At 50.2% G+C, this 260,579-nt stretch overlaps 17 protein-coding genes and 3 long non-coding RNA genes across 21 annotated transcripts; 6 read left to right on the top strand and 14 right to left on the bottom strand.

The window, feature by feature from the left end:
• Window positions 1-2,358: 2,358 nt before the first annotated feature.
• Window positions 2,359-5,564, bottom strand: AQP5 (aquaporin 5). Its single transcript, XM_075134006.1, has 4 exons — window positions 5,022-5,564; window positions 3,441-3,605; window positions 3,091-3,174; window positions 2,359-2,544 (listed from the first exon to the last, which is right to left on the bottom strand). The coding sequence occupies exons 1-4, from the start codon at window positions 5,382-5,384 to the stop codon at window positions 2,359-2,361; spliced, it is 798 nt and encodes a 265-aa protein (XP_074990107.1). The 5' UTR covers window positions 5,385-5,564.
• Window positions 5,565-14,683: 9,119 nt separating this feature from the next.
• AQP2 (aquaporin 2) lies at window positions 14,684-19,239 on the bottom strand. The gene is made up of 4 exons (XM_075134007.1): window positions 18,874-19,239; window positions 16,648-16,812; window positions 15,686-15,766; window positions 14,684-14,899 (listed from the first exon to the last, which is right to left on the bottom strand). The coding sequence occupies exons 1-4, from the start codon at window positions 19,237-19,239 to the stop codon at window positions 14,684-14,686; spliced, it is 828 nt and encodes a 275-aa protein (XP_074990108.1).
• Window positions 19,240-32,438: 13,199 nt separating this feature from the next.
• FAIM2 (Fas apoptotic inhibitory molecule 2) lies at window positions 32,439-50,735 on the top strand. 2 transcript variants are annotated; one of them, XR_012670427.1, is made up of 13 exons: window positions 32,491-32,687; window positions 34,269-34,449; window positions 37,483-37,586; window positions 37,738-37,802; window positions 38,544-38,597; window positions 40,949-40,999; window positions 41,554-41,593; window positions 42,138-42,175; window positions 43,364-43,451; window positions 44,003-44,098; window positions 45,946-45,999; window positions 47,882-48,992; window positions 49,035-50,735. XR_012670427.1 is itself a non-coding variant. In XM_075133538.1 (12 exons), the coding sequence occupies exons 1-12, from the start codon at window positions 32,673-32,675 to the stop codon at window positions 48,029-48,031; spliced, it is 936 nt and encodes a 311-aa protein (XP_074989639.1). In that variant the 5' UTR covers window positions 32,439-32,672; the 3' UTR covers window positions 48,032-50,735. The 2 variants fall into 2 exon arrangements, 1 of the variants encoding a protein (XP_074989639.1); XM_075133538.1 differs by having other exon boundaries at window positions 32,439-32,687; window positions 47,882-50,735.
• Window positions 50,736-52,974: 2,239 nt separating this feature from the next.
• Window positions 52,975-56,933, top strand: BCDIN3D (BCDIN3 domain containing RNA methyltransferase). The gene is made up of 2 exons (XM_075133894.1): window positions 52,975-53,189; window positions 55,391-56,933. The coding sequence occupies exons 1-2, from the start codon at window positions 52,998-53,000 to the stop codon at window positions 55,991-55,993; spliced, it is 795 nt and encodes a 264-aa protein (XP_074989995.1). The 5' UTR covers window positions 52,975-52,997; the 3' UTR covers window positions 55,994-56,933.
• Window positions 56,934-58,577: 1,644 nt separating this feature from the next.
• LOC142073752 (uncharacterized) lies at window positions 58,578-106,399 on the top strand. Its single transcript, XR_012670459.1, has 4 exons — window positions 58,578-58,958; window positions 69,495-69,578; window positions 84,156-84,335; window positions 105,411-106,399. It is a non-coding gene; the product is annotated as an uncharacterized LOC142073752 (long non-coding RNA).
• On the bottom strand, window positions 76,862-92,976 carry KRT80 (keratin 80). Its single transcript, XM_075133893.1, has 9 exons — window positions 92,650-92,976; window positions 88,901-89,115; window positions 83,645-83,705; window positions 82,220-82,315; window positions 79,531-79,695; window positions 78,901-79,026; window positions 78,585-78,805; window positions 78,157-78,212; window positions 76,862-78,066 (listed from the first exon to the last, which is right to left on the bottom strand). Exons 1-9 carry the CDS (start codon window positions 92,974-92,976, stop codon window positions 77,864-77,866), a joined length of 1,470 nt encoding a protein of 489 aa, XP_074989994.1. The 3' UTR covers window positions 76,862-77,863.
• Window positions 106,400-106,725: 326 nt separating the features above from the next.
• LOC142073729 (keratin, type II cytoskeletal cochleal) lies at window positions 106,726-116,830 on the top strand. Its single transcript, XM_075133869.1, has 9 exons — window positions 106,726-107,286; window positions 108,067-108,275; window positions 110,833-110,893; window positions 111,406-111,501; window positions 112,284-112,448; window positions 112,590-112,715; window positions 113,966-114,186; window positions 114,715-114,749; window positions 115,547-116,830. Exons 1-9 carry the CDS (start codon window positions 106,876-106,878, stop codon window positions 115,732-115,734), a joined length of 1,512 nt encoding a protein of 503 aa, XP_074989970.1. The 5' UTR covers window positions 106,726-106,875; the 3' UTR covers window positions 115,735-116,830.
• A 5,300-nt stretch (window positions 116,831-122,130) lies between these two features.
• LOC142073608 (keratin, type II cytoskeletal cochleal-like) lies at window positions 122,131-126,177 on the bottom strand. The gene is made up of 9 exons (XM_075133600.1): window positions 125,725-126,177; window positions 125,009-125,217; window positions 124,458-124,518; window positions 124,094-124,189; window positions 123,676-123,840; window positions 123,397-123,522; window positions 122,777-122,997; window positions 122,443-122,477; window positions 122,131-122,342 (listed from the first exon to the last, which is right to left on the bottom strand). Exons 1-9 carry the CDS (start codon window positions 126,175-126,177, stop codon window positions 122,131-122,133), a joined length of 1,578 nt encoding a protein of 525 aa, XP_074989701.1.
• A 2,642-nt stretch (window positions 126,178-128,819) lies between these two features.
• Window positions 128,820-134,974, bottom strand: LOC142073607 (keratin, type II cytoskeletal cochleal-like). The gene is given in 9 exon segments (XM_075133599.1): window positions 128,820-129,035; window positions 129,851-130,047; window positions 130,447-130,572; window positions 130,910-131,074; window positions 131,453-131,548; window positions 131,963-132,023; window positions 132,259-132,472; window positions 133,102-133,596; window positions 134,923-134,974. Coding segments are annotated over 9 exon segments (1,605 nt in total). The 3' UTR covers window positions 128,820-128,836.
• On the bottom strand, window positions 134,019-143,688 carry LOC142073744 (keratin, type II cytoskeletal 75-like). The gene is made up of 9 exons (XM_075133889.1): window positions 143,172-143,688; window positions 142,562-142,770; window positions 139,848-139,908; window positions 139,089-139,184; window positions 138,733-138,897; window positions 138,233-138,358; window positions 137,878-138,098; window positions 137,569-137,603; window positions 134,019-137,160 (listed from the first exon to the last, which is right to left on the bottom strand). Exons 1-9 carry the CDS (start codon window positions 143,556-143,558, stop codon window positions 136,955-136,957), a joined length of 1,506 nt encoding a protein of 501 aa, XP_074989990.1. The 5' UTR covers window positions 143,559-143,688; the 3' UTR covers window positions 134,019-136,954.
• Window positions 138,830-152,340, top strand: LOC142073755 (uncharacterized). The gene is made up of 3 exons (XR_012670462.1): window positions 138,830-138,899; window positions 143,454-143,660; window positions 152,259-152,340. It is a non-coding gene; the product is annotated as an uncharacterized LOC142073755 (long non-coding RNA).
• LOC142073745 (keratin, type II cytoskeletal 5-like) lies at window positions 145,590-149,371 on the bottom strand. The gene is made up of 9 exons (XM_075133890.1): window positions 148,877-149,371; window positions 148,243-148,457; window positions 147,855-147,915; window positions 147,643-147,738; window positions 147,202-147,366; window positions 146,820-146,945; window positions 146,214-146,434; window positions 145,909-145,943; window positions 145,590-145,801 (listed from the first exon to the last, which is right to left on the bottom strand). The coding sequence occupies exons 1-9, from the start codon at window positions 149,369-149,371 to the stop codon at window positions 145,590-145,592; spliced, it is 1,626 nt and encodes a 541-aa protein (XP_074989991.1).
• A 995-nt stretch (window positions 152,341-153,335) lies between the features above and the next one.
• On the bottom strand, window positions 153,336-157,785 carry LOC142073746 (keratin, type II cytoskeletal 6A-like). The gene is made up of 9 exons (XM_075133891.1): window positions 157,282-157,785; window positions 156,050-156,264; window positions 155,442-155,502; window positions 155,166-155,261; window positions 154,753-154,917; window positions 154,409-154,534; window positions 153,953-154,173; window positions 153,638-153,669; window positions 153,336-153,532 (listed from the first exon to the last, which is right to left on the bottom strand). Exons 1-9 carry the CDS (start codon window positions 157,783-157,785, stop codon window positions 153,336-153,338), a joined length of 1,617 nt encoding a protein of 538 aa, XP_074989992.1.
• LOC142073754 (uncharacterized) lies at window positions 155,015-160,194 on the top strand. Its single transcript, XR_012670461.1, has 3 exons — window positions 155,015-155,055; window positions 155,623-156,019; window positions 160,152-160,194. It is a non-coding gene; the product is annotated as an uncharacterized LOC142073754 (long non-coding RNA).
• Window positions 160,195-165,965: 5,771 nt separating this feature from the next.
• Window positions 165,966-172,777, bottom strand: LOC142073738 (keratin, type II cytoskeletal cochleal-like). Its single transcript, XM_075133881.1, has 9 exons — window positions 171,819-172,777; window positions 171,012-171,226; window positions 169,216-169,276; window positions 168,655-168,750; window positions 168,192-168,356; window positions 167,528-167,653; window positions 166,818-167,038; window positions 166,402-166,436; window positions 165,966-166,279 (listed from the first exon to the last, which is right to left on the bottom strand). Exons 1-9 carry the CDS (start codon window positions 172,398-172,400, stop codon window positions 165,966-165,968), a joined length of 1,815 nt encoding a protein of 604 aa, XP_074989982.1. The 5' UTR covers window positions 172,401-172,777.
• Window positions 172,778-177,333: 4,556 nt separating this feature from the next.
• On the bottom strand, window positions 177,334-182,766 carry LOC142073735 (keratin, type II cytoskeletal 75-like). The gene is made up of 11 exons (XM_075133878.1): window positions 182,346-182,766; window positions 182,098-182,270; window positions 181,054-181,274; window positions 180,178-180,238; window positions 179,579-179,674; window positions 179,292-179,456; window positions 179,036-179,161; window positions 178,483-178,703; window positions 178,348-178,382; window positions 177,795-178,109; window positions 177,334-177,743 (listed from the first exon to the last, which is right to left on the bottom strand). Exons 1-11 carry the CDS (start codon window positions 182,764-182,766, stop codon window positions 177,661-177,663), a joined length of 1,917 nt encoding a protein of 638 aa, XP_074989979.1. The 3' UTR covers window positions 177,334-177,660.
• Window positions 182,767-187,239: 4,473 nt separating this feature from the next.
• Window positions 187,240-194,088, bottom strand: LOC142073736 (keratin, type II cytoskeletal 6B-like). The gene is made up of 9 exons (XM_075133879.1): window positions 193,537-194,088; window positions 192,118-192,332; window positions 190,915-190,975; window positions 190,506-190,601; window positions 189,522-189,686; window positions 188,955-189,080; window positions 188,283-188,503; window positions 187,762-187,790; window positions 187,240-187,634 (listed from the first exon to the last, which is right to left on the bottom strand). The coding sequence occupies exons 1-9, from the start codon at window positions 194,086-194,088 to the stop codon at window positions 187,240-187,242; spliced, it is 1,860 nt and encodes a 619-aa protein (XP_074989980.1).
• Window positions 194,089-207,659: 13,571 nt separating this feature from the next.
• LOC142073737 (keratin, type II cytoskeletal 4-like) lies at window positions 207,660-213,849 on the bottom strand. The gene is made up of 9 exons (XM_075133880.1): window positions 213,391-213,849; window positions 212,322-212,536; window positions 211,933-211,993; window positions 211,181-211,276; window positions 210,413-210,577; window positions 210,201-210,326; window positions 209,701-209,921; window positions 209,359-209,387; window positions 207,660-208,842 (listed from the first exon to the last, which is right to left on the bottom strand). Exons 1-9 carry the CDS (start codon window positions 213,847-213,849, stop codon window positions 208,364-208,366), a joined length of 1,851 nt encoding a protein of 616 aa, XP_074989981.1. The 3' UTR covers window positions 207,660-208,363.
• A 5,242-nt stretch (window positions 213,850-219,091) lies between these two features.
• LOC142073606 (keratin, type II cytoskeletal cochleal-like) lies at window positions 219,092-225,174 on the bottom strand. Its single transcript, XM_075133598.1, is given in 13 exon segments — window positions 219,092-219,111; window positions 219,831-219,986; window positions 220,110-220,138; window positions 220,269-220,489; window positions 221,191-221,316; window positions 221,708-221,872; window positions 222,175-222,270; window positions 222,822-222,882; window positions 223,085-223,296; window positions 223,955-224,135; window positions 224,172-224,464; window positions 224,466-224,509; window positions 225,072-225,174. Coding segments are annotated over 13 exon segments (1,707 nt in total).
• Window positions 225,175-240,105: 14,931 nt separating this feature from the next.
• Window positions 240,106-245,234, bottom strand: LOC142073743 (keratin, type II cytoskeletal 8-like). The gene is given in 7 exon segments (XM_075133888.1): window positions 240,106-240,330; window positions 240,638-240,763; window positions 240,849-241,013; window positions 241,361-241,456; window positions 242,074-242,134; window positions 242,813-243,030; window positions 244,494-245,234. Coding segments are annotated over 7 exon segments (1,632 nt in total).
• Window positions 245,235-260,579: the final 15,345 nt, after the last annotated feature.

The following is a 260,579-nucleotide window of genomic DNA, read 5'->3' as shown; positions in this document are numbered from 1 at the left end:
TGGGGCTGCTGCTGGCTTCACCGGCTCCAGCCTGCATTCACCCCACGGTTTAGGGTCTGCCCCTTGCCTGTGCGTTGGGGAAGGGGGGGAACTGCTTGTGGCCCCCTCCCCCCCGCGCGGGACCTGTGTTTTTGAGCCGGGCCCTGGATGCTTTTTGTGCTGACGCAGAGCTGCTGCCGCAGGATCCTCTGATTCATCCCCGCGGAGGGCTCACACCCAGGCTGGGTTTCTTCTCCCGGTTGTTGATCGCGCTGGCGGTGCTGGTGTGGGCTGGGCCCCCCCACGGGGTGCTGCGGTGGCCCCCGATTCCCACTATGGGGTGGGTGCGGGGTATGCCAGGACTCCTGGAACCCTTCTCCGGTGCTGGGGTGGATGGGGCTTAGAGCAGCAAAGCGAGGGGGATGCCCAGGATTCCCTGCTCTGGGGGGGGGACATCTGAATGCACCCTTTGGGTGCATCTTCAGGGTCTAGGGGTGCAGTGGAAGGAGACTGTGGGGTGCAGCTTTTGGGAATGCTGACCCGCCCCAGCCCCATGCTTCGCTGTGGGTTGCTCCGAGAGGGATCTTTAGGTGCTTTAATGTTTTCCTAGGGCTGGTGTTTGTAGAGCATCTCCCATGCCACATGGAACCATGCTCCTCTTTCCCAATGAGAAAGGGGCTTAATATTCTTCCCCCTTACAAAAGGGGAAACTGAGGCACGGAAGGGTCATAGGTCTCAGCCCATCCCTGAGGAGGGGTGAGGCGGGAGGGTAAAGACAGGGTGCGGGGTTGCATTTTTAGCTTCCTAGCTCTGCTGCTGACCTGTGTGACCCAAACTAAGGGCTTTTCCATCTCCTTTTCTCCTCCCGCTTGTCACCAACCTCTTCTGTTGAGAACTGGGGGGGAGTGGGGGGCAAAGGAAAATGAGGGACGAGGGTCTGCTGCTACCCAGGCTCATGCAGTGCCACAGCCTGGATTGCAAATCTGCTTAGGCGTGCCGAAATATAGGTGATGCTAAAACATACGTGACGGTGCCTCTCCTCCCTGGCCCTGCTGTGCGAAGGCAGCGTAACCCTGATTGGGATTGAGCTGCATCTGGGATCAGGCAAGCACCTCCCACCCCCCGGGGGGTCCGCGCTCCGGGAACCTCATCTTGGCAGCGAGAAGAGGGGCTGTGACGGTGGAGCTTGGGGGGATGGCTGGGACGGTGCCAGCACCCAGCGTCCCCGTGCCCAGGTTCGGAGCGGGATGCTTCGGCAGAGGGTAGCGGCAGAACTGGAAGAGCAGGGCTACGGCAGAAAGTCGGGGCGCAGGTGTGGGTTTGGCACCCAGTGAGGGGGCTGGGGAGTGTTGTGGGTCAGTTTTTGAGGGCACTCGTGGAGCCGTCTGGGAGAACTGGTACGGCAGAAAGCTGTGCCTGAGTCAAAGCGGCAAAGTGCGCGAAGGATCGCTGCCGGCTCCTCCCGGCGCCTCGGAGATGGGCTTCGGACCGCCCCGGACCTGGCACCCTGTCGAGAGGCACCTCCGGCTCTCGCCCCACGCCGACACCAGTGCCCTCCTTCTCGGGATTGATGACTATCACCTCCCAAACCAGCTGCTTGTAGTACCAGCTGTCAAGGGATTTGGGGGCCAAGCACTTGCGCCGACGTGCTCCTCTTTGGGATGGCTTTACCTCCAGCTTAACCCATTTTTTGCTCCTAAAATGGAATACCTGAGCAGATTTGCGCCCACGCCTTTTTTTAAAATTTCCTTTATTCATAATAAATAATATACTATATTACAAAGATCTCAACACAAAATCCAAAAATCACGTTCTTTCTGCAGCCATGAATAAATAGGACTCACCAGCACCAGCTAATGCATGAAAGAGCATCTAAGAGCCGCATGGGCTCTGCGGCGGGGAGAAAGCGGGGGATTCTGCTGCACCCACCTGCCCAAAGCAGTCGTTCTTCTTTGCTGGTATCTACACGGTGTTTCCATCCCCTGGGCCATCAGACGCAGGGGTGAAATCCTGTGTGTGCCAGAACGTGCGGCCTCAGGCCTCTGAAAATCGTGCAAAGCTCACACTCGGAGGGCAGGGATGCAGCCGGGGGGGTGTAAAACCAGTGCTGAGAGGCTGCCCTGGGCTGAGACTCCTTTGCTGGGCTTAGCTGGCTGCGGTTAAGCTAGGAGAGGTTCTAGCGCTCGCGCTCACGTAGAGGGATTATATACACAGACACTGCAATGCTCCTTTCTTAGTCACAGGTGGTCTTTGCGTTATAAGACTTTTGCTTAAGAGTCTATTGTCGCTGGGTGTGTTCGTTGCCTGGCTTTGGTGCACACATGAGCCCGTGTGCGGGGCTTCCTCCCCTCCTTTTGCTTGTTTTTTTTCCAACTCTTCCTACGGTGGGGTCAACTCCATGGACTTCTTCCTCTCCTCTCTCTGCTCTTCCCACTCTTCCTCTGACTCGTAGGTGCCCTTGACGATGGCAACCCTATCGGACATGTTCATGCAGTAGGGGACGAGGATGTAGAAGTAGAGCAGAGCGGCTAAGCAAGCCCCGAGGATGGGTCCAACCCAGAACACCTGGAAAACAACAAGTGAGAGGGTGAGAGCAGGTCCTGGAGGCTGGTGCACCAGGTCCAGCCATCACACCAGCATCCCTCGCTGCTCCACATCTCCTAGCCCGTGGAGAGATGTAAACACCCCTTCCAGTAAACTTCTTGGGGTGAAATCCCCTCAACCTTTGCTTCCTGAAGACATAAAGCTCTTTACGAGCGCAGAGACATGGTGTGCTGGAAAGGAGGCACCAAGGCTGGATCTGAGCTTGCAGGCAGCGCTGGGCGGGTGGAAAGCCTAAGCTGGGCTTCTCCGTGGGCTTTATTGACCTTAGACGATGCCCCAGCTCAGCGTGCGCCATTGCTTGGGGGGGTTTATGCTTGTCCCCTTGCTGTGCCATGGGGATAACCTGTTCCCCATGCACCAAGGGGGACGACCTCCCTCGTTCTCCAGCCCCCTTTTATTCTTTCAGGCCTGGGATGGGCTCTGAAACACCCGGCCCTGTACTCCCTGCAGCAGCCGCTGCCCTCTCCCCTCGTTGCCTGCCCGTCCTGGCACGCTGCGGATGCTCACCCAATGTGCCGGGCTGAACCTCCTCACGATGACCGCGGGCCCAAAGGACCGGGCTGGATTCATGGAGCAGCCGGTGAAGTAGATCTGTCAGTGCAGAAAGGAGACCAGGTTAAGATGCATCGTGTTGCTTAGCAGATACGACCAACTTTTCAGGAGCAGGGACTGAAACAGCCCCCAGGTTTCTCTTGCAGAGAGGTGGGGACGCCCCTGTCACCGTAGAGAAGAAGCCCCCACATGTCCCACGTTGGCTCTCCCAGTGCAGCTCCGTCTGGGACCAACCGCACAAGAGTATTTTGGGGAGCCCCATCCTAGCGGGACCCTCTGCCCTGTCCTCCTGCCTGGACACTCACCCCCACCAAGTGGCCTACGGCGACGGAGAGGCCAATGGACAGTGCTGGGGAGCCCACGTTGCCGTTCCTCCGGTTGTCCGTGGACGCAAAGATGCACGCGGCCAGCTGGAAGGTGAGGATGATCTCCACCACGAGGGCCTGGCCCGGGGTCGTGTTGTTGTTGAGCTGCAAACCATCGAGAGCGACAATAATTAGCCATCCCTGGGGCTCGGCATCACCGGGAGGGCTCTTGGGTGCTTTGCTGGTGGATTTGGGTTGGCAAAGCCATGCATGAGAATCCCCCCCCTGCCCAGCCCGGGGCACAAGGTGCTGTGCTGGCCACCGCTCGGGCTCACTGCTCCTGTCCCTGAAAGGGAAGAAATTATCTTTTTCTCTGTTTAATGCTCCAAAATCTGTCTCTCCCCCGAGCCCCTCCCTTCCCGGGGCTCTCCAGATCTCTCTCCGCTTGCTCGTCTCCATAACGCGCAGCGCTTTCCCACCAAATCCCACACCTATTTGTCCCTTTCCTCCTGCATTTCTTTCCCCCTCGATCCTCGCAAAGTCTTCTCCCCTCCGCTTTGTGGAGCACCTCCCCAAGAGGCCGGGGAGCCGCTGGCAGCCGCCGCGGCGGGGCAGGGGATGAAGGGTGAGGGTTGGGATGAAGGCTGGGGTGCAGTCATGGGGGTAAGATGGGCTGTTGCTGTCCCAGTGCCTCTGCGCTAACCCCTGGGGACTGTCAGAGGGACTCGGCCCCGTCGGGCATGGGAAGGGCGACGTGACCCAAGCCATCGCGGCTTGTTTTTTAGCTAAAGCTGACTGGTTTGGGACGCGGAGTATGTGGGAATCAGATGCATTGCAGCACCTCATCCTGGTGATCGAACCCTCTGCGCCGTGTCCGTGCTGCTCCGAGGGGTCCAGACCTGGCCATGGTTGGAGGGGCAGCTCCACCGCTCCCATTTCAGGTGGTTTCCCAGCACTGCCCCAGGGGTTTGAGACGTGCTCCTCGTCCCCGCTTATCTCAGAGGGTCCCACCATCTCCCCTCCTCCTCCAAGAGCAGCCCCTGCCCCTCGCAGCCTCTCTGCGCCCTCCCACTCATTGCTCCTTCTTCAGCTCTTCTCCACCACCTCTCTCCATCCACCTCCCTTTCCTAGCTCCCCCAGCACGCCGGTTGCAGTGGGCTTCTGCTCCCCCTGCCCGTACTGGTTTGACTGGGCTCTGCTCCCTGCCCTCCCCGTCTCCGTCCTGGCACATGGCTCCTATCCCGGCACTAATCTCCAGGTGGAGAGGCTGCAGTCAAGAACATCTCAATGGTGCGGGTGACTCACTTGGGCCCTTAGGATAAAGGAAGCACTTATTAAAGGAGGAAAAAAACATGCCATTCATTACCCCACACAATAAAGCTGTCATGTCAATACTCTGCTGGCTACGCCGGTGTTTGCTCCTATCCCGTTCCTGTCCCTCTGTGCATGCGGGACGATGTGCCGAGATCAACCATCCTTACGGATTTGGCTCTCCGGGTTGGCGCCAGTACCAGCTCCTCTCTCACAAGGAAAGGAAAGCCCGCACGGCAAGGTGAACCATCTCCAGGTAGGGAGACTTACCGCGTTGATGGCCAGGTTGCCACGGGTGTTGACCGGCGTCACGCCATAGAGGATGCCAGCCCCGGCGATGGCCCCGACCAGCTGGGCGATCACGTAGAAGAGCGTCCGGAGGAAGGAGATCTGGTTCCCGACAAAGAAGGCGATGGTCACCGCCGGGTTGATGTGGGCGCCGCTGATGTGGCCAAACGCCTGCACCAGTGTGCCGATGGCCAGGCCGAACGCCAGCGAAATCTGAAGGATGCTGGGGAGGGCGGACGGCCACTTCAGGGCTGAGCCGAGGCCGATGAAGACGAAGATGAGCGTGCAGATAAACTCAACAAAGACAGATCGAGCGAAGGCCAGGGTTAATATTTCCTTCTTCATGGTGGGAGCGGGTGGAGGGCAGTTAGAAGGAAGAAAGTTTAGGTTTCCTCTGTCTCCAGGCTCTTCTGTCTGCACCCAGTGGTAGGGCCATACCTATCTATATATGCAAGAGCAGCAGGGAGCTGTGTTACAAGGCGGTGGGTGGAGCCAGGGAATTAGCCAGTCCTCTCAAATTATCATGTGAAACTGGAAAAGTTTCCATCTGAAAATAACTTCGGAGCCTCTTGGTGAACCAGTGACTCAGATATTGGTGGCATTTCTTTCTCCTTGCCTCTGCAAACAAAGAGCCCCTATAGGATGTCTCTGTGGTCGTTAGATAACGCGGTTGCATAACGATGCTGTGCTCCCTCCTCTTTTACTTCTTACTCCCCCCGCTCTTCCCTTTTACTACCTCTCGCCAGGTTCTGGGTGTTTCGTTAGCAGAGGTGTCGTTAATATCCCCTTCCTCCGTGTGCTTGGAGAGGACTGGGCTTTTGTTCGAAAAGCCTTGCTGCCGGCGTCGGGCTGGAGGAGCTCTGCTGGGGCAGGGCTCCCGGTGCCTTCAGTTCACACGGGATGTTGAAAGCTAAAGCAAAGTTTAAGCACCTGGAGCTGCTCCCAGGCTGTCAAGGCAGCTCAACTCCAGGAAGCAAGTGGCTTGCAACTGTCCCGGGAGCAGGGCAGGGTTTGGGGGATGCTCTGCCTAGCTGGGGAGCCGTAGACAAGCCGGGGCTTCCTCCGAGTGCCTGGATGGAGGCTGAGTGGGATGGCGTAGCTCGGATGAAGAGGGCTGATCGCTGCAGAGCCTGACTGCGGACCTCTTTGCTGGCTTTCGGCTTTGCTGCTCCTTACAGAGCATCGGGCGTGGGTTTCGCCAGCGTGTGGGTTGGCAGTCGGGGGGTGCTCGCTGCCTGTAGCCAGGAAGGGTGTATCCTACCCCTGTCATCTCGGGCCCTTTTCTTTTCTTTTCTTTTCGCCTTTCAAGCTGTTGCTCAACGAGGCCAATGATTTTGTTCTTGGGAATGCCAGCATAAAGCCACAAGCTTTGCATGGACACAGGCCATGTTTACATGTCTCCTTTCATGTCCCTGTGGCGTTGCCCTCCGTCCTAAATCTGTCCAGCTGCAAATCCTTGGCTGGCAGGGAGCGGAGGGGGGAGGCTCTCAGCGCTGTGCAACACGAAGCTGTTGGGGACCGAGGTTTTGGGGCGGAAAAAGGCTCCAGTGACACTTAACAATGAATGCTTGGTTCCCTCATAGTCCTTGCAGCCTTGTGCCAGCATTATTTTTTTTTTTTAAAGGGGTTTGGGTGCCAGATCTGCTCTCCTTGCTTGGTTGATTGCATCTTGCCTTTCTCAAGCGATGCCATCTCTCCATGCCTAACGCAGCGAGCCCGGGCTGGGGTTATCCATGGCTGCCGCGCGCCTCTGCAGAAGCGGTCACACTCCAGCATGCGGTGAGCAAAGCTCTGCATGCAGGAGATGGGTAAAATCATTTAAATCCCTCTTTAAATGTAGAAAGTGCTAAAAAGTTGCATTCACTGCTGCCTTCTGCTGGGTGCAGTCAGACCTGCACACGTCCTGTGGGGGCAAAAGCTAGGAGGGATTCCTCTTCAGAGCAAGAAGAGGGGACTTATTCCTCCAGAGCTGAAAAAAAATGAGCCTTTCTCCTCCGGACGTACCCGAAGTCCTGAGCTCAGCAAACAGACCCAGAGAGTCTCGAGGGACCGAGGATCCGTTACAGCGTTAATTCCCGATAATGGTTTTCTCCTGGTTCTGCTGATCCTGGGGAAGATTGCGGAGTTAAAGACCAGATATGTTATCCTAGAAACACCTGGTCCGTTGGCGTGATTTGGTGAAAGTTTTGCAAGCTGGTATTTCAAGACATCCTGGCCAGATTCCAGCTGGAGTAATTGCTTGCCTCTTGCCTTCAGCCCTGCCTGTGGCTCCAGCTGGATGAAATGTGCCTTGTTCCCATCCTCCAAACCCTTTCGTAACAAGCTCTCCCTTGGAGCTGGCTGCGTTTTGCTGGCAGCTCCTCCGCCACACACCTCGCTTTAGCTAAAAAGCAGCGTTGAGCCGAAAGACGCTTCTCCCAGGTCCCCAACTGCGGATAACAACCTCCCAGCAAAATCCTCCGGCTGACTGGGAGATATAATCAAATAAGGCTGGAAATGATGGGGAAAACTTCCGGACAGAAACAAGATGTTTCTCTAACAACACGCCATGCAAAACCTATTTTCCCGAGGCTGTTTGTTAGACTTTCCTCGCTGGGACATTCCTGGTTGGCTTCTCTGATGTCTGACCATGCTGGGCAGGCGCTGGGAAGGCTCCTCTTCCTCTCCCCGGCCGTATGCCCTCCAAGGAGCTTGTACGAACCGACGGTGCCTTTGATGTGTCAAATTTAATTGAATTGGGCAAGATGTTGAGAAGGCGTTACGCAGGTCCCTGCTGACAGACAGACACCTACGTGGTGGGGTCACGCACGCCTTGTTTCACCCCTAGGCTTTTGGAGGAAAGAAGACGAGGAGGCTTTTTGCAAGGAGGACAGGTTTAGCCGTCTTCCTCCTCCTCCTCCTCCTCCTCGTCGCTGGCGTCGGCAGACAAAGAGCACAACCAAAAATGGCCCATAGCTACCACTCCATCGTGGGGCCACACGGCTTGGGGACGATGTGCGGGAGGGGGATAGGGACCTGAGCCCACCACTGGTTGGGGTGCAGGGTGCCTGGGTGTGAGGAAGGCTGCTGGTGCCTCATCCTCAGCCGGGGCCCTCCCGAGGCTCCGCCTCACCCACGGAGGCGTGTGTGTTATTAACTGAATACGTGTGTCGGTCCCTGTCGTCCCCAGTTGGCCAATTTCATTTTCTGAGCTGCTCTTCATTTGTCGTTTCCGCGGCAGCCCAGATTTCTGATGAGTTCAACTCCGTCTTGGACCTCAAAGCCTGGCAGATGGTATTGCAGGCGCCAAATTCAGATTATAAACGCTGCTGAGACCCAGACCAGCCTGGTTTTTGTTTTTTTCCCCTCACCTGGCTCTGTATCTTGACCAAGGACCTTAAAACTGGCATAATAATACAAGCAGGAATAATAATAGTGACGGGAGACAACTCCTCCTGCTGGAATCTGTGATTAGTTGGAATTAGATGGCCAGAGGAGAAAGTTCGGTTTAGTTTGTTTTTAAGAGAAAGGGTGTTTCTTGCTGGCTCAGCTTTGGGAGTTTGCAGCAAGGCATTGATGGGGAAAAAAATAATATGCACTGGGAATTAAAAGTAGAGCAAGAAGCAGCAAACCTTCCTCTCCTCATGCTCATTGCCTGGGGCTGCTTCTTGCCGTGGTAGCAGGGAAAGTGGTGGGATTAGCGCAAAGCCTCACCGCTTTCTGGTGTGACGCGATGTCTCTGTACAGGTGTTTCAGATGGGGCTTTCAAGGATGTCTTTTATCTAACCCACCATCTGCTTGCACTCTCTTTAAAGGCGAGGGATTACTCTGCTGCCCTGAGGCCGATGGTGTTTCCACCTTCTCCTGCCCTGGAGCAACGAGGCTTTTGCTTCCCGTAGTAACCTGATCCAGCTTTGGAGCAAAACCCCGGGTGAGACGGAGCTTGGCGTTGGGGATGTCTCCATGTCCCACCGCTTTGGCTTGAGAAGCCGGTCCTGAAGCTGTCCTCCAGCCCTTGGTGGCTGCTGTGCTGAGCCGGGTGGTCACAGTGACCTTGCAACCTGTGAGCCTGTAAACAGGGATGATGCTATTTAAATGCTGAATAGTGTGAACGCTTAATAACAGCATTGCTCTGCTCTTCGCTTAGAAGTTATTTGACGGTCTCTAAAGCGTACAAGTGGATGGAAATGCTTTGGGGCTGGTCTGCGATGGAAATGCCAGCATCCTTAATAATTAATTTGCATTGAAATCATCTTTAAATCGTCATACGGGGATAATAATGTGTATCAGGGAAAGGAAAGGACCGGTTAGAAAAAAGACCTGTACGAGATCACACAGTGAGAAAGCTGGGTTTGAAACCCTGGCGTCCTGATTTTCAGGTCTAGCCCTTTCCAGCAAAGCCACCTGCATCAGCGACATTAAGATGCTGCGTTTCTGCTCACCTAGATAAATACTTTGAATTCTTACGGGCCAGCAGCCGTTTATCGGTGTCCTCGGGATTCAGACAGAGCTGTCTTTGGGGTAGGGGTGTTTTTCCTCTTGAAATGTGTTTGCCGTGGATATGTCGTCTTCACCCGTGCAGTCTCCTTTCAAGATTGCAAGGAGCACGCTTGGGAATAAATGCTGAAATGATGTGGGGAGAGAGCTGCCGCTAGGAAAGCGACCTCCCCTCTTTGCCTTGGCAATGCCACCCTGCTTCTGGGACGGGAAGGCACGGAGCCGGCTGGAGAGGAGGGGCCAGCTCTGGGGTGGCGGAGGATGAGTTGCATCAAGGCAGAGGGGAACTGAAAGCACGACCAGGCTCCAAAGCACCTGTAAATGCCATAAATAATATAACAAAGAGGAATCTGGGTACTCCTAAAAGCTGAAATTCTCCCATAGTCACCTGGCTCCAAGAGCCCAAGACTTTGCAAAGCAAAATATTGGTGACAATACGTGGACAGCTGGTTACCTTGGTGAACTGGAAAATCAGTTTTTCACCCCATTCTGCCTCTGAGACCCAGAGCAAATGCATCAAGAAATTTCTCAACTTAAAAATGTAGATAGTATATAACGATCAGGATTTAAAGAGACTCGTAGTGGTAGCGTCCCTTGTGGCATCAGATCTGGAGCTGAAGATTCTTGCACTGAGTAGTCTCTGGAGAAATGTGTGATTTTTCTTTAGGTTGTTTGCATTCCTAGAAAATCAGGCTGAAAATCGAAGCGGAGCCTCTGGTCTCGCAACCGGACCCTTTGGCAGAGCCTGGTGGAATGGGACTCGCTGCAAGCCTTGAAGATACAGGAACTAGCTGGGGGTTTGGCTTCCCCCATGGAGCACCAGCCACCTTCTGAGAAGGTCTGTGGTCCTTTCCCAGACTAAACCTGGCCCTACCTCCTCCTCTTGCTCTCCTGGATGGATTTACCCTCCCAGCCCCTCCTCAAGGAAAACATGCTTGGGAAATATTTCTACGTGTATAAATAGGTCCATAAAGATAATGATGTGCCTGCATCCTAGGTAGGTCATGCCATTGCAAGGCTGGTGCCAGGTGGGAGCTGAATGCTCACGTGGCCTTGAAGATCCAGATCTGGAGGATTTGCACAAGGTCAGGCCAAGAAATTCAGAGCAGAAAACTCAGCTCTGATCTCCGAGGTTTGAAGCTGGGCTGTGCTCTTTTCCTCTCTGTCCTAAAAGTCTGAGTCTTTCTCTACAGGAGTGAAGCAGTTTGCCCTGCACCAGGTTTTCCAAGATACGGGTGGGTTTGGTGTTATCCAAGCGAGGTTGATTTTCTCTCCATTTTCTCCTAGGTAAGGCTCTGCACTTTCCCCATTCGCAGCCACGTGACGGAGAAGCAGTTCGGGTGCTGGGTTTGAGGTCTGCGCTCTCGGGACACACTGCCCCAGCTTTCTTTGGAGCAGCGATTTGGATGCTTTCAGATGGCTTTCACCCACCTCTACACAAGGTAAAAAGTCAGTAGGTAAGTGTTGCAACCCTCCTTCATGGAGTTTAAATGCTGAAACGAGGGAATGTCTTGCCCCTAACTACAAGACGCCTATAAAAGGCATCAGTGTGCATTTCATGAGGTCAGTGGCGAACGGCTGATGTCGAAGGCACAGGAGCGTGCAGAAAGGGAGATTTCCTTCGCTTGAAAATACAATACCTTTCAAAATAACATTTTGCACATCTCTATCCCTTTTTGCATCTGTCCCTCCTACCCCGGGATGGGAAACATCGTGGTGCCTTGGTTTGCCGCCATGCTACGGAACACTCCCAGGATGCTGGTCCCAGCAGCCTCTCCGGATCTCCAGGTCTTGAGACATCGCCAGTGTTTGGGTTGTGTAGTTTTGGACCCCTGGAGACCCAGTGGGATGAAGATGTCACCAGAGCTGGCTGGAGGAATCATCTTAGGGAACTGTGTGACCGTGCCCTGGGTGACAATGCAGTGGTTCAAAAGGTATTTCTGTGAAATCACAGATTTCTGCTGAAGACATACAGTATTTTGGCATTTCGTTGGCATCTTAAAGCAACAGGATGGGCTGAATATGGCAGCCAAGCGGCAAAGTCAAGGAAAGAGGTTTGGGCATGTCTTGAATTTTCACAGCACCCCAAGGAATCCATAGTGCTTTGCAGAACGACCACCCCAAACCTGGTCATGCCGAGGACCTCCAGAACTCAGAGGTGGGACAACGGGAGGCGAAGGAAAGCCTCGTGTGACGGCAGGACATAAGCAATGTGATTTCAGACACATCGTACAGTGATTTTCTTTTTGATTTCATGGTCGTACTATTTATCGCAGGTCTATAATGAAGCTAATAAAGGTTAACGTATGGTGCAAAATATACCGCAGATCTTTATTGTGGAGTCATGAGCTCATGGATAGGCACGCTGGGTGGTTTCAAATCCTGGCTCAAGGCATTCCTGTTGAGGTCTAATATACCAAGTGTTATCAATTTAGCGAGATTTTAGGTCGGTCTGTGGCAGCTCTGATCTCTGCGTTGCTGATCCTGCCCTCTAATTCGAGTTGCCCTGGTGTAAATCTGGAATGACTGGCTTGGTTTCTTGACGGTGCAAGTTTTGGAAGTGTCATTGAAGTCAATGACGCAGCTCTGCAGAGAAAGGAAATTCGCGTTCCTGATTGACTCGAGAGGACTTAGGCTGCTTTAGCCATCTGAAAACCTGGTTTGGTGAGATTGCTTCATGTTACCGCTGGCATGCTGAGACCAGGATCCGGCCAGGTCAGAAATCGGAGCACCCGAGGGCTGCTGGAGCGGGGATGGTCTTTATTTTGTGCGTCCCTATTTTGGAGATGGGGGGTTGTTCTTTTAACGTCACTTTTGCACGCCAGCAGTTGTTGGCACGAGGTAGCTGCGCTCGAAGCCGGGCTGGGCGACGCTGCGCTGGTGGCTCTGGGATTTAGGGTCTGGGAGGTTACTTCGTATGACTGTATATGTATTATATGGCCATAAGTGTGTCATTATTTGATTCACATCTACTAATTCAGTGGATAGAAGTGAATTGAAAGCACTTTATTTGAGAGAGTACAGTAATTATTAGACATTAAAACTCATTTTTGGGCCCTGTGCAGTTTATGTGGGTCTTAAACATTGTCAGGGTAAATAACAAATTAAATGCTTAGATCTGAAGGGGAAGAGGCATGTAATTAACTTGAACACTGCCAAAACAACAAAAAAAAAGCATCAGCTGTATGGTATTTTATACAGCAGATCATTGACAGGGTAACCTCTGGGTAAGTTTCCTTGGGTTTTCCTGACGTGCGTGGATTTGTTTTCCCTTGAAAAGTAACAAAAATACAAACTACTTTTAAAATTGAGTATTTGGTGATCTAAATACAATCCTACACTCTGATTGGTTTTAAACTTGATCTTAGTTCTCACTGCTGAGAACAGACGGATTTTTTGACAAGCCTTTTCTGAAATAATATTCAAATGCTCCTCTGCCATTGAAGGAATAAAGCGGAGGACCAGAATCAATATTTTTGCTGTGGCAGAGAATGGGTTAAACCAGTGCTAAAACTGCTGCACTTGGATAGCAGCCTTCTGGGGATATTTGCATTAATTGCCTGGTAGAGTAAAATGGATCCTTGGCTACAACAAACAAACCTTGGTGTCTGTGATAGCATTTCTCCCCTTGCCTCACAGCGTGGCGTCAGGGACAGCCAGAGGAGGTGATGCAGGAGCTCCCACGCTCTCAGCCTCACTCGGTGTGGTGAAATGAAGACCACGATAACACCTGGTCTGGATTAGATCAAAGCTTTGTTTACTCCTTTTCTCTCCAGCAAGAGCCATTAGCACATGTTTGAGGAAGAGCACAGCGAGGAAATTATGAGTTCAAAAGGAGGAGGAGACTGGTACAAGTAGAGCCCGGTGGATGAAGAGGAAGAGAAGAGCATCATTTGGTGGTGGTTCATGTCAAAACAGTCAGAGGAAGGAAAATGATCAGTGATGTTCCTTATGATTTGGAATTGGGTCCAACCTCATTGAATATTTCCATTAACGGCCTTAGCAGAAAAAGCCTGAATGTGGTGATGACGTTTTGTGACGGTGCAACGCTGGGGAGACATCACCAACAGAACGAAGCATTAGGATGTCATGCTGGAAATGTATGAATTTTAGGCTAAGTAATAGAAAGGGGATTAAATTAATGGTTGAAAGAGCAAAGTTGCATCCCAAAGACTAACCCGAATTCTTTGACTATGCTGGTGACCATAACCAGGTCCTGACATAGCAGAAGAAAGGGGTGGGATGGCTATGAGTCTTTGGTGTGATGCAGCCATGAAAAATGTCTGGGCTGCAGCAAGCAAGTGATGGAGAAGATCACACCTTAAAGGCTTTGTGTTACTCATGTGAGAATCAGAGCGGAACAGGAACAGAGGAAAGAAAGCAAAAACCAGGAAGAGAGATGAAGCATCGAAGCTAAAGGACAACACTGGTCCAAGAACAAAGGAGCCGTGGATGAATTTGGGCTGAAAATCAGGAGGTTTCTCATTGTCACAGGAGAGAGCAGTTGCACGAGCTCCCCAATGGGGTCAGCAGGGACTCAAGGACATGCTTCCAGTCCCATCTTCTCAGGAAAGCCTCCATGTAAGCGAAGGACGTCTGCATCCCAAGGGTGGTTGTAAATGGCAGCAGCAAAACTTCCAGCTTGTGAGAGACTTGCGGCACGGCGTGAGCGCTGCTCTGCGTGTGCGCAAACAGCCAGGCAGTGAGAAGAAATGGGAGACAGGTGAGCGGGGTTCAACAGCAATGAGGCATCGGGTGGCAACCTCCACACCCAGCAAACGGCTGTAATAACAACTCTCCGCAGCGCCTCAGAGCTCTTCGTGAAGGGCATCAAACTCCACCAAGCGGTAACTTCTGCAAGGGGGACGTGGAAGGAGCCGGCCCAGGGTAGGATCCCAGTGTCCTCGTTCCTGTTGGTATACTGGTGGTTTGGATTTAATGGTGTTTTCCCCCAGCATCAGAAAACCATCGGCCACGGGGAGAGCTGGGTGACAGAAAATGGGTTGGGCCACCACAGTGCATCTCCCAGGAGATGAGTCAACTTTAGTCCCCCAGCAAAAATGAAGGGAGAGAGGGGAGAGGTGAAACTCTCATCTGAACAAGCACCGTCTCTAAAACGGATGCCAGAGTTTTCCCCAGCTCCTCTCTCGGCCCGGGAGGAGGTTTGGCTACACCTTCTCGGACATCCCCCTCGGCAGGGTCTGTGGGGAGTGAAGCTCCACCGACTGCCGCCGCCGGACCTCGCGCTCTGCCCAGTCCTCCTCCGGCTCGAAGCCTTTGAAGACGGCGAGTCTCTCCGAGAAGGTTTTGGCTTGCGGGAAGAGGATGTAATTGTAGATGATGGAGGCTGCTGCTGCCCCAACCAGGGGGCCCACCCAGAAGACCTGGGGGAAACAGAAAGACAAGAATCGGGTGAGCAAAAACCAGCCTGAGTTTGGAGGATGGAGAGGAACCAGGGTCTCCGAAGAGCATTGCAGGGGGCTTATGTTCCTTCCTACCCTGTGTGCATTGGGAGCAAAATGCAGAAGCCAGCTCTGCTTTGGCCATCACTGTTGACCTGAACTCCCATCCATTGCTGTTGTGCCTGAATGTACCTAACCATCCTCTTCTGTCTTTCCTCCTCTCTTGAGAGCTGCGTCATCTTCATTAATGATAGGCCCATCATGAGCATGCTCAATGACTTGGGTTCCTCTGGAGAAGTGTCTTCCTACCCATTTACACATTGCTTTAGAGAGGAGGAGGCTACCAGCTTGTGCTGGACACCTCTGAGCACATCAACCTGAACCACCACAGCTCTGGGTCCAAACGTACTCTTTGCAGATGGAAATGCCTGTGAGCGTTCCCAAAGGAGCTGGTGGAAAACGTGTGCCTGGAACCAGGAAAGGTCCCCAGGACTGGCAAGAAGAGCTCCCCTCTCCATTGGTTTTGCTTCTTTTGCTAAGTCACGGTCAACAAACCACACACCCTCTTGCTGTTGCAATGCACCCTGCTTAGATAAGCCAATTAAGCACCCAGAAGCCCCACCTCTTTTTGCTAATCTCTACATCTCTCCTCCTGCTGGGAGCTGGCATGGAAATGCCAGGAACCTGGCTGGCTCTGTGGGTTTCTAGGAATACTGGTAATTTGGGGGGCTCATCCCACCAACCCAACACATAGATCTGATTTCTTACCCAGTGGTCACTGAAGTCTCCGACTATCACAGCAGGGGCGAAAGACCTGGCTGGATTCATGGAGCAGCCGGTGTAACGGATCTGCCGAGAAACACCACACATTGTTAGAATTAAGCCCTTTTAGCACATTTTAAAAAGTCCTGGTGTGTTATTAGCGCGATTCATTCACCGAGCTGACGTTTCACCCTCCAGCACGCCTGTACCAGGAAAGGAGGTGTTAGCAGCTTCCAGCACCTGAGTCAACACGGGTGAGTTGTCTGTATTTGCACATCTTCTACGCGAGCACACGTGTCCTGTGCATGGTGCAACTCAGCTGCAGGCTGGGTGACGTGCCCTGCAGTGTGACCAGGACTGCGGGGACAAGCTCCTGCTCTGCCTATTCCTGGAGCAAATTGCTACTCCTTGCCACCGAGGATAGGAGAAGAATAGTCCCACAGACACATGGGCTTGCAGATCATCGAGGATGGAAACATCCCTGTTTTAATGCATGCACTGAGAAGCTGGGAGTGTTGGGGGCTGCTTTGGTCTGTCCTGCAGGAGAGATTTCCCGGGGTGTCCATCCCAAATGCTCCCCAGTCTTATCATGGTCTTGAGTGGCTCAGTTGCTGACACATTCACTCCAGGACAGAAGACCTCACTGATCCCTGGGAGCTCCCTACGGGACTCGAGGAGCAGCAGAGCCCAGCAGGATACGTTTTTTCATGCCCAGTAAAAAAAAACCATGGCTCTGTTATGGCTCTGGTGGGATTTTTCTCTTCTACCCACAGGAAAGCCATGGAACCACATGAGTTACAAATCCCCTGTCCATGGGTGTCTCTACAGCAGACACCCCTGCCTGTATCCGTCTGAAGAGGAGTGGTGAGCCACGGAGAAAAGAGAGGGGATAGTGAACCCGGAGCCAAGCAGGCTTTGGGCACAAAGGCAAAGACAACCTAAAACGCGCTTTAGCCCATTTTACCCACCCCAAGGAGATGCCCCACGGCAACAGAGAGGCCGATGGAGAGGGCAGGAGAACCCAGGTTGTCCTCCCGGCGTTCGTCGGTAGAAGCGAAGATGCACAGGACCAGCTGGAAGGTGAGGAAGAGCTCTACGGTCACCGCCTGCCCCGTCGTCGTCCCATTGTGCAGCTGGAAGGGGAACAAAAACGTGTCTCAGGGATGGGGAAGTTTGGGGACTGGGTTGGAAATGTGGAGGGGGAAACCCGAATCCAGGAGAACCAAAAAGGAGATAGGAAAGAGGTGAGATTTCTGGCACCAAAATGAAGAGGAGGAAAAATTTCCCAGCTAAAAGGAAAAGTGGGTCAATGGGTAATATTTGATTGACATGGCAGGAAATGTTTTATTTGCATTTCTTTGGGTATTTTTTTCCACGCTTCTTTCCCCCCCTAGGGATTTTTTTTTTCTTTTCCTCATACTTAAAACGCAAAATGCCTTTTGGAAAAGTGCGCAAATTGCATTTTGAAAATGTCAAAAAGAAATATTTTGGCATTAAAAAAAAATTCCCTTCCCCCTTCCCACACTTTTTTGACTGGAAGAATGTGTCAGATTTGATCTGGGGCTGTGCCTGGTTGCACCCCCTCTCCTCCAGCTCTGCTTTCTGACACTTTATTACTTCTTGGTGGTTTTTCACCCAGTTCTGGGTGGATCTGGCAGCGCTGCCAGTCGGATCTGCAGCTGGCAGTCCCGCTTGCCTGCGGTCGCCCATCGCTGTTGCTTCCCTCAGCCCGTCCTGGCACATCTCTGCCCTTTCTTTCCCCGGGTCAATCCTTCTTTGGACACCGTGCACCCTCCCAAATGCTGATCCCAAGATCTCTTCGCTCGGTGACACCACGAAGGCAGCAACTGCCCTCCTGACCGAGATCCAGAGTCGGATCTTGCTCGCTCTCCTCTCTCCGATATTCCCCCTTTTTTTTTAAGGGTAATCTGTGCAGGCAGCTACACGATGAACAGCCCACGGGGAAAAAAAATTCAAAATCCCTATTCCCTCTTTTAGGTGGTTTAAGCTATAAAACAACAGAGCTGAGAGTTTTGAAAGTCTCTCTTAAAACTCCTACTTGCTTTGTTAGGTTTATTAAACCTCAGCTATTATCAGTCTAAACAGTCTTTTTGAGATTAATCCGCAATCCCTTTTTCAACCCTCTTAATCTCTTTGGCAGCAAAGCTGGGTCCTGGCAATGCCTCCCTGCTGCAAGAAAGGGGATTTCCGTGTGCCGCTTCCCAAAACACGCCTCCTCCCTCCTCGGCTCGGCTTTGGGTGCTGCCGGTGCCGGCACGGGCGTCCCTGCAGGAGACAGAGCTGCCTGCATCCGTCTGAAGAGGAGCGTGGGGCATGGAGAAAAGAGAGGGGATAGCGAACCCGTGACTTTTCAATGTTTTTCCCTTCTTTTTATTACGTGCACAGGTGGGGAAGGGGATGTTGGAGGTTGGGGTACCACTGGGGAGTCCCCTCTCAGCTTCCTAAGGTTCCCCAGTTTTTTCCCTGCGTGTCTGAAGCCAGACTGGGATCTTTGCGATGCTTCTGGCACTGCCCGGTGGCACTGCCCGGGCACCCGTCTGTGTCGGGCTGTGGGATGAACCAGCTGGATCTGGTGTGGTCGTCCCTTCACAATGGGAAGCAACTTAACGAGCAGTGCTACCTAATGAAAAGCTGGGATTTACACCCAAACCCCACACCTCCCCCCCGGCGCAACGTCCCATTGCTGGGAATCTGGCACAGCAGCCTCTAAATAGTGGCACGAGGGGAGAAAAGGCCGCCCATACCCACACCCGGACTGGAAAGTGGGACAAGTCTGGGGCAAGAGGAATGGAGAGGTGATGCTTTTGGTCGTGTCCTTCCCTGGACACCCGGGTCTCCTCCGAATCCAGCTCCTCCACAATACAGCCCTAAAACTGAGATGATGGTGGCTTTGTCTGCTAAGGGAGGTGCTTCTGTGGCCAGCTGGATCATAGGGCTGGTTTTAGTCCTAAAAAGCAGAGGAGGCAGCCTGGACTCCCACCTCCATCCCTGCTCCTGGAAGGACCCTTGGAGCAGCAAGCTCGTGGTGCTGGGCTGCAGCTGACAGTGGCTTCCTAAATAAAGGGGGGTCCTTTCTGGCCACAAAACCCTTCTTCACATCCCTCAGCCTTCCCAAAAGCCCTGCCCAATCCTTTCCACTCCCTTCCAAGCCCATCCATGGGCTGAAGTCTTACCTTGTTGATGGCCAAGCCTTCCCGGGAGTCTGCAGGTGTGATCTCGTGTAAGATGGCAGCCCCCACGACACCCCCCAGGAGCTGGGCCACCACGTAGAAGACCGCGCGGAGGAAGGAGACTTGGGAGCCGATGAGGCAAGCCACCGTCACTGCCGGGTTGATGTGGGCTCCACTGATGTGCCCCAGGGCTTGGACCAGCGTGCCGATGGCCAAGCCAAAAGCCAGCGCGATTTGAAGGATGCTCGGGGAGGAAGCTGAGGGCCAGTTCAGAGCAGAGCCCAGGCCAAAAAGGATGAAGACCAAAGTCGCCAGAAATTCTGCAAAGACAGCCCGGGTGAAGGCTACGGATCGCAGTTCCCACATCATGGAGTGGCGGCGGCTGGAGGCTGCAAGGACTGACCCTGCCCCTGGTGTCTTCAGGCAATTGCTACCGCGGCTGCTGTGTCCATAGAGGATGTCAGGGGGACAGCTTATATATATATGGATGTGGGGGGGCCAAAGGATCACCCGCTGAAGGAGGTGGGATTGTGGTCCTAGGAAACCTGATGCTTTTTTTCATTTGTGTTCCAGCTGAGGGAACATCAGACCCTGCCCCCTCTGTTAAAGCTGGGGAATGCAGCGTTTGCCACCCTTGGGAGGTCATAAATCAGCCTCGAGCAGTACCAGGGAACACTGTTCCCTTTCGTACTAGGGGCCCTATCCCCAGAGGTGCTCGTTGCTCCGCTCTTCTCCAAGCTCTACCACCTGCAGCATGGAGAGGAGAGCAAGCAAGGGAGGTTCTGTAGAGCTAGAGACGGAGCTGAGGTGGGGCTGTGTTGAAAAACGGGATGTGATTAAATAACCAGGCAAAACTGGATGCAAAAGAGTCTCTCAGAGGCACAAAACTCCAAGCGACTTACTACAACTCCATTCCTCAGAGTACCAGAATTTTACAGCCTGGGCACAGATTTCCTACCCAGAAAAATGGGAACCAGCCCCAAGAAATGACTGTCAAGACAGAAATTCTAGTGTGAAAAAATGACACGCACAGCTGGAGTACTGGCTGTGCTCTAATTACGGGGATTTTGGCCAACTCAGCTCTTCAGAAATGTCTTTTTACTTCTTGGTGTTAATCCCTAAAAGAGGAATAATATTTTCTTCTCTAGAGCATGGTTCTTCACATCAAACCATTCACTAATTGCCCAACAAGTCCATTTTCCTTTTTCTTCCATTGCTTAGGGCACATTTGCGCATTCCTGGCCGATATCTGTAAAGACTTTTGCTCCCTATGTCATTGGGGTTGGTGGGTTTGCTGGAAAGGTAGCATTCGTTTCTTTTTTTCCCCTTGTTAGCAGACTCTGTAGCTATCCTAAAGCACAGTGAGCTGTGAGGAACGCTCCCCCGGGGCAGAGCTGGAGCTGAAAGGACCATTTGATTTCAGACGGACGCAGAGCACCAGAACTGAGAGTCTGTTTTTTGGCTCTGACAAAGGCTGCTGCTGTGTGATAAACCAAATATTTTTCCCTTCCAGAGGAACTGTGCAAGTGCCACCGAACTGATGTGAAAGGTTGATGCAAAGTATTCCATATTGCTCAAATTACGTCATAGAATCATAGAATATCTCAAATTGGAAGGGACCCACAAGGGCATGTGAAGGCCTGTTCTTTCCTCCACAAAAGGTGGGTAACAATCCTTGTCAGTTGGACTAGAGGACCATTGTGGGTCCCTTCCAACTGATCTATTCTGCTTCTGTTCTGTCCTATTCTATTCTTGTCCTCTTTTTAAAAAAAGACGCTTAGGAGGTCATTGCTCTTAACAAGGGAGAGATTGTGGGGCGAACAAGTCCAGTCCGTGGGTGAGTGTGGAGCCTGGAAGACTTCTATTCAACTTTTGCCTTTGAAAATCCTTCTCTTGGACTTCCTCGGGGACTTTGGCCCATCACGGCATTGCTCTAGCCGCCGGTTTTCCAGCAATGAAGCCGATCTCACAAAACAGGTTGTGAGGCTAAATATATTTGGGTGCTGATGAGCCACGAAACATGGTCACATCCCGCCTGTAGGCTCCTGCTCCTGCCCACCTGGTACAGATTTGTGAGCTTATCATTACACAAGAATGAGTTATGTCAGGGACTGGTGACGAATGCAGGCTGTGATTAGCACAAGGAACGACAGAACAAATATGGGCAATTAACTGGAACTGATACCCTATGTGATTAATCGTTATTCATGGCGAGCAAGTTGTGATGTATCAGTGCTTAATGAAGGCTAATTAAAAGGAAAGAGAAGTAAGCAGGATTAGCTCTGAGCAACTTTAAAATCTAACACAGCCTCATGGTCCTCACTTCTACCCGGCAATGCTCAAGTTCATTGGAACTCTTGTTTATGCCGCGTTTTGAGATTTTTGTGCTGTGGAGGGTGGGTTTCTGCTAGATACCGTGATGAAAGGATTGGTGTTGCATCGTGAGCCGTCCTGCTGAAAGGGGAGTTCTGCTGCTCTGGTCTTTGCTGCGAGGCTGAGCAAACTCGCTGTGAGATTCTGCTTTCCCGCAAGAATAATAACACATCCCGGCATTCACCCAGCGACCTCGAGCGCTGCGGTGACTGTAATCCTTCTGGTTTTACAGAGAGCGGGTCCACGGCTCGAAGCCGGACGCTGCCGTTGCTAATGCCAGGCAGCGGGTCAGTGGCAGAGCCAAGATTTCCTGCCTTGCCACGGCCACGCGTCCTGCCATCTGCCTGGGAAACGGAGAAACGGGAGACCAAGCAAGCTGAAGAGCTTGGTACTGGGTTGCTGAAGCTCTGCTTGTGCCTAGGAGGGGTTCCTGGAGCCTCTGGTGTTGACGGTAACGTGGCTTTACACCTTACACCAAATGTGCTGCAGCTTTGGGAGCAGCAAAGAGCATTGCAGCCCTGTAGCAAAGCCATCCGAGATGGGAAAGGGCATTATTTTACCTTTTAATCCGCAGCCCTTGGAGCGTAACGGCATTATCAGCCCTCAAATCAAACGCAAATGCTCATTAAGAGCTTGTTGGCGTCTGCAGAGGGTTGATACACCGTGCTTCCTCCCGATGGCAGAAAATGGCCTGGTAATGCGTTTTTGAAGAACATTTTGCAAGCAAGGGAACCGTGCTTGCACAACAACGTGCTTCTTGAGTGACTTAGATGGCTCAGATATCTTTGCCTCCCTGGCTTTCAGGAAAGTATAAACATCTTTAAGGTATCTCCATTCCATCTAGAATACCTCCCAGCCACAGAGAATAAAAGATTTATTGCATAAACAACAGTGAGTTTTCCTGCTTGGATCCGATCGGTCGCAGGAGGTGTGTGTGCTGCCCAGACCTTGCTGGAAGCTCCGTTTTTTTGCTCTTTTCGGTGAATAGAAAGCGCCTGCAGACAACTGCCCCTCCTCTCCGACAGCCGAATGGACAACCCGCACCCTGGCTTCACATGGCAGCAAATGCCCTTTTTACTGGACACCGGGGAATCCACAGGAGGACTAAGCTTTGGGAGAAAGCTTTATGCAAACCCAGCTGTTACTGGTTCTGCTGTTTGTTGAAACAGATGTTTTCTTTCCAAGAAAGGAGGTGTAAAACTGAAGATGCTACCTCTAAGAGTTCTCTAGGGGAAGCCTTTAAAAGAAGCCAGAGGATAAGAAGGAAAAAACCTTAATTCTAGTATTGTGACTAATCTTCCTCTCAGTTGTGGTTTTCGGCTTGCTGCCTGGATAAACGGATGTGCCGGTGCATTCGGCCCCATCCATGGCCCCCAGCGGAGCGCAGGGAATGGCAGCCGTGGGCTGCCAGGACACTTGGGGAAGCAGAGGAGATGGGGATGAGGGTAGGGACATGTTTGCGTTGGGATCAGCCGGGGCACAAACACCTCCGCTAGCTTTTCACCTGGGAATCGAGCACCTGCAGCATTAGTTTGGCTCCAGGGACCTTTCCACCCTGAATGTCCTGACCCTCGTGGGCATCACCCAGACAGGCGGGTCTGTGGGTGTGGGTCCTGCTGGCAGGGAAAGGACCAAACGCAGGTCCCTTACCTTCCTCTAGGCTGAGTTTGTTAACCATTAGGCTCGTGCTGCCCATTGCAGGATGGGGCGTACAGAGACGCCTGCTCACAGCGAGCTGCAAAGCATCGAGGAGTGGATTAAGAGCCCTTTTAGCTGTTTCGTGATGGGACGCAGCAGCACAGCTCTTGCTGCAATGCAAACCAAGGCATGTTTTTAATTGCATTTCAAAAATGTGCTAGGAAAGTCTTACCTCTCTCCCACCCCTGGTTGGAGAACAGACAGAGCAGAAGATAACGTCTCTATTCCCCAAAATGAGGTGACCATCAGGAAAAATTATATTCTCCCTTTGCCATATTACATCAAAAGGACATTCACCCAGACGAGCAAAATGGAAAAAAATCAACACCTTTTCCAGCATTTCAGGCCAAATCCTAAATCCCTATTCATGCAAAACTTCTGCTGGATCTTGCAGTGTTTATTGTTCTTGTTTTAATTGAAGCAGAAGGATTAATGCAGCCCTGATTTCCTTCACTGACTTCAGTGAATTGAGCTTGAGTGCGGGCCAGGAACTGGTCCTGGTGTTAGGAGAAGGCTTCATTTTATTTTTTTAACCCATCTCAAGGACTTGCAAGTTCAGTCCTGACTGTTTGCCTAGGGTCTTAGTCAAGGTAGACAGTGAGACTCTGGCGTTGGCGGAGCTGGGCTATGGCTCACGTCAGAATCGGTGCATATTTCTCGTGGCCGTATAAAACCTTAACATCCGTGAAGACCAGGAAGCCTTCCACCCCAGCATGATCTGGTCTCTGTACAGCACCTAGGCAGGGATTTAATTCTTTCCTCCTGTGACTTGCAGGAAAATACAATTTTTCCTTTGCTAACAAGATGTTAATGAGACCCAGAACGTCCAGAATCAGGGAGAGGGAGAAATCGTGGTTTCTGCCTCTGCAGAGAGACTTAATAGACAAGATATGGCCAATCCCAACACACTACAAGGTCAGAGACAGGGCTGAGTTAGGTGATGACCTCGCTTTAATGATGCCTTAAGGGGTGAAGAAAGGAGAGCGTTATTCCCTTCTTTGAGTGCTGACGTTCAAGGCCATGCACGTTTTGCATATTTATAGGAAAATAATCAATGCTTTTTCCCTTGAATCCACGACACAAAGCCAGCCAGCAGGATACCCATATAGCCGGCAGATTTTGAAGTGAGATAGACCCTGTGGCCTTACCAGGTCTTGTAAGTTCTTTGCTACTTACCCAGGCACGAATATTACATCCGTTAAAATCGATCAGATTGCAACACCATCCTCAGGTGACGGAGCTGAGCGGGAAACCTCAGCTTCGCCCTTTGCCGGATACCCAGTGTTATGTTTGCAAAACAAATCACATCTAATGAGCCAAACTCCCAGCGGGTGTAAACTGGGGATGTGGCTTTTACATCAGTGCAGTGACATTGACCGAGAGCATCCAGCGTCTGGCCTTTTCACTATTTTCCTCATTTTTACGTAAATCAGAAGTAATCAAGCTGAAGTCCATGAAGGGGAAGTGAATGAGCTTAATTCAGATGTCTTTCTCTAGGTAATTCTGGATTTAAAAAAAACCAAACAACTGGGTTAGATACTGCCAGGCATCGGTCCCGCCGGTGGCTCTAGAAGCGATGTCCCCTGTTGCCTCCTGTCCTGTCTTCTCTGGATCTGAGATGCTCAGCGCCCAAAGGGGTTGCAGAGCTGGGGCTGTTGCAGCACGTGTGTCATTTCACCACCAACGCTGTGGGTACCAGTTTGTGTATTGACCGCTCACCTGGGCTGCGGGGCTTTTTTGGCTGCTATCTCTTGATCTTTGCTGGGAGGGAATCGGGAGCGCGTCCGGCAACTTCACCTTCCAGAAGAGGCTGTTATCTCAGCACCTTTCCTGGGGAGCTGGTGCGCGTGGTGAGGAGGTGCGTGAGTGGGAACGGTGCGTGGATGGAAGTGGGGTATCGTGACAATCCCTCTAACAACCAGCTGGGATTGACGGAGAAAGAAAAAGGTGCTTGGCTTCTGAAAACAGCATTTTTCATCTGCGACCAAGGTCAGTGCCGTGGTCCTCGTTGTACGGCCAGATAAGGGGAGTAGTGCAAGAAACTTTGTGGTCCATAGGGGGAAGGAAGGATCACTTTCAGGCTCCAGTGGCAGCAATCAGAGAGAAAGCCAGACGAGATGTCAGATTACATTAAATCCCTCCCAGCCATTAAACCCAACAGTCATTTTAAAATCGACTGTTGAGTATGAAGCTGCTTCTGCCTCGGCTTTGGTGGAGCACAGAGCTGAGGTCTGGGTGTGGAGCCAGGCTCTGGCAGCCCCGGGAAGCTGGTGGCTGCAACTGCTCGGAGGTGTCTTCAACTCAGAGCCTCAGCACGACCCTAAAAACGTGAAGCTCGGCATGTGCAATTTCACCGGAGCCATCGTGTGGTCATGAAGTGGTGCCGCCTGTCCTGTAACCCTCAGAGATACTGAACACTCCCAGCCGCGGCGGGCTCGTCCTCCACCCTGGGATTTCCAGTGCTTGGTGCCCAAGGGCCTGTGGGGTTTGCGCAGAACCAGTTGAACAATTAACAAAAAGTTGGGTTCCCACCCGAGATGGGCTCCAGGGAAAAGTAGCACAGCAGGTGAACAGGATGGTTGGCCCAGAGCCGTGAGGGCAAGAACGGTTTTCCGGGAGAATGACTTTGTCCAGGGGCCACGGGCATCCACCAGCTTCCCTCTGCCTGAAGTTATCCTTACAGGGGCTCGGACACCAGCTTGGAAACCATTACTCTGTTCTGGGACAGCATCAGGAACAAGGGTAGGACCTTGGTGTGGGTTCCCAGAAGGTCCTCTCCACCGAGCTGCTAGCTGAGAGCTGCTTTGGTGATGGTCATTTTCATATCAAATTTTATGCTTTTTATGTTTTCCACATTGCTTCAGGAAGTTCCTCCCACCCCAGATGGAGATTTATGTTGAATCTGGAAAGGTGGGAAAAGCAGGGAAAGGAGCAGAACAATTCGATAGATTGGATACCACCCATGAAAAGACCTCAACAGCCTTCCCAGTTGGCCGTTGCCCCTTTCCACCACCCTGGATTCTGCAGAGGTCTCCTTTGTTCTGTGTGATCAGCATACACTGGGGAAGGGCTAGTACAGACTCCAAAACTGCTCCTAAAACGTATATTTTTACAAAAGGCATGTAGACAGGTGAAGATGCAACCTATTTCTTTAAAATTTTAAAGGGTTTCTTCCCTCCTTCTACCCTTTTTTATCTCTGTCTGTCACCTTTCGTCCTCTTTTCCCCTATGTGCCTCTTTCTCTCTCTGTTTTATGGCGCTACCCAGACACCAACTTCCATGCCAAGGCTGCAACAGTAAGAGAACCACAAAGTTGGCTTCATAAAGCCTCTGGCTCTTTTCCACTTCTGAGAATAAAGGTTCAGCGTGGGATATTTTCATTTGTGGTTAGTTACTTGATTTCTGTGTGGGTTTTTGGGCACGGCACAGGCATTGGGTTGTCAGCAGCATGAATTGCCATCCTTCTTTGGTAGAAAGACTTTTTGAGGACTTTTTTTTTTTTTAAATCTGGGCTATTGCACTGATTTCCTTCTGCATTTATGCGTGTGTTGATGGGATCTGGCCCTGGAGTGTCAGTGCAATTTGCTTCGCTTCCTTGAATTGTATAAAGTGGAGAGGAGCATTGGCAGCTCCTCCGAGACCTTGCCAGCGAAGTCCAGCATGTGGAAAGCATTGCTCTCTCCTGGGTGGGGACGGAGCTTCCCGGGGAGCTCTGCGTTTCTTTTTGCTGGTCCGATGGAGATCGTAAATCTGCGGCAGCGTGAATCCAAGAGGGGCCCGGTCTTGCTAGGGTGGGGGCATTGTCATACGCCAGAAACTGCGAAAATCCCACTCAAAGAGCGCACACCAAGACTGCAAATCTTCTACCTTAGGTTACCGTGGAGCGTAGGAGCCCTGATCTCGGACGAGGACAGCCTGGTGCGAGACTGTACAGACCCAGATAGTGCATATCAGGTCACTCGTGGTGTAACGGTGAGAGAGAAATCCGCAGACAAATAGGTGAGTGTGAGGAAATTAAGTTACCTTCAGCAAGGCAGGCATCAATCTCCCAACCTAGCAAAGTCACACGTGCAGGGATGTTGTGGGAAAGATGTTTTAAGGAGGAAAGACAGGAAGGCAGTGGCTCGCTGGGAGCTCTGGAGCTACGCGAAGGAGGAAACGCAAAGGTCTTTGCTCGCTCGGGGACATAGGCAAGGAAGGCAGATGTCCTGGGCTTGGAGGACACGTTACAAGCTCTTCCTGGGACGTCATCAGGCCAGACGGAAACCCCCTCACTTCTAACTTTGAGCTTCCAGGGCAAAGACAGAGGCTCATTCCAGGATAGCACCAACAAACCTGGATTTTAGGCCAGTTTCAGTGCTGGAAATTTGGGCTTTGAAATGCAGCAAAGCTCTTTCCTCCATCTCTGCTCCCTGCTGATTGCCTGGGTCCTGCGCTGCTGCGTCACCACAAGGCCAGGGCTGACTCGTATGGGCTCATAAGAATTTTAAAAATTCCCGTGCACATGCCTGGGCTGTATTATATAAAGTTCCTTCATAATAGTTTAAAGAAGAAACTGCACAGTGGCATGAAGGTGTCACTCCAAGTGTCACCCAAACCTGTTCTGTTCCCCCCACCCCCAGCAAGGCAAGTTTGCATACTTGTGTAATTCCTTTCGTTTAACAGCATCGAATGCACATGATGGTGGTAAGAACATGTTCTTCTGGCAGCGATGAGTGAAATGAACTCCTGAGCAGCTGAACAATTTAATCCTGGGGAGTGCCTCATCTTTATATTTATCTATTTGTTTGGTTGGTGTATGCGCGTGTGTTATTGTTACTCTCTGACGTGGTTTGTGGGTATCACGGATTTTGCTTCCGTTTATTTTTTAACCTCACCACTGGGACCTGTTCCCTGCAATTCACCGAAATCACAGGCTGCAGCTCTGGAGGCATTTTAAAAAAATAGGGCAGAGTTTCTCAAAGCACCCAAATCCTGGCACTGTCCTAGCCCCACATGCATGGGCAAACAACTGCAAGCAACCAAGAGGCTTACTCAGATAATGGTCCCCAGCCGACTTGTAGCTGCTGCCCACCACTGGCCTTTGAGCCCTCTCTAATTAAAATGCCCTTCTGAGGGCTTAAATTAATTTTACGCAGTTGGGGTGCCTGTGATCAGGTGTGACCGCTCAGCTGGGAACAGTTTGCAGGATTTTCTTCCAGGCATTGGGAAACTTAGAGTATAAAGGGGGTGATGGAGGGTTGGGTTTCTTTTTTTTAGCTCACACACCAGTGTTGGCTATCAAGAGACCGATGCTTACTGCAGAAGCCAGTGAGGAGGACACCCCACCCCAAATAGTTTGGCTTGTTGAGCTCCTTATATTGCATTTTAAGGGGAAGCTACCTCTGCTCTTCAAGAAGAGCTTGGGAAGGAAGGAGGGCTAATTCAGCTGAAGGACTCTGCACAAGAGCAAGAAGGTACCAGCTGGCCAGGAAGGGAGATGATGGCCCTTGGGAGCAGGTTTCCACCTCTCATGGAGGTGAGGCTCTGGCTCACCTGGGGCTGATGGGCACTGGGGAGCTCCCTGCCTACCCTGTGCCTGGGTTGCTGGCAGGATGGGAGACAAGGGTAGGGCTTTGCCCCTCAAGAATAAGGTCATTTTTATTTCTTTTATCCTTCCAAACCCCTCTTCATGGATGTTCACAGCTTGCCTGTTAATCTCCCATCTAGGAAGCAAGCCTGGTGGCAGGATTTAGCATTAATAATCCATGGATAATTCAGCAGCCTGAAAGCCTAAGGTAAATTGCTGGGGTTTTAATGGGTTTTTTTGAAGTCCATGGCAGAGCATTCACTGCCAGTGAGGGCTTTTCCCTCTTGGGGATGGGGGAAAGCATATTTACAGAGGGCTCCTGGGTGTGCCATCATGTACGTTGATGCTAGCAGATCTCTTAATTATCCCATCAGTTTTTCTTCACCTTGTTTTTGATACGATTGAGTGCTCAGCAAAGTTGCGTTAATCCCCGCGAATCCCTTGTGGATTTGGCAGGGTGTGGCCCTGACAGAGATTTTTCTTTTTTCCTGAGTATTAAAGGTACGTGCAGGCCAACGGCTGCCTCACATGGCCTGATGCTGAGCCGGACCAGGAGTTGGTCCGGGTGCTGGAGGAGGGAGGTTGAACGGTTGCTGTAACGTGTGTGGGAGCACCACAATCTGGAATCTTGCGTGTGCTTACCCTCCTAATGCATCTGTGAGACTGGGAAAAGAGAAGATCTAGAGAAAATTACCTTCTTGGTAGGACTGCGGCACATTTAAGAGCTTCCAGCTCAAACACGAAAGCAAGGAACCAGGTTTACAGCAGCTTTTTTGTTGGAGAAGGATGGTCCCTGCAAGGGCTGAAGGCTCTGCTTTTCATTGCTATCAGCTGGGCAGAGTTGTCCTTGTCTTCTCCATGACAGAGATGAGACTCATTTCAAGCCTTGCAGCCCATGGGCTCTCCCAGCTCATTTTCCTGGCTGGGCAAAGTCATGACGGTTTCCCAGAACCCCAGGAAAACATTCCCTGTTGGTTTGGATTTGTTTTGGGGCTGGGCAGCGAGGGAAGACCGAGATACCCTCTGGGAGCTCAGGGGGTGGGAACGGCCTTCTAGACAACAGAGTGGTGGACGGGTTTGGTTTCCCTTCCTGCTGCTTTTTATTTAGAGGGAGGCTGTTGTGCTAGGCAATGCCATCTGTTTTTCTTTGAGGGTTTTTCCCTCTTCCAGACCCAGTATCTTAGCTCTTTGAAGCATCTTCAGCCTGGGATAAAGCACGTGGGGTCCTGCATTATCCCACCAAGGAATCTGGCTTGGCCAGGGACTGCAGCTGGGATGAGTCCCTCTGGGGTTCGTTAAGAAAATGGGTGTCTCCTTTCTCACCACAATGCCATGCATCACCTGGAGTTTCTGTTCCCAAGCCCTTGACCCCTTGGCTGGTCCCATGCTTGAAGGGGATCAACAAGCCGAGCATGGTTTCCTTGTGCTTGGTTGGAGCAGTGAGAACCCCACCTGCTGGGTTGAGTTTCTCTCCCTCACTTGGGACCTGCCCAGTTTTATGCCTCTGCTCAACCTCGAGGAGAATGAAAGCCCTTGAGGAGCTTGTGGTTAACAGGCACTTAATTGATTCTGAATAATCCTGACAAGTTTTTGCAGTCCTTGTGGTAATTGCCTCTCTTTCCAATTGAATAGCTCGGGCTAGGTCTGTATGGATGCCAGCTGTACATTGCTTGGCTGCATTCTTTCACTTCCAGCTCATGCCTTCCTTTTAACCCTTCCATTGCCTGCTTCTCTGCAGAAGCTGTGAATGGGGATGGGTTTTGCAACCTCTCTTCCTTGCGGACAGCCTGTTCTTCACCTTCTCTAGGTCTGTGTTTAGGGAGCCTAGAATGTGGCAGGGTCTTGCTTTTCATGGCAGAGTAAACAGATAAGCTAATTTATTTTTTTGTACCTGTATTATAGACTTGGCAAACTAATTTGAGGTGTGATGATGCATGCTTATGGCATGACAAGGAGTACGTGACTTGAAGGGGCTGGGGCAAGACCAGAGGGAGGATGTGGGGAGCTGGGATATAGGGGCACAGCTCCGAGCTCGAGTGTGGTCCCAGAACTGCCCAACATCAATATCTTCATCAATGACACAGACAGTGGGATCGAGTGCACCCTCAGCACGTTTGCAGGTGACACCAAGCTGAGTGGTGCGGTCGACACGCCTGGGGGACGGGATGCCATCCAGAGGGACCTGGACAAGCTGGAGAAGTGGGCGCGTGTGAACCTCATGAGGTTCAACCAGGCCAAGTGCAGGGTCCTGCACCTGGGTCGGGGCAGCCCCCGGTATCAGCACAGGCTGGGGGATGGAGGGGTGGAGAGCAGCCCTGCCGAGAAGGACTGGGGGCACTGGTGGAGGAAAAGCTGGACGCGAGCCGGCAACGTGCGCTCGCAGCCCAGAGGCCAACCCCATCCCGGGCTGCATCACCAGCAGCGTGGCCAGGGGGTCGAGGGAGGGGATCCTGCCCCTCTGCTCTGCTCCGGTGAGACCCCCCTGCAGGGCTGCGTCCAGCTCGGGGGTCCCCAGCACAGGACAGACAGGGACCTGTGGGAGCGGGGCCAGAGGCCACAAAAACGATCAGGGGGATGGAACAGCTCTGCTGTGAGGAAAGGCTGAGAGCTGGGGTTGTTCAGCCTGGAGAAGAGAAGGCTCCGGGGAGACCTGATTGCGGCCTTTCAGTGCTTAAAGGGGGCTCATAAGAAAGGTGGGGAGAGACTTTTTAGCAGGGCTTGCAGCGACAGGACAAGGGGGAATGGTTTTAAACTAAAACAGGGGAGATTTAGACTAGATCTAAGGAAGAAACGTTTTACCCTGAGGGTGGTGAGAGCCTGGCACAGGTCGCCCAGAGAGGTGGTGGATGCCCCATCCCTGGAAACATCCAAGGTCAGGTTGGACGGGGCTGTGAGCACCCTGCTCTGGTTGGGGATGTCCCTGCCCGTGACAGGGGTTGGGCTGGATGAGCTTTAAAGGTCCCTTCCCACCCAAACTATTCTATGATTCTATCAAAATTGTGCTTTCATTTTGTGGGAACACAGTGCAGGACTGCTCTGCTGACATCTCTCATTCATCACAAGCCTGTGTCTCCACCCGTTTAGGTGCAGGGTGTGCTGTGTTTGTACTCTCTGTCTCTTCCTCTCTCCTGGACAAATTTTCTGCCCATGTGAAGCACTTCGCTATGTAAAGGGACAAATTTTTTCTCTCCTGCTGTGGCTGGTAGGAGGAGATGTCTCCATCTCACTATGCTCTCCAGACCATAATTCCCCCAGGTCCTGTCATGGGGGGCAAAACCTCATTTACCTTGTGCCCCTTCCCTTGGACGTGCTCTGGGCTGGCAGCTGGATTCCCCATTCAGCCCTGTCCTTCATGGGGCTGAATTAATTATATTGCGTCGGTGATGGGGGCTGCGTGGTGCTCGTGGTCTGCCGGCTGCCCTGGGACACCTCCAAACCCTCCTTGTGCCCCCCAGATGGGGCTGCATCGGTCCAGAGAGGACAACGCATGTGGGGCAGACGAGCCTTATCCTCTCCATCCCGCTCCATGCGAAGCTTGGAAAGGGTCAGGAAGGAGCCAGGGCCGTGTGCGATTCCTTCCTCCTGCTCTCACGTACAGAGCTCGGCCCAGGCCTTCCCCTCTGCCCCTGGGGACCCTCCAGCCCCCCGCCACAGCCCTTGCTGCTCTGCCCGGCTGCAGCAGGGCCTGTGGAAGCCGCTCCGCAGCCCGCGGCCGGCTCCGACATGCAGCGGCAGAGAGATGCTGCAGCAAAGCATCCTTCGCGTCTCCCTCCCCTTTGCGATCCCGTCCCCGAGCTCAGCATCTCCGGGGTGGCTGCTTCCCACCCCGTGGTGTGGGACCCTGCCGCCGCCTCCCCGTTGCTGTCTCCGTGCATCCTCCCCATCGCTGCCGGTGGCCGCTCGCCTCCGTTTTAGCTGTTTCTTTCCCGGCTTCCCCCTGTGCTGCAGGCTGGGAATGGTACGGTCCTCCCTCGGCGCCCGCTGCTCCGTGGATGTTGCTAGAAGGTGAAGGCATCAGCGCAGGCTGCAGCGGTTGCAGCCAGCCCCGAAACACCCCGGGAGAGGGGTTGGAAGGGACCCGGCGAGGAGGCTCGTGCTCAGCTACGACCTCCTCCCTCCTGCTGCTGCTCGCAGGGTCTGGCAGCATCGTTAGCGAGGAGCCATGACCCAGGGGAAGGTAGGTGGGAGGCCAGCGCTTGGAGGATGAGTCGTCCTGCTTGCATAATTGTTGCGTGTTTGCGGGGGGGAAATGGGTTGACGGGAGGGGATTTAAGGAATAAAACAATTGCTGTGGAGGGGGGAGCTGGGTACCCCGTGCGTTGGCCCCTGCGATGGGGGTGCTTTCGGCAGAGGAAGGGGGTGGAGGGCTGTGTCATTATGGGGTTGGGGGCTGCTTTTCCTGGGGCTGGATGTGGAGCTCAACCCTGCTGTTAGACCTGTGGCTGTTTCCTCCACCCGTCCTGGATGTCGGGGAGCTCAGCCGGGTGCTTCCCCATCCGTGCCCCCGGCAGTCGGCACTTGGCACCTGCCCTGAGCACCTCCTTTCTGGTCCAGGGACCCCCGGATTTTTGGGGTTCTCCAACGCTCAGAGACCAGGGAGGGGGGGGTTATGCATCCTCTGCCAGCACAGTGCACCATCGCCATGACAACGATGCTGGAGGCTGCCTGGATGCAGGCAGCACCATCCCTCTTGTATCTCCTTGGGTATCTCTGGGGGTCTTGCGTGATATTGGCCACCCTATACCCAAGGGCTATGTAATGGAGGACAGGGTGAGGACAGTCCCCATGAGGTGGCAGGGGAGGTGGCACAGTTATCCTGATGCAGCTGGGTCTGCTCGTGGTGTATGTCTCAGCCTGGTACCCTGGCTTGATTTTCAAGAGCCTGTTACACCTCTAATTTAAGACCTTCTTACAGGACTGTGCTGGTTAGTCGATCTGCTTCACTCGGGACTTTCTGTGGTTCCAGCCCTGCATCCCTATGACCCATGGGGACGCTGAGCTGGCACCTCCTTTGGCAGCAAGGGCAGGATACCAGGCTCATAACTTATCCTGGGATGACAAAGATCCAGAAGGTTAAATGGATAACGTTTCCAAGGAGAAGCAAGTTCTCAAGTGGCCTGAGGCTGGCTCTTTGCTGGGATTTCATAGTCTGAAGACACGGGATCCCAAGTCCCTTACTGCATCTTCAAATTACGGAAAGCAGCAAGGCTGAGCCTCTGGATGGGCAGAGAGGAACGAGCTAAAAGAAGACGTTGGAGGGCCAAACCAGAGCACGTCCTGGGGGCTAGGAGAAACTCCCCAAATTGTGGGTGTAAGTGGGAATGAGTTGCTGGTCAGGGTTTCCTGCCCAGCAACTGAAAGCTCTTCTTTAAGAGGAAATTTAGAAAGAAGTAGGCTGAAGAGCAGAGAATTATTTGGGTGCTTTCCAGTGTTACATACGAGCTTGAGGCACCACAGAGGACCCTGGGCAAGGCTGTGTCTCCCCTCAGACCTGGTTGCCTGTAATTTTTCATCCCCTTTAACACGTCAGGTGTTTTCCCATCTCTTCCCTGAATCACATCAGAGGATGCTCCTTCCTGGGGGTGCAGGGATGGGTCCATTGCCAGCTCACAGGCGTTACTGGGTGTCCTTCCAGTTCCTGGGATCCAACAGACGGACCTCCAGACCTCTGTCCCATGCCCTGTCGGGTTCCCGTTGCAGGGCAGTTTTTGTGCTGTTTTTACAGTCTAATTTCTCTATCCCCCCTCCTTATCTGCAGCTTTCTGTGAACAACAAACCCCCCAACTCCGAGGGGCAAGGGGAGAAGAAGGACAATGCCACAGCTCCACCAGCTCCTCCGACCTATGAGGAGGCGACAGCGGGAGAAGGGATGAAGTCTGGTGCTTACCCTCCTCCCCCATCGGTCCCGCTCCACCCCAGCTGGGCTTACGTTGACCCCAGTAAGTCCTTCTGTGGCTGTACCAGGGTGAGCCCCTTGCAGAGGGGGGAGAGGGGTGCAGAGATTCCCCCTACAGGCTTGTAGAGGAGAGGGGAACCAGGGGTGTGGTGCCCAGCTTGGTCCATGGTAGAGCTCACCCTAGGGCTGTAGCTATAAGCCATATAAGTCTATATCTATATATAAAACCCATTTCACCCAACCACTAGACCACGCTGCCTTCCAGAGGTGGGACTAAACTCCAGTGCTTTGTCCCTGCTCTCCTTCCCAGTACTGGGATGGGAAAAATCCCCTCTCCCAGCTTGCTGCACTGGGCAACACCACCTCCCAGGGCTGGGGAGAGTCCTGGTGCAATGCTCCCGGCTCTGCAGGCAGCAGCCTCCCCTCTAGCTCCTGCTCAACCCCGGCTTTCAAAGAAGCTGCTGAACTGGCAAAATCAGTGTCGCGGCATCAGTGATGCCTGGCTGCCATGAGCCGGTGTTCGGAGCCAGTGGAGGCTAAAACACGGCTGGACTGAAGGCTGAATTGTTCCAGCACCGGTCTGTGTGGCCGACTTCTCGGCAAACAAACAGCTTTTCTTCCCTGGGTGCTGCCTGCAGCTTCTGCTCGCTCGTGACAAGCGGGACAAAGGCTCGACTGTGCCCAAGGCAGGGGAACGGCTGTGTGGCGGCAAGCTGAGATGGATGCAGGACGCAGTGGCCGGCAAGTGTTTCTGCTGGGGTGGCCAACTGCTCGGACAGCACAGCTTGAACTGGAGAGAGCGCTGGAGGGACTGGATTTAATGACTCCTGAGTCCTCTCTCTTCTCAATCCTCCCCCTCTGCTGTGCTTCGCTGGCCGCCTGTTCCATCCAGCGGGGATGGTCGCAGCTGCGGGGATGGAGATGTTTAGGGAAGGGGAAAGAGCAAGCTAAACCCCTCTGAGACGTGTGTGCCTGCACACTCCGATGGTTTCACAGATTTCTCCCATTCTTGTTTGCCTTCAGGCGTCAGAAGCAGCGGGGATAAATAACCTCCCAGCCTGCTATAAGAACCATCTGGGTCTTTCTACTGTCATGATGAATTAGGATGGGTGAAGCCCAAATGGGTTCGGATGCTGGTATTTCGGGTATCCTAGAGGACTTGTTTAGGTGACGTGTCATCTCGTGTCCCCTCCCTGACAAGCCTGGCAGGATTTCCTCTCTGCAGCCGTGTCCTGATCCCTGCTGGTGCTTTCCTCTGATTTCACGTCCTTCTCCCCTTTCCTTGCCCTCAGCCTCGCTGCAAGCTGTGGCTCCTGTACCAGGGTCGGGGGTCCACGCCATGGGGCTGCGTCTGACAGCTTACGTGAGACTGGAAGTAGCCGGAGAGAAGTGGCATGTGTTTGAGTTGCTTTCTTTAATAACGAGCTTGGGACACGCTGTCTTGCTACCTCAGATGTGGCCATAGGTGGGAGGTGACGTGCTGGGGACACTAGCCAGGGAGGAGGAAACCCCCTCCATTCCTCCGAGGCATTTAGGTGCCTAATTTGGTGTTTAGATGCCTTGATTGCTTTGATGCAGGAGGCACTGACGTGTCCCGGGGATATGGGCCTCGGGTGCTCTCGGCCCTGTGTGGGTGATGACAGATCTTGCAGAAATGCAGGGAGGACGCACTGCAGGAGTTTCATCTCCACTGGGGCGTAGAAGAAGGCACAAGAGATTTATTAGGCACGAGGGATTTATTTCCTGCCAGGGGCATCTTTAGGATGAGGCTTCTGCGATAAGAGCAAGCAGCCTTTGACCGGTAAAACAGAAGAAATCCATGACCGGGGCTTCGAGTTTGGCTCTCCTGGTGTCTGCAGCCCCTCCTCTGAGTTTAAGAGGGTCTTTCCTCCATCTGCCTGCAGGATCTGAGTATCACTGAGCTAAAAAGCTTTGAGAAGGAGGGGAGGCATCTGTCAAACAGGCAGGGACATGAATGTATAGCCGGTGTAATCGCATAAGCCTTCATTCTATAGGAAACCCAGGTGGGGAGACTGTTAGTAACACGGAAGGGGATGTTTGCAAGAGAAGTGAATAGCACAGGGGAATGACAGCTAAGACAACTGAGGTTTCAGTATTTGTTTTATTTTTTTCTTGAGCATGCGGTTCAGGAGATAGAGAAGGCCGATTCTTACATCTAATTTGTGCAGCTGATGTTAGCAGGGAGAAACTGCTGCTTTGGGTTTCTCCTCGCAGCCCCCCGCTCTCCAATATCCCCGCTGCTACCTTCATCCCTGGCTGCTGGCACAGTCGCCTCTCCGGCAGGCAGAGGTTTTTCCCTCCATCTCCCTTCAGGCTGCAGAGCAAACGGATGCTTCATGGTGCACCCTTCCTCCTCGCCCATCTGCAGGGAAACTCCAGCAACGAGAGCTTGTATTACAGAGCCCTCGGCAAAGCAGGGCTGGGTCGTGTGGTGGGATGATTTTTGGGGAAGCTACTCTCAGCAGAAGCATCGGAATTGTTTCCCCCCTTTTTCAGGCTTGCTGCTAAACGGTTCTCTGACTACCTGCAAGGAAATCAGATTCAGGGACAGACCTTATGGAAAAGCTGGCTGTAATGAGGTTCTCTCAGAGGAGAGGGCACACCGTTGACATAAGACATGATGCAGACACAATCTAAGCTCGGGTAATTACAGAGCAGCGAGGGAATCCTCCTGCACCAGAGCTCCAGATGGGGATGAATGAGGTGCTGAGTCACAGCTCCTCTGGGGGATGCTTTAATATTCAGTGAAAGGTGAGCAAGGATACGATACGAGCCCTCTAATTGCCATTAAAAATACAGTGTTACCGTAGACAGGAATTAACCCTGGTGTCCTTGTCGTGCTGGAGCTTGCAGAAGTGGTCCCCTGCCTCTGTTCTTGGAGACGGTCCTAATAAGAGTGGGAAGGGAGCAGAGTGCATCCCAGCAAGCCTCTGTTTTGCAGTGCAACAAGAAAACCTTGAAATTTGGGCCTCCTGAGCTGTAGTCAATCACTGGGGTCAGATTATTACAGCCGGGGAGGGAACTGGGTGACGGAGCTGATCTGCTTCTGCTTCAGGCACGAGCCCGAGCTATGGCAGTGGCGGGTACCCAGGGGACACAGAGATGCTCACGACCTTCAGCTGGGATGACAGGAACGTGCGCAGAGTGTTCATCAGGAAGGTAAGGGGCAAGTCTCCCCAGGCTCAGCCTGCCCCTGTGAAGGCAGGAGACCAGCTCTGAGCCCGTGGAGGGACCTGGCTGCAATGGCTTTGCCGGCTTCCCTGGGCTGGGTGGGAAGCAGTCGCCCATGGGCTGCTGCCTCTCGTTGCAGGTTTATGCCATCCTGATGGTCCAGCTCTTGGTCACTGTCGTTATTGTGGCTTTCTTCACCTTCTGGTAGGTCTCTTGTGTAGCAGTAACGCTTGCTTTGTCCTGTGTGTGAGCTGCTCCTGAATCACCCGTTACTTGGGGGTGTTGTCTGTTTGTGTAGATACCTGGCTTTTTTTTTTCCTATGTGCTCCAATAGAAAAACAAAACTGAGGGAACCCTGAGAGGTCCTTCAGTATTTCTGCTACCTTTCCTGCATGTCCTCTGGATGGTGCGTCGTCCCTTCTGGTGCTATCCCCAGTGAAGAGGTCTGGGCTGCTTGCCCTTGAGTATTAACTGCTGTATTTTTCCTTTGAGAGTCATCAAGGCCAACAGATCCCAGCCTACCTCAGCTTTAGGGACTGGGTTACCTCTCCTTGCAGAAGCAGATACCCCACACTTGAGCAGCGGCTGTCTCTCGCTCAGATGACTGAGCATTTTGGGCATGTGCAGTTGCCTCCAGAATAAATAATGAATCACTGTCAGCCTGAGAATTTCAGCTCTTTAATCACTTCTCAGGGAAGGCAGTGGTCATTCCCCGAGCAAGCCTGACTGTAATTGATAACAGCAGGGCCGTCCTTCCGACTCGACAGGTTGAATTTCTTTCCAGTTGGTCAGTCTGCCAGGTAGATTCAGCCGTGGTATTTTTTTTTCACGTACACTGTGCTGCATCACCCCGTGCGTGTTCCCAGGTTTAATTTAGCAGCAACCTGTGAAGTGATTTGTATTTTTTATGCTTTCTGCTCAGCATCCCTTTTCTCTATCTTGCAGTGAGCCGGTCAAGGGGTACATTCAGACGCACGCTGCCTGGTATTGGGCTTCCTAGTGAGTATGTCTGTCTTCTCCTATGCTCCAAACAGCTCTGGATGTGGCTGTGGTGATGTGGAGACACTTTCCAAACACTTTTGTATCTTGCGTGTGAAGAATTGCACTAATATATGTGCAGGGGGAACTGGGGAAATTCATGGATAACTCTGAGGTGAGAAGATAGAAAATCTCACCTAAATGAGTCTGAGACATGAGATATGCTAGATATCTACAAATACTTTCAAAAAGAGGGCTTGTTGCTCTACAAACCAGGGTCAAAGTATGAGTACATGAGTATTGCTTGCAGAGCAAACCAGGTAAAACTGGGGAGCTTCCAGGAAAACAGTGCAGAAACCCAGATGCGAGACCTGAAAGGTGTCCAGGGTACCTTAGGTTTTGGGTTTGTCCCACTGAAAGCAAGGAGATTGCCTGAGTATACATCGCATGCCTTGATATGCAACAGATGAAGGGTGCAGGCAATGTTAAGAGCAGGGGATGCATTGGGGAGATTAAGATGTTTGTGGGGCTGTCATGCCTGGGTCTTCATCACGGAGCCGCTCTCGGTGCCCAGAATTTGGGATGTGCCATTCGTTAGTCAAGCCTGGTCCGAAAGGTCAGCTCGGAGGTAGCGTAGGCTGTGCTTCCATGCGATAGTATATTTGCAGTTGTGCTGGTTTCCTGGATGCCGCTTGTGTTAGTGCTGCTAATTAAGCAGGCAGAGTGTGCAATGCAATTGTCTGAAAACAAGGCTCTGTGAACTTGGCTTCAATTAGTTCACACCCAAATCATGAAATGTGTCCAGGCCTGGAGATGAGACACCAGCTTATATAACTTAGAAAAAAAAAAGACCCAAAATAGCAGTAATAGAAGGGAACTGGCATCAGCATGCCTCTTGACCTTAAAGGAAAATAATGTGCTCCTTTTTGGTTGATTGGAGAAGCCAATTGGTTGATTGGAGAAGCAGCGTTGCCTTACAGGGAGACCAAGACCAAGCTCTTCTCAGGTCTATGCTTTGACCTTTGGGTTCTTCTTCTGTAGCTTACTGGCATTTATATCTTTCAGTAGGAGCAAACCCGTCTTGGGCCAGCTGGGCACAGGCTCTGTACTTGAGGGACTTAAATTTTGTCTGTCCCTTCACCGCCCGGCGAGCCAACCCTTCCCTCCACCCCAGTGTCTCCAATTGCTTGTCCTGATCTGGGTCTGGATCTCTGTTACACACAGAGACCCCAACTCTCTCTCTATCTCTGTAAAATAGAAGTGGGTGCCCTGGGTGTTTTCCCACTGCTGGGGTGATGGCTCAGAGGGAATAAAGCAAGAGCAGATGTGCAACAAGGGATGCAAAGGAGGTGGACAACTGCAATGGCTCTCTTTGCTCCCTACATGCTTTCTTTCCACCTATTCAGCTGTGTCCACTCCAGCTTTCCTGGTTTCCCCGTGGGAGAGCAACGCTCAGGTTTATCTCTGGTGCGTTTATCATGGCCCGTGGGTTTTGCCATCATGTTCATTTATTAGACCTAAGGTGACTGGCTATCGTGCAGCCATCGGCATGCTTGGAAGCTGCTTTCCCCCCCAGGCGCTGGGTGAAAGCAGGTAAGCAGGTTCCCACTGTGCCATAATCCATCAGCACTGTGGAAAAACACCCGGGCTGCGTGACGTCCAGAGCAGAGGGAGACCATCCCTCTGCGTTGGATTTTTTTGCTTTGCTGAAGGGTCAAGTCATGTGAGATAAATAACTCTCCTGGGGATGGCTTGTGCAACAGCATATTAGGCTTGGGTCTGCCAGCTTCACTGACCTTGGAGGATCCTTCTGCTGTTGAACTCTTCTTCAAGCGCTGGTGCAGTAACATGGGACCAGTTCCCTTCTCCGACACAGACCTGCCCTCGGGCCTTAGGCAAGTCACTTTTACCAGCCCTGTGAATCTTGGTTTAAGTGCTGCTGAAATCCCAGCAGGATGCCTTGATCCCACCAAGCCAGGAAGTGCCTGGAAATGAGGGGCAAAGTCTGGCCACCTCCGTATGAGCAATTCATGCACTGACGAGGTGTCAACAGCAAACACATTTGGGTGCTCCATCTATCCTGGACCTGAATGCTACCCTTGCTCTGCTCTAAAACCATCCTTCAGGTTTTTCAGGGAGGGTTGTGCTGTCCCACCTTGCACTGGCATAAGCAAAGTAGGCAGTTGTGGGCAGAAAGCTGCTTCAGCGAAAGGTAGCTACTGCCTTGCTTCCTACCCAGCCTCAACTTCTGGCACGGCGCTTGCATTTTAAACAGCACAGCAGAGCACTGAAATTTGTCAGAATTCTCTCCTGCATCAACACAAAATGCTTGGGTTTTCCTCCCTAAACTGCTCTTTTTCTTTTCTTTGCAGTGCTGTTTTCTTTGTGACCTACTTGATTCTTGCTTGCTGCTCCGGACCCAGGTAAAATGTTTTCTTCTTGGATTTGAAACAGCCCTGTGAAGTGAAGAATGAATGTTTTTCCTCTTGTTTCAAGCATGACCAACAATGTCGCAGAGATGGGATGGGGTCATGCTGACACAGTGACGTAGGGACTGAGGTGGCAGCTGTATTTTCAGGCCTGATGCAGTTGTGGGTTGCTGCAACACAGCATTGAAAGCTGAAATCAAATTGCAACTGGAAAGGTAGCTATGTTGCAGCAAAAATTGCATTGCTGTGTAGCTCCAAACTCTTATTATTAAATACTGCAGAGGATGGTTTTCTTTGCTCTCAGTGGAGCAGGGCACTGCTGACTGCTTTGCTGGAATATCATGGGCACATTTGCCCTCTTGGTCTAGGAGCACCCCAAATGCTCTCTCATTCCCAGCAGGATGACTGTCCCCTTGCACCACCTCTGCCATTTGCTGCACAGGCCATTAATTACATGGCACATCTTATGCAACCTGTTGTGCAGTGCTGCTAACTACCTCTGTCCTCCGCATCGCAGGGCTGACCAGCCCCTCTTTCTTCACTTGCAGGAGGTATTTCCCATGGAATCTGATCCTGCTGAGCATCTTTGTAAGTAGCACATCTGGACAGCGTCGGTCCTGGCCCTGCAACCAGCATGGGTTTCATAATGGCTCCAAGCAGGAGAGCCGTCTGGTCTGGATTCCTGCAGAAAGCAGGAATTTCATCCTCTAATTGCCCTGCACTTGAGCTCAGGAGCTGTAATTGAACTAGAATGTGATAAGCAGGAAAGAAGGGAGCCTCTGTTTTAAAAAACAAAACGAGCAAAACCAACCAAAAACCAAACCCAAATGCCTGCAGAGGCTGATCAGCGGCGGGAGCTGGGGTAGGGTGCTGGAGTCCTGTGCAAGAGGAGTGGAGGGATGGAGAAGGTGGGACTGCTCCCAGGGTGGTGGCCTGCCCTCACTTTAACCTGCCCTGTGGATATTAATCACTGGAGGATTAGAAACTATGTAAAAATTGCTCCTCTTGAGCATCTGTTTTTAAGAGGCTTCACTGCCCTTGTCATCATCACTGTAATTGAAATGTTTTATCTGTGGTGTGTCTCTCCCTGGGACATGAATGCCGGAGTAATGTGGGTCTCTTTCCCTCCCAGACACTCTCCATGGCTTATCTCACTGGGATGCTCTCCAGGTAGGTTGAGCATCTGGTCTCTGGAAGTTTTGTGGTCCTATGTCCTGTCTCTTCCTACCAAAAAACCTCCCTACCTCCGAAACATCCAGGCCTCCTGATCTCTTTGGAGCTGCTCCAGTAGCCACACAAAGCCTGACCTTCCCTTCTGAAAACACTTTTTAAAGAAGCTCTCCAAGAGCTATGGTGGCATCCCCTTCTCTGTCACAGCTGGGGCAGCACAGGGTATTCCTAGCTATGCTAAATCCTATAGGAGAGCACTAGAGGGCCAGGGACAAGGCAGTGCCTGCATGATGGGCTATAAGGGACTGCCACACACTGTGATCTCACCTTCACACTAAACAGCACTCTAGCAGATGGGGCTGGAGCGAGACAAGGAGTTTTTTCCAGCAGTTTCATGTTTTTTGTAGTCTCCAGCTTGCTCCCTTTTGCTTGTGTTTTCACTGTTACAATCTGCTCACAAGACCAGCCCTGGTTCACGTGGGTCCCTGGTGATGAGGCAGATGAGCCAGTGGGTGTTGATGGATGTGTGCTGGGGACAAAGAAAATTGTGGTTTCAGCAACTCGGGGAAAATACCAGTGATATCGCTCTCAAATCAAACCGAAGGGGAGAGTGGGGACTGGCTTTTCTTAGGGCTGAGCCTGGTGCTGTAACCAAAATCAGTAGCCAGACATACAAAACAATTACAACCCAAGCCTGCACTCTCTCTATCTGTTCAAATCCCTCCCTCCCTCCAGTTTTCAGACCCAAACCCCTATTACGAGCACATCAGTAGTGTAACAGTGGCTGCAGCTTTCTGATTTCTCATTGCGCCGCAATGATATTTGTCATTCTACTTTTATTACCTCCCAGTTTGAATCCTCCCCCTTCTCCATCTGTCCATGGATAGATTTTTATAGTAAGTCCTCATCTTAGCTGCTCATGAGTTCCCAGAAGGCATAGGCATGCCCTCCTGCCTACCCTCTTCTATTTAAAGCAGGAGGAAAACCCATCTAGTCTTTTTTTTGTGTGTGTGTTTTCTATCCTTCCCTTTTTACATCAAGGGGGGACATCGATCATTTCCGTGCTGTTTGTGCCTAGGATTCATGCTTTCCCTGCACACCTCTGCTAAGCTTCTGTCTGTCTTAATCCCTCCTTCCACCTGTCCTTGTGGGAAACACTGAAAAGTGGTTTTGCTGTTAATTTTGCAGTTACTACAATACCAAGTCGGTCCTTCTGTGTCTGGGGATCACAGCCCTGGTGTGTCTGTCTGTCACGATCTTCAGCTTCCAGACCAAGGTGAGTTTGTGCTGATCAGTCCCTCTGGGAGAGGCTTCTCCTAGGGGTAGGACCACAGGGTCAGGCAGTGCTGGGGGTGAGGTGTAGGTCTGCAGGGCTCTGAATAGAGGAGCAACCTGAGGGATGCTAGGATGTAAAGTGAAGGTTACAGGAAGATAAGGACAGATGCTGGAATGAGGGATGTGTCGGGGATATAGATGGAGCTGGAAGATGCTAATGTATGGGGGTAAGATGGTTTTTTGGGAGGATTAGGCTGTGGCATACAGAAGGGCACTGGCACAAACGTGGCTTTTGGATTTCAGGTAATGTGATGGGTACCGAGTTCTTGCCCATGCAAGAAAGGGGATATGGTAAGCGTTTGGCTCTGTGTGCCGTACAGATGGGTGTTGGGCTATAGGACCTGAGATGCAGATGAAGCCATTGCCATGTGAGAGCAAGATGGGTGTGCTGCTGGAAAGACCCTCCCTGTGGACACGGGGAGGTTTGGGTCCCCTCGCTGCCTCCTGTTTCAGCACTCTGCACTTGTAACGTGATGTTCCTTACCTCCGCAGTTCGACTTCACCTCCTACCAAGGCGTCCTCTTTGTGATGCTCATGGTACTCTTCTTTGGTGGCATCATCCTGGCTGTGATACTGCCCTACCAATACGTGAGTAATGACCTGCGCCCCTCCTTTCGTGCCCAGTGCCACCAGTCCTGGTGCAAGGCTGGGAGCTGATCAGCCTAAAGCAGGCAAGCTCCCGGGCTTGGCTTGAGAGGGGTGTCCCAGTTTGCTCTCCGAAAATGTGCAGAAACACCAACAGAAACAGAAGGCGAGACCAGGTGGCTGTGGCCTTGTTGTACAATCAGATATCGGGTTGTAGGACAGCACTGGCCTGGGGCTTGAGGAAGTTTGCTTCTGTTCCTGGAGCTGTGTAGTGACCCCCCGGCAAGTCACATCACCTGCTTGTGCCTCAGTTTCCGCTCCAGTAAAACCAGAGCGGTGAGCACATTAAAGCACTGGCCTGCCCGATACAAAACAGGGCTCTTGCCCCAAGTTCAGGGCAGGACTTGGACTCTGGACGAGTGCAGTGGGATGCCTGTCTGGCCCTGGCTGTATCCACACTAACATCAGGCACCATCCTGCAGTGTTTAAATCTTGAGGCTCAAATTTCTCAGAAATAAGCCCCTCCGGAGAGGGGCCCAGGAACAAGTCCTGACCATGACCTTTTCACTCCTCCAACTGCTGCCAGTCCCTCTTGCATGGGTCCAGCCCCTTTCTTCAGCCTCCCTGCTTTTGGCTCAGACCCAGTCACAGCTGGCATTGGCTGTGCCCAGCTGAAATCTTGGAGCAGCTTGTGACCACACCTGATAAGAGGGTTTGGCGTGGCAGCGGAGTGTCTGCTCTCCATCCAAGAGTGTCTCATTAGGTGAGTCATCATTCAGGCAGGAGCCTGACAGACCCTGGAAGATGCTGATGAAAGAGGGAAGGTGGTGGGGCTGTGCAGCCACCATAAATCACCTTGAATGCCTGCTTGTGCTGGAGACCAAGGCGCCTGGCTTTGATCACGGCAGCCTTTAAGTGACGTCCAAACCCTTCACATCTTACCTGCCTTCTCTGGGGACCTGAGTCATACTTTAAGGGCCAGACCTGCAGGAGACACTCCCACTGGTACTAGCCCTGGAGTTGGTCTGATAATGGACAAATACACAGGCTGGTGTTTCCAAAACCAGGAGCTTGGATTTTGGTTGTCTTGGCTTGAGATCCACCTCTCCCCTGTGCAAACGTGAGGGTAAGCCGGCTCGCAGTGCCAAGCCACTGCCATTAAACTGTTGAGACAACTACTCTTTATCTTGCAGCTTGTCAAGATAAGCATAGCTTGAGGCAGCCATGTAATGAGCTTGTTTATCTGGGGAGGCAGGCTGCCATCTCTGGGTTGAATCAGCCATCCATGTGGGCACCTTCTGGAATACAGGCAACTTCTCCATTAGCGTGTGTGCCACTGTGCCACAGCAAGCAGGAGCTGAGGTTTGGTCTTAATTCCGGAGAACTTCCTGCTGTGACTCCAGCAGATGAACACATTTAAGTTATGCTTGTTAATTAAAGCTGGGTCTGGCTCTTGGAAGCATTTGGTGTTTCTTCCAGTGGCATCAGCCTTGTCTGGGTAAACAAACACCTAGGGCTGCTGTAAAATATGTTTCCATCAGGATAGCACTAAGATATTCCCACAGAGATGGCAGCTGTGTTGAAGCAGGCTATTTGGAAACACAAGTACCTGATCTAGAAGCTTATGAGCCAAGTAGACACAATGGTCACAGTGAGAGGGGAAACTGAGGCAGTGACCTGTTTTTTGCCATGAAAAGGTCAACAACAGAAACTGTGTTGGAGCTGAAAGTGGTGCAAGTCCATCCTGGGCCATCAGAGCACTTTCCCCAACACGTATCCTCCACATGACAGCTAAGCCCTAATTAGCCAGTTTTCTCCCTGGCACTGACTGATGGATTTGTTTCCTTTAGGTCCCCTGGCTCCATGCAATCTACGCTCTGCTTGGTGCCATTATCTTTACTATGGTAAGTGGTGCTGGTCATGGGGCCTGGGAATGTGCTGGCAGGAAAAAATAAGCAAGGAGTGAATGCTTTTAGCCCTGAAGGGTGCTTGGGGAAGGGAGAAGAGCGAGTCGGAGGATTGCAGAGACCTCCAGGTCCTCAAATGGCTCATGAATAGCAATTATGGCAGTGACCTCAGCCTTGTCCCAAGGTGTTGGTATACGTGACGGTGCTGGTGCAGAGCGCGGTGTGATTGGCAAACCCCTGCTGTATGTGCAATACTAGGCGTGAACAGCAGAAAGCATTGTAGGGACAGGGCAAAAAGGCATCTCTGGAGTGGGAAAAGAAGAGATTAAGCTTTCGCACAGCAGCGGGAGCTGGACTGCAGGGCGCAAAAGGGAGCCTGGGGATGAAATGAGGCTGCAGAAGTGAGCAAAGTCAAGTCGGGGCGGGTTGAGTGGGAGCGGGCCAAGGATTGGGTATGAGTTTGACTAACAGAAACAGAGGTACAGAAAGAGAGTGAGAGGCCATGGTTTGGGATTAAGGGGCATTAGGAAGCTTCACTGCAGGCAGGAAAAGCCCTGAAGCTGGGCAGCTCCTCCAAGGACAGTTGAAAAGCCTTGATTCATTCCTTCGACTGCTCCCCAGCGGTCCCTCCTGCGAGCCTCTTCCCAGAGCAAGTCCTGGCAGTGCCCTGCTTGCCACTCAGGTGTGGGAGTTGTCTGGGAAGATGCTTGGCGTTACCTCGAGGTGGGGGTCAGGAGGAGGGTGCCTTGGGGTTCAAGGCGGTGCCCGTTGAGCATGTTGTGAATAAGAACAGTTGAGCAATTTCATTTATTAGCTATAATAAAGTCATTTCAAGTGAGCTCAGATATTTCTTCTGTGATTCATGATTAAAGACTGCTCTGTAAAATACAACGAGGCTAAACATCTTATAATTACCCCATAAACTTCAGTCAGAAACTCAGCTGGTGGAGTGTATTGTGCCAGGCTTGTCAGCTCAGCCTGACACTGTCTGGGGACACCGGTTGTTATTTATGACTGGGGAGGGCAGAGGTGCCAGCTGACCCCAGGCGATGGCAAAGATGCCCTGCCAACCCTGAAGAGCTCCATGCCAAGGTGTCTGTCACAGGCGAGGTTAACACAGGGAGTAAAGGTGAGATGGGAGAAGATATTGAGCTTGAAGTCATGCAACAAGGTGCAGGTTTTCTTGCAGCTGGGTCACCAGCCTGCCTTCTACCCCCTGTTTGTTCCTGTGAGTGCTGTGTCCCTGCAGGCAGGCTGGGCAGTGGATTCCCACTGTGATGGCTTCACTGGTAAAATCTGCCCTGCACTCAGTCGCGTTTGTACCGCAGAAAGGTGTCAGCTCCCCTCTGGGTCTGGCTGCCTCTGCTGGCAGCTCTGCAGACCTCGGTGCTGCCCAGGATCTGGGGTTTCTTGCTCTTTATTGCTCTGGTGCTGCTGGTGCTGCAATGTCATGTTGGGTCCAGGTCACCTTGTTACCTGGCAGGTGTTTCTGAACTGGGGGAAGTCTGGGAACAACAAGTCGCAGGGACCGGCTGAGGAGGAACAGGGAGAACTGCTCCAGAGCTGATCCTGGGACACGTTGGGGATGGATGAAGCAAAGGGGAACCTTGGGAAAAAGCATGAAGGAAGCAGGCCTGGAGTAATAGTTAGGCTCAGGATTTGGCTGGCAAGAGTGAAATGAAGGAAGGGGAAAGTTGCAGCTTGCTCAGTGCATTGTTCTGAGCTTTGAAATTGCAGTTACAGCCCATAAGAAGGGGCTGCATTTTTGTTCTGGGTACACTGAAGCATTTGGGAGAACTCCTGTCACTACAGCACTTCTTGCCTCCATGTGCAAAATCTTCATGTGACTGTTACTGGGTTTCCTCCTCTTTCCTCACAGTTCCTGGCATTTGATACCCAGATGCTGATGGGGAATCGTCGGTACTCGCTGAGCCCAGAGGAATACATCTTTGGAGCCCTCAATATCTACCTGGACATCATCTACATCTTCTCCTTCTTCCTCCAGTTCTTTGGCTCCAGCCAGGAGTGAGTGCAGCAAGGCAGTATCTTCTCTTTACTGGCAAGATGCAAGTGTTTAGAAAAATATTAAAAGAAGAGGAAAAGAGGGTTAAAAAAAAAAAACAAACCACCAAACAAAAACAAACCCACCCTTTCTGGCCTACTAGCAGGCTCCATTCAATCAGCTGAGTAAAGCCCCTGGGTTCCTTATGCAGCTTGTATATATGCTGTTAGGCCTCTGTGACCCAGAAAGCAAAGTAGGGCTTAAGTGTTCTGTCTCTTCTGCTCCCTCCGCTCCTGCTGAGATCAAACCAGACCAGAGACTGGGAGGCATGAGACCAAGGTCTTCTTTTCCCCAGAGGCTGTCAGAGTTGCCTGTCTGAGTGTTGCACATCATGGGATGTTGAAGTGCTGAGAACAGCTCTGCAAAGGGAAAATAACATTACGGGGAGGAGAGTAGGGAATTTTGCTAGGATCCTGGCAGGAAAAACAGCTAGTGAAATCCTTGCGTCCCCCTGTTTCTCTCCTGTGTTCATCTGGAGCCTTGTGGCCTCTGCAGAGATATATTCCTGATAGTGCTTGCTTTTAGAAGTGCAGAGCACAGGATCACATAGTCTGGATGTCCCAGCAATCAGTCCTCCAGGCACAAGGGAACCTGTTGCTCAGGACGTGCAGCCTCTTTCAGGACATCCCTAATGCCCCGGGAGGAAGAATTCTTCTGTATCCTTTGCATCTGGCTGTGGGGCTGAGTTTGTACTTTCTTTCCTTCCCAGAGTGGGGTAGCAGGACCACTGGCTGTGGGCTCACTTCCCCGCTCAAGGGGGACACATATGTCAGTTCTCTCTGAAATGCGGCTCTTCACCTGGGCGGGTTGTGATCCCGTGTAAGGATTATTGGCAGAGAATGGCAGAGAAGAGACGAAAGAGGCTGGGTTTCAGAGCCCATGCAAAGCCAGGCACCTCCTGATGTGGCACATGAGTGGCTGAGATCCTGTGACCCATTGTAAGGATCTGATGCCTACATGGGTGGCTGAGATCCTGTGACCCATCGTAAGGACCTGATGCCTTCACAAAATTGTCTTGAGATTAATGGTCCTAAGTGGTTACTACCCAGAGACTGAGGCCAGGGTGAACGCTCGTTGCTCAAAACGGACACTGCTTTGTAGCAAACACCAATGTTGCCTCTTCCTCTTGTTCTGGCCATTTTCCAGCTTTGCCCCCCCCCCCGAACAGGGATGTCAGTGCGAGCACTGGATGCCTCTGAGTGCTCAGGTAACTTTCCATCTTCCCCTTGCTCACATTCCCCTGTTTGGGGATTAGCTGGCTAATTTCTAACTGTAAAGCCCCAGGTGGAGATAAGAGGGCTTTTGCTCTTATTTAAAAAGTGATCCTTCCTGCTGATAGAAACCCGTATCTTCAATCTCTCTGGGAATGCCAGGGCAAGTGCGTCACTGAGCTGCCTCTAGCAATCCCCGTGTGTTAGAGAGAGGCTATGCCAAAATGCTCCGTACCGCACATTCCTCCTCTGCTGCTGCCCTGGCTTTTACCCTTCACATGTTGTATCCTCCCGCCACACGTGTTCAATGCCCCGCGCGGGGCAGAGGAAAGTTACTGTGCAGAGAGCAAAAATGGTTCAGCCCCTCTGTGGCTGCGCTGACCTTGTCCATGATCACGCAGGAGTACAACCTTACCTTCCCTCCCCCAAAACCCCAAAACTGACACCCCCCCCCTCTTTTTCAGGAATAAAGGAGACTATTAGGTGATGATACCATTAAGGTCATGACCCACTGATTTCTGCGGTACATGCCAGAGAAGAAACAAGGGTCTTGAATTGCCAAGCAGGCAGAATTGGGAGAGGGGACAGCATGGGAGGCACCCTAAAAGTTTACGAAATAGGATTTTAAAGAGGGAATTTTCTGGTTCCGACCCATGCAGGCACTTCTGAAATATCTTAGCAGACTGGCTGTGCGGCCTTTTTTTGCTCACAGCAAAAGGCCTGTAGGTATTTTTGCTTTTCAGCTTTTGAGGGAGTATGGAGTTACGTGATGAGTTCTGACTCTGAAATAGTCCTAAAACTCCTCCTTTGGAGGACAAACTAGACCAGAGCTCTGCAGGCCTCCTGTCTGTTCCGGGACTCCTCCAACTGGCCCGGGGAGCTGGGGAGGAGAACACGGATCTGCAGCCCACTCTGGATCTCTTGCTCTTTTTCCTTCTGGTGTGGAGTAACTTTGCTGCTGCCTGAGCTGCCGCTACCTCCTGGCTTTCTGCTCCCGCATGGGAGAAGTGTGCATGGCACCTGCTTGTCTCCGGGCCACCTGAGTGGGGATGGCTCGCTGCCCTCCCATGCCCCTTCTTGCATGTGTCCTGGTCCCTCTTCAGTGCCAACCCCAGGGCTTGCAGTCCACCCAAGCCAGACCCGGTGAAAGCACTTGGACTGAAGCAGTGAGTAATACGGACATGCTCAGAGAGGTGGAGGTCCCCATGAGGCTGAGTAACACGGGATTAGGTGTGGGATATAGCTATAGGCATGTTCCTCCTGGGTTCCCTGACCACCTGCGCAGGGGAGGTGCAGGGCTGCTTCTCTTCTGTGTGGATGTCCTTTACCTGAGGTCTGCATCTCCTGGACACTGCCTCTGTATCCCCCTGCTCCTTTTGTCCAGCCATTCTTATGATTTCACTGTAAATAGGATTTTGTATTTTCTCTGAACATTGCTAATAAATTGTTGCAAAACTGTTGTTGCTCTTGTTGAGGTCTCCTTGCTGAAGGAAGGTCTGCTTGCACAGCTGGTGCTTCATCCCCTTAAAAAAAAAACATAAACAAGGCTATGGCATGATGTGGCATGGCCTAAAGTTTTAATGGAGACCAGGCTGCCCCTTCTCTGGTTATGACTACGGAACAGAGTAATAAAATGCACATGGCTCCAGCATAGGCATCGTGCATGAGAAGTATTTGAGAGCTGAGGGCCAAAGGGCTCCTTGGGTGAGGCTCCTGCTCTCTTTTAGACTTGGTTTAAGTGGCCACAGGATTAGAAAACAAGTAAGTGGGGGTGAGCGAGTTGTAAGCAAGGCACCTGCTCAGAGGGCATCTTCTGTAGCTCTGGAGAGCAACCTGACGTACTAAGCTTTCTCTAGAGTCAATGGGAAACAGAAATGCCTCCAGAGAGCCATTCACCTGACCTAAATTAATCCCTTCACTGGGAGGTGAAGACTCCTCCTTCTCCCTATCCGCTCTGAAGGGCTGATTAGTCCAGGCTGCCAGAGCTTTTGGGGGAGAGGAATCCCAACTGCAGCACCTTGTTGCACCAGATCTCTGCCCCTCGGAAGGAGCTGTGCCCAAAAGGCCGGCGTGAGGTTTGTTTCCTAAGAAGCGTGGCTAACGTGCGGCACAGCCAGCATGGTCTTTCTCGCCCACAGTTGCATTCTCTGCGGCAAGAAAATATTTTGCCCTGTGTTGTGCTGGGTAACGCTCTGCTGTGGGACAGCATTTGTGGAAAAATAACTGAAGTGGAGCATTTCCATGCAAACAACGAGGTTGCCATGAGCATTTATATGAGGCATCATTGGCTGTTCCTGTAATTACCACAAATGGGATAAAAGGCTGATGATTCAGTCAAATTTCAACACTTGGCTCTTGAGGAACAGGGCAAAAATTCATTTGGCTGGGACCACTCAGAGGTAGGATGCAGGGATGTGGGAGAAGGGAGGAGGCGGGGAGATCCGTCAGGGCGTGAAGGATGTCGGAAAGAGGAAGGGACCACGCTGTTTCTCATGCCTGTAGCAAACAGGACAGGGATTTGGGGGCCCTAAATACGGCCAGAGAGAGTCAGAGGAGACCTCAAAAAACCTGAATTCCACTCCACTGCCTGGAAAAAGGGGAAATTTTAATTTATTTTTCCACTTCTTTCTGCCTGCCTTCCCTTCCGTGCTTGAGGTATTTCGAGGAAGGATGGAGTCTTGACGCCGACTCTGCACAGGCCTCGCCACGGTGCGGGGGATCCCTGCCGATCCCTGCTTGCTTCTCCCATGGCAAGAACAAAATGCAAGAAGGGCCCCAATTCCGGCAGGCGTCGTTCACCTGCATTTCTGAGCTCCTGGCGCCCTCTGCACGTCACGCCGTGATAAAAAAATCAGCATAAAATGAAATCCAGGTTCCCCGCGTCAGCCTGACCCTAAAACCTTCCCCGCGCCAACTCTTTAATCACGGGCTTTCATTTTCTTCTGCTGTAAAACCTCCTGCTAGCTGCCTGCCTATGGGGGCCTGGGCAATCCCAGGGCAATCGCATGTTTAAATGCGATTTCAATAACATTCATATGTTATTTTTTTATATATATGTGTGTGTGTGTGTGTGTTTAACATTTTTATAAAAGTTTATAAAAGCTTTTATAAACGGGGAAAGCGCTGGCCAAGGTTGGGTTGCCCAGATTCAGGTGGGTTTTGACACCGGCGCTGAGTGAAAGCCGAGATAGAATTTCTGGCTTTATTTGACACAGCCTCTGGACGTGGGTTGTTTCTCGGCGGAGGTGGCTCCGCCAGGGCCCTGCTGCTGAGGCGCCCCGGGCGGGGGGGACCCCAAGATCCCCCCCAAGGCCTGCACCCCCACGCTAGGCCACAGCGTCGCCATGGCAACGCTGGGCCAAAGGGCAAAGGTGGCAGGGCCAAAGGTGACACGTGGGCGGTTGAAGCCGTCCCTCTTCAGCCTGCCCTGGTGTGAGGGGGCCCAGACAGGGTGTTTTTACACAAAACCTCCAAGAATTCTTCTTTTCACTCAAATGGACCCGAAAACGCTGGGGGAAGGGGATGGGGCTGTGTTGGCCTGTTGGCAGCGGGAGGGTGGCGTTGTCGCTTGCCCCCATCCCTGACCAAGGCCGCAGGCCCCCCCCGCCTCAATACAGGTAGGCGCATGCGCGAAAGCCCCCCCGCCGCCCGGAACCTTTGTTCCCCGGAACGCTACTGCTCCCGCCCGGTCCCCGCCCGGCGCGCGCGGGGCAGAGGGGAAAATGGCGGCGTCCGTGAGTGAGGAGTCTCCCGCCTTGGAGCCTGGCGCTGCTCCCTACGGCAACTTCCCCAATTATTCCCGCTTCCACCCGCCCGAGGGACGAGTTAGCCTCCTGCCTGGCGGGCTCTTGCGGAGCCTGTTCCCCGCGGCGGCCCGCCCGCTGCTGGGGCTCGATGTGGGGTGCAACTCGGGGGTAAGAGGGCGCCTCGGGGGGCAGCGGGAGGGGTAGGCCGCGGGGCAGCAGGCTTGGGGGTTCCTGGGGCGAGGGGAAACGCTGGGATGGTGGTCTGGGCTGTGGAGAGACTGGAAAGACTTGGGGGGAGGCACTGGTCTGGAGTGTTGGAGGGCTGTGAAAAAGATTGAGGGGAGGTACTGGTTTGGGGTTTTGGGAGGCTGTGACAAAGACTGGGGGGCGGCACCAGTCTGCGGTACTGGGGAGCAGTGGGTCAAACTGGGACGCACCGGTTTGGGGTATTGGGGGACAGTCGAGCATACAGAAAAGACTGGGGATGAGGCACTGGTCTAGGGTGGTGGGGCAGACTGAGAAGACTGGGGGGGGCGAGGGCTTGGGAGGGGGGCAGTGGGGAAAACTGGGAACACTGAGAAAGGCAGTGACCCGAGATAGTGAGGCAAATGGAGGAGGCTGGGGGAGGCAGGAGCTTGGGGTGTTGGGAGGCAGATTGGAAAGGTGGGGAGGCACTGGGGCAGAGTGGGGAGGCTGGGGCAGCAACCTGGGGTGTTGGAGGAAAGACTGGGAAGATTGGGGGAGGCTCTCCCATGGGAGGCTGGGGAAGAATGGGGCAGACTGAGAAGGCTGGGTGGGGGCAGTGGCCTGGAGTCTTGGGGAGCAGTGGGGAAGGCTGGGGGGAGCACTGACCTGGGGGCCTGGGGAGGAATGAAACAGCCTGGAACGGCTGGGGCGGGGGTAGCAGCCTGGGACAGGGATGAGCCTGTGTAAAAGGCACGGTGGGTGCAGCATGAGACTTGTGGGGGTCAGGAGATCATTGGTGTGTGGGAGGGCCTCTCCGCAGGTCTCCTGGGAGAGGAGGGTGAAGGTTGGGGTGAAGGCAGGAGTGGGGCAGAACTGGTTGTGTTGCGGGGAGCTGGTTTAGGAGGCTGTGTTGGTGGGTCTGTCCTCTTTCCCACAGAGGCCTAAGCCTGCAGTGCCCTGGGTTGCTGCGTGTCCCGAGCACCCCAGAGCTGCTCTAGGACTGCCCTAAGAGCAGGGGAACTGGACAAGCCTGAAGCTAGAAACGTCAGTAGTATTGTGTAGTGTGACATCATTTACCCATGAGACAGAACTTGAAACTAAAATCCTGGTCAAGTGCTCTTGAAGATCTTGTGACAGAACTGGCAAATCTTGTAGAATTTCCCATTTTGAAAGTTCTTTTCTCTTTAGTTCTGCATTTTTCTCATGGCTTTTCCTTAGTGTGCAGCTTTGCTGTGTTGTAATTCAGAAGTATCTGTGCATCTCTGATCTGTACTGGTGCAATGTTTAATTTAACCGTGTTTAAAGATATTTTTTTCAGATGGAAACTTTATCAACGTATTAACTTAAAAATAATTATTCATTCAGAATGAAATTGCATTCTGGCTGGGGACAAGAGTACTGCTGTTTCCATGGCTTCTCTTCTCCCAGCCCCCTGCCAGAAGGTTTGAAAGGCTGCCTAAGGCATTATCTAAAGGACAATTCTAGATCCTATTTCAGGTGAACTTGTAAAACAGGTCAGGTAAAAATGTTCTCAGTCCCGTTCTTTTGAGATGCAGAGACTTTCACCACTAGAGGACACTACCTGCCCGTTGTGTGGGCTATGCGCTCATAGCTGATGTCATTCAGGAACTTCATCGGATTTCTGATGAAAGATTAATACGCTTTCCACTTAGTGGCGCACTCTGTGAAAGGAAATCGGAAGGAAAGCTTTCATGTTAACTACCTTATGCTACAATCTAATGGTCAGGGAATGTCTTTTACTTTAGCAGAAGAAGAAGAAATGTATTACTCTAAATTAGGCATTATAAATAGCTCTAAGTGTCACTAGGGAACTCTGGGGCTCACCTAGGGAAGCCAGTGAAACCTTCACCCCCACGTTGGATGGGGATATCCAGCAAGATTCCTGCTACTAAAACTCATCTTTCCCATAGCAAAACCCCAAGTGTGGAGTGATACAGGTTTAGTTCCAATCTCTGGTTGACTTTCCAGTAGTCAGGGCTACCGGGATGCTTTTTGCAACAGAAAGGAAGATTGTTGGTGAGCTTATTGTTCTGAAATTCATCGAGAGAAAGCTCTGAGTTGGCGCTTGTACCTTGCTGCTGAGAGTGGGATCCTATGAGCTTGGTGATGTGTTAACGAAGCAGCGCAGGCCCTGTGAACCCCTGTTGTTTTCCTTTCTGCAGGAGCTAAGTGTGGCTCTGTACAGGCATCTCCTTGGCCTTCAGGAGAGCGAAGGCAGCCTGGACCGGCCTGCAGCTGGAAAGGATCTGAACCTCCTGTGCTGTGACATTGATCCTGCGTTGATTGAGAGGGCTCAGCAGTGCAGCCCCTTTCCTGCCTCCATATCCTTTGCCAACCTGGACATCATGGACTCCAGTGCCAGGGAGCCATTGCTGAGGTCCTACCTGGGCCGTTTTGGCCGCTCCATCTTTGACATCGGTTTTTGCATGTCTGTGACCATGTGGATCCACCTGAATCACGGGGATAGTGGCCTGATGGAGTTCCTGTCCTTCCTCTCCTCTCTGTGCAAGTACCTGCTGATTGAACCTCAGCCGTGGAAGTGCTACAGGGCAGCTGCACGCCGCCTGCGGAAGCTGGGCAGAAATGACTTTGATCACTTCCGATCTCTGGCTATCAATGGGGATATGGCGGAGAGGATAACCCAGATCTTGACGCAGGACTGTGCCATGGAGCTGGTGTGTTGCTTTGGGAGCACCAGCTGGGACAGAAATCTCTTGCTGTTTAAATCAAATGGCTCAAATCACGAGAACAGGAGCAGTGACTGACAGATGGCCTCTCGCATTCATGAATTCGTAGGCAAGGAGGTGCTTGCTGTTTACAGAGTCAGATCTAGGAATTCCTAAATCCCTATTGGGACCAGACCTTGACCTCCCTAGGGAGTTTGAGGCAAGATTACTGTGTGATGTCAATGTGATTTTTTTTCATTTCTTTCCATCTGCAAAACGCAGTGGCAGTTTTAACCTACCTTGTGGGTTCTGAGATTGCTGTTCCTAGAAAGTGCTCTTGAAATCAAAGTTGCTACATATGTGCTTTCTATGTGTACCAAGAGTATTCCCTGGAAGAAGAGAGAACGTGCCTTTTTTGTCCCTGGAGCTTTTCAAGGAAAGGGGACACTTCTGTGGACCTGTGCGATGCGCTGTTTGTTCTGCTTCTTGTCGTGTTTTCCGTATAAAATGCTCTTGGAAGACATATAACCTGGTTTACCAGCTATGAACAAGTGAGTGGATCATTGCAGAGGGTGTCTGGTCGACAGGTTGCCCAGAGAGGTGGTGGATGCCCCATCCCTGGAAACGTCCAAGGTCAGGTTGGACGGGGCTCTGAGCACCCTGCTCTGGTTGAAGATGTCCCTGCCCACGGCAGGGGGGTTGGACTGGATGAGCTTTAAAGGTCCCTTCCCACCCAAAGTATTGTACGATTCTGTGATTTTGGTCAGGCTGTGATCAATGCACCTTTGCCTGGAGTGTGCTTTGGAGGTTGACAGTGGTGTGATCTTTCTGTGGAGTGAGGGATTTCTGTGGTAGGGCGTGTATTCATTTAAGCGTGTAACAGAGTGAGTGCTTGTTGTAATAATATCCTTGAAATAAAAATAACTTAATTTTATCGTAAATACTTGTTGGGTTTTTTAGTCTTTCTTTTTGTTCCTGTTGTTTTCAACACCTGAGCAGTCCCAGGTAACCGAGTTTATAATTTCGTTGTATTTACAGGCTCAAGTGAGATTTGGTAAGCTTGAAGCTATGTTTGACTAAGGTTAAGGTATTACAACTTTCACTGTTTCGTTTTTTTTTTCAGTAAAATCTAGGAAGAAAGAAAACTTGAGCAAAATGATTTATTTTAACTTCATTTTTCTTGTTTTAATATCCTTACTAGCTTTAGTTCATACATAGTGGTTTTGTTAGCTGTGACAGTAAGTAGGAGCCACGCTTCTACAGTGTTGTCTAAACAGATTAAAAACCTCACTTGAGTAGACTATGACACACAGAAATAGATAGCTGATGACTCTTGCGAATTTCTAGGTTCCGCCGCTTCCTTACTGCGAAGTGAGAGGGAAGCCCAGGTATGTGCGGTAAGCGTTGTGTTGTGAGAGCTCGGTGCTAGAGAAGGAGGGGAGAGGAGGAGGTCTCCTGCAGGAGGTGCTCTTGTCTCGCAGGTGCCCAGGTGAGCCTGTGTGCAGGGGCAGAGAGAAACTTTGACTGCATTTTACTTTATGTCCTTACTGGGACTTCCTTATTATTTACTCATGCAGCGATAGTGGAAGGGGGGGAAGAAAAAGAAAGCTTTGATTTCCTCTGCAATGAGCTCAGATGAAAGCGTGAAGTGTGTAAGTGTTCTGGCTGGCTGGCCGCAGCCTTCTGGATGAAAAGCTGCTGGGATACATGGATAACTTGTGAAAAAAGTGTGTGTGTACGTACATGTGTTTAAAGGGACTGAGTAAGGTCACAGAAGGGCTTCGAGGCTCTTCACAGCAACTTCCACAGTGTTGTGCTATGTAGAAAATATTTAGGACTCCCACCAGGAGTCCTGAGAGCTCCTCTGTCTTCTCAGCTGCAAACAAATGAGCCTTCCCTGGTGGTGGTGGTTGTTAATTTTCTTAAAGACGACTTTTAAGTCTGGGCTGATTTTACTATCCCTGTGGGAGTGAAGGGAGAACCAATTTGTCATGTATTTTCCTGAGGGTTCACCCAAGTGCCTGATCTCTCTTGCAGCTTATTAATATATAACATTTATCACTTTGGTAATTAAGCACCTCATCTGACATTCATTGTAATCTATGGGTAAGCTCCACTCGAGGGGTGTTGGCTCTCCCAACGCTACCAGGCAGCTCAGCCTCCCCTTTTGTTCTGCCTAGTTGCTGTTTCCTATGTTGCGCGACTGGTGGCACTGGAGTATCGTGCAACCTACGGCCTTGCCCCTTGGGATGTTTCTGTTGGGTTGTGTCAATATTAGTTGCTGTTTTCTTTGAACTTTGAAATATTTATAAAATAGACCTGGACTTTTCTGTTCAGTGCTCAAGTTTAAAGGGGTGAACAGGGTTTCTTGCCTTTCATTTTCCTCTGGGGATTTACACACTTGCCTGTGAAAAATTTTATGAAGAGTTGCTAGGGAGGTAGACAACCCAAAGAGCTACACTCAGGAGATATCCCCTGCACCCATCTAGAATGACCTTCCTGTTCAAAGAGATCCCGTTTTATGTTCCTTATGCACCGAGTGGTAGATCAGTATCTGCCTGGGGGATCTTTTTGAGCTGCTGCTTGTTGAAAAATTGTGGGTTGTTTGTTTTTTCTTCTTTTTTCCAGCCTTTATATGCTGGCCGTGTACAGACCTGAAAACCAGCCCAGTGTGTATGTAACAGTATGATAACTTCTTATCTGTTTCTCAAGTCTGTACTATTAAATTGCTAATATCAATATGTCCCACTGTCCCAGAAATGGCTGAGCTCCAAAACTAGCTCTGTTTGGCTTTGGCACAGTTTCTCGTCCTTTGGATACTGCCACAAATACAGCTCAAAATAACTGCAATGCAAATCTCTCTGCAGTTTTGGGGATACTAAGGAGCTCAAAATGGAGTCAATCCTTTAGCAGACAGGAGGGAAAAAAAAAAAATCTCTTTTCTTTTCTTTTCAGCTTGCTGCTTTTGCTCTCCAGGAAGCTGTCGGGAGATGAGACAGGTGGGAACCCAGCTCCGTGACACTGCGATAGAAGAGAGCCTATGGATCTCAACTGCAGTGCTTATGTAAGGCTCTGGAGAATTTTTTTTTTTATACTCTCTCTGCATTTTGCAATGTGGCTAAAATGTGTTCCCAGGTCTCCTGAAGACAGGACAGAAGGAAAGTAAAGATGAGGGTTAAAACCAACACTTCCGCTCCCTATTGCTGAGAGCAATTTGGTAATTGTTGGTAATTGTTCGTCGTACAGCTGGTGAAATGGAGATGCCCCTTGCTTGTGTGAGTCCTGGGGGTGGTTGCCCTTGTAGAGCTCAGGGTACCTGGGTTAAGGGAAGGCACAGAGGCCTCTGTGCTGAAAGTACTGCTTGCTCACCTCCTCCATGATCCAAGGATGGGGCCAACCTGGTGGTGGTTGCTGCTGCGAACACGAGGGAGATGCAAATTCCCTGTGTATGTAGAGGGAGGGCTGTGCTCCCACTACTCAGCTGGGAGCATATGGCATCAAGCTGTGCTGATGCGTAGGTCCCGTAGCTGTCCTGGCTCGCTCGTTATGTGCCACGTTATTTGTGTTTGTGTGCGCCTGTGCCTTGGAGGGCTAGTTAAGAGATCCTGCTTGCTCTTCCGTACCCTAAAAGCTCCAACCCTATGGTTGCTTACAGGAACCTGCTAAATTCAACACCTGCACAGAGCACGTATAGCTGGGCATTTCCAAACAGACCCAAAATATTGCAGGGCACTGTGATGGGACTGTCAAACTGCTGCCCTGTTCCATCCGGGCAGCAAGTGAGGAGTTCCCATGCTCTGTGGTTTGTGATTGTTGCTGGGCTCCATCAGACCTTGCCTCAGTTCTTCCATCTACGAAATGAGCTTGATAACCACCCACCACTGTGGAGATTTCTGATGTGGAATACTGGATGTATGTTTGCACAGCACTTCTGAGAATGAAAAATACTGATGAGCTGAACTGTATCATCAGCTGTGAGCTATGCCATTGTTCATAATAATCACTGCAGCCACTTCAGATATTAATTAGGTACCATACCTTCAAAGTGTTCTGACTAATTAAGTCTCACGCCACTGCTGTGTAGCAAGTCACAGCTAATTATCCCCCTTCCTTGGATGGAAAAATCTAGGCAGAAGAGGTGAAGCATCTAGTTGTGCATAAACTAGCATCAAAGTTGGGGCTGGGAACTTGGAAGTTCCAGTTTCCGGATGGTTCTGCAGTTGCTTCTAGCCTTTGTAGGAAGTAAGATTTAGGTGGAGTCAATGAGAGGTCCTTTTTTATTATTTTTCATTTTTCTTAACTTTAACTCTTGCTTATGCTAAGAGACAGTTTGCTGTTTCCTAGATTCTTGTGCTGGATGAGTACAAGGGATGCGCTCAGTGGGGAAAAGTTTAGTGCCTAAATATGGTGCAACAGCAGCAATTTTATCAGTTTAACGTTGACAGCTGCCAGAGCAAATGACTGTTGTCAGCTGTACAGCAGACTGTATCTCCCTGCTGTCTGCTTCCCTTGTTATACATATATGTATTGACAGCCTTACAGACGCTGTTCATCAGCATTTCTAAATGGTGACATGGTTTAAAAAGTTCAACTTTCCCCAGAATGTGTGACCAGCCCAAGAGTGGAGGAATCAAGTTTAGGAACTGAGAGTTGGCAGCAACATGTCTGCTCCCATAAGCAGCTTCCTCTAGCTGGAAACCCAGCAGCTTGTCACCACAAGCTTGTACGGCAGAAGCTGCAGATTTTCGGATTTCCTTTGCTCAGCTGAGGGCAAGTTCATTCTTGTTCTTCCTGGCACTTTGCTGCCCGTGAATTAAAGGAGAAAAGTGAGAGGTGTCAACCCGTGGAAATATGGGCATCTGTTTCTGACAGTGTGAGAAAAGAACAGCCACAAACCAAACACATGATGTCTTTTCTCTACCAGGTGTGAGCCAGTTCTCTTGCAAAGTTTTGATTTGTTAGGTGAGCTGGTGGTGTGAGGAAACAGATCCCTTTTGGCAGAGTTGGGGCAGGGGCTTGGTGGGAAAAGCAACCACAAATCCAAGGCGCGAGCCTGAGGTTCGCTCTGGACATGTGCTGAAGGCTGGTCCTGTTTGGCCTTGTTGCGAATGAGGAGCGCTTGGTAGGTCAGGGGAGGTCAGAGGGGATCACAAAGATCAGCTGTTCGCTTCCTTGTGCCCTGTTGGTTATGGAAACGGATGCGGCTTAGCCATGTGCACTTAAGTTTGATGCCTAGGTGAGAATGGTCTCTTCGAGTCTCCCAGGCTTAGGTGCAGTCTTGCTGGACCTAGTGCAGAAGCTGATAAGGGGTGCGTGGGAAGTTTGTCCTGCCATTGGGCTCCTTCTTTAGTCTTCAGGGTTTTCGTTGCAGGCACCTCAGTTTTCTCATTAGGTTCACTTGTGTTAACATGGGCAGGAGGTTTGGCTTCCCACAGACCTTTGCACAAAAATCCCTTGGAGCATTATGGGCAGAAGCCTTGCCACCAATTCTCTTATCAGCTCAAGCTTGAGTTTCTTGGATTTAATTATATAGGAGTGTCCTTGTTACCTTAGAGCTGGGTCACCCACTAGGTTTGGACTCTGAAGGGGTCTTCAGTTTGAAGAAGAAAGCTTGGGGTCATGATCTGGGGTCGGGATATGCTTATAATGTTCTGACAAGAACTGAAGGTGCTCAAGTCTAAAAGACCTTTGTTCTGGGTTGGGAAGTATGGGTTCCTTTGTTCTGACAAGAACTGAAGGTGCTCAAGTCCAAAAGACCTTTGTTCTAGGTTGGGAAGTATGGGTTCCTTTCTTAGGCTTGTCACCAGCTGGCTGCAGAACTTGGGCGAGCTGCTCCTTTCCTTGGACCTGGGATCTTGCACTCCTTATTTCACTGGGAAGCATAACCTGACATCTGGTGCGATAAGCTCTTGAGTGAATACGAAATGCTATGCAGACCTGATCTGTTATGAGCAGACAATCCGAGTTCAATCAGCAGTAGATCAGGCTTATGAAATGCTTATTATCAGCTGCCTGGACTTTTATCCTGACTTGCAACAAAAACCGCTCCATTCTTGGATCCTTCACAGAGTGGCTTGACTCTGAGCAGAAGGTTTTATTTTGAGTGAATAATGTTTTCAGAGTAGTAGGGCTTTCCAAACTCTGTCACTCTAGTGTGGGGACCTTGCTGTGAAGCAGGGAAGGTAAGGAGGGATCTTACTCATGTTTCCATAGGAGAATGCACTTTAGATAAGTGCCTTTGTAATTGATTAAAACCCGCTTCATCTAAGTCATATATGGTGGGCCAAAGATTAGACATGGCACTGCAGATCATCTGCTCTGTTTCCTGGTGTGGAGTGCTTCGTGATTCCATAATAATTAATTCTGTTTTATTGCTGCACTAGCAATTTATATGTCTTCCATGTCAGTGACAAGGATTTAGTGAGAGCTGAGTCTGAGGGTGGTGTCCCTCCTTGGCCTTCTCGGTTCCCCTCCACCCCTGGGGTCAACCCAGAGACTCTGAAGTGCATAGAAGCTGCTGAAGTGCAGCTTTGTTACCCCAGCAGCTGAAATCCAGGAGCAGTCATGCTGTAACAGGCCTGCCCTCCTGCGAGAGAACAAGCTGCAGGGTGACACATCAAAAGAGAAGGGCAGCTCCGTGGTGTTCTCTATGGAGATCAAAAGGAAGTACGCAGGGCGGCTCCTCTCCTGGCTGGCCCTTGAGACTGCTCATCTCTTTCTCCGTGTCCCTTTAATCTCAGTTACCTCCTAGAAGATCACTGTTTCAAGCATGTGAGATGGTGGTGGGAAAAGCTCGTCTGTGAAGTGGGTAGCGTGAGGGAAGAGGTCCTTGGCTGCATGTTGGGGAAGAATTCCCTTGCCCTTCGTGAAGAAAGCATACAGGAGAGTGAAAGTTTTAACATACCCTTCTAATACAGCCGGCATCCTCATGTCCCCTCAGAGCAGGTGACACAGCATGAGCATAAAAGGGCGCAGGGGAGCTGGATGCGAGCTGCCTTCTGTGGGGTCTGGTGTCATTCTCTACCTAGAGAACATCAATCCCCTTCTGCAAGGGGCCTTGACGGTACCAGGGCAGGAGGTCCCCTCTGTAGGGCTGCTGTTGCATTACGTCAGGGATTAGACCTCGTTGCTGCCAGTGCGTGGAGGCAAGTGAATTAGCAGGGCAGTATTTGAAAGTTGTGAGGGCTTTTCAGGAATGTATGTGGTGGCTATTACCCAGGGCTCGTGGATCGCCCGGGACTGATTTGCTGGAGTAACCGCTGCATTCTCTGTCTGGACATTCCCAGCCTGACCAGCGCTGACTCCTGTTGTTCGGGGTGGCTAAGTAGGGCAGATGCTGAATTACTTATTGTCCTCCAGCCCCTAGAGCAGGACCTGCAGTGCATTCCTTACCGATTCAGGTTGAGTTTTAACTCCGCATCTTAACCATTACTTAAACAGGTGTTGCTTAGTCTTTTCCTCAAAATACCCACAGTTGTTACTCAGGATGAATGCCTGAGAAGAGAACTGCTTTTGGTTTGCCTTGGATCATTTCTGAGCCCACTGCAGATCACCTCTGTGGACAACCTTGTCCTTGGATCAGGGCAGCCACGGTGACCTGTGAAAGCACCTTTTCTACCTTGCCTCAACCAATCCGTGGGACTCTCCAAAATGGTGTGGCTTCTTCCGTGATATCTTATGCAGCGCTCGGGGCAAGCATTGCCTTCATGGAAGAGCCATAAGAGAAGAGCAGAGGTGTTGACTCTGAGAGCATGGGAATGTGTAATGAAGTATTCAGCCTTGAGTGGAAAAGGTACTGTCTGAAAGGCTATGGCTCAGTGAAAGGGAACAAGGGACCTCACAGGAGTGGTGAGCCTTGTAGCTGCTTTGGAGAGGAGGAAGAAAAGGAGAGTAAATGTGGATGAGACTTGGGAATCAAATTAGATATTCCTGGGGTACCTCCTGGCCTTTGTATTTATGAGCTCTTTTCTCCTGAGGATTATACTGTTGATGCTGAAAGTAGGAATCTCATCTGACCTTGATTAAAATCAGTGCAAAACTGATTTGGGGGGGCTTCCCAAGGCCAAAGGATGCATTTACCTGAGCTGTAGGTTGAAGAAGAGAGTAATGCAAAGGAAAAAACAGGCCTGTGCTAGGCCTTTCTCTCCCCCAGTGCTAGTTTCCCAGGTGACTAGTTAGTGTCCCAAACACTGATCTTTGCCTTCGGGGGGAGGTGGAGAGTGGAGAGCTGCTCTGCTTCTCCGTGTTCTCTCTTGATCTGCGTTTCTAGCTGGTGCTGTCACCAGCAAATTCGCTCTGCTCTTTGCCAAGGCTGCAGGTCCTGGCTGGTAGCTGTTCCCTGCTCTGTATGTATGTGTCTGCATTTTTTCTGAAGACCAGCTTCAGCTGGTTTGTGTGAAGTGCTGACTTCAGGCATTGTGCAGAGCATGACTCAGAAGGGTAGAGGTTTAGGGGAGAGGGAGGAAAGTCTTTTTAAGGAGTTGTAAGCTATAAACTACAGCAAAGAGTATTGGTAGAGGTGGCCTGGTTCTCTTCCAGGTTCAAAAGGAAGAGTATTAAGGATTTACAAAGACCTGGCACAACTGCAAGGCAAAAGAATGCTTTATTGAGTGTGTAAACGCTCGTAAAGCCACTAGTAAACCTGATAATGTTGTGTATGTGCAGGTGTGTATGTAGGGACAGGGAGGAGAGGAGGCACGTACCAAGAATGTACCGGAGGTTTCTAGAGGGCCTGGTGTTCCCTGTAGAAGTACACCATTGTTGTCATCAGTGGAGCAACTGGTTGATGCAGGACCTGGTTCCTTCCAGCTCCCTGCTCGGAGTTCAGGGTCCAGGGCAGCTGGGCCCACTGAGTCCATCAGTTGCTATTGCAGCACCTTGTGTGATATCGTCCAAGAGTAGTCGTAAAGACTTTGACTCTTTAAGAGCAGGGAAGCACAAAGGGGCCATCGGACCTCTTAGAGGGAGGTCACGGAGAGCGGCTCGCCCTGTTCCTCTCTCTGTGATATGTCTATGGATATCATGTAACAGAAATACAAATTTGGCTGTGTGATAAGGCGGGAGAACGGCTCATTTTCCCCCCGTCACAGGAACTGCTTTGCATGTGCACCTGCTGTGGGGCAGAGGCGCCTGCACTGTGCTTGCACGGTGGCAGAACAGGAACTGGGGGGCAGTGAAGGTGGCAAAGAGCAGGTTGGTCTGGGCCTGAGGGGCTGGCGGAAAGGGAAGGGGCGGCAGATGAGCTGAATATAATGCATGAGTTGAGCACCTCCACGTATGAGAGAACACCCCCCCACACTTCCCTTATATTGGCATTTCTTTGACAAGACGTCAGGGAAGGCACTTGTCAGACAATTTGCTGATGTGGAAGCTTTGAAGCCTGCAAGACTCGCCTTCTGCGCAAAACCCGGCGAAAGTAGGTTGGAGCCGTCTGCCCTGGTTGCAAGCAGTTCCCTCCCCAGGGCAATGGACGCCGTAAGATCAGAGCTCAGCAAATGCACAAAGGGAAGCGCCAGGCGGGGCCGGCAGCCTGCTCCCTGCTGCAAACAATGCTGACAAAGCCCTCTGGGGCTGGGCAGCCTAGCCTCTGAATTCTCCTTTCCCAGCGAGGTGGAAAAAAGAAGCCTGAGCTGGCTGCGTCTCCTGAGGTTCCCCAGCCCAAGGGCCGTCTGCCTGCCCCGATCACTCTCCTAACTTCAGAGCAGTATTTGCATGGACCGGGGGACACAAATGTGTGTGCCGGGAGGCTACTTCTACCCCAGCATACCTAGCTAAATCAGTTGTTGCCCTTTTAGGAGTACGAAAGTCACTCCTGGCCTTTCTGTCCTTCCCTGGCATGGTTCATGGAGTGTAATTGGGTGCTGTTACTAACTCTAATACATTCCTGTGAATTCAGGAAAGCTCTCGCCAGTGTCTGAGAAGTGAAGGGAGCTGCTTTGTGGGGCTGCTTCAGACATCTTCACCAGGGGTTGTATCAATGCAAGGTTCATGGCTCAACAGGTGAGCTCCGGATCTGAAGACCCACCGAATTTTTCAGGTTTTGGGATTCAGGTGGAAAGGCTGGGATAGTGCGTTAGAGGAATAAAGGCCAGTTGTGAAATGCAGATTCACATCTGAAACTGGATTTGGATCTCACTGAGACTAAACAAATGTGATTCTGCAAGGCTTCTTAGATGATAAACACTGAGAACAGGGGCAGTCATGTACATATGCATTAGACGTGTCTGTTCTGCTTTGCAAGAAGCAGCTGTTTGTTGTGAAAATGTAGAAAGAATTTTAATTTTTTCTGATGGGGTAGGATTTAACTGAAGAATAAGGGAATGTTGTCAGCCTTTGTTCCAACCTTACCTGCAGCAAATGTGAAGCAAAGAAAATAAGGGAGATAATGTGAATTGGAGCTGAGCTACCACACTAAGATGAGGATCTCCTTTAGTAAAGTTAGTGATGTACGTAGGATTAGCTTAACCCACGGGGAATCTAATGCTAAATACATCTGGTTAGGCAGCACATATTCTGTGTCTGTTAGGGTTTTTTTTTGGTATGGGGGAGTGTTTTTGTGCCTTCTGCTTAGCAGCTGGAGGTGCAAAGGGTATTTGATGCTGCCGAAGGAAATTCACTCCAGGCTAATTAGGGGCCTTTCTGCCCCTCCTTCATCTCCAACCAACAGCAGGACCTGCCCCAAGCGTTCCCCTTTTCTTGCTGCCAGGCCGTCTCTCTTCACATTTCCAGTTAAGTGGTGGCATTGCGTAGAGTTGAGCTTCACAGCCCATGCGGACAAGCGGTGGGATTCAGAGATGCTTCCACACACATCTGCACGCGTAGGTGTGTTTGTGCACACACGAACAGATGCAGGTGCACACACGAACGGGTGCTGCATTCACGTGCACAGATTGTGCCCGGGCCTGATAGCTGTGCATATTCACTCTGGTCTGTGCAGTGTTTGCTCCCTGCAGTCTGTTTTCTCTTAAATTACGCTATCTGAATTCCTCTCTGCTTGATGTTACTCAGAAACAAGAGCACATAGAGAGCATTAAAAGGTGAGCATGGAGGGAGCTGGGTGGGATCTGTAAGTGATCCAAGACTCCATGTCAAAACATCCCCACCCCATTCCTTGCATGGCTGGGATGGTTTGCAAAAAGCTCAGACTTCTCAGTAAATTGCAGAAAAATTGGCACAAAAGTAAGTCTCAAAGGGGCCCAGTCCAGTTCCCATAAAATCCACAGGGAGTTTAGTCCCACTACACTGCTGTAGCCAATGCTCACTGAAATTTTGCTTATTCCACTTGGGTTTAAGCTGGCAGAGAAGGGGCAGATGCCAATGCTTGTTATTAGCAGCATAAATCAGGAGCAAGGTGATGGCATGGCGCTGAGAACAGTCCGGCTGAAGTTAGTCTTAATTTACCAGCTCTGCTGCTTGTGGACAGCGGCATCCTCAATACAGTTGCAAGCTGGTCCCAACAGCTCTGTCCTCTTAGCGCTGACAAGTACCAGGTACAAACCTGGGGTTAATCTCAGAATCGGAGCTATGATGATAGCAGGGTTTTAGGAGTCTCGGGAGCAACAGAAGTCTTTCTATGCTGACGCTGCCTCTTCCTTGTGCAGCTGGAGGACCTGGATGGACAAGCACAGCCAGGCTGCTACGGGTTGTTTTCCTTGCTTGAGTGAAGAATTGGGGGTCTTTCCTTTTCGGGCGGCAATAGGATTGGAACGGATCAGCCTGCTTTAGGAAGGAGAGAGTGAAATGCTGACCCTTCCCAAAACCAAGTGGTGAATAGGAGGTGCAGCCAAGAGGCAATTTCCAGTGGTGAGCCAGGTTTTTAACCAGTGCAGAGGGCTGGCATGTTGCTGCAGTCAAGGGTTGATTTATAAATTCAAAGATGTGACCCTGAGTTCCTTCTTACTCTACTTAAGGTCTCATCAAGGACTAAGAAGCTTTCAGCAAGGTAGAAGTTCATGTTTCTGGGTTACAGTCAGGCATTTTGTATTGAAATTCAATCTTGCCAACCACTGAATCCTCTACCTTGGTCCAACTGGGATCCCCCAGGACCTTGCAAAGCCAGGGGCTTTTCTCTGGATCCACTTGTCGTTGTTGCCCTAGATAACGTGTGTTGTGTAATCTGCAGAGCACACTCCAGATATGTACGTGGGCGAATCCTCCAGGGAGGACTGAATTCAGTGCTCAGGTCAGAACATGTCCCGTAGGTGTTTGTTGCCGTGAGCATGAGCTGCCTGTCTGGGAAGCTGCCAGCGGAGCACGTATGGATGGAGTCCTTCTGTTTCATCCAGAGACTCCACACCACCTTGGTGCACTCAAAACTAGGTTGGAGAAGGCACTGACACAGAGGCTGAACAGCAGTCCGTTTGTGGGAGCAAAGGGCTTGTCTGATGCTAGCTCGGGTCTGGCTCTTAAGAAGGGTAAACGTGTTGCATGCTGCTAAGTTTCAGGATTCCCCCTGGGCAAATCCAAGGCTAAACGAACTTCAAGATGATTTTAGTGCCTTGTGGTCCACTGCTTTAAAAGAAAAAGACATTTGGAGTTGTTCCCCCTTGTCTAGTTTGTAAGTCTTCTGGGGTCCCAGTTTCTGAGTGTTTTCTGTTGTTGATAGGCTACAGCTTTGGTTTGATCTAGGAGAGCAACTGTTCTTCCATGTTGCCCTGACTTCAGGAACTGGGACTTAAAGCAGTGTCACCCACTGGGAGAGCTGGCACTGGGGGGATAAACTGGTGCAGCATCACTGATTTCAGTGAAGTTACACAGGCTTCTATCCAGTGAAGTGCTAAGGGAATGCTGGATTTACACCTTGTTGAGGTCAGTGGGTGTAAATCCAGAGTGGATCTGCAGCTATGGATCTGAATTGGTGTTATCTTACTCCTTGTCTCGTATTTCTAACCCCTGCAAACTATACAAAAGGCCCCAAATCAGCGTTCTTATGTTGGTAACGGTATCTTTCAGCCCTACTGCACTTATCCTGACAGATCCCTTTGGCTACACGATAAGGCTCTGGAAGAGTTGGAAACCAAGCCCCCGATGTTTTATATTCCCTTTTTTAAGTGTGAACTTTTTTCCTCTGTGTGTGTTGGTGGGGCAGCTCAAAGGGGCCAACGTTTGTTGGGTGGCAGGGGTTGCTGGCCAGGGAAGGTCTTGGTGTTGCCCTGGGATATCACCAGCCTGAGAAATGTTGGAGGCAAAGGAGATTTTGGGACTCTTGGAGTTAATCTCAGTGCCATAGAGGCAGGTAAGGCTGGGCACATGGGCATTGTGGAGCTGGAAAACGTGCATGCCAGGTTTGCCAAGGCTAAAAAATAGCCAGGTCCATTTCCATGAGCAGAAGTTGGGCCCTGATGGCACCAGCCCCGCTTTGCTCGAGGAGGCTGGATGCCGGGTGAGTCTAGCGGAGTCCTTTGCGCAGAGGGGGCTGCCTTGCCCTGCGGGATCCCCTTCAGGGCTACAGCCAGCCTGCCCTGACCCTCTCCCCAGCGTTCCCAGCCCTGTTTGCTTCCTGCGTCAGAGCCCCCGCCGCCCGCCCCGCGGTGAGTCACAGCTGGGATTCCTCAGCTCTGAAGTGGTTCCTTCTCTTTTTCTTTCTCCCCCTCCTCCCCAGGTGCTGAGCTTTTTTTCCAAAGCCTTGGATTGAAGGGTGTGCCTACGAAATCTCGCAAACACACGCAGGCCCCAGCAGGAATGGGTGAGCACCGTTCCCATTATGTTATGAACACCTGGCTGATGGCCATGGGGATCCTGCCAGACTGAGCAGCCAATCTCGAGCACCTAGACCTGCTGAGCTCTGGGGTTTTGCTCCTCTTGCTAAGTCATTGCTTTGCAGAGATGGACAATTTTAATCTCCTCGCAGCAACAGCCATGTTTTTGTACTCGCTTGGCCTGCTGCGATATCCCAGTTCCCACGGTTAGCAGCTTCCCAGGGTGCTATGCCGGTAGGGGTGGAGAGTTGAGCAGGCAGCGCCGGCAGCCGGACTGCCCATCCTCGTGTGTGACTCATCTCCTCCAACCTGCAATCTCAAATATTTTCTGTTGCCCTGCCCTACGCACTGGGCACTGCCCCAGCTCACCCAGGCCCCTCCATGGATCTCGACTCGATGTGCTGCATCAGGTTTGGAGGCTGCCTGGTGTATTTGTGCATTGGAGAGATCTGTCGGGCTGGGAGGGAGCATAGCTGGGTGGTCTGGGCCCAAACCATCTCCATTTCCCGAGGGTGGACATGTGCCATGTGTTGGGCTTCTTCCACCTCCTCAAATGCACCAGGAGTGCTTGGTTGTTCCTGGTGAGGATGTTGAGGGATATGAGTTGTCTAAGTAGCCATGCTTAAAGCTAGCAGAGAGGATGCAGTAGGTGAGACTCCAGCATGCCTTCTCAAGTAGACAACAAACTGAACCCAGTTACAAGCTCTGGTTGCTAATGTCAACAAAGGCCTAAGGGAGCAGGTCTTCTGTGCTAGCAGTGCCTGCTAGCAAGGTTAAGCCACCAGTCAAGGTCTGCAGTCCATGCCATGACGCGCTGTCAGGCTCCACAGTTGAAAGCTGTCTCAGACTCAGCTGGCACCTGTGCAGAGCGAAGATGATGGGTGTGAGGTGGCAAATGGTCTCTGGACCATACTGAGCCTGGAGCGTGTGAAACCTGGTACAGACAGACCCTGATCTGAGCTGCGAAGTCTCAGTCCTGATCACTAGCAGTAATTTGACCTGGCCTTTCTGTTCTCCTTTGTTTGCTCAGCAAAATGGACACCAGTTCACGCACATTTATTCTTGGCCTCATGAGTGCGCTCTGGACAGGCTGGCCTTTCCAAGCCCCCCTGAACTTTCCACGCTGGAAAGAGAAACATCCCCGTCTCTGCTGAGACCTGATGGAGGTTAGCATGGGCCACGGTCCACACGCCCCTGCTGCCGGGCCAAGCTCTTGTGTCCCCATCTGTGGGCAGAGCTGCTGCTTCTCCCAGTGCCCCTTTGCTTCTTGCCCTGGATTCCCGGAGATTTACTGAGTGATGTTGCTCTGTAGCATAAATGGTGTGTTCGTAGAGGGGAGAGCAGGTCAGGAGGTGCTGGGAAATACTGTTTTGACTCATGCCTTCCAGGGAACGAAACGTTGCCCTCCCACACACGCTGGTCCCCACCCTTTTTGCCCCCGCGCCGGGGCTCTGTCCTCCTGGAGGGCTCTGCAGGATTAAATATGGGCATACATCAAAATGGCCAACATTATTGCCATTTTGTTTCAGGTGAGGCTTCCTCCAGGCCTGTGACGGCCTTGTGGATATGCAGGAATTTGGGCTGGGTGGGGAGTGTGTTGAAGCAGCAGCTGCCGCTGCCTCGCTGCGTATGCGAGTCCCTGGCATGCCTGGAGGCGGAGGTGTGGGACCTGTTGGCACTCCCACCCGTAAGCCCCGGGGCAGGCGGCTGACACAACTCTCCTGGAATCTGTCCCGCTCTAACCAGGATTGTTGGCAGGTGGGTACCGAATCTTGGCAACACAACAAGGGAACGCTGGTTTCTCTGAAATTCTTGGGCTCGTTTGGTCAGGGCGCTGGCATGCGGAGACATGGCAGAGTTGGCATGCGCATCGCTGCGGCAGAGGTGGGCGGTGGGGCCTGGAGACAGGGCTGCGGGGCTGGGGGCTGGCTGGGCTGGCAGCTCAGGGTCTCTCCCCTGTTCCTCCTGGCTGGTAGCAGCTTGAGTCTATTATTTTTTCCCTAATCTGCGTGCACCAAGTGATGGGCCAACCTTGTCCTTCATTCCTCCTCTCACCTTGGGCTGAGGCAGTGAGATGTGGTACCAGGACAGGGAGCCACTGGGCTAGAAGGCTGCCAGCCCTGTCCCACGCTGGTTTTGGTACTGCTGGGAGTCCCAGCCGTGGCAGGGCGATGCATGGGGTCCCCCCATGATCCAGTTCCCCCGAACCGAAGCCAGGCTGAGGACATCTCAAAGGTGAAGCTCCCTTAGCAGGTCTGTGCAGGCTCCTGTCTCCCAGGCACTGTCTGGGAGGTAGAGACCCCAGGGCTGCCCTGAGCCAGCCAGGCGCAGGTGGAGATGGAAACTAAGCAACAGAGATGGCTGCAGGACAGAAGAAGAGGTGCTTCACATGTCTGGGATGGTGAATAACTGGAAATAGTTGAAAGAAAGGGGCAACCCAGCCTTGCAGCAGACGACCTGAGCTCAGCTCGGCCGCCCTGGGGAGTCTGAAGGGCTGCAGGAGAGGAAAGCCCCGACTGCGCCGCTGTCCCCAGTGATGAATTCATGCCGGGCAGAATTTCCCCCCTGTTTTGTGCCAGGTGTGGAGTGGGCTGTGCGGAGGTGGCCTCCCCTCCCCTGCTGCAGGTAGAGCTCTGCACACCTGGCCGAGGAGGCAGGGTGTGGGCAGGGGAGGATGGGCCCTGGCAAACCAGGCAAGGCTCAGGTGTTCACATTCCTCCCCGGATTGGCCACGGAGAGAAAAACCTGGCCTTATATGGTCAAAAGAGCTAGTGCTGGCTGCTCCTCCTCCTCCCTGCGAAGGGATGTGTGGAGAGGTGTGGATGGGCTGATGGGGTCGGGCATGTTTTCCTCCACCCTTCCCTGCTCTCCCCTCCCTTCTCCAGGTACCTGGAGACAATTACGGCGCTGCGTGGCTGATTTCTGGGGCTTGCAAAGAGGCTGGTCCCCCCCCAGCGAGTCTGGCTGGTTTTGTGTCCCCCAAGAGCCAGGGAGGTGGTGGGTGGGCAGCCAAGGGTGCCCCTTGGTGGGGCTGGAGATCCCTTCAAGCTCAGGTAGACAGCAGGGACAGTACAAATCACTGCCTGCCTAATGGTTAAGCCTCTTCCTGCTTGCTAAACGCCTTACTCTCCGTCCTGGGCTGGAGCATTTGGTTAGGAAACCTAAATTATATTCCCCTTAACTTGATCCTATCTTAGGCTGCAGGCAAAAACAAATAGGGGAAACTGAGGCACAGTTTTGTCCAAGATCATGCAGGGAAAGGAAATTAAACTCTTGTCTTTGCTCAAGACTTTTCCCAATAGCTGATTTCTTGGGGTGAGCTGCTTCGATCTCTGGAAATGGCTGTGCCAGGCATCAGGCCTGGGAGATGAGCCTGGGAGATCCCCTTTCTCCTCCTGTCTTGTGCCCCGTCTCTTGGAGTTGCTCCAGACATGAGCTGGAACCAGGAGGAGCAGCTGTGGGTGAAGTGGGACTTGGCAGATTAAACTGGATTGGAAATTGGAGTGGGCTTGGGGGTATTTTTGGAAGAGCGCAATTGCACTCAGTGGGACTAGGTGTAGTGGAAAGTCTCTAGAGCTCTAGGCCATCCTTTCTCCACCCCAGGAACACATTTCCATCTCGCTTCCTACACATTTAACAACATGGAACATGTGGAGGGATTTTTTCCCCCCCTCCGGTACAGAGCATGAACTCAGCTTGCGCCAGATTTCCCCAGCCTAAATTTACTTGTCTCTGTGAGCCCGGCTGCTCAGTGCCCTGGGGAGGACTAGAAGATAGGCTGTCTGTACCAGGTCCGTGATCTTTTTTAATGGGAGCCTGGTGGGCTTTCTTTGCTTCTGCCCAAAGGAGCATCCCGACATCTGGAGGGAAAGGAGAGGTGGGAGAAGAACCAGAAATGCTCCCACGTGCAGCTGGATAGCTGTTTCATGGGGGAGCAGATGGGCTGAAAGCTGAGTTTCCAAAGGAAAACGTGGTTTGTCTTTTTATAAAGTTATTTTTAGTATTTTCTTGCAGGATTTAGCCCTAAAAGGACAAAAAAGTGGTGTGTCTCTGCAGGTTAGAAAGGGTCCGTGGCCTTTTTCAGCGTGGGGCTGGCAGCACAGCCCCCAGCCATAGCTTTCAGTGTTACTCACCAAGGGCAGACACCGAGGAGGGGAAGGCGGCAGGTTCATTCCCCGGACTGGTGGGATCTGACTGAGGGAGGTGTTTCTCACTCTTGGTAGCTCTGCTGGGAACTGATTTGCCTTCCCCAAGCAGATCCCCAGACTGATTCGAAAGTGTGTGTGGGCTACGAAGGAATGAGATCTCAGTCTATGGGCAGTGAAACAAATCTGGGCCAGTAAGGCCGGGTTACAGGCATGATTTCCACCAGGACACGAGTTCTTGGTGGGTGAGGAACACGCTTCAGGATCGGGCAAACCTCTGTGTCTCAGTCTACTTTCGTAGCCACTGTTCTACCCTCTTGAAGCATCCAAGGGAAGACCTTGACCATGCTTTGGTGTCTTCTTTCTCAGTGCCTGGGAGCTGTTTTCCCATTCTCCTGGGAGGCTGGGCTTGCTGGAAGGAAGGAGGGGGTTGTTTGGGATGTGGCAGCTTATGGGATCCAGGGCTTGTGGAGGCCTCTGAGCCGTGGAGGCGTTTGCAATGGTGTCTCCTGCCCAGGAGAGGGAGCCTGGAGCTCACACTTGGGTGCTCCCCACCCCGGGAGGCAGCGGCCCAGGTATGTGGTGCCCTTAGATGTGGTCTGGGGCTCAGACTCTCCCTGCTTGGAAGACAGCAGAGAAGCCCTGCCGCTTCCCTCTGTCTGCTCCGGCTTGTCGTCTGGACTCCAGCCCAGTTGCTGTTGTGCAGACGAGAATATTTCCCTGGTGATCTTCCCTGCCCCACCAAAATCAGCTCTGCCCCCTGCTTTCAGCACATGGATTTATCTGTCCCTGGGTTTTGCCCCTGGGCTTTGTCTCGCAACTGGGCCATGTCCTGGCCATCTGATGTCTCTTTTCCCCACGCTTGGGCAGGTGCTCCAATCTTTGGCTCCAGACAGGGTTTGAGATCATCTTTGGGAAGCCTCTTGCAGTTGAAACTGATACGGTTTTACCTGGAGATGGCTGTGCTTTGGATTGCACAGATGTAGCTCGCCAGATAACGTGGATGAGCTTGCCTTTATTCCACCGATCCCCTTAGCAGCAGCTAAATCTGTTGGCCACTGTGTTGATTACTGGGCTGGCTCAGCATCTTTGCCCTTGTAGGACTGTCCCCAAAGGGGATTCTGAGATCCTGAGTTGATGGTACTGCCTGGTATTTCTCAAGGGGGCAAGGGGTGTGATGCCCTTCACTGGACAAAGAAAAAAGATACAGGACTTCCCCAGTGAATTTAGCAGCTGGCTTTAGGGCTGGCTGTGTCTGTGGTGTAAGAAGAGCTACAGAAATTAGCCCTGAGGAAGGGGCTGGTCCTTCAGATGAAGTCGGTGCTTAAGGGGTGGTATGGTGGAAGGGGAAGGATGGGTGCACGGGCAGATACAGGTGTCCCAAAGCAAAGTCACTATCTCAGGCATAGCTCAGCTCCCATCAATAGAGTGCAGGGATTATTCTGCTGCGTAAATCATTGCCCTGGTATGATGTGGCTTGAGATACACTTTCCAATTGTCAGTGGGGAAGCTGAGGCACAGAGCAGTGAAGTGACTGAGACGGTGAAATAGTGAGTTGGGTCCTTCTCTCCTGAGTCCTAGAACAGTGAACTGAACCCAGGAGTCCATCTTCCTAGTCCCCTGCTCTGGCCTCAGGGCTCTCTCCTAGTCTCCTGGGTGGTGAAGGCTCAGAAGCAGCAAAAAAAACCCCCAAAAAACATATGGCATGGAGGGAAAACAGCTAGAAGCTCTCTTCTTGCAGGACTGGGCTGCTGTTGAGCCCTTGCCCTTTCCAGCCTGGCTGCAAGCACACGCCTCTGACCACCCTCTCCTCCGGTTCCCCCAGGTTGAATGTTCAGGGCTCCCAAACCCTCCCTTTCCGTTCAGGTTTCATTCTGGGCAACACTAGCTCTGTGTTTCTCCTTGCCCCCCTTGCTCGCAGAGCCTCGCCCCACCCTGCCTTAGGAGGACGCCAGGCTGTTCAGAGCAGTCATTCATCTTCTGGGCCTCACGCACCTTCGGTGTCGGGCAGCCTTGCACAAACCCAGCATTGTTCCTCCAGCTGGAAGGGCTTTCGTCGCAGGGCTCTGCTGGGTGCTGCCTCCAGGGGAAGCCCTGCACTAAAGTGCCGTGTTCTTCTGAGCTGGGAATGGCCTGTACGACTGGGAGCTCACTCGTAGCTCCCCCCTTTCCCATCCCTGCCAGTTTGAGAAACCAGATTTAACAGGTGGGGACTCTTTCTGCTGGCCTGGACTGTCCTCGCCTCCTCTGCCCATGTACCCTTTGAGCTGACCCTGAAAAGTGCGGTTGGGTGGCAAACGGCAGAGCAGAGATGCTCCCCATCCCAGGTCTTCTAGCACCTCTGGAGGCCTTGTCTGTTTTGGATCTCCCAGGTATGTCCCTTACAGGAGAGTGTTTTTGAGCGAGGAGCACCAAGAAAACCCCTGTGCTCTGGAAGGGCACCTCTGGAATGAGGGGCTGCATGGACGTGTGGTTCCCCAGGACGGATTTGGGTCTCAGGTGCACAGAAGTTCCCCTTTGCAGAGGTGCAAGGGGAGTTTAGCAAGGGGAAGCTTTGTGTAGGTGAGTACGGTGGTGAGTGTGGTGGCCTGTGCCATAACCCTTCATCTCCTGAAACATGCTTGAGCTGCTCTGTGATTCAAAGCCACGTGGGAGCCTGGTGGCAGAGCAGCGGTGAGCTCCCCAAAGCCTTGGCTGCTGGCTCCGCGTCTGCCCCTCCAGCCCTGCGTGCTTCTCCCCGGGGATGTGGACCAAACAAATTACCTGGGAAGCAATTTCATTTGGCTGCCAGAGTTTAGCCAGAGCCCTCAGCTGAGACTGCTGGCAACTGGGGAAGGAATTGCTGTTTCAGGAGGGCTGTGCTAAGAAATTCAGCGAAAAGCAACAATACAATGCATTGTGTGACACTTAATACTTTATTATAACAGCCATAACCCCGGAGAGCCGGTGTTCTGGTTACATAGACGCTATGGTAGTTGTCTATCCTACAGAAATGTGGAAATACTGCGATGCACTCAATGGAAATATGCCAGGAGACTATTAACAACTCCTCCCGTGAACTCAAAATCTGGGAACTCAAGTGGGGCTGTGTGGCAGTGGCTGAGGCCAGAGCCTGGTCTCGTAAAGGAAAATACTGCAGGGCACTGTCTATGTTAGTTTGTGCAAGAGGGCCGCAGAGATCTCTGTGTGGAGGCCAGGACATCCCCCCCACCTTGTTCGCAGGAGGACACGCATCTCCAGAGTTGGCTCTAGTAGCTTTGGTGCGACGTGACTGGTGTGCATTGGCTGGTGTCAGCCAGGTAAGGTAAAAGCTGCTATCTAAGTTCAATAAATACAAAGACAAGTCCTGCTTGTTGTAGTTAAATGGGAACCAATATTCCATTTCTAGGACCTAGCACCACTGTGTGTGGAATCTGGAGTACCTTTAGGTGAGACAGGAGGAGATGCTCTCTGTTAGAGAGAGATGGCTTACGAAAATAACAGTTTTGAGGAGTTTTAGCTTTGGTGGCATGGGAAGGGATGAGGGGCCACCCAAAAGGCAGTAAAATCAGTTAAATACTCTGAAGCGGCCAAGGATCCCCCAGTACAACCAGCACGTTTGTCACCAGATATGCAAATCCACCTGGCTCAGGTTGTTTACCTGCATCTCCCCACCAGCTCGGTTTGGACAGCTTGATGCGGCTTTCAGAGGAAGGCGGCATCAGCGAACACCTCTCACAGACACACACAGAGCAGAGAGAATGGTTTTGTAATACTGGTAAAATGGCTGGGCTGATGGCTTCTGGCTGCTGTGTTAAAAGCTTGTGTAATAATACTTTCCCCTCCTGCCAAGTTCCCTGTAAGTAGAGCTCAAAGGTTGTGAGTGGAAATCCTCTGGGAAAACAGACTTAGAGAGGAAGATGTTGGTGTCTGACTGGGAGAGTCTCTAAAATCCTGGGTTGGTTTCTGCTTGTAACTGGTAACAGAGATGTTAACTGGGATGTTGTAAAGATAAAAGAGACAGCCTGGAGTGGATTCTCATCCTTTGTCCCTCGGACGTTGGCTTGAGTTCAGGAGAAAGTGCTTTGGCCTCATTTGGCTACAGATGCCAACGGGTCTTGTGTTTATGCTCTGGGGCTCCGTTTCTCCTAGGAGCATTCTTCGGTGGGCAGGGAACTGAGCTTTGGCCGGGCACCGCTGATGAAGGCATCTGCTTCAGGTGTCGCCGAGTTGTCACTGTGGCTTCTAGAGAGCAGTATCTTTGTGCTGCCTCCATTTGGCTTCATCTCACCGTTGGTGCTGCCTGTTCCTCTTGCAAACAGCTTGGAGTTTCTCAAAGTGCTGGCAGAAACTGCCGGGGTGGGGGGGAATGAGAGGGGGGAGGTTAGAAAGGTTTCATTCGCACTCTGCTTTACCAAGTTGTAGGAGTAAAACCACTTACGGTGCTTTGGTCTGGAGTGGACGGTGCTGATGACTGTGGGTATTGGTTGCTCCATGCTGTGAGGGCAAGAAGAGAGCGTGAGGACACCTATTAACCTCTGCAGTGCCAGAGGGATATAGAGGACTGGAGTTTGGCCCGTGTGAGCTGGGCTACACGGGTAAAGCCAAGTGCATGGTTGGATCATGAAGGTTAACTCAACAGCATCTGGGCAAAGCATCATCTAGAGAAGTGCTGGAACCCTCCAATCTGGGGAGTCTAAGGAAAACTTCAGAGGAAGAAACAGGGCTGAACTGTATGGGGACTGCTGGGATTTGTTCTTTCTTTGATCAAACCTCCAATACCGGACTCAAAGCTTGGGACGTCTGCTTTCTCCCTAGGTGTTTGGGTGCATCCCTTCCCCTCTTCAGGCACAAGGAAGCCCGGCTTACCTGCTCTCCTCCCCTTCCATCAGCTTCCTGTAAGTGAGGATCTCCACATCTAGTGCAAGCTTGATGTTCATCAGCTCCTGATACTCTTTCACCAGATGAGCCATATCCTCCTTGCTCTTCTGTAGGGCTTCTTCTAGCTTGACCAGTTTGGCTTTGGCGTCCTTGAGGGCCATCTCACCATGCTCTCCTGCTTCTTTGATATGCTCCTCTAAGTACAGGCACTGGTGTTGCAAAGGGAAAAGGGTGGTGGAGGCGTTAGGTGTGTTGTAGTTTCAGACCTGTACATCAGAGTTTTGTCACCCACCCCAGGACACACCTGGCTCTTTTGGGACACGATGCAGGACCTCAGCTTCTGGATCTGTATGTTCAGGTCTGCGATCTCCCGTCGGCTGTCAAGGAGGTGACCCCCATAGGTGCCTGACTGGGTGCTTCCTTCGTTCAGCTGCAGGGGAGATGGAAGAGTGGGTTATCTGCATGCCTCCTCTGCTGTAGCAAAGGAATCTGCGAGGATTCCCACTGCCCTTGAGGAGAAACACCTAACTGGAGAAAAATAGCGGGTGTGTGGAAGGATTTAGGGCTCATTCTCATATCTGGCTGTAGCTGTGCCAGATACAGAGCACACTGTCTCTTGGGGTTAATCACGTTCTTGCTCTGTTTGGAGGATGCACAAGTGGAAGGTCATTTGCATCTTAGGTGGGACAAGCTGCCACTGGGAGATATCCTTGCCTTTCTCCACTGACAGTATGGAGAGCCTAGAGCAATGAAACTACTAATTTACACACCTGAGTTAGGAGGAGTTGATCTGGGTTAGCACCCTGTCCCTCCCTCCGTTCCCAGGTGAGTCTGTCCCTCCACATCTTGCTGATTCCTGTAGTTTCTAGGCTGATGTCTCTCCCTCTTCTTTCCCTGCCTCTCCCCAGTATCAATCAGATAAGGAGACAAATACCTTTCTCCTGGTAAGTGCTTCAGCCTCCTCCCAGCTCCGAAGAGCCAGGGCTTCATACTGGGCCCTCACTTCTTCCACAATTCTGCTCATATCAAGTTTGCATGCATTGTCAATTCCCAGTACAACAGAAATGTCCTTAATTTCTGTCAGCAGCTCCTCGAGTTCCTGAATAGCAAAGAGAGAATAGGACTGAGATACCAAGTAGTCAACAAAGCTACAAGCCGGGAGAGAGCTGAACCCTGGCAGATCTGCTTAGCTAGGCAAAGCATCTTCCATATGCAGTGTGGAGACGGTGAGATTTCCTAGGTTTTCAGTCTCTGAAGTTTGGAAGCTGGTATTATTTTCTCCATAAAATCCAGACTCGGGCTAGGATGTTGTTGGTTTGGGACCTTTGGATACAATCTGTTAAGAGTCTGACAAAACAGCTGCATCAAGAGCAGGTTGGTGGAACTAATGATCCTGCTTCAGTATCTATCAATATTCAGATGGTGGGCATATGTGTCTTGGGCAAGGAGTAGGGCAGCATGAATCGTTCTGCAGGCTGGTGGTGCTATAAAGATGCCTTTGCCGAGCTCTGCTTCAGTGTCTAGAGAGGCTGTGGCTGCCACTTGTGTTGTTATAGTCTGCTTTGTGTCTAGTTAGAGAAGGGACAAACAGAGAACAGTTCTCTGAACACATCCATCGCTAGCAGACCTATTCTGCTCCCCGGAGCTGCTCTCGTATCCTGGGGAAACTCAAGCCAGCATGGGGAAGCAGGAACGTGCACACACAAGCTGCAGTATCACTGACTGGGATATTTGCTCTTGATAGCTGACTCAGTCACGGCTTTAGGAAAAGGAGCCAAACAATGATGAATGCAGACTCCCCTCGGTGAACCTAAAAAGGACCCTTAATCCATGCCTGTAAACTGCGCTCCTGGGTGGTTTGTATCCAGGCAAGACATGACTTGATGTTGAGCAGATGGTGTACGTATTCGCTTGGCAGCTCCCCTCCAGCCTCAGACTGTTCCTGCAGGGTTGTCACTCTTATCAGTATCTCTGCAGTTGCTTCTAATTTACACCAGCGTTAAAAAAGAGAGCAGCATACATCTGTCCCCATCTCTTACCTTTAATCTTGATGTTTTTGTTCTTCCCTTTTGTGCTGAGGGCTCTAATCTCTTTAGAGAAGCATTTGTATACCTTGTTTGCCTTCCCTGCCCCTGACTGGGGAAACAAAGGGCACCCTGACATGGTGATTCATGAGTAACAGAAAAATACCCCACCACTCTTCCAAAGAGCAGGATTATCAGAGTATTTTTTCCCATTGGTGTTTAATCCTTGAGCCTCTTTGTTAATCTTTGAGCAGGTTAATAGCTGTATGAGAAAATGCATGTTTATTGCAAATACTTGAGCATCCTCTGCTGGGGGGAAGGGGGGAGGGAAAGAAGAACCTGGTGGTTTATTAATGAGGACTGAGGCTGGGATTTTCTTCTGGTTCATACCAACATGCTGTGAGCAAAGCTGTCAAGCAAAGTTTTCCTCGTTTGCCCTTCCACTGGGTATGTGTGCCTATACATTGATGTCAGTCGAATCAACAGGTACAGGTGAGAAAATGACTAACCTGAAAACAAGCTACGGAGAGGAGAGGGCAGAGAAAGAGAGAGGTGGAGGGTAATTTCTTTGCATGAAGCATGGGTAAAAAAAAATGCAGCCTTCTGCCAGGACAGCAGTGGGAACCTGGAGGAAATTAGCTCAAGGAAAAGATCCTCACAGCAGGATCTGATTTCCAGCTAGCCCTGCAGATTGCCTTGCATCAGGAATAATCCTACAATTTTAGAGAAAGTAAGGCTTCATGGTTAGTTGCAGGCAGGGCATGTGTTCTAATGCACTTCTGATATTATGCAGGTCCTTCTGCCTCTCTGTGCCTCAGTTTCCCCACAAGGAATGTTAACATTCCTCTGTCAAGCATTTTAATTGTTTGTATTGGTGGAATTTAGACAAATCGTTAATATTCCCAAAACACTGCCGAGCCTGCTTGGTAACATTTTACAGGCTCTGAGTAAGTGGCTGTAATTGCTTCACCCTGTTTGAGTAGATGCAGGCATGCTGCAGCCTTCGGGTTTGTCTGAAGGGCTTCAGACTCTGTATCTTTGCCCCCCCTGGTGAAATCATACCTGACTGCGCACTTCTCGTTTAAGTGGAAATGGAGTATGTTGGATTGTGTTAAAGAGCATCCAGCACCTCACCCAGGTTCACCACGGCTTGTCCTGTTTTGTGGTGAGCCCTTCCTCTGAGTCTGAATAGAACAGTACTCAGTTCGCTCACGACCTGGGGCGTTTGGTCTCAAGGCAAATGCTATCAGTGGGATTTAGGAGCTGAGCCCAAAACCAGCGAGCTTGGGAGCTAGATGGGGGTTCCTGCCTGTTAGAGGGGAGACCTGCTGGAGCAGCCTCCCCGCAGTAGCTGTGGGGCAGAAGGAATATCCTGATCAAATTTAAAGTGGAGCTAGTTTAGTTAAAGAAAGGGGATTAAGTCATGAGACCTTGCCTTAAGCCATCAAATAGTTGTCTGCAGCTCCCCTGGACAAGCTCTCATTTTGGTGTAAATGCGGAACAATGCCTTCTCTGTAGTGGAACTGTCCACAAAAATGCCATTTTTTTGCATAGTAGCTTGTGTATGTGCCAGGGCCACTCTCCCAATTGCATTTTTACCTGCTCGTAGATGGTTTTCTTCAAATTCATCAGCTCTTGGAGCCCATTGAGTTTTACCTCCAGCTCAGTTCTGTGCAAGGAGCTCACATCTAAATCCTGCAGGAGATGGAAAGCGTATTAATGAGTAGTTTGTCTCTGAGTTTGTAGCAAGAAGTCTTTCCCACTGCCACCTCTCCCCCAGCAAGTGTCCTGCTTGCTATTTATTGGCAGGTACTTAATCACAGAATCACAGAATACTTTGGGTGGGAAGGGACCTTTAAAGCTCATCCAGTCCAACCCCCTGCCATGGGCAGGGACATCCCCAACCAGAGCAGGGTGCTCAGAGCCCCGTCCAACCTGACCTTGGATGTTCCCAGGGATGGGGCATCCACCACCTCTCTGGGCAACCTGTGCCAGGGTCTCACCACCCTCATCGTAAAACGTTTCTTCCTTAGATCTGGTCTAAATCTCCCCTGTTTTAGTTTAAAACCATTCCCCCTTGTCCTGTCACAACAGGCCCTGCTAAAAAGTTTGTCCCCACTTGTGAAACTGCTCTCCCGCTCTACAGGTAGGGAGACTCCTTTGTGGACCTTTTTCCTCTGCAAGTTTTTTTTTTTTTTTAGTGAGAGCTTTGGTGGAAGCCTCAAATGAGGTAGGGTGGAGAAGGAAACAGGCAGGGCTGGTCCATACCCACTCATCTTTTGTTCACCACAAAAAGCACGGGTTATTGAAAACTCTGATGCCATCCACAAAAGTCGCCAGAACTGCCCTTACTGCCTGATGAGTGTGTCAGGGAAAACATGCAATTAGCCATAATGATAATTTGCGGAGAACATTTCCTCTGTCTAATAATACCCTGCATTCCTGCACCTTGGATTTTTTTTTTTTAATGTAAAGGCTGTGCACAAAGCCTCCCATTTCAGCTGGTATTCAAATGCAGCTACTTCTGGGGCGGGATGTTTGAACAGGGTGTGGCCATGCGACAGGAAACAAAAGCAAACACATTTATCAATTTCCAGCCTTTCCCAACCTCTGATGTCATTCTGAGAGAAAACCTGCCAGGGAGGAGAGGTTTTGCCTCGGAGGGTCCCGGCGTGCAGAACCCTCCAGGCCAGGTCTGGCCAGTGCAATTGCAGTGTGGTTGGGTGCAAGTGCATGGTCTGACCCCCGGGTGCTTCTGCCAGGAGCCGTGGGGCTTTTCTGTAACCACAAGTGGCCCAGACTCACTTGTACTTTTCCTATTGAAATGGTGACTGTGTTCACCACTCTGCTGTCCTCCTCAAGACCTTATTACCCCACAAAACATCTGTGGTACGAGGGCTAGCCAAGAGCTAGCTCTGGACTGTCTTAGCTGAGCCTGGACCATCTTGCCTCTCCAGGCTCTTCTGTGACTACACAGAGATGGTGTAGAGCCCATCCAGATGAGAAGCCTCTCTTGCCACTGACCTTTTTGAGCTCCGTGAAGGTGTATTCCATGCCACTACAGAGGCGAATTTCATCCTCGTATCTAAGGAGAGTGAAAAAAGCAGTAAGAAATTGCACATGGTGAAAGCCTCTGGGATGCTTAAGGTTGTCTTGCTGGCCCCAAAAAGCACTGGTGTCAAAGCTTTCTGCTTTTACTGTGATGTCCCACCTCCCTGAAATACGCTGTACAGCAAGGAGAGATATCTCTTAGGTGTGGGCATCTTGGACAAGAGAGAGAATAAAAAGCTGCCAGCGGCTCTGTAGTAACACCATGAGCGCTTTAAGTCTGAAGAGCCCCAGAGTAGAGAGGAGGTAGCTTTAATTCTAATTTAATTTGAGGGCTAAGTAACCTCAGGTTACCTCACATTTGCCACAGAAAGAGAGAGTAGACATGGAGAAGTGGGGTGTGGTGAGTTATTCTCTGTGAAACCCAGTCGCATGCCCAAAGACTCCTAAATTTTCACCCTAAGCCTTCCTCTTCTGTTTCTTTCAGGTATCCTCAGCATTTAATTTCCAGAGTCTGAGAGTCCTCTCAAGGGAGAAAACTTTGGCTTGTGAAAATTCTGAGAATACTGGACTGGTATCGTAACTTATCCTAACTGTAGCGCAATTTGTGAAGTAACGCAGGACCTGGCAAAGCAATTCATGGAAAATAGTGCCCACAGAGCAGAAGGTAACAAAAACCGGACGGGATAGGGTGGAGTCCTAATGGCTAAATATCCAGCGGAGGAACCAACCCCGCAGGTCTTTAAAAACAGGTTTGATAAGGCAGGACCAGGATAGCAAAGACTTAGTCCAGGGGCAAATGCATTTCTTGATGGCCAGCAGCAGACACAAGAGGGTAGCTTAGGGAATACACCAACCCTTGTTGGCTCTTGGGACAAGCGTGTGGCTAGCCCTGATATTGCTAAAAGCAGGTATCCGACCAGGAAGCCACAGAGTCTCTTTTGGGCCTGGCGTGTGACCAGCAGCGGTTGGTTCGTTTGCCGTGCAGGAGCATTATGCAATGGGTGTTTGTATCTCCCACTGCGCTGCTGGACACGCTGTGGGAGCGTTGGCTCTTCTGCTGAGACCAGAGCAGGTTGTGCGTTCAGGGAGGTCGGGGCTTCCCTGCCCTTCCATACCTCAGGCTCCTCTTAGCCTAACGTGCTTATAGCGTTTCCAGGCTGTGAATTAAACCTTTCGGTGCTACTTATAAATGTCATCAAATGGTATGGAGAAGGCTGAGATCTTTGGGAATGAGGTAAAATGGCATCTCCTAACAGGGTGATGATGATAGAAACAGGAATGACAGCCATATCCTCTTGTTCGGTGGTCTGGTGCATCATCGCTCCAGTTACACTGGAGAGCCTTTCCTGCTGTTGTACAAACCTTTAGCAGAAAGAGGAGCTGTGCCTAGGAGCAGAAGGAGGAGAAGGCATTGGGAATGCAGCACGGGGGATCGCACTCATGGTCAGGAGCTGACCTGAAATATCAAAAGCAGCTCCCTGGAGCTGTTGCTCCCTCCACGGAGGGGATAGTGGGGGACACAGAGGGGATCTGACTGGCACAGGCTTTACAGTTAGGTGCTTCTAAGGTTCCTCTTGGGTACCCCCACGGTGTTAAACTCACCCTCTCCTTGCCTGCTTTTATAAGGCCAGGTAGCGTGGCTAACGAGATTTACCTGTCTGGTTTCTCTGCTCTTTAGTTGGAATGTTAGCCATGCTGGCAGGAACTATGTACTGAGCTTAATTACAGCCTGCCACTCTTCCTTCATCCTCATTGCATCTCAGCCCAATCCCAGTCTGTCCCAGCCTGCCGAAGCAGCTTCACGCATTGCCGGGCGCTGACATAATCTTGCATATTGAACAAACAACACTCCTGACTGAAAGAGAGCAGGCCCAGCCAGCCAAACATGCTCACCGCATGGCTCCGGAGGGACCTGGCAGCCGGGAGATGACTCACATGGGGATGGAGCATTCCACAAACACATTACAGCATTTATCTCCTTAGAGATAATTCTCAAGCAGTCATGCATTAAGGCGTAAATCCATCCCATCTCAATTCGTGCACTTAAGACACACTTGAGACAGGCGTCTGGTCGCCTTGGGCTCCTTCCATAGGCAGTGAAGCAAAATCAGAGGTGAACTAAATCTCAGGCAGGCTATGATCCTCTCTGGATGTGCCTTCAAGACTACTTTAGGGTGAAGCTATAGCGGTGGGATGGATCTGAGCCTGGTGGCATGAAATTACGTCAGTCTTCCTCTTGTGGATCAAGGAAATGGGGCAGGAAGCAGCTGAAAACCAACTGCAGAAGTTGAAGGTAGAGGGCTGTTGACTGTCTAGTCTTCAGGTGGCAAGACTTGGCTAACATAATCCCTGGATCTCAGAAACGGATCCTCTAAGGGCTGTATGCCCCATATTTTCCTGCAGTATCTCCCCAGTGCCGTGCCACAGTAGGTCAGCACAGGCAAAAATTCTCTGCCTTCTCATTCAAACGGGTCTTTGCATGTGCAAATCACATGTGTGGGGAGCTGAAGCAAAACTTGTGCAGATGTGCACCTCTGGGCAGTCATCCCTATTCGAGTATGTTTTGGTATTTGATTTTTTGGCCTGATTTCCTAAAGAAGCAGGGCTTGAGATCCTGTGCCAGCCTTCAGCCACTTCCCTGTCCCCTCTCCATCCTTCTCTGTGTTTGGAATTGCTAGTCAATGGCAACCTAATTTGAGAAAGAGGTGCAGGTGTCCTAGCTAGTTAAATCTCCTGTATGATTTTTGGAAAGCAGTCCCTGGATAGAGAAGACAGACCTTACAGGGCCTTACAGAGGGGCACACATTAAGTGATCTGTTGGGCAGCAGCCTGCTTGGGTGGTCACTGTGTGCATGACGTGTTACGTCTGGCGTGTGGCAGCAAGGATGAGAGCATAACCAGTTAAATTTGCCAGTGAAGTTATTAGCTTTTCCTCCCCCCAAAAATTTCCTTTGGGAAAGGAAGCCTCCAAAATTTGCATGATTTAGGCAGACCATTTGCTCCAGAAAAACAACTGGGCTGAGGCAGCCTTCTCGAAGGCGGCATGCAGAGCCAGTGTGGGTTAGGACGGGGTTGGATCGCTGCCTGGAGAAGGCTCAGCAGAAGCAGCAGTTCTCTCCCCGTGAATCACCAACCGCTGGGAGCAGCACGGTGAATTCTCACTGTCGCAGAAATCCGCCTGCTTGGGGTGTTACAGCACCCAATGACAGGGTGGGTTTTGCCTGTTTGCTGCTTAGGTCACCCCTGGCAGGGCTTGTGCCTTGCAGCTCACGAATGGGAGAAAGCGGAAGGAGAAGGCTCCGCAAATGAAGGAAAAGTGCTTTGAGGAGCAGTGTCATTTCTGAACACTGTTTTCCTGTGGCTGTGTAGTCCCACAAAGCGGGAGCTCTTCTCAAGACCGATAGCTGGGCTAGTCATAAGCTGGGGCCCATTGTGGATTCTCTGCTGTCTAATACTGTGCGTGTGCACGTACTGCATCCTTATCCTCTGTGTGTTGGGTGGAGGGTGGGTCCTGTTCCTCTAGTCAGTCTCTTTTTTTAATTTTGAGGGATGTAGCATCCCTACGATGTCTATCCTGTTGTCTAACTAGGTAGTAACTGTCCAAGAAAACCAAAAGGTATGGGAAAACACGCAGACAGCCTGTTTGTGTAAGCACCTTTATCCTTAAGAAATCAGGCTGAAAAAAAAATTAAGTGCCAGGCATAGGCAATTAATGAGGCAATTACTGAGTACAAATATGAGTACAAACTGTGAGAGCAGATATGGGTGACTGATCAGCCCAACCATTTTCCTCTCTGGGTTTTCCTGACTGTTGGGGAATAAGCCAAGAAGTATCTTTCATAACTGCAGGGCCACAGAGCAGATATTTCCTCAGGGAAGTGCAAGGAAGACCAAGTGCTCCAGAGAGGGATGACAGGTCTTAATCTTTTTAGGGCAGGGAGTAAATGGCACAATCCATTTTGTGGCTTTGATCCAAGCTCAGGGTTGCTACCTGTCAGCAAAGCAAGCATCAGGGCGCCCAAGTCTTGTAGTGAAACCAACATCCAAATAAAGAGCAGACAGACACCCACCACAAGGAATTTAGGGATTTCTAGGCACCTGGGTATCAGTGCGTCACTTTTTGAAGGATGCTGAGCATAATGATTTCAGCATAAGGTCAAGAACCAAACTCCTAGTTCCTATTCGTGCTCCACTCACAGCTTGAGTAAGACATTTAACTGCTGTGTCTCCGTTAACGTGTCTGGAAAGTGGAGGTATCGGTCCTTTCCCTAATTTGCAGGTGCGTTGAGTAGCTGGTTTAGGCAAAGTCTGCAAAAAGCTTTAAGATCCTTGGGCTAAACTCTCTGGAGAGGGCACTGTTATTATTTACGCATCACTTCATACATCAGGAACAGGTTTGGGCTATGACTACAGCGACGTCTGTCAATGCCAGCGGAGGGGTGGTCCCTTAGCATCGCTGTTCTGTTTTGACAGTGCCCATACATGGCTCTTTGCTACAAATCAGCATGGAAGACTCCGGAGATCTTGTGTAGGCAGATGGGTGTAACTGTAAGGGAAAGTATCTAATTGTGGATTCATCTGTGGTATGCAAATGACACCGATAATAAGAAAAGCATTGTCTTCTTGAATGAGCCATGGCACATCTCAAGTGCTCTTATCTGAAGATCTCAAAGCTCTTGGCAAAAGCAGCGATAAGCACGTGGCGGCTGGTCCTCCCTTAAACTTTCAGCTGCCTCAATTTTTTCTGTCAAGAGGTTTTCTGGGTAAAAGTCTGACTTTTTGGTCACAGCGGAATTTTGCATTAAATATTGTGGGGTGAGGGGGGAAAGGAAGGGGTGTGTGTTAATACTAAGCAGCCTAGATCCATAAAACGGTTTGGGGAGAAAGTTCTGGCTTGTGATAATAGTGTGGAGATCAAATATTTCTCTGTTTTAGTGGCTGTCATTCCTGATAATAGTGTTTTCCAGAGCTGTTCTCTGGCCTGAGGCGTTTCTCAGATGCCCTGCACCCGCTTTTTATGGGTTTCCTTTCATCTCTAGTTAATCAGGAAGCGGGTAGGATGTTAACTTCTCAAATACATAGTTCTGTGCACACCAAACTAGGAATTTGTTCCTGGGAATACCAGGCTGTCTGTGTTAAATCAATCCCACGCTACTCTGTGCACACAGCTGAACCGGTACCTTGCAAACACATTCCCCCTTGTAATATCCACCTAGGCTAGACACCTACTTGCTTCGAAAATTATCCATGGTGCTCAGGACCTTTGCCAGCTCCGACTCGAGATTTTCCTGCTCGTAGTTGAGTGCCTTCATCTCTTGATTCATTTTGCTCATGTACTGATCGTAGATGGCCTTGATGTCCGACTCGGAGTGGGAATTGTCTTGATCCTTCAGGAAGTTCCACCTTGTCGTCAGGATCTTGTTCTGTTGCTCCAAGCACTGGACCTGCAGAAGAGGTTTCAGAGACATTAGTAACACCAACAGCCAAAAGCAAAGCTGGCTGCTCCTGGCAAGGCAGGAGACGTTGACCTGGAGACCTTCAGAGCAGTGAGAAGCTGCTGGAATCAGCAGAGATTTCCAGGTAAGAACGAGAAATCCCTTGAAAATTAGGCCTGAGGAAGGAGGGTTATAGGGACTTTCAGAAGTTTTACACATTGCATACTCATTAATTTCTTGATAGAACATGTTCACATCAAAATGAAGGAGCATCTTTTATTAAGTCACTGAAAAATAAGAACTGTTCAATGCTAGTCCCCTTTGCCCTTGAACATATTGAAGCAAAGGCTGAAAATCCACCACAGGTCATGCACAGGAGTCCAGGGTGAATGAACGTCGGATTTACTACCTCGGAGTGGCACAAAGAAAGATAACTCCTCTCAGATCTGTAGGATTACACCATGGTGAAGTTTGAGTAATGAATCAGAGTCCTGGTTTGTATTGCAAAGTAACATAGACAAGGCCTATGGGAACTCTAGAGAACAAGCAAAATAATTACAGACTCCACGTGAGGTCTATGTGTGCGTGTGCCTGTCTGCTTGAGAGAGGATATGCTGCGTTTTCATCCACCCACCGTTTGATGAATCTGGCACACTTCTTTCCTAATATTCACAATCTTAACAGTTAATGCTCCGTGTTTAACAGTTTTCATCTTCAAAGCTCTTGGCTAACTTCAATTAATTATCCAATTGCAGCCGCTCTCTCTTACTGCTCTGTGAACAAAACCGAACTCCTTCAGTGAAGTTTTGGCTGGTGATTTGTGACTTGCTTCAAACAGCGTCCTCCACTCTATCACGGGGATGGTTCAGTGCTGATACTATGCCCCGTGCGGTGTGAGCAGTGGGGCGCAGATGCTCTCAGGCCTTGGCCTTCAGCTTTGACTTTAACCTTCTGTGGCCCGAAGCAGCATCAGTGCATTGAAGAGGCAGAGTTCCCAGCTGCTGACCACTGCGCGGACGCACATGCTGAGAGACAGCACCTTTCCGAAAATGCTTCTTGTCTGAACAGAGAGAGAGGAGCAGGAGCAGAGAGCAGCCAAGCAAAGCAAAAGCACTCCGATGCTCACAGTTTTCAGCAGAAGGGATGTGAGTGTTGGCATCTTCCAGGTCTCGCTGTTAGAGACCTAAGCCTGTCTTCCTGATACCTTACCACGTGGCCGTAGACGTCCCATCAGTAGTCCAGTCTGCTGACTGGCTGCTTTGTCCTGGCAGAAGACCAGAGCGGCACGCTGTGCGTGTGTGCACGCGTGAGGCTGAGAACCAGAGGATGGTGCTGCGGCGGAGCCAGAAAGGGACATTCCAAGTGGCACAAATAAGCGGCCTCCGGGGCTACCAGGAGCCAATTGGGCCATTTGTTCTCTCCATCTGAGGCATCTCGGGGATTGTGATAGAGCATCCCTCCACGGGGCTTGGGTCAACCTGTGGGGTTGGCTGTAGGGAACAGCCTCTCATTTTAAGGCAGCTTCCCTGTTTGCTGCTGGGACGGTAAATGATTGAATGTGTTGGCTGTTGTTCTAAGTCCATCTTTCACCCTCAAATCAAGTCTCAGTTCCTGAACTTGCTCCTAATCCTTAGCTGCTCTTTTTCTTCTTCTCTTCTTCCCCCAAACCATACCCATCCACTGGGCTGAACTGCCTACACCTTGGCTTCTTACACAGCATCCTTCTTAGCAGAAATTCTTCTTGCAAAATCTTCTAACATGAGCTTTGCAGCAGGAGAATCGCCCAAATCTGGCCTCATTTCCTGGAAAATCATGCCTGAACACAGGAGAAGTGACCAAAGCTTGGTCCTCGGAGGCTTCTACCTCTGTGCTGCTCAGGCTAAAGGCAGGGCTTCAAACAGGGGCTGCCTGACTTGGCTTTTCCCTGCCTTCCACCTGGACATATCTGGGTGGAAAATAAATACTAGCAAATCTGGAACAGCCTGCTGGAAAACCATCAGCAGCAAACTCCCAAAGTTAGTGTGGTCAATTATCTGAGGAATTAGCCGCTCAGGCTTGAGACCATCTGAATTCCTGATTAAAAAGGCAAGTTCTCTTTGTCAAGGAAGTGTCATTACTTTCCTCTGGAATGAGGGCCTGAGGCAGATGGCTGAAGTTTGCCACTTGATGTACCACTTGAAGCTACAGCCTTCAAAGCTAAATGCAGGAGCTGCTAGCGCTAAAGTCAAAGCCACCCAGCTAAAGTGGGGTGTTTGTATCTTCTGTCCATCAGGCCCTGTAATGCACACGTATCAGCAGGCTACCAGATTGGGTTTATCAGGAAACCTAGAGGCTCTCTCTCTTCTTCCATCCCTGTTTGCATGGAACAGGCTAGCGCGTGTGGTCTGTCTCGCGTACATATTGTCACTGCGTGGTCTTGTCCCACCTCCCCTACCCCCATCCTTTCTGCTGAGGTCTGGTTTCTGAGCAGGGCTAGCATCCACACAAACCCCGACCTCTCGGGGATAGTCAAAGGACCAGTCCTGCAGCACATGCAACGCAACCCACCTGCGTGATTTCCAAACCAGGGGTTCTCCAAATTCACATTGCCGAGATCTGTGCTTGGAAAAGCCCAGACATGGTGCCCCTCCATTCAGGGTCAGCCCCCTGGTACCGCCGCACGCCTGTTTGCACATGTAGGTGTGGTTGGTTCACAACCATTCAGTTTAGATAGATGCTATGGGAGATGGTTCCCCCGCCCTTCTCCTTCCCACTGTGAAGTCAGGTCCTCTTAGAAGTAGAGTTAAAAAAAAAAAATCCCAAGCCATAGTAGCTTGGCATTGAGTGCCTGTATTGTAGACTGCAGTGAAGCAATCCTCCTAGGAGATTACCATCTGTTTACAGAGCACCAGGGCTTTGCAGAAACCTGCCTCGGCTAGATGAGTTGTTTTCCTTTGAGAAAACCTTCTGCCTTCTCATGGATCTTAAGAGATGAAAGGGACACTTTCTTGGCTAAGCATGCAACCCCTCGCAAAAAAAACCACAGAGGAGGGAGGTGGGTGGGGGGTCTCCCTTGCCCACCACATTGCTATGGAGGTGGATTTCCAGCTGTCTTTAGCAGTTGGAGAAGAATTTGAGCTGCCGCCTTAATCAGCGTCACTGCCCATGGCTGTTTGTCCACTCCGGGAGCCAAGGCCTGCTCTGTCCGGCACCGTGCCTCCATGGCCCTGCCTTTGCTGCTCGGGCAGGGCAGGGTCCCCGCGGGCAGAGCTGCCTGTCCTCCCCAGGGACCCGCGGGGTGACAGGCGCAGCGAAGGAGATGCACGGGCTGCCTGATGCCGCTGACCACGGATGTGGCCCGGCTTCACCTAGAGATGATGCCAACACTTGTTAAAACAGATAGCACTGAAGGAATAGCTAATTGGGTAATTAGCCTAATATTCAGAGCCTGGCAATGGTTAGCTGAAGGCCTTCATAAGTCTCCTGAAAGACTGGTTAGCGTCTGCTTCCCCACCACCATCTTCATCCCCATGCTGCACTGTGGTCCTCAGTAGCTCACCTTACCTTCTCAATTAGGGTCACGAACTGGTTGTTGAGCAACTTGATGTCCTCTTTCTCCTGCTGCCGCATGGCTTGGAAGTCAGGGTCGATATCGAGGTGCACGGGGGCCAGAAGTGTCCCGTCGAAGGAGAAGGAGGGGTAAGAGGAGCATCGGTATCCGCCATCTCCGTGGAGGCTGAGCGCGCCATAGCCGTTGCTGGCCACCCCGTTGGGACTGCAGCGGCCCAGGTGATCCGGGGACGTGCTGGCTGCTTTTCCTCTGCTCATCTTCCCTGACACCTCCCAGGAGGAGAGGGAGCCACTGGTGAAGGCTCTGCAGGGGTTAGTCATGCTCGGCTTGTGGCTCTGCAGCTCGAAGGGAGGGAGAGGGGGAGGAAAGAAGGAGGTGAAGTTTTCTTGCTGCTGCTGCCTCAAAGGGAAGGAGAGTAGTGGCACGCTGAGGAGTTTGGTAGGCTTAATTCCTGTCTCCTCAGCTCGTGGGTTGGCTAATGAATTACAAGCACCTGTTCTCCTATGTTCATTAAACGGAGGAGGGTGTAACCGTTGATGTAATCCAGATCAACCTGTTGGCTTTTTTTTTTTCCCTCCTCTCTCTGTACCCTCCTTTCTTCAGGAGCTTGTTTGTGTGGTGAGGGCATAGGCACTCACAGCAAAAACAAATCACTCACAGGTAATTCGCTGGGCCCCAAGCGGCTGCTTTCCTCATCCTTAAATGGTGAAGAAAGCAATCAAAGGTGCTGGGCTGCAGCAGGCGCAGGGAGGACGGCTCTCAGCACGGCTGCTGCGCTAGTGCTTGGCGCATGGAGCCTGGGTTCAGCCCCTGGCTGGTTTCCAGCCAAAATCTGCAGGAAGGAATTGTGATTTTTTTTTTTTTTTTTTTTTTTTTTTTTGGTGGGGGAGTGTTTAAAATCATAAAGAAAGAGTCTGAATTGGCTAAGGGTAGGAGTTTGGAAACGCATCTCAAGCTCATCGTGATTAGAGGTGCTCGTGGTCTTCCTTTGACCAGACAGGCACATCACAGAAGCTTCTGGTGCTCTGGATGTTTTAGGGATGATATGTCTTGAGACCCCTGGGTCTTTTGAGACCCTCTGGGACCAAGAGTCCTGAGGTTATTCAGTCATCTGGGCTGGCAACAATGGAGACCTTCAAAACCCCTAGACACCAAGTTGGATCTCAAAAGTGCCCAAGTCCGTATTTGACAGCTGCACTCCCGCTCCTTGAAAGCCCTTTAAAAGCTGGCACTGGAGACACCAAAAACCACTGTCTTTTAATGAATTCTAGGCTGCAAAGGTGGCACGCCCTTAAATACCTGTTTGGACCTAGGTATAAATCAATGTTGGACATGGCTTTCTTGAAAGCATTTTCCTGCTTTAACTCAGTTTCTCATGTGAAAAATCAGGACAGTTTCTACCTCTTTTTGTCTGTTGCATTGCAGTGTTCTCAGGAAAGGGGATAGTCTGGCCAAAATTGAGAATTTCCATTTTGTGGGAAAGCTGCTGTTTTACAGTCTGGTTCTGCCCCATGTTGGAAGAAAAGCTGGGAATTTCCCTGCCAAGTGAAGGGAAAGAAAGCTTGGATCTGTCACAGACCTGCTTCAACAAGAAACATATCTGATGATGTAGTAGTTTCTGTCTTAAGAAGGACTTCAGAAAGAAGATGACCCATTCCAGTAGGATTAACCTTTTCTTCAAGCATAGTTTCAATGTTTTGCCAAGGACTGTGTGCTTTTACATGGCATGCCCATCTCACCAAAACACCCTTTCCAGGGAAAATGTTTCCCCGATGATCCATTTGAATACCAAGTCCATCACTCAACGGATCCTTGTCAGGACGTTTCAGCTTAATCCTGATGGTTTATTTTAAGGATTAAAACAAAATTTATGGCTGGGAGATGACAAAGCTCATGGCTCCTGCAAGGTGAGGTGAGATTATCTATCTCATCGTGGGCTGCTCGTTTGTGGCTTTGTGGCTGCAGGCACATCAGTGTTCCTGATTAGCATCAGGTCATGGGGTCACCTGGCAGGTTTTTTGCTTCATCTGGTGTGGAGGGCAGTTGTGATGGCTCCCTAGGAATGATCCCTCTGAGGGAAGGAGATAGAGGTGAAATTAGGCTAGTTCAATTTAACAGCAGCTGGGAGCAGTGTTCTGCACTGAGCTAGGTGGGATATTGCACGATTATGTTTTGCAAGATCCCAGGGAGCACTGCTGCAGAGAAAGCACTGCTGGTCACCGCACCGGCAACCACATCTGCCTGAGCATCAATCCCTACTCCTTTCTCCTCTAAGTATCAATTCTTTCTCTCCCCATTTTTTTTTTTTCCTTGAAATAAAATTTCTAACACTGGATCCAGCCTGTGAGGATATCCAGTTTGGCTGAAATGGCATCTCCCGGTGCAGAATGGCACAAAAAACTGTCCTGGTGATCAGATCTAATTGTAACGCGTTGCTTGGTGCCTTTTGGGACCCAGTTCCTATCTAGCGTTGTGTACTGTATCCCACATCCTCTCTGTTAGGTGCTGGAGGTGGGGGGGCGAATCGTTCTGCCACAGAAAGATGCAGAGGATGATGGCTTAGGATTAAAGCTGCCTTTAATGCTTGGGAAAAGCAGGGTGGAAAGCCGTTTTCTAATGGGAGCATTGGGGCCACTCTTGTCTGAGATGAGCAAGGCTTTTCCAAGTCCTGCCTCCTTCCAGAAGGATGGGTATAATTTGCAATAACCCTCTAAGGAAAGTGTTTGCAAGTGGTCATCTCTGCTGGCAGGTGATGCGAGGATGTGTGGGAAGAGCTTGCAGAGAGACGATTAACCTGCTTTCTAACCTCTCCTTTCTGGGTGCCAAGGCTGAAGCTTCTGTTGTCCCACCTGCAAGGCAGGGGGGTGAGGTGGGGATCCGAGCCTGCCCCGTTAAGGGGAGACCCTGCTGGTCATGGTGCTGGGTCCGAGGGGGACCCTAATTTCAGTCAACAGCCTGATGCTGAGATGATATTGCTCTTTGGTGTTGTAGGTGCACTTAGCGGTGCAGAAACCTGTCGCCCCATGCTCTTTTCGATGATGGAGAAGGGAGGCTGCTTTACACAATGGCAGCCAAAGCCTTGCTGCGTGTTTCTCTCCCTTGCTGTCTTCCCTGCCCCGTGGGAGAGGCAGTGCTGAGTCAGGGTGTTTCTTCCCTTCCTGCCGATGTTCTCGATGCTCCTCCTTGGCCAGGTATTTGGTTCAATTTGGAATGGGCTGGTCTCCAAAATGAGGCTTTGAGATTTGGACAAGCCTTCTTGGCTACACAGCAAAACAAGCTAAAAAAGGATGGGGACAAGAGGAAGGTGGTAACAAGGTGGAGAAGGCTCTGGAGGATGTGATGAAAGGTCCAGTCGCCTCCAGCTAAACTGCTGTGTCCTCCTACTCCCACAGTGTTGTTGCCTGTGTCCTTGCAGCCTGGTCTAGCTTGGCTCCCGATCCATTTGGATGGAGTTGTCACCATCCACAGATGTTGAGTGGTCCCAGGATCTCCCGTTCTGGATATGTATGGAGCAAGGCAATGTGTTGCCTGAGTTTGCAGTGTGGTTGTTTGGTAGGTTGAGGTTTGCGGATGGGCACGGGGTGGCTTAAAGCATCACAGGGTGGCTTGGGGATGCTTAAACCTTTGCAGACAAACCTAGAGAGTCTTGTCACCCTTCCCTTGATTCTTGGAGATTTATCCCAGCCATCTGGAAAATCACCTTGTAGGGTTATTGGCTCCATATGTATACGCATAGTAGAATAATTTATTTATCAAGGTTCCATAAATAATTGCTGTTTATTAAGTATGGGTAATGTATGAAGCATAAACAACGAATCAGCATTTGCCCCAAGGAATCTGAATGATTAAGGTTAAGCAAGACAGAAACAGGGCTGAGGGATGCAGAGAGCCGCGGAGGTAATGAGTGGGTCAGCAGGGCTTATTTAAGCCTCATCAGGCACGCGAGGAGCGTCTGGAGTGGGAACCGTGCGTGTTAAGCCAAATGACGCATGGCAGGGGAACGGCTGATACTGCGGCCACAGGTAGGACAAGGCAGAGCAGCTGCAGTTCCTGGTTCCAGAGAGCCAGGTTCAGTCCACCGAGTTCACTTCAGGTTTAAAAAAACATAAGAAGAGGGCCTATTTCTATTTTGTTAAACGTTTGGTTTGCTTCTGTTAAATTTGGCTGCTGGCCCTCATCCTGCGACAGGAGAGGCATTTACCGGCTCTGTGGCGTAGACTGGAGATAGGTTGATTATAGAGGGTGACAGGCCAGCAACGCTGCCCAGAGCTGGGTTTGTGGTGAGGGGCTTTGGTTGCAGAGACGCCTTAGTTCAGCTCTGTTTCTCAGCCCATCTCTGCAGTGCCCGCTGGAAAAGGGAAGGTGCTGGGCTGGGCTGGAGGCATGCCCAGACCAGTGCTGTGGTAGGACAGCCAGGGACACGCCAGTGACCACAGGGCTGCATGCTAATTCGGGCACGCATGTGGTTTGCCATTGCTCTCCTCGTCTGACCCTTCCCAACCCTGGGGGGCGGTGGGTGGGCACCGAGGGAAGCACCGTAGCCACCCTGCCCACGCTGGGATTGGGGCTTGGTGGCTGGGGACAGGAGAATTTCACCCCGGACTGTGGGTCTTCGTGGACCCTGGTTTGGGGGATGGTTGGGGATAGCTCTGCAGCTTTCCATCGCTCCACTCCATCCCTGCTCTTTCCTTCTCTCTCGCTTATTCCTTCTTTCCGTGCTCACCCACCCTTCTAGTGTCACATTTCCATTCTCACCTCCTCCTTTCATTCCTTTACGTGCCTGCCCAGAGCCATCCACATCCCTCCTGCCAGCCCCCTTCCCTCCTTCCTGCTTTGGGATTCCTGCGTGAAACAGCGAGTAGCTAAAACGCTGCCGTCTAAATCGCTTCCCCCAAAATAGACGTCACTTGCAAAGAATTTATAGAAGGGTTTGGAAGGCAGGACGGGACGTGCCCACATCTGCTTCACACTCAGGAAGGTTTCCAACCCATCTGCTGCGCTTTTGCTCACGTAGTTTCCAGGAAATTTCAGGTATTGAAAAAAACTAAGTAGGACTAATTAAGTGGTGGTGACATCACTTGTTTCTGCCGGGTGCTGCAGGCTCTTCCCTTCCCTCTGTACAGAGAGGCTGGGTGATACCAGCCGTGCCTAGGGCTGGGGAAGCAGCCGCTGGGCGCTGGATCTCCCCCAGGCAGCCGCATCGTATCATCTCCCAAATCAAGGGACTCTGCTTCATCTTAGAAACCGCTGCTTTATTTTCTCAGGTGAAGGCTGTCCCAAAGCCTATGAATCTCCGTGTGTTCTCGACTGTCCGTCATCCCCACTTGTCCTTGGGTCAACCACTCTTTGAGCCCACTCTTTTGAGCTATGCTGGGAGCCTGAAGGTTCCCAGTTCCCTTTCAAATAACCTGTCCTGTTACTTCGGCAAATGGCTTCTCCTTCCTCAGTGTCCCTGCTTAATAAAAGAGCATAAATGAGACACACAATGTGAGGATTTACTGCTTAGTGTTTCTCAATCCACACTTGAGCAAATGACTTCATTCCTTTTAGACAGCACCCAGTATCCACCACTTTGATTACAATCTGGCTCTGTGCTCTTGTGTCACTTTTAATTAGGCATTTTGTTTCTGCATTGTGTGTCATTCTCACATGGTTTGCAGCATAAATAACGATGTATTGTGTTTCAGTGGGTACTGCGAACCTTTAGCTCTTAATGAGGTTGCATGGATATTTATGAGGCCATCTACCTGTTTTGCAACATGCAGGTTCTGAGGCTAAAATACACTGGGATCTTTTTTTGGGGGAAAAAAGACCTAAGACATCAAAGTGATAGTTAGAAGGTGGACGTTTGCATTGGGAATTGCAGAAACAGATCATTTTGCCCCAAGGTGGGGATTGGTGGTGGATCAGAGCAATCCTAGCCTGCAGCAGCTTCTCTCCTAAAATTAGTGTAGCGGGAGTGAGCCCAGAAATTTAAGGGATGGCACATGAGGTGAGATGTCTTTGGGTGTATTTTTTTCTCCGTGAGGACAGGGATTTGGGCTCCCGCTGCGTTTGTCATCAGGTGGGAGCCACGAGCTGGGAGCAGGGGCATGGTGACGGTGACAATGGGAGAAGGGGATGGTGTTGATGCAGCAGCTGTGTTAGGACAAACTGAGGGACAATTTGCTGTGGCGTCCCACAAAGATCAGGGTGGGAGCTCCTTGTGCTGGAGAACCAGTGCCTTTATGCCCCCTCACTTGCAGCTGCCTTGTGCCTGCGCTTTTCAGAGGCCACGTGCCCAAATCATCAAGCAAGAGGTCTGAGTTTATTTTTTTTCCCGGCTGCTTATGTGAATTGGGTCTCAGTCTCCCACTTTTCCTCTTGTGCCACCAACACCCTTCTGGAATAAATGCAAAGCGGGCATTCGGCCATGCCTACGCCTCACCACAGCTTTCCTGGGGCGGTTTGTCGTGCTGCATATTTCCCAAATGATGCAACCCAGCCCCTCCGCAGCACGGGCAGAGAGGTGCCGGGCACGGCCCGCTCTGCTCCTGGTCAGTGCTTGAATTACTGCAAAGGGGCAGTTGCTCTGTGGTGGTTTTGGTGCTGGGTTACCCCCCGGGGCCGGTTAACTCTTGGAGCCTCCTCTTAGCAGCGCAGCGTGTTGGTTGGGAGCTCCTTGCCGTCCCGACATGTCTGCAAGGGAAACTTTGGCACCAAATGGTGTGCCCTGTAGCGTAGCCCCACAGGTTCGTGGCGCGCACGCAGCGCAGGCGTGGGCCCACGTCAGCACCTTGAGGCGGAGGGAGGAATCGCCCGCTTGCTTCGCTCCGTCTCGGCTTTGCGAGGACAGTTATGATGTGGCACGGCGGGGCTGCGTGTGCCCGTGCGACGGCCCCGCGCAAGCCCACGTGTCTGCGTGTGTCAGGGCCACGCCGGCACTAAGCCCAGAAGCGAGTCTGTAATCCCTCTTAAATCTGGTACCGGATCTGATTCATCCCGATTTTTAACTCCTGGGGTCAAATTCTGCGCAACTGATTCATACCTGCTGCACGCCTGCTGAACGCGGTAAACTGGAAGCTGAGTCCTGCCTTGGAGGGCCCTTGCTCCCTTTTTCATACGGGGTGAGGTTCTTCCCCTGCACCGAGGGCCGTGCAGCCCACGGGACGCGGGGAGGAAGCATCCTCCGCATCATGGAGAGCTGTTCTCACTCTTGGCACTATTTTGCCTCTTCTCCTTTTCCTGCCAAGCCTCTCTCCTCCCACACTGTCCTCGTGTAACGTGGAAACCTGCCGCAAGTGGAGCTGATGGCTGGAGGCGGTTCTGGGGTGCCGGTGGGTGTAGGGAGGAGGCTGTCGGGCGCTGGGGTGGAGGAGGTTTCTCTGAGCAGCAGGCATGGCCGTGGGTAGCCCCAGCTCCATGCAATGCTGGACCTGACCTTGCCTCCCCTCCCACAGACCTGGAAAGAGTCATTCATGTCATAGGCAATGTGGGCAGGTGCAGGATAATTGTAATTATAATTATAATTATTATTGTCATTGTTGAATGTATTGATTATGATGGTGCCTGACGCAGACCTACCACACCCTGCGCTGCCATCAGCACCCAGGGCTGGGCTCCCCATCAGGTCCAAGGCTGCAATCTTGCCCTTTGCTCGTACTGTAAAACCTGATACCGAGTCCCAAGCTGGGAGAAGACCAGAGGAAAGGAGGGGTTGCGCCTTCCTTTTTGCTTTCATTTGGAAGCTTCCAGCTCTGTCACATTGGGGTTAAAAGCTGGGTGCTGCAGCGGTGTGTCTTGCTGGCTGAGATATCAATGCTCAGATAAAACACCTGGCTGGTGCAACAGCGGGCAGGTGGGAGGTACTGAAGCCCAGATCTTGGGAGCGCGATTCTTCTCGTTTCTGTTGGCAATTGTAGGAAAAACCCCTTGTCTCCCTGGGAGTTGAATTGGCCCCGCCGTAAGCAGAGATAACCATCTCAGCTTGGTGATTATAGCTGTAATAAAATACTTGTAACAAATTAATCATTTGAATTTTTTTTGTCCTTTTCTTCTGACAGTGACTCATCTGGGAGGAGGCCCTACACCTCTTTGGTTTAGCCCCTCTGCCTTTGCTTTTGGGCTTCTCTGTTTTTCACAAAATTGTTTGTGTGTTCACAGGTTGAGCTGTTTTGGGTAGATCCTGCGAGTTCCCATTTTTACATGTTGAATGCGTTAAATTCCTGCAGTTCCGCAGGGAAAACATCCCCGGCGTTTGTCGAGGAGAAACCATCTCTGGAAACCCTGGCTGGTACAAACCACCCTCTGTGGTAGGAGGGCAGTTTACGCTGAATCTGATAGAATTTTTGCAATCCAGTGGCCTGAAGATTCAAATGAATATTTACAGCCACATGTCTGGTAACGTGTCACGCAGTGCGTAGGGAGTGGAGCGAGGTGATACGGGCTTTACTCCTGCCTCTCCCACGTACTTCCTGCCTGCAGGACAGTTTGTCTAAAACACCACATACAGTTCTGTGTTTTTCTTTGTTGTTTTTCTTCCTTAGGAGCATTTATTGGCCAACAGATCTGTTTGGACAGCTTTGATTTTGCAAAAGATCTTGGAATTCGTAATTGGGGCCAGAGGTTGCGGAGCAGCTTTGTTCCCGTGTAGTCACCAGGGTGAAGATGGTTATTTGTGTTGTGGTAGCTATTAAGAAACCCAGTCATTGTCCACAATTACGCTGCGCCAAGGGCTGTACAAACGCGGGTGAATTAGGATGGCTGCCATGTTGGATGCTTAGTGTTCTGGGGGAAGTAAGACCTTAATCCTTGCTGGACTTGGAGCTGGAGTTGGTGTAAAGTGGCATCGTGCCATTGACTCTGCCCAAGCTGTGTCAGATGAGACAAAATTTTGATAAGAGCATTCCTCGTTGATGACTGCGCTAGATCATTTCTCTCCTTCCTTGCTCCATTCACTTTGCGGCATTTTCCTTTAACCTAGGCATGAGTCAGGCCCACAACTCCTGTAATAATGCACTGTTGCACCAGTTTTATTTCAGCTCCTATAAACCGGTGGCGTTCCCTTGACTGCAGTGAAATGACCTCACAGTTTCCATCTGCTCTGAATGGGGCACATTAGTTTGCAATTGAGTTAATTAAAACAGGAACACAAGAAGATCTTCTCATTGCATGCCATGTGCAATCTCATCGCTGCAGGCTGTAGCGAGCAGGGATGAGTTCAACCAAGGAGCGGGCCGATAATGGGGAGAGAGGACCATCAGCAGCGGTTAAACGTGCCGGTCAAGATGCAGCCTCCAGCTTGGGAAGGGTTAAACAGCTGATGGCTGGAGGCTGAAGAAGTATGGCCGGAGGAAGGATCGCTTTATAATTGCCCTGTATTTTGGGGCTGGCCAGCGTGTATTGCTGGCTCAAGATAGGTGGACTCTGACCTGACCTGGCTTGCCTGTTCTCTACCGTGCGCGTATCCGCAGAGGTTAGATCGGATCCGCTGTTAGGGACTGGAACGGATCAACAGATTCAACAGGCTGGGCTCAAAAGTCGCGTGTGATTGTTGTGAGGACAGAACATGTATTTTCCATTTTCTTCCGAGACTTGCCGTTTCCAGAAAAACTGAGCCTGGCGTTACCAGGGCTGGCAATTTCACCTCAGCTCTGAGAATTATAGTGTTTTAATTTGTTTGTTTGTTTGTTTTTCCTTAAGGCTTTAGCTGTGGGAGTGACTCTCAACTTTCATGTAAAAATTATCCGTGTAATTATGATTATACATAATTATAACTATATTTATAGTTATTCCTTCATGATTTCTTGTAATCATAAGATCTTGTAATTTGGGGGAGAGGGGAAAGAAAACAGCTTTAAGTGCATGTAAAATAGGCTGCAGGGGGGGAAAATTCATAGCTTGAATGCCTCCACCATGCGTCAGGCACAGAGAGCTTTTCTGATGAGCTGGTGCCCCGCCACGCGCTGTGTCCCCGGGAAGGATCCCTGCAGCCCATCAGCGCGGGCTGGGTTTGCTTGTTTGTCCAGGAGCTCATGGCAACGTGCAGAGGTTCCCGTTGCTGCAGCCGCAGCGTGGGGTGTAAACGCTCCTTCTGCAAACAGGACAGGAGCCACGCAGGTCTCAATCCATGGGCAGGGGAGCTACCTCGCTGTGCCAAGCAGCTGGAAAATGTTGGAGCGGGGGAGACTCCGGTGGCAGCAACTCCTTTGGGGTCCAAGTTGTTCCTGGAGGTGCTGGCGGGTGGTTTTGTGCTGTTATCTAAACACCTCTGGTTTTAGACCGATACTCTTTGGGTTTCAACTAACAGGAGAAGCACGGCCAATTCTGAGCTCAAAGAGGTGTTTTTCAGCGCTGGATTACACGGGCAGCAGCAGGCAGCTTCCCAGGAGTAGCCAGGCAGCAAGGAGCTGAGCCGAGAGCTTCCTGGCCTCAGCGGAGCGGGAGGAGGAGAGGTGAGATGCAGCTCCTGGAGAGACAGGAGCTTGCTGGAAGCCTTGTTAACAGGGCGCTGGCTCTGGTCTACAGCAGCTGGCTCTGTCCCCCCGGGCAAGCTGCCTCCAGCTATTCCTGCTGGTCCCCCTCTTAATACTAAGGCTGTTCGGCTTCACTGCAAAAAGGAGAGGTGTAGCTGGAGGATGCAGTGTAGTTTAGGTGAGACCCATCGTACCAGCCTCTAGCGCCGATTGAGACCTGAGGCCGTTACAGCTGCAGGCTGTGAGAATGGCGCGCGAAACATGGGTTTCCATGTGTAAAACTGCATGAAGTTGCAGTGCGAACGGTACTGTTGCATGTGCCGAGGGCGCTGGAGCACAGAGAGGTCACAGGAGTGATTCGGGGTCCCCAGAAAAGCCACTTGTTTATGAAAGATGTGAGGATTTCAGCCCATTCAGTTTATCCAACATAAGCCTAAGAGAGTGGTGACTTAACGTTAATAGGGGGATCGTACCAGGTTCAAGAGAGCCGTCTAAGTGCTTCCGAAGCGGGCAGTGGCAGAAAACTAAAGACATCAATTAAACAACTTCAAATTAGACGTAAGGCCCCGAGTTATAGCAGTAGGCAATGTGCCAAGGTCTTGTCATTGAGATACTAGGCTGAAGATCTGCGTCCTTATATTGAGCTTTATAGCCTGAGTGACATGGGAAGTAGAACTAATAAAACTTCGTGATAGATAGCCACCTCATGCTAGCATGGCTCATTTCTGCATCAGATTGTTGACATACGGTGCCTGCATTTGGGACAGTAAGAGAACAAGTTCCCTCTGGAGCAATCCCTCTATATTCCCAGGAATTGTTGATGAGCTGGAAATTTTTATTAATGAGGCTACTTAGGTCCTGAAAGGGGGGGCTGTGATCGCAGCATGGGGGAAATCTTCAGCACGGCAGTTTTATGGCTGCAGGCGTTGGTGTGAACGCCGCTGTGTTGGCATTGCTTTTGGATGTTGTTAGCAAGAATAACAGCTTGACAGTGTTGTTCTGACAGCCCCATGAGTGCCCCATCATGCTCTTGCAATACCCCAATCATGAGACCACCAAAACACTGCCTGTCGTTAGGACACTAATTAATTTATGACTCACTGCCGAAGCACTTTGGAGCAGTAATCACAAACTAGGACTGCACTGTGCAAGCACAAAACCTAAGGGCACCCCGCAAAACCTAAGGGCACACCCTGTTCCAGAAAGCTTTAAATCCAAACGCTGCAATCTAAACACACAGCAAGAGATAGCCACGGGATATCGACAGAAGATGTGGAAACAACAGGCTGACATTGGTCAGCAAAATAACGTATTCCTAACACACAATTTTGCTTGCCTGCAAAGATTTATTCCTCTTCCATTAGGATGTAACCATATTTGATTTTTTTTTTTTTTTTTGGCACTTTCTGGGCTGGAATTGAGAGCCTGCTACATTTACCGAAGGGTTTATAGAGGGATTTATCACTTGTGACGCTTCCGCCAGCTTTGTGAGTGTCAGTGCACAGCGGCGGGCTGTTCCCGTGTGTGCAGGGACTGGGCTGGCGTGGTGACACCCAGCACAGCAGTCGCGGTGTCAAAGCATTCACTCCCCCAGGAGGGTGTTTAACCAGTCGATACAGCCTCTTCTGTGTTACCAAACCTGAATCCCTGGGGGTCATTCACATGGGCTTGGAAGTATTTACCAGTCCCTGCGGCTGTGAAAGTATGCAGCGTTACCATGGCGTCCCAACAACACAAGCAAACTCTGCTCGCGACATCTCTGGACTTACTTGAAACCCGATTTAAATGGGGAACATTCACTTGCAGGATGGGTTGTAATAAGTGCAGGGGATCTAAACGGGCTAGCTGCAGCACTGGGAGCTGGGGAGCGTATAGCAGTAAGGTAAATGAGGCTTTCCCGAGTCTCTCCTCCACTGGCTGGGTTGCTAATGGTACAGAAAAGAAAGCTTGTACTTTGAATGGAAGACAGACTCATCCTTACCTAAAATCAGTGGTGCTGCATGGCGGTAATTAAGATCAGAAAATGGCTTTTGATTGATCTAGCCCGTGATAAAGCAAAGCAGGGTGAAGTTCAGTTCTCTTGCTGCCGAGGCTGCTGAGAACAGCTTTGCCTTTGTGAGCGTTAACCTGACAGCAGGCTGGATGGCTTTCCGGTTTGCGTGTCGCGTGGTGCAAAAAATCCCTGTCTGCTGATGTAAAGGAGTTGAGGCTGGAACGCAACTTGAAAAATCCAGCAGCCAGGGCTTACTTTGGTGGGAGTTACTCTTGCCTGACCGTAGGACTCTCAATCACACTTCCAGATTCAATCCCTGTCTTCTCAGGACAGCCCAGAGGAGTTGCAAGAGAGCGGCCTGTCTCTGGGAGCTCAGAAGGACCTGGAGCTATGTAAAGCCGCTGGAGACTTCTGCCTTGTTGCTAGCTGTGTACGGATGAAATGAACCCTAGCCTGCCTGCATCAGCCGTCAGGTCAAGTATAGCTGGGTGTGCGGAACACACAAGTTTACTTTACACTCAATGGGTTGTTTTTTGTTTGCTGGTGGAAGCTGAGCCAGCTTGCAGGGCAGGGAAGAATTTTGCCTTATATGTCTCTGTCTGGCTCAATCTCCCCCTTTCCCTTCTTCAAAAAGAGAATTTCCTTTTAGTAGCTGGGATCTCCAGGCAACTTGTATTCTTCCCGCAGAGAAGGAAGTACATATTTTTAATAGGCTGTGGCCAGAATACGTAGCCAGCGCTATCTTGCTGTCCTGATGAGGGGAAGAGCTGGAGGCTGACACATTCAGGCCAGACTTCGAAATCTCATGGAGGATTTACGACCTGATAGTAAAGAGAGCTTCAAGGCCATTTGAAAATGCAGAAAGCCCATAAAACTAATTTTTGTCTCTGCCTTTTCTGCACAGGAGCCCAGAAATTTAAGCAGAAACCTGTCCTGTCTCCTTTTGAGTGTGGACTGGCACGTGGGTATTTCCACGTGCAGGGTGCAGCCCACCTAAACCACCTTTATTTTAGCGCTAACGGGAGAGAGAAGGCAAAACCATGGTGTCCGGGAATAGCTGCGGCATCTCCCGGCTGCTGCCCTCCTTCCCCTGCGTGGCGCAGACTCGCTGGGTGCTGCTGGCAGAGTGCAGCGTGTGTGCCCAAGGCTGCAGCTGGCTTTGGTTTGTGTTAAACGAGGCTGGACCTGGCGCTGAGCTGAGGCCCCTTATCTCCTTTCTGCTGTTGCACAGGGGAGCTACCTGCTCTGCAAGAGTTAAAAATCAGTGCATGTTCCCTCTCTTCTCATTTCAACATCCATTTAGGCAAGCGGAGGGGAATGGAGAAGCCTGGAGGAAATGGGAATCGGACCTGTCCTGTTATGACTCTCTGCCAAGAGAGCCCAGAAGAGCCCGTGCTTCACGTCCCTCGGCTGCACATGTGGCAGAGGCAAAGGGAGGTGCAGAACAAAGCCCGGTCTGAGCGCGGGGAGGTGCAGAACAAAGCCAGGTCTGAGCGCGGGACACGGCACCAGGTGCGTCCTGTCCCTTCCCTGGCCCTTCCCTCCTCGCCTGCTCGAATTCAGCAGGTTGACGGAGGGTGGGAAGGCAGCCAGGCACACCCAGCTCTCCGAGGCAGTAAAACGATCTCTCTTTTGCCCTTGGGCCAAGCCCAGCTTTTCTAACGGATAAAAGGAGAAGCAGTCAGGAGAACTCACTCACTTTCCTGGTCTCCAGCACAGCTTCCCTGAGCTTTTGAAGGGTGGGGGATTCTGAAAACACCCTCAGAGCAGCCATGTCCCGGTCTGTGAGTTTCAGCTCTCGCTCTGCAGCCGTCCCGGGGATCAGCCAAGTGCGGGTCAGCACCGTCTCCTCGACCCGTGGACTAGGAGGGGGTGCCGGCTTAGGCAGGGCAGGTAGCTTTGGCAGCTCCAGCCTCTACAACCTCGGCTCCTCCAACAAGCGGATCTCCCTTGGAGGTGGCAGCTCCTACAGCGTTCGCTCTGGAGGATATGGAGGATACGGCTATGGAGGCATGGGACTCGGTGGGGCGCTCAGCCCTGGGAGCATCCAGGAGGTCACCATCAACCAGAGCCTCCTGACGCCCCTGAATCTGGAGATTGACCCCAATATCCAGCAGGTGCGCAAGGAGGAGAAGGAGCAAATCAAGACTCTCAACAACAGATTCGCCTCCTTCATTGACAAGGTGAGGTGTTGGAAAGACTGGTAGCTCTGTGTACACTGCTTAAAAGCAGGTCTGACCCAAAGCTCGCTTAACCCAGAGGGGGATTCATAAATGGGCTCAGGATCAGGTCCTCAAGAGCATGGTGTGATTTGCCTACTGCAATCCAATAACTCTTATTAAAGCCCTGCTTGCATTGCCATCAGAAAAGGGTTTTGCCCTGCTTAGGCCAGCTTTATAGCCCCTTTATTTAGCTGGTATTGCCCACAATGTGGATGCAAGCTTTAAAGATGAAATCTGCACCCAAGCACACCACCACCACATTCAGGGAGATGGGGGCCTCTTGGAGAGGAATCATCCCAGTGGAACAGATCTTGACGTAAGTCAGAGCTTGCTGTGTTTGTTTGCACTGCCCTGTACCACTGTTGCTTTACTGTCTTGCAGTAATTGATCCTATGTCCTATGTAAACTTCAGCTCTGGTATCCTCAAAATGCAAGGAATCCAGACCTGGAGTTTGAGTAATTGGCTGTCTTTGAAGTCTGTGGATGGCTTCTGTCAAGGGTCAGGCAAGCAGGATCTGCTTATCTTTAATTCATACAAAGCCTTAAAGTCATAAGCCAAGCCCGAGAGTAGCAGTGCTCCCTCATGGTCTTTATCACCCTCCAGAGTTTAGGTCCTTCCTATGAGCAATCTAAATTCTTCAGATACCGTCTGCAGCCTGTCCTTCCCCCAGGATCCAAACTCTGTAGTGTCAGCTCCCCCTTCCTCCCGCTTTCACAAATGACCCCTTGGTTGCTTTCCAGGTCCGGTTCCTGGAGCAGCAAAACAAAATGCTGGAGACCAAATGGAGCCTCCTCCAGGACCAGAAGACCGCCCGGAGTAACATTGCTCCCATGTTTGAGACATACATCAACAACCTGCGACGGCAGCTGGATGGGCTGTTGAATGACAAAGGGCGTTTGGAGGGCGAACTGAAGAACATGCAGGATCTTGTTGAGGATTTCAGGACCAAGTAACGTATAATCTTCCCATCTAACGGTGTGGTTGAGCTGGCAGGTTGGTCGGTAGCTTGGCAGAGATGTCCCCAGCTTTTCTGCTTGGGAGGGATATTTTTTCCCAGCCATGAATTAGGTGTCCAGTCCAGGGAAGCTGCCTGGATTCCTCTTGCCTGGATCGCTCGTGGCACCTTGTTTCCACATGGTCTTGAGTGGCTCCAGCCTCTTGGCTTTGCTTTGGGGCCTCCTCAGGGATGGCTTCGTACTTTGGGTTGGACGTGCCAGTTCGGGTCCGTAGGAGTCCCATGGGAGCTCAGCAGGTTGGCAGGCGGTGGGTGAACTGATGCTTGTTTTGTGGGTAGGTAATGCAGCAGGTGACCTGCAATTTTTAAGCGATTTTTCAGTTCAAATTGTGTCACTTGGGAGGAGTCCCATGAAGGAAGTAGCCTTTGTCCCAGGCTGTGCCCAACCCAGCTGTACAGGGGAATGCCTTTAATAAAAAAGAAAGAAAAGAGGGAGCTGGCAAACTGGATCAAGCAGGAACTGAAAACAAACAGATCTGATAATCTCCAGGGTGTGTTTAGGGAAAGTCAATAGCCAGTGATTCCCTAGGAGGTGCATGGGAATGATGTTTCCCCCAACCCTGCTTGGTTATTTCCACTCTTGCTCATCCGCAGTTGTGCTTTGCATCTCTGCAAGGCAGCAGCAAGGAGATGGTTTGCACCCAGAGGAATTATAGCCCTAATTTTAATTGCATGTCACCTGAATGCAAGGTGCACAGGTGCATATTTATTCCTTCAGCTTACACATCCATGTAAAACCAAACCCTATATGTGCTAAGAGAAGGGAAGCAGGAATTAGGAGCCTAAGATGCTGGTGCAGCAGGGGGAGTGAGGATGTGGTAACTGGAGTTCAGAACCTGCTTTTCCCCATTTATATGCAGAAAATCTCATCTTCTAAGTAGAATACCTAAAACGCGACTAGCTCTTTATGTGTCTGTTGCCTCTTTTTCATACGTCCAATTTACACAGTAATTCTCAGTTTACATCTGGGGTAGGGGAGGAGATTTATATGCACGAGGCTCCAGGGGATGAGATTCGGTCCCTTATTCAGTAACTGCATTGACTAAGGGTGTGGTTCAAAGTAAGCAAGGGTAGGAGCAGGCTGTGTTTGCGCTGTCCACGTGGCGGGGTGCAGGGTGTGCCAAGGTGTCATAGTGCACCGGGCTTCCCGAGGCGCCTGGGGAGTTAATGGAGAATATTGCGTGATTTGTCAATTCGTTGACCAGCTTGGTGGAGCTTCCCCCAGGAAATGAGGAATTCGACAAGCCGTTCTAGAATAATTCAGTCTTTTTACCTTCTGTGATTATCCGTTCTGCGCTGCAGGCTGCGCGTAGGCAGCACGATCACGTAATTTGCAGGTCATATATTACTCTGCAGTAGCAACGGATGCAGTTCCCTGACCTCGAAAGGGACAACGTCCATTTATGCCAGTGTGGATGGGCAAGCTTCCAGTGCGGAGCAGAAGGGGAGGTACATGAAGGCTGTTGAAAGTGAAGTAGCTCACGCTTTGGAAGGCAAATTACCGCGCTAGCCATGCAGGGACTGTGTAAATAAACAGAGCAGTGTTCTGACTTTGGCAACAGCAATTCTGAAACAGCCAGAGTGGTTCCTGCTCTGTTCCTTGGATGACTTTCAGGATTCGTAGAGCAGATTCTTGCCATTTGTTTCAGCAGGTTGGCTTACGTAGAATGGTGTAAGGCAGGCTCTGAGACCCAGGCTTGCAAAGTGGTACAAATCAGTGAACTCCCATAAAGTCAATGGAGCATGATTTTTATCTGCTGAGGATCTAGCTCATTACATCTAAAGGTGGACAGCTAAGGAAGGGATATTTATATCCAATATAGCCAATATTAGAAGTTTGTGTGACTTCGAAGCATAGCCACTTTGTGCAGAATGGGAATAATTGTACTCTGCTCTTACCAGGACAGTGGCATGTGATTGACACCTGCAAAATATTCTCAAATGTCTGTAATAAGGAAGTGCACGGTGAAAGTAGCATTAACAGGTGCTTTGATCAGCATAGAGGGATTTGTTGAATCTGCCTGCATCTCTTCTGCATTTGTATTTGCTCTCTCAAGGGGCAAGTGAAAAAGCTGAGAGCCTCAGGACGTAGGCTGCCATCCTGCAGCTGTCCATGGCTGAGGATAAGGAGCGGGAATTTTCTTAAGTGCAGTGAATTTTGATGAATGTGGGAAAGCATGCATGAGAAATGCTTTCCAGGTTAGTGGTCATGGCGGTGTGGACCAGAACAGCTTTCAGGCATCAGCTCATCCAAACAGTACCCTGGAACTGTGGCATACAGCTGGTACCCCTTGTGCAAATAATACACGTGCTGCAGTGGTACAGCAAACCTCTGCCTGTGGCTGGCTTGAGGAAGTCATAGGCTTTGCTGAGGTGGTTCCCAAAGAGAGAAATGGAGGGAGAGAGAAGGGAATCGGGGTGACTCTTCATTGTGACATTTTTTCCTTTTACCCAGGCTCTAACTTCACACCAATCCCTTTTTTTCTGGCAGATACGAAGACGAAATCAACAAGCGCACGACAGCAGAGAACGAGTTTGTGGTGCTCAAGAAGGTGCGTGCCATGGATGTTAGCTGGGACTGATCATGTATGTTTGCAGCCCTTCTCCCCCTTTTGCCCCTACGCTCTCTTTGCTACAGCTGTGCCTAGAGACCTGCAGGTGAAGAATCGCAGCTCTCACTTCTGGCTGAAGGCTGCCTCAGTGTAGGCGCTGAAGTCTCTACAGGAAGCTGGGAAGGAGTGCCAGATCCCATGGATATCATAGATCATGGCTGTATCTTTCTTTGGGACATTTCCAAAGGCCTCCCCTGACTGTCCAAACTGACAGTGGACTTGCAAACACAGGTCCAGGGGACCCTACAGAACATATGGGATCCTGCACACCGGCAATATTTAGTACACTGGTAGATAATTTTTAGGACATGGTGGGTCATTGGGCAGAGGGACATGGAGAGCAGACAGGTTGGGGAACTTGATGGGCTCATGGCTGCTTTTGAAGCCATCAAAGGCTGGGTGGACTTAGTCATCAAAGCTATGGCAATCTCAATGGATTATCACTTTTTTAGGATGTGGATGCCGCCTACATGAACAAAGTGGAGCTGGAGGCCAAGGTGGATGCGCTGACGGATGAGATTAACTTCCTGAGGTCTCTCTATGAAGCGGTAAGGTCCTTTCTTCTTCTTGTGGCTGCTGCAGTGTAGCACCACCAGTGGGTGAAGAACAGCGAATGGTGACTGAGAAAATTAATCTGCTGTTTCCAGAGACAAGAAAGGTGATGGAGACACGCAGCCTTCCCTTGCATAAGCAGAAATAAGCCTGCGAGTAAAGCGCACATCCTCTGAATTGTCACAGTGATTTCTCCCTATCTGGGATGTGAGATGGATTTATTGCAAACGTAGCCAGGACATGCATTATTTTTTGGATGCTGTTAGTGCGAAAACAAGGAAAACCAGTGTATTAGAGCCAGTGCTGTAGTGCTGGTGTGTGCTTGTGTGCTGTGTGAGAGAGAGAAAGGAAAGCTCCTTGTCCCAGACGCCTTTATCTTACCCCTTATTTGCAAAATAAGAGTTTGATTGAACTGGACTTGTTGCATCCTTAGGTGAGGTGGTGGAATTTGGCCCTCGCTTTGTTGTGAAGCTGATGCTGAAGCTTCTTGGACTAGCATTTCATGCTGGGTTCTTATCTTAGGAGTGGGGTAAACTAACCTTGCTGTCAGAATGTGAGTGATAAGAGGTAGCTCCATTTCTGCTGTTGTTTGATACTTTGTGCTTTGCAAGGTTGATGTGATTCAGTTGGTTTCTTTCTAATTAATGAATGTTTTGATTGAATTCTTCTTATCTGCCTCCCTTTGCCTTTTCTTCTCAGATTCTCTCTTTAATTGGCTTCCAAAAGAGAGGCCCTTAAAAGTCAGTGATTAATGGTATTGTTTTTATGCAACTGGCAGGAACTTCATGAGCTGCAGGCCCAGATCTCTGACACCTCTGTGGTGCTGTCTATGGACAACAATCGAAACCTGGACCTGGACAGCATCATCGCAGAGGTCAAAGCGCAGTACGAGGAGATTGCCAACCGGAGCCGGGCGGAGGCCGAGTCCTGGTACCAAAGCAAGGTGAGTTATGGGAGAGGTAAAGGCAGTTGCAGCGTCTGTTAGTACCTGTATCCTCTGTGTCATGAGTGGGAGAGACTTTAGCTGGCTAATTGACTGCCAGGCTGACTCCATCCTTTTCTCTTATTCTGTTTTATGCCACAGTACGAGGCACTGCAAGTCACTGCTGGGAAACACGGAGATGACCTGCGCAACACGAAGAATGAGATCTCGGAGATAAACCGCATGATCCAGAGGCTGCAGGGTGAAATTGAAAATGTGAAGGCCCAGGTGAGGAGCAGCCCTTCTTCTCCTGCTGCAGAGCAGTGGATTTAGCAGCCGCAAGCGTGCCAGGGATCCAGGTGTAACACAACGTCTGTAGAAGCAGTTTGGGGGTGGCTGCAGTGCTCACCTCAAAAGATGTCAGTTCTGATGGAGGGGGAAACTGTGTTGTGAGGAACCTTATGCTGAGAGGCAGCTGAGCTAGAGGTGAGAACAAGTCCGCCAGCGACCTGGGAGCGCAGAAGGGGAGTGATGCAGAGCCGTTTCCAAAGGGCAAGGCTGCGTGTGGCCTCCCTCTGAGCCACACACATTCCTTGTACCCTCTTGCTTCTGGGATCTTTGTCCACTCCCTTTCTGCAGAAGGGAACACCGTGTTTGGGCACATAAAAGAATTTTTCAGCTGTATGGGAGTTCTGTTTGCTTTCTCCAGGGGCTGTTATCGCTTTATCAAACGGCTGGTGAAAGCCAGACCAGTGAGTGGTTCAGACCATGTTCGGGGCTGAAAACTGGTTGTGAATAACCAGAGTGCACAGAGCTGGAGATAAGCCATTGTGATTCATCCACTCGTGTTTATTTGGTTTCAGGGCAGGGAGGCTTCAACACACACTTACAAGCAAAGAGCTAACCCAGTGCAGCTCCCTTGAATAATGAATGAGTATAAAGCACATGTGTTCATTGTGAGCCCTTCCTGCCAAACACGGGGCTTTTTTGGAAGTACAGGGGGCACAGTTGAGGGTGCGTTAGACTGCCAGCTCGATGTGGCCCCACAGGGATGCTTTTGGGGTAGGTCTGCATTGTTTGTTAACTGCAGGTCTGCTCGAGTCCACGCTTGCCTCACATCAAAGCTTGCTGGAGACCAACTGGCTCTGAACAAGCTCTGGGGCATAATAGGAGAGGAAACCTGAGCTTGCATTAACCCTAAGTGTTGCGCTGTTGTATGCGGTGTGGGTGGTCTGAGAAGTTGAGGATCACCTGAAGAAAGTCTTCCAAAAATGTAGCCAGTGGAGAGAAATAGGGTCTGCCTTTCAGAAGAACGTATCTTGGGATGAGACGAGCTTCCTTTGCAGGCTGATCTCCATCCAGTGCCCAAAAAAAACGTGTAGGCATGAACTTCTAGGGATCTAAGCTGAGCAGATGGCTCCAGCGCTCTGCAGATACACAGAGAGAGTCTGGCCAGTAGATGTCAGAAGTACATGGGCAGTAGTGTCCTCCACCAAGGAGGTGAATGCCCACCAACGTACCCTGCTCTGTCCCTGCAGCGTGCCAAGCTGGAAGCAGCCATTGCTGAAGCCGAGGAACGTGGTGAGTTGGCTGTCAAAGATGCCAAGGCAAAGCTAGAGGAGCTGGAGGCAGCCCTGCAGAAGGCGAAGCAGGACATGGCCCGGCAGCTCCGCGAGTACCAGGAGCTGATGAACGTCAAGCTGGCCCTGGACATCGAGATCGCGACCTACAGGAAGCTGCTGGAGGGCGAGGAGAGCAGGTGGGTGCAACCTGTGGGTTTTACGTGAGGAAGGGCCCAGCTCTTTGTTCCCTTTGCTTGGCGACATTGTGAGGGCCCAATTCCTATTTCTGCAAGGAAATACAGAAGAGAAAACCTTGCATTTTAAACTGACTTTTTGTCCTAAAAATGCTTTGGCGGAAGAGCCAAACTGGCAAGTTCTGGGGAAGATTTGATACTTTTGGTGAAAATACACAAAGAAGAAAAAAGTTTTCCATCATATGTTCGATGCTGTGGCAGAAAATTTCCAAGTGGCTCAAATCCCCATGGAATTAGGACAGAGCTTCTGTGCTCTTTCAGCCCCCCCCAGGTGATAACAGAGCTTGTAAATGTAGGGCCAGAACAAAGCGCTGGATGGCACACTTATCTTGTCTGAATAATTTACAACAGCAGTAATAACTCACTGCCATTGTCTTCATCCTCAGCGCTGAGGCCCTGGGGGAACATTGAGTAATGCAGAATCTAACCCGTCCTCTTCCTTTTTGCCTTTGTGTTTTTCTTCTCCAATAGGTTGGCTGGTGATGGAGTTGGCAACGTCAACATCTGTGAGTTGATTTTATAATTTATAATAGTTACACATAGCCATATGCCTATAGAAAATGCAGGTGGGGACCAGCTGGGTCTGCGTGCAGGAGCCTCATAGCGCCCTGCCGTAGCTTCTGCAAACCAGTTAGCCCCCTTCCTAAATGGGAGCGCCCCGAGACAGAAGTTGATAGTGCTGTTGGCTCCGTGGCAGACCAGCTCTAACTCATCTGTATGAAATTTAACTTGGGGGAATATTGATCCTTCTTTCCTCCCCTTGTTGTATGGAGAAAAATGTACTAATGACAAAAAGCGTTGCCTGGATTGGAAGCTAGTGGAAAGGCGACGTTAGAGGGTGTCTTTCCAGCTTGGGAAGCATTGCTTGTCTGGGCATTGGACAGATGCTGGTGTCTCGGAGACGCCGTCTACAGCTCTAAACTAGTGGCTCTGCTTTTCATCCACTTAATTGCCGCTGGTAGCTGGTGAACCACATGCCCGCAGCCTCTTTGGTGCACCAAGAGATGAGCTGAATGTGTTTATGATACGGGCTTCTCCATGCTGCAGGGGGTCCTGAGCCAGACTGAGTGATGGAGGAGGGGATGGGCTGCTCAACCCTCGTGCATCTGGCTTAGCACAGAGAATAAATGCTCTGGCCGAGATGTAACAAGAGATCAGTATCCTGGGCCCTGTGTTTTGCAGGAGATCGTAGAGAGTTTTCATCTGGTTGCTGCAATTTAAAAATGCCCTTTCTGTGAGGGTTCCAAGCTGGGTTCGAAGTTCCCTGGCACTCACGTTTGGTTTGCTTCTCTCTGTGCCACAGCCGTGGTCAGCTCCAGCGGTGGTGGTGGCTATACCAGTTCCAGTGGATTTCTGGGAGGAGGAATCGGAGGAGGCCTTAGCCTGGGAGGAGGCATGGGCAGCGGGGCGCTCGGCTTCTCCTCTGGGGGCGGCTCCAAATCCTACACCGTCACCACAACCTCGTCCAGCAGGAGAAGCTTCAGGAAGTAACTACAGGAACGGAGATCAGCGGTACCCATTACATGTCAGGAGGGAAACCATAGAAAGAAAAGTTTTGTTGCCTTTCATAGGACAAATTGGCTGCAAAATTTCTACAGTGATGAATGAATTGGAGTAAGACATACCAGAGTACCTGACCCTGCCACATCATGCCTAAGGCTTGCTCCTGCACTGTTGAACTCGGTGGGAACCATTCCACTGAGAGCAGGTCCAAGCCTGTAGGGTGAAATTTATCCAGTGAAGCAGGCAGGATAACGCTTTTGTTACTTGTGTGCTTGGTACCCCCTGCTCAGGGCTGGATTTCACCCTTTGAAAGGCAAAGCAATCATTTGAGTGGCAAGCTATTCCACCTTTCTGCTGTGGTTTTGCAAAAGAGACCAGAAGATTATCTCCCTCTTAATATGATTTGGAAGACTTTATTCCCTTAGGCTCCTCAGAAAATGCCAACCCTTGTTAAGATTTCAGCCTGGGTTTGTTTTCTTAAAGTATACCAAGAAGAAAACAGTGAAACTGTTTTGGGTTTCTCTTTATTTTCTTTGGAAATGGGCTCAGAAATGGAATTCAACAATTCTCCTCTGAATGAAGCTGATTTCTTACTGAAGGCAATGCAGACAGATTTACTTTCAGGTTCTTTATAGCAAAGTAACTCATAAATAAGCTCCCCCACCCATTCCCTCTCCTTAAAAGAAGCTTAAGGGATATGAAGTTGTTTAAAATTGTAAGTAGCACACTAAAATGGGAGATAACATCCTTGGGTGTCTCTGTTTACCACCCTTTATTTCAAAGCATATTTAGTGATATCTGGTGTCTTTACTACAGCTAGGGGAAAAGCATGTTTTGTTGATGCATCATTACAATAACTACTTGTTCCTGCCAAAATGTGTCTTCAACTTAAACATGCCAGGGAAAATAGTTAGGTCATTACTGCAGTAGGAAGAATTGTTAGATAATAACTCAAAAGAACTGCACAGAATTGTATTGCATGCTCAGCCATGTCCTAGCAGTGTATCTTTGGTTGACATTTTATGCCTTTGTGGTCTGAGACCTTGTCATGAGGCCATTAATAAAGTTTCCCTATTGCGTGCTTCTTCAGTCCCAGCTGAGTTCCTTGTCTGTGCTGCCCTGGATGCTCAGGAGCTCTGTTATCACCTTCCTCCTGTCTCCAGAGCCTGCTCCTGGCTGTGTCCCCTGGAGCAGTGCCACACTGTGGTCAGGATCAGGATTTAGAGTTTGCTGCCTTCACGGTCTTTCATTCCCGCGTGAATTTTACTCGCCTGCTTTGCTCCAAGTCTGGGCAGTGGGATGATGGGACTGGTTTTGTTCAACACTTGGCTTCAGCCAAGCCCCCGATCAAGGCTGAATCTGACTGAGACCAATCCCCCTCCGAGCACCATCTTCCTCCGCTGAGCCGAGAAGAGCTAAACATTGGAGGAGACGCCTCTCTTGCAGATGGCCAGAGCTTGGAGAGGTGAATCTGTGCGTGAGGACAACTCATTCCTGCTCCTTTTGGGGCAGCTCCTTTGGGGCTCACCCCAGGGTGATTTGTGCTTGCTCCCACCCCTCTCGTAGGGCCATGGTGCAGACGCGTGGCGCGCCCTTGCTGGAGCTGCTGTTGCAGAAGGCATCGCCCCCGTGGGGATGGGGCCAGGCAGAGGTTTTGTAGTCACGGAGAAAAGCTGTTTCCTCCCGGATGAGGATGGTGAGGAGGCTGCCAGGGCCTTGCAGGATGCTTTACCCACTGCGCACTACCCGGACCCCGTCGCTCCAGTGCCCAACACGGGCCAGCCCCCTGTGACTGAGCAAGCGCAGCGCTGAGCCTGCGTGGGGTTTTACTACATGCGCAGCACTAATAGCAGGGAGGGGAGGAATCCCGGGTGCCCAGGAGAGCCGTGTTATCAGCGGCCAGGCACACCCAGCTCACGGCTTTTATGTCATAGCCAAAAAATCAAAATGAAAAAAATCCCCTGAACTTAATTGAAATGAAGAGCTCAAAGAAAGACGTTGCCCAGATGTTTTTGGCGGGGGGTGCCACTGTTTGCTGTCATTTGCAAGGCTTTGTGATACTTAGTGAGGAATTGTGGGTCTCTCTTAGCATTACAAGAGATTAGCAGGGCTCCTTGCTGCTCCTTGAATTTTTGGGTATCGGGCGTGCAGTACTGACCTGGGAAGGGGCACGTGCAGTCTGTGCGGCTGCAGCTTTTCCACAACAACATACGCTGCGTAATGGTGCTGGGGAAAAGGGGACCCGCACACTTCGGGAAACACCGTGAAGTATCTTCGTGAGTCCGTGGAGACGGATACACTTTGTGCTTTGTGCTCGTTCTTTGGATCCGGTCTTGGCTCAGTCTGGGGTCGTAAGTGGAGCTGGTTGAAACTTAATCCCTCTGCTTCAGAGGGGATGCTGATATGAATATAAAGCTCCCTGAGTTAGTGTAAAAGCAGGGGTATTCACAGTGTCTTGCTGACTGCAATTTCTGCAAGTTGGATTCTGGAGAAATAGTTCAGCTTCAGAAGCAGCTTTGCCATGGGGGAGATTTTTGCACTTCTAGAGAAGGGAGACAGACGAGACCCAGAGAAGCCCAGCACCCACCCGCCGCAGAGCCCTCCACCGTGGAGCTGCCAGACTGAGCAGCGTGTGAGCTGCCTTCAGCGCTGATGCTCGCTCTCCGGCAGGCAGAGCCCTCGCCCAGCTCTCGCCTCTTGGGCTGAGTCTCCTGGGTGCCAGACGTTGCCTCCCACTGCTTGTCTGAACGGCAGCTGAGCTTCCCGTGCTGGTGGGCAGGATGTCACTGCCGGGGAGAATAGTGGCAAAAAAGGAGGATGATGATGGGAGCTAGCTGGTCTCAGAGGTATTAAAAGGTAGAAAAAGCCGTCAAATGATCCACAAAGCAGTATTTTTTGGCCTCCCTATTTTGCAGCAGTGACTAAGAAGAATAACAAGCATCTGAAATGTGGATAAAATCATACACAGAGAAAGGATGTTCATATTGGTGTGGGGCCAGGAATGTGCCTGGTCTGGATGTTGGGGTGACCCGGCAAGCTGCTGTGGTTCATGGAGGAGCCGTGAATTTGAGCTCAAAGAATTTCGGGAAAGCTGGAAGCTGTTTAGCTTTGCAAATGTGAGTTGAGAGAAAGACGGAGCCCAGTAGAGGGCAAAGACAATTGCAGAGGGCAATTCCTCCTGGAATGGGCGAGTCCTTTGACCCATCTGGTGCCATCTCAGGGACACTATTCTGTTCATGCTTTGGGGCAGGGTATGGCCGAGACATCCCTCCCAGCCCTGTTTTCCCTCCTGTTATGACTTAGGCAGGTAATACTGCACAGTCAGGAGCACATCCATCTTTCTATACTCGGCTGTGTATTTTCAGCCTTCCACAGTACAACTCCTAACTGTAAGTGTTGCCTTCACCACTGAAACATCTCAAAGCCCTTAGTTGTTATCATGTCAGTTAAACATTTTAATAGCTCTGCCCTGGCGTGAGCACGTTAATGGCTGGGGAGGTCGCTCCATGCATGCGCTTTACTCACAGGCATTAAAGATGCCCAGCTGATTTCATCTAGCCGATCAGTAGTATTTCCTTTTTCCAAGCCAACTGTACAAGGAAATCTTGCTGCTTCCTCAGTTCACAAAAGCAGTGAAATTCCTTTTTTTCCTTCTTACAGTGTTGCCAGTTTCCGTGCAGGTGTAAAGCCCAGCTATCCCTGCCAAGGCCAGAGTGCTTCAGCTTCTGCCTCTTGCTGTCTGCAGGGTAAAATGCACAATAATTAAGTGTGCATTATAATACTTATCTAAGTATACTTTATAATATTTTTTTTAATCTAATACTTTAAGCAAATAATTCTTTGAGTGTTTGTTCTACCTCTGCTTGCTCTTGGCCTCTGTCTTTCTCCCCTCCTAGTGAGCTGTCCTGATTTTCTCTCTCCAGTTAAGTGCCTCAGCTGAATGCTGTGTTCCTGCTGGACCATCCCCGCTGTTTCCTTCTGGGCTGCGTTGCAGGATGCGGTCGCTTTGCTCTGGCCACCTACCCCTGTGGCACTGCCACACCACCAGCTGTAAACCCTGGGATGCGAGCTTGGCCATGGGTTATTGTAATAACAGGACTGAGGTCATTGGCAACGCGGTTCTGTCCACAGATGTCAGAGTGTTTTACGAAGGAGGTAAGTTCTGTTCTCCTCTGTAGGGAAACTGAGGCAGAGGAAGGGTGAGGACGTGGATGCAACCCAGCCTGAGAAGGCGGTTGCAGGTGGTGGGGAGCTTTCTTCAGTTCCCTGGTGTTTAAGCTGCATTTGCTTCAGTTTCCATCAGTTTTTCAGTAACTACCAAGGCCAAAACCCTGCTCTGAGGTTGATTGAGATTTTCATCTTGTGTTTAAAAGGAATTAAATGGCACGAAACCAGTATGGGCTGGGCCGAGTCCCCAGCTCCCCCTGGGCAGGGAGGAGCAAGGTGGGGGGGAGACAACTCCTATCCTGGGAAGGCTTCCACCTGGGAAGCCTCATTAGCTTGATGGGAAGCGTAATTGGCTTGATGAGGTTATAAAGGGCAACACCCCCTACAGTAGAGATGAAAAGAGGTCCTCCAGCCTCTTGCTGGAGATGGTGGCACTTTGTGCCCCTGCACTGGAGCAGCCACAGCCTGGGAAGAGGTACGTAGCATGGGCTGGGAGTTGGGTCTGGCTTGCCCAGGGGGTTGCTGCAATGAAGCTGTGCCCTGTTGGAGAGCTGGGCAGGACCTGGCCTGGTGCCGGAATGAGAGGAAGGACAAGGAGAGGTAAAACCGTCCAGCAGCTCCTGGTGTATGGCTTTGAGGAGTTCCCAGGCAACTTGAGGCAATCACTGATGGTTTTAAGGGGGTTTAGCAATCGATGATAATAATAAAAAGTTTCAGTTAGCTCTATGCAAATTGCTAGAGCATCTTTGCTTAGTCAGTGCCCTCTAAATGTTTTTGTTTGTTTGTTTTTCCTGGGGGAGAAATCGTTTGGGGCTCCACCCTGTCCTAATGAAGACATCTAACCTGGGAAGCACCTGTTTCTCGTGCCTTGCCGGCAGCCGGCTGCGTCATAAACGCTCAGCATTGGGTGGAATGGATCCTGCTCCGTGTGTGCAGGTGTGAGGAAGAAGAGAGCTGTACTTCCAACTCAGCGTGGTACTTCCAACTGGAGAGAGGTTATGACTCCTCTCCTTGCATAGCTGCTCACGTGCATGGAGAATAGACGCGTTGGGGGTTATGGGAGACCACTGAGGTGGGGTGTCTGGGTCAGGAAGGAAGAGCTCCCAGCGGATGGAGGGCTTGGCCTGTGCCTGTTTTAGACCCCTGTAAGCTTTGGCATTGAGATCCTGGAGCAGAGACAAGAATTAACCCTCCTTTCCCCAAATGAAGGTGTCGAATGAAGGTAACTGAGTTGCTATGTCAATTTATTGGAGATGCAGGACTAAAACTAGGATGAAAGCTGCTGACAAAATACAAGGTCTTTAGGAATAAATCCCTGCTTCCTCTTTTTCTTCCCAAATAGGGTTAATGTACTTACGCTAGCAGTTCAGTGTGCTAGGTACTGGACAACTGGGAAGACAATTGATGCTGGTCCCATGCGTTTAAGGTTGGGTTTGGATCCCTTGAACAAGATCACAGAGGAGCTTTGTGTCCTAGGGCCAGATACATCGATGGATCAGTCCCTTTCATACCTGACAGTGGACTCTGGCCCCCAGACTCTTCAGTTATGATGGCATTTATGGCCACAGATGAGCCAGACCATTAAAAACCCAGAAGGAAAAGGAAAGTTGAGGATCAGTTTCGAAACAGGTAATGCAAGTAGATAAGCAAACTGCCTCCAAACAGCAATATCCCTTGAAATCTATCCTTTGGGGCAAATAATCAATGAAATCGATGCAACATGTGGGGAAGCTGCAAGGCTAGGCAATTTTGGGTGAGTTCTGCTCATGCCGGGGTGTATGTGTAATCTAAAAGGCTGGCTGATAAAACTAGGTTGATCCAAGGTGGGAGCTGCTAAGACAACTGGGCTGGATAAAGCTCTAATGAAAATACTTTTAGGTAGAAGGTGCCCTCTCTCGCACTTCATTTGAATTCTTGAATCTGTAGGAGTGGGAAGACCAGGGAACTACACCAAAGGCATCTTGTTTTAACTGCATAATGGGAGCGATGAGGGGGATTTTAGCCCTTCTTGCTCCTAGATTCCCTAGAAGAAATAGCAAAACTCTTGACCATAGAAAAGCCCTCTTTGCTTTTTGTATCCCCCGTGCATGGAAAATGGGTGTGCAGCCTGGGGGAGCTGGGTGCACACGATCGGGCTCTGGCCTGGCTGTTGCTGTGTGTCGGCAGAAAGGGGTGCGTGTCGCTTTGTTTCCAGCCTTGCCATTTATCTACAGCTCTTTACATGTTGCTCCGGGCTGACTTGGTCATGGACACCACCTTCATATGGGAGCTCCTCGTGCTCCTGCTGCTAACACCATCGCTGCAGCCCACCGCTGTGCTGCAGACCCCCACGCTGCTGGTACAACATGCGCTTCTGTTGGCTGACGCATGGGCACTTGCAAAGCCAGGCTCTGGGCCATGGGTGAGGCCTCCCTGTGAATGGCAGACAGCTGCAAAAGGCAGAGCAAAGCTGAGTTTCAGCTTAGGGAATTCCCTGGAGAAAAGGCAGAAGATGCCCAAGTTTGGTAGAAGGTGAATACTCCAACTTACGGATGTTGACAGGGAAGCTGTGTTCTGCACAGAGCCTGTAGAGAATGAGAAAAGGTTGCACGTTATCTATCTTGAAATGCAAAGCCCTTTTCCCTCAAATGTGATCCTGACCCTCTCTAGACTGTCTCTCGCTGCTCAGAGGCAGTAGGACTGGCTCTCTGGGTGGGTTTGCACTGGTGGAGACCTATTAGGACTGATGGGAAGAACTGATCTGCATCAGGACCACGTAGATGACTTGCAGCACGGCAGCTCCAAACAGCACTGCCCAGTTGTTTTTCCTTCCACACATGCATCTAAAGTAGCTTGTGCAGCCCTGCTAGGGTCTGTCACTCACCTGCTCTCCTCTCCTTCCAGCAGCTTCTTATAGGTGACGATCTCGATGTCCAGGGCCACCTTGATGTTCATGAGCTCCTGGTACTTGTGGAGCTGCTGGGCGAGATCTGCCTTGGTCTGCTGCAGGGCTGTCTCCAGCTTGGAGAGTTTGTGCTTCGCATCCTTGACGGCCGTTTCGCCACACTGCTCAGCGTTGGCCACGGCGGCTTCCAGCTTGCAGCGCTGCAAGGAGCGAGACACGGTCCGTCTTAGCTGTCTCTTGCTATCTTCAAATGCAATGCCTTATCAAGAGATGGGTTTAAAGTCTGCTTGTGCATTCAGCCCAGCAGTAAGGTGGACACGCAGTCCCCCAATCCCCTCTGGTAGGGGTTTGAGGGAGCTGGACGTGCAGTTTCACTACTCCCTTGTGTTGCTCGCAGGGGATGGGATGCTGTAACCGCATCTGCCTTCAGATACTGTATGAGTTGGGCTTTAATGCAGCCCTGGTTGGAGCAGCAGAGTCCCAGCTCACGAACACCCTTTGCAAGGTGCTACAGCACCATTTAATTTAGTTGTGGGAGCTCGCAGGAACAGCAATTCACTCTCTGCCCTGCTGAAATAACCAGACCTGGCAGTGTTCACCTGGCCCTTGGCGCTCCTGACTTCTCCGTTCAGTCTCTGGACCATCCGTGTCAGCTCAGCTATCTTGTTTTTTGTCTCTCGCAGGCTGTCAGCGTTTCTGCCTGCAGTGACTCGCAGCTCCTCAAACTAAAAAAGCCCCAAAGACATCATTGCATATCCCAAAAACACGTTTTGAGTTAAATCAGAGCAAATCAGAACAGTAGGGGTGTTTCTCTGGGTCTGAAGTTGGTCTGAAGAGAGGAACTGCACCCAAACCCTCCCTCTGCCAGGTTTTCTCACCTTGCTTTCATACCAGGCCTGCGCTTCTGCCCGGCTCCTGCGGGCGATGTCCTCGTATTGGGCCTTGACGTCCGCAATGATGCCGTCCAAGTTGAGATCTCGGCTATTGTCCATCTGCACGACCACCGAAGTATCTGAGATCTGGGCCCGCAGCTGGTGGATTTCCTGGTGGCAACGTGGGGTTGAGCTGGTCAGAGAGTGTTCCAAGTCCAGCCCCGAGCTGGTGTGCCACCCACATTGTGCAACTGTCCCCCTTTGCAGTGGCCAAGCAGAGATGAATTGCCGAGTCTCGCCATTCGCTGCAAGCGATGACCGCTGCCCTGTGTTACCCCCTTTTCCCCTGTCCTTTGGGATAAGCAAGTTCAAAATCCAGCTGGGAAATGCAAATGATGGCTGGAGCAGTAGGGAGGCTTCTTACCTCTTCGTAGAGCATTCTCAGGAATTCAACCTCTTCTTTCAGGCTTTCCACCTTGGCCTCCAGCTCTGCTTTGTTTAAGAAAAACCAGTCCGCGTCCTGGAGACGCGTTGGGGATAGAAGAAGGAAGTTTGTTAGCGAGAGCAGACTCAGGGCTACCCTTGGGGTGAGGGACTTCCAGTGCTGGTACCGTGACCGTGTGCCAGCTCCCAATTACACAGTTGCTGCTGATTTGAGTTCAAGAAAACCCAGGCACCAGCTCCTGCTTGTACTTGTTTTGTGTGCTGCTGCTTTTGGGAAATAAATCACCGCGTGCACCCCAAAGACCTGAACCCGGAGAGGAGAGTTCAAACAGCCCCTTGCTCACCTTCTTCAGGGCAATAAACTCACTCTTGGTGCACGTCCGCTGGCTGCATTCGTCCTTGTACCTGCGTGGGAAAGTGGGAGATTTTGTTTGAGTTCAGCGCAATTACATCTTTGTTTGGGTTTCTGCGGGCCTTCTTTCAAGAAGTGAAACTCCTGATTTTCTTCCTTCTCCCCAAACAATGTTTTGGGATGCTTTGGTCTTGTTTCGTAGCCCATGGGAAAGGAAACGTGTTTTCAGAGAGGTTTCTGCGTCTTTACAAATTTGCAGCAGAACTGTTTTCATTTGACCTCTCCAACAGCAAATAGCTGCTGAGCATTTCTAAATGTTAATTCCTTGAATTAGGAAGGAGAGAAGGAGAAGCTGGAAGAGGGACATCCTCTGTTTCCTCCATCTCTCTGAGAATTGGGACCTTATTTTATATACTGAGATCCTGGTAGATCTCTCCATCTACCTACATGTTACTACCATGAAAAGTTCACGGCCTCTGCCTGTTGACAAATCTCGAACAACATTTTGAGCCCTGCACTCGCATCTCTCTCTTTTTTACTTACATTTTCTTGTTGGTTTCCAAAACCTGCTGTGCTGCTTTCAGGTCTGTTTGTAACTGGGCTCTGTTGCACCCCAGTGCTTCCAGCTGCTTCTTCAAGTTACCAACATAAGCCTCTAACATGGGCATGATGGTATTCTTGCAGTGTTTTTGACCCTGCAGAAAGCTCCACTTGGTCTCCAGCACCTTGTTCTGCTGTTCCAGGAATCGAACCTGAATCCCGGAAAGCAAAATAGGAAAGAAGATGAGGATTAAGGGCTTGTGAGAGCCAGGGTCCGTGCAACGGCAGTGAAAAGCGCGTTCCTCCTCTTGGTACCTGTGAATGCAGAGTTTCCTAATGCAGTGTGCTTTTGCGCATAGGCTGTTTCTGGGCCACCCATGTGGAAATGCACAAAAATCTAAGCACTTCTAGAAAGGAGAGATTTGCAACAAATTGGGGATGTGCAGAGAGGAACGGGAAGGAACTGGAAGGCTGATGAAACTGGTTTCAGCTTGTTCCCTCCCTGCAGTCAGGCCTAGAGATCAGATCAACAGTGCCTGTACACTGAAGCTTCCCCAGTGGCTCATAAACACCTTGGTGCTCAACTGGCACCTTATGCAAGTTGCCCTCAATGTCTAAAATGAGTTGTCCTACAAGGATTTCATGCCCTTTCCATGCTAGACATCTCACTTGGACTCTAGTGCCTGCAAATTGGAGCTGAGGAGGGGTTCCCAGCTCACCTTGTCAATGAAAGAAGCAAATTTGTTGTTGAGGGTCTTGATCTGCTCCTTCTCTTGGTACTTCACTGTTTGCATGTTGGGATCAAGTTCCAGTCTGAGCGGTTGGAGCAGTTGCTTGTTGATGGTGATGGGTGGGATGGTGCATGGCCTGGAGACTCCACAAACCCTGTAGCCAAAGCCAGCACCTCTGTAGCCGAACCCTGTGCCAGCTGCACCAAAGCCACATCCACGTCTCGGAGGAGGACATCTTCCAACAGCTATTCTGGGCCTGGGGAATGCCACACCACCGAGACTTCTGCTGCTGAAGTAACCCAAGCCACAGCAGCCCATGCCACCACCCCAGTGACACAAGGCAATGCTGAAACTACATCGATTCCTGGGAAGAGCTGCAGAGGAAGAGCTGAAATTCCTGATGGCACGTCCAGAGCTGGTGCTGTAGGAGCAGCAGGACATGGTTGCTGGTGGGAGAGAGACTGGTGCAGGCGATGTGCTGGGAGAAGATTCCAGGGTGCAGTTCCCTCTGACCACAGTGGAGCACCTTCTTCCTTTTATTTGCGTGGAAAATGGGGCGAGGCTGAATGAAACTTCCACAAAATGTTTATGATGCAAAGAATGTGAACTACTTAGCATATGTTGTGCTTAGCCGCAGAGAAAGCAGCAGCATATTTGCCCCATAAAGATTTGAAGAATGCTGTTAAGTCAGAGGAGTCGTATTTAGATCTTGTCTAATAGCAGCAAAAATTAAGGGAGTTGTGCTGGGTGAGTTGTTTTCAGGAGACATGGAAAAAATTGCACGTTCCCCTTTTTATAGGTTGGTTGCAGTGGAACTGAGCCTTTGAAAATGTAAAATGCTTTTCTGTCAGAGGAGATCTTCATGTTTTGCTGGTACCTCACTTTGCAAGGAGGAGCTTTGGAGGAGAATGTGATTCAACCTGCTGTTTAATAAAACCTATCAATAATAAATGTGAATTTACTGAGGATTAATGAACGAAGTCTTGCAGGCAGGTGAGTGGTAAATGACCATGTTTTGCTGGTTCTGCCTATAAAAAGGCAATGTGTTTTAATGCCAGGGAAACATCTGTGGGGCCAAATCTATTTCTCAAGGTGATTTTTCTGCAGGTTGCTGATATGAGTGTTTTTCCAACATGGTAATTTATTTGGGGGGAATTGCTGATCAGTTGAAGTTGAAACCAACGCTTGGAACATGGTAGCTTTTGCCGACATTCTTATTAGCCAAATCCTCAGAAAAGTGGCGTCTCCTCCTCCCCTCATCCCTCAGCTTGAAGGTTGGGTTCCTACCTGGTTTGGGGCAGGGCCAGGCTTGGTCCTTCGCCTCCTACGTTGGGCAAGTGCCCTCATTGCGGCGTCAGGGCTCGGACTCTTCCTTGCTTTGCTGTTCACACGCGTGTGTGTCCAGGTCCTTGGAAGGACAGGGATAGCGTCGGTGCCTGCGTCGCTGTGTGGGAGGGCGGCGTGTTTTGTAGGGGCAGGGTGGAAGTTTCAAACTAATGATTTTGTTTTGTTTACTGCCTTTCTTTCCCCATCCCTATTCAGTGGTTGGTTTCAATTGCAAGCCAAAATTACCAGCTTTGCTATAGGGATCTGGGAGCTCTTGGACGCTTCGGCTCCAGGGCTCACGGACATTCTTAGCGTGAGATCTAGAGTTAATCTTGTGATTGTCCTCAATCCTCGTGTGTCAGACCGTGTTGCTCCGGACTCTAGTTGTATTTTACGGCTCTGTGGCTGCATCTCTTCTCTCCACGTTGTCATCCTAGGAAACGCTTTCTGCTTTTGATGGGACAACTGACACGAAATGCAACTGTACGGCGCTTTTGGACAGAAATCCGAGGACAGGGGTTGCAGGAGGCTGGGCTCGCAGGGCGCCTGACCCGAAAGGAGAGAGGGACACTGGATAAAGCTGCAGGTTCTCCAATGCAACAGGGAAGGGCAGCTGAATATGTTGTTGAACTGACTCCAAAAAACCCCAAAATGTTTTGAGCTAGCTCAATTAAGCCAAATAGTTCAAATCGGGTTGAGCGTGTTGGGAGTGAGACATTATGGGGCTACATTTTTTTTTAATGGAAAAATTTCAGTTTAATAAAAGAAAAAAAAAAGTTTTGTTTCAGAAGAACTTTTTGGTGGGAGAATTTCTCCTCTTCCAGCCTACCACAGGCTTCAGAGCAGGAAAATATCCCCTGGATTTGTTCCTGTTCTCGTGATCTCTCACATCCCAGCTGCATTCGCACAGTCTGGCTGTAGCCGCTTTTGCAGGTCTGTGATACCGCAGTGATATTCAGCCCCCAGGGAGTTTCCCCCCCTCTTTCATCCTGGTTTTAGGGGATTAGGTCCATGATGTTCACCGAGCGATGGACACAGGAGGAGCGTGGTGGGTGAGCAGTGCTGTGACGTGATCTCCTCACCCCTCTCCCTCTTCCCGCGGACCAGCTCTGCACCCCACGTTTTCCAAAGCAGCGGCTCTCTTGGGGACTGTAGCGAGAGATGGCCTCGGCCTTGATTTGAGTTTGCGTTTGGTTTTTTTTCAATTGTCTCGTTAATGCGTGTTTTGTAACTCTGAAAAGAGGAGCTGTATCTTGTGATCTCAGATTCGCTGTGTCAGTTTATTGGGGAGAAACAGCGAAAAAACAAGATAAAGGCAAACAACAAGCGTCACAGAGGAATCGGATGTTCTGGGTAAGACTCCTCTGCTCCCTTTGAGTTTTAACTTTTCTTTGCAATCATGTCCATACGCTGGAGGAGCAGACACTTGTATCACTTGGTGTTTTTAACCCAGGTAAGTGGTTCCTTAACGCGTACACTGTGCTAACTGTGCGCTGCCTAGTCAAACTAGCATTGCTGCGCAGGCTTTGCTAGAGCTACGCAACCCAGGAGGAACAGGCAAACGTTGGGAAGAGGCTATTTGTAAAACTACAGCATAAAATAATGAAAAGAGCAAGTTTCATAACAGTGGTGAACGTCGCAGGGAATAAGCAACGTGGGCTGGACTGAAAGCTTTCAAATCCCCCGCGTGTTTTCTGTGTGTGCTGCTGGCAGGCTGCTGCTGGTATGAACTGGTGGAGTGAGGACCCGCCTTTCAATGCTTGTTGGGTTTTTTTTAGTATTTTGACCTGTAGGAGGTTGTAGAGGACACGTGTTTGACATCGGAGCTCTTCCCGCTCACAACACTGTATCCTCCCGTGGTGGTACAAGGAGCACAGAAGTCTCCAGAGCCGGTGATGATGCTTTTGCCGCAGACACCTCCTCCGGTCACTAGACCTCTGCTTCTGAAGAGGGATCTGCTGCTGGAGGAGAAGCTGCCGTGAAAGTATGGGTCAGTATTGCATGTGATTCTTCCTGGGGATCAGCACATAACTGCAAAGAAAACATTTCAGCTCAGGATTTCCAGAGCCGATCCTGCGGGACTAGTAGGAATAGGGATTTTCCTGGCACTTAAAAATATTCACAGGGCAGCCACCATCTATGCACAACCTTAAGGGGATGGGAGAAATGGAGATGTGTAAAAACCAAGGTCTGTATTTAATGTGTGTCCCTATAACTGGCCAATAATTGGGAGGTTTGGGGATGTGGGAAGCTGCCAGCAGGCCAGGCAGGTCCTTTGGACCTACCGTGACTCGACTGCTCAGCTCATGCCTGTGAGGAAGTTTTCCTGAGTCCGGTGTCATGCCAAGCAGGGAAAGGGTTTCGCTTTGGCTCTGTGTGTGTAAGTGTGAGCAAGTCCTGGCCAAGTGCTTTCCCTCTGTCCCCTCAATTAGCCCACGTGTGAATAGGTACCCGCTCATTTCGGCTGGGGTGGCAAAGGTGGCCACGCACGACTGTGACTGAGCCTTTGGCTTTATAAGACCTGGGGCTACACAAGACATCATCTTTATTCATGCAAGGTCTTCCATTTTGGGGGGAAAACCTAAGCGTCTGAGTGGATTAGGGGCTTTTGACTTTGGGTCCATAAATGCTGGAAAGTGCTTTGGAAGGTGTCACCCCCTAGGACTTTGGGTCTCAGTGGGATTTGCTGCAATTAGAGAGGCGATGACTCATCAGACAGCCTGTGGAAGGTGGTTGTGGGGTTAGGTGTGTTACCATTTCTTCCTTGCAGGGTTGTACAAGCTCCCACCTGCTTTCCTCTCCCTCCAGCAGCTTCCTGTAGGTTGCGATCTCGATGTCCAGGGCCAGCTTGACGTTCATCAGCTCCTGGTACTCACAAGCCATCTGCTTTGTCTTACCCAGCTCGGAGAGTTTGCACTTTGCTTCTTTGATAACCACTTCCCTGTGCTCCTCGGCTTCAGCAATGGCTCCTTCTGGTTTGCATCTCTGCAGGTAGGAGATTTTCATTACTGCCACTTACTTGTGTGTGCTTTGAAGAGGTCGGGGTTGTTGAATCTGCCTGTCTGTGTATTCGTGCACCTGCACTTCGTTACGTTTTCAGGCTCTGTAGATAAACCTTTAAATCTCGGATGATCCCCTCTGCCTAGCTGAGACTTCTGTGTGTGTGTTGCCTTCTCACTGCAGGTCTCTGCTGATGGTAGTTCAGTTATTAGTTGTAATAGACCATTTTACTCTGTACTCTGGATTACCAGCAAGTCTTAGAGTTGAGCAGCTGACATTTCACCAAAACTGGCTTTATTGCTCCCTTGCTTTAGCGGAGGAGTTTTGGAAAGCCACAACCTGGGAATGGCGATTGACACATTATTGCCCCTGAGTCACCCTTACCTGGGCTTTGGTGTTTTCACGTTCTCCGGTTAGTCTCTGAATCACCCGATTCAGCGCCACAATTTCATTCTTTGTATTACGCAAGCTGTCATCGTGTTTGCCAGTGGTTTCTCTCAGTTCCTCATACTGAGGAGAGAGAAAATGCGATTAAAATAAATACCAGAGTGAGGAGATGAGTCAGTAATTAAACCTACTGTGTGATTCTGGGTCCGCAGACCCGGATCTTGAGCTTTAAGGCAAAAACCTTTGTCACTGGGAGCCACAAATGACTCATTTACACAGTAGCAGCTCTGTGTGTGAAGGCATTAACAGAGGATGTATCGCACATCGGGAAAACACAGCAGGCAGCTGAGAAAACAGACCTTTAAAAAGCCTGTTCAACCCAAATTAGGAAATCTGAAGAAGCGGGGCCCTTAGCAGAAAGTGGGGCATAAATACTTTTGTGAGTGTTGTCATGACTCACCTTGCTGTAGTACCATTTTTCTGCATCAGCCCAGCTTTTTTTGGCAATGTCGTCATACTGAGCTTTGACATCAGTGATGATGTCATCCATGTCCCGGCCTCAGCTGTTGTCTATTTGCAGAATAACAGAGCTGCCCGAAATGGGTGCTTGGAGCTGAGTGATTTCCTAGGGGCGACAGCAAGATTATCAGTCGTCTGCACCAGAGGTGCTTTCCCTGCAGCTCTCCGTGGCGTGGAGACAAGGAGATGCAGTGTGCTCCACGTACCGCGACCTCAGGCTCACGGCAGAAAACCCAAAGAAGGATTTTCTGGTTTAATCTCTCTGGATCCCACCTTCACCCTCGAGTTGAAACAGATTCCTTAGGATCTCGCCCATGTAGTGCAAGAGCAACACCTTTGAAATCCAGAGCAATCAACTGATGTACACATGAAACACCAAAAGTCTCCATGAACTTAAGCGATGGATTGTGGGAGCCTAACTCCACAGGCCCCCTAAAGAGGCATGGGGTGGAGGAAAAGGGAGCAGAAGAGGAAGAGCCGTTACCACTTCATACAGGCTCCTCAGGCAGTTGATCTCTTGGATGAGGGACCCCACCTTGGCTTCCAGCTCAGCTTTGTTCACGTAGGCGCAATTTGCGTCCTGAAGCGCATCAAGGGTTTATGAAATGGAAGAGCAAACTGCTTAATGCTAGTAAGTGATGAGATTACAAACTCTTAGGGCTGCTCTTCTCAAGGACGTAAATTTTACCATGCTATTAAATTGTTTCGCTCTCTTATTCTCCTAGGCAGAAGAAAAAAAAATCTCTAGACACAGAGAAGAGAAGGAAAGGTTTTGACCAGTTGGGGTATACAAACATCCCAAATGAACAAGCTCAGCTAAAACGGACTCGCTTAAGGTGGGATTCAACTCTTTTAATGAAATCTTCCCAAAAGCTGGCCTTTAGGTCCCTCTGGAGATTGAGAGGCAGTCTCACCCTCTCTTTCCAGCAATATTGGCTGCTGTTCATACTAAAAGCCCAGAATAAGTGTTTGAGTTGGTTTGAAAAGCTCTTACCTTTTTGAGCATAACAAACTCATTCTCTGCGCACGTTTGCCAGTGAGTTTCCTCTCCATACCTGCAAGAAGAAAAAAGATGACTTTGCTCCTCATTATTCAGCTCAAGCAAGAATATGAATCTAATCTTCCTCTACCACCTCCAAATGCTCAACCTCAGCATGGAAACCAACTGCTGATGCAAGCCGTACACATGCACACCTGGAAGAGATCTTGCATCTTGTGCAGCCTTTGCCATCCAAAAATTAGATGAGATCAGTTCTGGCCCTAGTTTTGGAGCTTCTATCTTTTTAAAACTTCCTTTTCTTGTAATCTTCCATGGTACCCTGCACGGTGCTCAGTTCTGTTTCCAGCTTGGCTCTGTTGCTTCCCAGAACGTGCAGCTGCCTCTTCAAGTTGCCCGTATAAGTTTCAAACATTGGCTCGATATTGCTCCTGTAACACTTTTGTTCCTGTAGAAATACCCATGTGGTCTCCAGCACCTTGTTCTCTTGCTCCAGGAACTGGACTTGAAACCCAGAAGTAAAGCATTCAAAGTATAGTGATTTGTTACACTGGTGACGCAGAAGTGAATAATTACAGTCCCAGAATTGGCAAATTGAGAGAGAAAACCTGTGAGTTATTCAGGATAGTACCAGGTGAATGGAGAAGGCAAGCATTTAAAATCTGTCAAACAGCATCTTCTCAGAAGAAGGTTCTTCAGAAAAATTTCTTGGTTGTTATTATGCAAAAAGCACCAAGTTAGACTCAGCACCACAGTAGAGTGGGGTAAGTCAGAGGTAATTCTACTGAAATTAGGGTTCAAGTGGTATAAAAATGGGGCATTAGAGAATCAGCTTCTCTGCATGTAACAGCAAAGCTTGATTGTCATTTGCAATAAGACTGCTTTACGCCACTCTTGGAGCATGAAAATACCTTCTTGCCCCCACTGAAGTCCCCTTTTTACTCTAAGGTGGTGCAAAATGTCCTCCTCATAAAACCCAAACAGGTCCTTACTGCAAAGTCAGGCGGCGAGTTTTGGCTGCTGTTGCTGGTAAGCAGTTCGGCAAATGCATTCCTTGTCTCAGCTGTGGCGTACGGCAGCTTGTTACAGCCCTGCAGCTCCGGTGCCCGTTGAGCCGGGCATCTCTTCTCTTGCCTTGTCAATGAAAAATGCAAATTTGTTATTGAGGGTCTTGATCTGCTCCTTTTCCTGGTGCTTCACAAACTGAAGGTTTGAGTCCATCTCCAGCTTGAGCGGCCGGAGCAGACGCTCATTGACTGTGACCTTGACAAGGGGTGTGCAGACCCCCAGGGCTCTGCCGATCCTGCAGCCAAAGCCAGCACCTCCATAGCCCAACCCCATGCTGGAGGGGCTGTAGCCATCTCGCAGCAGGTGACAGCCACTGGCTGCTCGTTTGGGCTTGCAGCCTGCATTGCCTCCGAGGCTTCTGCTGCCGAAGCATCCCAGCCTGGGGTACCCCACACCACCACCTCCCCGGCACGAGGTGGTGCTGACGGTAGATCTCTTCACACTTCTCGGGATCACAGCAGAGCAAGAGCTGAAACTCCTCATGCCCCCAGCTCTGGAGCAGACATGTAGGATTGGCAAGATGTTGAGACCAGCTCGAAGGGGAATGAAGGCAGAAGGAGAATCTGAACGCAGGAGCAGGAGCCAATGCGCGCAAGTTGACCCAGCCAGAAACCCTCTGCAATGAGAAGCAGAGCTTTCACCTTCTTATGTCCCAGGAAAACAGGCTTTGGCTGCATGACCAGCCCCAAAAGACCATTTTTAAAGATGTTTATGAGCTTAGGTTGTTTGGTAATATCCCACTCATCTCTTTTGCTGAATAGTGACCTGAGCCGCTTTTAAGCGCACACCGATCATTCAGCTGTGTTTCTCATTTGAATTGGGGGGAATCCCTGGTCCCATAAAAACTGCATTTGCAAACCTTCCTTTTTTTATAGTAAGCATGAAAGAGAGAAGCAGAACCAATCTTTTGATGTTTGCAGGGAGCGAGGGAGGGAGCATTGCTTTGTTTTACATGTGGGAAAAGAAGAATCTGAGTTAAACTCTCGGGAATATTCCAGGGATCCAAACGCTGGGGTTGATTTGGTTTGGTATTACATTAGCTTTTAGCCAGAGTTGCTCCTTTTGTAAACCTAATTCGATATTTTACTCCTTTCTTTCTTTTCTTTGACCTCTGTAATTTTGTTAACCTCAAGAGAACAATCTTTTAATTCTCTCGGGACAGGAGATGGACCCGTGCAAACGTCTTTCTCAGTGCTAGGGCTCTGCTGGTCTGGGACTCCAAGCAGAAAACGGGTGCAGCAAAGCGGGGTGAGAGCAGGAGGAAGCAGTGAAAAATTTTCCAGCTCAGACCTTTGCCCTAGCTGGGGAAATCCAAAGCCAAAGGTTGAATAGATCGAGGTGATGGTGGAGTGAGTGCACTGCAAAGAGAAAGTCAGCCTGATCTGCTGCTCTGTCTCTCAAGCTACCCGTGTGCTTCTCTCCTCCACTGAATGCCCTGAGGGGGAGGCTGTTGTTTTCCCTAGTTTTGGGGGGAATGTGACTGATACCGGTCAGGTAGATTGACACCTCTCACCTTACTGCTTGCAGAAGTGTCCTCTATAGGGAATAGCTTACAGGAGAACTGGGCTTGGTCGTTCCTTTCTGGCGAAATTGTTTGGCAAACCCCTGTGTATGTAAGTTTGGACTATATATATATATACTTATTTTTCAGCAAAGGAGGTGGGTTCAGAGTGACGAAGATGCAGGAAAGGCAGATAAGTCTTTCCTACAGAATGAAATAGGTGATTTTCAGTCCCGTCTTTGCTGAAATACCTAAACGGCTGTGTGCCATGGGTGGGAACCCTCTTCATTCTTTTGCCTGCAGTGGGATAACACTGAGGGCTTAGCCCTGAAAATCTCAGCCTTTTCTAAAGGTGCATTTGCTTTTATGTGATTTTCTTGGCATTCACCATGGCCTGAGAACATGTTCTCCTCCATGAAGAGGATCAGAGAGAAGTTCATGCATGCAAGCCTGAAAGCTGGCCTGCCTCATTTAGCCATGCAACATTTTAGGGTAAAGCTGTGTGGGAGTTGTGTGTGCTAAGTACTTCTTGGGACTCAGCCTAAAAGGAGTTCAGAGAGCTCAGCATCTTTCATGATTGGGCCCTGGATGCTGGAGAACAGCTGCTACATGTGATAGTTGGCATCTTCTGTGAAATGGAAGAAGTCATGTTGGCTTCTTTTCTCGCTTTCTCTCTCTTGGGTTTTTAATTACAGACCTGAGCAGAGCTCAGTACCGCCAGCTTGTCTGAGCCAGCCCGGCTTCGATCTGCTGATTCAACAGAAACCTCAGCTCGGGAGCATCACACTGCCCAGGGACCGCATCCTTGCTTAGCACTTGGCCTGACTTTGTTGGCTGCTCCAGAGGGGGGATGGAGATAAATCCCTCCTGTTTTCCCTGCACAAGCTGCAGGTCTGGAACCAGCCTTTCCAGAAGTTCAGCTGTGATGCGTGGGATCCATCTTTCCTGACTTTAAAACACCTTTTGGAGCGCTCCTGCAATGCAGACGGCTTCAGCCGACTGCCTAGAGCACTTCTGGTCCCATGGAGGGAGAGAGGTGTTACTGGGGAACGAATTGTTTGACCCAAAAGTGTCTGTTTCTGTTCTTTGACTGGCTCGGATGTGGGTGTTTATGGCCTTCTGGTCTTGCTCTGCTGGCTGTGCCACTTGGAAAACCTCCCAAAGTGCTTGGGTATTGCTGCTCTGTGACCCCTGTCTCCAATACACTTAATGTTCCCCCATCCTCTCCGGGACTGAGACGCGGAGGAGGAGGAGGATGTGGGAAGGCTCTGAGTGACAGCAAGTGCCTATGGCAAATCTTCTAAACCTTATTTGAAAATTACACTTTTAGGTGAATTTTGTAATGGCGCAGAAAACCCATGTTGCTCATGATAAGTTTGATTGCAGTTTATTGAAGAAATTCCATAAAACTCATACAGTTCGACAAGAGCAGAAGATGGGAGGAAACGAGCTCATTAATTTTGGCACATAATTCTCCAACCCTCCTCTTTGCCTTCCTCCCCCTTCCATAAAAAGAGAACGAAAAAAAACCAAAACAAACCCAAGCTAAGAACAAAGGCACTAAAACAGAGATGTTTTTCCAGGTTACGTAAAATCTATGTTACCAAAGCCTGCTGTTCCTCATTTTTGTCTTTCCTGTATTTTTAACCCCTGTCTCTACTTTCAGCTCACTCTGGCTGGTGGAAAGGAGAATGGTTTGCTGCTGAGACAAGGTCTAGCAACCTGTAGGATATGTGATCTTTTGGCTTAAATTATACGTACTGGGTGGAGGAATTAGACATTATAGAGAGCCAACCCCTTTCACCTATGGAAAATGAAGGCTGCATTTTTGGCTGTAAGTAGAGCTAGAGAGCCCTGGGGTGAAACGACAGCAATGCAAGACGAATTGGGAAACAGAGCAACTGCCTCTATATTGAAAGACACTTCGTTTTCAATTCTTCAAGCCTTTGGGGAGAGCAAGTCCAGCAGTGGGGAGCAGGGTTGGTTAGGAGGGAGCACAAGAGACTGTGGTCTCAACGCACCTCCTGCTTTCTGCCATAAGTGGGTGAAGGGACACGGTCTCCTTTCACGTACGCTGGTATGAATCCAAGTCCTGCATCTCCTCTGGATTTGCACCAGGGCACTGGAGCAAAAGGGAGCCCTGGGAAGCTGCGAGCTGAGCTCTAACGCTACACCCGTTAATGGGAAGGCTGATTACTCATTGACAAGCAGTGCTGGGCTTCTGGTCAGCTGGGTGAGGCTTTATGCAGAGGAATTAATTGGACTTGGAGAGGCATCTCTCCCAAGCCAATAAGTAGCGCTGGGAATATGTTTTCCCCTAATGGGAAAGTGATAAGTGTGGCTGTTAATAGGCGTTGTGCTGGCAGCAGGAGGTGGTGCTCAACCTGTTCTGCTCCAGATGAGCTGGGTGCCTCCACGACTTAGCTCCGATAGCTCTTCTTGGTGGTGCTTTTCGATACAAACCTCATGCTTGAGCTGCTTCCCACGCCGGAGCTGAATCCGCCGGCCAGGCAGCTCCCACTGCCGGAGCTGGCACCGCTTCCCCCCATGCTGAGCCTGTTGCTGAAGCCTGACCCCAGCCCCAGCGTGTTCCCACCTCCGTAGCTGCTCCCAGATGAGACCACGGCTGTGATGGGAAACCATGGGCAGAGGGTTAGTTTGTTTGGAATAGTACTGAGGAATTTCAACCTTGAGTTTCACGCATTTGTGGTTTTTCTTGGACAGTCTACCACTGCCTGTATTCCACAGGTTCTCTGGCTTTTCTTCCTATCCTGTAGCAGAGCTGGCCTTGGACATCTGAGTCTCCTAGGGACAGTCTCAATGTACAAAACGTTCCAAGTTCAGAGCTGGTCAGAGAAAAGATCTATCAGCCTCCCCAGTCCCACAGAACGCTGCAAAACCCTCCGTATACTCCAGCTGGTAACTACTAGCTGCATAGCTCATTTTCATTGTCTTATCCTCAGTTTAAGGATGAGACATTTAAGGAATAACTGAATGAATACTCAATCTATTGCTTAAGAGCCAGATTACTTACAAATATTCACTGCACCAACGCCTTCTCCAGCCAGCCTGGAAGAAAGAGAGGAGAGAGAAGGAAGGGCTTGTTATTTAGGACAATTTCAAGCGACAGTTTGGCACCAGGGACATTGGTTAACAGAACGGTCTGGGGTGTTAAGGTCTGATGATGAGTGTCTCTCAGGAATTGAAATAACACCTGTAACTGCGTAGGACAGGGGGTTGTTTTCTCTGAAAGTTTTTGTGGCCCTTCCCTCTCTTGTTGCAAGGCAAATGTGAAAACATCTATGGGTTTGGACATTATTTGGTTTGCAGGGGAGCCACTCACCTGCTCTCCTCGCCCTCCAGCAGCTTCCTGTAGGTCGCGATCTCGATGTCCAAGGCCAGCTTGACGTTCATCAGCTCCTGGTACTCGCGGACCTGCCGGGCAAGGTCTGCCTTGGCTTTCTGCAGAGCATCTTCCAGGCCAGCCAGTTTTGCCCTGGCGTCCTTGATGGCCATCTCCCCGCGCTGCTCAGCATCTGCGATGGCCGTCTGCAAACTGGAGCACTGGAGGAAGTGGAAATAGGTCTGGTGACTGCTCAGTGGGTTTGGACCCCGATTTCCAGGCATCCTTGCAAGGGTACAGCAAGGTGGTGGAGATGGAGGTGCCCCCATGTTTGGAGGGGTCCTGTGCGCCATACCTGTTTCTTTACACTATCAATTTCCGAGTGGAGCCGCTGGATCATGCGGTTCGTCTCCGAGATCTCTATCTTGGTGTTGTGGAGGTCATCCCCGTGCCGGCCAGCCGTGAGCCGCAGCTCCTCATACTGAGATGGGCAGGGAGATGAGACACCAGGGCACAGTCAGATCTGGGCAGGAGCTTGAACTCATTGGTAGAGATTGACCCTGCTCTGATCCTCTCTTGACCGGTCCCCTGTCTCTTTCCGTACTCAATCCAAGCTCCTCCTCATGAGCTTTAGCATATCTTCTCCTCCCTCTATCTCCTTATGCTCTTCTGTCTCTCGTTGTCAAAATGCATTTTCACATGTCCAAGAAACTAAATGAATTCCTATCCAAATCGACTTGATTTTACACCCTACTGCCCTGTCCCCTCTTCTTGCACTCTCCAGTATAAAATATCCTTTGGGAAATGCTAAACAAAAATTTTTCTAGCTCGCCTGGTTAATTTTCACATCCTCACCTTGCTCTGGTACCAGGACTCAGCCTCTGCCCGGCTCCGGTTGGCGATGTCCTCGTACTGCGCTTTGACCTCTGCAATGATGCTGTTCAGGTCCAGGTTTCGGTTGTTGTCCATGGACAGGACCACGGAGGTGTCGGAGATCTGTGACTGCATCTGAGACAGCTCCTGTAAGTCAAACAAATTCATTCTCAGTCCCACGTGTTTCACTGCTGTGCTTGTCCCAGAGACGATGTGTGGTCGAGGGGTGGGAATGGGGAGGAACTGCAGCTCCGAACAGCTCTCTCGGGCTGGTTCGATCCTGTTGCTACCAGGAAAAGGGGGAAATAGCAGAACTGGGAAATTTGGGAGATTCTTACTGCTTCGTAGAGGGCTCGCAGGAAGTTAATCTCATCTGTCAGTGCATCCACCTTGGTCCCCAGGTCCACCTTGTTCACATAGGCGGCATCCGCATCCTGGAACCGCGACAACAGAGGTAGTGAACCGAACCTTGCCTATCTGTGTCCTTGTACAAAGATCAGTTTAATACGAACCTTTGGAGACAAAGCAGAACTGAAGACTTTCTTGACCTCTGTGCCTTTAAACAGAGCCAAGAGGGAACTAGTTTCTTCCCTCCACCTTGTTTTTGGGGGAGGGAGGAATGACGTCCACAGCTCAAAGCAATTTTTGACATGTCAGAAGCCACCAAATTTCCCTTTTTTTGCCAGTGCAGAGGGGACAGATATTTTGGACGATGCTTGAGATAGTGGAAGTTTCTTATTGTGTCTCCTGCAGGTCGGACCGGGGGGGCTGTGGAGGGTGGGATTGGATATAGAAAGGCTGCAGAAGTGGCAGAGCATCTAGGGGAGTGACTGCGAGGTACGGATGACCCAGACCTGATCTGGTACCTGGGGGACCGGGACTCACCTGAATTTTGGATGAGGGGCCTGAAACAAGAACGAGCTATTGCCAAGGACTGACACACTGGCACAACTGGGTGTTTCTGCTTCAAGGAGGGATGACTACACGTTTGCTAAGTGCTTTGCCCAGCTTGGCACTGCCGGATAAAAAGGGTTATTTGCATTCAAATGCGTTTTGCCTTTAAAAAGTGTGTTCCTTTTTTGTTGTTGGCGCCTCACCTTCTTGAGCAAAACAAAGTCATTCTCTGCAGTCATGCGCTTGTTGATCTCCTCTTCGTACCTGTTGGGAAGGGAAGGTGAGCATCCCTTTACAGCTTCCATACTGCAACCCACCCCGTCCACCACGGGCGCATGGAAATCCCTCCTCCGCAGATTCATTGCGGGGTGCTTGCGGAGACACTAAAGAGTCTGTTCCCAGGGGCATTTACCACCGATGCCTAGATCTTTGGGAGAAACAACAAAACCAACTACCTAACGATGCTATGTCCTTGCGATGTCAGTGCATATACTACACGTAGCATTATTAGATATGTGTATCTCACCAATTATGATAGAAAGACAGCACCCTTGGGCTAGGTGGTGGGAGGAGGCCATCTAGAAAAGCTGCAGGCCTTCATTAAAGGCACGTTTTATCCTCCCAGAAGTTTTCGCTGTGAATGGGAGCCTTGTACTCTCTCAATTTTCTCAGGCCGGGAGGGCTGGGTGGAGCCGTGGCTGAGCTCATCGCCGCCACACCTGGGTTAGTCAGAAGAGCCGGGATCTCTGACGCCAGCTCCCGCGGTGGCTTCGGGAGGGCTGGGGGTGGCCGGGGAGGAGGGAGGATGATGGCCTGGGCCAGGAAACCAGGGTCTGGATCAGCAGCAGCACGCAGTCCCGCTCTTGGGAAAGGATAAAAACCAGCAACATGGGCTGATGCCCAGCTCAAATGAGATGATTAAATGGGGGAGATGAAAGTTCAAAGGAAGGAGTCCATGCAGCTAATAAAACGTTAGCCTTTCATGACCCTTTCATGGGGGAAGGTTTCTTCACATCAGGAGTATCCAACCCTTAAAATAATTTCCATTAAGCAAAGTCCTAGGCTGTATATAGATTTGTGGGTCTCTAAGCTCTTAGCCACGTAGAAGAGGAAAACTAATTTGGCATATGTCTAATTTCTAATTGCTGTATGGATTAGCATTTGACTCAGAAGAGCAAAGCATTAGGAAGAATACTTTGGGATCCACGAAGTTTAAAATAAATAAAGGTAAGAAGAACAAACTCCTAGGAAATGGGGACAGAAGCGGTGACGTCCTTTTGGTAGGTGTAGGCGTTGTTGCCACGATGCAAGAGGATGGTCCCTGCCCAGCAATGCGTATGATGTAATTGAGCTTTTGCCCGAAGATTCCCTGATCTGGAGCCAGAAGGAATATTTGCCACTTTATGTCAGATGCAGGCAGAGTATTAAAGTCTGAACCTCTTCTATGAGATGACCTTTGGTTGTCAAAGGGTTTCTTGTCTGAAGTCGCACCAAGGGTCCTTTCTCGGCTGAGCCATCTCTGTTGCTGCTTTGCTGCTCCAGATTGTGCTAATGTTAGACATTGCTTTTCAAAATTTAAAATTGCTTTCACCGTGGACCTGTGATGAGAACAGAAGGAGGACACTCTCTGACCCAGTTAATCAATAGCAGTATTAGAGCTGGGATTCATCTCACGTCAGCTACCTGGAACTTGGCTATTTTGGCTAAGCTCTGTCCTTCGGGGTTTCTTCTGTAGGTGATGGAGAAAGATGTTTTATCTCCGGAATGTCATCTGTCCCATCCTAAAATGAATTAAGGAAATCTGGATGGCTGATTTGTAGCAGACTCTGAGGTCTTATATGGCCAAACTGACACAGGACAGACTTTTTTCTCTGTTAGTTTCTTTTCTGAAGGCACAGAGAACCATAAAAAAGAAGTCTCAAGTAGACCGTGGATGGTGATTTCTCTTCCCCAAGGCAGTTGTTTCTGTTCTGATGCTACTTCTGGGCTAGAGGCACTGTTGGTGAAGGTGGCAGAAAGTGTCAGACACATGATCTCCCACGAAAGGGAGAGCAGAGGGGTTTTGGCAGAATGCGCGTGTCCTTGTTTTGAATTGCACCCTGCACTTAGCTCTCTTCTCTCGTTTTTCTGGTTCCAGATTGACAATTTAAGCTCCTTACTTATTCACACCCATTAAGCAGTGTATCCCTTGTGGGCATGGTAGCAGACACTAACGCTCGATAGATGTTTTTGCAAGATGCAGAGTGGATGAGGGAGGGAACACCTCCTCCTGACAGCCTAAAGAGTTAATGAGCTGAGCCGAAACCCAAGATTTCAGTGACTTTCCATGGGTGGAAGCTAACTCCTGACTTTCAGAAGTGCTAAAACTATCCAATACATTGATATTAAGGGACATTATAATAATTTAAAAAAAAAAAAAAAAAAAAAAGAAAACCAAAAGCACTTAAGCACACACTTAAAATTAATCTTTTGTTTTAGACAATTTTTCTCTCCTGGAAAGGAACCCACATCAGTAAGAAATGTGAGTGTTCAGAGTACTCAATAGTCTTGTTGAGATTCAGGTTTCGTCCTGGTCTGTATTGAAATGACTACATGGGAGCTGAAACCATTTGGAAAGCCGAAGCTCTGGACAGACTAAGCTTTTGAGAAGCTGCTCCCCAACTCCTGTGGATGTCTGATGAGCCTTTTACAACATTTAAAAAGTTCACCTGTCCCTGCAAAAAAATTGCATATGTCTTGCAACGGGTAGAGCACTGCTGCTGACATTTATACAGCAGCTAAAGTGGGGGGAACCAGGTCACTTTAGTCCTTTCTGAGGTCTCACAGTTTTGGGGTTGCCTTGCGTCTTAACTCATCCAGGAAGAAGATAGAGTGAGGAAAAACTGGACAGGTTTCCTTCTGCGTGTGTGTTGCTTACCTGGTCTTGAAGTCTTCAACAGCATCCTGTATAGTCTTCAGCTCTGAGCTGAGCCGCAGCCTATCCCCTCCTAGAGCCTCGAGCTGTCTCCTCATGTTGCTGATGTACGCGTCAAACATAGGTTCAAGGTTATTTTTCACAATTTTTTGGTCTTTCAAGAGGCTCCATTTGGTCTCCAGTACTTTATTTTGTTGCTCCAGGAACCGCACCTGAAACCCATCAGAACAATTTAAATCATTTGGGATCATCAACACAGAATATGCCTCACTTTTCATGAGATGGGGGCTTTAATGTGAGGGGGGTTTTGTTTTACATAGCTTAAAGTGGGCTTTAGATGGGCATGCCATCAAAAGATCATTGGTAAGAAGATTTGGAAACCAGGAGCTGCAAAGGAACCTGGAAAAATAATTTGCACCATATCCAGACTGTCTATAGAGCTCTGACAAAATGAGCTGTATAGACAGTCTGGATACGGAGGTAACAAGCTGAACAAAATCCTTAACTCTGTGCATTAAGGATTTAGAAGTAAATAGATGATGTTGAGAGCAATCCTGATCCTACTCTACAGTAGGCAAACATGGCAGGCTGGATGAAGTGGAACATGTCTTACCTTGTCGATGAAGGAGGCAAATTTGTTGTTGAGGGATTTGATCTGGTCCTTCTCCTCCTGCCGCACTCTCTGCATGTTGGGGTCAATCTCCAAGTTAAGAGGTACCAAGAGGTGTTGGTTGACCGTGACCTCTTGAATACCTCCAGGGCCACATCCTCCTCCGAACCCAAACCCAGCTCCACCAACTCTATATGCCAACCCACCATGACCTGATCCATAACTGTATCCTGGTCTAGCAGAACAATACCCTCCGCTCATGGAAATCCTCTTGCTTGCCCCTAGATTGTGAAGGCTCCTGCTGCCAAAATCACTGCTGATCCGTCCCACGCCTCCACCACTGCTGCGGGACATGGACATGGAGCTGAAGCTGCTTCGGTTAACGGGCATAGTGGCAGAAGCAGTACTGAAACTCTTAGTGAGTCCTCCTGACCTAATACCGACTGACTTCTGTGCAATCGTTCGCCGGTGGCGAGAGCAGAGGACAATGAGGTGAGATGGCAGATAAGTAGAAATCTTTGGGAGTTTGGATCAGGAGTCCCCTCTGCCTTTTATCCTCTTGGAGAGCTGGGCTTGTCCACAGAAGACCGCAGCTCAGTTGGCTGAGCTCATCGGTTTGGTATGCTGGCACGTGGCCACCTTTCCCAACCCGTTAATCACCAGGCTCACTAATGCGATGGGCTGGCAACCTTCAGGCTCATAAAACTAACCAAATTTTCTAACCTGTATTTTTCAGAGCAGGGATTACTGGTGGGGAAAAAAAAGTATTTGTGTCCGGAAGTTCCCTTTGGGCTTGCTTTTAACTTGGTTAATGGTGTCAGCACCCGTTTAGTTTAAAGCTGATGGGACTGAAGTTGCTACAAGAGGGAATCTAGAGGTGTTGAAAATGCCAATTTGACGTGCTTTGCTAAAGAAAAACTGATTTTGCTCCCCGATTGCTAGCGGTCTTGGGGTAGGAGCAACCCGTCCTGATCTAGGCAAGGAGTTAGATGTATTGGTCTGCACTCCTCATCTTTGCAGGCAACACTTCATTTGCACAGAGGTACTTCTGGTAAAGATGATAATTTGGGAGGCACCTGTGCCTTTCTGTTGGCTACAAAGGGAGCCTGGATGTTTTGCTTAGCCGAAATGCTGAATGATGAGACAGCTAAAAGTACGTGGTCCCCCAGAGAGAAAACAGCCCGACTTGTAAAAGTCCAGGTCATCAGATGGCTCTTTGATGCTGGACAGTGTTTAAATAACAAACCAAATACCAGTTCTGCTGGTGTCAGTGGAAATATGGTCCATCCAGAGATGCCAGAGAAGGGTGGGCAGGTGTTGAAGAGGACGAGCCATTTCCTTTCCCGTAGTGTGTTATTGTGCTTAGATCTAGAGGGTTAATGAACCGCTGGGCTTTATTATATCGCCTTCTCTTTAGGCTGGGTGTCAGCATGCACTTAATGTGCGTCACGTTTACCTCTAGTGCTTTAGTCACTGGCAGGGTTGTGTCAGAGACTGAACCAGCACAATCTGCTGTGGTAATCTCAGCACATTTTTTTTTCCTTAATATGGGCTTTGATGCTTTTGTAGTTTGTCTCTCGTTACTGCTGTTCAGGAGATCAGAGAGAGAGAACTAAACCTTCCTTACCCTCAGGGTCTTTAACTATCTCACAGCCTATGTCTGGGGACATCATCTTCCCAAAGAGGGTGAGTTTGGGGGTTTAATGAGTCTTTTCCATTTCTAATTATGGTAATGGCAGTGACAGCATTTTATTAGCCCCTGCAGCTAGTACATGTACAGAACAGCGTGAGCTGAAGTACTTGCTTTCTTGGGAAAAACTAGATTTATATCCCTACATGACTCATCACATAAAACCTTGAAAGATTACAGGGGTTTGGGCGTGATTAAGGTGGCATGAAAATGCTGGGATACCGTAATGTAGAAATTAAGATAGAAGGACGTTTTCTCTAGTGCCTGCTAGGAAGAGTAGATATTTTCCCATCCTGTGGAAGATACAGATGCTAAAAAACTTTGCTCACACAACTGGGAATGGAACATCCAACTGCTCTTTTCCTGTTGGATATAAGAGGTGTCCATGGAGTTGCAGTGAGTGCAGAGGAAGGAAAGATCTCAACTCTTGTGTGTATGACTTTTGTTTGCCTTCAGCTCTACTCTGCTATGTCAACCACTCTTTTCCCCAAGGCCCTATAAAGTAATTGGAATTAAAAGGAGGACGTGACAGAATTAATTCCATGTGCCTTTTATTAAACAAACACTGGGAAATGAGGATTTCAGAGAGTCGAAGAACAAACAGGAGCACGGCGTGTTTTATATAAATAAGGACAGACAGCTTCCAAATCTTTTGCAAGTAACAGGGTAAGGATTGCACGCGATACGAGAGGAAACTTGGCACAACTAGCTAACAGTGCTGATGTCTGACTTTAGTAGCATCTCTTGGCTGAAGAGGTGGTGGAGACGTACTTCATGCTGGAACTGCTTCCGCCGACCACGCATGACCCGTCTGTGCCTTGTTCGCTTCCAGAGCTGAAGCCCATTCCTCCAGCACAGACCCCACCTCCAACACCACTGCTGCCTCCGAAGCTGAGACAGTTTCCACTTCCATACCCCGTTCCTACAGCGGTTCTGGTCACAGCTGCAAGAGGAAAACACTCTTCAGAGTCATCCGCAAACAGCGGGCTCGGAGTGGCAGGGGGACAAACCTAAGTAAAAGTTGCCAAACTATCTTTAAAAGTTACTTACAGATATTGACTGCACCGGCACCTTCTCCAGAGAGCCTGTTAGGGAGCAAAATGAGCCAGTAAGAATTCAAGGGGAACCCGTGAACAGGAGCTGGTTGAAAAGGCAGGAGAATTTCCTTGGAATATTTTTGGCGGAAGTTGGAAAGTTTGCGCAAAAGGCTACCATCTTCCCAAATAGCTCATCTTCACGGGCCACTGCTTGCCTTTAAATAGGTTTCAGGTCTTCTGAACGTGGGAAGTCTAAACCTGACAAGGGTCTGCGACTCCATTGCCCCTCTGGAAACCGGGATATAAAATTGCACCCACCTGCACTCCTCTCCTTCCAGCAGCTTCCTGTAGGTCGCGATCTCGATGTCCAGGGCCAGCTTGACGTTCATCAGCTCCTGGTACTCACGGAGCTGCCGGGCCAGGTCTGTCTTGGCCTTCTGCAGGGCGGCCTCCAGCTCGGCCAGTTTTGCCCTGGCATCCTTGACAGCCATCTCCCCGCGCTGCTCGGCATCCACGATGGCCGTCTGCAAACTGGCGCACTGTGGAGGAAAAATAGTGGTTGCATTCCTTATCCAGAGCATAGACCAGTTCTTTATACCCTGAGGTCATGATGCCTGGTCTAGATGCAGAAGTCTTTGGGTTCACATCTATAGGTGTGATCTTAACGATCATTGAACTGATCCATGTTCTGAGCCAGGTCAGAACCTGGATTTAATCTAACTCCACGCCTCTTAACGTCTCCTTAGGTTTGATAATATTGCATTAGGTTACTCTTAGTGCACCACGGTAAATGCTGTCGTATTCATTCCTGATCCAGCAGAACTCGCCGAGATGCATTTATTTTTATACCCTGGAGTTGGCTGGACAAGCAAGAGGTTAGACCACAGCAGGAGTTAAGCCTTATGCGGCTACGCTGCCCTTTACCTGTTTCTTCACGCTGTCGATTTCAGACCGCAGCCGCTGGACGTGGCGGTTGAGCTCGGAGATCTCCTGCTTGGTGTTGCGGAGGTCGTCCCCGTGCCGGCCAGCCGTAGCCTGCAGCTCTTCGTACTGTCACGGAGAGAGGAACAACCAGTCAAAGTAAAATATATTGGTTTTAGAGCCAAGCAGAATGTGGGGGTGTGGGTGTTTGCACTCAGAAGTATACGTGTGTTCTCAATCCCAAATCAGCACTTCCAAAATTTACAGGATTATTAAATCTGAAGACATCCTGTGTTGTAAAAATCACAGTGGGACCCACCTCCCCGTGGGGATTTGGGGGAGGGAGCGTGGTTTTCCCATTGCAGAAGCCTTCCTGGGCACTCACCCTGGACTGGTACCAGGACTCGGCCTCCGCCCGGCTCCGGTTGGCGATGTCCTCGTACTGCGCTTTGACCTCTGCGATGATGCTGTCCATGTCCAGGCTGCGGTTGTTGTCCATGGTCAGGATGACAGAGGTGTCGGAGATCTGGGCCTGCATCTGAGACAGCTCCTGCAAAAGCAGCGGGCGTTTTCCTGAGTTGCAGGCGTGAGACACGAACGTTGCTCAGAGGGAGGAAACCCCCCAAGTTAGAGGGTGTAGACCTGGGTGGGCAAAGTGATTTTTCCAAGACGGTTTCAGGCAGGGTTAAGACAGCAGGTGAAATGGAAAAAGCATTGAATTATTTAGTGCAACGGAATGGAAGACAATCAGTCCTGAGCCTCTGAAGTGGGAGAGGAAGGCGAGGACATTGGAAAATGGGAGAAGGATGTAAATGCTGGTGCTTACAGCTTCATACAGGGCTCTGAGGAAATCTATCTCCTCCACAAGGGAGTCCAGCCTGGCTTGCAGCTCCGTCTTGTTTATATAGGCAGCATCCACCTCCTAGAAGAGGAAACACATCACAAAAAAGAAGCGGTTTTCGGAGAAGCAGAGGAAAAGCTGGATGTGTTTCTTGCTATGCTCGTGCGGGCTGGGAGGCACAGCGTGCGTGCACCCACCTTCTTCAGGATCACAAATTCGTTCTCGACAGCTGTGTGCTTGTTGATCTCCTCCTCGTATCTGCGGGATGGAAGTGGAGGGTTGGTCTAGGGTTGTACAAAAGTTATTTCATATTTTCAGGACCAGCCTCTTATTTTTTTTGCATGTACAGTTTTGTACCTTGGTCTCTTAGCCCTAAAATTTTCTGCCTGTGACTTTCAGCCGTAGGGAAGTGAGGCTGAATATGTCTCATACTAAACTTAACCTGGGCCTCCTCGGAAGATTATATGAGCAAAAAAGCCTTCTTTCCTTGTTTCATTGCACAGATGCAACGTTTGATTGCAAGAGAGCTGGCATCTATCGCAGCCCACCCTGCTCTCCAGGCAGACCACAGATGGATGGACTTACTTGTTCTTGAATTCCTCAGCAAGGCTTTGCACCTTGTTCAGCTCCCCTCCCAAGTTCTCCCTGTCTGTCAGCAAGCTGTTCAGCTGTCTCCTGAGGTTGTTGATGTAGGTCTCAAAGAGGGGCTCGATGTTGTTTCTGACTGTTTTGTTCCCCTGTTCTTGCAGAAGGGCCCACTTGGTCTCCAGGACCTTGTTTTGTTGTTCAAGGAATCGGACCTGGATAGAGAAAGGAGATGTTTCAGAAACAGAGATTTTAGGATGGTTTTCCTTAGAGGGGCAAGGTACAATCCTGCAAGGATTCACTTGCTGAAAGGTGGGAGCTCTCAGCCCGTGGGGAACAGCTGACAATTTACACAAGCCAGCAAGCATTGCACATCTGACGTTAACATCCCTGCTCTCTTTGCAAACTCTGCTTCCTTACATCCTATATCACCATTTTCCCCCTGTTGGCTGGTCTTATCTCAGCGTTAACGCGAGGGATGAATGGTCTCAAAGCAGGTTTTGTTCCCAGGCTGCTGATGTTAGAAGTGGCAGTACAAGAGCAGCAAAATTGCTGATAAAGCTAAAACTTGCCCTTGTTTGTGCTTCGCCACTGAGGAATCAACACAGCATAACCAAGAAATCTTCTGTCTCACCTTGTCAATGAAGGAGGCAAATTTGTTGTTGAGGGTTTGAATCTGATCTTTCTCATTCTTACGGATACTCTGGATGCTGGGGTCAATCTCCAGGTTGAGAGGTTTCAGAAGGCTCTGGTTGACTGAGACTTCATGGATGCCTCCAGCTGGGACAGCAGGGAGTCCAGGGCCACCCATGCCACCACCAAACCCAAAGGCACCACCAACTGCACCACCAAAACCACAGGATATCCCAGTGCCAGCACCAAAACCTGCAGGTCCATAGAAGCCACCACCTCTTCCAGCTACGGAGATCCTCTGGCATCCACCAAGACTGTAGAGGCTCCTGCTTCCAAAACCTCCAGCAAATCTTCCATACCCAGCGGTGGTACTGCAGCTTCCACCTTGGGATGCAGAACGTAAGCAGAAGCTGGTGCTGCTGGCATTTGGGATGAAGGCAGAAGCAGCACTGAAGCCAGTTTTGCTCTGGTTCCTTGCAGCGCACTGGCGAGACATGGCAGCTGATGTGAGCAGGGTGAGAGCGGTAGAAAGAATAAAGCAGCAAGGAAGTGGATGAAGGCAGAAGGTGAAGTTGTGCTCCCCCAGGCTGGGACTGGCCCTTTTATATCCTTACTGGCTGGGGATGGGTCTGGCGTGGTGCTCATCCTACTGATTAACTGGGCTCGGCACACCCAGCAGCAAAGCGGACGCTGAGTTCACCATGAGCACGAGCGCCTGTGGAGCACAAGCACCTATGAAGCACTCACGAAGTGCAGGAGTTGCATTTTTTTGTCATGGTCATGATCTGGCTGTCGAAATATCTGAGAAAACACTAAATACTGCCTGCTCAACTCTTGTTCACAGCCATCCCTCTCCCACTCCCTCCTTTCACCTCTGCAGTAGATGGTTCCCCATGTTGGGCAAGCGCTCGCTCATCTCTATTTCATGGATGAATCAATCTCTCTGTTGCGTAAAGACGCATTATTTCACGGTGCAGTGGTCCAAGGTCTGAGAAATCTGTTATTGCGGGTCTGTTTTTTCCTGCTGCCGTGGTTTTGATTAAACCCCAGCGGGGCATCAGCACCTCAGGCCCCGACATGTCGGAAATTCTGGACTCTTGTTCTCATGCCCAAGCAAGAGTCATTTAAACCAGAACTGATTTGGACACGATGATCTTAGAGGTCTTTTCCAACCTGTATGATTCTATGATTCTATGATACAGGAGGGAGAAAGAGGTGATAGAGGGAAGCCAGGATGGTGTTGGGGCATCAGAGGAAGTCTTGGACGTCAGCTATCACAAACGAGCTGGGGAGAGGGAAGGACATGTGAGGTCGTTTTATGAATGGTAGTTTTATGAATTCAGACCTTTTCTTTCTGCGAAAAATGTCTACGTTTCATCCTGATTCAGACTGACAACAAATGATGAAATACCAGAATATGACCTGGGAGGGAGTTACCGTTGGCTGTGACGACACAAACCCTGAGTTGGCGATTTCTCAGGGCTTCACCTTCGCAGGTGTTTGGGCTGTTTCCTGACTCATGGGGTGACCTTGTCTCTACACGGTCTGAAGCCGGTTCCCAGGCTGCCCTCCCCACGTCTGTTGCCTTCCCCCTCTGATATCTCTTACTCACAAGGAAATTCAGTGCTTGGGATCCGGGTTTACGACACTGTTCACAGACAACTCCCTTTACTCTTATTCCGCATCGCACCCAGGAAAAGTCAAATAGTGCATTTCTCTGGTGAAAGACGTACGGTGTCTTGACTCGCCCGGAGCGTGCTGTGTGCTAGCCCTGTACCCTAGAGCAGGCAAGGTGCTCGAAAGTCACTCCCAGTGTCTCGTCTGGATGCCCAGGGACGGACGTGCTTCTCTTGGACCCTGCAGCCCTTTGGGTTTGCCCAGGTCTCTCTTGTGGATGCCCATGCCCAAGCTGAACATCACCAGAGGAGGTAGCAGCCCACCTGCAGAGCGTTGCTGGGAAGTCGTAGCTTTCCTCAGCTGTTAAAAAGACACCGGGGTATGGAGCAGATGTTTGCAGAGGCATCTTTCAAGTGTGCTTGCCATTTCACACATGGAGGCCGGGCAGTCAAGTGAGTTTGACCAGAAGGTCCCAAGAGGGTCATTTGCCCATCATCTCTTTTTGCCTTCATGCTTCCCCCTCTCTATTCTTCTAATGTTTCCATTACACACCCTGGAACAAAGCTAAAATAACTGTTCTGGGAGTGTTTCAGCTACTGTGTGTTACAACAAGCGGCAGTTTTTAAGAGAGAGGAGCTTCTGTGACTAAGCTACCGACTGTCTGTCCTAAAGAACTCTGTAAAAATGTTATGGGTAGCAATTAGCAATCAGTTCCCTTCACACATTGCAAATTCAAGCCCCTGAGTGCAAGCACCATTCATTTCATTATGACTAAGGTTTTAATCTGGGCTGTGCTAGAATTAACGAGGGCTGTCCTCTCCCACTGAAATACAAGCCCCAGGTCATAGCTACATCTGTTTAACTTGTCCAGCAGGACTGGATGCAGGAGGTTACGAACGTGGTGACCAAAGCCCTGCTCTGGAGCAAGGACAACTGTACATTGGCCATGTAACCAGAGATGCAAACTTTTCCCAGGGTGTGTTTTTGTATCTTGCTTGAAAAGGGGTGCCCTGGGAGAACAAATATTCTGGCCGCAGCCTTTCTCATGCTAGATGAAGGGCTTCGTAATCTCTGCGTTATGACCCAGGTGTTGATGCGGGCATCCGTCTGACGTGCCTGTTGGCTATATACCTTATATCCCCTTCGGTTAGAGAGTGTGTTTGGGCAGCAATGAGGAAGACCATCACTTAACCTTGCCCAGGCTGCTGTTCAGAGTGAGGATATTGCTCCTTCCCGGGAAGCAGCTGTGAGTGTTCGGCAGGGAGAGGTGGTGGAGCAGGAGTGGAGAGCCGCAGCAGACCCGTAACCACGCCTGGAAGGTTTTGGGGAGGAGATTTCCTGAGGGATACAGAGAGGAACATGCAGAGTTCAGAGCATCCTAGAAAATTATGGGAAAACTCTGGTCTCGAAGGAAAACCCGAACACAGTCCATCATTCAGGCACTGCCAATTCCCCTCTGTTTGCCCATCTCTTCGAGTATTTTCCTAAAAGTGCTTCTCTACCCATTACTTGAATTTATTGAAATACGTGGGCCGAGGTTGGGACTTTTTTCCTAATCACATCTATTTCTTCAACTGATCTTCCAGCAATGAGATCTGTCAGTCCGTGGCTTTCAGCCAGATGATGCTGTGCTTTTACTTCTCAATTAATTTCTCTCAATTAGTCAGAGAATCTAAATTGCTACATCTCCTATTCTAAAATTGCTACACCTCCTCTGTTTTTTCTCCACCGTCTCAAAACAAGATCTTGTCTCCAATGTATTCTAGGAATGTGAAGAAATATTGGATCTTGAAGACTTTCACTCTCCAAGAGGTATCCAATTCTTGGATATTTTTTATAGCTATTAGATGAGCGACATCTAATTCAACGTAGCACGTGGACCAGACCCTCCACCTGCTTATAGTCAAAGGAGAGGGAACACCAGCATCAAGACCCAAGAGAAACACCTAAAACAGTGTGGCCGGAAAGGGAGCACTTTCAACCCGCTCAGGCAGATGTTCGCACTGCTGGCACCTGCGCTTAAGTGAGACGGCTCACAGTAAAAGGGGTTTTGAGATGGACTGATACACTTGAACAAGTCGGGTGGTTGCTCTGACTCCCCTAGTAATTAGTTCCCTATTGTTAGAAGTTTATGCAGGTACATCACACACTTGGCACTGCCCTTTGTGCCCCCTGGGAGCCAGGCTGCTGGATGTTGTATTGGCTGGAAGCTGCGTAGTAAATGAATCTTAGACCTTTTCCCCTGTGCCCGGCTCTTGCCTTGGCATGCCCTGTGTTTAGCTTCCAGGTGTTTTACCTGCACGGTGGGGAGAACGTTGAAATCAATGGCAAACCGCCCTTCGGTGCTCTGCTGTGCCTGTGTGTTTTGGCTGCTAATGGAGAGATTCAGGAAATGGGAATGAGGAGCAAAAATCTGCGCCTTTAACTGGGCAGGGCCCTAGGAAAAGTGCTTGTTATCTGCATTTGCATTTGCTGTTCCATGTCTTTAATTAAAAGGTCCACAAAATAGAATAAATCACATATGCATTTTTATTAGACAAACACCAGAAAGTGAAGAGAGACAAACAGTCATGGGACATATTTTATATACAAAATCCGGCCAAAAAATGCTGAGCTGTAACAAGCAAGTTGCAAATTTAAAACAGTTGGACTCATGCTCAATAGCAGAGCCCTACACGATGCGTGCTAGACAACACAGCTGAGAGAGAGTTCCTAAAGTGAGGCTCCTGTGCGACAAGACATAGGGTTTAGGTGGCCCTCATTCTGTTGACCCCAACTATGCTTTAGTAAAGGACCAGCGTTAAGGTGTTTTCTGGCGAGTGAAGGCATCTGAAAGGGAACTTTTAGCTTCTGTAGCTTCTTCTGGTGGAGGAGGTTGAGACGAACTTCACGCTGGAGCTGCTGCCGCCTCCGAGGGTGGTGCTGCTAACCCCGGGACCGCTTCCGCAGCTGAAGCTGTTCCCCATATTGCAGATTCCCCCTCCCATGCTGAGGTTGCTCCCTCCTCCGTATCCCGTTCCCACAGTTGTTCTGGTCACGGCTGCAAGGAGAAGGAAAAGCTTTCCATTTCTCTGGGCATTGGCTTCTTGGTGCAGAGACACACCAGTGCTTAAATAAGGTAATTGCATATATTTTAGATACTCACAGATATTCACTGGGACGCCATCTCCAGCCAGCCTGTTAGGGGACGGAACACAACAAGGTAAGAAGATAAGAAGTCTGTTGATAGTCGGGGAAAAAAATAGGGTACATTTCCTAGAGACCTTTGGGGTAGAAAATAAAAACTTGGCATAATTCGGGGATGCTTCCCGCAATGTTATTTCCATTAGCTAGGACAATCTTCCCCCCTCCCCGCCCCCTAATGCCCTGATTAGCATTTCAGAAGTGCTGAGCATCGCCAGTGCTCGCAGTGCTTTGCCTCTCCAACATCAGGACTAGAAGGGTTGTGTTTCCCACCCACCTGCACTCCTCGCCCTCCAGCAGCTTCCTGTAGGTCGCGATCTCGATGTCCAAGGCCAGCTTGACGTTCATCAGCTCCTGGTACTCGCGGAGCTGCCGGGCCAGGTCTGCCTTGGCCTGTTGCAGAGCATCCTCCAGCTCGGCCAGTTTGGCTTTGGCATCTTTGAGGGCCAGCTCCCCACGTTCCTCAGCGTCCGTGATGGCCGCTTTCAGATTTGCGCACTACAGAAAAGAAACCCCAGTCAAATTCCCCATACAAGACCTGGACTTGTTCTTTACCTACCGTGAAATCACAAGGTCTTATTCCAGCACCATCAGCTTAACCATTTTTAGTGACGCTTCTCTTTTTGATAAAAAAGGATCAAACTGAGCAGAACTTGCCCCTGACGTTTTCCTTCCTCTCCCTTGCAAGTGAGGGTGTAAATTGGTTAAAAGCGGGGGGTTTGCTGCTTCTTACCTGTTTCTTCACGCTGTCGATTTCAGACCGCAGCCGCTGGACATGGCGGTTGAGCTCGGAGATCTCCTGCTTGGTGTTGCGGAGGTCGTCCCCGTGCCGGCCAGCCGTAGCCTGCAGCTCTTCGTACTGTCACGGAGAGAGGAATAATCACCCAAGGTAAAATCCATCGTTTTTGGAGTAACCCAGGTGCCTGAAAGCATGGGTCCCTCCTCGAGCCCAGACTAGCAGCTGGAGTGCTGCTGTGCAAGGTGCAGTATTTGAGAAGGTTTTCTTGGAAGAGTCAGTCTTTATCTGTTCAAGACAAGACATGAAGATAACAGCACGGAAACCCCCAGTTTCTTCACCTTGGTTTGGTACCAGGACTCTGCTTCAGCCCGGCTTCTGTTGGCGATGTCCTCGTACTGCGCTTTGACCTCCGAGATGATGCTGTCCAGGTCCAGGTTTCGGTTGTTGTCCATGGTGAGAACGACAGAGGTGTCGGAGATCTGTGTCTGCATCTGAGACAGCTCCTGCAAAGTGCACAGGGGCTTAGGTGAGCTAATTCACTTGAGAGATGCCTTTTCATCCTTTCAGATGAGCGTGCAGACCTGGGAGAGGCTACAGATTGTTATCTAAACAGCTAAGACGGTTGGTGTAACTCTAAAGAGGTAAAGGATTTAGCATCTCCTGGGGGAAGAAATTACAGGCTTTCAGAGGGAAAGAGGGAGGGAAGCTCTTAACGGAGGGCTGAAATGTCTTGGGAGGTGGTTGTACTCACTGCTTCGTAGAGGGCTCTCAGGAAATTAATTTCTTCAGTCAGCGCATCTACCTTGGCTTGTAGTTCCACCTTGTTCATGTAGGCAGCATCTACATCCTGGAGGAGGAGAGGTTTAGGTAATGTGTTTTAAACGCTTATTAGCAAGTCAGGAGCACGCATATCTCTGCAATAACAGTCCAGGGAAGAAACCATTAAAAAAGCTGTTGGAATATGAATGAATAGGTGATTAGAGCTCTACAAATAGTCATCAGATGGTATTCTGTAATTTCCTCTCACCTTCTTGAGTGTCACGAATTCATTCTCTGCAACTGTACGCCTGTTGATTTCATCTTCATACCTAATGGAGGGAGGCAGAAGGAGCATTTGTTTAGGCAAGTAACAGACGGAGGTGATTTTAGTTTGCTGGAATGAACTTCCTTTAAGAGCATTTTGCATACGATGTTCTTTTCTCCTACAGAGCATCTGAATAAGAGACCATGAGCATGTTCCTAGGCTAAACTAGTTAAAACAAGTACATCAAAAAAATTTTGAAGAATCTATTCTTTTTTTCCTCTTTCTGGCCATCAGTCATACTCCTTCTGCCTGTCTTAAGCAAATTAAGCGTGCTGTCCTGAAACTCTCAGACCTACTGTGTAATTTTTTTTTTTTTCTCAGTAGGTAATTTAGTTAATAAGTCTTTGATCATATTCTAAATTACTCCCTAAATGTTTGTGCACTTGGATCTGTTACTCCGTTACCATTTATCCTGAGAAAATGTCACAAGCTTCACTGTCAGGAATTCCCGTGTCCCGGACTCTCCTGGATCCCCCAGTTGGCTTAAGGACGTTGAATGGAGAAAGGCTGCACCTACCTAGGTGAGTAGACCACTAGCTCAATAGACTTACTTCTTCTTGAAATCCTCAACCAGGTACTGTGTGTTGACGAGCTCTCCCTCCAGCCTTCCCTTGTCGCTCAGCAAACTGTTCAGCTGCATCCTGAGGTTGTTGATGTAAGTCTCAAAAAGCGGCTCCAAGTTGTTCCTAACTGTTTTCATCCCCTGCTCCTGAAGCAGGCTCCACTTGGTTTCCAGCACTTTATTTTGTTGCTCAAGGAATCGGACCTGCAAGCAGAAATATCCTGAAGATGTTTTGAAAGAGCAGAAATTACGGAGAGCTTTCTTTGCAAATGTGGGATCTCACTACTAGCTGAGGTGGTGAAGTACTCTTTCCAGCTGGTTTTCATAGCCAAATTCTCATCTGGTAGAATAAGGAATTTGCTGTTTGACTGCAGGGACCCTGCTCAGTATTGCAAACAAACCCTGGAATGACTACTGATTTTCTTGCACCATGCTTCCCCTTCATTGCTTTGCTAAATCAAGACAAAGTGCATGCATTTTGTGTGAAAAGTGCATGCAAAATCAAATGAGGAGCAGAGCAGGGTTTGCACTCTTATTAAGAAAACAATAGTAAAGTGCCATTTCTTCAGTATAGCTCCCCAGCCCCACAAAAGATCCAAAATACTGTAGCATTTTGCTTGAAACCAAAGAGGAGCTGCTCAGCCAGAGCAGAAATCGAGCAGATGCTCTTGTGCATCTAATACAGTTAACAAGGAAATGAAGTGGACAGGCAGCGTCAGGTCAGATTTTGCTATTTTGAACTAACAGTCCAAACATGCTGGTGCTGTTGCAGTGATCGCTTTAAGTGCCTTTGAGGAAATTCAAGCAATGAGAATCTTACTTCTCCCTAGTGCCAATTCATGTGATTCCTTTCGTGGTCATTTTAGATGGGTTGCTTGCATCTCACTTTAACCATCTAAAAAACTGTTATCAAGACTCCTATAATGCTCAATGGAGAGAGCCCAACATCTCCAGAAGGATGGGATTGTCTTCCAGAGCTTTCTTTGTCCACTGCCTATGAGATGTCTAGCAGCAAATGAGGAGGACCTTGAATACTGGATGATTAATTCATAGCAACCACTATGTAGCAGGTACCGTTCCCTGGAGTTTCCGGGGACTGGGCATCTTCCAGTCTCATTCCTCACTTCTATTCCTTCTTGATCAGCTTATGTGCTCAGAAAGCAGCTAAGAAAAGAGTCCCCATCAAAAAAATCAAGATATTTAGGGAAGCTCATGTCTCACCTTGTCAATGAAGGAGGCAAATTTGTTGTTGAGGGTTTTGATTTGTTCCTTCTCCTCCTTTCGGATCCTTTGGATGCTGGGGTCAATCTCCAAGTTGAGAGGTTTCAGAAGGCTCTGGTTGACGGAGACTTCGTGGATGCCCCCAGCTGGGAATCCAGGGCCACCCATGCCACCACCAAATGCACCATATCCATAGCCAAGGTTAGCTGGCATGCCAAAGCCACCACCGTACACGCTACCAGCGCCACCACCAAAACCTGCAGATCCATAGAAGCTACCACCCCTTCCAGCCACAGAGATCCTCTTGCATCCACCAACATTGTAGAGACTTTTGCTTCCAAAGCCACCACCAACCCTAGCAAACCCGCTGCCGGCGTTGCAGTTTCCGACCCGGGTGACAGAGCGTGAACTGAAGCTGGTGCGGCAGGTGTTTGGGACGATGGCCGAAGCAGCGCTGAAGCCACTTCTTCCCCTCTGAATCCTCACGGTGGACTGGCGAGACATTTCTGGCTTTTGGATTGGGATGGATGCTACAGCAAGAATAAAGGCGCAAAGGTGCTGGCCTGGAGCAAGGAGTAGGAGGGAAAGGAGAAAGATGAACCTGTGCTCTCCACGGGCTCGGGAGAGCCCTTTTATGCATGTATGAGACTGGGATGGGTTTGATGAGGTGGATCATCTTTCTGATTAATTAGGCTTGGCATGTCCAACAGCATTCTGGAGAGTGAACTCACTCCGCACACACGCCCTTCTGAAATAATATAGCCAGGTTCTGAGCAACAGTGGTATTGTTTGGGAATAACTGTCGCCTTCTGCCGTCTTTGTAGACAGCCAGACTCTTTGCCATATCAAAGCGTTTGAAAGTTGCAGTGAGTCACGCTGGGCACAGGGAGGAAAACACCGTTCAAAACGCCTGTCACTCAACACCTCTCTCATTTGAAAACTTCATCCCTCGGGATTGCTTTTGCCCCTTTTCTCTTCACAAGTAGGGCTTTGAAAAGTTACGGTCCCGTGTGTTTTGGGAGAGGGATCTGTGTCGGGCAGAGTAGTGTTCACTGCAAGCCCTGCAGTAAATTGTTCTGTCCTGGGTTTTTGTGATGTGTACTGCAGTTCCCTCTATGCCACCGCAATATATCTGCAGAAATAGTTTTGCTTCCATCCCTATAAAGGCTCAGCTCCCCGAGCTGATCCCTTCTGAAAATCCTGCTTCTGCAGACCTATTCTTCTGTCACTAAAAAAACCACACGAATGAAAATGAAATGTTTTGACACGGTCTTTTGTTCATGTGTGGATTTTGACAGCTGCCCTTGAGCTCTATCACAAATAGTTGTGCTAGTACCTCGGCTTCGAAGAGTTGGACTTTGGTATTTTAGCAGGATGGAAACAAACAAACAAACCGAAAAAAAAAAAAAGGAGGAAAGATTGTGGGAATGGGAACTGCTTTGAATCCACTGGCTCTATGGAAATGGAGTGCTCGGGGGCTGTTCCCTACTCACAGTTTATAAACACGACGTAGTTTCCCAAAGATTTAATCATCTCTTTCAGCACTGCACATCTGGAAGTGTGATCCTGCTTGAATCCACTAGGAAAGTGCTCTGCAGGATTCCCTCTGCCCAGATCCACAGCAGGCTGGACACAGTAAGACATCCTGGATCTTCCCTTTCGCAGCTGCAGGTACCAACGCAGCCCTTTGCGTTTAGCATGGCAGGCAGTTTGAGTAGCAAGTCAAATAGAAAAAGGTGAAAAATAATTCATTTTGAGGGACAGCAAGTGTTTCTGGCCTTCGTTGTGTTTCGGGTTGTTCAGGAAAAGATGATTCATACATAATTTATTTATACAAGAGAGTGAACTTGCAAACGCATCCCCCCCGAACAGCTTCCTCCCGTGTTGTCTGCGAGTCTGAGCAGCTGCTGGCTGCGGTACAGGAATAACGTAACGTTGAGGAATCACCACGGTGGAGGGGTGTTGTGCTTCGATCTGCCCCTGTCTCGCAAGGGTAAAGGAAACTCCTAGAAATACCCTGGGTCCCCGTTGTTTCCCCAGCTGCTTTCTTTCAGATGGATCGCGTTTGCAATTGAGTTTTTAAAAGAAGGGGGGAATAAATAGCAATTGTTAGTTTGGTTTGGTGTCTATTACAAGACTGAGCTTTTTTTTGTAAGGAAGGGGTAATCCTGCAATTTTTGGTCTCATTGGGTCTGACTGTCCGCACGTTTGCACCCGTGGGAACTGGAAGTAAATGGATTGAACCAACAGGTCTGCATCCGAAAGGCAGTGGATTATTGATCAGCCTTAGGGTTTTGCCCACCAATTGACAGATGTCATGACTTGAATGCATGAGACTGATTTCCCCCCCACGTAGCGTGTTCGATTCATATAGATGCAAGTCCCAGGTCGCAAGACATTCAAAGGCAGGTGCAAGCTGCCAGCCTTCTTAAATGCCTATGGCTTCTTTGGGAACTGCTCTCTCGGGTACTATCGATCTCGCGTAACTTTGACTATCCGAAAGCTTTTCTGGATTCTTGTGTAGTCAGTGGAGATCGCCCCCGAATAGCAGATTCTCCGATCCTAAGGTAGGTGGATGGAGAGGCCCCTGAAGATGGCTTTCCACCTTCACCACCACTATGTGGGTAGACCAGGTGGCTGACTCAGAGTGTGCGGAGTTAGCCAGGCTGAAACCCACCCTCGGTTACTAACAGCGTGATGCGTCAGTACTTTCCTTTTTCCCCTCAGGCTCCTTTTACATATGAAACTTGTCTTTTTTGGCTAAAGAATACGCCAACTGCGTTGGAGTCCATTGTTAATAATAGTAATAATACAGCTCCTCCAACCAAGTAAAAAGAAATTAATTTCTTTCCATTTCACATTTGCACTAGGGTGGAGGTGATGCGGTTGCCACTCATCTGGAAGGAATTTGAGAGGTAATTACAAAAGGCAGAACTGTGAGCACAAGGAGCTGTAGCTACAGGTTTGGGGTATGGGGTGATGGCAAGGGGGGCCCCCACCCTGCTCTGTTGGTGAAACACAGGGTTTCCAGGTAGCTCCTGGGGGAGTGTCTCCTGGGCGCCCTGCAGCTCCAGGCACGTAGTGAATTTGTGCTCTGATGCAGATAGCTTGCTCTGATATGGACTTTTTCTCCTCCACCAGAGGATAATGGTTGTGCTCACTCAAGCTGCTCCCCAGTTTCTCCTCCTAATCAAACAAAGGGAGCTGCGTTTGAGCAGGTCCCGCCGGGTGAGAGACTCCCTGACGTGGCAGAGGCCGTCTGCGAGGTTGAGCAGGCTCCGAAGCCTTTTTCTTCCTTTCCCCTCCTCATTTCGTCCTATCGGGCTGAGCAGAGGGGGCAGGCAGCGGCGGGTGCAAGTCCCAGACCAAGAGGCAGGAGATCCCTTTACACCATGCTGTAAACCTGGGACTAAAGTCTTGGCTGAGTTTGGTTCTGGCATCATGCTGATATCAAGGTAATAACTCTCCTTTGAGATTAGGAAAGTGAGTTCTGACTCTATCAGGGCCATAAAGGCAACTCCAACCCCTTCAGTGAGAAATTTGAACCATTTTCTGTGTACCCAGCCGGTGAACAGGGGATACCTCCAACAGCTTTTCATCACCTCCTCTCCATCTCTCTGCACCGCTGCTCCTCTCCAGCATCCGCCTCGGAAGCCTTCGTCTGATGATGGATGCTCTTTCTCAGACAAAGCTGAAATTTTTAGAAGTGCCTCTGTGTGTTTTGTTTGCAAAATTACATGTATTTGTAAAATAAGAGCATGTCTTACTAACTTGGGTTGATTCACCTGTGCTACCTAATCTCAGTTTAATTATCAGTAAAGTCAAGGCTGTAATTTAGGTTAATTGCTTAAATTAAAGCCTTTGGGTTAAACTTGGGCTGCTAACCTAAATTCAAACCCTACTCATTTTGACCGTAATTTACTATTTCATCCCAAGTTAATGAAGTCCTGCTGGTCACCCTTGAGCTTTTTCCACAGGGGACCACGCAACTCGCAGCATCCCTGTGCTGCGGGGACGGGGACCCCTGAGAGACCTCCTGAGCAGGAGGCGAGGGTCCGTGAATCTCATTTCCCGAAGGGATGAATTAGGATGAACTCCTCAGAAGCTTTCCCATAGGTGTTGCCCCGTGATGGGTGTTGCAGTCCTTTGAGCCTGTTCCCAGCGGTATCTGGAGGCCAGTCAGCTATAACTACTAGATGACTTTGAAGTGTAGGTGTGACCTGCTTTCTCCAGATAATTGTTTTCTGTGCTAGCGCAGAGACACCGATACAGCCCAGGGTTTTGGAATAACTTTGCCTTCATTATTGCTGTTGTTGCCAGATGCTTTATACGGAGTGGGGAGGTCTCATTTCCCCCGATGGCTTGTTGCATCTTGAAAGAGCCGCTGACCTTAGGTGGGTATGAGCTGATACCTCCTTTATCCTATTCTGCCTGCAACACTGGTGCTTAGCTGGTGGTACCCGAAGAAACCTAAATATCCCAAATTGTGTTGTAACGCTTTCTGAGCCTGTCTTCAAGCCCTGAGTAGGGCTGCTGGGGCTGTGATGTCTACCGAGCTCCACGTGGAAAGCAAGATCTTTCAACACTGAAGGTTATCACAGCAGTATTGTAGCATCTCGTCCTTTCTCATGGCCCCAGGGTACGTCTTCTCTCCCGATAAAGAAAACCGAGCCCTGGAAGTGGTGTTGCTGGAAAGTCCCATTATTTCGGATCAGCTCTGCCTGCACGTGGCATGTCCCTCAGCTCCATCCTGCACCGAGCGCTGCTCCTGGTTCGAGTTTCCTTGCAAAGAGCCGTAGCACTTGTGTGAAGTTTAATTTCTCCCTATTAAAAGAAATTGGATCCGCACAACGCTATTCTCGGAGTCGGTAAGATAAAAAAGGATTATTCATGTGTCCCGGCCAGCGTATCCAGTCACGGTGCACCAATTTTATGGGGCCTCATGTTTATTTACCATGCAGTGGATATTGCACTGCACGTGAGCCCAGAGGTCCCCGCTGCTGTCCCGCGGCGCTTGGCATTGCGTGCAGCCGGACTCCGATCCCCAACCGCTCTGGGCAGCGGGATGTTGCTGCCCTGTTTAAATAGCAACACTCCGGCTGAACGTGCCTCACAGATGGCAGCTGGGAATATTGTTCCACTGCTGGTTTTGCTGCGCCCTGTGTTACCTTCCCTGCAGCCATTTCGTCTCTTATTTCGTTTGCAGGCTGTGTAAACCATTTGCAAATTAAAACAAAATAATTTTCTTTGATGAAAATTCTGCTTTTGAGTCAAAAAGCTGCAAAGTCTCGATTGGGAAATGTGAGGGAGCGACGTTTCAGCATTCCAGAGACAGGAACATTCCCCTAGGAAACGTTGAAATTAGATGTTGGTTTTAAAAATATATTTCACCTAATGTTTAAGTTGCAGCTAAAATTACTTGTCAAGTTTGACTTGAATACGTGAGTTTTCCAGGTCTCTGCAGATCAGAAGAAGGTAACTAGAAGATTACTTTTTGCACCTCCTGTCTGCTTTCTCAGAGAAGAGGTGCCAGGGTGGGCTCTTAAAACACTTCCCGTGGAAACAGAACAGAGACCGATAGCTGCTCAGTGCTTTTTTACCTGGGCACCATCCTCACCCTCAGACCGCAGGAGAAGGACCCGACAGCGGCACCAGACCGCCGGAGCCTGCAGGGATGCCCGGGTACGGCGGGGGTGGGTAGGGGCTTGGCAGCACAGACAAGTTTCATGGAGGGCTCAGTGCTGGTGGTGGCCCAGTGCGGCTGGCGGCACAGCAACACGTGCACACTTTGTTAAAAAAAAAACCAAACCGAAACAAACTTATATTTGACATTTTCAATAATTTAAAAAAAAAAAAAACAACAAAATACAGTTTAGCAACAATAGCCCACTGGGACACCCTGCCTGTTACAAATGCCTCTGCTTTGCAAGCTTCACTCATTTCCTTAAAACAGTCTAAGAAACGTGGTCGGATGCTTGAAAACTGATGCAAACTGTTAAATGAATGAAGCCCAACCCATTCACCCCTCACAAAACCTCCTCTGGTGCAAAGGGGCTGCCCCGACTTCCCCAAGCCATCATTTCCTTGCTCCTTCCCATGCGCCGGAGGGGAGACCCGTGGGCGTGAGCCCCACCCTGGCCCCCCCGTGGGACCCGCAGGGCTTCGAGCCCCGGCAGGGCGGCACCATGCCTTTCTCTTGCTCTGGGCCCCCACCTGCTGGAGACGCCATGGGGATCGTCCGGTGCTCGCACACCTCCGCGCAGCGTGAGGGGTGTGCGGGGTCCCGTTGACTCGGGAGCTCGCAGGCATTTCCCTGCGGCGAGCGCTCCGGCACGCCGTGCATGAGGTGCTTTTGCCTTGCGGACATGGCTGATGCCCCCCGTCTTCTCTCCCTCCCTGGGGTGCAACCCCCAGTTGCAGGGGATGAGGGGCGGACACCAACCAGTCTCCTTTTGGGACGGCATCCCTAATGGGCTGCGGGTCCTTCCTCATCTGCTCCCCGCCTGCCGTGGCCCCTTTCCTCGCCCTTGGTTCGTGCTCCAGGTCCTGCCTTTGGGGTTGGGTTCCCACCCGGCTGGGTGCTTCCCAGCCGCTGCTGCCAGGAGTCGTGCCTGGCCCTACAGCCTGGCAGGGAGCAAGAGCCAGGGGATGCCCACGGAGCCGCAGGAGGGAGCCCGGGAACAGCGCGGGAGCCTGGCTGAAACCCTCCGTCCAGGCGGGTCCTTGAAACCTCCCCGGGGGGCTGGATGGGAATTGGGGGGCTGGGTGCTGCGGGCACCTTGGAAGACCTCAGGTTCATTCAAAATGAAGCTGAGGCCCCGAAACAGCCCTTCCAGCGGAGCAGCCAGGGTATTTAGTGAGGTATTTGCGTGTGCTAGGGAAACCTCGATGTGCAAAGACTGCACGTGCAGATACTGGGCGCTTCGCCCTGTGTCCACCCCTCTTTGCTGCTGCTGCCCTCCCTCCCGCGGCTCTGTCTGGTTAGGGCCATGTTTGGCTGCTCCGTTCCCCTCCTCGTCTGCTGCCATTCTCGCTGTGTCCGTGCCGTGGTGCCGATGCCAGAGCTGGGCTTCTCTGCACCTCGAATCCTGGGTTCGGTTCTGGGCCCCTCACCACAAGAAGGACATGGAGGGGCTGGAGCGTGTCCAGAGGAGGGCAACGGAGCTGGGGAAGGGCCTGGAGCACAAGTCTGATGGGGAGCGGCTGAGGGAACTGGGGGTGTTCAGCCTGGAGAAGAGGAGGAGAGGGGAGACCTCATCGCTCTACAGCTCCCTGAAGGGAGGTTGGGGCGAGGGGGGGTCGGTCTCTTCTCCCAAGTGACAGCGATGGGACGAGAGGAAATGGCCTCAAGTTGCGCCAGGGGAGGTTTAGATGGGACATGAGGAGAAATTTCTTTACGGAAAGAGTGGTCAGGCCTTGGACCAGGCTGCCCAGGGAGGTGGTGGGGTCCCCATCCCTGGGGGGATTTAAAAGCCGTGTGGGTGAGGCGCTTGGGGACGTGGTGTGGTGGGCGTGGGGGGGTTGGGTTGGCGGTTGGACTCGATGATCCTAGAGGTCTTTTCCAACCCTAATGATCCTGTGATTCTAAGGTTTCCTCCTGTTTGCATTAACTAACAGCCGGCTGAGCCATGCCCCGCATGTGCCAACTCCTGAATCCCAACTAAACCTTTGGGAATCACCTTCCGTTTCCCGCCCCCCTGCCCTTTCTCACTCCCGCAGTGACGGGCAGAAAGGGCAGCTTCGCCGTTAACCACCGCGGTGGGATTCATCCAGCTTTTGGTTCAGCCCTGAGGCACCTTTTCCTCCCCGTGCCTCAGTTCTCCGTCCATCCCACCCTTCTTTCCGTGCTCCCCAGCCTGTCCCAGAGCCGTGCCAGAGCCTGAGTCCTAAAACTGAGGGTTTTTTCCTCAAGGCAATGGTCCTTTCTCATGAACTGCCTACAGAGAGTCCCCACTGCAGCTGGGGCACGCATCCCTACCCAGATCAGCAGAGAAGAAAAGCCAAAAAGCAGCAGATTTTAAAAATGACAAATGCTCTTTATTGGACCATACAGCTTGGAAGTGAAGAGGCTGTAGCCATGAGGACAAAGTTAGAAATCAGGGTGGCAATTCCTATACACAGAAAGCAATAACCTTTCCCACAGGTGCCTGAGAAAACAGAAGGGGCTGGAAAAAATCTTTACTTGCAGACATTTGGAGGTTGTAACGGGTGTTGCGGGCAGAGGCTTTTAGAGCATCTTGGAGCTATTTTCATTGCTGAGGAACCCGGTGGTTTCACACGGCTGTCACCCTCGTTTTAGGACGAATGAAACGAATGTGCGTGGCCGAGCGCGGCTGTCCCCGTTCAGCAAAGTGCTTCCACTTCGCTTTGAATGCGTGACTCCGGGGGGAGAGCGAGGGAAGAGCAAGGACTGTGCTGAAGGGGGGCCACCTCCCGGCTCCACGACGGCTCTCCAAAGCCCTGTCGGTGACCTGTTACAACCTATATTTAGCCAAAGGTGCTCCAGATTCTCGCGGTGGGGTCCTGGTCTCCCCCCGCTGCCCCAAAGGTGGAGGGTGAAGGACGGAGGAAGGAGAGAGGGTCTAGCGCAGCTATTTACACCATTGATTTCGTAGGGCAGCACTTGCTTTCGGAAGGCAGGAAACACGTCGTCATCCGCGCGGGGAGCCCCATGCTCGCCATCCTTATCTGATGGTCTTTTTGCTAGTGGTGGTCTTGGAAACGATCCTCACGCTGCCTCCCGTGCTGGAGCTGACGCCTCGGCTGCTCCCGGAGCTGAAGGTGCTGCCTCCGCCGTAGGTGAGCCCTCCGCCGAACCCTCCTCCGCTCCCGCCGAACCCTCCGCTCCCGCCGAACCCTCCGCTCCCGCCTCCGAAGCCGCCGCCGCTGCTCATGCTGTAGCTGCCGCCGCCGCCTCCCATGCCGAGACCTCCGCCCATGCCCAGGCAGCTGCCGCCGCCGCCGCCGTAGCCCATCCCGCTCGAGCTGCTGACCACGGCTGCAGGGAGACACAGCGCACACCCGCTTTAGGGTCCTGCCGGCTGCCCGAGGTGGGGGCACCTGCACCCCCGCGGCGGGGGGGAGCGAGCAGGGGTGGAAGGGAGGGAGATGGATACTTACAGACGCTCACGGCTCCGACTCCCTCTCCGGCAAGCCTGTTGGGAAAGGGGAAAGTGAGCAGTAATGCCAAAGCACAGGCAAGGTGTAACATTAGCCAGTGGGACCATCTAATTAGACTTTCGTGGCCTTCAGTAGGGACTGTCCTCTGGTGGGGTATGTCTGCAGCACAGGTGAAAGGTGATGTTGCTCATTTTTCTTAGTGCATCAGGTTCCAAGAGCTAGAGAAACTCATCTTTTCCTAGAAAGCTCACAATTTAAAGTATCCCTCTCTCTGCCCTTGTTTTACATCTTGGTGCTCTTTACATCTTCACCAACTTGGTGCTCCAGCCCGTTGGGGTGAGCTGTCTCTTTGAGCCCAAGGAGATGCACCCTGCTCTGAAGAGGAGCACACAACAGGTCCATGTGCTTGTCCTCACCTGCTCTCCTCTCCTTCCAGCAGCTTCCTGTAGGTCGCGATCTCGATGTCCAGGGCCAGCTTGACGTTCATCAGCTCCTGGTACTCGCGGAGCTGCCGGGCCAGGTCGGCTTTAGCCTTCTGCAGAGCATCCTCCAGCTCGGACAGTTTGGCCTTGGCGTCCTTGAGGGCCAGCTCCCCGCGCTCCTCCGCCTCGGCGATGGCTGCTTGGAGGTTGGCGCACTAAAAGCAAGGGAAACCGGCAGTTGTTTAACTTGGGCTACCCCAAACTGCTCTCCTGAGTTATTGCTATGGTATTGTCGATACTGGCTGGTGGCTCCCAGCATGGCACCGAGAGCTGCTGATGGGCCGTTGGGAAGGTGCCATAGGGTGGGTAACTGGGGAGCGGCAGCCATAATCCTGTCCCCGAGAAAAGGAGAGACATCTACATCTCTTTGCTTTGCTACACTCCTCTGCTGGGGTGGCTTAGTAGCTCACCACTTGCTTCCCCAGCAGGAAAGCCGCTATCACAGCACATCCTTGCACTGAGGGACCTTCTCTGGTGGCCAGAGACAGAGGTGGCCATGCCCTCTTTAACGCAGGGGAGGAGGCCTGGCCTTCCAGCCCTGCTCCAATGCCAGGAGCTGGCTCTTTCCACCGTGCTTGGCCACCATCACCTCCTACCTGCCCTCCACCATGCAGCAGCTGCTCTGCAGGACCATCCCCTCCTACCTGTTTCTTCACGCTCTCGATTTCGTTCCGCAGCCTCTGGACCATCCGGTTGATCTCCGAAATTTCTATCTTGGTGTTACGCAGGTCATCACCGTGCCGCCCGGCCGAGACCTGGAGTTCCTCGTACTGATATGTAGAAAGGAGGAGAGCGCCAGTTAGGCACCACGGGGCTCAGGGAGGGGTGAGGGGACTTCAGGGCACAAAGTGCAGGTTTGGATGCAGGTTAAGGGTGGGGGACAACATGCCCCTGAGCAACCTGCCTGTGGAATAACAGCATTTGCCCTTAGTTATCAATATATGCTAAGGCAGCAGCTATGGCATTAGAGCACCTATGGGTTGTCACCTACTGTTAAGGTCCTGGAAGGGAAAGAGGAGTGCTCTGTGTCTAAGGCCAGATCTACCAGTCACTCCTTGTGAGCCCAGGGTCAAGGCGTTGAAGCATCTTGTCCCTTGGTTTCACCGCAAGGAATATGGGGCTGGTCAAGAGTAGCGGTCCACAAGCAAACACTGGGGATCCGTACGCAAGAGTCTATTGCAACACGCGTAGAAAATAAATTGATCTCTGGTGTAATGCTGTGATCCCTCCTCTGTTAGTCCTGCCTCCCGTCAGCTGGTGTGATGCCACGTGAATCACAGATGTCAGTCTGTCATTCCGGTTACCCACCTTGTTTTGGTACCAAGCCTCAGCCTCTGCCCGGCTCCGGTTGGCGATGTCCTCGTACTGCGCTTTGACCTCTGCAATGATGCTGTTGAGGTCCAAGTTACGGTTGTTGTCCATGGACAGGACCACGGAGGTGTCGGATACTTGCTGCTGCATCTGGGACAATTCCTGCAGAAGATGCAAAAAATTAAGTTAATGGTCTGGTATCTAGGATGGAAACCATGCAGACAAGAGGTGGCTTGGGAGCCCTCTCCGCCGAGCCATTTTCTTGCATTTCCCCCTGCTCTATCGCTAACTCTCTACCCTTTTCTACCTTACGCCTGCATTATAATTTCAAAAAGGCAGTGACCACCTTCTCTTTTACTGCTGTACAGCGTTGAGAATGGTGGCCGGAGCTCCGGGGCGTGGAGAGCTGTACGGCAGGGAGCTGTGGAGGACGCTCTGGAGGGGAGAGCTGCCTGCTTACCGCTTCGTAGAGAGCTCTCAGGAAGTTAATTTCATCCGCCAGCGCATCTGCTTTGGCCTGCAGCTCGACCTTGTTCATATAAGCACCATCCACATCCTAAAGAAAAGAAAACCAAAGACTTCTGATGAAACCACAAGGCAAAGGGGCTTCAGGACACCAGTGGGACCATCTTTCTGCTTCCAGGTCTGTTATTCTTTAGGCTCGTTTTTATTTGCCGTGATCAAGGTGGGGTTTTTTTAATTTAATGTAACGTTGGACATTTACTGTGAGCCAGAACCAGGTTCCTGGGCAGAAGGCAAAGCTCTGACTCATGGGGGGGTGACCCAAGACAGAGCTGAACTGAGACAAGAGGCCAGATGGTTTGCAACTGCAACCGGAGGAGCTATCTTCAGAAAACAGGGCAGCTCCATCAGCACGGAGAAGGTTATGCCCATTCGTGGCCTCAGGAGGACCCAGCCTGACCCGGCCATGAGGTTGGAGGACCCCAGCTCCCATCAGCTTTGCTTCAACTCTGTGCACGCTGAGTTAATTTGTCTGTCCCGTAGCTCCCAGTCCACTCACCTTCTTGAGGACCACGAACTCGTTCTCTGCACCAGTGCGCCGGTTGATCTCATCTTCGTATCTGTTAGGATAAAAGAGCGAGAGGGTTTTGGTTGAAAGGAAGAGCAAAGCCAGCGTGGGAAGCAGAGACGGGACCACTCCAGTCCCACATCGTTGGTTGTGGCTCACAGATTTATTCCTTACTCCCACCCGTTTGCAGTCCGGAGCAGATGCAGAGCAAATGATTACTGACTCTGAGCCTGCAGGACTCCATGGTGTGAGTAGTCCCAGCTAAAATTAATAGATTTTAATCACCGCCCTTGAAGTCAAGCTCATACATAAATGTGTGCAGGATCAGAGCCTGTTTCGGTAGGAAGCAGGAGCAGGTATTCTTGGTGACCTTTGCCCAAAGCAAAGTTATGCAAAAGGCTTTCAACGAAGCTGCATTGCAATGCCTACAAATATATAATAATGTAACAATTTGATATTTGATATTATAATAATGCTAATGGCTCTGAATAACCCACTGCAGCATTTAATTAAAAAAAAAGTCTGTGATTCTTTAGCCGTGGTTGTGCAAGAGCACATCGTTATGCCTCAGACTATGTTTCTGTGGAACTTTTTATGGCTCTGAGCAACATCCTCTCATCAGATAATCAGGGCAGGGCTTAGCTAGAAAGTAGACAAAACATGTAGGCTGTTGAGGCAAAGACCTGGATTTTAAAGGCAGGTTCGTGCCAGTCCTGTAACAAATATTGGCAGAGAGATCCCTGCAGATGGATCTCCGAGCGGGCATGGGAAGAAGTGGAAATTAGCCAGAGACTGGGAACCAACTCTAGCCTTGAAATAAAATGCGTTCTCTTTCCCAGGCACTAGCTCCAAAATCCAGACAATGTCATTTGTCATTTTTGGCCTGATAAGTATCTCTGAAAGCCTGCAGTACGTATTGAGACCTGAAACGCACCCAAGTGCAACATAGCAGAAGCTCTGTCAGTCCACCCCGTCAGCTCTCAGTGCCGTCTCCCCGTGTCCCCCCCCCCCGCAAAAGAATCTGTCTCTCCCCATGCTTAACTACCTAAATCAAACACACTTCAGGCCTCCAGGGTGTTTTCCTTCGATTTGCAGTTGGCCAGATCTGGTTGAATAAGGGAGGGATTGTTCTCGCCAGACGGCAGCCAACTAAAAATGAATGGCCTCACCTAAAAAAACCACCTCAATGTCCCTTAGAGTCAGCAGACACCGACCGGCATGTCCTTAAAATGATTCATCCCACCTCCGCTGGACACCTTATCTCAATATTCATTGCCTCCCCAGGGAAATGGTTTTCTCTGACAACGGTCGGAGAAAATAGCTGAGCATCTTTCACGTGATCGGAGCTGAGCGAGGCCGAGCGCACACAGGTCGCCTGGGGCCCTCTAGAAGGGCTGGGATTTCCTTCGCAAAAAGAGAAACAGGGGACTTTGGGGCTGGCAGTTTATGGCTATGTTTCACTCCCTTTTTGCATGTTCATTATACTCATGAATTACGTGGGGTTTTTGTCTCCAGGCGTATTATTTTGGGAGACTCAAGGGCTCAGACGGTGACTGCCGTTAACACCGGAGCAGCTTCCCACGGGTGCATGAATTCTGTGCTAAATGCTGATCCTGCACGTAAGAAATCTGACGTACCTAGAGGTAATTCTGAGATCAAGTTTTGCTTTTGTATGCTCGTGGAAGAGGAACCCAGTGCAAACACGAGGTGTGCACCAGCGAGCATGAACCGCCTGCCCTGATTTTCCCATCTGTTAATCACCTATGCTACGGAGCACGATTTCTTACTTGTTCTTAAAGTCCTCCACCATGTCCTGCATGTTCCTCAGTTCAGAGTCCAACCTTCCCCTCTCTCCCATAAGACTGTCTAGCTGCCGTCTGAGGTTGTTGATGTAGGCTTCGAACAGGGGCTCAAGGGACTTCCTGGTGACTGTGTGACCTTGCTCTTGGAGGAGGCTCCACTTGGTCTCCAGCACTTTGTTCTGCTGCTCCAAAAAGCGCACCTGGGGAGAAACAAAAACAGGCACGTGCTGAAGCCCGTGTGAACAATGCACAAAAAAACCCGCTGCCAGGAAAAGGAGGGATCATTCAACCCAGAAAGAAAAGGTCAAGAGACGCTGGGACAGTGGGGGGAAAATTATTAGGATCTTCCTAATTCACCGGATTTTCGAAAGTATCAAAAGCAGCTAAGATGTTTAGCGAGATTTTTCAAGAGCTATCAAGCAGGCCAAGCACATGTATTTGCAACTTGAGGTGTTTCTCCCCCCACGAGATGCTCAGCCCACCTTACTGGTTTAAGTTGGTGTTACGCCATTGAGTTGTGTAGAGCTTCGCCATTTTACAACCAGTAGAAGATCTATCCAGCCCCCGGGATGTTTTTAACAGGGAGGAGGGGGATTTACTTTTTCAATAAAATAACTCATCGTTGCGAAGAGGAAACATAAGGCAGTTCTTAGCTTTCAGCCAAACCCACGCTGTTTGTCGGCTGGGATTCGTTCAGGCAAGCCCCTAAATCCAGAGGAAGTTTCTTCCTGTTGTTCCTTCCCGAGGCAACTGATAATATGCATGCGTTGATGTTTAAGACCAAACTCTCACCTTGTCGATGAAGGAGGCAAATTTGTTGTTGAGGGTCTTGATCTGCTCCCGCTCCTGTGTTCGCACCTTCTGGATTTCCGGGTCGATATCCAGCTTGAGGGGTGCCAGGAGGCTCTGGTTGACGGTCACTTCGTGGATGCCACCAGGTGGGCAAACAGGGAACCCGGGGCCACCTCGACCACCAAATCCGGGACCTCCCAGCCCAAATCCACTGCCCACCCCATAGCCGCCACCACCACCAGCTCCTCCTAAGCCAAAACCAGCGCCTGCTCCACCACCATAGCCAAGACCAAAGCCAGCTCCAGAAAAGCCGTATCCACCACCGGCTCCGCTCCGTAGACCTCCACCGACTGAGCTGTAGGAAATTCTTTTGCTTCCACCTAGGTTATAGAGACTTCTGCTGCCGAAGCCACCACCTGCTCCGAAGCCTCCTCCACCTCCGGCTCTTCCTCCTCCAACTCTGGAGACAGAGACGGAGCTAAAACTGCTTCTGGTACCACCGCCACCTCCTACAATAGCAGAGCCTGAGCTAAAGCCCCTCATGCCCCCTCCAGTAGATGATCTGAAAGAGATCCGACTCATGGTGGCTTGTTCAATTGGAAATGCAAAGAGCAGGAGAGGGGAAAAAAAAAAAAGGCTGGTGAATAAAAGCTGCGCGGCAGGAAAAGAGCAGAGGGCAACGGAGACAGAAACCCCTGTGATGGGAGAGCTTGGGAGCCTCCTCTTTTATCTGCTTGGAAAACTTGGCACGGGAATTCAGAACTTGACGTGCCTTGCAGCAACTTGCCTTGTCAAACACACCTAGGCTACAGCGAGGCGCTGAAAAATGCATTGTTTGCAGGCAAGAAAGTAACGGAGTGAGGGAGCTCCCCCCTCTACCAAAGCCTGCCGCTCTGAGTCATGAAATTAGAATTGAATGGGACGACTCGCTGAGGTCTGCGCTCGGGAGCAGGATGCAACACGATTCTGCGAGACCCTGGGAGCTGGTTTTCCTTAGGCGAGCCAAGGGCTCACTCCCAGTGAGGTTCCTTGCGCTGAAGCTTTTGCAAGGTGAAGTTTAGGGTCTAACACGTTGCACAGCAAACGGGGCAGCGTAAATAGGAGCTTTTCTGAGGCTGCCAGCTGCGGGACCGGACGTGCATGTCCTGTTACTGGCTTGGGAAAGCTGGGGCTGAAGGTGGTTTTACTTCTCAGTGCAGCTCTTTTGATTTATTTCAGAAGAGGGATCTAAATGATCATGGGCTTGCAGAGAATAGCTGAGTGAACGTTCTCTCATGGTAGTACTTTCTGGGATCTTATCAAAAAAATTGTCTCCCCTCATTGCAGGGGAAACTGAGAAATTAGTTAGCATGGCTTTCAAAGGCAGCAGGTAGATCCCTTTTCCAAAATAACTTCAAATTACATTAAATAGTACTACCAGACTTATAAAATAGTTATTAAAAAGATGTTTGAAATAATTGCTCTTCTTTGAATCTCCTTGTCAGGTTCAGGGTTCAAAAGCTCCCTGTGAAGTGGTATTTTTATCGCTTTTTTTCCGCCCCCCGTATTTAACCAGCAGTTTCCACGTCATTGCTGGCTCTCCACGACGTTCTGTGAAGGGGAATTCACCCGCTTTTCTTCCAGTTCTCTCCCACCCCCTCCTTCACCCTGCTGAGATCATTCAGCACCTGAGGACGATTCTTCTAAAATAGCCTTTGCCCCTTGATCTTGGGCTCTCGGGTGAACCCTCGCCAGGAGCTTCAGTCCCCGCGGTGAGGCTGGGTGTAAAGGCAGGAGAGCCGGGGACCTCTTCTCTTGCGTCCATGAAGAGCTGGACGCAGGTTACAAGAGAAGATATCCCCTCCCTCCCACCCAAAACGCTTCTGCAAACCGGACTTTGCCCAGCCCCATCCTCGTGCCACGAGGGCTGCCCACCTCGGTCGTGTTATATGTCAGATAAAATAATAGGGCGAGGCAGGGAGATGAAACCCCGAGCAGCTAAATGACAAAGATTCTCGAAATCGGCTACGTGAGCAGTAAGTACAGGAGCTTAATCCAAAACGAGCGGCTTAAGGGTATCTGCTGCATCTCATAGCTTGTTTCTGTTGATGTGTTTCCAACTGCCGTTTTTCTCTGTCTGGGAACTTGAAAGAACCTGAGCAGAAGGAGGGGTTTGGGGGGTTTTTTGTTGTTTGTTTTTTTTTTTTTCTCATTGCAATCAGAAAAAGCCAGCGCTCACAACTATCATCTCCTGCAAGCACTCCTGTCATGCTTATTGCCAACAGCGTGAGTCACCGGCACCCGCAGCGCCTTCGGGTGAGCTATCGGGAAGCCGATCGTTGGACGGGCTGTTGCAAGGCACCCTCCTGCTGCAAGGGAGACGGCTGGGCGGTAGCAAGGGGGTGCTCTCGCCTTGGGAGTGGAGACGTGGGAACCTCCTGGGTGCTGGAAACGCAGAGTTTCGCAGGGAAAACTGCACCCACGCTCACACATCCAGAAACAGCGAACCCCCGTTTCACAGATGATGCACGGCGGCAGGTAACCTCAACAATAACACCACTGGGGTTGTGCTGATATTGAAAATAAATGAATTCTGTTACGAGCGTGGCAGATGTGCGGAGATTCGCTTTCCTAAGGCTGCAGATGTCAATTGGCACATGTGTGCCGGATCCTGTGGATGGGGGCCGGGCAGGGAGCCTGCCTTTGACTTCCAAAGAGCTATGCAAAGTCACACCTGGGAACCAGATCACAGGCTGCAAATGTTTTAATTAAAGCAAAGAGAAAGGATTCATGTTGAAGGCAGTCATTACCTCCCCAGCTCTTCTAGGAAAGCCTGTTGCTGCAGACAACGGTAATTAAGTGGAATATTACAAAGGATTTGGAAAAGTAAATCAAATGATTGTTTAGGCACCAAAACAAGGGAAATTCTTGCAGTATCTCTCAGTCCCACACGGTTTCCTTGCTCGGCTTCTGTCGCTCACGTGCCCTGTCCTCCTGAAGCCGCTCTGGGTCGCAGGTGGGCTGTGTTTGCCCCCTCCGAGGGGAAGGTTGCCCGCGGGGAGGCAGGATTTGCTGCAGAGGGGTTGCCTGGAGGGCGAGGGCACTGCTGGGGGCGGCGGGTGGGCTGGGGCTGCAGAGCAAAGGGAGGAGGAAGGGGGCCAGCTGAGGAGTTCGCAGGAGCTCGGCTGCCTGTGAGCACCGCTTTTGGACTCTGTTACTTGCTTTTTTTTCAGCGCAGGCAGGAAGAAAGACATTCAAAACTTTTCAGGTTAGTTAAGGTTAGGTTGTCATTAGCTGTGTTAATTCCTCACACCCGTGCTGTGTAATTCAGCGTTCACAGGCGAGTACAGAAATCGAGGTGACTCAGAGTTTATTTTTAACCTTCACTGATTTTTGGCCTGTCTGCAACATCTTATAGAATTCTATGATTCTATGATTCTATGATCTTCTGCGACAGCAGGGACCGAGGAGTTGGGTTTTGTCCCCGGGCTTTGGTCTTTCTCACTGCGGCTCCTTTGGTTTTCTGGGTGAAGGGAGATGTGATGCTCCCGTGTTTCGGTGCATCGGGGTTTCAGCGAGGTTTTGCCGAAGCGGTCGGGAGCATCTGCTGTAAAGCTGCTGGGCTGGCCTGTGCTTGCTTGCTCTTTCCCATTTGCTGCGCTGAGTTACGTAAAACCGGGATGGGGAGAGGTCAGGGAAGAGCGAAGCATCTGACTCTTTGAAATGCAATGAACTGTGAGTGTTTGTTTGTCTGAGGGGTTTTTTCTCTCCTTTTTTCTCCTTTTCGCAATGACGGCTGAGCAAAATACCTGCATCAGTTGGTGAGTTGCTCTGCTCCCACTGAAACCCATCCTCAGTCTAGATCAGCCTGATAAAATCCTCCCCCGGAGCCCTGTATATGCTTGGTTTTGCTACGTCTTTTTAAGAAAGGAGAAATTAAATACTGGTTTGGGGTTTTTTCCCAAGCTAGCAGAGCTGTGCAATTCCCTCCCTTCCATGGAAGAAAGGCTTTTGGATTAACCCAAATCATATGTTAAGAAATGAATGGTGATTAACTTTTTTGTCACTTAATGGATAAACCACCACCCTCCTCCTCTTCCTCCTTTCTCCGAGTCTTCAATTTGCTGTGGGACAACTGTTTTCAAGCTTTTCATTATAATTTTATCAGAATTTTGAAACTTTTCCCCCAAAGCAAAGCAAAAGCCTCCTCCAGCTCACTCTGCTGAAGGTTGGAAATATTTCCTGCTACTGGTTCTGCTTCAGAGTAAAAAGATGTAGGAATAAATAAATTACAATCCAGTTTTATTGGACACGTTCCAAAAAGAGAGAGGAAGGAAGACACAGCGTCATATCACTATCATTGAAGTATAAAAAGCTGCAATTTTTCTTTTTTAATGGTACGTTCACAAAAATAAAAAGACATGGTGGAAGGCTGGAGGGGTAAATTCCATCAGAAAGGGGAAAGTAGGTTTTGGGCACTGGTGTGCCTTTGGGCTCCTGCTCCCGATTGCCTCATTCCCCGTGTGCTGGGCTGAAACCCGACTGCAGTTTTCAGTTTACCAAATGTCTGTCGTTTGGCAGAGAAGCCCACACGTCGTGGAGACGCTGAAATCCCCCCAGGAGCAGTGTGGAGATGCCTTCAGGCAGTTTTTTCCAGAGTAATTTTCACTGTCTCAGACTTTCACCTTGACTGCTGCTACCAAGGCAGTGGGGAAGGTCAGCCGGACTTGGACTGTTGGATGATGTTGGCATTTTTTAAGCCATTCCCACAAAACCTAGCATGAGACAGGACAGCAACCCAATTTAACGGCAAACACTGATCTTGCTTTTGAAGAACTCTGCCTCAGTTATTACTTAGAATTTAAAAATCCTACAATTTAGAGAACAAGCCCTTTTCCGCGTGCTTTGGATCAGTCGTCCCTGGTGGCTCCTCTGACAAAATACACCCACAAGATTAAGTGTAAGGTGCCACTATGGGCAAACTTTCATTTAAGAAGAGAAAGGACAGGAATGTGGGAGTAGTTTGGGCTTCCTTTTAGACAAGCTGAATCCGCATCCCTGTGGGTGGTGCTTTCCAGACGGAGGTATCTCAGATTCCTTTCCTACTGTTATGCTCTGACCCCCTGGCCAGGCTCGTGTGCCTGACTTCACACAATGCTCGGCACATCTGCAAGAAACCTGTTTTTTGAAGCTCGGCTGAGAATGGGGAAAAAAGGGATTTTCCATCGCACTGGAGTGACTCAGAAGTGACTCCTACCGGGCTCTGTGCTCCCGGAATAAGGGGTATTTTAAGAGGGGCCCCGCACTTGCAAACCACTGCCTGGGATCTTTCAGCAACCTCCTGGGGTGTTTCTACATAGCAGAAAAATAACCCACATCTCTGATAAAGACAAGTTGCTTAACTTGAAGGAGCAAGCTTGGTTCATCCCAGCAGTGAGGACAAAGCAGGCTGAACTGAAGCCAGGTTCCCAGCCCATCCCTGGGCTTCTGTGGGCCAGAACTGAGCTAAAAACTCAAATTATTGCATCTTCACTGCTATTTGATCTGTCAGATCTGATGGCTGTCAGCTAGCCACGATTACAAACAAGCCGCTCAGCCTCATTAAAAGCAAACAAACAAACAGAAAAATGATTCCCCGTTCAGAAAATCTCTTAGCCCCATGTTTTCCTTTTAATCCTGTTTCAGGTACTTTGAGAGATCTGGTTAACACGTGCTCTGCTGCTTTTCTTGAACTGTGATCCAAATGCTTAAGAACTACAGTGCGAGGAGCCGGGACAGAGGCGGGCGGAGGGGATGGTGGCGTGCAGGAGCGATGCAGGAGCAGTGTGGGAGCAATGGTTTTGGGGAGGGTCTGGTGCTGGTTTTACTCGGGCTGTGTAGCATTCTTCAGGCTTTGGCTTTTCACGCTCTTTTTGCTGGAGGAGGTTTTGGAGACGATTTTCACACCTGAGTTGGTGCCTTTTGCACTTCCAGAGCTGAAATTCCCTCCACCGGTGCTCAGACTGCTGCCGCCACCTCCTCCATAGCCAAGACTGCTTGCAATGCCGAGACCACTGCCGCCTCCAAATCCACCTCTGAGACCACCACCACCCCCAAGTCCAAGTCCTCCTCCACTTCCAAAGCTGTAGCCTCCACCGCCACCACCTCCAAGACTGAAACCGCTTCCGCCGCCTCCCCCAAGACCGAAACTGCTTCCACCGCCTCCTCCAAGACTGAAACTGCTTCCGCCGCCTCCTCCGTTTAGGCTCGGTCCACCAAATCCTCCTCCTAACCCAGCTCCACCAGCCATGCCAGAGCTGGAGCTGATGACAGCTACAAGAAAAAGCAACCAGAGGGTTGGACATCTGCTTGGCAGTCACCCAGTTCCAGAAAGCACCATCATCGGGACCTTGACCCACAGGACTTAAACCCAAATTCTGCCCCCTCTGCAAGCCCCTAATGCTGGTGGAGGGCTCTGAACTTATGTTGGGCAAAACCTCCCTTTTCCCGAGGTTGCTCACAGCCCCTGCTCCCAATGGGCCCAAAGCAAGACAAGCATTGCGATACTTACAGTAGCTGATGGGGTTGAGTCCTTCTCCGCTCAGCCTGTCGAAGGGCAGATAAAGGGGAGGTTAGAGCGAAATGGAGGAGACAGGCAGGGGAACAGCGATAGTCGCTATTATTCCTGCAGCGATTTTGCTCCTACCTGCTCTCCTCCCCCTCCAGCAGCTTCCTGTAGGTCGCGATCTCGATGTCCAGGGCCAGCTTGACGTTCATCAGCTCCTGGTACTCGCGGAGCTGCCGGGCCATGTCAGCTTTGGCTTTCTGCAGGGCATCTTCCAGGTCAATCATCTTTGCCTTGGCATCTTTGAGGGCCAGCTCCCCACGCTCCTCGGAGTCTCCGATGGCCGTCTGCAGGGTGGCACACTGCAAGAGGAGGGATTGGGACTCCTAAATGCTGCTTTTCTTTTTGGGTAAGAGTCACCCAAGGGAGAAAACCATTCTGCTTGGGTTGTTAATGAAAAAAGTTATGACTGAGGTCATTCACCCATAGCTAACGTTGCTGGAGTTGAAATGCCAGCCTGGCAAGAATGATGTAACGTGTGTTACAGCGTGGTACCCTTTCCAGGAGGGAATTCAACCCATTTAACGAGGTACATCATACTTTGTGGCTGCTGAAGTCCCCGATCAGCAAAGCAGAGCTGCGATGCTAAGGGACCGCAGAATGGGGCTCTGTGGGCTCCTTTTGCCATTCCTACCTGGTTCCTCGTGTTCTCGATCTCTGAGCGGATCCTCTGGATCAGCCGGTTGAGCTCAGAGATTTCCCCCTTCGTGTTGCGCAGGTCGTCCCCGTGCTTCCCAGCCGTGGCCTGCAGCTCCTCGAACTGAGGTTCAGAAGGAAGAGGAAACCGTCTGAGATGTCCAGGTGGACAAGATGTGGCTCTGACAGCCTCAGATAGGGACAGCAGTAATTCTCCCCAGAAATGCACCCATGGCATCTATGGGTCTGTTCACCTTGGTTTGGTACCAAGCCTCCGCCTCAGCCCGGCTCCTGTTAGCAATGTCTTCGTACTGAGCTTTGACTTCAGCTATGATGCTGCTGAGGTCCAGGTCCCGGTTGTTGTCCATTGACAGAATGACAGCGGTGTCGGACACTTGAGCGCTGAGCTGAGCCAGCTCCTGCGAGGAAGCACACCGGATCCCGGCCAGCTGCACTTACCTTTTCAAATGCCATGAATGATGGGGGTCACTGTCCAGGGGGTGACAACAGGACAGAAACCAGGGGAGGAGGGTGTCTGTACCGCATCATAGAGGGCTCGGAGGAAACTGAGTTCATCGGTCAGGGCATCCACCTTGGCCTCCAGCTCCACCTTATTCATGTAAGCAGCATCCACATCCTGGAAAAGAGCAGCCATGGGGACATCTACAGCACCTGGTACCTCCTCTTCAGCTCAGCCGAGAACTGGCCAAGCCTGGAGACGAGGGCTTTCACTGCTGCCTGGCTGGAGAAGCTGTGCTTGGCACATCCCCCTGGAAGAGCACCAAGAGGACATCTCCTGGCCAAAAGTGCTGTGGGTAACTTTGTTAGTGGGTAAGGAGGGGGGCGTGGGCCATTTGGCCTTGGTGCGCGGGGGTCCTGGCACTACCGCCCGTCTTTGTTTCTACATGGTCTGTTTTGCCCAGGCCAGCATGTGTGTATGTGGTGGGATAGGAGTGGGGCAAGAATTTACTTGCATCCTCCAAGCCCCTCCATTCCTTTCCCCCCCAAACCACAATCCAAATGACAGCTCTTAAAGGGGGAGGATGCAGCTCCATGGGATCTCCCATCCTTTAGGTCGTTCCCAGCCTGGGCAACGGTTTGGGTTAGCTCAGCAGCCGTAACACCTCCTGTCTCACCCACCTTCTTCAGCACCACAAATTCATTCTCCGCTGCCGTGCGTCGGTTGATTTCCTCTTCGTATCTGCAGGGACAAAGGGAAAGACGTGCTGGATCGTACCTCGGTAAGCAGGAAAGTTGTACAGGTAGGACTGCAAGGTTGTCTGGGCTGGGTATGGCGTTTCCAAATCAACCTCCTGGAAAATCATAGAATCATAGAATCATTAAGGTTGGAAAAGACCTCTAAGATCATCGTGTCCAGCCGTCAACCCAACCCCCCCATGCCTACTACACCATGTCCCCAAGCGCCTCACCCACACGGCTTTTAAATCCCCCCAGGGATGGTGACTCCACCGCTTCCCTGGGCAGCCTGGTCCAAGGCCTGACCACTCTGTCAGTAAAGAAATTTCTCCTCATGTCCAATCTAAACCTCCCCAAATCTGTGAGAATCCCATTTCTCAAAGGGTCGAAATGACATTTTGACATAATGCAGATGGAACAAGGAGGGTGAGGCTGGTTTAGATGATTTTCCTTTGCAAGCGTCATCACAAGTTGTTGTGTCCTGGCTGAATCTGCATTTTCCGATTGGAAAAATGCCGATGGACCGTCTTTCTGCTGCTGTTGAGGAAGACAGGGGTTCTGCAGGGAGAGATACCTCACAGGAGTGGTATATTAGAGGGGGATTAGTTAGGTACTATGTTACGGGCTAGAGCACAGACTGGAGATACTTTTTCTCCCTTTGCTGTAGAAAGTTTGACGAGTATCTCAGGCTAGATGTTTGACTTTCAGAAAGCTAAATTTAATTTAAGTGAGATTAATCCTACTGCCTAATGCTAAGCTGAACCATTTGCATCCCATTTCACCCCAGGGTGCCTGGATACGCCGCTAACAGGCACTCACTTGTTCTTGAAATCCTCAACGAGGTCTTGCATGTTCTTCAGCTCCCCGTCCATGCGTCCTCTCTCGTTGAGCAGGTTGGCCAGCTGCCGTTTCAAGTTGTTGATGTAAGCCTCAAAGAGTGGGTCCAGGTTGTTTTTGCCTGAGTTGTTTTTTTGACCCTGCTCCTGCAGGAGGGTCCATTTGGTCTCAAGCACCTTGTTCTGCTGCTCCAGGAAGCGAACCTGAGCATTGGGAAGCAGAAGAGACTTAGCAGAAGATACCTGTGAGCATGCTGATGGCCAATAATCAGTAACTGGGACTGATGCGTAGCACAAACCAAGGAAATGCCAAACCAAGAGTATTAAATCCAGCTGTGAATATCCTCCAGATTATCTAGGGCTACGTTAGCCCATCCAGTAGCTAAGCAAATCTGCCGCAGTGGACAGTTCTCTTTAGAGACAATTTAATTTAGCAAGCCAATGAGCCGTCATTAGAAAATGTGGGTTCAGCTCTTTCATCACTTGCTTTCTTTAACATCCTTTGGTTTTTCTTTCTTTGTAAGAGATATTTATCTTCCTTCATTAAAGCTAAGATCTGAGTACTACAGGTTAAAAGACAGGTACTTAATTGCCTTTCCTTTTGCTCATATATACTACATATTTACCCAAGTAAAAGCCAAGGAAGGACTTAAGTTGAGTCAATATAAAAAGCACTTTAGCTTGCAGGCAATAAAGCAATAAGGACTAAAACACCTGCTGTGATTCCCCATAGAGAGAGCTGGGTTAAGCAGCTGGATCTGGACCTGAAAGTGGCTTACTCCGTTTGAGCTAATACATCTTATTTCTCAGGCACAAAACCTGGATCTAATCCTCTTATTACTAGTTTCTAGCCTAGTTATCTGCCTTGTAACTGGTTAGAAGAATGTTCTTTTTTGATTACTTTAATGAAGACACGCGGGTAGGAAATATGCAATAGACTGTAGATCTATGGAGTCATATTTTTGTAGCTACGAGACTGTCTTGCTCCCTCTCTATCACGATTCCACAGCGCTTGATGAAGTCTCACCTTGTCAATGAAAGAAGCAAACTTGTTGTTGAGGGTCTTGATTTGCTCCTTCTCATCTTTTCGCACCTGGTGGATGTTTGGATCTATCTCCAGGTTCAGTGGTGCCAGGAGACTCTGGTTGACAGTCACTTCTTGGATTGTACCAACTCCAGGTGGGCCACCGCCAAATCCCACTGGATTCCTGCCACCACCCAGCCCTCCACTGAATCCTCCCAGCCCCCCTACTCCACCAAAGCCAAACCCTCCACCACCTCCCTGTCCACCACCAAAGCCAAGCCCACCAGCACCTCCACCAAAGCCATATCCACCACCTCCACCACCGAGACCGAGTCCAAGACTGCCACCAGCTCCACCACCACCAAGTCCAAAGCCACCACCACCTCCCAGGCCAGAGCCACCACCAGCTCCACTCCCAAAAGCAGCTCGGAAGCTGCTTCCAACACCGATGGATATCCTCTTGCTACCACCAAGGTTGTAGAGGCTCCTGCTGCCAAAACCACCACCACCACCGCCACATCCTCCGATGAGCCTTCCAAAACCACCTCCTCCAGATCGTGCCACCGACATCGAACTAAAGCCAGCCCTGTTGCCGCTTGGAATAATAGCTGAGGCAGCGCTGTAAGATCTGCCTCCACCTCCCGCTCTCATGCTGTAAGCTTGCCGGTTCATTGCAGCAGAAGATAACAGCCCGGCACTGGCGAGAAGCAGCAAACCGAGAGAGTGCAGCTCTCTGATGGAGGGGGGTGCGGGATGCCCTTTTTATCCCTCTGGGGCTCTGGGCTTGGTTGCATGGAAGTCCAGTGATCAATTTAGTGCCTTCATGGTTTTGACGTGCCAGGCAGCCAGCTGTCTTATTGAAACTCGTTAAACAGTGATTGCCCTCAAACACACCTATTGGAGCCGGTGCGAATCTGCTCAGCTAGAAGAGTTACCTAACTCCCTGATTTTTGGCAAAGCCTCTGTATGCTTGCAGAGATGTATTATTTTATTTCCTAGCTGCGAAGCAAAAGAAAAGAAATAAAAAAGGGTGAAAAAAGAGAAATAGCTACCCAGATACCCTTATGCTACTTATAAGATGCAATAGATCAGTATAGAGCCCTCTGAATTAACGAGTGAAAGGCAGTGAGAATAAAATGGCTAAATCTGAACAAAAATACTTCACGGGGTTTCTTCACCTGAAGGCAGAGTGCGGGTGTGATGTTCGTGAAGCCTGACATCTCTTTCAGGACTCTAATTTATCCAGTCTGCCTGTTCACACTAGTTAGGCAGAGACCATCTTTTCGAGCTGACTAGCGCAAAGAGGTCCTGATCCATGATTTTCCTCTGAGACGCTATATTTAAATGTCACGTCAAATTTTGGCCATTTAGTATTAGGTATTTAGTCTGTGGCAGGTTTCTTAGGCTTCCTTTCTAGAGATATTGGCATCTCCAGAGGACAACTCCACCCCACCCAGAGGTTGCTGTTGCAATGTCTCCAGCCAACGGATGATGCGATTGATGCATTTTCATCTTGACCTAAAAAGCATTTCAATGAAAGAGGCAGATTTTCAGAAAAACGCTTTGCCCAGCTTTGTGGAGTGGTATTATTTGCATGTTAACATTAAGATGTAATCAGTCTTGAGTTTCTAGGCCTTTACAGCTGTGATTTCTTTTAAAGACCTTTGAACCTTTCCGTTCAAAATGTTGCCAAAAGCAAAGATTTAACCAGCATGAAAAATAATCCCACAAAATCTCCTTATTTTACTTCCTGGAATCCTTGGGAAAAAGAGCAAATTCAATAGGGTGTGGTGACGTTTTCTGGCGTCTAAGACTTTGTGGAACTGCAACGTTTAAGAGTATTTTATTCTTCGTATTTAAGAGCTCAGTTCGTTTTCAGTGTGTTGCTGTCCTGGTGGCATTGCCCGTGCTGTGCACATGACTGGAGCTTAAACATATTTGCAGGACAGGACTCTGCATGCCCTCCGAAATACATTCATGTGCCCCAGCGCTACAAAACCATTCAGTACGAGCTAAAAATCCCACTGGCATCTCTGGAAGAAAAATTAAGCAGGTGCTTCGTGTTCTACCAAATAAATATCTGATTATCCTCAGAGAAATGCTGCCAGGCTGGCTCAAACCAGGAGAGCTGGGTCACTCAGACAGAATTTCCCGTTGCGGTGTGAAATTCCCGGTTGGTACAGGTCGGCTTGCTTCTCTTTGGAAAATCTTGGGCTGAATCTGCCTGGGATGTCCCCTGAAATGCGTAAACATCTATTGCCTTGATTATTTGCATAAAATTCAAAGCCCAGGTGCGATGGGAAAATGAGATTGTCTTCATGCTTTCTTGACCCCGGTAGAGGCAGATTGTCCTGAAGCTGACAAACGGGTTCGGATCAGATATTAGACCTGAATGAATATAATGGGATTAAAGGTGGGGCTGCGAACAAGAAAGAGGGAATTGTCATTTTAGGCTCCCACACTCTTCTTCCTTCAGCCCACTGTCCACAAGGTATGCGAGCGATGCAAAAGCTGGGTGAAAAACGCACCGTTTCTTTATGGTTTAATGGGCTATGTATAGGGCTGGTTCATTGTGTGGAGGAGCTGGGGTTTGTGGGCTCCATACCCAGAGGCAGATGTGGCTTTTTGCATCTGTCAATTTGGATCACCTCTACTAGACTCTGTTCATCTACGAAGGGGCATGTCCGGAGTGACACTGAGCAGGATTTGGCCCCCAACTGCCCCAAAAAACTTGCTCCTGGCCTTTTTTCTCCAAAGTGGCCTGATCCACATGGACGTTCTGAAGTAGGCAGCAGAAAACATGGCTTTTGCAATACTCGGGGGTTGAGAAGGGCAGGGATGATTAAAGGTTTTCTCCCAGAAATGCAAGAGCTGCTGGGCTGCTTTGGTACCCTGGGGAGCCGGCTGGTTATTGGTGTGCAGGTATTGCTTTGCAGGGAGGAGATCAACATAAATTATGAGCTGTTGGGGCAATGGGAGCTTCTTGTTTGGGTGTTTCTGCTTGTTATTTACATGCAAATGAGATGAAGTCCGAGTCGTATGCATTGAGATAGAAAAGATGAAGATAACCTTTCAAAAAACACCCTCTTTTAGGTGGGTGGGTTTTGCCTTCTCAGCAAGGACTGATCCGTTTGGATTTCACCACCCCCCAGCCCCGGCAGCGTTGCTAAGGCATGTCATTTATTAAAAAACAATTAGTGATCTGCCTCCTGCTGATCACATCCAATAAACCATCTTGCTTTCCATCAGTAAAGCACTGCAGGCTGCATCCCCCACGCTCGGCGCAGCCTCTGCGCTGGGAGAGAAGCAGAAGCAGATGCTCAACCGGTGGGAAGCAGTGGTGGGTTCACCACCGTCACGCCGGCGTGGGCAGACCCAGCCTGGCAGGGTGGTTGAACTCGTCCTCCAGCCGTGGAGAGGTCGGGGCAGACAAGCCGTGAGTCAGCAGCCGAGTCTAGGAAGCGGAGTGGGACGTCGGGGAATAAATGACGACACCCGGTCCTCGGCGTACCTTCCATGGGGCCAACGGACCTGCCCGCACCCTGGGCTGCTCCCAGGCTGGGTGAGGAGAGACAGCTTTCTCCAAAGGGCAATTCAGGGGCTTTCGGCCGTGCCCAGGCGAGCCGCGGGAGGGAAGAAGCCGGCAGGGCCGGCTGGTTTTCCCGGCATCCAGCTGTGCATCCAGCTGTGATGGGTGCCACCGTGGCAAGCCCTTCCCAGCCACGTTATAGAGACCTGGCGGGGGGGCACCGTCCCTTGGAAACTGGGGACCCTCGCAGAGCAAAGGGAGGGGGCAACCTCATCTCACCTAAATCCCAGGCTCCTGAAGTGACGGGAGGGGGTCTTCCCCTCCCTGCGCGGGATGTTGGAGGGGGACACCGGGCACATCCCACAGACTCTGCTCTTCCTGGAAGCTGATGTGTTGTAAGGAAGGTGGGGGTGTTGGCGGAAGAAAGGCCCTGGTGCCGCATTTTGGGAAGGTTGGCTTTCCTCTTGCTTTCTTTTAAAAGCAGCCGACTCTTGTGAGAGGGTCTCTTGGGTGGGGTGTGGGATTATTTTCTTTCTGTTACTACCTGAGCTGGTTCTCACTGATTTCTTTAAACAAGGGCCTGGCTGCTTTTTTGTTCTGCCTCCAGAGATCCCAGACTGTGAGAGATCCCAGGTGAGCCGCACAGCCCACGAGCGGGTAAATATCCTGGTTTACACTGCGTTTCCAGACTTCCTTGTGGCCACACTAATCTCTGGATGGAATAAAGGTATGCAAAAGCGCATCAGGAAGGAGAGCAAAGTCTCAAACTTCGTTAAAACTCCACTTCTTGCAAGCTACCAACCCCACCCATTCGGAGGTTCGTGTTTGAGAAAATACCTTTTGTATTATTTGAGAAAATGCTTTTATAATATCAGGGAGGGAAATAAAACCCGTGAAGCAAAGCATGAATTATGCATGTAGTTTATTGAAGGTACAGCTGAAAGTTTGGAGTAAGCGAAGGGTAATCAACTCTGTTCACTTACACATTAAAAGCATTAAATCCATCTATCTAGTACACACACAGGAAAAACAACGCATGCATTTAACTACAGAAATATAAGGTGCTCGTCGGTGTGTAATTAAAATCTGCTCTACCAAACCTGGTGTAGCAACTTGGACCAATTTACATAAGCATTACCAACCCTCTCGTAAACAGGAAAAATTGGATTTTCTGGTGTCATTAAAGAAGTTAAATAATGGCTGCAGCTCCATCTCGGACAATTAAAATGTGGCTTCTCTTTCTGAAGTTAGGATGACCAAATTTTTCATCCTTTTGCAATAGCTGCATTAGGGAAAGAAAAATCCCTGCTGAAAAGGGGTCAAGCAGAGAAGACTGATTGAAGAGCCAGGATGATGTGTGAAGACAGGTACGGACCCTGAAATGAAAATCTCTCCTGGCTGAGACCGTGGGGGTAAGTCTCCCCCAAGAAGGACATGCAAGAGAAGGTGGGTTTTGATCATGCAAAGAGTTTTGGGCAGAGCGACTAGCCTAATTGTGTGGGCGTGGGCAGCGCATGGTTGTGTGATCCCTATAGCTGTCAGAAGGAAGGGGAATACTGTTTTATCGCAGAAATGCTGATTATTTTAAAATACGATGTGTCGTTGCCCTCTGGTCTCTACCGGGTTGTTCTGACCACGCGCACAGCTGTGCTGTACCTGCTCCCGGTGCTGCAGACCCCTGCCCCAGGAATGATGACGGCTCCCGGGCTGCACTGCTCCATGCCAGCGCACACGACGTTCCCCAGGTTGCCCACGCCAGTGGTGCACTGCACCCCCTCCGCGCCGGAGATGACTTCTCGCCCCACGCAGCTGACGGCGCTCCTTGCCCCGAATCCGCCCCCCACCCTGGGGAGGCAATCTACGCTCCGGGTGCTAAAGCCGGCACCGCTGACGCCGAAGGAGGAGACCACCCCTAATCCCGGGCCGGCCGCTCCTGTCTTGACAGCGCATTTGCCTCCGATTCCAGAGAGGGATCGGCACTCCCCGACGGTGCCACCGCCGCTGACCACGGCTGTGGGAGAAAAACAGGCTCAGTCACTCCCGGAGCAGCTAAAACCCAGCTTATAAGGAAACTTATAAGGAAACTTATAAACTTAAAAGACTTGTAAGGAAATTAAGGGAATGCTTCATTAACTTACCTACGCTCACAGGGTTGCCGGTACATATCCTGTTAAGAAAAGAAATGTTGTATTTAGGGAAATATTCCTCAAATACACAAGCAAAGAGAGGTGCTGCCCAGCCATTGCCTCCTTAGAAACCCTGCAGGTCCTTCAGCTTTTCTGTGCACCCAGGTATGAGGTGCTGGTCCACATTGCCCACCGAAGCGCTGCGGGGTTGGATCCCCAAATCCCACAGACATCTTAATATCCCATCCTCTTTTTGTACCGCAAGCAGGGGATCTGACTGCAGCATGCTCGCTGCGCTGCGATCCAGGTGCCCTGGGAGGATGAGGAGGAAACGGGGGCAATGCTCCCCCTCTGCACCCCTGGGGAGAGAAAAGGGACGATGCTCCCCTCTGCACCCCTGGGGAGAGAAAAGGGACGATGCTCCCCTCTGCACCCATGGGGAGCTGCCTCCACCAGCATTTCTCACTGCCTCTCTCTCCTCCTGTTGGGTTTTGCTGGCTACCGGTACAAGGTGCAGCCAGGGATGCTCCTACCTGCTCTCTTCTCCTTCCAGCAGCGTCCTGTAAGTGGCAATCTCAATGTCCAGGGCCAGTTTGACGTTCAGCAGCTCCTGGTAGTCTCTCAGCAAGCATGCCATCTTGTCCTTGGCCTGCTGCAGTGCAGTCTGCAGGTCAATCAGCTTCTGCCTGGCATCTTTGAGGGCGCAGTCGCCCCGCTGCTCAGCATCGCAGATGGCCGTCTGCAGAGCTGCGATCTGTGGACAGTAATGGGCAAGAGGGGGGCCGCTGGTGATACTAAGAGGCATCTCCACAGGGTTGCTCATGGACCCCCTTGTTTCTCGGCTAGGAACTGCCAGAGAGCCTAGATTTAGGCTGGATACATGTGATGGCCAAGCTCTTTGGGATGAAGGGGAGGGGACCTGTTGGCTGTAGGTCAACAGCCAACAGAGGGGACCTGTACCCCGGAGGGAAGCATACAGCAAGCATTGTTTCTGTTATAGCCAACTGGCTTCTGCTTATTCGGTAAGTGAGAAATAAATCTACGTCTTTGTGTATCGACAGCAGATGAGAAGCTGCAAATACAGGCTTAAGCTGGGGGGGGAGGTTCTTTGCAGCTCAGCAGGGTGGGAGCTGGTGAGGATGAAGCCCTTTGCTGGAGAAGTCGCACACCCCGCTGCCCATGCAGCATTCAACCCTTCGTCCTACCTGTTTCTTCACGTTATCCGACTCGCACTGCAGTTTCTGGATCATCCGGTTCAGCTCGGCTATCTCGCTCTGGTTGTTTCTCAGGTCGTCGCAGAACTTGCCCCTGCTGCTGTGGAGCTCCTCCAGCTATTGCACGGGAAGAGGATGACGTTAACGCGCCCGAATCGCCCCTTCCAGGGAAGGTGGCAACTCTCCGGAGCCGCACTGACGTCCGTGCTCCTGGGGAAGCACCCAGACATGACCTCAGCCCAGACAAGGCAACAGTCCCGGGTAGGTCCTGAGCATTTGCCCTTTGGGAAGGGGATGGAGTTCCTGATGGGTGTCCACAGAGGAGACCTCTCTGAAGCAACATTGTGATCTGCTATGCTCTGTTCTTACAGAAAAGTCTTAAACCACAGTTTTAAGGTTGGGGGGCTTTTTTTGGCATTACCTTCTTTAGCAAACTACAGTGCATGCACGCTGTGGGGTGGGTTTAAGTTGCGTCATGGTGGACAGAAATGGTCCAACAAAGAGTTTTGTTGGCCAAGGGATTTCATTGCCATCTGTGCTGGTGGTGTGAATACTCACTCTGGTTTGGTAGAAAGCCTCCACTTCAGCCTTGCTCTTCTGGGCAATCTCCTCGTAGCAGCACTCAACACTTTTGATGATGCCCTCCATGTCCAGGTCCCGGCTGTTGTCCATTTGCACGATGACAGAGGTGTCACACAGCTGGCAATCCAGCTGAGCTCTCTCCTGCAAGATCCACCGCATGTCAGTCCCCTTCCCTCAACCAGCCCAAGCCAGGCATGCGGGTACCCCTGGCAAAGGGGGGTCTGGTGAGAAGGTGGAGGGTTGGGGGAGGTTCTCCCTTTAACGCCCAACTAGAGCATGGGGTTCTCCAGGTGGGTGACTGGTTTCCAGCAAGAGGTGGCAGCTGGGACCTGTTTTGGTGGCACAGTATGGGATTGCTGCATGCAATTCCCTAAGGAAGGGTGGGGAATCCTGGTGGAGCAACTCGCTTCGTTGCAACTTGGCATTTCTGGCTGCGTCAGCAGTTTTCTGGGCTGGGAATCCCTCAGGGTGAGTGCTTTGGGCCCCCTTGCCTACAGACTGCTGGGAGGTGCTTGGCTAGAAAAGGTGCAAATACAAAGTGTCCCCTGTGTGTTTTGTTAAAAACTTGCTATATCTTAGACAAAAGTGTTACTTTCACCAAAATATTTTGACTAATGTAGCTTAAAAAGTGAAGTGCTATTTGGGTTTTGAAGAGTGAGATGTTTCACTGCTTCCCAGGGGTGGTTTGGATTAGAATTTGAGGGGCTTTTTCCTGCAAAAGGTCCCTCCCTTTGCGGCCAGCAATATAGGAGACAACCAAGAACGCCCTTTGCCTTCCCAAAGTGTGTGCAATAGTGTTGTTATCAAATACATATAAAGAGATACAGATTTTTGGGATGCAATTTCAGGATTTTCAGAAAAGACACCTTTCCCTGAGTTTAGCTGTGGTGTAGGAGCTCAGGGGGGCAGCAGGTGGTGCATCACCCTCGGGGCAGCGGACGGGGAGCTGGGAGCTCTTACCTCGGCGTAGATGCACTTCAGGAACTCCAGCTGCTGCCGCAGGAGGCCCACTCTCACCTCCAGCTCCTCCTTGGTCAGGTAGAGACAGTCCACATCCTGGAGAGACACCACGTGTTCGGTGAAAAGAGGTGAAGAAACACGGACTGTGGCAAAGCCCATGTTAGATTTGGAGGAAACCTCACTATTTCCAGCCCTTAAGACTATCTGGGTTTGCATTGTATGTGCTTACAACAATGGGGGTTCTCCAAATTCGTTGGGTTGCCTCTATTTTGGGGCTACCTGGAGAGGACTCGGGCAGTGTCATGGTGCCAGGACTCCCCGTGTCTCTCCCTGGCCCCACACCCGGGTTTTGCCCACGCGCCTGCCGCTCTCAGCTGGTCTCGCCGGCGTTGTCCCTCGCGTGACTCACCTTCTTGAGGACCACAAACTCGTTCTCCGCAGCCGTGCGCTTGTTAATCTCATCTTCATATCTGTAGGAGGAAAGGAGAAGGGTGGGATGCTGAGCCCCGGGGGTCCCGTCCTCACCACCCAAGTGGCCAATGCAGAACATGGGAAGCGTAATTAAAACCAGAGCCTCTCCCTATTCGCTTTGTACCTCCTTTTTGATTTTTGCTTTGTTGCTATTTCTTTCCTCCCCACTGGGCTTTGTTCAGCAGTTTTAATAGTTCACGCCAGCCGTGTCGGCGGCTGGAGTGAGGTGGCAGTAAATCAGGCCAAACCACTAGAAATGCAAAACCGGGTAGCTCAGCTGAAGGCTTGGACTGCTTCTTCTAGCCCTGCTGCTTTGTGTGATCTTTTTCTGAAGCATCCAGGAGTCTGCTCTGAGTGTTTGTGGGGAGACCGTAGCCAAAATGCCCCAGGGGAGGTCAGGAGCTTGAGCAACCTTTGAAACTCCCAGGTGCAATGGGAAGGAAAGCCGGTGCATAATGACCAAGTAATTGGGACCTAGGAGAACTTTCACAAGATGATTCGATGATTCTACGAGTCTGACCTCCTTGGTGGTGGCTCAGCAAGAAAAAATGTCGGAGATGCTTGACTGTAAGATCTCTGGAGAAAGGATGACTCCTTTGTCCTGTGCTGTATACCACCAACCACCAAGTGTCCTGGTTCGTGGCTTAGCAGAGCACACGGGGAGCTATTGCGGAATATCTGCAGCTTAGATTAAAAAACCAATTCCCGCATTCCCTCTGGGAAGAGAGAATGAACCCCAACAGAGGCGATGTGGATAAAGCGTGGGGTGGAGACAAATGGGCTGAGGGTTTTGTGGGAACGGATGGCACCGGGGACAGGAGATTTGGGGGAGCCACAGGCACAGATGACGTGGGAGATCTGATTTGGCAAACCACGGTGGTGTGCAGGAGCATTAGGGAGAGGAAAAGCGGTTCCCTGTCCCTCTCCCTAAGGAAACACTGCGGTTCACGAGCTCTCCCAGTCCATCACCAGCATCTGAGGTGCAGCAGTGGGACCCCAGTGCAGGAAACCAGCCCAGTGCTGGTGTGCCCTGCCCTGCTCCCCTCCCCGTGCCGCGGTTTTTTGACCCATGCAGTGCAATCGCATTGGCTTCACGCTCAGAAGCACCGCGGTCTGCACCTTCTCTCCGCGTACCACTTACTTGCACTTGTACTCTTGAACCAGGTCCCTCAGGCACCGCTCCTCGTTTTCCAGCCTCTCTCGCTCCCCCAGCACACACTCCAGCTGCTTCCTCAGGTTGCAGATGAAGTTCTCAAAAACGGGCTCCAGGTTTCTCCTGGAAGCTGGGACGACATACTGCTGCAGCAGCTCCCACTTGGTGGTCAGCACCTTGTTCTGCTGCTCCAGCAGCCGGACCTGGGGAAGCAAGAGATGCGAGAGTCATGCAACCCCCTCTTGTCCCAGGCAAAGGCGCTTTGGGCTTCTCCACTTCCAAAAGGAAAAAGTAAAAGTAAAATCAGAAATGCAGATGGTTAAGTGCTGGTTTCTCAGCAGCCTGAGTGAGACCAGCATCTTCTCTGAGCTAAACCTGGTCCCACCCAGGACTCGTATCAGAGGCTGAACGACACTGGTGCGTTTGCTCTGTGTTTGAGCATCTGTTTGACCAAAGCTCAGCTCAGGCAACCACCGCCTCTTCCCCTGAGACAACTGGCTGGTGGAGGATCCACTGCCTCCCCTGATGGGCTGAGTACAGCAGGGAGTCTTCCGCGGCACTAAAAGCTCCATCCAGGATCTCATTTGAATGTATCTGATTTAAACTCTAACCACGGGAATTTATCATGCCTTTCCCTTCTAGATTAAAGAGCTCTCTAGCACTTGAGAGCCTTGATGGGTCATGAATAAGTCATTTTTCAAATGGGAGGAAGCGGAGTTGCTCCTCTTACGTGGGTTTGGTTTTTCCAGCTGCAGAACAACTTGCAAGGAAAATCAAGATCAGACAGAGCAAAGGCTTCTCTGCTGTTTGAAAAACCATTTCCTATAACACATCTCTAAACAGTAACGAGAACCCTTAGGCTTAGCTAAGAAAACAGTGATAAATTACATCTGTTTAGGAAATCGCCAAATCATTTCATTCACAGAGAGGAGGGACAGAGAAGTTAGAATTGTTCATCTCATTTTAGCTAGACATCTCTCTTTCTACATCTCCTTGATGAAGCACACAAACTATTTTAAAAATGCAACAGTCCTTTGGAGTTTATAGAGGTGTGATAGCAATGTCAGGTTATACCTTTGTAATAAACCCTCCTATTTGGCCTTTTTACATTTCCGTGTCTCCATCCCTCCTCTCACAGGTTTTGATTTACTGTATCCCTGGAGCCGCTCCTGATTTAGCTATTTAGCAGATTGGTGACCATCGAAAGGTAAAATACCGGTGCGGTTGCCTTGGTGCAAGGCTTAAATCCAAAGAGTCTCCAGGTCAGGACCACCGTGGTCCATCAGAAATGTTTACAGTATCGGGGTGCCAGGAGAAACAGCTACCGACGTTGTCTCTCTAGAGACAATCCATCCATCAGAGCCTAGAGGAGACAAACAGCCTGCGCGGGGGGAAGCGGGGTCTCACCTTGTCGATGAAGCAGGCGAACTGGTTGTTGAGGTTCTTGATCTGCTCTTTCTCGTGGGTCCGCACTTGGCACTCCTCGGGGTCGACCCCCACGCAGAGGGGCTTGAGGAGCTCCGGGTGGATGCTGACGCCCCGAATCCCTTCAGATCTACCTCCGCCGAGGCCGATGCCAATGCCGCCGCCGAAGCCTCCGATAGCCACGCCGTCCCCGAGACCTCTGTAGCTGCCCAGGCCCCCGTAGCTTCCGCAGTTACCAAACCCCACGACCGTGCCCATGCCAAAGCGGCCTCCGCCGTAAGCCACGCCGCAACGTCCGACGCTGGCGCCGCCGTAGACCCCGCTGCGGCAGCTCCCGCCGAAGGAAATCCTTTGCCCTCTCCCCAGGTCGCAGACGCTCCGGCTGCTGAAGCCACCGATCCCACATCTCCGTCCCACCGGCTGGCAGACGGAGGCTGAGCTGCTGTTGCCCCTGCCGAGGCCGCAGACGGCGGACGCGGAGGAGAAGCCCCGTCTTCCCAGGAGAGAGCTGGAGGTGTAGCACTGTCGACTCATGGTGGCCGGGGGAGACGGGAGGTGAAGCGGTAACGGCAAAGCAGAAGGGCAAGAGAGGAGCAGGGAGTGAAAGAAGGAGATCTCCTTTAGCTTCTCTGAGGCAGAGCCCTTCTCCTTATATACATTTCAGGAGGTGCCTGAGATGCAAAAATTTAATTTATCCACTGGGTTTGGTCTGCCTGGCAGCAAGGAATGGCTTCCAACATTTTAAACCCACAGCAAACACTTCTATCTCATACGAAATAATGTGGAAATTAAAATAAACTGCTTTGCTTGCAAGCTTCAGTTTCAGGACTTATATTTTACTTAATTAATCTGCTTCCTTATTGTGTAATTATAGTTTAGCAAAATAATTCAAGGAGTTTTTATTCATGGCTTGTTTACGGTTCGGTTTCACCACAGCGTTTAATTATGTTTCAGGACCTCCTGCAAAAATGTCGTGGCAATGCCCTCTTCCAGGGTCTCGCGCCAGCTCGGGGCTGGCTCTTGAGCAATGACCGGTGGCGACAGGGAAGGAGGAAGGCACGCATCTGCCAAAGCGCGGCACTGACGTTGTCAGGAGCGTTCCTGCAAGCATGCGTCTCTTCCTCTCGTGGGTATGGCTACAGCTCTCGTAGGCGATTCGGTCGCGGCCGGGTTTGCCGGCGCGCGTGCTGACGAGCGGAGCTGATGGGGATGGGGTTGGCAGCTTCCTTATCGACGGAGCGCGAGCTGCGCGAGGTGGAGCTGAGGAGAAGTTCGGTCGGGGGGCGGATGCTCTGGCAAATTGGGGGTTCAAGCACATGAAGTCAAGGCACCGGCGCAGCTGGGCTTCGTGCGCCCCTTGGAACGTATGGCACTGGAGATAAGGCATTTCTGGGAAACGCTTCGCCACAGACAGCGATTTATTGCCGAATTATGTGCCTAGGGAAGGTGATAATTGTGTTTGGTATCTGGGTGTGATGCGACTGGCGCGCATGGCGAATTCACGCTAACGATAGCTGGAGATGCAACAAAGGAGTGAAGCGAAGTGTTACAAACAGGTTGAGAAATGTTAGCCGGAGTGAACTTTTTTCCTCGTATTCCTGTGACACACCTATTTGACGTTAAATTATTCTAGTAATATCTGTTAATGAGAAGGTACCGTACCGTCTTAATTAAAATTCTTAAAAAGATTTTTGAATTTGCTTGGAAACAAATAAAGTTCCTTTTTTGCCTTAACAAAGGGGCCTAATCACAGAATCACAAGTGATTGCATGGCTGGCCCTAAGAAGTCTTTGCATCTTTGCTGGGGCAAAATTAACTGGTTCTGGGAGGATTCCTGTCAATGCTGTTGTAAACTTGAAATAGGTTGTCTTGAATTAAAAATAATGCAAAGGAATTACGACGATTTAGAATACTTGTGGAGCCTCTTTAGGTCTTTTTTTTTTCACAAGTCTCATAGTAGGTTCATTTCATAGTGGGTTGAAATGAACTATAAAATACTGTATGCAATTATAATCATGCAGTAGTTCCGTTGTAGCTCCATTGGTCCGAGTATATTAGGATGCACGTCTTGCAGTGAGATGTACTTTCATTTGTGAGGTTGAGATAGTTGGAGAAAGCAGACGAGCTTTTGGGCGCTGCGTCCTTCATGTCATTCTGCCCAAGGAAATCCAAGCACCGGGACTGCTTGCTAGTAAGTGAAAGGGAGAATTATTTCGGAAATTTATTTTATTTTGTGCTGAAGCGTTGGTGCAAGTAGCGTGGAGGACAACTGGGTGCATGGTCTGAAGCCAAATCTGGAGCACTGCCTAGGAACAGGGCATTCATGGATGGGCTGTAGCATCGCTTAACCTTTAGGTAGGTCCACACAACATGACTTTCATGAACTCTTCTAGGTGGGCGTAACCATGGGCAAGCTGGAAGCCAGGCCATCAGTGGCACCGCTGGCTGCGGTGCTGCTCTCTGCACGACTGAGCCCTGCACGCTGGCTCGATGCAGCTGCGGTGGGGCAGAGGGATGGTGACTGGAGATACCGGGACGCAGCCGCTGCTCCGAGCTCTCCCACCCAGCAGGAGCACAGAGAGACTCCAGCTCCTTTTCATGGCAAGAAAGACACGGCCCTTCATCCTTGAGGGTAGTGACTTGCCAGTTTTTCCAGCTGTGAGGAAGCTGGATCTGGTTCAGATCAGGTCCCTGCTTTCCTCCATATCTCGGCTTGGCTGCCCGCTGTGGAGTGCCTGGTGCCACGCGGGTGATACAGGCACCACCTGAGGGCTGTAGACCCCCCCAAGCCCCTGGTTTTGTCGGAAAGCAGGGAAAATGCCACTTGTGGGACAACCATCCATGTTCCTCCACCAGCTTGCAAGCCCCGAGATCGTTTCTTACGTAGGCTGTTTCCCCACGGATCGAAAGCAACAAACCTGCGCTTCAACCTTCGGCTCCTCCTCGCAGCCCTAAGAAGTGGCTTCTTCCAGGTGCCCAGCCTTGCACATCAGAGAGAGACGGTGCAGGGCAGCGCTTGTGGTTTCCATCTGCTGAGCTTTCACAAAGCCGGTTCGCAGTCACATGGTGGAAGCCCTGAGCACTGGTTGCATCAACTTCAAAGGAGGAAGCACTCTGATGTGATTTGGTCTTCTGAAGAGAAGGATTGCAATCGCTTTTGTTTCATCGGCCACGCAACGTGCACAGCACTGGCTCAAGTCAGACGCAAATGCCTTCTTCGTAGAGACCTTCTTCATGGCTCCATGCTTCGTCCTGGTTGATTGCACGTCAGATAGTGTTTGAAGAGCTGTAGAAAGGGACTAACCTTCCTCTTCATAAGGAAGAGATGAAACTGCTGTTTTCTGGCTGATGGGATTCAGCAAAGCTTTAAAGCAGCAGCTTACACCCAGATTTACCGGGGAAACCCCTGAGGTCCTTGGCCCTAAATATGCCTTGAACTGTGGTGGCTTCCATGAGACTTACGCCTTTGAGATTTACATGTACCCAGATGCATTAGGATAAATTAATTCTGCTTAAGCACCTTACTAAATTGGGACCTGTTAAGCCATCCGTGCAGATAGGCAGAGCCTGGGGGTTTTTCCAACCTCCTGTTATGATTCCGGTTGTAAAAACCCAACCATCCAAGCTTGCTTTCTCCCAGTGAGAAAACCGCTTTTTAAGACCCTCTCCCGAGGAAATGGGGTTGGCAGGGCTTGGCCGCGCTGGTGCTCTCCCTCCCTCCCGGCAGGCTGGGCAGTTTTTGTGGCTCCGTGCAAAAAGGACCACGAAGTCACCATTAAAATGACTAATGAGGCCCCTGGGACATCTCCCTCTGGTTTCGTGGGTCCAGCCCTCCAAAGGTGTCTGTTCCTGGTCTCTTAACTGCAGCTTGATTCTGCTCCCACATCAAAGCAGATGGTGGATTTGTGGGGACCGGGGTAGAGATGATGGTCTGGGCTCCTTCCATCGCCACGGGGCACCTTGCTTTCCTCCCAGTAACCTTATTCCACAGTAGCTGTTCACCCTCAGCCTGGCTTGTCCCTGGCCATTTATGCTGCTTTGGGGCAAAAAGATGGACAAGATAATCCCTGAGGTTCCTTCCAGGCCGCTCCCAGAGCATCAGTGGTCACTGCCCATGTGCAGCATCTGCACTTGCAGTGCTGCCAGATAAGACCTTGCCAAAACCTTTACCCTCCTTCTGCAGTCTTTCTGCTGGACAATTACAGACTGTGGGTGACCAATGTCGGTCACGTCACCCGTATTTATGAGAAGATGTTGGGGTATCATGTCAGTAAGCGAAGCAGAAGAGAGTAGGGCTCCCAAAGGCGATGTCTCATGCAAGGAGCATGGAGAGCTACCTACTAGCCAGGGCTGGATGTCCGCCCTGCCTGTGTCCACTGTGATGCGCTGGCCACGCTCGGTGCCCTAACAGAAAATCCAGGTGCTTCATTCAGGGCAACTTTGTCATGTTCTGGGCAGTTCTTCACTCGTGTGATGGAAAACCTGGGCGTTGGATGCGGGGCTGATGCGTCTTTCAGACAGAGCTGCTGTGACTTCTGGGTGTTTGACTGCAGTAGGCAGGGTGCCAGCAGCAGCAGCGCAAGGCAGCCGGTTTGGATTTTTAAAATCTCCCTTTCAATGGTGTTACCAGGTGACCTAAGCCGAGAACCTCTCCTTAGTTCTTATTTACCATCTTATTTTGTAAGAGACAAATAGGTTTCGTACCAAGCACCACAGGTGTCCGTCCCCTTCCTTTGTAACGTTCCTCTTTTGCATAGGAATTTGTAAGGCGCTTTTGCGTCATCTGACCAACTTGGTGCTAACTCTCGGGGCCTGATGGACTATTAGGGCTCTGAGTAATGGGGTGGAATTGGTACGGCAGTGTCATGATGAAAGCGCAACAGCCAGGACTAAGCAGTGGGAATTGCCATTGCCGAGGGAGAGCGGCCGCACGCCGCGGGAAGGGCAGGAGGTTTGCACTGAAAGTGTTTTTTCTGGGGGAAGGTGGGCAATCCTTGTAAAGAACAGCCACGAGAACCACATCAGATTTTGAGGTTGGAAACACCGCTGTACTGTTTCATGCGGCAGTTGTCTCTTCTCTTCTACGATACAGACTTTTTCAACCAGAAAGCGTGTTCCTTCATGCACTAAGCCAACCAGGGACTCCAGAGATGCCCTCCAGCAGCTGGGTGAAAGGGGAGAGTGTGGGAGGAGGGAAATTCAGCCACTGAATTTCAACTAGTTCCCATCGATAGGTCTGTAAATCTGCGTCTGTGTGTGCACATGAGTATATGTAATAATGGCCATAGAACGTAGCTGTTCAGAGTGTGCGGTTAATGTTATAGAGTTAATTTTGCAAACTTCTAAACAGGTTTCTTAAAAAAAAAAGTAAAGTAGAGGCGATGCACAAACCTTGCATGCAGTTTATTGGCAGCAGAGCAGAGAACACAGAGCTTTTATCAGCCACACGATCTCTCTGTGCCCTGTCAAGTTAAAAAGCACCACTCTGCAGAGAGGGACAAGGAGAGATGTTCAGTAGAGAGCAAACCTCATTACTGGCCTTGTAAAAATGACTTGGCAGGCAAGATAACATAAAAGAATAAAAACACTGCTAGCGTGGGAGTCCTCTTACTTGAATTCAGCTACCTGCAAACCAGTCACCGAGTTGAAGCTAGAGGCATGGGCTCCGTGAACAGTCAATGAGAGAGCTTGGTATCATCAAGCAAAAGATTGTTTTCTAAAGTCACCAGCGCAGGAGAACCTGGAGACGAGGAGCCACGCCTTGCAGGGCCACGGGGGCATGATCCAAGAGCAGAGGTGGTATCCGTACATGGCTACCAGCCTCAGCAAAATAAAAGGACAAATACGAACCAGGAGAAATAACAATGCTGTGTTTATGAGCACCTATTCATTAAGCTTTCCAGATGGACACTCAGATTAAGGAGATTACAGAAGGTATAGCTTCTAGAGGACATACCTATTATCTTAATGAATGGTTGGAGTCACTTTTGTGATTCATCTTGCCACGAACTCGCAAAAAACTCACGATGTGTCACTCCAGAGGTGGTGGCTTGGTGCATTAGCTCTGTATTATGGTTGTCTCCACTGGGTTAACTAGAGATAAAGAGCAGTATTTGTCCTAGAGGAATCTGCAACCAGCTTCTATTCCTCACAGCCCTGATACTCAGAAACACCTGCTCCAAAGTTACCTAAAGCCCCAGCGCTATCTGCCCTGGAGAGCCGCCAGCTGAAACATCGGGCACCACAGTCTTCATTTCCCCAGCTCAGCAAGCCTACGGGGTTGTAACCTCCATTTCCAGAGGTTAACTCTCTGAATTGCCAGCAAACCACACATTCAGGGAGATAAAGGCAAGCAACGGTAATGATTACACCTCTGGACTGGTAATCCCTCCTCCCAAAGCTAAATGCTGCTCTGTCGCAGCTATGTCCTCCAGCGTGCGGGATCGCTGTGCCTTCAGAGATGCAAAGTCACGCTTTAATTTCACTGTGTTTCTGAGGTGGATTCCTTCACTTCTTGACCTAAATCTCCTGTTTTAGGAAACTTTTTCTTCCACGGCCGGACATGTGCCCAACTGGGCACTATCCAACTGGGCCACTATCCATTGCAGCAGACTTGGGAACCTGCGCTGCCAGAAAACCCAACGCTCAGTAACTGGAAAAGAAAGCCAGAAGCAGCACAGAGAAATGGAAAAGAGAAAAATCTTCCTGTGACTCATACATTTTTCATAGTTGTGCCAACAGGACTCCCTGGCCATGCTCTGTTGGAGGATAAAAGGAAATACGTTATTGGGCAAATCTGCAGCTTTCAGAAGAAACTGCACTGAGCGGGATCCTGGAAATTCTCTGTTTCATTCAACAGCTGCTCTTAACTCTGCACCCAGGTGATCCCGGGTGAATCAGGCACCCTCTTCCTCCTCCGCTCGGTGGGGATGCACACACTGAGGAGATTCATTTGGGGAACTCCAGTGTAATTTCTTGAAGCAACATCCACACATCGGTGTGTTGCCTTGTTATTCTCTTTGTTCTTGTTATTATGTGGTTGCTTTTTCTCCTTGAATATCCTATGGGGTAATCCGCCTGCTGGGCACTGCGTGTGATACCAGGGAGTGTTAAGCACCTGCCTCTCTTGTTCTCCATCCAGAAATGGCTTGCATGTGGAAATCTCAATGACCAAAAGCCACCTTGGTGTTCAAGACATCCCAATAATTGCACACCTGGACTTCCAGCTCCTCCTTGGCTTAATGTAGGGAGCATTTCGTGTTTTTTCTCCCAGGCATTTTTGCAAACGCTGTCACCACGCTGCTCAGCATCGCAAATACCCGTCTGCAGACAGGCTACCTGTCAAAGGACAGACGGGTGGCTTTACTTTCCCTCTAATTACTGAGCATGACAACTGTGGCTTCATTGTCCTCATTTCAATTAAGGACTGACAAACACCCAAGGTGCGCAGTCCCCAAAGCGTCATACCCGCTTTGAGCGACTTCTTTCAAGTTACTCCAAGAGTATACGATAAAGAGAACCAGTTGCTTATGAGATTGCTGCTGGGTTTGGCATAATTGCCAGTTGCTCTGCAGAGGTTTAGCACCTCCTTCCCACCCAAACCCTTCATCACCGTCACCAGCAGAGCGCTGCGGGGCAAGCTCAGGGTCTCATCTCCAAAGCCGGAGGTCTCAAATGCTGAGTGTTCAGACCCTGTTTCTCACTTACACTGAGTCCTCTTTCCTTGACCCCAGAACTGAAAGAGCACCTTAAAATGTAAAAGGTTTTTGTGCTTTACACTTCCACCTGCCGGCTTTCTTCACATAACACCGCTGTTAATTTAATTTCTGTTGTACAAAGTAGCCCATTTCAAGAAAGCTAGCAGAGCTGCTGTTTAATACACTGTCCTAGGTCAACATCTGGGCTCCTCCAGAGCTGGGGGTTGCACTTGTGCCATGGTGTTCAGTAGCTGATGTGTCCTTCACTTGAGGCACAAAGCTTTGATGTCTGCTCTGAGCTCTTTTCAGTCCTGGGGTTTCTGATGGTGCCCATCTCCCGTCAGTTGTCCATTTTCACAGTGATGGAGGTGTTGCAAAGCTTGTGCCTAAAGGTTGCAAAAAAGTTGCCGTCTGGAGTGATTCCCCCTCATTTGCATCACTTTTGGGGAAATGCAGAACTAATTGTATAATGGGAGTCTTTATCCTGCAGCTAAAATCTGACCTGGAGTGATTCATCACTGGGGAACATACCAAGCCTCCTTTAATCCTGAAAAAGGATAAATCCACCTACTGAACTGGACCATGGCCAATGAGCGTTGGGTATAGGCAGAGGATTCCCCGTGTAGGTAACACCTGAACCCCGGAGAATATTGGTGGGATTTTTGTTCCCAGATGCAACCAGCACGTAAGCCCTACTAGTGAATATGTTGGATAAGTAGACGGTCCAGCTCTGAAACCCAACTCTGTCTACGCTAAACTGGGCTGTGCTGAAGACGAGGGTGTTTCCAGGAAAAAAACATAACCTGCATTTCCCTGTGGACAGAAAGGGAGGAACTGCTACCTCTTCAAACACACATCTCGGCAATTCCAGCTCCTGCCTCAACAAATCCACCCTGCCCCGCGGCTCTGTCGTGGCACGGTGTGCACTGTCCAGCTCCTCGGGAGCCGAGGCAGGAGCGGCCGCATGCAGACACCGAGCAGTTCACACTCAACCGGCCAGTTGGTTTGCATGGCTGGTTTGGGTTCCCTTCATTTATTCTAAGCAGACTTGCGGCTCGTGTTGTCTGTGGTTAGGAGTTTCCTCGAGCCACCTCAATGACACAAGCCTAGAAAAAGTGGAGAAGGAAAGTTAAATCTGCTGGACGGTGTTTTGAGAAGAGTAGACCTCCTGAAAAGGTTTTATTGATGTAGAAGAGAAATCCTGACCAAAGGCAGAACAAAACCCTTGGGGGCAGCCAGGTCAGAATTTACCCAGATGTTTGGTTTGGCCACCAAACAGAAAGGTCCAAAATTGTTCTAGTGCAGCTGAGTTGAAGCATCCAAAGCAAACTGATGGTTTTCCATTAAAATCACCTTAAAAGGAAAGAAGTTGTATTAAGCAGAGGCGAGAAAGATCCAGCACGATCCTATATTGCTTGTTCCCAAGGAGGTGGAGAATCCTCCACCCACACACTGAGCCTGGACCACAAGCCCAGAATATCTTGCTCCTACCCTGATCCATCCCTTTTCAAGTGAGATCTCTGACTAAAAGCTTCCCTCTCCCTCCCGTTACTAATATTGACCACATCACAAGAAACAACTTGCTTTTGAATGTCATGTGGATTGTGGAGCCGTCTGGCTGCAAGGAATGACTGTTCACAGGAGGAACTAATTACTGGCTAATTTCTTACCTGTATTTATCCACAATCTGCTTTGTGGCAGGCTCTTTGGGTATCATTTGTTCCCACCTGCTGTGCAAAGAGTCTATCCGCTTCCTCGGGCTGCAGATGCAGGGCTGAAAATACAGCCCTGGATTTCCCGTCTGTGCAGCCACGAGACACCCGCTTGGCTGCCTGCCCCCTCTGCTCGTAGTAAGCATAATGTAGTAACGATTATAGTAAGTGGTGTGCTCGTTAAAAAACAGAAAGCGAGGTATCAGGAAGACGGCTAGGCTATCTCATTTGGTCCAGGGGTCAGAAAGGGGAAATAAAAGCACTGTGCTTTCTGGGTGCTGGGTACATAGCTTGAAAATTGGATATCTGAAGGAGAAAAAAAAAAAAAGCAAATGATCCCTGATAATGATTCCCTGAGTAATGGTAAAAAATTCAATAAATCTACATCTGCTTCGTCAGACCACAAAAATGCAACTTCTGTTCTCCAGGAAGTTCTGACCTAGTTAAACTTAAAAAGCTGAAATTAAACAAGTTTGGGTTTTGGTTTTGTTTTTTTTTTTAAAGTGGAATATTCTTTCTGATGTGGTTGGGGACTTCCCAGCTTGGCTCTGTAAAGGAATCACCGCAGAATAAAATTCCTTCTCCTACCTTATCAGCGAAGCAGGCAGATTTGCTCCTGAGATCTCTTTATCTGTGTCTTTCATAGTCCCAGATGATTCAGCCCCAGAGCTGTGCCATTGCTGGGAGCTTTCATCTGTGCTGATGCTTTGGCTGTTTTCACTGCTTGCAGAATGAGTGGGACCAGGATCACCATCACCGTGATTCATTCTGCAAGCTCCTCTGCTGCTATAAACTCCAAACCTTCTGCACTCGCCGGGGTTCCTGCAACCTCTGGGACCTTTAAAACCAAAACTATGGTACGTACTTCACATCTTACGCCGCCCCGGCTGCATCCTGTGTGTGGTCCACCACCGAGGTCTCCATAGACTTGCACAGAGACCAAAGTGGGTTCTTTTTCCAGCAAAGCTGTTGAAATTTCTTGCTGTTGCTACTGATTGAAAGGCTGGATGAGTTTGAAGCCTTTTTAGCTCACAAGCAACAGAAAAGGCAAAAGCAAAGACCCATCGTCCAACCCTAGACTGCAGAGGTTGCATCTTTAGTTCATTCCAGGTAAGGAGAGAAGAAAAAGGCGCCTTCCCTGCAGGGAAGGGGCAGAGCAGGAAGGGAAAGAGCCCGTCTAGTGGCAGACTTTGAAAATATCCCTTATGTTGGGCATGGTTGGGTGAGATAAATGTCTTTGAGCCTGCATGGTTTTGTTTGGCTAGTGGTAATTGGTATCTCGTTTTGACATGAAAAAACATTATAATAACTATCACACACACACAGAGAATAATGAGCAAGTGAAAAAGCTTAAATGACAATCTTGGCTCGGAGAACATTTCCTTGTTTAATGTATTCCACTCGGGTTAATTACCAGTTCAAATATTTACTGCAAAGTGTGTTCTTTCGGTTGATTGCTGTGGTTGTGCCGTCTCTTCTGCCTCATACTGCAGGGACACGCCGTGGAGATAACTTTCTTGGAGGTTACTTTCTCTCTGTTCCTGGAAGAATCCCACCTCTTCCTCCTCTTCCCGCGTTCTTGTCTTGGTGTATTTAGTGCAGGGAGATGCTTTAGGAGAAGATGAGTCACCTTTTCTAGTCTATAAATTAAGTTTAGGGTGAGTGGGTCAGTGTGATAAAGATGTCTTTTTTGAAGATGAATTTATGGCAGAAGCGTTCCATCCTGGACAGGATGGTTGAAAGGGAAAATGCTGGTTATAAAGGGTGGTGACGTATTTGCAGGAGGTTGCCCCACGCAGGAATAGAGTCACCCTGTCTTCATACTGCTCTTTTTGCAACACACCCAGGACATGCTTGTTTTTTGGAGGGGGCACCCTCCGAGTTGCTCATCTGTCCCCATGGATGATGGAGGAGACCTGGACCATGCACTTAGTCTAGATGGCTTTGCTTCTTCCCACTTTCCTCTTCATCTCCTTGACCATGGTAGGCTTTGGCTTGGACTGCTTGTATTGGTCAGCCAAAATATCAAAACCAAAACATTTCATAGGATAAAATTACTGGAATGGTGTTTTTAAATTATTAATATTTTTTACTGAAAGAACTGAATGGAAACATTTCTCAATTATCAAAAGGTTTCTCTGGTTATTTTTAACTGACAGAAAATTCAGTTCCCCACTTAAAACAACTGTTTGTTTAAGATAATTGCTGTTAGAAAGAAGAGCAAAAAATAGTCAAAACAATCTTCAAGATTTAAAAAAAAAATGTGGGAAGGAAAAATAGCAATCACTTACCAGGAAATGTTCCTGAGCTTGTAATACAAGCTTTAATGAATAGTTTGAAAACCATTTGAGATGAACCTTTTCCTTTTGCTACTGTGACAAAATCTTAAGAGCTAGCCCATTCAGCTGTAGCCATAGAGAAAAAATAAATGCAGCCTTCATTTTCCTCTTTGGTTTGCTAAAATTATAGCTAAGAATATTTGGGTGTTGGCTCAAACATGAGGAGGAAAGGAGCTGCCCTTGTTTTGGAAGAGGTAGTATCATCTTCCTTTCTTCTCTCTATTATTCGGTCCACTAAAAGATAATTATTCTCCCACTCAAATTAGGCAGTCGCCTCCTGCTTCCTCGGTTGGGATGGGAGAAGCCACCCTTGCTAACGTTAGGAAGCTATTTTAGACTCCTGCCTGCAGTTCACCCCTGAAGCAAGAGAATGAGGCACTGCAACCGACAGCCCAGGCTTGTGTCTTCTCTTATCTGGGGACACCTCGGTGTCCCGACTTCAGTGGTCAGGAGGGGAAAGCTCTGGGAAACCTAGGGCTTGCTGGGCTTTCACCCCTTCGAGGCTGGGAACGTCATGCAAAGCCGGTTCCTGTTTCGCCGGGCCGTGGAGGGAGAGCAAGCAAGGGCAAGACCAACTGGTCGAGTCAACCAGCAGCAGCTGGTGAGGACTAACCCCAGGTCCCAAAGCTGTGGCTTTCTCCACCTCCTCTTCCTCAGCAACTGTCTTTTTTAACAACAGCAAAACCCAACGAAAAGTGGCCTCTGAAACAAAGCCAAACCGAGTCGTTCTGGCTATGGATTGTGAAGGGATGGCCATGCCTCCTCATAGCCACAAGGGAGACCCAAACTTGGAGCCACGGTGGTTCCTGGACAGCCATCCTGTGCACGCTGCCTGGCTGTGGCCCGGAGTGACGTCTTGAAACCGCACAGGGAATCGGTGACGTTCAGGCAATTAACTGGAGCTGCCTAATGGCTCAGCAGGGACTCCAGGCATTGGGCTTGCCTTCTTTCCAAATTACATTTGCAAGTGGTGAATGCATTAAGCTCAGATGCAAAATCACCCACCTAGATGGGCTCCATCTCATCTAATTGTAGCCACTTAGAAGTTAGATAAACTGCTGAACTGGGTTTCCTCGTCTGAGAGAGGGGCTCAGGTGGAAGACCGTCCATCTCACCTAATCGGAGTCTGACACACAGATGGTCAAAGTTAGAGGAGACAGTTTCTACTCTTAGCATAGAAATTACATCTCATGCCCTTCCCCAAAGGTGCTTATCTTCTTCCTTGCGTCAGTCTTTAATATTCACCTTTTTTAGGTTGCAATTAGAATTTTGCCCTGTGAGAGCGGGGAGATTAGTGGTGCTGTGTGACCTGTAATTCTTCATGCGCTGGAGACAGGGAGAAATTCACTGTGATAATAGCGTCTGCAAATCCAGCGGATGACAGGCAGGGTGTATTCGTCTGAGTACATGCAGGCGTCTCGCATGGTGATGTCTCCATTTGCGCTAATACCCCTGCCCCGGGCTGCCTGCAGAGCCAGGAGAGATCTCATTGATGCAGCCAGTAGAGTCTAGAGCCTGATGCATTTTGTGCTAAATTAGGTGCCTGTGTTTGGTCAGATGAATCACCCTATGGAAATGTCGGTTTCTTTCCATGAAATGAGCCCCCAGCAGCAGCTTACATGTTGAGCTCTACGTGGGAGACTTCAAAACTAAGACAAAGTCGATCCCACCCCGTTACGGCCAAGAGATCTCCTAACTTGTCCCTTTGCCTTTAAAGTCATACAGGGTAAATGTCACACTTTGTCAGCCCTAATGCCACTGAAGCAAAGGTTTTTATGACTGAAATACATAGGACTCTGGCAGAGCACAGCCCTGATCACAAGCCCGTTGAGCCCAGAAGGTCGGCGTTGGCATCTACCGTCCTTCAACTGCTCCGTGACATGGAAGGATCAAATAGGTTGTTCTGAAGTGGCAGGTGAATGAAGCTACAGGCTGGCAAACTTGTCGTAGAGGACATCTTACAGTGCTCAGAACTATTTTGGGGGTTTCTGGCAATCTCTGACATCAGCTGTTACTTGGGCTATAAAATATCTTAAGGTGATGTGATATAAGGATGTAAATAAAACAGAATAAACACCATTGGACTCTCCCGGCATCTGAGTACCACCATCCAAACTGCCTAAAGAGACTCAAGAGATCTGTTTGGTCCTTTCTTACCCCCACAGACTGTGAAAGAGCACTTCTTCACCCGTTTTGTAATTTCTTTAAATACCGTCTATGGAAAAATTCAGAGACAAACCACGTACTTTCAATGCAGTTTATTGAAGGCGCAGTGAAAAGCTGGGAAGTTGGAGCAGTCAGTGAAAGAAGCTCTGTTTATGTGAGTACAAGATGTCAACTCAGAAGATTTATGCACCAATAACTTCCCTTGGCATTTCGGGGGTGGGGATGGGGGTGAGGTCTTCTAAAAATCAGCACGCTTTGAACCAGCCACCCCTAACATGCAGAAGCAAATGAAAGTACTACGTATTCATCTGTAAGCAAATTCCACAAAAAGCCTATGGCTGCAGTGTAACTAGCAGGTGCTTTGAAAATTGAAATTGCCTTGTTTAAAATTTAAGCTCAAATTTGCAGCTCAGGGTTTCTTCTTTGACATAAAAAAAAAAAAAAAAAAAAGGGAGCGTGCTCTTTGCAGTGCCTCCTGGGAAAGTTAAATCATCACTCTCTTTTCTGAAATGCTTTGGGAGGAGCTGGAAGAAAAGGAGGTGTCTCGTAAGGAAGAACATTGTTAATTAATCTGCTTGTTATGGGAAAAGCCAGAGAGAGAAGGCAGCACAACAAGCAAACCCTTCAAGCTGTGATAATCTAGACAGTATGAACTCAGAGAAATAATACTGCGTTGAGCACCTGCTGGAGAAGCTTTCTGGATGTCTTTAGGGTTGGGGACTCTGAAAACATAACTTGGTGGGGTTGATGCTAGTAAATGTGGGAATGGGCTTGGTGACAAACGTTGCTACTAGTGGGCAGAGAAACTATCCTGCATCGTCTCAGTGGTAGGAACTGCACGTCTAAGCATGGCCCTCCGACGTGGCTGGCTGTGCCACCTCCCCGGCTGATGGCCCTATGGAACAACGCACGGGTCTCTGACAACCCCGAAGTTCCCCACCACGCCGTTGTTGCACCCCACAACTTCAGGGCTGTTTGCAACGACGACGGGAGAGCCCCCCAGCTGCCTGATGACGCAGCCTTGGTTTCCGAAGCTGACCACCCCACCAGCTTGGCAAGCCCCCATCCTAGCATTCAAGCCCCCGCTTCCCGTGCTGATGACGGTGCGGGCTGGGTAGCCCCCGCTCCGGGAGCTGAATCCCCCGTTTTTGCAGTTGACCCCTCCGGCTTGGCAATACACCTCTGGGACACACTGCTTGGCCACCGAGCTAATGACTCTCTTGGGGTGGATCCCGGCGCTCCGGGAGCTGAATCCTCCATTCTGGGAGCTGTGTCGTCCGGACCGTCTCCCCAGGGAGCCGTAGCCACACACGGCCCCGTTTGCAGCCAGCATCCCGCAGTCGTCGGGGATATTGTAGCCACTGCTGACCACAGCTGCAAGACAGCCCACGGGATTAATTATTTAGAGAGGAAGACTGGAAGACTCTCACAAGGCAAGCTGTTTCATGGGTGACAGAACCGACCAAACCTGATTTCCTCTAGATTTGTCCAACGTATCTGAGCCCCTGCTCCTTCCAACTCCTCCCCCATGTCCCAACACATCCCCTCACAGATCCTCCCCCTTCCCGCGTTGCTCATCTGCCTGGTGGCATATTCTTTCCCAGGTTCAATGCACATCGGTGCATTGCCTGGCGGGTTCGCCAGGACAGCTCGCCGTTGCCTCCAAGAGTAGAAAAGGGTCATGAATTTGACCTTCCCCTCTCCGAGTGAAAGCTGATTTTTTTTTAAATTCAGAGGTATTTGAGATGTCTGGGACTAAACCTTCAACATCAGCCTGGGCTGAAATGGAAGAGGGAGGCAGAGGCGGAAGACAGACAGATAAAGCTACTCCATAAACTGCCTTTCCTAAAATGAGAAACCCCCATGGCTGAAAGCCTTCAGGTTACTTACACACGCTCACCGGGTTCCCCACGCATATCCTGTTGGGGGAGAGAGGAGAAATGCACGTTAACCTATTAACCAGTCGCATGCACATCTAGAAACCTGACGTTACTCATAACTTCCAGCCATACATCCAGCCCACTTAATCCCTTGTTGTAACACGTCTGACTATCCCTAGGACAGGAACTGTTTTTGCTGGCACAAGGGTGGCCTCTGTGGCCTCCAGCCATCTCTCCAGCCCCAGCTTCTGTGAGCCTGGGAGGATCCTGGAGCTGCAAAATTCTCTTGGGAGCTGGAATCGTTCTGGCCTCCGATATACGGGATGAAAGGGACAAGGTCTCTGTCACCCACCTGCTCTCTTCACCCTCCAGTAGAGTCTTATATGTTGCGATCTCAATATCCAGGGCCAGCTTGACATTCAGCAGCTCCTGGTAATCCCGCAGCATGCAAGCCAGCTCATCCTTGGCCTTCTGGAGGGCATTCTGCAGCTCGACGTGCTTCTCCCGGGCATCTTTCAGGGCACAGTCCCCACGCTGCTCAACATCACAAATGGAGGTTTGCAGGCAGGAGACCTGTCAGAGGGGAGGATAACAGTGCAGGTGTCTTCAAGGCTTCGTTTCCTAATTCCTGGACACTCTGGTTTTGGATTAACCCGCTCTTCCAATTGCAAACAGAGGAAAAAAACCGCCAGCGTCCTTTCTCTCTATCCACTTTTCAACTACACGCTTTCCAACTGCAGCCTAGAGCAGGTCTTAAGTCTACTAAAGGCCAATATGTCATTTTCCCCCATATCTGAGCTGTCCTCCAAGACATTGCCCTTTCTGGAAACATCACCTCTGGGCCTCTCCTACCTGCTTCTTCACGTTCTCCAGTTCACACTGCAGCTTCTGTATCATCCGGGTTAGCTCCGAAATCTCACACTTGTTGCTTTGCAGGTCGTCACAATACTTGCCTCTCTTATCCTGAAGCTCCTGAAACTGGAACCAAGAAACAAGACAATCGTTGTTTTTGACCTGCAGCCTGTTAAGATGCCAGGCAGACACCCGGGTTGCTTCTTACTCACCCTGGTTTGGTAGAAGGCATCAACTTCTTCTTTGCTCTTCTGAGCTATTTCTTGGTACCAGCATTCAACGTTCTTGATGATGCTTTCCATGTCCAGGTCTCGGTTGTTGTCCATTTTCACGATGACCGAAGTGTCGCATAGCTGGCGATCTACCTGAGCTCGTTCCTGCGGGTTGGGGAATAGCTGAGTCAGCTGTTAGCAATTCTCAGACTCTGTAGTGAAGGAAGGGCTGGGACAAGGAGCCACACTGCTCAGGTGATGGATATAACAAGTCAAGAAATGTCCCTCAGGTTGGCTCAGCAGAAAATCCTCCTTGCTGGATGAGTTGCCACATGTCAGCTGCTGACCTATATGCTGACCTGCAGCAATTCTGCCCACATCAAGGGCAAGGAATTTGAGTGACTTAACCCTTGGTATCCTGTCATCTTCAGCTGCTTCACTGATGTTAATGACAGGATTAAGCTGGGAGTTTCTTTAGCTCTAATCAGACAACTGCAATCCGGAGTAACTAGACAGACGCATCGCTTTTCTCCGGGGTAGAGTTAGGACACAGCCAATTCATACCTGGAGCTGCATTAAGAAAGGGGGAACCACCCTATTTCCAGCATAATCATGTTAATATTATATCAACCTTGTACTTCCACGCTTTCAAGTATTCAGGGCTTGGGATGAGACATGTCCAAGAGGGGTTTCAAGCTATAGAAATTTGGAGCACCTGGAGGATGAGACAGCACCACCAAAGCCCTGGGACGGACCGGAGGAACTCACCTCCTCAAACACACATTTCAACAGCTCCAACTGCCTTCTTAACAGATCCACCTTCACCTCCAGCTCTTCCTTGTTCAAAAAGATACAGTCTGCATCCTGAAAGAGAGGAGACACGTTCCAGCCCAGTCGCGCTGAAAACATTGGAGAAGCACACAGAAGACAGAGGCAGCGCCAATAAAACATGTTTCAACAGGATTGTAAGAGCAGAAAGGTGTGAGAGCGTGAGTCAAGATGGCCTGGTGTCTCCTAAAGGAAAACAAAACCATTCCAACGTGACTTACAGGGATTAGTTTATTTATTACTTAGGACCTAGCTACAAACTCAGAATTGACTAATGAGTATTTAAACATAATTTTTTAATATTGTTCAAATGATTTCTGCTTTTCTGATGTCCAAGTATAAAGGATGTGAAGAGACTGTCAGAAAATAACCAGCGTCTTAGACACCGGTGTGACCTCTCCCACTCTGTCCCCCTTCCACAAATACACCCTCCCATTACACTTCAGGAATGTGCTTGGGGTAACAAAAGGGTTGCTGTAGTGCTGATGATGTAAGCTTTGAGGATACATCATTTTTACTTTCTACTTGCATTTGCCTCTTTTTCTGACCCTGTGCCTCGTTACAGGCCTCCCTCCTTCTGCTCGTTACAACACTTTTGCCGGGCATTTGCCAATAATGCCCTATTTCAGCCAAGATTTACACCAAATAAACCTATTATAGGTATAATGATTCCTGTATTTTGAGCTTCTCACCTTTTTGAGTGCCACAAACTCATTCTCCACAGTTGTACGCCTGTTGATTTCCTCTTCGTATCTGTTGGAAAAGGAGAAGAAAAGGGCTGAGCCAAGCAATGCTATCAGGCACAGAGACATTAACCATCAGGTATAAATAACAACCTTCGCTTGCTCAGAGACTGCCATCAGGCACTGTGAGATCAGTGTCTGGAGACCAAACATTAAACCATCCCCAGATCAGAAGCTTCCTCATGAACAGCAACATTAACGATGCAAAGAGTTTGCAAGTGAGACGGAAGAATGTCACGTCCCCAAAGGGGATGTGCCACATGTCTAGGAGATGTTGCCTGAGATGAACCAGAGGAGAAGTGAAACGCAACAGCTAGAGGAGACCTGAGGGTCCTTACTTGCACTTGAACTCCTCCACCAGCTGGCTTGTGGCACATTCTTCGCTGCCCAGTTTTTGCTTTTCACATAGCAAGCAGTCCAGGCGTTTCCGCAGGTCGCAGATGTAATTCTCAAAGTACAGTTCAAGGTTTTTCCCTTTCTTTGGTAGGACGTATTGCTGCAGGAGGCCCCACTTGGTCTCCAGCACTTTGTTCTGCTGCTCCAGGAATCGGACCTGCAGGCCAAAAAATAGCAATTCTTGAAATGGAGAGAAGAATGCATTAACTCGACGCCTGGTTTAACTGCCTGCGCTCACTGTGAAACCGCAGGTGTAAGAATAGGATTTCCAGGAAGTGAGAGGTGATCTGCCACCATGATCATAAAATTATCTGCCCTTATTTAGAAATCTAGAAGTCACATCTCTAAATTATTTAGAAATCTAAAAGTCACATCTCTAAATTATTTAGAAATCTAAAAATCACGTGTCTGAATCTGCCTTTCTCACCAATGAATAGAAATAAAGCTCTTCTGGATGGTGCCTTCGATGTATTTTAGGATGACATTGAGTCCCCAGAGGGTGGAACCTGTTTTTTTCTACGAAGGGATCCTAAGGTGGCAGCTCAGACTTGGATATCGAACGTTTAGATGCCTGAATCAAGATTAACCCCCTTTGCCTTCAGGAATGTTTTAGGAACAGTCACGATATTTAAAGATGAAGGGGGAAAAAGGGTCTAATACGGGGCAGAAAGATGAGCCCGTCAGGGCTGTAACTTCTACCTGAGCTAGAACAAGGCTGCAGTGAGAAACCCAGCCTTGAACTGGGGCCGTCCAGAGAGGAGGCACCTGCAAGAAAGTCCAGTGCTACCGTGGCCGTGATACAAACAGCAAACACTGGGACCGGTGTGTGGCTGAAATGAGCCCTTCCCCAATACTGAAGGTCTCACTCTGCACCAACATGGCTCTGCGGGAGTCTGGACCCTTGCATGGAGCCGGTGATTCACGGCACGAGCTGGACTGGGGGTTTGGAGGAGGTTCGTGGTGTTCTGTTTTTCTCAGAGAAGTGCGGGTACGGAGCAGGTTCGCACTCACCTTGTCGATGAAGCAGGCAAATTGGGTGTTGAGGGTCTTGATCTGTTCCTTCTCCTGGCAGCGTATTTCATGTTCCAGCGGGTCGACCCCAACACAGAGGGGCTTCAGAAGCCGTTCATCGATGCAGATACCTTGGATGCCATCAGCCTTGCGATCGGGGTAACCTCTCACAATACTATATCCCCTGGGGCCACAAAGGCCAACCCTTCCTCCAACATTACCATAGCCTACGCCACCGAAGCCGAACTCTCCAAAACATCCAGTTCCGCAGACCCCGTTCACGTAGGAGATTCTCCTGTTTCCACCCAGGTTGCAGACGCTCCTGCTGCTATAGGCGCCAGCTCCGCATCGGACAGGTTGGCAGGCAGAGGCGGCGTAGCTTCGACCACAGATCTCCGAAGCTGAACTGAAGCCTCTTCGTCCCAGGACAGATCTCACTGTAGGCGCCTGTCTGCTCATGGTGGCTTATTTGAAGGTGGAATGTGAAAGTTTAGGGGAAGCTCTTCTGCAGGAGAGGAACAGAGATCCCGCTGAAGTGACACAGTGATGCTACTCCTTATATACATTTGGGAAGCTGGCCTTGATAGGATCAGGACATTAATTTAAAGCGCTTAAGGGTTTGGTTTGCCTGGCAGCAATAAATGCTCCTCAAAATGCAAAACAGCCCAGCAAATACTAACTACTGAGGAAATAAAAAGGAATCTAAAAGTGCTCTGTTTGCAAGTTGGCTTAGAATATATTACGGTTTGAAGTGTTCCCCTAACTTACGCTAATTATAGTTTAGCAAACATTTTTGAAGAAACTCTTTGTGATTTGTTTGCAGTGTGTCGTTTGGGGTTTTGTGTCTCATGGATTTTTGTGTATGATGGCATGTTTTGCAGACTTGCATTTTGTGGGGGTAATTTCACAATCTCTCCTTTTTTCTCTCACCAGGCTTGTTTTGGGTGCGGAAAAGTAACCAAAAAAAAAAAAAAAAAAAAAGAAAATCAACCATGGAAAAACACCGTGGAAGTCATGTTGTGATGGATGGATCATTTCTGTCCCTGAAACACCAGCAAAGTCACTGAGTTATGGGTCTGGATTCATATGCAAGAACTCAAACCCTCCCCCCCGAACCATTCCCATATAGCATTTCACACTGACCTTATCTTACCACATGAAACCACCAAAACAGAGCAGGTTGCATCCAGGAACTGAGGCATTTTTCAGTTTTCTTACTAGGTTTGTGTTCTGTGCAGTCAGTGACATTTTCACTTGAGTAATGCTGCAAACTCTCAGCCTGAAGTCCATTTGACACAGTTAAATCTTTGGCCCTCGCTATGTTGGAGCTTCTACCAAGCTGGATGTCGGAGACCTTTTTGATTCACCTTCTGGTAGTTCTACAGGGAACAAAAAAGAACAGTAGCACATTTCAGCCTGGTGAGATCCACCTCATTCAAGAAGCAACAGCTAGAAGTTGGATGACTTTGGCAGACACGTCCTTGACACTCGGTGGAGATACACCTCCAGGAAAGAGACAACAGCCCCTGGGTCCCTGCTTAGGGGAACGGGGGTGATTCACACTCCGCGGGCGCTGGTCTTTCTCCATCAACAGAGGAAGTCTTAATGAGTGGATTAGACTGGACACCAGAGATGGCTTTGACTCACATCGGCAAGATGAATCTCTCTCTCTTTCCTAACCACCAGCCCAAGGAGGTGAGGGAGCGAACCGATCTGCCAACCGTCTCGGGGCCTTCTCCAAACTGACATTTGGAAAGTCAAAACAATAGGGCTCTTCCAGCTCTTTGGGAGTAAAGTGTTTGGGAGAAAAAGAGACATTGTCGTGCAAACAAGTAAATGCCCTCAGCCCTTCCTAACTGAAGGGGAGCGACGCTTGGGGAAGTCTGCACATTACACAAACAACGTGACGGTATCTGGAGACACCCGGTAACTGTGTTCCCTCATCCTCATCAAGCCCCTCCGAAAACATTTTCCAAGAGTTAGGATCAGGCGGGGCAAATCATAAAAACAATGCTAAACCTCCTTAAAACATTAAACCTTCTAATATCAAGTTCTTAAAAAGAAGACATGCACACCGAAACCATAGGACGTGACTGCAGCACCGGGATTCACAAGGCTATTAATTGAACGTGTAATTGCAACTTGTGTGAGTTTGAGGGGCTGGTGGTATAAATTAGTTGCGTAAACTGATACTTTTGCCCTATACAAATGGGATAATTCAACATATTTACAGCATGACTTTCAGATTACACCTTTGTTTATGGTATTTTAGGCTCACAGTTTATACTGGGTTGCCAGCACAATTGGCAATATCAGTTAAAACAAATATTAAAGACTTCAAGCTAACGCTTGCAACTTCCCAGATCCTTTACGTTCTAAACAAAGATTTATCAGAAGCGAAATGCATATTTGAATCCAAAGAAGAGTACAAAAGCCGATTGTTACGAGCTCTATGTAGGAAAACTGCATCCTGGACCAGAAGTCAGAGTGAAGGCTGCTGTGCCACTGCTCCCTTTCTGCACCCCATTATACGCGTCGGCTGTGTGGGAGACACCTGGAACGTAGCATAGACTGCAATTAAACGCCTGTGAACCACCTGTGCTGCAGCAGCCCCAGTTCCAAAACGCCTCACCAGAGCCACTGGCTTCCTGATAGGTAAGAGATTTTGGGCATAAGTGGCCCAGTATTGGGTAAAATTGCTGTGTTAGCCAAATATCCCTGTTGTTGCTCCTGAATCCCCGTGAGAAGGCAGCTATGCAGAAGGCTCACTTAATGTCTTTTAGGTCTTTCCAAGGAACAGCGAGTGTTCTGCCTGTTCGTACCTAAGATCTCGGGAATCAACAATTTGTTATTGTGAGTATGGACATGGGAAACGGGAGAATAGTCTGAAGCAAAAATTGCATCTTTTTGACTCAAAAAAAAGGAAGGGAAGGACTGAGGAAGCAAAAAAGGCAAATATTTTTATGAGGGGTTGAATGAGTCATTTTGACAACTTGCAATCTCTCCCTTTGTCAGCATTCTTCTCCCTGAATGTGCTGCTGAAAATGGAATTCGTTATGAGAACATGTGAAGTTCACTAATTCGTTTGTTGCCTCTGGAGATGAATCTGAACTAGTTCTTAAAATATGTTTTATGCGATAGTCTCAAAGAGCCATGCTCCATCTCTGTAATTATCCGCAGCCATAGAAAACTCATTGCATTCAGATAGGACAATGGCAATAACCTACCTGTGCTAACAGCATTTGATAGACGTAAGATTGTGTCGTAACATGTATTTTTATACACACAGTTTCACGGACTGTATAGACTCTTGTCCATGTCATTCATGAGATGTTAAAGAATTCATTTGATTAGTGCAGCCTCATTCCCTTGTATCGTAAAGCCAAAGTTGTCCAAGGGAATTCAATCTGGTAATGTATTTTTTCCTCTCATTAGCCTACCTCTGCTCTGTGTTAGAAGTCGAGGCTGGGATTTTCAAAGGATGTTCCTCATAAAATTCATCAAACACTGGGCCTGGGTGCACCTTCCTCCCTACTTCAGCCATCAAACTAGCCACGTATTCTAATTTCATCTTGGAGACTCCGTCTATGGCTAATGGAAAGAGATAGGCATCTCCAGACGGTGATTCATCGCATCCTAAAATAGGCAGCTAAGACAGGTGGGAGGAATCCACCTCTGGAGGTACTTACCTCTCTCTTATGGACTACCAGAGGCAGTCTAGACAACCAGACAACTAGACCAGGCGCCCCACTTCTGGATGGTTAAAGTTAGGTGAAATTAGTCCCACCCTTTGGGCGCCAGATTTCTTTAGCGCCTTTGAAGTCTTAATGAGAGTACACAACTTCACATGCTCTCTAGATTTCCTCAGTTCCTGGTGTATGCATATATCATATCTCCGTGCGGTGATTAGCGCCTGTAAAGCTGAGGCTTGCAACAAAGCAAAGGATTGTTTTGATCTTTTTCATGTTGATGTCTTCCTCCCACAGAATTGCGCAGTGGAAATGAATGTGGGATGTATGGGAATCCAGGCCCCTGAATGGAATGGCATTGCGCTGCCTGTTCAAGCAAAAAGATGAGGAAAGGGGAAAGAAAAACTGCAGCTGTTATTAGGTGACAGCAACTTCCCTATAAATCTACAGGAGCTCTTGTCCCTTCCAGTTGAAGCTGTTTTCTTGGGCAGAAGAGATTCTCTGAGCCATACAGAAGGAATCGCCCATGGAGGTTGGGTCAGGTCCTCCTGGGAAGCACATTCAGCCGGCAGGAGATAAGTTCTTCCTTTTGTTGTGCCCAAGCCCACGTTTGATTTGATTTGCGCAGCTTTGTGATGTGCTGCTGAATGTCTGACGAAACGCCTGGCTGATTCATGTTCAGAGAGGCTGGTCACAGGTTTAAAGTAAAGCACTTGCTAAATTAACTTATCAGATCTGGAAATGGTGGCAGGGGGGAGTCTGGAGGTGAGGAAGCAACATTAATTCTGCGTCATTTCCCTGTCTCTTGCATAAAAAGTGAGAGGATCGTCTGTTTTCAATGGAAACACCATAACCTTTATGACATACGTAAACCCCTCTTAATGAATATTTATGGCTGCTCGATTGTTCTTTTCTTGTCAAATCTTTCTTGTGGTTTTCTTCATTAAAGATTGTGACTGTTTTCTTTTGTGCTTCTCATATTTGATTGGGAAATAGCTTCCTATCACAGGAGAATTATGGGGGGAAGAGAAAGCTCTTCCAGTTCTGAATCACGATAACTGCTTCGGGTAGGAAAGACCTTCCCTCTGGATTCCCCCTTTTGTAAAACATATATCTGTCCAACTTGCCTCGGTATGGTTCATTTCTTTGTTCTGCTCGTTGGCTTTCATCAGTTTAATCGCAAAACACTTCAGTCCTTTGTGGTTGATTTATGTTCCTAATTTGTTGGCTTCTTTTTTTTAATCTGCTCAAATGTACAATAAAATATCTCCCTTTGATCTGTTTTGAAATCCTAAACTGGTAGTTATAGGATTTCTGAAGTGATGCTGAAAGAAGCAACCAAGCACATTCCTGATTTTTTTCCTATAATGACCCTATTGCAGCAGATTTTGAAGAGGTATAAAATGTGTTTTATTGTCACACCTCTGTGGTAGACACGCTATAAAAATGCAAAGAGACTGAGATGACTTCTCTATGAATCTTAAAACACCCATTGGATAGCATTGGGCAGGAGCCAAATTTGGTGCAAATCAGCATAAATAAGCTGACTTTTAAAGGCTTCCGTAATTTACACCAGCCAAAGACTGGATCTATATGACACTCTCTGGGCAGCCCTGCACCTCTGCTTAATTAACTTCTAATCAGCAGATACATCTTGTCCAATTAGGAACAGGGCCTTTCTGTATTCTTGGGAAATACTAAAAACCAAGTGGCAACACATTATTGGACTTTATTGGAAAAAGAACAAAAAGTTTGAAGGTCTTGAGTCATCAGGATAGAAGTGAGGGTGCTGTAATTTATGCATACGTCAGGACACTAAGCAAGGAAGCTAATAGGAGTACAAGTGACATAATTACTCTTTGATGACTACAGAAGGTGAAATTCAATTTTTGAATTGAGATTTCCTTTATGACTTGCCTGCCTGCATATGGATGACCAAGCTGCTCCAAGACAACGAACAAAGCATCGCTGGAGTCCTGCCCCTCCTCCCCGTGACCCCGCGCGTCTCACCACTACAGCACCACCGACTCGCCTAAAATTACGTCAGACAGACTTGGGTGAAATGGTGAGTCCTAGAGAGCTCATTTCCAGAAACACTTCCCAGAGCACTCTAGGGAAAGGATTCTGAATTAAATATCATTGTTTCATAGATAGCAAAGGCTTAATCAGGAAAAAGAAGGCGGCTGGTGGGAAGCAGAAGTTGAGCGATAACAAGATAAGTGCCCCAAGACAACCACCAGCCCTTTAAAGAAACAGCAGAAATCAAAAGGAGTATGTTTTATGTGTCCCTTTTTTGATGTGATCCCAGCTGGAGTTTCTCTGATGTGGTTTCATGATGCTACAACGTGCGTGTTCCCAGTGTGCCTCTTCCCCGTGTGTAAGGTGGAGTTGAGGATATTTTTACCACTGAAAGTGGAACAGAGCTTTCATTTTTCTACTTTAGGTCTTCCATCCTGGTTGTCCTGACTCTCGCAGCTGAAGTTTAGATCCGGGTGTTCCTGGGGCATGGAGTCCAGTTGGAATCCTCACCCCTGGCCAGCACATCCCTTGGGCGAGATGAGTTTCCCACGCTCTTCGCAGCTCTGCAGCTCTCTCCACGCCTCCCTGCAGTCCCACTGCAGAGTCCAACGGTGCCCAGAGGTGCTGAGCCCTGGCACGAACGGCCCCCACCTCCGGCCCTAAATTCCTCACTCCTAGGGATGCAGTTGGGAGCGCCAGGGATATCCTGCCTGCCTACAGAGCCGGCAACACTTCTGGAGGTGAATCCTCTGTGGCAGGCACGGGCTTCTTCGGGTAGGGATGCTCTACCAGCGCTACAGGAGGACCTGCATCTTCTGGACTCTCTACCAGACCCACATCCCAGGTCGGCTTCGCAGCCAGGGGTGGTGTTGCAAGGGGTGGTGATCACTGTCATGGGAAAAGACCAGCTGGATCTCTCATGGGGAGGACGCAGCCTTCATCCTCCCCCTGCAAACCAGAACTAGATTGCTTCATGTTGTAAGGAAAATAGACAACCTTGAGCTTACTTACACACTCGCACGGGGCTCCCAAGGCGTATCCTGAAGGAGGAGAAGGTCACAAGGTTATCCATCACCTAACTAGCATTTCCAGCATTTTCCAGCCTCCTGGTCTCTGTTGAAGAGTCCCAAGGACCGAACACTGCCCACACATGGTTGTAGTGGTACCCACCTGCTCTCTTCACCCTCCAGTAGAGTCTTATATGTTGCGATCTCAATATCCAGGGCCAGCTTGACATTCAGCAGCTCCTGGTAATCCCGCAGCATGCAAGCCAGCTCATCCTTGGCCTTCTGGAGGGCATTCTGCAGCTCGACGTGCTTCTCCCGGGCATCTTTCAGGGCACAGTCGCCACGCTGCTCAGTACCACAAACTGATGTTTGCAGAGAGGACACCTGTTGGGGGAGAGGCAAGAAGTCCTCACTTTCCCTCTCCTCTTTCTTGCCATACTCACCTTTGAAAGAGAAATTCTCGCTTCTTTTGAGAGTCCCAAATTGGGAAGTATTGAGGTTGTTTTTAGGAAAGCCAAATGTTTCCAAAATCAAATATCAATTCTGAAATGCTACAGAAAGGCTGGACATGTCCCTGCACTGCCAGACTGTGTTTAAGCCTTGTTTCAAGGATACCAATACTTTGTTCTAATTGGAACTAATAATTAAGGTTTTCCATTACTTCCCGTTATAAACTATGTAATGAATTAGATGGTCTGAAAATTATACCAGTTTCTTTGGGTGCTGAATTACTGGTGAGTCATAATTCTACCCTACTTATTGGATGCTTTGAACCTGTGTCAGAAGCATTGTCTCCTGCCAGAATTTTGGCTGGAGCAATTTTAGCAATTTTCCAAGTGGCTGTAGCTAATCCAACAATCTAATTTGGCACAATTAGTTCTTTGCAATAATCAAAATAATCCAGCAGAAAATAGGCCAGCAGATAGTTCTTCCCTGCTCGGCACCGATAAGATCTTCTCTAGGCCAATGGAACCCATGTGAGACAATGCTCTTTGATAAAGACAAAAGAAATGCCAGAGATGTAGAAAACATGACTTGGGGTCTCACGTCTAGGAAATCGACTGAGTAAATACGATCCATCATACCTGCTTCTTCATATTTTCGAGGTCACACTGCATTCTCTGGATCACAAAACTCAGCTCTTCAATCTCTTGCTGGTGGGACTTCAGTTCATCGCAATGTCTCCCCTTTGCCTCCTCCAGCTCTTGATACTGAGTGTAGGAAAAGAGAGAGGTGGCAATTAATGCAGGCAGTGTGGGTAACACAGGAGCCTTGCTTCTGTTTCCAGAGTGGATTAAACTAGCTTTAGAAAAGTCCTCCTGACTTTGCAGCTCCTGAGCCTTTCAGCAGCAAAGGGAGCTTTCCTCCTGTAGCTTTCACTGTTCAACCTCCCCATTCCCAGCATGACCGAGTCCTGTCCCGTGGCACTGTATCTGTTTTGGGGATGTTCTCCTGACTTTGAGACCCCATCCAGTTTAGCAGAATGGAAAATTAGGTCCAGAAGTGACACAGTGAAGACAGAAAGAAAAAAATCACCGCCTTTCCACTACTCCTTTTGACAGTGAGAGGATTAAGGCTATGTCTCTGGATGCTACAACTTACCCTAGTTCTGTAAAACACATCCAGTTCTGCCTTGCTTTTCTGAGCTATGTCCTCATACCAGCACTCAACGCTCCTGAGGATGCCCTCCACGTCCAGGCCTCGGCTGTTGTCCATTTTCACGACGACAGAGGTGTCACAGGGACTTCTCTCCAGCTCAGCGATTTCCTAGAAGCCATGTGAAGTGGCAGTAAGCTGTCCCTGGATTTCTTATTTCACACTCCAGTGGAAGTAACACCACCACTGAGCGTTTGTCCTGAGCCACAACCCAGGAGCTGAGATTAGTTTTGGTCACGCATGCAGCTTTAGGGGGGGGGTTTGGAGATCTCAAAGTCTTCCTTATCTGGGATTCCCATTGCCTCCCAAAGAGAGCTTGATAGATTGGTTTAATCAGGCCTAAATCAGTGTAGACAAGGAGTGGCTGGTAAGAATAGCTGCATCAAGCAAGGTTGGGACAGGAGCATCCATACCTGAGCAGAAACACATTTCAGGAACTCTGTCTCCTGCTTTAGGGTTTCCAGTTTTGCTTCCAGCTCTGCCTTGGTCAGATAGACACAGTCCGCATCCTAAAAGAGGCATTTAGAAGTCAAAATAGTGCCTACACGGAGACCTAAGGCAATTTATGTAATTGGGAAGCTCAGATATCCCCTGAACAGCAACAGCTGAGGGGTCTCAAAAGCATGTTCAATATAGAATCATAGAATCATACAGGTTGGAAAAGACCTCTAAGATCATCGTGTCCAACCGTCAACCCAACACCACCATGCCCACTACACCATGTCCCTAAGGGCCTCATCTACACGTCTTTTAAATACCTCCAGGGATGGTGACTCCACCACTTCCCTGGGCAACTCATATCACTGAGTTCTTGTTTGAAAAACACCATGATTTGGGCATTAGGACTAGCAAGCTGTCAGTTGAGAAAGAAATATATTTTCTGTGCTAAAGGGCAGAGGTTCAACGCTCTCTGGCAATACTCTGACAGGTTTTTCTGCATCTGTTCCTGTCCAATGACTTCTAACATTCTCAAGACCTGACCCTTGCCTTGCAAGGAGCAGATCAGAGGAAACTCCTTGGATCTCTGCATCCCACCCATCCACTCATCCAAATTCCTTACCTTTCCCAGGAACACAAGCTCGTTCTCGGCAGCTGTGCGTCTGTTCACTTCCTGCTCGTATCTGGTAGGGAAGAGAAGAGACTGGTTGCCGGGTCGTTCTGAGACTGGAGACCTTGTTTGTCTGGGTATTTAGGGGTCAGGGTGCTTGTGGATCTCAGCTTTTTGGACCTTGGAGAGAAGTCTATTGATACGGACAAAAAGAACGGTCCCATTAGGCAAGCTGTTTGAGCTCACTGCCCCGTGGATGGTTTCTGCTCACTCACTTGCATCTGAACTCTTCAACGAGCTTCTCCGTGTTGTTCAGCTCAGGCTCCACCCGCTCCCTCTCGTGCAGCAGTGAGTCCAGCTGCCTCTGCAGGCTGCAAATGAAGTTGTCGAAGACATGCTTGATGTTCTTCTGGGATGGCAGGACCTGCTTTTGGAGGAGGTCCCATTTGGTGGCCAACACCCTGTTCTGCTGCTCCAGATGCTGTACCTGCATTCAGAAAGCAAAGCCACCTTCTTCAGGCACATGCTTAGATGCATTGTACGGGGACCAGACGTATATGGGGCGAACAAGGCATCTTCTCTTCTGAGTCAATGCTCCAGGGGCTCATTATGGTTTGAAGGGGACAAGAGGACAAAAGAGGGATGTTGCGACCTTCGTAATCCAAGAAGTCTAGAGTATGCTGTGTGCGATGCTCTCGTGTTTTCCAAGGAGGCCCCAGACAGCACCGCCTTTGTGGCAGCTACAGAAACCATGGAATATTTCAATAGATCTGCATATCCATTGGCTGACAGTGGAAACCATCATTTATCGATAGGAGACAATGCAACTTTATGAGGTCTAGCTGCACAAAGAGAAGTCAACAGTGCAGAAGCTCAGTAAGATACCTCGGAGGAACAGCTCCCTTCTGCTATTAATAATAAAAACAGATGCAGCTTATTAAAGCACATAAATAGCCACATTAAAATAACATTATCAGCTAGATCTGCACTTGCAGTTCATGGTACTAGAGCCGTGCGTGCTAAAACCAGCACAAGGCTCATGTAATAGGGTGAGAGAAGAAAGGAATCAGAGACCTTTGCACAAAAAGAGGGTTTCCTTCACACTTAAACCTCATCATTCCTTTAAGTCTTGCCTCAGCTCTCACCTTGTCAATCAAAGAGGCAAACTGGTTATTGAGGCTCTTCATCTGCTCTCTCTCCTGCTTTCGGATGTGCTGGATTTCGGGATCGATCTTCACATCAAGACGCTGCAGCAGGCTCTCGTTGACATGCACCGCACGAATACCTTCACTTCTGCAGCTCCTGCTGTGCAAGCCTAACCCACGACTCCCATCTTCACTGTTGGCATGGATGCCCCTGCACCTCCAGCCTCCACAGACCCCATGTGCAAGGCTTCGACCAGAAGAAATCCGTTTACACCCATCTGTGTTTTGGAGGCGTTGGCTGCGGTGACTCCAGGCTCCATATCCTCTTCCAAATAGTGCAGCAGAGGGGAAAGCGCTGCTTCGGCAGTGGCTCATGCCACTCATGGCAGAAGATGATGAGAAGAACTTTCTTCCATGAAGAGACCTTCCAGCTGACAGCTGCTGGCTCATGCTGGCAGATGCAATGGAGGAGAGGATGCTGGAGGACAGCAGAGCATGCAACTCAAAAAGGTGCCCCTCTGCTCCGACTACCCTGAGCTCCTCCTTTATACACATCTCAGAAGTGGGGCTTGGTTGATGCAGATGAATAATTTGGGGTTTTCTTGGGGTTTGCCTTGCCTGGCAGCAATTCATAGGTTTAAATATGCAAAACAATGCATAACACTGAACATTTGTGAAATCCTATGGAATTTTACTGGTTTTAAATCACTTTGCTTGCATACTCAGCTTGGAGGATCCCTTGGGCTGGGCTTTGTGAGGATTCTTCTTTTGGTTTAGTTTGTCCTCCTTCCTTACATTAATTACAGTTTAGCAAATGGCCTTAAGAATATCTTCCTCTGTCAAGGACAATCTGTAAAGGAATGTTCTGTTGAATGGCAAATTATAAGTGATTTTGCAGTATCTGTTCTTCTCATAGTCACTCCCTTCACAAAGGACAATATAAGTCCATGAGGCGCAGCCAAAGGCAGCCCAGCGCTTGGAAGCTGGGAACCATAGCGTGGACCAGACACCCAAATTTCCTTGCTGTGGTACAAGAGGGCAAAATACTTCTTTTTTATAAAAAGCCCTCCATGCACCATCCTCAGCTAAAGACCATAATTGACTCATCTCCTCTAACTTTTGATGCGAGGTCTGTGCTGAGAGACAGGCATGTCTGAGAGATTGCTCTCCAGAGAGCCTTTCTCTTCTTCGTTGAGTCCAAGAAGGTCTAAAGTGACCATCTCAGACTTGGATGCCCAACTTTTAGAAGAATAAATTAACGTAGCTGTATCTTCTCGTTAAGTTTTTGGCTCCGATTGCGTCGAAAAATGAGACTTGCATGGAGAAGACAATAAACAGCCTAGAAAATAGGAAGCTCAGCCACAAGGCTGTTAACTGGATGCTTGTTAATCATTTAACTGGAAACAGCGGTAGGTTTGGCCTTGGTGGGCAGACTATGAATGCACCAGCAACCGGTATCCTGCAAAAATACCTTATTAATACAGCTGCTGTATGGCTACTCTCTGTTACTATCCTTTGTATCTGAGCTTGTGATTAAAACCCTTGGGATACCTCAAGGCAAAATAAAAAAGATTTATTAGAGTTGCTTGACAGACAGGGAAGAAAAGGCTGATAAGTTTAATATATTTGCTGAGAGCCTCACAATACCTCAGAAGTGGAGCCAAGATTACATCTCTGTCCTTGTGGCTTCTTGCCAAAGTCTCTTTCAAAACAGAAAGGCGAAGGGTTTCATTTCAGATGATCTGAAAGAAATGGTTTTCCCCTGCTATTATGCCATACTAATCCTTAACTTTTTCAGTAGGCTCAAACCTTGGTCAGTTTTTTTGGCAATTAAACATTTAAGCATTTCAAATTCCCAAGAAATCTGGTAGTATTTCACTTGCTCATTTCTTTCCTTGCTTTTGCAGGGATTTTTTTTTCTTTTTTTTTCCACTGGGCTCATTGGAGGGCTTTTTCACCACCTTTCGCAAGAAGGCTGACAAAAACCAAAACTGGTTACTGGAAACCTTGCTGGTATTCTGTCTCCAAGAGCGGCTGATGCCAAAGGTTTTCTTGTACCTCATTATTTGCAAATGTTCTGCACTGGAACATCCTGCCCTTAGCCCAGCAAGAGAGGTAATTGATGGTATGAAATAGCTGGAAAGACAACTAGCTTAATTGCAGGTTCTTGACAGCACTATCAATTACACCTACACTCAGAAGAGCAGGAATGATTGAAGTCCTGGGTGTCTCACTTGGCTGCTTAAATACAGGCAGAGTCCATGGCAATCCCAGCTGGAAGAGCAGGATTGGAGCCCAGGAGGAGGGCACTTGGCCTGGAGCGGCTCTGACTCGGTCTTCATTTTGTGCTTCCAGTTTGTCTCTCCTCGGTCTCCCACTGAATCCCCTTGCTGCATCTGCATGGCCCCGGTGATGAGGTGCCACGATGCTTGATGCTCCTCCTGCACCTTCTGAGCAGGGGCGGGTGGTCTGAGGGCACTCTGCCTGGCCCTGCTGCTGGCAAGGAGAGTTTGGCTCCTTTCAAGCAAGAAAGAGTTAGCTCAGAGTTTTGGTTTCCTTGCTGTGGTTAGAGCCTACAGGGTCATGGTTTCCTCCCATAGATACACTTTGATAAGCAAAACTGCTAAACTTGGGGTTTCACACCCCCAGACATTACAAAAGGTCCATCCATCCGGATCAGCCTCACCTCTGACTCTGGGTAGACTCTGTCCCCTGCTGGCCCTGAGTCCCCAACAGGCCGATGATGCCACCTGATGCAACCCTTGGGCTGTTCTCAACTGCCCAGCTCAGGCTGTAGTTTAGAGGACCGCAAGGTCAGCTCTGCCTTCCTCTCCCAACTTCATCTCATCCCACCCAACTTGCTGCAGGAGACAAAGAGTTTGTGTGTCATTTGACAGCAGAGAGTCTCCGGGTTTAAAATACACCAGATCTTCTCCACTTGCTTCCACCCAGTTGATGGACCTCAGTGTATTCATGTCGGAGCAATTGTGTTTGCTGCAGCTCCCTTTCAGGAGAGGGAGGGTTGTATGCGTATGTGGGCACCAGGGGAGTAGCTCCCAGGGTAATCACAGCTCATTAATTTACTTCTAATCACCAGGAATTTTGGCAAGAGGCCCAGCAACGAAGACAGGAGGCCCACAATTTTCATGGTGCTACAATGTAGCCCTGACTAATTTCACAGCTTTTTGCCAAAGTAAATCAGGAGGGAACTTCTTGTTCTGGCCACATCTGCACAGCAAAGAGGGCTCAAGCCCAAAACTCCACCAGTCAGAGAGAATGTGGGAGAGCCGACGCAAAGACCAGTTCTACACCACTGTGGTACGACTTTTTTCTCCCACTAGGTGGTGGTATCTAATGCATCTTGAGCCTCCCTGTCCACATGGGTTCTTGGTTGGGATCTTGGTGGCCACATGAGCCTGTTCACACCTGGTTCAACACTCAGAAACCTCTCAGGATACCACTAGCAAGAGGTAGCTCACAGCTGTAGAGGGCAATATTTAGAAGCCAGGACAGCATGGAACCAACAAGGTCCTCAGTCCTTGTGAGACGGTGAGGTTTCATATGGATTTGTATGGTGAGGTTTCATATGGATTTGCACTCTGAGGTTGACTATGAGCCTGGGATGTTTTGTAAAATACGTGTGCATCCAGTAATGCACCTCTGGCAGAAAAACAACACTGAGATAGAGAGTTACCACCAGCTTTAAGGACAACTGACCTACTGTCATCTTCTTCACCACCTTGGTGTCCTCCCCTCATACCTGAAAACTTGCTCATCGTGTCGATGATGTGGGAGGCTCAAGCTGTGCCTGGGCACAGGGTGTCAGTAGACACCTTCTTTCAGAGTTACATCCTGAGCATGTTTACAGTGTTGTGATGACTGATAATACATGCCCCAAGACATTAACTGACATTAATCTGAAGGCCCCATCTTACAATCATCTGCTTCTCATGACTTCAGCTCAGCCCCTGAACCTCAAAAATCAAAATGTCTCTCGGCACAGCTTTACGCACTCTGTCTTGTGGCATTTTCCATCAAAAATGCGTAGGCAATATCTAATTGACATATGCAACTTGGCATTGAGTCAATGAGAAATCAGCAGTGGACATGGCCTTATCCACATTGACGTGGCACCTCTTTTAGCCACTTTCCACACTTTGCATGTGCTGTGGTGGTGGAAAGAAAATCATCTGTTTGATCATCCCAGCTCAAATCTGGTCCAAAGACCTGAAACTCGGCCTTGGTCTTAACAGAGCCAAACACACAAGCTCCTTACGGATAATAACAGGAGTTGGACCACATAGCTGCTGAAGGAAAGGAACCACAATAATTAAGCATTCAAAAAATATTATATTTTTAGACAACTGAAATCCTGGATGAGATTTTTTCACTCCTACTTAAACAGGGATAATTGTGTATGGAAGGAGGTGCCAGAACACTCATCTCCAGAAACTGGAGATATCATTATGCTTAGCTGACAAGCAGAACAGGTTTTGATATACCCTTCCAAACCATTCCTTCGCTAAATTAGCCCAGCACTTAAGGCTATGTACTATCAGTGTGTAAACAGTACTTAAAACAACTCAGTGGAAATGCTGATCAAGCCCCTTGTACGAGTTGGGGGTTAGCAATCTCTTTTCGAAGCTGGTCTCCCAGGCTCCTGTTCTAGTCAACCGAAACAGATGGTTTGTCTGATCTCCAGCAGGTGATTCATCCCGTACTAAGGTAGATGCACAAGCGAGGTCTTTTGAATTGCCTCCAGAAGTGCCTGTTTCTCTCCATTGACTCTACCTTCTTCCTTTTTGACCTTTCACTCTACAAAACAGATCAGTAAAGGACCCACAGACCTGACCACAGCGCTCATATTAATTCTTTATTTCTTCTGATTAGAGATGAGAAGCTCTAGGCACCTTGTCTACATAATTAATTTAACTAAAGCCCAACAATACACGGTAGTGTGCAGAATTACCTTTCACAGCTTCCACTTTTTATTCGTCTTGATTGAAAAGTCTTACTTAATCTCTTAGATAAAAAATGGGGTTGTGATGATGCAGCTTATTTATCACTTGGATCCTGAAGAACTGAACTGTTTCAGTCAGTGATGCAGAAGCAGGGTGAATAAACTGTCTCAGCTGTTGGAGGGTAGCTCTACATGGCTTTTTGCAAGCCGAGGTAGACTCACACCACCCACACGCTGAACCTGGGGGATGCGAGCCAGTGCAGATGAAAACGCAAGCTTATCTCAGCAGGGTTTGCTAACACAATCTCCAGATTTCACTACCAGAGCTGACTGCTTCACAGCTTGCGTCGGGCTTCCTGCATCTGATGAGGGCAGTGATAACCTAGTTTTGACTGAAATACAGTGTCTCGACCTCCCCACATGAGGGTACTCATAACTGCTTCCAGTCTATGCTACAAGCGTTTGATTTAGCCCTTTGTGGCTCCCCATCAACCTTCTCTAGTTGTTTTCATGGTTCTACAGCCATTTGCAAATGGGTCTCCATAGTGGATTTCCCACCAAGCTGAATGTCTCGCTCCCCACTGGCTGCACCCCCAGGACTCTTCGCAGTTGGATTTCTTTGAAAAACAGTTAAGAGGATCCTACCTTCCCTCCAAAGACACGAAATATTCCTGATGGGATTGTGACACTCCAGTTATCTAAGTGGACTGTTGCTAAATTAAGGTGACACAGTTACATTGAGCTTCTTGAACAAATTTTCCCGGTAATCTCAGCTGCTCTTCTCCTCGTAAGAACTTTTAATTGAACTTAAAGGAGGTTCTGTGAGAAATTTAGAAAACATCTTGCTTCCTCTGCATAGAAGTGGCCATTGAATGAGATGTTGGCCAAAGAAGGCTTACGTGGGTACGTACCGTCCAACTTTAATTTGGGACCCCAGGGGAAAAAAATGGGACTAGAAGCGAGATAAGGAGACATCGTTGTTCATAGACTTTCTGCTCCTTTCTCCTCCTATCTGCAATGCTAACAAAATCTACATAGACGATTCAATCTGTCCCCTGGTTATTTAATGAGTGACTCCTGGAGGGAATGATGGAACTGAGATGTAGCCACGTGTCCGTGTTGACTGGCCAGGTTAGGCCAATAGGACTTGTCCCCTGGGACCCATTTTCACAGGAGATGTTCAGCATATGCCTCCCCCCAGCAGACATTCTTTTGTAAACACCTTCTTCCACTTTTCACTAATTTTTTCTTGAGGTTGGATCAGATCTCTATAAGCTGGTTTATATATTTAAAGAATTCTTTCAAAAATTTCATCATACACGTCAGAGTCGTGCCTTCCCATAGACCAATACACACACAACAGACAGGGTTTCAAGCTTTTAGTTGCCAAAGACAAAGGTTCCAAACAGTCTGAGTTGAAGTGCTCAGAGAAAGCCTAAGGAGACAATAGCAACCATCACAATATTGTCATAAAACAGAGGTGTGTGGTTGGAGAATTCAGAAGGTGCCTGTGCAGGGAGAAGAGAGCTCAGGATTATGTGTGACCCGTTCAGACTAGCAGTGGCTCAGTGGTGGGCAGGAGAGACACCCTTGCCTCTGATAGCGAGGGGAATGCCTTCTTCCCATTCCACTGGCAGATTTTTGCCTGCAAATATTACTTGTGGGAAGCATCTCCAGAAGAACCTGAGCCATTTCCATAGACAGATCTGTAACCCAGCCTTCGAGAAGACCACCCTTCTTCAGAGCTGCAATCTCCAGTCCCATCTCCAGGGCTGTATCTACCAACTCCACAGCTCCCTCCTCCATAACCCCCTCCTCCATAACCCCCTTCCCCTCCAGAGCTATCCCCACCTCCAGAGCCATACCCTCCACTACCAGACCTACAGATACCACCACCTCCAGAAACTGAGCTTGCTCCACCTCCAGAGATGGAGGTGGATCCCCATCCTCCAGAGCTGTGGCCACCTCCAGACATGGAGCCTCCACTGCCTGAGCTCCCTCCGCCTCCATACCCTGAGCCGCCTCCTCCTCCTCCACAGATGGACCCACCACTGCCAGAGCTCGATCCTCCATGACCTGAGCTTCCTCCTCCTCCTCCAGACATGGACCCTCTTCTGCCAGAGCCGCTGCCACCACCAGAGCTCATGCCTCCACTGTGGGGACTGCATCTGCCGCTGCCAGAGCTGGATCCCCATCCTCCAGAGCTGTGGCCTCCTCCAGACATGGAGCCTCCACTGCCTGAGCCTCCTCCTCCTCCATAAATGGACCCACCACTGCCAGAGCTCGATCCTCCATGACCTGAGCTTCCTCCTCCTCCTCCAGACGTGGACCCTCTTCTGCCAGAGCCGCTGCCACCACCAGAGCTCATGCCTCCACTGTGGGGACTGCATCTGCCACTGCCAGAGCTGGATCCCCATCCTCCAGAGCTGTGGCCACCTCCAGACATGGAGCCTCCACTGCCTGAGCTCCCTCCACCTCCATACCCTGAGCCGCCTCCATACCCTGAGCCGCCTCCTCCTCCTCCACAGACGGACCCGCCGCTGCCAGAGCTCGATCCTCCATGGCCTGAGCTTCCTCCTCCAGACATGGACCCTCTCCTGCCAGAGCCGCTGCCACCACCAGAGCTCATGCCTCCACTGTGGGGACTGCATCTGCCACTGCCAGAGCTGGATCCCCATCCTCCAGAGCTGTGGCCACCTCCAGACATGGAGCCTCCACTGCCTGAGCCTCCTCCTCCTCCTCCACAGATGGACCCACCACTGCCAGAGCTCGATCCCCATCCTCCAGAGCTGTGGCCACCTCCAGACATGGAGCCTCCACTGCCTGAGCTCCCTCCGCCTCCATACCCTGAGCTGCCTCCATACCCTGAGCCGCCTCCTCCTCCTCCACAGATGGACCCACCACTGCCAGAGCTCGATCCTCCATGACCTGAGCTTCCTCCTCCTCCTCCAGACATGGATCCTCTCCTGCCAGAGCCGCTGCCACCACCAGAGCTCATGCCTCCACTGTGGGGACTGCATCTGCCACTGCCAGAGCTGGATCCCCATCCTCCAGAGCTGTGGCCACCTCCAGACATGGAGCCTCCACTGCCTGAGCTCCCTCCGCCTCCATACCCTGAGCCTCCTCCTCCTCCTCCACAGATGGACCCACCACTGCCAGAGCTCGATCCTCCATGACCTGAGCTTCCTCCTCCTCCTCCAGACATGGACCCTCTTCTGCCAGAGCTGCTGCCACCACCAGAGCTCATGCCTCCACTGTGGGGACTGCATCTGCCGCTGCCAGAGCTGGATCCCCATCCTCCAGAGCTGTGGCCACCTCCAGACATGGAGCCTCCACTGCCTGAGCCGCCTCCTCCTCCTCCACAGATGGACCCACCACTGCCAGAGCTCGATCCCCATCCTCCAGAGCTGTGGCCACCTCCAGACATGGAGCCTCCACTGCCTGAGCTCCCTCCGCCTCCATACCCTGAGCCGCCTCCTCCTCCTCCACAGATGGACCCGCCGCTGCCAGAACTCGATCCTCCATGACCTGAGCTTCCTCCTCCAGACATGGACCCTCTTCTGCCAGAGCCGCTGCCACCACCAGAGCTCATGCCCCCACTGTGGGGACTGCATCTGCCACTGCCAGAGCTGGATCCCCATCCTCCAGAGCTGTGGCCACCTCCAGACATGGAGCCTCCACTGCCTGAGCCTCCTCCTCCTCCTCCACAGATGGACCCACCACTGCCAGAGCTCGATCCTCCATGACCTGAGCTTCCTCCTCCAGACATGGACCCTCTTCTGCCAGAGCTGCTGCCACCACCAGAGCTCATGCCTCCACTGTGGGGACTGCATCTGCCGCTGCCAGAGCTGGATCCCCATCCTCCAGAGCTGTGGCCACCTCCAGACATGGAGCCTCCACTGCCTGAGCCTCCTCCTCCTCCTCCACAGATGGACCCACCACTGCCAGAGCTCGATCCTCCATGACCTGAGCTTCCTCCTCCTCCTCCAGACATGGACCCTCTCCTGCCAGAGCCGCTGCCACCACCAGAGCTCATGCCTCCACTGTGGGGACTGCATCTGCCGCTGCCAGAGCTGGATCCCCATCCTCCAGAGCTGTGGCCACCTCCAGACATGGAGCCTCCACTGCCTGAGCCTCCTCCTCCTCCTCCACAGATGGACCCACCACTGCCAGAGCTGGATCCCCATCCTCCAGAGCTGTGGCCACCTCCAGACATGGAGCCTCCACTGCCTGAGCCTCCTCCTCCTCCTCCACAGATGGACCCACCACTGCCAGAGCTCGATCCTCCATGACCTGAGCTTCCTCCTCCAGACATGGATCCTCTTCTGCCAGAGCTGCTGCCACCACCAGAGCTCATGCCTCCACTGTGGGGACTGCATCTGCCGCTGCCAGAGCTGGATCCCCATCCTCCAGAGCTGTGGCCACCTCCAGACATGGAGCCTCCACTGCCTGAGCCTCCTCCTCCTCCTCCACAGATGGACCCACCACTGCCAGAGCTCGATCCTCCATGACCTGAGCTTCCTCCTCCTCCTCCAGACATGGACCCTCTCCTGCCAGAGCCGCTGCCACCACCAGAGCTCATGCCTCCACTGTGGGGACTGCATCTGCCGCTGCCAGAGCTGGATCCCCATCCTCCAGAGCTGTGGCCACCTCCAGACATGGAGCCTCCACTGCCTGAGCCTCCTCCTCCTCCTCCACAGATGGACCCACCACTGCCAGAGCTCGATCCCCATCCTCCAGAGCTGTGGCCACCTCCAGACATGGAGCCTCCACTGCCTGAGCCGCCTCCTCCTCCTCCACAGATGGACCCACCACTGCCAGAGCTCGATCCCCATCCTCCAGAGCTGTGGCCACCTCCAGACATGGAGCCTCCACTGCCTGAGCTCCCTCCGCCTCCATACCCTGAGCCGCCTCCTCCTCCTCCACAGATGGACCCGCCGCTGCCAGAACTCGATCCTCCATGACCTGAGCTTCCTCCTCCAGACATGGACCCTCTTCTGCCAGAGCCGCTGCCACCACCAGAGCTCATGCCCCCACTGTGGGGACTGCATCTGCCACTGCCAGAGCTGGATCCCCATCCTCCAGAGCTGTGGCCACCTCCAGACATGGAGCCTCCACTGCCTGAGCCTCCTCCTCCTCCTCCACAGATGGACCCACCACTACCAGAGCTCGATCCTCCATGACCTGAGCTTCCTCCTCCAGACATGGACCCTCTTCTGCCAGAGCTGCTGCCACCACCAGAGCTCATGCCTCCACTGTGGGGACTGCATCTGCCGCTGCCAGAGCTGGATCCCCATCCTCCAGAGCTGTGGCCACCTCCAGACATGGAGCCTCCACTGCCTGAGCCTCCTCCTCCTCCTCCACAGATGGACCCACCACTGCCAGAGCTCGATCCTCCATGACCTGAGCTTCCTCCTCCTCCTCCAGACATGGACCCTCTCCTGCCAGAGCCGCTGCCACCACCAGAGCTCATGCCTCCACTGTGGGGACTGCATCTGCCGCTGCCAGAGCTGGATCCCCATCCTCCAGAGCTGTGGCCACCTCCAGACATGGAGCCTCCACTGCCTGAGCCTCCTCCTCCTCCTCCACAGATGGACCCACCACTACCAGAGCTCGATCCCCATCCTCCAGAGCTGTGGCCACCTCCAGACATGGAGCCTCCACTGCCTGAGCCTCCTCCTCCTCCTCCACAGATGGACCCACCACTGCCAGAGCTCGATCCTCCATGACCTGAGCTTCCTCCTCCAGACATGGATCCTCTTCTGCCAGAGCTGCTGCCACCACCAGAGCTCATGCCTCCACTGTGGGGACTGCATCTGCCGCTGCCAGAGCTGGATCCCCATCCTCCAGAGCTGTGGCCACCTCCAGACATGGAGCCTCCACTGCCTGAGCCTCCTCCTCCTCCTCCACAGATGGACCCACCACTGCCAGAGCTCGATCCTCCATGACCTGAGCTTCCTCCTCCTCCTCCAGACATGGACCCTCTCCTGCCAGAGCCGCTGCCACCACCAGAGCTCATGCCTCCACTGTGGGGACTGCATCTGCCGCTGCCAGAGCTGGATCCCCATCCTCCAGAGCTGTGGCCACCTCCAGACATGGAGCCTCCACTGCCTGAGCCTCCTCCTCCTCCTCCACAGATGGACCCACCACTGCCAGAGCTGGATCCCCATCCTCCAGAGCTGTGGCCACCTCCAGACATGGAGCCTCCACTGCCTGAGCCTCCTCCTCCTCCTCCACAGATGGACCCACCACTGCCAGAGCTCGATCCTCCATGACCTGAGCTTCCTCCTCCTCCTCCAGACATGGACCCTCTTCTGCCAGAGCTGCTGCCACCACCAGAGCTCATGCCTCCACTGTGGGGACTGCATCTGCCGCTGCCAGAGCTGGATCCCCATCCTCCAGAGGTGTGGCCACCTCCAGACATGGAGCCTCCACTGCCTGAGCCTCCTCCTCCTCCTCCACAGATGGACCCACCACTACCAGAGCTCGATCCCCATCCTCCAGAGCTGTGGCCACCTCCAGACATGGAGCCTCCACTGCCTGAGCCGCCTCCTCCTCCTCCACAGATGGACCCACCACTGCCAGAGCTCGATCCTCCATGACCTGAGCTTCCTCCTCCTCCTCCAGACATGGATCCTCTCCTGCCAGAGCCGCTGCCACCACCAGAGCTCATGCCTCCACTGTGGGGACTGCATCTGCCACTGCCAGAGCTGGATCCCCATCCTCCAGAGCTGTGGCCACCTCCAGACATGGAGCCTCCACTGCCTGAGCTCCCTCCGCCTCCATACCCTGAGCCGCCTCCTCCTCCTCCACAGACGGACCCGCCGCTGCCAGAGCTCGATCCTCCATGGCCTGAGCTTCCTCCTCCAGACATGGACCCTCTCCTGCCAGAGCCGCTGCCACCACCAGAGCTCATGCCTCCACTGTGGGGACTGCATCTGCCACTGCCAGAGCTGGATCCCCATCCTCCAGAGCTGTGGCCACCTCCAGACATGGAGCCTCCACTGCCTGAGCCTCCTCCTCCTCCTCCACAGATGGACCCACCACTGCCAGAGCTCGATCCCCATCCTCCAGAGCTGTGGCCACCTCCAGACATGGAGCCTCCACTGCCTGAGCTCCCTCCGCCTCCATACCCTGAGCTGCCTCCATACCCTGAGCCGCCTCCTCCTCCTCCACAGATGGACCCACCACTGCCAGAGCTCGATCCTCCATGACCTGAGCTTCCTCCTCCTCCTCCAGACATGGACCCTCTTCTGTCAGAGCTGCTGCCACCACCAGAGCTCATGCCTCCACTGTGGGGACTGCATCTGCCGCTGCCAGAGCTGGATCCCCATCCTCCAGAGCTGTGGCCACCTCCAGACATGGAGCCTCCACTGCCTGAGCCTCCTCCTCCTCCTCCACAGATGGACCCACCACTGCCAGAGCTGGATCCCCATCCTCCAGAGCTGTGGCCACCTCCAGACATGGAGCCTCCACTGCCTGAGCCTCCTCCTCCTCCTCCACAGATGGACCCACCACTGCCAGAGCTCGATCCTCCATGACCTGAGCTTCCTCCTCCTCCTCCAGACATGGACCCTCTTCTGCCAGAGCTGCTGCCACCACCAGAGCTCATGCCTCCACTGTGGGGACTGCATCTGCCGCTGCCAGAGCTGGATCCCCATCCTCCAGAGCTGTGGCCACCTCCAGACATGGAGCCTCCACTGCCTGAGCCTCCTCCTCCTCCTCCACAGATGGACCCACCACTACCAGAGCTCGATCCCCATCCTCCAGAGCTGTGGCCACCTCCAGACATGGAGCCTCCACTGCCTGAGCTCCCTACGCCTCCATACCCTGAGCCGCCTCCTCCTCCTCCACAGATGGACCCACCACTGCCAGAGCTGGATCCTCCATGACCTGAGCTTCCTCCTCCTCCTCCAGACATGGACCCTCTTCTGCCAGAGCTGCTGCCACCACCAGAGCTCATGCCTCCACTGTGGGGACTGCATCTGCCACTGCCAGAGCTGGATCCCCATCCTCCAGAGCTGTGGCCACCTCCAGACATGGAGCCTCCACTGCCTGAGCCTCCTCCTCCTCCTCCACAGATGGACCCACCACTGCCAGAGCTCGATCCTCCATGACCTGAGCTTCCTCCTCCAGACATGGACCCTCTTCTGCCAGAGCCGCTGCCACCACCAGAGCTCATGCCTCCACTGTGGGGACTGCATCTGCCGCTGCCAGAGCTGGATCCCCATCCTCCAGAGCTGTGGCCACCTCCAGACATGGAGCCTCCACTGCCTGAGCCTCCTCCTCCTCCTCCACAGATGGACCCACCACTGCCAGAGCTGGATCCCCATCCTCCAGAGCTGTGGCCACCTCCAGACATGGAGCCTCCACTGCCTGAGCCTCCTCCTCCTCCTCCACAGATGGACCCACCACTGCCAGAGCTCGATCCTCCATGACCTGAGCTTCCTCCTCCTCCTCCAGACATGGACCCTCTTCTGCCAGAGCTGCTGCCACCACCAGAGCTCATGCCTCCACTGTGGGGACTGCATCTGCCGCTGCCAGAGCTGGATCCCCATCCTCCAGAGCTGTGGCCACCTCCAGACATGGAGCCTCCACTGCCTGAGCCTCCTCCTCCTCCTCCACAGATGGACCCACCACTGCCAGAGCTCGATCCTCCATGACCTGAGCTTCCACCCCCACAGATGGACCCACCACTGCCAGAGCTTGACCCTCCATGACCTGAGCTTCCACCCCCACAGATGGACCGACCAGTGCCAGAGCTCGACCCTCCATGACCTGAGCTTCCACCCCCACAAATGGACCCACCACTGCCAGAGCTTGACCCTCCATGACCTGAGCTTCCTCCTCCACAGATGGATCCACCACTGCCAGAGCTTGACCCTCCATGACCTGAGCTTCCTCCTCCACAGATGGACCCACCACTGCCAGAGCTCAATCCTCCATGACCTGAGCTTCCTCCTCCACAAATGGACCCACCACTGCCAGAGCTTGACCCTCCATGACCTGAGCTTCCACCCCCACAGATGGACCGACCAGTGCCAGAGCTTGATCCTCCATGACCTGAGCTTCCTCCTCCACAGATGGACCTGCCACTACCAGAGCTCGACCCTCCATGACCTGAGCTTCCACCTCCACAGATGGACCCACCACTGCCAGAGCTTGACCCTCCATGACCTGAGCTTCCACCTCCACAGATGGACCCACCACTGCCAGAGCTTGACCCTCCATGACCTGAGCTTCCACCCCCACAGATGGACCGACCAGTGCCAGAGCTTGATCCTCCATGACCTGAGCTTCCTCCTCCACAAATGGACCTGCCACTACCAGAGCTCGACCCTCCATGACCTGAGCCTCCTCCTCCTCCACAGATGGACCCACCACTGCCAGAGCTCAATCCTCCATGACCTGAGCTTCCTCCTCCACAGATGGACCCGCCACTGCCAGAGCTGGATCCTCCATGACCTGAGCTTCCTCCTCCTCCTCCAGACATGGACCCTCTTCTGCCAGAGCTGCTGCCACCACCAGAGCTCATGCCTCCACTGTGGGGACTGCATCTGCCACTGCCATAGCTGGATCCCCATCCTCCAGAGCTGTGGCCACCTCCAGACATGGAGCCTCCACTGCCTGAGCTTCCTCCTTTTCCATATCCTGAGCCTCCTCCTCCTCCTCCACAGATGGACCCACCACTGCCGGAGCTGGATCCCCATCCTCCAGAGCTGTGGCCACCTCCACAGATGGAGCCTCCACTACCTGAGCTTCCTCCTTTTCCATATCCTGAGCCTCCTCCTCCACAGATGGTCCCACCACCGCCGGAGCTGGATCCCCATCCTCCAGAGCTGTGGCCACCTCCACAGATAGAGCCTCCGCTACCTGAGCTTCCTCCTTTTCCATATCCTGAGCTTCCTCCTCCTCCTCCACAGATGGTCCCACCACCGCCGGAGCTGGTTCCCCATCCTCCAGAGCTGTGGCCACCTCCACAGATAGAGCCTCCGCTACCTGAGCTTCCTCCTTTTCCATATCCTGAGCTTCCTCCTCCTCCTCCACAGATGGTCCCACCACCGCCGGAGCTGGATCCCCATCCTCCAGAGCTGTGGCCACCTCCCGACATGGAGCCTCCACTACCTGAGCTTCCTCCTTTTCCATATCCTGAGCCTCCTCCTCCTCCTCCACAGATGGATCCACCACCTCCGGAGCTGGATCCCCATCCTCCAGTGCTTCCACCTTTTCTTCCTCCAGAGATCGACCCTTTCCTTCTGTTCTTGCTGGTACCGTCAGAGCTCAACCCCCCCTTCCCACTTTTGAAGCCTCCCGATCCTACTCCAAAGACTCCAGTAGCACTCGCATTGTGGTCAATGACACCTGCAAGAAATGGAAATTATATCCACCTTATTCTTTTTACCAAAAAATATTCTAAGCACAGCTGATACACGTACTTATGTGTGGCCATCATTGTACTTACTCTAGTGGTCATAGTCATGTATCTGAAAAGCGGCAACAAGGATCTTCATTCGTAGATGTACTTATGAAATATTTTCTCATGTGGTTCTGGCTTTATTAGCTTATCTTTAACTTGACTTACGTCTCACCCCAAACATGAACACTCAGCGCAGCCTTTCCTTTAAGAAGGCCAAGAGTGCGGGTTTCACTCTCCTTCAGCTGGCCTCCTATTTCTACAAATTTTAGGACTAGGGTTTTTTCCCTTCAGTTCTGACATGCACCGCATAGGCCTATAGCATAAGTGAGGTGTTTCCCACTTCCTACAAATCTGGTTGAAATTAGCCAATCAGTTCCACAGTCAGTAGCTCAGTGTTGACATATTAATGCATATACACGTGTCTTCTCACACACACACTCACAAGAGGCTAACGTTTGCTTCATTTCCCTAGGAGACTAAGATAGGTTGTTCTGATGGGAGGTGTTAAGTACCACAGACAACAGAATGTTGACAGCGCTCTTAAAGCAAAGCAAAGCCTTGAGGTACTTACAGATTGTGGCTGGTGAGCCTTCCTGTATCCTGCGAAGGAAAAGTGAGATCATGAGATAACGCGTCCAGTAAAAGTAAAAGTCAGGCCAGGCTCTATCGGTAAGCCAATGAAAGAGGTGACTCCTTCCAGGCAGTAATTCATCCTGGAGATCGAAGACTGAAGAATGGGCCGCATTGCTTTGTACAGGGATGAATAGTTTGCACCTACCTGGTCTCTTCCTCCTCAAGGAGGGATCTATACATGGCAATTTCAATATCCAGGGCCAATTTCACGTTCAGGAGCTCCTGATAATCATGAAGAAGGCGAGAGAGATCATCTTTGGCCTGCTGCAGGGCATTTTCCAACTCCTGAAGCTTTTGCTGGCCATCTTTGATGGCAGAGCTCCCACGCTGCTCAGCATCTTTAATGGTTTCTTGGAGGCTGGCATTCTGCGGAGGGCACAAACAGAATGTGTCCATTTCCCTTCAATGGGACCGGGATTTTCAAACCCTTCCGGCAGTCCTTGGAAATTAAAGGACCTGCCTCAATGACAGAACTCAGAAGATACATTAGGCTGGGTAAATTAACCCAAATTAAATCCCCATGTAGACAGCCAAAATCTAAATCTGCTTCGTTTTGAAGAGAAAACATCATCCCTAGGTTTGCCTCCAAAGGCCAGGCTACGTTATACTGCACGGAGTCCCCATGTGAAAGTGACTTAAATAGTTCAGTCACGTTGGAAAGTATCAGCTTTACCTTCTTCCTTGCAATTTCAATTTCTGGTTGTAGTCTTTGGATCTGCCTGGTAAGTTCCTGGATTTCCTGATAACTGTTCCTCAGCTGCTCACGTTGATTTACCCACATGTTCTCAAGGTCCTGGTACTGATGTGCAGAGAAGAGAACAGACATTTTTGGTTTCTTTTCCATTGAGCAGACTTGCCTCCCTACCTCGTTGATGTCTACTCACCCTGCCCCGATACATGGCATCTACTTCAGCTTTGCTTCTCTGAGCAATTGTCTCATACTCCTGCCTGACTTCTTCAATGATGCCATCCATGTTCAATTCTCTATGGTTGTCCATGGACAGAATGACGTTGGTGTTGCCAATCACTGTTTGCAGCTGGGACAGCTCCTGCAAGGAAAACAAGATTTTGGGTTTTAACAGTCCACGTGAGCAGTCCAGGTCCTGTTATGAGGAAAGAAATGGGACCCTCGGGCCAGTTACTCACTGGAACTTCCCTACCGGCATCCCCCAGGTCCTATTGTTCCACCACCAGTTTTAATTTTCAAATGTCTCTTCCAGCCTTCGTGACACACCTTTTCACTCACAGATTAAAAAGGGCTTTACAAGACCAAAGGCCAAGGATGATTCACTCTCCACAGGAAAAGTCCTATTCAGGCAAAGTTTCTGGGAACCTCCAAAACATACATGTCCTTCAAGACCTGGGGGTAAGTTTTTAATCTGAGAAGCATACTCACAGCTTCATGTAAGCATCTGAGGAACTCAAGCTGCTGCCTCAGTATTTCCACCCGAACATCAAACTCTATTTTTCCCATGTAGGCACTGTCCAGTTCCTGTAAAAAAAAGCCATAGGCATATTTGTATTTCTTTGATCCAAATTCTCCACTGAAATGCAATTCTTGCAAGACTTGGTACATTTCTTTAAAGCCTTCATTCCTGGAGTCAAATAATGGCCCACGAATCTCAGATTTCATTTGAAAAGCAATTGGAACAAAGGGAAAGTTTTTAACTCTTAGAAGAAAAGAATGGCTCGGGAATAAGCAAAATAGCTGTGGCAATAAATGTGTTCTGGAGAAAATGCAAAATGTAGAAACATAGATTTCATTAATTCTTCTAATAAAAAGTTGCCTAAATTTTCTATTCTCCTATCTGAGCTGTCTATAGACATTATTTAACTCCTAATAACGATGTCTCACCTAGGTTGTGATTGAGTGAATAGAGAAAGACCAGCACTTTTTAGATATTAATCTTATAAAGGACCGATTCAGTCTCTAGAGGAAATTATTTCTCCCCAGTCTTGCAGTAAAAAGCTCAGATTTTCAATGACTTCAGTTAGAGGAAAGTTAGACGAAGCTAAGCAAAGACCTCACTTTTGAAAACCTCAGCAACTATCCAGTTATTGCTTTATTTCTGAGGCTTTAATTTAGCTCAGTGTCTTGGATAACTTCACCTTTTTAAGCTCCACAAACTCCTCCTCTTTAGACGCGCGCTTGTTGATCTCGTCTTCGAATCTGTTGCAGCAGAGAAAAGAAATAGGTAGCTTATTGCCTATCTTACTTTTTCAGTCAAGTGGATCAGAAACCAAAGGGAATCATCCAAAAAGGGAATGTGTCAAGTTTTCATTTAACTGCAATTTCTGGCAACTGCAAAGGCAATTGCAAACCCTCTGCAAAACTATATGCTAAATTAGCCAACAAAATGTGATAGGTACAGATCAGTTCTAACAACCCTGTAATTCTGAACTAAACTTCCCATTTTTCAGAGCTGTGGACGTATATTGTCTTTTGGGTGCAGCTAAGCCAGAAGAAGTGGGGTCAACTTGACCCCACTGCTCAGCTCTGTCCCTCCCCTCCCCACTCTCCAGGTTGACCACAACTCCACAACTACCAGCAGGAGTAAGGAGTCCTGTGTTACTCATTGCTCAGGGGAGGAAGGCCATGAAGGAGGACAGGAGAAGAGAGGGATAGAGCGACAGGGCTTTTGATTTTCCTCTTACTGTTCTGGGCTTTACCCTCACCAAATCTGCTTTAGTCTCCCAGCATCAAAGTCCCATAATGAACCTACTGCAGGGTGCTATAGCGGCTACAAAACTCTTGAAGGTGCGAAGCTAAGCTATGCCATCCCAGGGCATGATTAGCATTGCCTTGGAAAGTTCCAGTACGCTTTTTCCCAGACTTGTGATTATTCACCTCTTTTTATAATCTTCAACGAGCTGAAGCATATTATACGCTTCCGGATCCAGCTGCTCCTTCTGGTTCTGGAGCGTTTCTAGCTGCCTCTGCAGGTTGCTGATGTAAGATTGGAAGAAAGAGGCAATATTTCTGCTCTCTTCTGGTTGGGCACTTTGCTGCTGCAGAAGTTCCCATTTGGCCATCAGAGCCTGGTTCTGCCGCTCAAGACATTGAACCTGAAAGGCAAAGCAGAAGAGCGTCTCAGCCACTGGAAAGCACTGGGGGAAACACCGACATCAGCATTAGTCCCTACAGCAAAACAAATCCTAATTCATATTTCCAATGCAGTGACATCTAGAAGTTTCAGCAGGTGGGACCGACTGTAGTAACACTGGTACTAAAACGTGAGACAGCTTAGGCTAAAGGGGGGACACCTCTTTTTTTCCCCAATCTGTTGCATAAGAAGGGTGTGATTTTGCTGCTGCTTCTCAAAGCTGATACTGAAATCTTTGCTGGCTTTTCATCCCTTAAATGCACAATATTTAGGGGGATGATTGGGGTGAAGGGAGACTTCAGCTGTTTCTGAAGTACCTTAGACACCCAAATACATGAGAAGAGTTAGCCCCCTCTCAGAAGACCACACAGGACCACTCTCTTCCTAGATATACCTTGCCTTGGGGAAGAAGGTCAGAAAGACCATGTTCTGTAACATGCAGAGCCGGTATTTTTGGAAACCAGAGGGAAAACATCTCTTCAGCTGGGACACTGAACAGGTTATAACCTGGAACCTGACATCCAGAAGGTTTCAAAAAAAAAAAAACCCCAGAAAAAGCCCAAACAAAAAAAAAACCAAACAAAAAACCCCAAACAAACAAAAAAAACACCAAACAAAAAACCCCAACCAAAAAAAAATAGGTCTAAGCATGCTTAAAACTTCTGGCTGAAACCAACACTTTTTCTGGAGGGTAATACAAGAAGCCCTTAAGTCTTCACGTGTAACAGATAATACAAGCTTCCACCCTATGCAGAGACACATGTCACCACCCAAACAAAGGCACATGTCAGGTCTGCGTGGGTGGAAGTGTTTTTTTGTGGCTGTTTTGTTCCTGTGAGTAGAAACAAAAGAGAAGACAAGACTGCAGACAGAGGTAAAAGTATTGTAGTGTAAACCGAGAAAGAGGTAAAGAAGAAAGATGTGGGTGCCACTGGCCACCTGAAAGGTGCTAGGACCTCCAAGCAAAGGCGTAATTTTTTTGTAATTTGGAGAAATGCGACATTTTGCTTTGCTTGAGAAAAAAAAAACAGAACACATCAAGGACGTCCAAGTCCATCACCCATTTTTCCTAGTAGCATCCACAATTCCCAGGAACCAGAGTACCACTAGCCATGCAGAAACCCTTTTCCTCAAAAGAGAAGTGAGTTAATGTGTGAGTGACATCCCAGTAGTTTGTTATTGTCCTGCCACAAAAGACGACTCAGAGATACTTATCCCAGGGCTAAGCGTAAGTGATTCATGCAGCGGCGTTTATAGCACGCTATTAAGGACTTCACACCAGCATAAGGGAATCCAGCCAACGCTGTGATTTTGGGGGCGAGAAGATGCAACGTAAAGGTGTCCCCAGGACTCACACAGGCAGAGCAGCACCTCTTCTATTTCCCCCTTCCCAGAAAACAAGTGAAAAAGAGAACAGGGACTCACCTTATCGATGAATGATGCGAATTTATTGTTGAGAGCCTTAATCTGCTCTTTCTCATCTGACCGCACTCTCTGGAACTCGGGGTCAACTTGTACTTGTATTGGCCTCAGCAGGTTGGTATTGACATGGACCTCCTCGATGCCTCTGCTAACACCAGCCTGCCCAAAACCCTGTCCAGCCCCTTGGTCACCAAAGGCACTTCTACCAAGGCCTCCTCCAAACACCTCCCTGCCTGAACTTCTTCCACACATGCTACCAAGCCCTGCTTCACCACCTTGAAAAGCTCCCACAAAATATCCTCTTCTACCAAAGCCCCTATCAAGATGTCTCCTACCACCAAATCCCAGGCACCTCCCATATCCTCTTCCTTCTCCTCCATAGCCTCCACCAGAAGGAGAAACATTCCTAAACCCACCAAGGTTGTGGAGACTCCTGCTGCCATAACCATACCCATAACCACTGTATCTTTCTTCTCCTCTATTGTCTTCCCAGTGGCTTACGGCAGATGAACTTCTCCCACCACCCAGTGTGCCACTGTGAGCAGAAGAAGAACTGAAATTCCCATCCCCAAATCTGGAGAAATGTTGGCTCATAGCGTCGCTTTCAGAGCCTTAGGAGAAGACAAGAGAGCAGGTGGGGAAGGTTGTAAAACAGGAGGAGAAATGAGAGTGAAGAATCCTCAGCTCCTCTGGTGGGGGTGACGGAAGTTCTCCTTTATACGTTCTGGAGGAGTTAGTCTCCATTCCGTGGTAATTAGCAGGTCTGTTAATGTTGTTATTAGGTTTGGTTCATCAGGCAGCAATTAATGGCTGCCTGAAGAGAGGTCAGAGTAAACACCACACACCAGTGGAGGAATTGTGAAATTCCCCAATCCTGCTTGACTCATGAGCTTTGCCCAGATGAGATTTCTTTATCTCCTTAGCCTGCCCTCCATCACTAATTACAGCTCGCACAGTTATCCATGCACATCACCACGGTTTGTTCTCTCTCAAATTTCCCCACCTCTTTTGGCATTTCATTTCATGAGACAGAAATCGATAACGAAAACTGATATTGTCCTCGTATTGACTTGGGGGTGGCTCACCTTGCTTCACCACATCTCCAGGAGTACCTACTACAGACAGCAAAGACCACAGCTCCTTACCTTCCCATTCTCTCTTTTCTCTCATTCCCAGTATATCCACCCATGAGTGAGTATTGCTCCTGCAGGGAGAGGGAAGGTGTTGCGGTCTGGTCTTCTTGCTTAATGGCATGAAAAAAAAAAAATCTGCCTTTGGTTCATAAAGCTGAAATGGTGTCTAGAAAACAGAAAAAAAAATGGAATCTCTCTGTATCAATTTTAGCTTTAAATAAATGGATACAGAGTTTTAAATGGAAAAGAGAAATTTTAATCAATTAAACCAATCTTTTAACTATTAAAGATGAAAATGAGGTCACCTTAGGGAACAGATGACCCACCACTTCCGTAGACTAGGACTCTTGGCCCTTCTGCTATGGTTGCTCCTGCCCTTCCATGTTGGAATATTTAGGCTATGAACTAAAACTGCCTGTTTGTGGGGTGTTTTTTTTAAAGGCCCTGCTTCTGGATAGCTGAGATATCAAATACAGAGCCGGGCTCCAAGCTTTTCTACCCAGATTCTCCCACTGAGCCTCTGCCTGATCCATCCCTCTTTTCTCTCCTCATCTCTGTGCAGGACTCCACCTTTCCAGTCTGAGCACGCTCCGGTGCAAGACGCAATGGCCATGGACTCGTTAAAAAGCATTTGGGAGCCCAGTCCTGCTGCTGACAATGCCACTGAGAGTCTTCAGCTTTGACTAATATCTCAAGAAGACAACTGAGATCCGGTACACTGCCTCCAAAAGCACTGGTGGAACGATTTCCACACGGCAAGCACCTTCCCTTTGTCCCCTACAAAATATTAGGAGGAGCTGGGCTTCACCTGAATGGGATGCTCTTCCTTCCAAAGGTGCTGGATAAAGCCGCACTGTGAACCCTTCAGTTATATAGAGGTTATGTGGTCAGGGCTTTGTAATCCTCGCTCTGGCTCCTCGTAAATCCCCTAAATGAAAGGTTTGTAGGGAGAGGTCATTAGACCAGCTGAAGTATCTTGAGGTGGACAAGGTTTTAGACACTGAGCGACCAGATGAAGGGCTTTTCCCAGAAGTAGACACAGTGTTTTCTGACAACCAGATGAGAAGGATTACTTTTCCCTACCAAACTTGGTCTCTTCTAGCCTTACACCAGGAATGGCCAACTGGTAGCCCAGACCTGCCATTTGTGCTACTTTTTTGTAATTAAACTTTACTAGTTACCTACATTTTACTGAGAATTTCAACCAAATTTCCCACCGAATTCCCCCTTTTTATATACCTATATAAAAATCTGACTTGGATTGAGAATTCTGTGTCCTGCTGGAAAGAATTATTATGGTGAACAGGAAAAAAGTGTAATGACCATGATTTTAAAAGTGAGTGGGGGGAAATCTAGAAACAGACCCATTTCAACACATCTGGGTAAGGTTTGCTAAAGCATTAGGATATTACCCAAAAATCTTTCCTATTCTGTTTTAGTTGGGCTCAGTAGTTTTTAGATGCTGGTGCATCTCAAGAGAAATCAATGTAAATTGTCCTCCTTTACTCCCATATTTCAGTCAAGCTGAAAGATGCTTTCAGGTCCGTATCCACTCTCTGCCAGATTCTGTAGGACAAGCTGTGTCTGAGCAATGCTGAGACTGAAACTCCTGTGTGACCTTGGAGCCATTATTAGGCTCAGGTAAAGATTAGGAGGACAACGTATGACTTCATCTCAGGAGGAGGTGAGACTCAGTGGACATGACCCATGATTATCCCTGTGAGGTCTGAGCTAAAACGTGCCTTAACTAACAATTCCTCAGCAACGTGCACAAGAGTTTCTAAAGGGTTGCTGTCTGTTGGGTTTGTGAATGACTACTTTGGGTGCAATTCATCTTCATCCCTCCTCTTTCCAGTTTGAGAGTGGCTCATTCTAATGCACGCTGCATCAGGCAATACTTTAGATCATCCACATGGATCTTGGAAGGAAGCGTTATGACCTAGGGGCCGGAACACCCACAGACTAAACAAGCCAGCTCCCTGTGGAACAATGGTTAGATAGATGTCTATCCAAAATCATTGCCCTAAATACATACATCAGCTCATTGCATGAAGCAAACCAGGTGGCAATTCATACAGAAACACTGCATTCATCTCTGAGGCAGCCGTGTCCTGCTTGGAAAGGCCTCCTGCAAACCCTGCATGAGAAGAGCAGCCATCCTACCCCACACGCCACGTGATCCAGAGCATGGCGTGTAGGCTGCTGTTGTGATAGTCGCTGGCAGCAGCTCAGCTTTGGCACAACAGACCAAGCCACACCTGAACCTGTTGAGCTGGCTCCAGAAACAGCAATGCATCCAGAGAGATGTTCACGCATCCTGCGGATGAAGGGGGAGCTTCCTATGATACCTTCTTCTTCCCTGCAATGAGTTGGCATTGCTCTTGGATGTGTCTGGGTAGCTTCTGCTCTGATCCTTTAAAAGAAACAGCAAAACTGTTCCCAACATGCATGGACCAGAAGGACTACAGGTTCAGCCAACATCCTTACCATGGAGATGGGTTGTCACAGAATGGTAGAATAGTTTGGGTGGGAAGGGACCTTTAAAGCTCATCCAGTCCAACCCCTGCCGTGGGCAGGGACATCCCCAACCAGAGCAGGGTGCCCAGAGCCCCGTCCAACCTGACCTTGGATGTTCCCAGGGATGGGGCATCCACCACCTCTCTGGGCAACCTGTGCCAGGGTCTCACCACCCTCAGGGTAAAACGTTTCTTCCTTAGATCTGGTCTAAATCTCCCCTCTTTTAGTTTAAAACCATTCCCCCTTGTCCTGTCGCTGCAAGCCCTGCTGAAAAGTCTTTCCCCACCTTTCTTATGAGCCCCCTTTAAGCACTGAAAGGCCGCAATCGGGTCTCCCCGGAGCCTTCTCTTCTCCAGGCTGAACAACCCCAGCTCTCAGCCTGTCCTCACAGCAGAGCTGTTCCATCCCCTGATCGTTTTTGTGCCCTCCTCTGGCCCCGCTCCCACAGGTCCCTGTCTGTCCTGTGCTGGGGACCCCCGAGCTGGACGCAGCCCTGCAGGGGGGTCTCACCGGAGCAGAGCAGAGGGGCAGGATCCCCTCCCTCGACCCCCTGGCCACGCTGCTGGTGATGCAGCCCGGGATGGGGTTGGCCTCTGGGCTGCGAGCGCACGTTGCCGGGTCGTGTCCAGCTTTTCCTCCACCAGTGCCCCCAGTCCTTCTCGGCAGGGCTGCTCTCCACCCCTCCATCCCCCAGCCTGTGCTGATACCGGGGTTGCCCCGACCCAGGTGCAGGACCCTGCACTTGGCCTGGTTGAACCTCATGAGGTTCACACGCGCCCACTTCTCGAGCTTGTCCAGGTCCCTCTGGATGGCATCCCGTCCCCCAGGCGTGTCGACCGCACCACGCAGCTTGGTGTCACCTGCAAACGTGCTGAGGGTGCACTCGATCCCACTGTCTGTGTCATTGATGACGATATTGAACAGCACTGGTCCCAATACGGACCTCTGAGGGACACCACTTGTCACCGATCTCCATCTGGACATTGAGCTGTTGACCACCTCCCTCTGGGTGCAACCATCCAACCAATTCCTCACCCACCGGACAGTCCACCCATCAGATCCATACCTTCCAGTTTAGAGAGAAGGATGTTGTGGGGGACCGTGTCAAAGGCCCTACAGAGGTCCAGATAGATGACATCTGTAGCCCTTCCCATGTCCGCTCATGGAGTCTGTCCACTGATGTAGTCAATCTACCAGGGTGTGGAAGTCTTCAGGGGCTATTCAAATAACCACATGGTCAACCTGGCTTTTTGTTGTTGGGGATGTATAAGATAAATTTAAATTGCATCCCAGAAGATATTTATGTAAAGTTGACTGCCTGGGCTTCTTGTATAGCTGTTGGAGCAAGCACAGAACGTCCACGTGTTATCCCTCCCATCCAGAACAGTCCATGAAGCGGGTGATGATCTTCCTCCCATCTGGAGAAGCCCCTGAGACACGTGACATGAGCATGCCTTTCTGGATGGTCTCATTTCCCTCTATGGACCATAAGGGAACCTGGAGAGCTCACTCAACTCCTGCCTTTCAGGTGGTGAAAGTAATGCGAGTTGAGCCGTCCTCCAGCAGACCCATGTCACAGAGACTGCGCCAAGGATTAACATTTTCAAACCATAAAGACAATTCACAAACAGACCCAAGCCTAACTCTTTGAGCAGAATGATGCAGGAACCTGCCGTCCTCCGCAACCCACATCGATCTCTGTCCGCCTCCACTCAACCAAAGAATAAACGGGAATAAGTTCTACTACTTAGGCTAATGCTCAAGGAAATGCCTCTACATTCTTGCAGGACCATTTTAATCAGCTGAAAATAGAAAGCCTAAATGACTAAAATCCTGCAGATGTCTCAGAAGAAAGATCTAGCTACTTTTCATCACTGCTGAACATAAACCAGTGATCTTTACGAGCCACATTGGCAGAGCAGAGGGAAGATAAATAAGTACGGGAATGTACTGATTACTGTTAAACACCTACCGCACACCAGTACAGTAGACACGCAGCACAGTAGTACGGTAGTACATTAATAAATACAGTACTTAGATTTAATATCTGTCCAGAAAAAGTAGACAGACATGCACGCTTCGGACTGAAACAGTAGATCTTGGTCACTAGTTGCCTAAATACCTGCAGAAGTAGGGCCCTAAGTCACTTGGAAAATGGGACGGAGATCACATAGACACACCAATAAAAATGCCTTTCATCCCACAGACTTCCATTTTCTCCCACCTTCCGTCACAGGGACCAACGATAACCTTTTTCTGTGGCCGGTGAAGGCAGTAAGAGATTCTGAGGAGAGACCAAAAGGAAGAGAAGTGTAAAAAACTTGTAATGGCAAAAAAAAGTGAAATGTTGGTATTCTACCAAAGGTTTATGCTACTTTAGTTCTGAAGTTCCCCAGCTTGGAGAGCGCCTTGCCTGCAAGAGTATATTGGACTAATTACACAGACACTTCAAGGTGGGAGCAGGAATATGATCCCACATATGTGATCCATGGTACACAGAGATCAGGCGGAGTTTCCCTCACCCAGACCTGCATCTGGGTGAGACCGAAAGCTGCTTTTAGGCCACAGAAAAACGCCCTATATCAAGGCATGTTCAGAACTACGTGAGTTGTCAACCCTTCGTAGTAAAACAATGAAGCTTCCTGACAAGGAAACTATAATTAGAGGAGGTCTGGGAAGCCCCTAAGATGGGAGGGCTTTGTCCTGCATAGACTGATATAAGTGGGTACTGAGTTCAGCTGGTTGGGGGTGTTTTGGGGGGGAAAATGTTCTTTTCTCTTTGGTAAACAGAAGCATTTTGTGGAAATGCTGTGGTCAAATTGCACAGAACCAGGGTGGAGGCGAGGATCGAAGGGGAGGGGGCAGAGCTGGCCACTCCAAACGACGTGAGCTCAATGGATAGATAAGGAGAAATTGGCACAGTACCTGTCATTGGCTTTTCCATCAGGAGCTGCTCCATAATACGGACGTAAGGAAGCGACCGGTGGACCACAGCATTTCAGACTGTAAGAAGCAACAATGCATCTCTGCTTGCATGTGAGTGACTTCTTTTTGAGGGGGGAAGGACAACAAGTAAAATAAGGTGGAGACCAAGAGGTCAGGGGCAGCAGAGACCAACCTGTAAGAGGTTGGAACCCAGTGCTCCGTTCGTAAGTACAATGCCAGCAAGGCAAGCTAAGGAGACGCGGCGTGGGAAGCGGTGGAAAGCCTATGGGGAGCAAGGAGAGCTGCCCCTGGAGCTATGAACCTCTCTCCTTGACTGTGCAGGGAGCCTGCGTGATGGCTTTAGATTAGACCTTCGGCTTTGAGAAAGCCGGAGTTCGGCAGGATGAATTCCACCTGGTGTGGGGTAGGTCCCCTACTTCTAGGGGTGGGTCGCTTCCCATCTTTGTCTTGCCTGCTTGAGACGCTTTGAGTGGGGAGAGAGGTGGGCTGTGTTAAGGCTTGAGTTTAGTCTCAGGTCTGGACCAGCAACTATTCTTCTAATACAAAACAAAATATTACTTTACCTTGCAATCCCGTTAACAAATGACTAATGGCTATTTTAATAAATAGCTAATTATTCTGGGTTAGCAGGAAGGTAAACAAGCCAATAATTTACTTGTAATCACCTCTAATATTAAGTTACCTATTCAGAAAATACTAATCATAATTATGATATCTGTTAATCTCTTATTTTCCCTACAAGAATGTGAAAGTATCAATTTAATATGATGTGTGAAAATAGTGAAGTAATTTTTCTATTGCTGTTATTATTAACACTGCAGTGAGTGGCTGAAGTAGCAGCTTATTACTTTTTTTTACTTTATTGGCTAACCTAATGCAAAATATCATGCTCTCTGATCCCTGAGATCTCTTAAAGGCTGAGCAAGTCCTGGTTCCTCCACACACAGCAAACCTGCAGCTGATGCCCTCGAGCCGGGGCGTGTGGTGCTGGAGCAAGGCAGAGATGAAATCTCTAAAGGGTTTCAGGAGGAGGAGAGATACGGCCTGCAGAGAAAAAAAAAAAATAAAGGGGAAAGAAAAAAAAAAGAAAAATGAGGATGAAGAGGAAACTGGGTTGAACTCTAGGTTAAATGCACCAGGTGTCAAGAGAAAACATGACTTTTTTCTGTGTGCAGCTGCTTCCCAGCAGAAAAACAGTCAATGTACACGGCATGCGTGATATAAATAGAGGAAAAATATTAGGGCAGCTTCTCGATCAAGATCTACAGTGGGAATAAGTAAAGGAAGTTGCTGGAACTTCAGTAACTGGCACCAGCAATCAGTGCTCACAGGAATGGCCCCTCTAAGGGTTTGGGACCTTGGGGACCCCTTCGCTTGGTCAGAGAGTAGAGGTAGAGAGCACGCTAAGAGGGGTATGGCAAGCGTCAAAAGACACTGTTTACGATTGAGAACAATTTTAATAACATCCCTTCCCACAGGAAGTTGAAACAGCTGGAAATCATTCTGGCAGATGTTCAGAATCCAGTAAACATGGTGATTACCAGCCTACAAAAGAAGTGGGTCCCAGTGCTGCCTTCTCTGGGCAGAGTGTCATTACATATGGGAAGTTCACCACACCCAATCACACTTACACATCATCATTGGCTGGCCTCCCAATTGGCTAAGAGCTGATAATTAGTCCAATCAAGGTCAGACCTTGTGATCAATAAAGTAAATCACTCTTTTGAGTTATTGGAACCTCAATTGCTATCATTAGCTCTGCAGCAGCAATAACAGCATCCACAGGACAACAAAACAGGTGGAGAAAAGGTAAAGCAACACAAAAAGCACCAGAACTTTGATTATTCTCAGACTAGACCTTTGCCCAGCAAGGGAAAGGTCTGAGGAAAAGTCACCTAGTGTAGGCATCACGTGATGCCCAACTCTGAAGGTAAGTATTTTGGCTAATCTAGCCATTTAGGTTCTTTGCAAAGCTGATGAAGAGAGACCACCACCTCCAGAAGGCGATTCCCTCTCCGGAGAATCCATCCTTGAAGGTATCTTTCCTTCCCCACCAAAGTTGGTCCAAGTTTCTTTTAACACAACCTTACAGACAATGCCAGCAGTGTTTTAAAGGTTGGCATTTCTTAGCCAAGAGGACTCTTCCGTCAGAGGGGTTCTGCCAGGTATATTGTGCGCGTCCACAGTTTCAGACGAGCCACGTTCCACCAGTCTCTCCTGGGTTTGCAGTGGTCTGACTGGTGGCGGATGTGACGAGGACCAGCAACTGAGTTTGACACAAAGGTACAAGATTCCCCAGCATTCACCCTCTCAAGAGACCTGTGGCCTCATGAGGTACCTTACTTCCAGGAGCACTTTAGACCATCATAAATGGTACTGTCACTGGAGGATCCATCCCATCATGCTAACTTTGTCCCAGTCCCACGCCCACACTTCTTTAACCAGACACCAAGGCCATACGGTGTCCAAAACTCAGGGCCTGGCGCTCCCCCAGCAGATCAACGAGTTCCTATCTCATGGCATCTCCCAGTTAAAAGCTCCAGTTCACAGCAGCAACTGCACAACGCAATTTGCCGGCCAAGCCCTTAATTCAGTTTTTTCCAAAGAAGTTGAGACTGGCAGCCACCTCGCTCTCGCTGCATGCCAGGACAGTGTCTGATGACTTTTGGAGCGCAACCACGGAGCACTGTTTGGGTCTGGGCCAGCAGGTTTTGCACAGTCGGCGGGGCACGGCTTGCTGACGTGCACCTTGGAGCTGGTGGTGCAATGGGCGCAGGGAGGGCAGCATCGCCTCCCACCAGCGCTCCTCAGGACCGTGCACATTTTGTGCCTCCTTGTGCACAGCCGCTAGCCAGGGGTTGGTGGTTCGGGCTACCACGTCCCTCTGATCTGGAAAAGCTGCCTGGCCCAGGGGATCTGTTAACATTCCCTGGCTGTAAATCTCAGGGAAGGGGTGGGGATGGAAATAGTTTGCTCAGAAGCCCAGGCTGCGCTGCAGCGGTATTTATCATGCGAGTGCACGACATGGGGGTTACTATTCCTGCACACAACATAAACCTGTAGGATTTAGGGCAAGTATGGTTTGTCTTAGGTGGGAGAGTACCAAAAAATCTCTGAAGGCTGGTTTGATCACTCAAAACCTCCAGATCCTGCAGCTCATATTATGGTACAGGGATAAGGCATTTCAAATGATGACCATGAGCAAACCTGGCACTTCAAGAGGAACCCGTGAGGAGCTGCCACCCAAAGTTGTCCTTTAGCAAAGGAAATTCTCCCAGGTCCACATTCAACCTCTGGTTTGGGGAAGAAGAATAAAAAAATCTGCTGAGCACCAGCTCTGTTAGGGGACATGCTGCAACTCTTGTCCACGTTAGCAGGAAGTTATCAGCGTTGCTACAGAGCCCAAGAGGGCTGGAACTGAAGTATGAGCATCTCGGAAATTATCTCATCCATCAGCCATTTCCACCCTGGCCCGCAGCTGCATTTTGCTCACCAAGGCAGAAGAATGCCAGTCCGCAGGAACAGAGGCAGATTTGCACACCGGAATGGCTGGCAAAGGCCACCGCCGGGAAGAGCCAAGCGAGTTGCAGACTGCTGGAAGTAACCCTATGACTCCAAAGGTCACAGTCTTTCCCAAATCATGCTGCTTTCAATTTTTCCCATGCCAGAAACAGTCAACAATATACAAAAGTTTTAAATACAGTTAGTTATTGTCACTGGGAACCTCAGTCAGGGCCATCAATCATCCGTGGGAGGTGCCGTACAAACAAAACCATTCACACAATGTCACCGAAAACCCACAGGCACGCCGGCTTTCTACCTTGCAGGGAGATCGACTGCTAACACTTTGCAGTAAAGAGTAATTTAGATCTATCTTTTATGCTTTTAAAATCTTTTCTGAGCCCTCTAGTGGTGCTTGGCACAATCTGTGCTTTAAAAACCCTCCAGAGCAGCAGTTTGCTGCACACCTTGGCGTAAAAATAACCACTGAGCCCTCAGCGTGGCCGAAGGATGCCCAGAGCCTGAGGTAGCCCGTTGCATTTACCAGTGCTTTGGTGGCCTGGCGTGAGTAACCTCAGCCATCACAGCCTGTCCCATCCAAGCACGAGAGAAACTCCCCTGTCCAAGGCCCAATTTGCCTCCCCAATATTCCAGAAAAGGGACCGATCTACCTCCCCCGAACGCCATATCCCACCAGAAGTCTTTACAAGTGTAACAGTGAAAAAATTCCAACCCCTATCTTGTCAACAAAGGAGGTGATGTTTTCATTGAGGATCTTGATTCGCTCCTCCTCCAGCATTTGCACCTTCTGGACCTCAGGGTCAACATCTGGACTGAGAGGTGCCAGGAAGTCTCGGTTCAGGGTGACTTCTTGGGTGCCAGCAGATGTGATGGAGGGGAACCAGCCTATCTTTTTCCAACAACCAACCTGTTTTCACCAGGGAGATTTGCCACACCGCCCTAGGAGCGCCCAGCACCAAAGTGCCTCCCCGCTGAGAACTTCCAACCTTTTCCCACCATTTCTGGAGAGACTTCTACTGCGAAGCCACTTCTTTCTCAGCCCAAAAGGTTTCAAGCAGGCTGTGCTGCTGGCAGGTATGACAATACCAGAGCCACCCTCGCTCTTGTTCAGCTGCTTTACTGCAAACGGACAAGTCTGCAGCACAAAAACAGACCTTCTAACAGAGGATCAGTGTGTTTCCTCTTTATATGTCTGCAAGGAACTGGGCTTGGTCGGAGAGGTGAAAAGCAGGCAATGCAAGCCAGCTGAACGGCTTTGCTCCTTGGCTGCCAGCCCAGCCTTTACTCCAGCAGACTTCAAACACCTGTGGAGGCACAAAAAAAAATCAGAGAACTTATTGTAGGGGCTTCAGAGAGTGGTTTTGTGGGGGAGGAGGAAGGGAGACTGGTCCGAAGACCTCCAGGACCAGCATGAAGCGGCTGTCCAAGTCTGAGACAAGGACCAGTTCCTGTTTCAGTTGATTCTGGCCCTATATCAAGCTCTGTAACGATCAGGCAAGGCAGAGGACCTGCAGCTCAGGCAGATCTGCCGCAAACACGGGTATTGGCAAATGCAACACACCACTTGTCCTTTCATCCTTCTGTCACTTGTGAGCAACGACTGCACTAAGAACGGAGCCGGTCCTCCCTTTGGGTGGTGGTTTTCTACACAACCTGAAATCCCCATCTCAGCCTGACCGATAATTTATGGGAAAGTCAATTTGTCATTGACCCAGAGGACAAAAGCAGGTTCAGGTGTGTGAGAAGGGGGCAGTGGCCCTTGCACAGGCTGCAAGCCCTCTAGTGGCATTTTGTGGCCATGTCTACCCTACCTTCATCAGGTCTGCCCAGCAAGCCCTGGTCCCCAGGCTACAGGACACGTAGACTTGCTTCAGCCCATACTTCTAGTTAAGAGTGGATGTTGCCATGTCATGCCATGCCATGTCGTGCCATGTCGTGCCATGCCATGTCGTGCCATGTCATGCCATGTAGACTTTCAGCTAGGCCTGATAGGCACCAGCAATAGAGCTGGGCAGAAAATATGGATTGTGGGGCCGTGAGTATAAACCTAGAGGAATATCAGCCCACTCTTAGGGCAGAGCTAGTGAGTGTGGAAGCAAGAAGAAGGGCAGAGAAGCACCAACATCTAGGCCAGAGTGGGTGTGAGGAAGAAGAGGAAGAAGGTTTGCTGTCAGCACCAGCCACAGCCGATGTGGTTGCCATAAGTTCTGCAAATCCTGCTCTACCCGTCCCAGCTGTAGCTGAGACACCACTGGATGAAATGGGGCCAGGAGGGAGCTGGAGGTGCACCACATCCCTGGCAGCACCCATCCAGGTCACCGGGCTGTATGGGAGCAGATATTTTGTTCAGAGACACGTAACACAGGAGCAGCGTCTGATTTGCTTGCAGTTCATTGAGCTCCCTCACAGAGGAGCCGGGCTGACATCAAACAGGAAGAAAAGGCTGGGATGAAAGGCGCTTGACTTGGCACAATCTCTACAATCAAAGTTGAGGTGAATATTAACTTAGATGAAGGGCCCAAATTCTCCTGCAAAACCCTAGATGATGCTCTAGGACACAGACTTCTTTGGATCCCAGTAAGCCAGTCAGCAAGATTCACTCTGCTGGCGTAAGACATCCCTGGAGACCGACAACAGAACCAGTTTCACTCGCGATGGATCCAAGGCAAGGGCAGCCAGGTCCGAAGCGGCAAGGAAGGAGGTGTTTTAGCATCTAGAAGAAAAGAACAGGAGCACAGCTTGAAAAAGCAAACCGAAGAGCTCCTCTTTGCTCCTTAGCTGAATTTCTTTGGCAGCTACATAGCTTTAGGTACGTTTGTCAATGTGTTTGCCTACAGAAGCTTTTAGGTCTTTGACTGTGGGGTTTTAAAACTCCTTCCAAGGCCAGATATTTGGTGGTTGTTGCTGCTTTCATGATGTGGTGATCTCAGTCTCTCTTGAGAAAGTCAGCGGGTTTTCTGGTGAGTATTTGAGCCAGTTTTGAACTTAGGTCGAGTTGGAGGCGAGTGAGCTGGGGGTGTTGCTGTTGCTGTTTGAATGCAGCTGAGGGACCAAAGGACGCTGATTTCCACATTTAACCTCCTGTAACCTCTGCACCTCAGCTCCATTGCCCTGAACATCTCATCCTTCAGGATCACGAAGGACTCCAGCTGCTCAGGAGATGTGTGCCAGGTAAGTACAGTATCAAGGATGCAGAGGCAGATTACCTCTCAGGAGACGATGTTCCCATCCTTTCCACAAAGCAGTGCCGCTCATAAAGGCAAATGTCTCCTGCTTTCCAGCTGTCCACTGTCATCTCCAATGCGACCACAAAGTGGGTGAGTCTCCTCCATATTTGCACAGTGACCAACCCAAGGGAAGCAATCTTGGTAGCTTCTGAGGCCCTCCCATAATATAGATGATTAGTAACAATTAAAAACTCATTACAGCTCTAATTACAACCAATATAATGCCACCTGGATTCATTCCCTAATAAGCTCACAAAATATTGCACCTATTATATTTCTTTCCACGTTCTAATGCAAAGAATATTGCACCACTCACGCCCTGAACCAGGTTATATGATAGATATCTACCTGTTGTCCTCTCCTTCCAGGAGCTTCTCAAGCCTCTCCTTCCATGGCAATCTCAATGTCCAGGGCTATCTTCACACTCAACAAGTCCTGATATTCCTTCAGTGCATGGCCAAGCTCCTCTTTGGCTCCACTGAGGGCTCTGCAGGGTTCATCCAGTTTGCTTTCGGCTTTGTTGAGGGGGAGATCTCCACCTGAACAATGCTTGGTGGGAGGAAGAGTGCTCTGAGTCCCACCAGCTTGGACCTAACTGTCCTCTGAGCCGCAGGGCATCTAGCCACCAGTGGTCTTGCGCTAAACCAGTTGGTGACTGGAGAGGGCGGCAATCCCTGACTGTATCTCACAACCCCACGTTACTCGGACTGAGTGATGGAGGCTCAGTGGTAAACGCTAGGAGTAAGGCATTTGCCATCTCACTTTGAACTCCAACCTTTGCAAGCCAAAAATGATCTGAAAATGCAGGCGGGTTCTCGTGAGCACCTAAGCAGAGCCCACAGGAGACTCCTGGGGGCAGATTTGGTATTAGCACAGACAGCACATGTCCTTCTCTGTAGAAAACCAGAACTTACAAACCAACCAAAAATATATTTATTCTGTATTTTTTATCCTCTATGTCCAACATGGCAACAGCTCTACCAAAAAGTATTGAAGAGTTATCATTGCTTGATCACCCTGAGGCTGTTTCACTCTTTTTACGCAAAACAGACCCTGTTGCTGCAAACATGGATCTGCTTTTACGCTAGAGCTGGCAGCTAGCACAGTGCCCCATGGAGCAAATGAAGGGGAGCCCAGTCGCTGGGCGGTTACGATCTTTCATTCAAGCACGATGTACTTGAGCAATTAGCATTACTCCCTTTTTCATGAGCACAGCAGATGGGAAAGATAATCTGCGGCACCTCAGTGTTATAGCCTGGCCCCTCGCCAGGAAAAACTCAGGGAACTTTTAAAAAGCCTGTGGTTTTCTGCAGGATGAAGCCTGCATCTTTGGCTTCCTGGGTTTCAACACACTGGAGATCTTCACCCTCTCCACCATCCTCCCAAGGAAGTCCCCAGGAATGCTCTAGGGCTTTGCACCAGGTCTGTACCTGTCCTTGGACTCTTCGCTGGAAAGAGGAAGTAGGAGATGACTTCTTGGTCTCTCCCATCCCAACCTGTAGATTTTAGAATCAGAAATGTCATTGTTTATTCAAACAAGAGAATAAGGCATATTATAGCCCGGTATAAACATCAGATTAAGAAGTCAAGTGTGTCAACTGAAAGAATATTTGGGGAAAATAAGAAAAGCGGCATGAAACACTAATTCAAATAAGAACTATCATTTCTTCCTCCTTTTTGTTCATTCAGACGGCAAAGACTCTGCAATACAGATCTCCACTTCCATACTTTTATCTATCAAACACCGAGACTGCACCAGGATAACACGCGCGCTACAGTACAGTCAGGGTTGATTCACCTATTGGTCTGGCTCTCGCTCCTCCCAAGGCTGGAGAAGAATCCAGCCAAGCATTAATCAAATTAATTTGGTTGCAATGGGATGTTATTTAGAGAGGGCTAATGACTAACCTGGCTGGGCAATCTGGAGTTATAATAGCAGGTTCGAGGCTGTGTCTCATACTTTCACGCTGCTTTTTTTCATGAGTAATTTGTGTCCACGTAGCGTCTTCAGGCCTTCCCACCGCTCACGTATGAGGTGCCGGTGGCCATGTAAGAGCCCTGCTCGTCAGACAGATGGTGCTGCTTGCCTTCGTGCCAGCCAAGGCTGGAGGACAACCACTCTTCATCGGTGCGTTAACCACCCACTGCAGACCTGTCGCTGGTGTCCTCCCCCGTTGAGGCCTCCAGGGCGCCTGGGTGGGAGGTCCAGGCACCGTCAGGACTGAGCCACTGCTTGGTGGTGATGGGTTGGCTGCGTGTCCTCTCGGGATGACAGCTGCGCCGAGGACTGGCGCTATCTGCCACATCCCAATGGCCATGTTCAAACTGTCACAGCCCAACGGCAGTGGTCAAACCACCCCCGTCCAACTGCCACATCCTAACTGTCATGTTCAAACCGCCACATCCCAATGGCCCTGTTCAAACCACCCGTTCTAACGGCTGTGTTCAATCTGCCAAGTCCAACTGCTACAGCCCAACCGCAATGTTCAAACCACCCAGTCCAAATGCCACAACTGCCCTGTTCAGACCACCATGTTCAAACCACCACATCCAGATCACCACAGACCAACTGCTGCCATTCGTTGCCACCTCCCAACCACAATGTCCCCACTGGTGACCCTATCTGCTTCGCTTCTGATGTGCCCATCAACCGAGGGCTGGACACTTCATCCTGCTACGCTTGGGACAAGCACAATCCCCCCACCTCGTGGCCACCAGGTTGACATCGCATGTTCCCTTCCTGT

This window comes from Calonectris borealis, chromosome 30 (assembly GCF_964195595.1).
Source record: "Calonectris borealis chromosome 30, bCalBor7.hap1.2, whole genome shotgun sequence".
In the NCBI taxonomy this organism is placed as follows: Eukaryota; Metazoa; Chordata; class Aves; order Procellariiformes; family Procellariidae; genus Calonectris; species Calonectris borealis.
This window is presented reverse-complemented; position numbering and strand designations above follow the sequence as displayed.

What these genes read in the sequence shown, in the direction of transcription:
- AQP5 (XM_075134006.1), bottom strand. Translation starts at nt 5,384, where the DNA reads ATGAAGAAGGAAATATTAACCCTGGCCTTCGCTCGATCTGTCTTTGTT. An exon ending in GCAACCTGGCCATCAACGCG is followed by an intron (nt 3,606 to 5,021) that starts GTAAGTCTCCCT and finishes GATGGTTTGCAG; the next exon opens with CTCAACAACAACACGACCCC. An exon ending in GGTTCAGCCCGGCACATTGG is followed by an intron (nt 2,545 to 3,090) that starts GTGAGCATCCGC and finishes GTTGTTTTCCAG; the next exon opens with GTGTTCTGGGTTGGACCCAT.
- AQP2 (XM_075134007.1), bottom strand. Translation starts at nt 19,239, where the DNA reads ATGATGTGGGAACTGCGATCCGTAGCCTTCACCCGGGCTGTCTTTGCA. An exon ending in CCGTGGGGCATCTCCTTGGG is followed by an intron (nt 15,767 to 16,647) that starts GTGGGTAAAATG and finishes GTTTCTCGGCAG; the next exon opens with ATCCGTTACACCGGCTGCTC. An exon ending in GAGACTTCAGTGACCACTGG is followed by an intron (nt 14,900 to 15,685) that starts GTAAGAAATCAG and finishes TGTTTCCCCCAG; the next exon opens with GTCTTCTGGGTGGGCCCCCT.
- FAIM2 (XM_075133538.1), top strand. An exon ending in TGATCCTGCTGAGCATCTTT is followed by an intron (nt 41,594 to 42,137) that starts GTAAGTAGCACA and finishes TTTCCCTCCCAG; the next exon opens with ACACTCTCCATGGCTTATCT. An exon ending in GTGCCATTATCTTTACTATG is followed by an intron (nt 46,000 to 47,881) that starts GTAAGTGGTGCT and finishes CTTTCCTCACAG; the next exon opens with TTCCTGGCATTTGATACCCA.
- BCDIN3D (XM_075133894.1), top strand. Translation starts at nt 52,998, where the DNA reads ATGGCGGCGTCCGTGAGTGAGGAGTCTCCCGCCTTGGAGCCTGGCGCT. An exon ending in ATGTGGGGTGCAACTCGGGG is followed by an intron (nt 53,190 to 55,390) that starts GTAAGAGGGCGC and finishes TCCTTTCTGCAG; the next exon opens with GAGCTAAGTGTGGCTCTGTA.
- KRT80 (XM_075133893.1), bottom strand. Translation starts at nt 92,976, where the DNA reads ATGACTAACCCCTGCAGAGCCTTCACCAGTGGCTCCCTCTCCTCCTGG. An exon ending in AAGCACTTACCAGGAGAAAG is followed by an intron (nt 79,027 to 79,530) that starts GTATTTGTCTCC and finishes TCTCCCCTGCAG; the next exon opens with CTGAACGAAGGAAGCACCCA. An exon ending in CCACTCCAGACCAAAGCACC is followed by an intron (nt 78,067 to 78,156) that starts GTAAGTGGTTTT and finishes CCACCCCGGCAG; the next exon opens with TTTCTGCCAGCACTTTGAGA.
- LOC142073729 (XM_075133869.1), top strand. Translation starts at nt 106,876, where the DNA reads ATGTCCCGGTCTGTGAGTTTCAGCTCTCGCTCTGCAGCCGTCCCGGGG. An exon ending in CTGGAGGGCGAGGAGAGCAG is followed by an intron (nt 114,187 to 114,714) that starts GTGGGTGCAACC and finishes CTTCTCCAATAG; the next exon opens with GTTGGCTGGTGATGGAGTTG. An exon ending in AGTTGGCAACGTCAACATCT is followed by an intron (nt 114,750 to 115,546) that starts GTGAGTTGATTT and finishes TCTGTGCCACAG; the next exon opens with CCGTGGTCAGCTCCAGCGGT.
- LOC142073608 (XM_075133600.1), bottom strand. Translation starts at nt 126,177, where the DNA reads ATGTCCTGCTGCTCCTACAGCACCAGCTCTGGACGTGCCATCAGGAAT. An exon ending in TCAGGAGCGCCAAGGGCCAG is followed by an intron (nt 122,998 to 123,396) that starts GTGAACACTGCC and finishes CGCTCCTTGCAG; the next exon opens with CGCTGCAAGCTGGAAGCCGC. An exon ending in CAGCTTCCCTGTCAACATCC is followed by an intron (nt 122,343 to 122,442) that starts GTAAGTTGGAGT and finishes TGCCTTTTGCAG; the next exon opens with CTGTCTGCCATTCACAGGGA.
- LOC142073744 (XM_075133889.1), bottom strand. Translation starts at nt 143,558, where the DNA reads ATGCCCGTTAACCGAAGCAGCTTCAGCTCCATGTCCATGTCCCGCAGC. An exon ending in TGCGAGCCCTCTACGAAGCA is followed by an intron (nt 138,898 to 139,088) that starts GTAAGAATCTCC and finishes TTTGACTTACAG; the next exon opens with GAGCTGTCTCAGATGCAGTC. An exon ending in CTGGAGGGCGAGGAGAGCAG is followed by an intron (nt 137,604 to 137,877) that starts GTGAGTGGCTCC and finishes TCTTTCTTCCAG; the next exon opens with GCTGGCTGGAGAAGGCGTTG.
- LOC142073745 (XM_075133890.1), bottom strand. Translation starts at nt 149,371, where the DNA reads ATGTCTCGCCAGTGCGCTGCAAGGAACCAGAGCAAAACTGGCTTCAGT. An exon ending in TTGCCTCCTTCATTGACAAG is followed by an intron (nt 148,458 to 148,876) that starts GTGAGACAGAAG and finishes TTCTCTATCCAG; the next exon opens with GTCCGATTCCTTGAACAACA. An exon ending in TCGACAGCGTGAAGAAACAG is followed by an intron (nt 146,435 to 146,819) that starts GTAAAGGGCAGC and finishes TTTCCTCCACAG; the next exon opens with TGCGCCAGTTTGCAGACGGC.
- LOC142073746 (XM_075133891.1), bottom strand. Translation starts at nt 157,785, where the DNA reads ATGTCTCGCCAGTCCACCGTGAGGATTCAGAGGGGAAGAAGTGGCTTC. An exon ending in GTTGAGGATTTCAAGAAGAA is followed by an intron (nt 155,503 to 156,049) that starts GTAAGTCTATTG and finishes TCCCTCCATTAG; the next exon opens with GTATGAAGATGAAATCAACA. An exon ending in TCGACAGCGTGAAGAAACAG is followed by an intron (nt 154,174 to 154,408) that starts GTAAGAAGCAGC and finishes TCTTTTCTGTAG; the next exon opens with TGCGCAAATCTGAAAGCGGC.
- LOC142073738 (XM_075133881.1), bottom strand. Translation starts at nt 172,400, where the DNA reads ATGAGTCGGATCTCTTTCAGATCATCTACTGGAGGGGGCATGAGGGGC. An exon ending in AGTTCGTGGTCCTCAAGAAG is followed by an intron (nt 168,751 to 169,215) that starts GTGAGTGGACTG and finishes TCTTTTCTTTAG; the next exon opens with GATGTGGATGGTGCTTATAT. An exon ending in CTGGAAGGAGAGGAGAGCAG is followed by an intron (nt 166,437 to 166,817) that starts GTGAGGACAAGC and finishes CTTTCCCAACAG; the next exon opens with GCTTGCCGGAGAGGGAGTCG.
- LOC142073735 (XM_075133878.1), bottom strand. Translation starts at nt 182,766, where the DNA reads ATGAACCGGCAAGCTTACAGCATGAGAGCGGGAGGTGGAGGCAGATCT. An exon ending in AATTTGTGGTGCTGAAGAAG is followed by an intron (nt 179,675 to 180,177) that starts GTGGGTGAGACA and finishes GCTCTTTTCCAG; the next exon opens with GATGTGGATGCTGCTTACAT. An exon ending in TCGAGAACACGAGGAACCAG is followed by an intron (nt 178,704 to 179,035) that starts GTAGGAATGGCA and finishes CTCCTCTTGCAG; the next exon opens with TGTGCCACCCTGCAGACGGC.
- LOC142073736 (XM_075133879.1), bottom strand. Translation starts at nt 194,088, where the DNA reads ATGAGTCGACAGTGCTACACCTCCAGCTCTCTCCTGGGAAGACGGGGC. An exon ending in AGTTTGTGGTCCTCAAGAAG is followed by an intron (nt 190,602 to 190,914) that starts GTGAGTCACGCG and finishes GTGTCTCTCCAG; the next exon opens with GATGTGGACTGTCTCTACCT. An exon ending in CTGGAAGGAGAAGAGAGCAG is followed by an intron (nt 187,791 to 188,282) that starts GTAGGAGCATCC and finishes TTTTCTTAACAG; the next exon opens with GATATGTACCGGCAACCCTG.
- LOC142073737 (XM_075133880.1), bottom strand. Translation starts at nt 213,849, where the DNA reads ATGAGCAGACAGGCGCCTACAGTGAGATCTGTCCTGGGACGAAGAGGC. An exon ending in TGAAATGTGTGTTTGAGGAG is followed by an intron (nt 210,578 to 211,180) that starts GTGAGTTCCTCC and finishes CCCAACCCGCAG; the next exon opens with GAACGAGCTCAGGTAGATCG. An exon ending in GGGGAACCCGGTGAGCGTGT is followed by an intron (nt 208,843 to 209,358) that starts GTAAGTAACCTG and finishes GCTGTCTTGCAG; the next exon opens with CTGTGGTCAGCAGTGGCTAC.